The 288,358-nt window shown below is 37.3% G+C and overlaps 2 protein-coding genes across 3 annotated transcripts; both read left to right on the top strand.

The window, feature by feature from the left end:
* The first annotated feature begins 42,638 nt into the window (after positions 1 to 42,638).
* On the top strand, positions 42,639 to 43,073 carry LOC125357237 (peptidyl-prolyl cis-trans isomerase NIMA-interacting 4-like). Its single transcript, XM_048353995.1, is given in 2 exon segments — positions 42,639 to 42,764; positions 42,766 to 43,073. Coding segments are annotated over 2 exon segments (396 nt in total). The 5' UTR covers positions 42,639 to 42,662; the 3' UTR covers positions 43,060 to 43,073.
* Positions 43,074 to 120,490: 77,417 nt separating this feature from the next.
* On the top strand, positions 120,491 to 286,064 carry Man1a1 (mannosidase alpha class 1A member 1). 2 transcript variants are annotated; one of them, XM_048353993.1, is made up of 13 exons: positions 120,491 to 120,603; positions 121,895 to 122,755; positions 163,142 to 163,238; positions 165,521 to 165,636; positions 177,841 to 177,921; positions 223,666 to 223,760; positions 265,776 to 265,899; positions 267,994 to 268,087; positions 278,095 to 278,210; positions 282,732 to 282,951; positions 283,960 to 284,132; positions 285,020 to 285,135; positions 285,503 to 286,064. In XM_048353993.1, the coding sequence occupies exons 1-13, from the start codon at positions 120,577 to 120,579 to the stop codon at positions 285,621 to 285,623; spliced, it is 2,241 nt and encodes a 746-aa protein (XP_048209950.1). In that variant the 5' UTR covers positions 120,491 to 120,576; the 3' UTR covers positions 285,624 to 286,064. The 2 variants fall into 2 exon arrangements, with proteins under 2 accessions (XP_048209950.1, XP_048209951.1); XM_048353994.1 differs by lacking the exon at positions 120,491 to 120,603 and adding an exon at positions 121,370 to 121,607.
* The last annotated feature ends 2,294 nt before the right edge of the window (positions 286,065 to 288,358 follow it).

The raw sequence follows: 288,358 nt of genomic DNA, 5'->3' as shown, positions 1-288,358 counted from the left end.
AGCTCATCTTTGGGGGTACAATTTACCCCCAGGCTATGGTTTGAATGTGGTCCCCAATGTTTATGCCTTGGCAACTATATCCCCTTGCAGCAACACTGAAATGTAAGGGTGATGGGAGGGGAGCAGGGGTGAGTGCCTTTGCTGCAGGACTGAGCTCCTGATAAAAGAGTGAGTTTGAGTCCTTTCACTTCTCCCTAGTTCTCCTTCTTGCTTTTGCATTGGAGGATAACACAGTTGTAAGGTCCTCACCAGATTCTTGCCCTTTGAATACTGGGCTTCCCAGACATCAGAACTATGAGAAGAAAAGAAAATTCTTTCCCTTACAAATGACCCAGTCTGTGCAGAGTGTAGCCACATGAAACAGATGAAGATATGTTTTCTGAGTTAGGCCAAAGAGCACTAACAAGCTTTATCATATGGCTAACGTGGAAATTCAGTTTTTCCTTTGTCTAATTACATCAGTCCTCTGCTTGGACAAGCTGGACTGCTACATCGTTGAAAGGGCCTTTTTTTTTTAAGTATTTATTATCAAACTGAATTACAGGGAGGTTACAGTTTCATACATTAGGCATTGGATACGTTTCTTGTACTGTTTGTTACCTCGTCCCTCATTCCCTCTCCCCCCACCCCCTTTCCCTTCCCTCCCCCATGAGTTGATCAGTTCATTTACACAAAAAAGTTTTGCAAGTATTGCTTTTGTAGTTGTTTGTCTTTTTTTACCCTGTGTCTCTCAATTTTGGTATTCCCTTTCAATTTCCTAGTTCTAATACCAGTATACATGGGATCCAATATACTCAAGATACAGAGACAGTGTAGGTACAACCACAGGAGGGTGATACAAGAAGATCATCAATAATAGAAGCTACAGTTACGCATGGCACGTTGAAAGTAGTTACAACTGTGATATAACAATCGTTTCCATAACATGGAGTTCATTTCACTTAGCATCATCTTATGTGTTCATAAGGGTATAGCTATTGGGCTCTTGTGATCCTCTGCTATGACTTGCCTAAACCTGTGCTAATTATTCCCTATAAGGGAGACCATAGATTCCATGTTTCTTTGCATCTGGCTCACTTCACTTAGTATAACTTTTTCCAAGTCCTTCCATTTCCTTACAAATGGGGCAATGTCATTCTTTCTGATAGAGACATAAAATTCCATTGTGTATAGGTACCACATTTTCCTGATCCATTTGTCTACTAAGGGGCATCTGGGTTGGTTCCAGATTCTAGCTATGACAAATTGTGCTGCAATGAACTTTGTTGTGCTGGTGGTCGCTTTAGTGTGATTTTGTTTGTGGTCCTTTGGATAGATACGCAAAAGTGGGGCTGCTGGGTCATAGGGAAGTTCTATGTTTAGCCTTCTGAGGAATCTCCATACTGCTTGCCAGAGTGGCTAAACCAGTTTACATTCCCACCAACAAGGAAGTAGGGTTCCCTTTTGGCCACATCCCCTCCAACAATTGTTATTGTTAATTTTCTTGATATAGGACATTCTTACTGGGATGAGATGGAATCTCAATGTTGTTTTGATTTGCATTTCTTTTATGGCCAGTGATGTAGAGCACTTTTTCATATGTCTCTTGGCCATTCTCATTTCCTCATCAGAGAAGTCTCTTTTTTAGTCTTTAGCCCACTTGATGAGGGGGCTATTGGTTCTTTGCAGTTTTGTTTTGGAGGAAGGTAATTTTTTTAGTTTTGCATATATTTTAGATATGAGGTCTTTGTCCATTGAATGGCTGGTAAAGATCTCCCAATCTGTGGGCTTTCTGTTTATCTTGCGAGCTATGTCCTTTGCCCTGCAGAAGCTCTGCAGTTTGATGCAGTCCCATTTGTCCAACCTTTCTTTGATTTGTAGCCTTTCTGGGTCTTTGTTAAGGAAGTTCCATCCTGCGCCAAGGAGCCCCAGTGTTTCTCCTACTGCTTCCTTTATTGTTGTCAGGGTGTCTGTTTTGATTTCGAGGTATTTGGTCCATTTGGAATTGATTTTAGTGCAGGGTGATATATAAGGATTTAGTTTTAGTTTGTTGCATGTGTTGAACCAGTTTTGCCAGCACCATTTGTTAAAGAGACTATCCGTCTTCCAAACTATTTTTTTAACTCCTATATCAAAAATTAAGTAGGCCTAGTTCTGTGGGTTCATTTCTGGGTCTTCAATTCTGTTCCATTGATCTTCAGGCCTGTTCCAGTGCCAATACCAAGCTGTTTTTATTACTATAGCTTTATAATACAGCTTGAAGTTGGGTAATGTAATTCCTCCAGCACTGTTCTTTCTGCTTAGGATTGTTTTGCTACTCTGGGTCTTTTATTGTTCCATATGAATTTCTGGATTGCTTCCTCTATTTCATTAAAAAATGGTGTTGGGATATTAATGGGTATTGCATTGAATTTGTAGATAGCCTTTGGCAATATTGCCATTTTGACTATATTAATCCTCCCAATCCAGGAGCATGGGAAGTTTTTCATTTTCCTAGTTCTGCCTTAATTTCATTTTTCATGTTTTTAAAGTTCTCATCATAGAGGTCTTTCACTTCTTTGGTTAAGGTTATTCCTAGGTATTTTATGTTTTTTGAGGCTATTGAAAAAGGAATTACTTCCCTGATTTCAGCCTCGGTCTTCAGGTCATTAGCATAGAGAAAGGCCGTTGATTTTTGAGTGTTTATTTTATATCCTGCAACTTTGCCAAAGTTTTGGATCAGCTCTAGTAGCTTGGGGGTAGAGTCTATGGGGTTCTTTAGGTATGCGATCATGTCATCTGCAAAGAGAGAATGTTTAACTTCATCTTTTCCTATTTGTATACCCTTTATATTTTCTTCTTGCCTAATTGCTCTGGCTAGGAATTCTAGTACTATTTTGAAGATCAGGGGAGAGAGTGGACATCCCTGTCTTGTTCCTGATTTTAAAGGGAATGGCTTTAGTTTTTCACCATTTAGAGTTATGCTTGCTGTTGGTTTGTCATAAACTGCCTTGCTTATATTCAGGAATGTTTCCTGGAATCCCAGTTTTTCCAGGGCTTTTAGCATAAATAGGTGCTGGATTTTATCGAATGCTTTTTCCGCATCCGGTGATTTAACCATGTGGTTCTTTACCTTGCTCTGGTTCATGTGGTAGCTTACAATAATTGACTTGTGTATATTGAACCAACTTTGCATCCCTGGGATGAATCCACTTTGATCGTGGTGTATGATTATTTTGATGACGTGTTGAATTCGATTGGCCAGAATTTTGTTGAGAATTTTTGTGTCTATTTTCATTAGGGAAATCAGTCTATAGTCCTCTTTCCATGATGAGTCCCTGCCTGGTTTTCGGATAAGAGTTATACTGGCATCATAGAATGTGTCTGGTAGTGAACATTCTCTTTCAATTTCATTGAAGAGTTTGAGAAATATTGGTGTGAGTTTTGAAGGCATTGTAGAATTCTGCTGTGAATCCGTCTGGACCTGGGCTTTCGCCATAGATTCTAGGGAATCTTCAGCTCCTGGAATTCGATCCTCTGCTTCAATTAGTCGGGACTGTAGGCTAGCTACTTGATTCCGAATCTCTTTTCCTTCTGACTGGACTTTCCTGATGATCTCCATGTCCTTGCTATACCTATCTGGTAGGTCTGCATGGACTTCTTTACTTCATTTACTTCATTGATTTGGTTTTGAATGCTGTCTCTCAAATCTTTTAGCTGGGTAACTATCTTTTCATTTGACTCTTGAAGTTCAATTAACTTTCTATTTGTGGAGGCCATGAAATTCTCCATTAATTTTTGCTTTGTCTCCTCACGCTCTAGAATAGTTGACTGAAGAGATTCAAACTTTTCATTTAACATTCTTTTCAGTAGACTTTGTAGAGCATTTTGAGGGTTCTCTTCTATGTCTTTGATTGACTGTTCTGCTTCCTGCTTCTTTTGAGTGGGAGATGAGCCTTCATTGTTTGCCATCTTTCTTGTGTTTCTTCTGCCCATTTGGATTGGGAATGCCAATCTACAAGCACTTGTGTGCACCGTTTAAGACCCAAAGCAGACCTTACCAAGCACTGTTGTGTAAATCTTAGAAGTTCACAGTTATATACAGATACCTTGTATACCTGTATATAAAGTTAGATTTGGTGTTCCTAAAGAATACAATTTTGATATAACAACCACTCCTGAGCCCTGTATTCAGTAGTTATTTATTTTCTGTTACACCCCTATAAGCAATTTTTGTTCTTTTGTTCTTATAAGCAATTAAGTTCTTTTTGAACTGTATGGCTTTGTCTTTGAACCCCTTTGATTCACTCTGTTTGAGCAGAGATACCCTCTATCCAATAACGAGGATCAATGGAATCTGGAGGTACTGGAAGTAAGTCAGGAGGGTAAGTTAGAGATAGTAAAGAGAATAGAGTGAAGTGTATGGGGGGGTGATGATTTGGTTTAGTTTCAATGACGTGGAAATGTGGAGAAGAGTAGAATCAGTAGAAAAAACAAGGTTAAAATGATAGTCAGTAGGGGCTGGGGATATAGCCTAGTGGCAAGAGTGCCTGCCTCGGATACACGAGGCCCTAGGTTCGATTCCCCAGCACCACATATGCAGAAAATGGCCAGAAGCGGCGCTGTGGCTCAAGTGGCAGAGTGCTAGCCTTGAGCGGGAAGAAGCCAGGGACAGTGCTCAGGCCCTGAGTCCAAGGCCCAGGACTGGCCAAAAAAAAAAAAAAAAAAAAATGATAGTCAGTGGAGAGTTAGCAGAAAATAGTAGAGGTGTTATTCATAGGAAAGTAAATTTTTAAAGAAAAAGAATGTGAAGAGATAAATAAAGAAAAAATACTGGAAGACAGATTCATAAAACAGAGAAAAGTTATTTTTTAAATAAAGAAAAAAAAAACAGTAAAATGAACAACCAAAAAAAAAAAAAAAACTTGATAAAACAAACAGGTATAAATGGAGAACCAAAAAACCAATGATGTTTCAGAACTGAAAAAAAAAAAGCTTAAAAAATGTTTTGAAAAAAAAAATGGAGTCTTCCTTGTTTAGGTGGGCTTTCTCCAGTCTCTGGCTTCCTAGCGATGGTCTGCAGTCTATTTTGCTGCTTGGCTGGTTTGACTTGCTTTCAGTTTGCAGGAGGTGGATCTGTTCTGACCCTCCTCCCCTGTTAGTGAAATCCTGGGGCTCTGTAGTTCACACAGCTAGCAGGTAGCCTTGGGCATCCACTGTAGATGGAGCACGTAAACAGACTTAGAAACTGTGGCTCCTTGCATCTGCTGTGGGGCCGCTGCTTTTAATGCCTAGCTTTGAATAGGCTGTGGACTCAGCAGGCAAGGGGGCCTCTGGCCTTGTTTACCTGGCTGAGATACACTTGCCTGGGGGAGGTTCCTCCCTCCTGGGTGGGGCGGCCTCCTGGACAGAGCTGGCTATGGAATTCAGCTCTGTTTCAGGCTGGGAATTGGGCTTCCTCTGTGATGGGACCATTTATCTGTCTCGGGAACTGTTCGTTCTCCTGTCTGGTTGCTCTGTGCTGCCGGTTGCTGCTCGCCGCTTTCAGTTTTAATTTAGAAATTCCAGCGGGGAGGGCCAGCAACTCTGGCCGAGTTCACCTGAGTGTGTGCGCTGCAGCCCAGAACAAGCCTCTTGCCAGGGCAGGGGGCATTCTCCTGGGCAGAGCTGGCTCTCACTGATTGGTCCCCCTTGCCCTTTTAAAGATGGCTCCTTTGACCTCACTTTCCGCAGGCCAGCTTTAGTTCCAGTCTGGTCTGGCCCTCTACCAGTGTTAAAGCTGGCACTTTGCTCTGGCGGTGGGGGAAGGGCTACCTTCAAGGAGCTGCTCTGTGGGCACGAGTGAGAATGTCTTTCATGGTGTACTCACGCTTTCTCTGTGATTTCGGTCCATCCATGCTCAGCCTGCAATCTATGTGTGTTTGCCGCTGTCTGGAGGATTTCTCCCTGCTCTCTGCTGGTGTGTTTTAGGTGCGTGGAGTGCGGGGTGCTGTGCTTGCGCCGGCACTGGCGTGGCGGTGGGTCGCCACCCAGAGCTCAAATCTGTGTTTTCAGGCCAGAAAAGTCGATTTTTCCTTCCTGGCCAGAATCCCTATACTGTTATAACTTACTTGGGCTGTCTTTCTAGGAGTAAAAGTTTTTCTAGGATGGGAAAACTGAGATGTTGGAGGGAGCTCAGCTACGGCTGTGCTTGTCCTCCTCCGTCTTCCCGGAATAAAAGGGCCTTCTTTTGCCTCTATATTTTCCTACACTTTCCCATTTAGGTTTCTTTGCAGTTGCTGCTACCCTGGGCTTCCTCTGCTCATTTTGCTCCTTCACTGCAGATTTCCCCCTGGGGATTCTAGCTGACAACCACTCTTCTGCCTCCAGACACTCCCTGGGTGATCTTATTCTCACCTATTATCCCAACAATTGTCTCTAATAAGCCATGATTCATAAATCATGAGGATTTTTAAAGCTCGATCTCTCTCCATGGCTTGATGTTTATATAACTACTGCCTTCCTTAATTTTTCTCCATAGAAACACCGCAGACATATGAAACTGAATATACCACAAAACAGGAAAGTATTTCCTTCTCTTTCACATGTGGTATACATCCTAAATCAGCAAAAGATGTCACTCATATATTCAGCTTCCATTAGCTTCACTCATTTCTTCTCTTTATCACAAGCACTGTTCATGATAATTCCTATGACTCCAACTCCTTACTGTCCCACCAGAGCCACTTCTTCCTTGCCCACAGCCATTATCTCAGTGTGTAACACATTTATTTGTCATCTGATTTACTGCAGATATCCCTAGATTTTATTTATGCCCCATTCAGAGTTAGCACATGAACATACAACATACATACACACACACACACACACACACACACACACACACACAAATCTGATGTATACATGAATGACTTTCTTTTAGTCTTTTCTCCTTTCCTTCCATTCTCCCAAACTTCAAAATGGTAGTCATACTAAACTCAGATGAGGTCATTTCATCTTACCTTGTAGTATGACTGGAGCCCTCAAGAAAAAGTACATGAGGTGGCTTGCAGGCCTCTTCAGGTCACTTGTCACCACATCTCAAGTCAAAGCCTTTTCTAACCTTTCTTAAGGAACAATGTCCACTTCCTTAAATGAAACCAGAATAACTTTTCTAACTTTTGTTCCCCTGGTATGAATTCTGTATTCAGTATTACTCACCAATGACTTTGACTTGCCAACATTAGATTAGATATCTTTTCTACAGGACATCATATACCCTACTCTTTCTTGCAGTATTGTGTATATTGAAGTAAATGATTTCCTCATAACTTGACTGTACTATATTTAAGGTCAAGATCTAGTATATGTACTTATCATGCTCAAGAAAGCTAGGATCTGACAAATATGAGGGCTACCAGATTCAAAGTCTGAGCTTACATAACAGGAACATGGTACTATCAACTTAATAGAAATGTCAAAAACCAATTAAATAAAATATAGATAGAATGACCAGTTAAATTTGTGTTCCAGATACATAAGTAGTTTTAAGTTTTTCTGGCATAATATGTACAGCACGCTTAAGCTGAAAAAACATTTGTTGTCTATTTGGAATTCAAATTTAACTAGATGTTTTATTTTTTCCTAAGTTTAACAATGGTAATTAAGATCATATATGTATGAAAGTGTTTTACTACCTATTAAAAAAAAAGCTCTATAAAAATGTAAGCAAATGTTAGCACTGTTTCACTAAAAATCCATTACAGCTTTGAAATGAATAATGAGAGAAGTAGTCTCCATGTCAGGCTTCTATAGTTTTCATGCATTATTGATAAATCTTGTTATGGATTTATTTGTTCCCTTAAAATAAAAAATATTCTCCTTGAAAATAAAGGTGCATTTGTCTGAGAAACATGTTTAATTCTAAGCACCTGTACACCAAGATTATACACTAATTACACACAAAGGTTGTCAGACAAGAGAAAGACATGGGAACAAGAAAAGGTAGGAAGGGAGGCAAGAGAAAAAGAACTATAAAACTATAATTTAGTAACTTCAAAAGATAAAATTTTAGGAACAACTCTCCTAATACTATTTCCATTTACTATGTTAAGTTTGAAACACACATCTACATTTCTCCTTGCTGACTAATCCAAATAAATTGATGGAATTTACATTATTTTCCTTTGGGAAGGGACTTGAACTCAGGGCCTAGGCTTAGTCCCTGAGCTTCTTTTGATCAAGATAGCACTCTACTACTTGAGATGCATATTCCTTTATTTTTGTTTTTGTGTGTGGTGGGGGAGTGATAATTTTAGTGGAGATACAGGTCTCAGATTTTCCTGACTAGGTTAACATTGAATCATGATCCTCAGGTCTCACTCTCCTGAGTAGCTAGGATTGCTGATGTGAGCCACTGGTGCCCAGCAAAATCTACATTTTCCTAGTCACCCCTTGAATTAATACATAAAAATATTTCTAATCAACCCCTAATTTAATATTTAAGAGGCATCAATACAAACTAGAAAAATCCCTGGCCTCGAGAGATGCCTATGTTTTATCTAACTTTTGTATTTTAACAGCCTAGAAATCTATATCATCGTCTCTCCATCTATACTGTCATCTCATTTATCTTTAAAAAGGAAAATGTTAGACTGAGGATATATCTCAGGAATACAGCACTCACCTACCATTCATGATGCCCTGGAAACCATCCCTCAAATCATCAAAAGTAAAAATAATTTAAAGAGGATTTCTAAATTCCCATATGCCTGTAGCACTCTGAAACTTTATACAATACTCATTGATAACATCATTCTATGGACATTAATAAAAAGAAAATATAAAAAGCAATCTGATTTGTGTGTTAATTTGAATTACACCATATCAAATGAGATTCATAACTCCATTTTTAATCTATTATAATTATGCAAGTCTATTCCACCCACACACATTAGGCAAGGATAACAAAATTTTAATGGTAACAGAATCATATTGCTCAAAATTTCAGTAAAATTACAGGGAGACAATGCTCAGATAAAAGGAAAGACACAGAAATGTCATCTTTCCTCCCTCTTCTCCTCTTCATTCTCCCAGAAGGGACAGAAGAGACTAATTTGGAACTTAGTTTGAATGTCACACACTAGGACACTAGACACAAGGACAATTACTAGAATCACTGGACTGGAAGAGATTTAAGAAATCATCCCAGTCAGACACAAATCTCCACTGGTAAGATGATTTCCTTGCAGGTAGCAAGAGTAAAGGACAGATGCTCCTTCTAACCCACTCTAACACCTTAGGGGAGACACCCTTAAACATAGCTGACCTTAGGCAAGGTGATAAAGCAAGTGTGTTTATCCTTCAAGTGTCCTTTCTTTCAGCTTCACTCAATGAAACCTCTCAAGCTTACTAATTATAGACTGGGGTTAGAAAGATTCCAAGGAAAGCTTCTAGGGGCCCCCAAATACTCGTGTGGATTTGCCCAAGAATGAGGTGAAGTTAGTCAGGAAGCATGGCAAATGCACAAACACTTACTATTTAATAATTACTCAGATCCCCTGAACTTTTATTCTACAGAGCAGTTACAGCTCTTCATCCCTATTATACTCTGGGATGCTCAGGCAAGGATTAATCATCTTCCTAAATGGCAATGCCCTAGGGACCATAGGGACTAGTCCAGGTGGTAGGTGATTCAATTAGGCTAATCACTGTCTTCTCTCATGACTTCTTAAATTACAAGGTAGAGAATAGAGTTTTGAGGTCCATGAAGGCAAAGCCAGGAAACTGTCAGGCAGCCACATTTGAGGTCACATGGAAAAAGTACAGCTACAGAAAAAAAGAAGGCATCCAGAACAGAGATATCTGGGAAGAGTTCTTGGTGTGTGCAGTTCCTGGTTCCAGTTGTATTCCTGCCCTTCCCTGGTTTCTTCAATTTAGGAGAGCTTGTAACCCCCTTCTTTTTTTCCCCAGATGTTTCACACTGAGTCTCTATCAAGAACCCTTAAGACTTAGAGCAACATTTGCAAAGTTGAAGCGAAATGGCATAACTGATAAAATGTCTAATAAGGGCTTCTCCCTCAAGGAGTGGAAGAATATGGCTTACAATAATTCAGTTGCACATTCTTTTCTCTGATGATGGATGGTATTGTATTTTTATAAGAACAGAAAAATTATGAATTATAGCAGGGAAACTGAGAAGTACAGTGATACATCTTGGTGTTGATGAGACTCAGAGATGTCTGATCTAGCATTTATATCTGTCTGCTCAACATTCAACCTATTAAAGTCAGGAAGGAGGGGCTTAGTTTTGCAATATAGTAGACAGAATTACAAACTCTGACAGGCCATTGGTAGAGTTGCCTTGCACAGGCAATGTTCTGCGTAGAGATATGCATGTTCACGCCAATTTGGAAACACTGCCTAATGAAGCCTTCCACTTGGATGTTCACAATGCATATTATTAACACATAAGAATAGTATCAGCAAATAAATCTGGTTAATTTAGCATAACATCTAAACAAACACACTTATTTGCGCAGAAACAGATTTGTTTTGTTCTTCCCACTTCTATTAACAAACCCGAGAGCAATTTGCCCTTAATACCATTAAAAGAGATATGCAGTATACACATGGACTTAAGATTTTATCAAGTTTTACTCACTCACTTGTTGGGGAGACTCAGTGGCAAATTAAATTGTCTGTCTAGGTACCAGTAAATAATGGGTGAATTTTGAAGAAGATCACACAAATTATTTTCAATTCAGGTACACTTTTATTTGTATGTAAATGAAATTGTACCTCATCAGTCATGGTCACCAGGAAACTTTATATTACAAGGCTCTTTAAATGCCATGGGGCAAGCTGGAATGCAGGAGCTGTTTTTGGCATTAGTTGTCCCTGGAAATGAAGCAGAAAACAATATAATTAATACAGAGAATTATACAGAGCTTGCTTTGACAAGAGTCCAAGATGGGAAGCTCAGTAGGGCAGGTGAGGGAGAATAAGGATCCTACATTTGATACAAAGATGAAGATAAGAATACAAAGTGCTGGCTGGTTGTAGGATAAGAGAGAATCATGGAGATGTTTCTGGCTGGATCCATCCTGTATGGTAGGGCAGAGAGCAAGCAAGCAACATCTCTTTCCTATAAGAGCAAGAAACTCAGAATTCTTTCATTTGTGCTGAAATAGCACTCATTCACACTCTCTCTTTTGCTCTCTTCCTGAAGCCATTCTGTCATTGTAATTCTAAAATACAATGGACACTTAAATTAGAACAAGGTAGTGCATATAAGAAACCTACTCATTCACTGATAAGCATATATAATGTATATGAAGTATGAGTGCTTTAGAGCCATTCAGAACCAATCGTCAGTGCACACCAGATAAGATTATAACTGGTTCTGCCTCACCGACACAGAATAAATACAAAATTACACCTAATGTAAGGACTCAAAAAAACAAAAGTTTGTTACACAATAGCCAGTAGTACCAATCAGGATAAGTAACTGCAAGTGGTACCTATATAGACTCAAACAACCATACACATATAAGGTTTAAAAAATTCATGAGTCGCCAACACTTACAAAACTGGACTTAATTTGGCAGTGATTAATAATTTGACAAACTGGACTTAATTTGGCAGTGATTAATAATTTGACAATCTATGCTATACTCTAATCAGTGTTTTAACTTGCACTACTGAAAACATAGCCTCACGAGGGTAGGGATGGGAAAGAGAAAGAGAAGAAGAACAACAGAAGGGGTGATATTGATCAAGAAGCATCATACTCAAACTGAAATTGGTATCTCTTTGTACAACTACCTAATAATGAAATTTTTTACGTAAAATAAAAGCTGGGCACCAGTTGTTCACACCTATAATCCTAGCTCCTTAAGAGGCTGAGATCTGAGGGTCCCAGTTCAAAGCCTGGGCAGGAAAAATCCTTGAGACTCTTATTCCAATAAATTACTCACAAAAAAAGCTGGAAGTAGTGCTGTAGTTCACATGGTAGAGCACTCACCTTGAGCACAAAGAGGCTTAGGGACAGTGCCCAGACCTTGAGTTCAAGGCTCAGGACAGGAAAAAAAGATGTGTGTGTGTGTGTGTGTGTAAAATAAATCAATGTTTTTGTTTTGTTTTACTATTCTCACTCAGTTATGGAAAATACTCCATATGACCACAGCCAGAATGTAATAGAATAACTTTAGGAAAAGCACTAGGATAAAAATATTGTCATCATTTTTTCTAAACAAATCTTATGAATACAACAGGTAAATTAGTCTATCTTTTCTTAAAAGAAATATTATTTTAGTCCTTAGTTATTTCAGGTTAGCCTCAAAATTGTTTTTGTATGCAACCCACTTCTACATTATACTGAATTCCTAAAGACTGAATGAAGTAAAAATATATTCTGTTGTTAGTGCTTTTTGATGAATTGAGCATCTGTGTATCATTTGTTGGGATTGTGGTTGCTTTTGGTGTGTCACTATTCACTACTTACCAGAATGATAAATTCTTTGTAAAATAATTTCACTTCTTTTGTTATTCCTGCAGATTGTAAGATAAAGCATATAATGGTATTAAAGAGTAATTTAGATATTTTACTGACTTTATATTTTGGCAACGTTTCATGCCTCATTTGCCTGAGAACTCATTAGATTAGTGCAATACCATGTTTTATTGCAATAGGTTCAAACTTACTTTTGCAAGTGAAGTTGAGCCCTGCTTATTTTTCCATACTTCCATGCTTGAGTTAATAAATTGCAAAGTTTCTTGCTCCTGTTTGCTCTGTTTTCCAATATATACCATTTGTTGGAGATTCTTTATCTTGAGAAGGAGGGAGGAGATGAAAAGTAAATCATGCCCTTGGGCTTGTGAAAGAAAGTTTGTCTCTGCAATCTCAATAATTTCTTGTATTTTACTGAGCCTTCAATTTGTGACAAGTATATACACTAAAACAAACATATCAATGAGAAGAAACAAGAAAGCAGTAATTGGAGATGGCCATGGAGATTACTTATTCCAGTGAGTGTTTCATGGCCAGAGAAGGATTGGAGACTAAGAAAGCAGGTGACACCACCATTCCCCCAGCAAAGCCCTGGGGACTTTCACCCTGTAGAAGACAAGTAGACATTTTCTGACTTTTTTTTTTGGTCACCTAGCTTTAATCTCTTTAAAATTGTGTTCCCTAAAATACATATTTTCCTGGGGACAAATCACTGAAACATGACAAATTGAACATTCACCTCAGTGGGGTCCCTGGGTTCATTCACGTGCATTTTGGTGGCACTTCAGAATCATCTTTATTATGAAAGCTTAGGAAAACATACAAGTCAGCCATGGCTTCTGTCATATCCCTCCCCTTCTCTGAGACATATGAGTCAACTGGAATCTTATTTATTTATTTTTTTTGTAATGAGCTTATTATCTTCAAAATTCATCAATACTATAAGATTCCAGACTGCCTAATTGTGAGGGGCTGGAGAAAGAAGAGTTATTACTTAATGGGTATAAAGCTTCAATTTTATAAAATGGAGATAGGTGGTACATTGGATACTATATTATGGATGCATTTGATATCAGTTAATTGTACAATTAAAAATGGTGAAGAAGTTAACTTTTATGCTGTATTTTACCAAAAAAAAGAAAACATGTAAAAGAAAGCCAACTATATACCTTCTTAATAATTGAGCTACTCTCTTTTTCTTGTTGATTCTCCAAACTATACTCTCACTCCTAGGTTTCTTTTTATTTTGAACATAGTTGGAAGTGTTACCTGATCTCTAGTTAGCTAGTAGTTACATTCAGCTCTTGTTTTTTGTTGAATTTGTATTCTTTCTTAATTTCCAGATAGTATTTTAGCTCTCCAATAAACTAGCAAGTGACTGTGTGCAGTGTCAGTTTTGTATACCCAGTAGTGTACTAAAGACTGTGTAATCAATAGATTTCTACTAATTTGTTAATTTCCTTCATTTTGCAGATTATAGATGGACAAAATAAAGTACAAAGCTTTATCATCTTAGGTGTATGTCTATCATCCACACTCATCCTTCCAACTGGTATTTTTTTCATGAACACTTCAAGAACCATAATTTCAATTTCATTTCACTGAGAACTGAACCTTGACTCTTAATTTGACCAGTCCTTAAAAAAAACTTAGAAAAACCACTTTCTTTCAACTGTCTTAACGGCCACAGGGACATTTCTTCTTTTCTCCTTAGGATCAATTTCACTAAATGAATCAAATTATCCAGATTGTTTTATGATATTTTGGACATTCTAGGTTATGTGTGGCCCCTTGCTGGGAAATAAAAAGGCATTTTTTATTAATTAACTCTTTAACATTATTTTTGAAGTGCTCCAGTGTGACTCCTTGCACATGGTACTATTGGAGTTGGAGCTTTTTTTTATTCCTCTTACTTGGAATTAACTTAAGGGATCCCTGTTAGTAATCAACAATCCTCACAAACCAGAGTTGTTGAACCCTTGTCCCAGGATTCCTTTTGCTTATTAATGTGATTCAAATAAATAGTTTTCTTTCCATCTGTATCACAAAGGACATAACATAAGAAAAATTAATGAGATGTAACTGACAGATAAACCATCATATTTATAATGCCTAAGTTATATTCTAATCTCTCCTCCATGGACAAAATGTGTGTTAGAGACTAGATTTTGCATAGTGGGATCATCAAATAGCTTGAGGATGCAGATCCTCTGGAGTTGGAAAATATATTAACCACCAGCCACCCATTGGCCATAAGCACTGGAAAAGTGGCTAGCATTGCAGGCTGGAATAATACCTTGAAGATATTGACTGTAATATATAGTAAGATACATTTAAATTATTTTCTCCTGTGACTAATTGTTATGGGACTGTAATAATTTTTTTAAAAAAACAGGCAAGTGTTGCATTTCTGTTAGCCTGATCTGTAAGAGTCATTAGAATCAGAAAGCCAACTTCCCTTTCATAAGCTCTTCATCACTGCAATAATATTCATGATGATATGACCAAGATGTGACTCTCGGAGACCAATTAATCAGTAATGCATTCATAAAAAGCCACTGCTCCTCACCTTCGATATCACTGCAGGTGGGATTTCCCTGTACCAACCAGAGCTTGGCAGTTATTGTAGCCTGAGGAATAGCATTTGCTCAATATGTAAGGAACCAATATGCATCTGCTGCTAAAATAAATTATTTCCCATTAACACAAGCAAGATGAGATGATGAATGTGAATTATTTTTAAACTATCATCAAGTAAGAAAGACTGACAAAAAATGAGCATATTATAGAAAGGTCAAGCATTGTTAACAAAGTTAATCTTAATATCTGTATGCCACCATTGTCTTGTATCTATTTCAAGAATGGTTCCTAGGAACTCTTTGAAGCTCAATGGATAGATACAATGGGAATGCATTGTGACATTTTTACCTGCTGGTTTAGCATTGAAATGTTCACAATGTCAAGTGGCAAATTAATAATTACGCCTACTTTTATTTTTTTTTTACCACTGAATGTCTGTCAAAGGGAACAAAACCATGTCATGCAGAAGCGAAGAACAGAGATGGAAGCCTCTGTGACACCGTCTCTTGTTCCAGTGTGTAACAGGAAATCAAAGACAAATTCAATATCCTTCCCCCAAAGTTAATAGACACATAGTGCTAGCACAATAGCACAAATTAAATGAATTTTGAATTCAGCCTGCCTAAACTACGTATCAAGAAATAAATCCTGTCACATTAAAATGCAGAGGGATTTAAGTGAAATAAGGGTAAAAATCTCAAGCCAAAAGTTAAACTTCAGTAACATAGATTTATTCTTAGCTGAAAAATACCCACGTTCACATTAATGAGAGTAAGTCAAGTCAAATTTCCTGCTAATTACATTAATGAAAGAACTAAAAACACTGATTTTTAAATTCACACTTTAGCCTTGTGCCCACTCATAGTTTGACTAAAAGGTAGATCAAGCCAATTGCCATTTTAATGTGCTTACTTGAGAAAGATTATATCCTTTGGAGTTTTTCTGAAAACGTAGACAAATACAAATCCTTTCATAATACATGTGATCTGGAAGTGGTGCTGTGGCTCAACTGGTAGAACACTGCCTTGAGCTGAAGAGCTCAGGGACAGTGCCCAGGCCCAGAGTTCAAGTCCCATGACCAACAACAACAACAAAAAAGATATGTGGCCCTATTTATGAACCACTAGAACGATTTCTTCAATGAAAATGTTTTACCCATAGATTTTGAAAACATAGTAGCAAGAGTCACCCATCAAGCCATTGCCCCTATTGGCAACATTTTGAACACCAAAATGATTTATTAGTTATTATTAGGTTGGTTGGTTCATGTAGCTCTTTTCCTAGTCTGGGGAAGAGAATGGAAGGAGGTACATGCTAAAAATATAGACAGAGTAGGATCCCATCTCCGAAGAGTTAGGGATAGGAGGCCAAGTGTTAGAAACTAACACCATGCCCAAAAGGTTTTCTCAAGAAAAGAAATGGCTAATAATCTTGGGGAAAAAGCCTAGGGTCTCAGGTTCACCTCCTATAAATCATGCTAGAGACAAACATATACTTTGTCTTCATCATGAGATTAAACTCCATAGATCATCCCTTAAATTTCTGCTTCTAAATATCTTTTTGAGAAAGAAAGAAAAAGAAATCATAGAAGAGCTTGTGTTGTGGAAGAAATTCACCTGGGTAACAATTTTAACATTCCACTAGTCTCAAAGCCCTGCTTTTATCACCAGCTGAAAAGCCAATAAGTCTTAATTGTCTCTAAACAATCTCCAGCTGTGTAACCCTTCTTTCCATGCAAAATCTGTATAAAAGAAAGGCTCATAAAATAGTTTTCTAAGCACTATATTTATGCCTGGATTTAAATTTCAATTACAAAGAGAAATTATATCTACCATTTGATGCAAATACATTTGAACATGTTATGTCTATAAAAGTAAAACCTGCTTAATCCTCTCATAAACTTAGTAATTTTATAAAACTCATATTGTTTCATAGACATAAAGTGTGAAGGACAATCAGCATTCTAAACAGTACCCTCAGCCAGAACACAAGACTTCATCATTTCCTCAGTGTCTTCTCCTTTTACTCTATACAATAAGCAAAGTGAAATATGCCTTTCATTTTAAAAGTAAAAATGGATTTTATTCTGACTCCTATTGGGGAGCTCTACTATTCTACTCTACAGGAATTCAGAACTGTATCATACTTTTAAAACTATAGCACAACAATATTTATCTAGGTCTATTCTAATTTGTAACATAAATCTGAACACTTTGAAACTTGAAAAATAAAAAGCTTCTTTTCACTACTTAAAACAATCAAATTGCTATAGAAATCTAATAACCTCTCCATTCTTCGTCTGGTCAGAAATAGAAGAAACTTGGTGGAAAATAATTTCCCATATTCCCAGGACCTCCCAATCAATACATATTCCCTGAGTAGCTAGTGTCTAAAGGCTACAGTTATGGAGAAGAAAGCAAGAATATGTCATGACATGGGAGAGCTCATCTTCCACAGGAACTGAGATCACTAAAGGAAAGGATTTGACATTTTACATGAATTTTAAGTCACCGGCATTAAATATTCATTAAGAACAAATTCCTGTGTCCCAGCTTTATAATTCAAATCAATTCCTATGGTAAAGACTAATTTCATCTCCTCTGCATTTACTCTCCTTTTTCAGTCCTTGAAGCTTTGGGGAATCTCCAAAAATATGAGCCCCCTCCCCGACTCAGTCATTTGCATCGTCCCATGTCAATGGGATACAAGGTTTAAACATTGTTTATGCTTGTAGAATTTGGGAGCAAGGAGCCAAGAAGATTGAGAATGAATGCAAAAGAGCTCTCTGCCAAACTTCTTTTTTTTTCATCATACATTTTTCTGGAAATATTAGGTTGGTGGTAAAGAATTATAGTATTTATTCATGTTCATGTTCTAGGAAAGTTTTCTGAATAATGTATGTGTGGCATATAATAAAACAGGAGATTAAAATGCAACCTAAAAATAGTATCTGTTTTTCTGCCTTGCTCACTATTTGTAAGGAGAATAGAGCTTGCATTCTTAGAACTCATGGAGTTATCTTTGCCAAAAAATTAGAAAGCATGAGGGGAAAGTTGCCATTCACAAACCACATAACAAAGAAAATTTGATACATTTTGCCAAGACATTATACAGTAGGTGGAGTTATCATAGGAAGCTTTTATCATGAGTAAGTAGAAACACCATTACCTCCCGAGTTAATAACTGCAACCTGTAATATGAAGTGCTATTTTAGTAGAGCTTTGTATATTTTTAAAGAATAAGAAAAGACAAATTGTCTCCCTTGCTATGAATGGGGCCACACAATGAGCTGCCAATGCCTTTTCTTTTTTTTTTATTCTATTTCCTCAAAAAGAAAAGGCAATAATAGCCCTATAAGGTTGACTCCACATCAATGCACTAAATTCACAAGAATGGGATTTATTTTTTTCATGATGGAAAGAGCCTCACAGTTCTGTAGGCAAAGATTAATATCTGGGAATAAGTAGACCACACACCATTTAATAAGTTTTGTTTCAAACATTGTCTTTCAAAAATGATCTCAACAAGCCAGAACAAAATACTTTTAATTTGCAGCCCCATCATGTAAATCAAGCTTTTTAGGGAAAGGCATTAGTTTCTTGGGAATGATTAGGAAATTGATGGTTTACAGCTGTTTCTGGTAGTGCTGCTGGGTGCCAAGCAGGAATGGAGACCTGTACTCACACATACCTGCGGGAGCCAGCAATCCTCCAGTGGGAGCAAAGCTTTGACTGTGACCTTCAAGCCACACAGAGGTCTCTGCATTTCCCCCCAAATCTTGCTCCGATAAAACAAAACAAACAAACAAAAGCAGCAATGAACAAGACTTAAATAAACATGAAGTGCCCCACCTAATCTAGGCAGACTTTCAAGCTCAGTAATGAACACTGAATCCCCTATGGTGTAAGGCCTGATAAGACACTGCCATGACATGACCCTACCATGTTGTGTGCTATGGAGTATAGAACTGTCTTGGGACTCTTTACTAGGGAGTACCCATAGAGTCTGACCCCAAAGGTAAGAAGGTTTAATGGTCTGGATATCAACAGCACTTCTAAAATTGCCCCTTTATCTAACCCTGAGCTAACACCTTCCCACAGCAAGACTTGAGGAACTTAATTTGAAGAACAAGAAGAGCCGGGGGAAAAAATGTTTCTTCTTGCAACAGAATAGAACTTATATATTAATTGTGGTTAAAACAACTGCTATTCCACAAAGCAAGATGCAAATAATACCTATACTAATTATCTTTTAGGATGACTGTTATCTACCAGCCATTTTTCAAGAAGGAATTAATATAGTCCTAGCTATACAAAGCTAGAATAATGTTTCTGGCCTAATTGTGAACGCGATCTGTTCCCCCATTTTATTATGCTTTTATTTTCTTTACTTAAATTAGCACTTCCATTAAGTATTCAAGAAGAAAAGCAAATCTTCATAAGCACAGAAGAATGCAGTTCTGCAAAAACACAAATATACACAAAGTGTTTTAGACTGAAGTAAAATAGAAAGATGTGTCTATTCACTCGTGGCTGACTCAAGCTTAAATGGGCCCATAAAGATAGAGAAGGAAAAGAGCAGAAGTTGAGAAGGGAGGGAAGGAAAGAAGGAGGGAGTGATAGAAGGACAGTGCAGGAAAGGAGAGAGTGGAAATGAGAGAGGGAAGGGGAAGGAGAAGGAGAGGGAGAACGGAAGGGAGACAGACAGCAGATCGCATGAAATCTCATAGGCAAGCAGGTGTGACCTGGACATTAAGTTGCCTGGGAGCCTCACAGATGAGTCTAATGTAACATCAGCAATGAAAACCTTTGTCCTGCAGGTGGTGTGATATATACCCAGGTGCTACAGACCCACACACGCTTAGGACTACTGAACTAATTCAAAATTGAACAATCAATGCTACATATTAAGAGGAAGAATGGATTTTCTCTTGTCACAAAGTTTTTGCTGTCATTAATTGGATTTAAAGACCCTATGTCTTGTGTACATACATTTATCTGATTTGGGGAAAGGAAGGGAAATCAAAGGATGGTGAGACAAAGGACAAAGGATGAACCAATGGAACATAAGACAATAGGTTGGAAATGAACCTTACAGCTTGTGGGGGAGGTGAGTCAGCAGGGAGGGAAAGTGGGAGAAAACGATGGAGGTGGGGAACACTATTCTACAAGGAATATACTCATAAAATTACTTAGGTAATGTAACCTCTCTGTGCATCACCTTCACAATAAAATTAAATTTTAAAAAAAGATTGAGTTTTGATATTTATATTAAAAATTTTATTTAAAATGACAACTGTCGGCGGGGAGGAAAGATGGTGCCGATAGAATAGGGAGGCACCCCAACTCGCTCCAACGGAATAGTGAGCTGGGAACTCCAACACCCAACACCCCATCAAGAACCCAGCAAAACCAGCAGCCAGAAGCAGTGGAGAAACGCAGGAAAACAAAAAGGAGCAAAAAAGAAGAACCGAAAACCTACACGGAGCCGGAGATTCACCAGGGCACCCTCCCCCCACCAGCGGACCCTGGCCCAAACAGGGTCAGGCTGGGAAAGGGGAACCCAGCGATCGGCAGACAGGCTGCCAGGAGCACAGAATTCATATAGTGGGAGACCCCACGGTCACAAGGCAGGGTGCGGACCAAGACACACACCGGCAGCTACGAGAAGTTCGGGTCCACACTGGGTTCGGACAAGGGAACCCAGCACGGCAGAAATCGGGAACCAGGGAAGCTACCACGACACTTAGCCAACCCCTGGAGGGCCAACGGCTGTGTGGGACACACACACAAAGCAGCAAAAGTGAGTGCCCCATTATCCCCTCCCCCAACGGGAGACCAGCTATCTGAGACCCAAGCCCGACAAAGAAGCTAGATCTCCCACCCTCCCCCTCCCCTACCCCTGAGGGAACAAAGAATCCCCAAATCAGGCGGGGAAGCTCCCATCAGGCGCTGGGAAGTCAGGTTAGCAGGGGAAGGGCGCAGCAGCACCAACACCCCACAGGTTCCTGAACTGGCAGAACTGGCCCCGCCCCTTCCCAACAGGGGCCAGGAGACAGCCGGTTGTGCAAACCCCACCCGAGGCGCCTGGACCTCGCAGACTCTTACAACTAAAACCACAGGCCGCTGGTGGGCAATACCAGCCCAGCAGGGTCACCTGAGCCTGATCACGTCCCCCACTCATAGCGGAGGTGAGGTCTGAAGGTGCCAAGCCACACCCGGACAGTTGATCCCACTGGGCCCCACACATACCGCCTCCCCCCAACGGACTCGCGGCAGGGCGCAAGCACAACCCAACAACCCGGGACTTGCTCTGGGAGGCATATCCCGCCGAAGTGCCTGTTGCAGTGGACGCACAGCGCACAGGAGGGCGGGGCCCCCGGCGACAGCGCCCGCTCTGGTAGGCGTGTACCCTGCACTGGTGGGCAGGGCCACAGCGGCAGCACCTGCTGCTGTAGACATGTCTACACAGGAGGGAGGGAAGAGCTACAAACCAAACCTGAGAAGCCATCCAGATCTCCAGATGCGCAAATCACAAAGAAACATAACTCAGTTCATCAAAGGGCAAGCCAACTCGCCAGCTCCAAAAAGCAGCACGACTGAAGAGGAGATGGAGACTAAAAAAGCAAATGAGGCCATGTTAACAGGAATGATCGAAAGCGTCAGAAATGAAATCTGAAAACAATTCCAGGAGTTTAGAGCGGAAATCTGGAAGGACACCCAGGAAGCCAAGAAAGAAATGGAAGCAAAACTGGATACAATGCAAGCCTGCTTTAAAGAAATGGAAGCAAAAATGGATACAATGCAAGCTGCCTTTAAAGAAAATCTCCACATCCTGAGAATTGAAATGCATGAAAAAATAGATTTAAAATACAACTCTTTAAAGGAAGAAATCTCCACGATCAGAGCTGATATGACAACCATAAATAGCTCTCTGACATCCATAAACTCCACAATTGAAACCATAACACAAAGAGTGGACCATATAGAATCCAGAATCTCTCGCCTGGATGATGAAGCAGCTGACAACAACCAGAAAATGACCACACTCCAAGGAAAGGTGAAGCTTCAGGGAAGACTAATCCAGGAACTAATGGACAAAGACAAGAGATATAATCTGCGCATAATTGGAATAGAAGAAGGAGCCGAATACCAGAGCAGAGGGCTTAATCATGTTCTCAATAAAGTTAATGCAGAAAACTTCCCCAATCTCACAGGGGACCCTATCCAGGTAACCGAAGCCTATAGGACACCTGGCAGGCCAGACCCCAGGAAAGCCACCCCAAGGCACATAATATTCAAGACTACAGACCTCAAGATTAAAGAGCAAATTCTGAATTCAGCCAAAGCGAAGAAGGAAACTTTTTTCAATGGGAAGAGGATTCGAATAACATCCGACTTATCCACACAAACTTACCAAGCTCGAAGTGAGTGGAAGAACACCATCCAAGTACTCCAGAATAACAATTTACAACCTCGGATCAAATATCCAGTGAAATTGGAGTTCACATTCGAAGGGAGAACCAGATCTTTCCACACCAATGAGGAGCTAAAGGAGTATGTGAATAAAAAACCAGCCCTACAGCGAATATTAAGAGGGGAACCCCACCCAACAGAGATCATAAAAGACACACAGACAGAATCAGAAAGAAACTTCAATAGCCAAAGTGCAGCAGAAACAGTAGCTCACTAAAGACAAGAAAAAAAAAAAAAGAGGATAAAAGGATAAAACAGCCCACCAAGAAAATGGAAGGAGAAAAAACACCCTTATCCTTGATCTCTTTAAATATAAATGGTTTAAACTCCCCGATAAAGAGGAGCAGACTGGCAGAATGGATTCGCAAACAAAAAGTTGACATCTGCTGTCTACAAGAGACCCACCTTACAGCAAGGGACAAAAACAGGCTTCGAGTGAAAGGATGGAGCAAGATCTACCAAGCAAATGCACCCGCCAAAATGGCAGGTGTAGCCATTCTGATCTCAGACAAGCTGGGCTTCTCTTTAAAATCCACTCAAAAAGACAAAGAAGGACACTACATATTAATACAAGGAAAAATCCAGAATCAAGAAATCACGGTGATAAATATATACTCACCAAACAAAAGAGGCCCGACATATGTCAAGCAAATTCTCAAAGAATTACAGAGCAAGATAGACGCAAACACAATCATAGTGGGTGACTTTAATACTCCTCTCTCTCCAAGAGACAGATCCAACACCCAGAGGATTAGTAAGGGAACTGAGGACCTAAATAACACCATTTCCCAAATGGATCTAACAGACCTATATAGAACCTTTCATCCTACAGAGACCCAATACACCTTCTTTTCAGCAGCCCATGGATCATATTCCAAAATAGACCACGCCATAGCCCACACAAAGAACCTCAGCAAATACAAAAGTATTGACGTCATCCCATGTATTATATCTGATCACAGTGGATTAAAGGTAACCCTCAACAACAAAGGATACCACAGAGCTATACACACTCCTGGAGGCTAAACCCCACGCTGCTATCCAACACTTGGGCCACAGATCAAATTAAAGATGAAATCAACGAATTCATAAGCCACAATGACAAAGAAAACACATCACAAAGAAACCTATGGGACACAGCTAAGGCAGTACTGAGGGGCAAGATCATTGCACTCAGCACCCACATTAAAAGAATGGAAGCAGAGCAGGTGAATACCCTCACGATGAAACTAAAACAACTGGAGAAACAAGAAATGACAGAATCTAAAACAACTAGGAGGGGAGAGATCACAAAGATTAAAGAAGAGATAAATCTGATTGAAAATAGAAAGACCATTCAACAAATAAATAAGACTAAAAGCTGGTTCTTTGAAAAAATAAACAAAATTGACAGACCCCTTGCAAGACTTACAAAAAAAAAGAAGAGAAGAGACTCATATTCGTAAAATCAGGGACTCCACAGGAAAAATTACAACAAGTACACACGATATTCAAACAATCATAAGGAGCTATTTCCAAAACCTCTACTCAGCAAAAAACAATAATTTTACAGAAATGGATCGATTCTTAGAGAAGTACAAACTGCCCAAACTGAACCAAGAAGAAATAAATCAACTAAATAAACCAATAACTTACGGTGAGATACAGGAGGTAATCAAGAACCTCCCTACTAAGAAAAGCCCAGGCCCAGATGGATTCACCAACGAATTCTACAAAACCTTTAGTGAGGAGCTAATTCCAATACTCCTCAAACTCTTCCGCGAAATAGAAACGGAGGGAGAAATCCCAAACTCATTCTACGAAGCTAATATCATACTCGTTCCCAACCCAGGCAAAGATCCAACAAAAAAAGAGAACTACAGACCAATATCACTAATGAACACAGATGCAAAGCTCCTCAATAAAATATTAGCTAATAGGATCCAGAAACTGATCAAGAATATCATACATCATGACCAAGTAGGCTTCATCCCTCAGTCACAAGGATGGTTCAACAACCGTAAATCAATCAACGTAATTCACCACATAAACAGAACTAAAATCAAGAATCACATTGTTATCTCAGTCGATGCCCAAAAAGCCTTTGACAAAATACAACATCCATACCTATTAAAAGCTTTGGAGAGAACAGGAATAGATGGAACATTCCTCAAAACAATAAAAGCCATATACAACAGACCAACTGCTAATATCATATTAAATGGAGAGAAACTTAAATCATTCCCCCTAAACTCAGGAACAAGACAAGGATGCCCACTCTCCCCACTTCTGTTCAACATAGTGCTGGAATCCCTAGCCATAGAATAAGGCAAGAGGAGGACATCAAAGGGATCCCCATCGGCAAGGAAGAAATCAAGTTATCCCTATTCACAGACGACATGATCTTATATCTGATGGACCCAAAAAACTCAGTACCCAAACTCCTACACCTAATAAACCAATTTGGCAAAGTAGCAGGATACAAAATCAACCCACAAAAGTCAGCAGCTTTTCTGTACACCAGCAATAGACAAACAGAAAAGGAAATTATGGAAACAATTCCATTTACAGTAGCCAAAAAAAAGAATAAAGTACCTAGGGATCAACTTAACCAAGGACGTGACAGACCTATTCAATGAAAACTACAAAAATCTAATAAGGGAAATCAAAGAAGACACAAGGAGATGGAAAGACCTCCCATGCTCATGGGTAGGCAGAATCAATATAGTGAAAATGGCCATATTGCCCAAATTGTTATACAAATTCAATGCAATACCTATCAAAATCCCAGCCACATTCTTCACTGAAATAGAGAAACCAATCCATAAATTCATATGGAACAGCAAAAAACCTAGAATAGCCAAAGCAATTCTAGGCAAAAAAAAAAAAAAGCAGTGCAGGAGGTATCACAATACCAGACTTCAAGCTCTACTACAAGGCCATCATAACAAAAACAGCCTGGTATTGGTATAAAAACAGATCGGAAGACCAATGGATTAGAACTGAAGACCCAGAAATAAAACCGCACTCTTACAGCCAACTGATATTCGACAAAGGAGCTAAAGACATACAATGGAATAAACATAGCCTCTTCAACTACTGGTGCTGGGAGAACTGGGCAGCCATATGCAGAAAACTCAAAGTAGACCCAAGCCTATCACCATGCACCAAGATCAACTCAAAATGGATCAAGGACCTCAACATCAGACCTGAATCCTTGAAACTACTGAAGGACAGAGTAGGAAAGACACTAGAACTTATAGGCACAGGAAGGAACTTCCTGAATAGAGTCCCAGGGGCACAACAAATAGGGGAAAGACTCGACAAATGGGACTACTACAAATTAAAAAGTTTCTGGGGCTGGGGATATAGCCTAGTGGCAACAGTGCCTGCCTCGGATACATGAGGCCCTAGGTTCGACTCCCCAGCACCACATATACAGAAAATGGCCAGAAGCGGCGCTGTGGCTCAAGTGGCAGAGTGCTAGCCTTGAGCGGGAAGAAGCCAGGGACAGTGTTCAGGCCCTGAGTCCAAGGCCCAGGACTGGCCAAAAAAAAAAAAAAAGTTTCTGCACAGCTAAGGACATAGCCACCAAAATAGAAAGACAGCCAACGATATGGGAAAGGATATTTACCAGCACAGCAACAGACAAAGGCCTGATATCGGTCATCTACAGAGAACTCAAAAAACTAAGCCCCTCCAAGCCCAATAAACCTATTAGGAAATGGGCAAAAGAGCTAAAGAGAGACTTCACAAGAGAAGATATAAAAATGGCAAAGAAACATATGAGGAAATGCTCAACATCCTTGCTAGTAAAAGAAATGCAAATAAAAACAACCCTGAGATACCACCTCACTCCAGTTAGAATGGCCTATACTCTGAACTCAGGAAACAACAAATGCTGGAGGGGCTGTAGGGAAAGAGGAACCCTTCTCCATTGTTGGTGGGAGTGCAAATTAGTACAACCACTTTGGAGAACAGTATGGAGGTTTCTCAAAAAGCTCAATATAGACCTACCCTATGACCCAGCCATACCACTCCTAGGCATCTATCCTAAACAGCAAAATCCAAGATATCAAAAAGGCATTTGTACTTCCATGTTTATCACGGCACAATTCACAATAGCCAAAATATGGAAACAACCCAGATGCCCCTCCACAGACGAATGGATCCAAAAAATATGGTACTTATACACAATGGAATACTACATAGCGATTAGGAATGGTGAAATACTGTTATTCGCAGGGAAATGGTCAGAACTTGAACAAATAATGTTGAGTGAGACAAGCCTAGAACACAGAAAACAAAGGGGCATGATCTCCCTGATATATGACTGTTAACAAAGGGAGACAGAGAGACAGTAGAGACCAAGTCTGTGAATACTATATATGTTCTTGATACATTGTATATTGCATATATGTCAACCTGACCTAGACAAGGGATAGAAAAACAGGTCGTAAGATATCACAAGAAATGTACACACTGCCCTACTACGTAACTGCACCCTCTTTGCACAACACCTTGTAAAAAAATTTATGTCCAATTAATAAAAAAAAAAACGAAAAAATAAATAAAATGACAACTGTCATGGATACATGGAAAAATTCATGACAAAGTTTCAGTAATTTATTAGTATTTTCTTCTCATAAAGACTTTTGTATTTGATGAACTATATATTGGTCAAAAATTTAGTTTATCACTTTGATAGTCTTGCTTCTTTATAAAATTTGAACACATTCAAAGAAAATATCACCTCATGCATGAATTAATTAGATCAATTTTAAGGTAAAATAATGCTTACAGGTTGTATGTAATGATCAGTTTTGTAATTTTTTACTGGGAATTGAGAGGTCTTTTTTCATAATTGCTTAATGTGAGAGCGCAACTGCTGCATTGAATAAAAATTTTATATCAATTTATTCTTTTAAATGAAGCAAATAAAACTGTTATCTCAATGACTTGTAATTTATAGGACGTTTAAATCACCACAATTAGGCAATGTCAAGGTGCCCTTAGAAATAGCCTGCCACTTCTGAGTAATAAATAGTCACTTCTGGATTTTTTGTGAGGTACTTATTCAGGTAATTTTGCACTAAATTTCTTGCTTTAAAAATTGCTACCCACTTAGAATTTTATTTCCTGGCTGTGAAATACAGGCCTCTCCCCAAAAATGTATATTTTAGTTTTCTCTATTAGTCATAGATGAAAGGGCACCTCACTAAGCTTCCTCAACAAGAATATTTAAAATGCTAATTGATTACAAATGAGAATATGACTAACTTGCGGAAGATGTGAACATCTTTAGAAGGAGGAATTTTAGGGACAGCATCAGAACAAGGAAAAGGTAACATGGAGGTATGAAGAGGAAGTGAAAGCAGGGCTGAGCAATGAAACAGATTTTTTTAAGACTGCAAGAAATATAATAAAAATGTATCATTATGCAAATACAGTGAGTAAAAGAAGTCAAGGCTATAAACATTAAAAAGGATTTGGTAAAACTGCCACTGATTTCAGATGAAATGACTCTTATAGTAAAGTCTAGGAAATTGGACTTAGTATAGTATTTCTTAAATTATAATTACTATTCTTATAGAAAAACCTAAGAAACAATACTATAAGAGAATTTTGCAAGATTATAAGGAAAAAAGTCAGTATGACTTAAAAAATACTAAGTTTCATTGATACACATTTGCAGCAAATGGATAAATTGAAATGATTTGATTTGGAGCAGCACCAAAGCTGCCAACTTTACACTGACAGTAACAATGAAAACCAAGACAAATACTGATAAAATATTGAAAAAATATCTAACTACATAAAAGGATACACCATGATAATAGATTGGGAAAGCTAAAATTGTCAAGATGTCAGTTCTCCCTAATTAATTTATAGGTTCAAAATAATCCTAACTATAATCAAGTTTTATAAGAGATTGACTTATAAAACTTTACAAGCCGATTCAAAATTTTACTTAACAAATGGTCTTTAAGAACCAAAACAATATTCAATAAGATGAAAACTAAAGCATTTAGGCCATCTAGCCTCAACTTATTACAAATTACAATAATCAAGAAAGAGTGGGGCTGGGGATATGGCCTAGTGGCAAGAGAGCTTGCCTCGTATACATGAGGCCCTGGGTTCGATTCCCCAGTACCACATATACAGAAAACGGCCAGAAGTGGCGCTGTGGCTCAAGTGGCAGAGTGCTAGCCTTGAGCAAAAAGGAAGCCAGGGACAGTGCTCAGGCCCTGAGTCCAAGGCCCAGGACTGGCCAAAAAAAAAAAAAAAAAGTGACATTACATTGTTATAAGAAATAGTCAAACAGGTCAGTGTAACAGAATACAGAATTCCAAAATAGACCAGACTAAAACAATGGATTGATTTTCTATGAAAACACTGAAGCAATTTAGTGTTGTTTTTTTAAAAAAAAATCCCAATAAATGGGTTTTTGATCACTAGATTTTCAGATGACAGCAGAGAGAGAGAGAGAGAGAGAGAGAAATAGAGAAAGAGGATACATACAATGGTTAATCATCATTCAAAATGAATCATAGGCAAAAGTGAAAGTTTTATAAAAGAAAACATTGCTTTAAGAATGAGTACAGGCAAAAAGTATTAAAATGTCAAGTTACAGACTGGAAAAATTATTTATGATACATATACCTGGTAAAGAATTTTTATCCAGAATATGATCACCTACAACTTTGAAGTAAAAGAGATAAATCAAAAACATCATCAATAAAGAAAAAATGTTTTAAATAAATGCTTTGGAAAAGATAACATAGGTGTGCTAAATAAACACATGAAAAGGCAGTTGACATATTTAGTCACAAGAAAACTATAAATTAAAACCACTGGTATGGCTGTAATTAAAAAGACTGACAATGCCACATGCTGAGGAGAATTTAACCCAATTAGAACTCCCACACATTACTGGTGGGACTGTAAAATGCTACAGCTACTTTGCAACCGAGTTGATATTTTACTAAAAAGGTAAATAAACACTTACCCTCTGACATAGCGATCCCATTGCTAAGTATTTATACCACCAACACCACCACTACAAATTAAAAACAAAATAAGTTTCTACTAGAGTGTCACATGATTACATGATATCATCCTGATAATGCTGATTGGTAAATATATGACAGAGTTCTTCTCTGTGTTTTCTGACATTTAAAGAAAAAACTCTAAACAAAAGGTAATAGATCATACATATATGTAATACACATATGTATATGTGTGACATATGTGTGTATGTATTCCATATACATGTATCTCACATACACATATATGTGTGTATATATTCCATATACATGTACATCACATATACACACATATATAACATATAAAAATAAATCTTTACTAACCTCTGTAAGCAGGCAAAATGAAGTGGTCAGACAAGTAAATCTTTTTTTTGCAATTCCTAAGATTCTATTAGCCAGCAAGGACTTTCCTTGTTAGATATCTGAGGTACCAGAGTGGATAGGATACAAGAAATTATATCTAAAATGGGTGATAGTACCTAAGCCCTAAAAACCTATTTTGGGAGGTGACTATAATGGACTACCGCATTTAGACACTTGTCTCAAACCACCAAATTTAGAGTTTAGAAGCAAATAACAACATACATATTTTTAAAAATGTGTTCCTTTTTCAAGTACATGGCATTTACTTATTTACAGTGTACATCCCCTTTCAGAAAGACAGAAACAAGTGAGCTCAGCACCTCATTGTAAAAAATAACTAGAAAAAAATAGGCAGCAACCAGATGGCATCAGCTGATAATAGCACTGCCTGAAAGCCACATCAAAGAAGACACAGGTGACAAATGTGTTTCATTCTGCTTATTTGAGGCTCCAAAACTGCTCTGCTCTGAGCTCTAAGGGCAAAGGTTATGTCTTTCATTGGAACTATATCATCAATTAGATTCCAGTGAATGGTAGTGGGACACCTAAACACAAAGGTTCTGCCTGAGGATGCTATTGGGGACCATCTACCCTTGACACAAATGAAAGTGTTCAGTGGAAGCTGGATTCTGTTCATCTATGTTTCAAGTCCTTCAGTCCATCACGTTACACTAGAACACTTGAGAACCCAGTGCTTAGAGGATGTTGCTTGGTCTCCTCTTAAAATTATTTTCACAAACTAAATTGTTAGAGTCAGGTCACACTTAGAAATGGCAATGAGGACATTGCAGACATTAAGGATATAAGATTCCAAATGTAAAGTTCTACCAGGAAGGCTACCATATAGATAGGGCTACAGAGTTGTACTGAAATATGAATACTTCAACAAACTGTGACCCTATTCTTTCCTTTGGCCATGAAAAAAAAACTTGGAATTAAATTTGCAACCTAGTTTTGTGGGAGAGGCAGAAGGAGAATGCCTAGGCCGAGAGGAAGAGATGGTGACCAGGTGGACACAAGGCACCCCTACCCTTTCTTTCCCCCTAAAGACCCTGGAAGACAAAGAAAGCAGCCATGAAAGAGACAATGCCCCTCTCGACCCTGACTCAGACCTTCCCAAGAGAGAAATGTGCCTTTCACCTTGTGGTGAAGTAGACAGAGATCCAACTGGATGCAAGAACAGCTCAGACATGCCTAAATATACACCAAAAGGGAAAAGCATAAATATTGTAATGGACCACTGAATTCCAGCTTCCAATTCTCATTCTCTTGCCTAGAGTCTGTATTCTCCTCCTCCTCATCCTTCTCCTCTTGTTCCTTCTTGTCTTCCCTTGAGAAGCAGGTAGACAGACTCCTAGTTGGGAGCTTATACCAATCCATCAGTACCCATACCCAAGAGACTATTGTCACCTTCCCTGGGCCTTTGTCTCACTTTCAAATAAATGTTGCTTTTTTTCTCCCACTTTTCCTTTCTTGTAGTTTTTTACTTGGTGGGGAAAAGAAAGGCCCCAAGACCCTTAGAGGGTATCAGTTCTAGTAATTTTCTGTAAGCGTACTACATTATTTATTTTTATCTCTTTATTGTATAATGGTATACTACTGTTTTCTTTCTGTCAAAAGCAGTTGTTTATTCCTAATATCTTTTCTAGAGGAATTAAGATTAAAAAGGAGTAAACATACAAATTCACTTGATTTTTTTTGTTTATTTATAACTTCCTATAGCTATTTCCATAAAGATTTAAGATGGGTCCATCAGTGTATCTAAAAATAAAATAAAACTTAGATTGCAATTACTCCTTAATTTTTGCTTCATCAAAGTTATTACATATGTAGAGGACATTCAGATAAATACTTAATGAGATAACTAAAGGAATGGACTGCAGCAAACCAATGAATTATTTACTGCCTTGGGATATTTTATGTTAATTGGTTCTTAGGATAATTCGGTACCCAAATAAGAGACATCTTTTGTACTACCTTCCAATATCTTGACAGAGTAGAGACTCAGAGACCCCAGTCAAAACTCTGAGAGATATGAGAAGAACCTCCTCAGCAGGGGGGGGGGGGCGGGGGGGGGGACAGGAGTTTTAGTGAAAATAAAGCTCTATGTGCTATAAACAGTATCGGTATAGCCAGGTTCATAATGAGCTCAAAATATGAATCAAGATGATAGATATCTTTGTATATGCACAAACATAGGAGTTCCAGCAGCCTGATAGGTTTGTATGCCCATATACATGAACAGTATACAGTGTTTCTCTGAACCAGTATTGGAAGGGAAAATACAAACCATCTGGTATCAAAAGCCTACATTTCACAAAACACAGCTTTATATTCTTGTCATCTAAAATTAAAGTCATCATTAATTTTGTTTTTCATCAAAAGGCAAGGTGGTTTGACTTGGTAATGTAGCTATTTTAAAATAAGTTTCAGGAATATTTCTAGTAACTCATTGAATATCGGGAACATTTAAAGTAATTTATATAGTATGAAAAAATCTTTGCTGTCAGCAAATGTCAAAGCATTTTTGGATTCATCTTGGCCACATATAATAAGTAAAAGACAAACACTTTTGTTTTCATGTGAAAAACTTACAGCCCAAAATGGTCAAGTGGCAGGTGTCAAGCTAGTACAGTGTTTTCATGATAATGGAATGATGAAAATTGTCCACATAAGTGTTTGACCTTGGAGATTTGCATTTATTGATTAATGTAAGCTATAATTTAGTCATAATGAGCCATTTTTCTTTCACCTTTTTATATTGTCATCTCCTCTGTAAATCTGACTCACACTTGAATCTTATCCATGGAATAGATAAATTTCTTACTGTGATGATTGTGTAAAGCTGAAATAGTGAGTCTACTGAGCAATTCAAAGGGATTAGCAGGAACTGATTATCATGCAAATAGTTCCCAAGACTCCAAAACACATCTATTAAAAATAGATCTACAATCCAAAACTGCCCAGGAATTCACATGATCAAGTTCCTAGCTTTGTCTATGTGTTTCCTGAGACATGGTTAGGCTCTCTGCCACTGACCCATCCCCATCTTCAATTACAACTTGCATCCCCCACCTTGACTTTAAGCTTCTCCAAGGCAGTAAAAATGTCATCATCCTGCCTGCCCTGCCACCCTCAATACAGATTTGTTTACAATTATGCACTGAGTTAAAACATAGTGCAGTATGGGCCAAAGAGATTATATTTATAGGAAGTTTTATTTATAGTGATTTGTTTAAGTGGACAATAAACAGGTCAGCCAAGAAGGCACCATGTAAGAGTTATAGAAAGCATTGTTCTATCTATTCATATCTTCCTGCCTGCTGCATATCACATGTCTAAAGTGACTGCAATGCCAAGGCTGTGATGGAATGCCCTTGCTATTAGCCTATGGCCATCTGTCATGCCAGGCTGTGAAAGGCAGCAAGTCAAGGGAACCAGGCAAGGAGCCAGGTCCAGGAAACTGGGATACAGATAAAAACACGAGGGTCACAACACCAGTGGGGTTAGTCAGAAGTCATTAAACAAACAAAAAATGTGAAAAGGACACTGAGAGCAAAAGACAGATAATAATAAAAGACCCAACAATGAGCAACCAGAAAATCAGCAAGAGTAGAAGGTTAGCTCAAAGTAAAGAGTTGTCATTCTTAAATAAACCTTGTATCATCCTGTGGAAAACATAATTATACTATTGTTCAATAAAAGCATTAATTAAATGTAAGTGAACTTGTTTTGGATTTTGTTTTTACTTTGTAATGTATCAGAAACTTAAAAAACTTCCTAAGGTACTTGAGAGGACCCAGTATATGCAATGTTTTTCTTTAGATGACCAGTATATATGCAAATCTATATATCCAGTAAGAGTTAAGATTCGTCCTAGCCATGAATAAGGCCAACCCTCCTGGCTCCTCCTCTTGCATGGGAGAATAAAGAAGTTCAGGTATTCTATAAGCTCAAAAAAAAAAAAAAAGTCTGAGAGTACCCCCAGGATTCCCTTCACCTCTGGCAGCACTACATGAGGCCTCAACCCATACATGTTCCTAGAGAGCTCCCCCTTTCCCTTTCCTACCACTCATAACCTCTCCACCAGAACTTGCCCTAAACCAATCTCACCCTGCCCCATGTTCTTGTCCACACAGATCAGATCTGGACTCATGCCAGTAATCTCAGCACCTTCCCTATCACACTATCTTACCCTTTTCCTGATTTTCCTAAATTTCACATCAGATTTATATGTGTCTGTCTACCTTCCTCGTGTAGAACACAGCCCCTCTGAAAATAGGAATATTTGGTCTATTTGGTTTCTGTTGCCTTGGATGTAATAGATATACAGAAAATATTTATGTAATGATAGGTGTTGCAAAAATCTATTCAAGCAATTGCTTTACATCCTGGATGTAAGCAAATGTACCACTCCCACCACTCCTTTCAAATAGCTCCTGATGCTGCAGCTGGGGCTGGCCATTACTCCTGTCTGCCTGAGCACATTCTGTCAAGCCCTATCTATAATCCTCCTCTTCCAGAAAGTTTTCTCAGCTCATTCCAGCCAGCAAGTGTTTTATCCTCTTCTGAACCGCTGAAGTACGGACTATCATTTAGACATTCAACATCACCTTGCTTATGCCAGCTCTGCACAGCTATGTAGAACTACTGTTTATGTCTTCCACGGCTATTTAACTTATCATGTTTCATTTGTCTCCTACACTAGACTGTTAAGTGATAGAAGAAAGAACTTAATTTCCTCCTTCCTTATTTTCTCTCCAAAGCCTTCCACAGAGTATGGAGTTAGCAGCTTTTGGGTGAGTAAAATGTATATAAATTATACCCCCAATAAATTTAATTTTTTAAAAAAATAGTCTATGACACTTTGAAACATGTTTACTACACAAAAAATGTGATGTGTAATATTTCTATTATGACCATCCTCACTCTTGTTTCTTTGTCCATATTGTTCCCAGTGCCTGCCAAATCTTGATTTCTTGAGGGCTAGTAACGTCCATCTCATGCATCACCCCCACCCTACCTCTTTCTGGCCCTATGTCTGCCTTCTCTAAATCCTCATTGCATGAGAGTTCATAGTCAAATGCCTTCCTGACATTTTAGTTCAGTTTGTGGGCTCACAAACCAGCAGAGAGGGAAGGAAGGATATAGGGATTATGTTCAAGTTTGATATGTTGGAACCTTAGATCCACTTGGGTTGGATTTAACTGCTAGTAATCAATTGCTACTGCATAATACCTAAATATCTGCTGGTATTTTATATATTCTCTATGCCATCCTATCTGTTGTAAGTTACCTAAAACTAAGAGCCATGTCTTATCCTTCTTAGACATTGTTCTGCATGAATAACCTCTAAACTGTGCCTTACCGGGAATGTCTGCAATCTGAGAGGCAGTACCTCTACTTGACCTTGAATTGCAAAATGGCTAAAGTCTGATAGGGAAAGTACGCTACATTGCTAAGATCTGATACCAAAAGTACTCTCCTCCTTACCTTATTTGAAAGCTACCTCTTCCAGGACTACATAGCCCTTGACACTCTCAGGGGTACATTTTTATTCTCTCATACTTTATGTACCAATTCCAGATCTTCTTTATAAGCCTCTGATGTTTTCTTTTTTAAAAAATAAAATGGTGGGCTGGGAATATGGCCTAGTGGCAGAGCGCTTGCCTACCATGCAAGAAGCCCTGAGTTCTATTCCTTAGCACTACATAAACAGAAAAAGCTGGAAATGGTGCTGTGGCTCAAGTGGTAGAGTGTTAGTCGAGAAAAAAACAAGCCAGAGACAGTGCCCAGGCCCTGAGTTCAAGCCCCAAGACTGGCCAAAAAAAAAAAAAAAATGGTGATTTACTAAATATATTTTCTGGTAGCTTGTTTTTTTATATTTTGCAATATGTAAATATCCTACCAATTTAATAAACCTATTTACATCATCATTTAATTGTATGCCATAATTTATTTAAATGACTGAATATTTTTACTTATTTACTTCACTAAGTATTTTGTTATTATAAATAGAATAATGTGAACATTGTTGTGAACATCAGATACTCTCTTTTAAGTCAAATTTAGGGGTTTAAGGATTTGTAGTTTTGTACACATCAATAACTAAGCATGACAAAACATCTAAGACTTGTGAATAAGTACCTCCTTTTTTCATTTCTTAGATTTTTTTTGTCAAAATTCACTGTCTGAGAGACAAGCAACTAACCTTCCATCATTATTAACATAAATGTTTTATTACTTATTCATTGTTAAAACTGCTGGTTTGTCTCATTTCTTAGATGAATATTCAAATGTTTATTTAGAATGTGCTTTCTGGTAAAAAACAAACAAACAACCAAAAAAAAAAAAACAGTGGCAGATGCTTAGGATAGGAAATGAGTAAGCCATGGGCTAATCCTTGGGCTCACACAGACTCAGATGGGAGATAAATACATCATGTGATGAAAAAAGTATAACTAGAATGCAATACACTTCTTTTTGTTTGTTCTTGCACAGAGAAATATAAGCATGAACTAGTTGAACTGGTCAGTAATAGACCATATTAAGAAATAGACCATATTAAGAAAGCTCGATATGGAAATTGCATTACTAGATTGCTAATATTACTAATTAATCATTTTCTTTTGTTTATTTCTCATTAACTCTCTACTGTTCTATTAATTCAAATAAACTTTTTGAGTTGGCTTTTTCTGTTTGTACTAAAGAACTGATGTTTCTCTATTTAGAAGAAAGCCCTCCCCTGCTATCTCTGTATTTTGGATAAATTCCATAAAACAGTGTATGAAGTCACATTCCACACACCCTAGAAAATGAGTTTTCCACTTCCCTTGGATCCCCTAGCTGACCATTACACTGGGTTTATTTTTCAGACCTTACACTGTATGGCACTAAGTAAAAACATGAATTTCTCTTTCAGTTTTATGTTTAATCAAAACAAAGAGCCCATCCTCCATCCTCAATCATTTTTTTCTTACTAAACAGCATTAAAAATGTATTATTATACCAAAGAACAAATTTTTCCTATGCTCCAACTTACAGCTGAAAAAAACATTTTCCATTCATATACAGCTTTTGAGCCTTCAAGGCATTTTTACATACGTTTAATCCTCAAAACAACCTTGGAAAGTCTTGAGGTTTAAAACAACCTTGGAACATTATCCCTGTTTCCACAGAGAAAGAAATAGAAGCTGAGCATAAATAGGTTCCCTAACCTGACACAATCACTACGACTTGAATGTGCTGTTCAGAATCCAGATTAGCCCTCACCCCATTTTGGAAGCCTTCTTGGGAGACTCTCCAGTCTGGACCTACTGTCCTTCCTTTGGGGACCTGTTACCTCTTACATTTGTCCCTACCAGACCACGCACTTTACCAGTGCTTCTCAAACTTAATTTTAAACATCCGTCACCGTAGATTCTTGCTAAAATGCTCAGGATGATTGTGTGGATTTGAGAGTTGGGCTTGAAATGCTGTTTCCTACAAGCTATGATGTGATGCTGCTGCTTTTGGTTTAAGGACAAAACTTTGAAAAATAAGGCATTGCTGTGCATCATCACAGCTTGGCATTATTTCATTTCCCCTCCTCTCAGCTGTGATCTCTCAGGGCCATAAACTATGTGTTTTGTACATGGCATTTCCATGATCTATGAAAAACTATGTAAGTCCTAACTACTCGGGAGACTGACATCTGAGGCTTATGGTTAGAAACCAGCCTGTGCAAGAAAGTCCATGAGACTCTTATGTCCACTTTTCAAAATAAGCCAGAAGTGGAACTGTGGCTCCAGTGGTAGAGTGCTAGCCTTCAGCAAAAAAGTTCAGGGACAGCACCAAGTCCCTGAGCTCAAGGCCAAAGACCAGCACAGATAGATAGATGGATAGATGATAGATAGATAGATAGATAGATAGATAGATAGATAGATAGATAGATAGATAGATAGATAGATAGATAGAAACACGCACACACACACACACACACACACACACACACACACACACTTAATGATTGCAATTAAGTGAACAGGAAATGAAACCCGGGACTTCCAGTTTGGTCTTTCCCAATATATCATGTTGTTGTTCAAACATACAGGCCATGTTTACTTTTCCTCTTAACTACCACATTGATGATAGTAAACACCACCTATCCAAAAAACAAAACAAAAAGAACTTATCTCAGCAACTTAACACATGAAGGGGTTTTCTCTTCTTATATGGGGAAATACTCTGTCCCAATGAGTCATTCAGCTTTCAAGCTGATATTGGTTGTCCTAACTATAGTATCAACCTCTCAAGGTCACCTCAAAAATTAATGTCTTGCTGGCATGTGAAGTTTGGACATGACCTGGTCTACTTCTATTCCTAGTGAATCTGACAAATATATTCTTTGGCTGGATCATCATTCCTAAGCAACACCAACACAGTAGCCAGAGTGGACTCAGGTCTTTTCCTCTATAAACTCCCAATGCCTTATCATGACCAGTGATTATCCACATTTTCTCAAGTTTTATAGCTGAATATATGGTTTTCTTTATATCACAAACATATACATACAATAGGTATATAAGCACATACGTGTAGAGACACATATATAAATATACACATATATATAGATATAGTCTCCCTTTTTTGAGCCTTCTAATGCTTTATTGTTTTCTAATTATTTCTAACATTCCACCATTTATCTCAGGGATGGGTAGACACTTAAATTCCCAAAGAGCAGGGATTATATTTTCATCAGTATGGTAGCTCCCATGACATCTTACAAAAAAACCTTCCACACAACAGTGGCTCAGTAAATAGTGGCATTTTAAAGTTGCATTTAAAAATTCCTCTAATAAATATAAAGAGTTTATCTGGTAACAACCTTACTGTGTGCTTTTGGACAAAGAAGATAGCTGTAAGTTCAAAAGTAAAAGAAAGTAGAAAGCTTGCCAGTGCTGAAAAGCTACAAATATAACTAGAGGCCTGGCACAAAATGAAATACTTCTGGTTCATATACTTCCACTGAGCAATGTTGCACTTTATACACTTCCTCTTTAATGGTTCAGACATATAGTTCTTAACATCACATGGAGACTCATAACCTTCAGAATGCAGCATGAATCAGCTGGCTGCACTGCAAAGAGAATATAAAATGCCATCAAGAATGTCCTAACTGGAACGGTAAACTTTTAAAGTACAAACAACTCATCTGTTAGCAGCCTGACATTTTGCTATCTGGAAAGGAAATACATTAGGGAGATAGCTTTAAAGAGATTCTATTACCTGTGTCAAGCAACAATGTCCATCGTGAGTGTGCAGCAGATCCAGGTAAGCAAGCCTGTAACCTTGTTTTTTGTTTTTAGCAGCAGCAATAGCATACACTCTCCTTTCACTCTTCCTAGTGTGAAGAATTCTTACACACTAGTCCTTGGTTCCAAAATTATTTCCTTAGACTGAATCAAACTTCCCCTTCCTTAACCAGTTTCTGGGGCATGGGTTCTAGAATAGTCCATAGGAGAATGTTAGCAAAGGTATAAATCTGAAAATAAATGTGTTCCCCAGTATCTTGCCTTGCTTTCTTCTTTGTGAAAATCTTGTCAACTGTCCTTTTTAAGTCTGATCTACTTAAGGAGACTCTGGAAATCCCAGTGGCTAAGTGTACCTATCTGTCCAAAGAAATAGACAACAGTGCTATGAGACAATGTATTGCTCTCCATCTGAAACCTAGAGTTTGCCTATTTCTGCAGGCAAAACTTTTTGGATGGTATCAGTGGCTATTTTAGAAGGGAGTGGATGAGGAAGAGAAAATAAGGAAATATGGTTTAGACAGTCTTCCATAGAAGAGCAAAAATAGGTGGGAACAGAATAGCAAGAGGACATAAAAGCAAGCTGAGGCAAAGTTCCTTACTGGGAAAGAGGAAAGAAACAAAAGTAACTAAGAACATTATATCCCTAAATATTGACAAAAGCTATGCCACAATTCATTCTATTCACACAAAGAATGTATATATCAAAGAATATAAACAAAATGAATATGAATTTCTCTCATCTTGATTTATTAATGATGACAAATCAAACAGAAAAGGTTTTCTAAGAATTTTGAATCACACAATTTTGTGGTTGTCCCTTTTAAAAGCTGGGGACCTAAGGAAGTATGTAAAACTTAATTCTATAGTTATTGTCTCAAAAATGTAGGTAAGATCCTTGGGTGTTATGACAGGAAATCCAGTAAGAAAATTTACTAATTAAATTTAATAATGCAGCTATTATATTTAAAATTGAATATGAATTGTGTAAATTATACCAATTAAAGAAGAATTAAAGATCTATGAGGCCTCACAAGTACTACTAGTGCTATAAATTGGTTTTGAAAACAGGATGGCTACAAGAAAATGTTTCTTAAGTAAAAAAATAATGATCAGACATGTACAAAGATCATTCACAAAAGAAATGAGGGTATGAGGGTTAAGAGAAGGGAGAGAAGATACCTGGTTGGCTAGAGTAGGAAACGATTTATAAATGGGCAGGGTTTGAGAAAAGTCTTTGGACTTGAAGAATGACTTCTGTTTTGTCTAAAGAAAAGAAAGATAGAAGATGCTTTATATAAAAGAGTGTCATAAACAGTAGCATTCATTGTAACTGGCACATGCTGAGAAATTATATTCAACACTGGGCTAACTTCTTCATATAACGTCTTCAATTATCATAATCATTCCACAAACTAGTCAGCTATTCTCTCCATTTTGAAGAAGAATCCAAGAATCTGGCCAATACTAGGGCCATATAACTAAAAGTATAACAGTATGAAATCGGCAGAGTTCATGTAACTGTGAGAAATGTAAATGGAATAGAGTATTTAGTGTATATCAATAAATAAAAAGGACTAAGTCTAGAAATGCAGGTCAGATTTCCCCAAGGTTGCTGCTATCTCTGGATTAAAGACTTTGTGCTAGTTAGCAGTCACTAGGCAGCCATTGAGGGATTCTGAACTGATTTTCACATTACCCAAGCTGAAAGCACAGAAATATCATGGAGTAGGTGGACTGGAAGAATAATAAGATCAAGATGTCCTTGTCAATTTTTCAGGACAAAGGCAATTTTACCTTGAAGCTTTTCATAGTAGAAGGGAGCAAGACATACTATAATCACTAACAGTCTTTAGAACTGGTCAATTGATTGAGGATTAGAAATCTTAGAGAAAATAAAAAATCAACAATGACTCTAAAAATCAAGATCAGAGACCAAACTGTAGTTTCAGAAATAGAAGTTGACCAATAAAGATTGCTGATGAGAAAACTGCCTATGAACTCTTTCTCTTCCTGTTATCCTTTCTCTTCTCCCTTGTCACCATCACCATAATCAATTTATAAAGACATAATTCTGTTCCAGGCATCATGCTAAACCTTGTACACACATTAACTAATTCAACAAAAACACACATAACATAAATATTAATAATAACCTATTTCTCAAATAAGAGACACAGCAGATGAGTTATATATCCAAAATTACTTTGTTAAGAAATAGCAATGATGCCTGAATTATAAACATAGACAATCTGAAGTTCAAAGTCTGTCTCGAAATCCTTAAAATAATGTGAAGGAAGGGCCCCCAATGCACCAAATGCTCTGCTTTGCTTAGTGTTCCTTAGTTGTACATACAGTAAAAATCAGGGTTGATGAATACTTTCATACTTGCAAGACAGATTTCCAGCCTTGCCTTACAGACATTTGTGCAAGAGCCTTTCCTTTTCTTCTCTCTATAACTTTTGCATGGGGAAGGGTATTCTCTGTTTGTACTCTTCAGGGTACCATTAATTCCCCAGGGGCAGCCAGTTTGTACCTATTTCCTCATGCATGTATCCTCACTCTGTGCCTTAGAAATAATAGGAATATTCCATCCTTTACAGTTTCACATTCCATCATTCTGACAAAATGCTTCTGGATGATATGTTCACTCTGCCTGGGTTTCCTCTTGTCTTTAACAAGACTGTTGGAAAATATTTATGCACAGAGAGAATATTTGGCATGTGCTGGGAGCCCAGTTCCTGCTGTGGCTCTGGCTGCAGAGGAATTGTTTTAATTTGGTTCAATTAGATCCTCTGCCAGTGAGTTGGGGTGATATAGTTTGTTTTCTTGTTCCTTCTTTCCTCATTTCAAAAGAGTGCAATTGAACTGCTTGTGCATTGAGAAGGAGTTAGAGACAAGGAGGTAGTGCGTAAGGAGAGAAGAAAAGGGAAAGGGAGAGGTTGCATGTGTAAAGTCCTCCAAGGGCTTCCTGACATCTGGTCCTGTGAATGGCCGAATGAGGTAGCAGCTGGCCTGGACTCTGTCTTGTGACTCCAGGGAATATGAAATGCGCTGAGCAAGATTGAGAGGAAATAGACAAAGCAGCATTACACATCATTGTGGCCTGGCATAGCCCTGCTACAAAGTTCCAGACCCGAAAGGCACACGCTGCTAAGCTTCTAAGCATTAACTCTAATGATTTAGGAATTTCTTTTCCAAATTTTTCATGATAAATATTTTTTAGCATATAGAAATACTGAAATGCTGGTATACTATATTCCTCCTCCCTAAATCTGATCATTGTAATTTGGAATATTATTGGTAACATTTTACCCTACTTGCTGCATCTGTGTATATACATGTTTAAGCATATATTTCTATGAGCCTGTATTTGTGTCACTGAAAGCATGTTGCCAATATCATGATGCTCATAATTGCTCCAGCTTCTTCAGATAAGAGTAAAAACACTCAGTTGGGAGTTCAACAGCGAGTTTAGAAGATGCCACCGGAAGGAAAAAGTGGCTCTGGAAAAGGGGGGAAAGGGGGTGCAGCTTCTGGGAGTGACAGTGCTGACAAGAAAGCTCAGGGCCCCAAAGGTGGTGGGCAATGCAGTAAAGGTCAGACACATTTTGTGTGAAAAGCATGGCAAAATCATGGAAGCCATGGAAAAGTTAAAATCTGGAATGAGATTCAATGAAATAGCCACCCAGTATAGTGAAGATAAAGCCAGGCAAGGGGGCGACTTGGGCTGGATGACCAGAGGGTCCATGGTGGGACCCTTTCAAGAAGCAGCGTTTGCCTTGCCCGTGAGTGGGATGGATAAGCCTGTATTTACAGACCCACCAGTTAAGACAAAATTTGGATACCATATTATCATGGTTGAAGGAAGAAAATAAAATCGTACAACTGAATAAGTAAAAAAAAAATAAAACATTCTTCATTATCACTCATCTATTACATCTCAAGAAAACTTGTATATTTGTTGTCTACACTCTAGATAATACTCAATTTCCCAAATTGTCCCAAATATTGCCAGAAACAAAGCCAAGTGCTATTTTGTACTTGGGGGTTTCTCACTTCAATTTTCGTCAATGTTACATACTCAAAGAATAATACAAAAAATATTGAATTGTGTCCAACTCAAATTCATACACGGAACACATAGGTGTGCCAACCACCAACTCTCTTCATCAATGTGGTCCCCAAAGAAATTACTGTTTCAATAATCAGTTATCACTCAATTGGACTTGTTTCTGAACTTTATATAAGTTGACTTATAACAAGCCCTTTACTTTGCCTGGTTTCTTCTGAGCAATACTCTGTGAAATTGCACGTGGAAACAATTCCTGTATTCTCATACCTAAAAACTACTATACTTTCTAAAATATTCTAGAATTTATTTACGTGTTGATGACTGGATACTTGGTTATCCTAGGTTTTCTTTTTGCCTTGAATGCAATACCATAGAGTATGGCATATATATGTATATATATATGTACATATGTGAAATATATATGTATTTGAAATATGTATTTAAAAATGTATATGCATGTATTTAAAATGCAGTACCACCATATATAAGTGTGTTTTTAAATATATATGCACAGGGTTGGGAATGTGGCCTAGAGGCAAGGGTGCTTGCCTTGTATATATGAAGCCCTGGGTTCAATTCCTCAGCACCACATATAGCCAGAAGTGGCATTGTGGCTCAAGTGGCAGAGTATGCTAGCCTTGAGCAAAACAAAGTCAGGGACAGTGCTCAGGCCCTGAGTTCAAGCCCCAGGACTGGCCAAAAAAATATGTTCCTTCTATATATATATATACATATTTTAAATATATGTATTTAAAATATATGTTTTATATCTATATACATACATAAATGCATACTTTTCAAATACAATCACCTACCTATAATGACTTTACCTTCTCATTCTTTCAATTATATATGTGTTTGAGAAGCTATTTCTTTTTGCAAATTTTAATGTACTATCTCTTTATGGATAACACATTTTCAAATTCCTTAAGAATTTAGCCTACTTCAAAGTCATGAATGTTCTCCTATATTAGCTCTTGTTAAAATGAGATATTTTTAAATACAATCTACAAATCTGTTTTAATTTGAATTTTAAATCCCTTTTCATACTCTAATGTAATATATTTAAATTTGTTATTTAAGCTTACTATTTATTTTTATCAGTTTCATTTTTTTCCTTTTCTTTCATTTGGATTTAACCAATATTTGTTTCATAATTGCACTTCTTTCCTTTATTGGTTCCTTAAATTTTCTTTATTCCTACAAATTGCAACACGCACTGAGAGTGACTAGAGTACTATAAATTATTGATCTCTACTTTCCAGACCATAATATGATCATAGGTGATGTAACATTACCTCCCCTCTAATCTTCTGTGCATAATAATTATTTTATGTATACTTTGCTATTATTTTGAATAGTCAATATCATTTGCATTTTTATCTAGTCAGTTTGAAATATATTTTTGTCAGTGAAAGTATTATTTAGCTATTACAATAATTAAATATTTTGTTTGTTTTACACAGTTGTATTCATGAGAAACATGAATAAATGGAAGCTATCAGTCTCTCGCTATGTTGCTAATAGAAATACACAATCACATGAATTCATTTCAAACATCTGTTAGCTGTCTATATTCACCATGTGTATTCTGGGACACACCTATGCACATCTGGTGTTATAACTTTCCATCCAAGTTCAGATAACTATCCTATACTACTTCTTAATAACTTACAGGCTGTATTTGTGCTGATGCTAACTTAAATTAAAATGTTCATGTCTTTTCAACATGAAATGTCATGTTTACTATAAAATTGGGTATTTTTAGCCATTAAACATGTAAAAGCTCTGCATGCTACAATGTTTATTAAGTTTATATCTATTTTACTGTACCAACAATGAAATTTTTTTAATTTTTATTGTCAAACTGATGTATAGAGGTTACAGTTTCATACCTTAGGCACTGGATACATTTCTTGTACAGTTTGTTACCTCCTCCCTCATTTCCCCCTCCCCCCTCCATCTTTCCCTTTCTCCCCATGAGTTGTTCAGTTGATTTACACCAGTTTTGCAAGTATTGCTTTTGTAGTCTTTTTACTCTGTGTCTCTCGATTTTGGTATTCCCTTTTAGTTTCCTCGTTCTAATACCAGTATACACGGTTTCCAATGTACTCAGATAAGGTACAGAGATGGTGTGTACAACCACCAGAAGGGGATACAAGAGGGTCATCAATAATAGAAGCCACGGCTTCACATGGCATGTTGAAAGTAATTACAACAGTGATATAGCACTCGTTTCCATAACATGGAGTTCATTTCACTTAGCATTATCTTATGTGTTCAGAGGGGCATAGCTATTAGGCTCTTGTGATCCTCTGCTGTGACCAGCCTAAACCTGTGCCAATTATTCCCTATGAGGAAGACCATAGAGTCCATGTTTCTTTGCGTCTGGCTCACTTCACTTAGTATAACTTTTTCCAAGTCCTTCCATTTCTTTACGAATGGGGCAATGTCATTCTTTCTGATAGAGGCATAAAATTCCATTGTGTATTATGTACCACATTTTCCTGATCCATTCGTCTACTGAGGGGCATCTGGGTTGGTTCCATATTGTAGCTATGACAAATTGTGCTGTGATGAACATCAACAATGAAATTTTTGAATGCTGTGTATTTAATGCTGTGTATTGTGATTTTTCCTTTAAGACTTGTGGTTTTCTTTCTATGACTGCACACAGTGGTTTGTTTTAGAAATGTTATATAGCACAATTTATAACATATTTATTTTGGTTGCTTTTTCTTCTTCTTTTTTTTTTTTTTTTTTTTTTTGGCCAGTCCTGGGGTTTGGACTCAGGGCCTGAGCACTGTCCCTGGCTTCTTTTTGCTCAAGGCTAGCACTCTACCACTTGAGCCACAGCGCCACTTCTGGCCATTTTCTGTATATGTGGTGCTGGGGAATCGAACCCAGGGCCTCATGTATATGAGGTAGGCACTCTCTTGCCACTAGGCCATATCCCCAGCCCGCTTTTTCTTCTTTTGTTTTTGCTTTTGCTTTCGTGTATCCCTGAAAAAATACTTTTTATTTACAAAATATTTATCTTGTTTTCATTTGATTTTTTTTTGTTTCCTGCCAATGATGACTTCTCTCATTTTATCTGGAAATATCTTTTATTTCCACTAATAAATGATATTTCTGCTGGGTAAAGAATTCTAAGTTGGTGAAATCTTTCTTTTAGCTTCTGTTCTAGCTTCTGTTTTACATTCAGAAGCCATCTAATAGTCATGTTATTACTATTCAGAAAGTAACATTTTGTTTTCCTCCATATGCTAAAAATATTTTGTCCATCTCTGATTATTGGTAGTTCTGTAATGTATTCATCTATAATATCTTTGTATATATCTTCCTCTGGGTTCAGGATGCTGACTTATGATTGCTGACTTTCATTAGTTTGTTTTGTCTATTGTTTTGTCTATTGTTTTGTCTATTGAAGCAGATATGGTTTCTATACCAATCTTTCTCCACCCTTCTAAGTATCCAGTTATACATGTGTTAGGCCATTTCCCATAAATGTATGAACCTTTTTACTTTTATTCAAATATCTTACTTGGGCTGGGAAGATGGCCTAGTGGTAAAGTGCTCGCCTTCAAATATCTTACTTTTCAAAGATAGTTCATGCCAATTATTCTCCAACTTTCTTGGTCTTATCTTCATCTATGACTAGTTATGTCTTATACCCAATACATCTAATTCTGTATCTTAGTTACTCTATTCCTCTACCCAGTGTTTCTACTTAATTTTTTAACAATACCATTTTTTGTGTAATATTCTCTACTTGTTCATTTATTTCCTTGGAGGTATTGATCTTGATTATTTTTAATTGTATCTAGTAGGTCTAGTACCTATAGTTAGTTTCTTAGGAAGCCAGTTCCTGGACTCCATTATTTTTCTCTCTGGCCTGTACAACTGCATAAAACTACTCTCTCCTCTCAGCCACGTTTTGCTGAGTTACTTAGCCTCTTGCCTTGCACATCACAATGAGAAAATGCCCTGAGTGTTAGGCTCATTTGTCTATACAAGTTTGTCTATACAAACTTCTCCCTGGAATCTTCAAGCTTTGAGCTCTTCTAGCTGCCATAACAATACAGAATTCTACAATTTTTAAATTTATATTGATACTCAGATGCCTAAAGTTATGCTGACTTCATTATCTCTTAACTATTACCTTCTTCTTCAGTATCTAATGCCAAGCCCACCTTCTTTGATTTTCCTTTAGGCTGTAACCAGCTCACAAATCTTTTGACTGTTAAGTCATTAGCCAGTGCATTAAAGTTAAATACATGCATAGTTTGCCCAAATGTTCTAGCTATTTTTATCAAGGACATTCGTTTGCCACAATTCTCTCTTATATACCTCATTTTATAATTTTTTTCACATTTTTATATGATGGCATTGTTATTGGCTTCACTTCATTCCAGTACATAAAGTACACCTGGCTGTCTCTTTTTTTTTTTCCTAAATAACTTACTTTTTTGGATAAGAAAATAAAGAAGGAGCAAAAAATGCTGCAAAAGAGGAGAAATTTAAGCCATAAATTTCTATTTCCCTATATTAAATGGATTATATTTCCTTAAATTTTAAATCCATTCTTCCTTTCCTTCCTTTTTTCCTTTCTTTTTTCTTTATTTCTTTCATTCCTTCTTTCTTTCCTTCCCTCCTCTTCTTCTTCCTCTTGTACCCTCCTCTTATTCCTCCTTCCTTTTGGTAGTACTATGCATTGAAATCAATCCTTGTGCTGGCTAGGTGGGTGCTTTTCCACGTGTCCTTACTTATGGTTGTTTTTGTGGGTTGTGGCAGGGTCTTGCTTTATGACCAGGCCAACCTAGAGGGCTATCCACTGTTCTTTTCCTTCTGTTTCCTCAAGTCACAGAAATTATAAATGTGAATTCCTATACCCAGCTATAGGTTGAGATAAAATCTTGCAAATTCATTTTTTTCCCCTGAGCTGGCTTTGGATTTTGGTCATCTGATCTCCACCTCCAAAGTAGTTTGAGTCAACATACTTAGCTAGGTACTCTGACTTGTAAACTATGGTATTTGCATGGTTATAATACACAAGAAAAGAAATGAAAGTCATTGAATCCAATACTTCCTTGGGAACTTATTCACTTCATTTTTTTCACTTGAATACAAGCATTTCTTTATGCTATATGAAATGGAACTCATCACCTAAGTTTATTCACTGCTACTCATGGGTATGTGACACCTTCCAACAAGCACCTGACCCTTTAAACACTGGAGAAAAGTTAGATGAGGCCCTTTTCTTTCTTTTCTTAAGATCCTGGGATGCCATATATGTAGGGATATCCAGTAAATAAGAACATGAATTTCCATGAGTCAAAAGACTGTAAGAGCATCCATCACCAGTATTTATTCAAATGATCCTGAGGAAGCCAGACTCTAAGCCTCTGTTTTCCCTTCTACAAAATAGTCTAAGCAATTATACTTGCTTAGTTCTTTTGAAGGTTAAGTGAGACAAGATAGTAAAACACTTTAAGTAGAACCTGGCACATTATGTCCAGTCAGTAAATGTTAGCAATGTTTATTTAATTCCCAGCCCATTAACACTCCTCTCATGATGCTTCCAGGGGCACAAATGGGAGGATACCCAAAGTAGTTTGCCCTGTGACTATTAGGAGAATAGACAGTTACTCTGCTCCAAACCACCTAGACTCTATAACCTAGATGATAACAAAGAAAGACACTATATATGTTGCATGAAGATCAAAGAAAAATTTGTATTTACAAATATGTGTAAACCACCTTCTTTGAGGTCTCTGTATGTATCTTACATGCCTGTCACTGTTTATACTCAACCATGAACATGTCCTAAATGACATTTTTTGTTCCAATACATGATAAGGCAGATGCCAATAAAAAAAAGGCCATACCAAGTGCTGATGTTGTATATCTTCAGCACGCTATGTCATGTAGTCTTCAGCAATGGCTCCAAAATACACACTTAGGAATAGATTAGTAACATGAGGCACAAAGAAGTTAACTAAATTATTGTGAAATCACACAGAAAAAAGGCTAATGATTTGTTCTCAAGGTGCTAACAGTCTATGAAATAAAAAGTTTTTTTAGTAAAACATTTTAAAGCTCCATCAAATGTACTATTACCCACAAAGCTAGCAAGCCTGTGGGTAATTGGAAACTATCTTGATATTCAAATCTCATTTAAGTATTAAGAGAAACATATTCACTCCCTGGGCCTGTCTTTAGTGCTCCCCATGTCTCACTATTTGTCTACATAACAATTATAATCAGTTTATTTGCAAGTAATTTTAATGGCCTTTTAGTGGTCTAAACTGGAATTCTATTAAAATGCTATTAGGAACACCAATATGACTCTTTTCTAAAAGGAAAAAATATCTGTGAATGTGTTAATGAAGAGTATAAATGCATTCACTGGCAACTTTGTAGGAAGTGGTGTTAAGCAAGCGAGGATTTATTATTATTATTCAGTTAGCAAAATACCAGAATAACCAACATTTGTTAAAAATGACTAAGAAAACCTGTGAGATCTAATCACTAAAGGAAACTTGAAATTACTTGCAAGGCTTAGAACATATGATTCAGAGCATTGCTAATTAATTTGCAATCTGGTCAAGACTTTTATTTTATTAAGCATGTGAGTGGTATGATTGCCACATTGTGAATTTAGTCATCGTTGATATAACAGATGGGTCACTCTTTAGGCTTTAAATTGCTGTTGCTACATTTTAAGATATAATATAAATATTGTTTTAAAGAAATCATTCTGAAGAACCCACAGTCACCCACCGATGAAATGTGGCTAAGAGCCTGGAGCTGTAAAAGACAGCTTCCTCGAGTTGAAAACCCAAATTGAGTTGAAAAACTAAGCTTTTAAAAAATTCATCAGGCTGGGAATGTGGCTTAGTGGCAGAGTGCTCACCTAGCATACATGAAGCCCTGAGTTCGATACCTCAGTACCACACACAAAGAAAAAACCAGAAGTGGGTGCTGTGGCTCAACTGGTAGAGTGCTAGCTTTGAGCAAAAAGGAAGCCAGGGACAGGTCTAAGAATCTGAGTCCTGGAAAAAATAAAAAAAAAAATCTTTATATTTTAGTGTCCAAAAGAGTGCCAATAGTATGTGGCCTATGCATAACTGATGGATGAAGCCATGAAATCAAAATGCTTGCTAAGACCCATTCTTTCCCCCTTTTAAAGGGGTAGCATGGAGTAGAAGAAAGGGCTGATCTGGCCACATTAAGAACTGATTCACCTCTGGCCAACTCTTGGTCAACTTCAAGAAGATAGGTTCTAGGAGAGAAGGGTAGATGGATGAAGAGGAGAAGGGGAAAGAATACAGTCAAGAATTCAATGCATATACACTACAAAATTCCAAAAAGTAAGGAAAGAGGTGGAAGATGACAATGTTGAAAGGGGTAACACTGATCAAGATGCATTGTATTCATAAATTTATTTGCTAAGTGGCAACTTATTTGTTTAACTGCTTGAAGATAATTAATAATTACCAATGATGATGATGATGATTAAAAAATATTGGTTTCCTCCTATATCCCTAAGATCTTTCTTTTGAAATTTTATCATTCCACGTTAGTCTTCAGATGGGCAATGAGAAATTATTCTTGTTTTAAAAGAGGAGAGAGAAAATGTTTACTTAGAGTTGTTTTAGAAAGGAAGCAACTTTGTAGAATGTAGATTTGGACACTATTTTCTACAGCTTCAGTGACAGGATAACACTAATTTGTTGACTTGAAAAAACTGAGTTTAGTTTCATAACATTTCTGGAGATTAGAAAACTGGAATCGAGATTCATGAGGGCACATGCCTTCCCAATGGCTCTAGGGGAGATATTTGTCCTTGTTTTTTTACATTGCCTGCCTTATGCTGGAGCCTCTTTGACTTGAGCCTTCTCTTGTATGTATCCTTCATCAGTGTCTCTTGTAAGAACACCTGTCATTGAGTAAAGTGCTTTGTTGATAATCTAGAAGAATTTCCTCATTGCAAAATACTTAAGTCTGCAAAGTCCCTTTTCTCAAGTAAATCAGAATTCCCAAGTTCTGTGAACTGTGATGCAGACTTAGATTTTGGGGGCCCGAGATCCAGTCAGTCCCCTCAAATAGAGAAAATGAAAAGTGTTTGCATGCTAGGTGGTGGGTCCAAAGTCTCAGGACTAAAGTCTAACATACAGAAATATACCTTCTGTGATTTTCCTGTAACTTTATATCTGTGTCATTCCACTTAATGAGTTACAAATTCAGTCAATACAAGATCTCTCCTCTTATGATATTACCTTTCCACAAAAGCTGAGACATCTTTGACCTCTATGGTCTTTGGTCAGATATAGTTGTAGAATCAAGGGACTCTGAGACCTCTGTAAGCTGACCATCTTCATAAACATCAAGCAATATCCTCTTCTGCATCAGTTTCCTGTACTATTATTAGAGTTGTTTTTAGTTTTCCAAAGTACTCTTTTCAAGAAATATCAGTGGATTCATGTTTGAGAACCTGCTTCCTTTGACAGTCACTTGTTTTAAGTTGTGTTGTGGCTTGAGTGGTTTTTTTCAAGTATCTTCAGTTGGATGCTTGGTCCTTTGTGTGGCAATGTTTGGGATAGTGTGGGCCCTTACAAGATGGGGCCTGTACTTACAGTATCATTTCTTATGATACTGTACCATTCGTAAAGAAATGGAAAGAGTTGGAAAAATAATATTAAATATTAAAAATAATATTAAAGTAAGCCAGACCCAAAGAAACATAGGTTTCATGGTTTTCCTCATTTGTTGTAACTAGAAAGTGCCTATAAAGTAAACACACTGGATGGTAAAAGACAAAAAAGTACACTTGGACATAATAAATTATACAGGACACTAGACATTTACACACTGAGACCAAAGGAGGATATTGTTAGGAGAGGATCACAAAGGCTCAATAGGTAAGTGCATACAATTATATGAAATGATGCGTATCAAAATGAACTCCAAGAAATGGAAACATTTTGTTCCCATTTCTTGTTTCCATGGAAACATGTTGTTGTTGGTTGTTCTCCTTTGTTACTGTTTTAGTTTTCTCTACCTTTGTCTTGTTTGTAAGTTAACTTGTTTGGGGGAGTGTAAGGGGAGAAATGGAGGGGAAAAAGGGTGAACTAATACAGCAGTGATATTCACTAGACACTATGTTGAAAATGAACTATACAACTTGGGGGAGCAGGAAGGAAAAAAACTGGAAGAAATAGAGGGAAAGGGATGACACTATTCAAAAAGAAATGTACTCATTACCTGACTTATATGTCTGTAAGCCCTCTGTACATAACATTTATAATAGCAATAGAAAAAAGAGATGGGGCATAGTGGTAAGTCCTTAGATGATTGAGGGCTCTGTCTTGAAAGGAACTAGCATAGTTCTGTGGAACACTAGTGAGCTCTTGAGATGTGAAAGAACAAGTCTGGCCACTAATTCCCCTTTTGGCTTCCTGTCTCAAAATGGAATCTCTTCATCCTACATATGTTCCACCATTCTATGCCAGCTACCATGACTTCCTCATTTGAGGCTAAAACAACAGGGGCTGGAAGATCTTGAATTTTCAGCTTACAAAGCTGTCAGCTAGGGGCTGGGAATATGGCCTAGTGGCAAGAGTGCTTGCCTCGTATACATGAAGCCCTGGGTTCGATTCCTCAGCACCATATATATAGAAATGGCCAGAAGTGATACTGTGGCTCAAGTGGCAGAGTAGCTAGCCTTGAGCAAAAAGAAGCCAGGGACAGTGCTCAGGCCCTGAGTCCAAGGCCCAGGACTGGCAAAAAAAAAAAAAAAAAAAAAAAAGCTGTCAGCTAAATAAACCTCATTTCTTTACAATATAGCCTGCCTTGGATATTTCATTACAGTAATAAAAATGAGCTGATACAAGTAGCAAATGTTTTCCTAGCTAAATCAGCCACTGTGACATTAGTCAATCAAATATGATGCAGGGCTTAGAAGAGTATGTTGCATATAACTCATAATAACAGTATACAGAAAAGTTGATTCACTCCAAGGAAGTCTGGGAACACAAGGAGTAATCATTATGAACAAAATACAGGGAGAACTACTTGCACTAATAAATTGTTTGGCAATTGTTTGACAAGTATTGTCAAACTGTAAAGAGCACTGAGAGCCAAATATGGAGTTTTAAATTTGACGCAACAGGAAAGAAGAGATTTTGATCCAAAGTGTAGCAACAACAAAGGCAACATTTAAGGAAGAGCCACCTCATCATGTGATATAAGATGAACTTGAGCTAGAGAGAAAATGAATCATATGCACTAACCCTATTTCTATTGATATAGAAAATGCAAGCATATAATAAAGAGGACTCACGTGGGTTGGGGAGGGAAGGTAGGAGAAAAATGAGGGAGGGGGTAACAAGTATGACAAGAAATGTACTCACACATATACAAAATGGAATTCTATGCCTCTGTCAGAAAGAATAATACTGCCCCATTCGTAAGGAAATGGAAGGACCTGGAAAAAAATCATACTAAGTGGTATGACCCAGACCCAAAGAAAAATTAACCCTATGGTTTCCCTCATAGGGAATAATTAGTACATCTCTAGGATAGACACATGGTTTCCCTCATAGGGAATAATTAGTACATCTCTAGAATAGACATAGCAGAAGAGCACAAGAACTCAATAGCTATGCCCATGTGAACACATAAGATAATGCTAAGTGAAATGAACTCCATGTTATGGAAATAAGTGGTATATCATTGCTGTAGTTAATTTCAACATGCCATGTGAAACTGTACCTTTTGTTCTCTCATATTCCCTTCCTGTGGGTTTTACTCCTGCTATCACTGTAACTGATCTTAGTACCCTGGATACTGTATCAATGTGTATTGGAACTAGGGAAGGGAAAGGGAATACCAAAAATGGGAGACAAAGGATAAAAAGACAAACCATTGCAAAGTGATACTTACAAAACCAATTGGTGTAAACCAATCACACAACTTATGGGGGAAGGAATTAGGGAGGGGAGAGATTGGGGGCGAATGAGGGAGGAGGTAACAAGTTGGATAAGTAATGTACTTGCCTTATATATGAAACTGTAACCTCTCTGTACTTCACTTTGACAATAAAGAAGGAAAAAAAGAAATGTACTCATTACCTTACATATATAACTGTAACCCCACTGTACATCACCTTGACAATAAAATTAAATTTTAAAAAATGAGGATTCACAAAAAGATGGTAGTAGCAAAACTGATAACCAGAATGATCTATGTTTTCTATGTCCCCTTAAGACAGTAAGTATCTAAATTTAATTTGAAGGCTTACACATGATATCGTTGCTGATATGATTAATAACAAAAAGAAATCTATATCATATGTAACATTCCATCTCAAAACTTTTTATGCACTGGAGTCATTACTACACACACACACACACACACACACACACACACACACACACACACACGTTATATATGATATACCCTTTAGGAAAAGCTTTCATCCAGGAGAAAGCTTGAGTTTCCTTACAAGCTGATGAACAAGTACAGCTCTGATGTGGCCGCTGGCATCAGCAGGCCTGAATTTTCATTCCCGTTCTACCAACAGTAGTAGTGTAGCTTTAGGCACTTTATTTCACCATCCTGAACTTCAATTTTCTCAGCTGTAAAACAGAGGTTCCAAAACCCATCTCTAGGATTATGGTCAAATTTAAACAACAACAAAGTACACACAGGTTGTACATCATAATTTTTGCAATGTAAGTACAAGAATTTATTGTTTCTGGCAAGCAATTATACACAAATGGAAATGAAAGCTCCTACTCATTATGAGGAAATGTTCTTTTAAAAATCTTTAGCCATTTATTTCCTGTCAGATTGGGGTGGATGTAGTTTCAAAATATAACAGAAAGAAAAGAAAATATTAGCAGGCAAGCGGGTGACATCAGACATAACACTGAGTGGCAAAAAGTCTAGGCATCTTGATATAAAGCACAGCACAGCACAGCACATGGCGAGACTTGGTAAAGTCAGGAATCATCAGGATTCTATCCAAGTGTGGCACTCAAGTTCAGATCAAGACTACAGATTTACAGAAGAGAAAAGGTAGAAACTGGCCTGATTCCAGAGAAAAACTGGGCAAAATAAATGTCAGATGCTGAAGTAAAAAGACAAAATGTAGAAAGAGTCATGTTATCAGGGGTAGATTATGAGGAAACATTTTGGTATAAGGAACCAGGCAATGATTTTGTCATTGAACTCCAGATGAAGGGGCAAGTAAGGCAACATTGAGGGCAAATGAAGGCAAATACAATGCTCAGCTGTCTTTGGCTTTGGTTTCCTGAAATTTCCCCTCCCTAATAGGATTGATTTTTTCTTCAGATTAAATGCCGGATGTTATATTTATACCTATTACATTCCATCTTGTTTCTTTTGGCCTATCAGTCTAGCCTGTCAGTATATCTGCATTTTTGACTCTGTCATCCAACTAATTAGATGTTGCTTCCAGCTTCATGTCATCCTTAGATTTGATGCGTATGTTCCCTAGGCTTTGCCACTGGCTGATTGAAAGTTCAACAAAACCCTTAGTTCCTCCAAATGACAACCAGCTTCAAAGGCATTTCATACATTCTCGGGGAGTCTTTATTTTTTCACCTTCCTAGAGGGACATTGAAAGAAGTACTGCCATCAAGTGTTTCACTATAATCTTGAATGCCGCAGTACTGCCCTTCATTTCCTGTGTTTTCATGAGCTCACACTTGCTCACCATCTCCTTCTACCTCAGAGTTCTCTTTGCTCCTTCTTCCAAAGTCCATCTGTGCCTTTTATCCCAGCACATCCCACCTCCTCTGGGTCATAAATGCATCACTTTCTACTTCTTCATTGTCATCCACTTTGTCTTCTCCCTTTGTGGTTCTCAAACTAGCATGCATCAATATGACTTGGAAAGGGCTGGTTATAAACAGGTTTCTGAAATCCAAGAATTTGCATTTCTAAGAAGTTCTCAGAATAGGGCTCTCAGACCAGCAACATCAGCAGCTCCTGAAACTAGTTAGACATGCATGGTTGCTGGGCTGCACTGCACACCTATTGAATCGGAAATCACGTGGCTGGGACCTCACCATCTGTGCTTCTACAACCCTTCCAGGTGTTTCTCTTACATGCTAAAAATTGAGAACCACTGCTCAGTGGTATTGACTCCGAATGGAGTTTTATGGCTGAAGAAATCTGAGTTTTTATCAATGTTGTGCCCTTTGTAGCTGCAACTCACACCAGAAGCCTCACCATCTCTAAAACCCCCAAATTTTAAACCATCAACTGGAAATGATAATGCCCACCTCTGTAGGTAGTAATAAGCATTTAAATGAGATAATGTTGGTAATGCACTCAGTTCAATGCTTAAATATTCAGAAAATGAGTGCTTAATCTATGAGAAAAATCCCAAAATCTCTATTATGAAATGCCCCTACCTCTACCTTATAACCTACTCTAACTTCCCTAGCTCAAATGATTAAAAAAAAATCTGCTTTGACTGACTGTACTTTCTCACATCTGGCCATACTTCAGTTTGCAGCAATTGGCTGCTAAACCCTCCCACTTCTTCTACTTGCAAAGATCTTCTATGTTTCAAGTCCAAAAGCAGTGGACTCTACAGGCCTTTCTGTTCTCTGTATTCTTTGTGTCACAAGAGTCTCACCTCTTTTAGTTTTTACACCGTTTTCCATTATGGTCCTTCTAGCTTCCTCCTGACTCCCTCACTTCCATTAACCATCCCTCTACTCATTCTAATTCTTAAAGCCTGCAGCACAATTCCATCATTTCTTCTCTATGACCACAGATTTTCCTACTATTCCCAAGCAAATCTCTGCCTAGAACTCCCAAATTGAGAAAATCCATGACACCTCAATATCACCATCCCCAAACAGCAAACTCATTGTCTCCTCACCCAGATCTGCTCCTTCTTCTAAATTCTGTTTGTTTCCAAGTAGAACCAATGGAACAGCAAAACTATATGCTGTAATCCAACTTGTTCGACTCATGGATGGGGAGGAATATGGGGGAAAGGAGGGAGAAAAATAAGGGAGGAGATAAGAAGTTTGATAAGAAGTGTACTCATTGCCTTATGTATGAAACTGTAACCCCTCTGTACAGCACATCGACAATAAATAAATTAATAATAATAATAAAGAACTCTCAACTTCAAGATAAGAACCTAATTATCTCTGAGCTCTCAAATGTGGCCTAGAAGCCAGGTAAATTATAGATAGATAGATAGATAGATAGATAGATAGATAGATAGATAGATAGATAGATAGATAGATAAGTATAAAAAGAATAACAGCATACTGTCTAGTAACTTTCATAAAAAGAAATTACTCAAAAAGAGAAAAGGAAGTGAATTACTTCCTATATTTGTACTGCTATTAGGAATCATTATATCTTTATCTTACCTTCAAATTCACCTATCTTCCATGTCTAAAATCTAATGTCTCTTCTAAATAACAATTTGGATGTTTACCCTTCCTAGACTTTTGTACCTCTTAATAAATCCTCCAAAAATCACCAAGTGCCATTTCTGTTCACAGCATTATGCTCTGTAATTCTTCCAGAAAGCAGTTTATCCAGAGACATCAACACTTTTTTTCATATTGTTAAAGTGATGTACAGAGGGGTTACAGTTTCATGTGTAAGGCACTGCATACATTTCTTATCCAACTTGTTTACACCAGCACTTTTGAGAGAAACTAAGTGTTTCTTCCCTATCACTCCCCTTCTGCAGAGTTTCTGTTCCTTTTTTATTGTGTTTATTCTGCTTTATCTATTTGAAGAAAATCCTACATGACAGAAAAGACAAAGATGAAATCAAAGTTGAGTGATTCTGTTTTCTGGCATAAATGACACCTGTCTCTCCTCTATCAAGATTTCATCCCTTCCTAATTCTGTACTTTCTAATATGCTTTTGATTGTCATTTTCTATTATCTTCAGTATTTTTATCACAATAGGATTTAGCCATACTGCTCTTATTCTTATAATCTTACTGATTATGTTCACTTTAGGAATATTCATTCTTGGTAATGAGCTTCTGCTTCAAATTTTTGTGTCCTGGCCAAAGAAGAAGTGCTGGAGACTCATGAAGAAAAAGGAAGCCAGAATAGGACAAGTGTCTACTGCCCAGAAAACTCAAAGTAGAAGTAGAAATATCAGGAGGACGCAAAAGCCAACCTAGGTCTCAGTTGCCAGGAAATGCAAGACTTAGAACTTCTCAACTCTCCTGTTGAACAACACAGTCAAGTATTTTGTTTTATTTCATAAATTGAACATTTAGAAGTTGCTTCTCCATTTTAGATTTGCCTTATCTTAATTCCAGATTGTCATTTAATCAGCAATGGTTTGAAACATTTCAGCCTTTAGTTTCTCACAAAGTTATTTAATAGTCTGTAAACAAACACCTGAGAAAATGCTGATTAAAGGGACTCTGATCCCTCTCTATGTTATAAAGTGAATAAACTTACTGCTCAATTTTTCTTTCAATTTTCAAGCAAGTAATCTACTACTATTAGAACCTGGAATAATGGTTATGAGTAATGGAATGGGTTGGAAGTATCACTATAGAATGCTTGCCTAAAATATGAACTATGAGGCTTATACCTCCAATCCTGGCTACTTAGGAGGCTAAGATCTGAGGATTGCAGTTCAAAGCTACCCGGGGCAGGAAAGTCTATAAGACTGTTAATCTACAGTTCACCTGGAAACCAGTAGTAGTGCTGTAGATCAAAGTGGTAGAGCACTAGTCTTGAGCAGAAGGGGGAAATGGAAGAGAAAAAAGGAAAAAGGGGTGAGATTGACCGAGAAGCATTTTACTAAAAACCTGACAGAATTGTAATCCTTCTGTACAACTACTTAATAATAACAATTAAAAAAAAGAAAAGAAGTGCTTTGGAGTCTCTAACCCCAGCCCCTACCAGAGAGTTCAGCCTTCCTTTGGAGGTTATTGGCATGTTGGAAGTGAAGTGATAGAAAAAGAAAACAAATCAATGAGGCAAAAATACAGCTGAAGCAGGAAGGAGATGGAAACCATACGCAAATGTAGAAATCTGAAGGTGTGTGTGTGTGTGTGTGTGTGTGTGTGTGTGTGTGTGTGTGTGTGTGTATGCTAAAAGAACCATTTCTCACAAGAATGCTGCAAGAATGCTAGGATCTTATTTTGTTTTGTTTTATTTTTTGAGAGTCACTCATGCCTCTTGGATCCCTTCTAGAATCTTACATTTAGAGATTATATTCTTTGAAAATCTACCTCTTCTTAGAGGTTAAAATTATTTCTTCTACTTATACATATAAGTATAAACCATGAAAAAGTCTCAGGGTCACAACAGAGATAGGAGAGAGACTTAAAAAGTAGGACTACATCAACATAACAAGTTTCTGCACAGTTAACGACATAGTTACTAAATATAAAGACAGTCAACAAACTGGGAGAAAATCTTTACCAGTAATATATCAAAGGCCTAATATCCAATATATACAAGGAGCCCAATAAACTAACCATTATCCCTGTCCACAAATTAAATGCAAATCAAAACAACTCTGAGATTTCATCTCACCCCAGTTAGACTGGCCAATATTGTGAATTCAAAAAACAACAAATGTTGACAGAAATGTGGGGAAAAAGAAATCCTATTGCACTGTTGCTGGAAATATCAACTAGTACAACCCCTCTGGACAGCAGTCTGGAGGTTCCTCAAAAAACTAAACATAGACTTTCCCCAAATCCCAGCCACTCCTGGGCATCTAGCCTGAACATCATAATCCAGGACATGATAAAGACACTTGCACATCCATGTTCATTGCACAATAGCCAAGATATGAAAAGAGCCAAGATATCCCACAATATATGAGTGGATCTAAAAATGTGGTACCTATACACAATAGAATTTTATACCACCATTAGGAAGAATAAAATAATATCAGTTGCAGGAAAATGGATGGAACTCGAACAAATCATGTTAAGTGAGGTAAGCCAAACTCAGAGAAATGAATGGTCCGTATTCTCTCTGATATGCAGAAGTTAGATCTAAAACACACTGAAATGTGATACAGGATTCTAGATACTCACACACAGGAAGATCAAAAGAGGTTTTAGGAGAGAAGCACAAAAGCATAATGCCTATGTGCCTCTTCATAATTATATAAAATAATATACATACTGAGACAAGCTCCAAATTACCTCCAAGAGACCTCTTTGTCTCTTCTTTCTTTTTTTTCAGTTTTTAGTTTTTGATGATTCTGTCTTCTTTACCTCATGTATGGTGTATTCAAGTGTATGTCTTTGGAAGGGTTGGGGGAGGGTACAGAACTCTAGGGGAAAAGGGTGAAAAAGTGCAGCAGTGGAACTCACTGGACACTGATGAAAGTGAACTATACAACTCATGGGTGGTGACAGAGGGAGAGACTGGGAGATAACAAGGAAACAGAAGACATTGTATGAAAGGAAATACACTCATTACCTGATGCATGTAATTATACTCCCTCTATGCATCACCTCAGTAGTAATAATAAATTAATAAAAATAAGAAAGTGACAAGCTTATACCTTTAACATAAATAACACATTTTAAATAAATAAAATATACAAACATTTCTACTTGGAACAAAAGGATTCTTTCTTCTGACTATTATGTAATTTCTAGCAGAAATCATTTCTACTTCAGCAATTAATTCTCCTTTATTCCTCAGAATTGGGTCCAGATAGGCAGTTCCCCCTATTTCTAAGAAATGAAACTGTCAGAAGAGGAAATTAGACACTTCTCAAATGTTCTATGATTTAGTGTTATCCTGGAATTTTGGCCTCATCGTGTTTGGATATCTATCATGGCAGAATTTCACCTGTATCCCCTAGAGTTTTTTTTCCATGTAATTCCCTGCCTGAGATCATGGTTGAATTAGAAACACCCACTTTGCTTCCAAGCCAACTTGCAGTCATAGAAACTATCAGCACACAGGCTACACCCACAGATTTCTGAGCGTTAAGACAGAGGTCACATAGAAACAAACAGGTGTCCTGGGGTCAAGGTCATCAGCAGGAAATCCTACTCTGAAACAATAGGGCATGAAGAGGATAAAGGGCAGAGTAAAACCAAAAGTGGTGTAAGTTCTGTATGTGTGCAGGCTTTCTACCACTTAAGCTACCCTCCCAGCCAGATTCTTGTCTTTTCCTTCACTGATTTATCTCAGTATATTCCCAGTATATAGAAACTGTTCAAGAAATTAGTACAAATTGCTAAGTCAGTGTTTTCAATTAAAGAAGGAAATAGATCAACACAGGTCTGGTACACAGTGACTAGCACTGATTAAAAGCATCATTGCCAAAGAAGAGATTCTAATTCAATGTGTAGTCAACTCTTCTCAATGGAGCTGTTGTCTGTCAGGCCCATCAAGTCTTTTTGTTTTATTTATTTGTTTATTTTCTTAATTGTAAGGGTGATATTCAGAGGGATTACAGTTACATAAGTCAAGTAATGAATACATTTCTTTTTAAACAGTGTTACTCCCTCCCTCATTTTCTCCCAGTTTTGTCCCTCCCAACCTTCCTCCTCCCCACAAGAAGTTGTATAGTTCATTTCCAATATAGTGTGTCTAGTGATTATCACTGCTGAATTAGTTCACTCTTTATCCCACCATTTCTGTGATTCCCCTTTACACAGTGAGACCAAAGGAGGATATTCTTAGAAGAGGATCACAAGGGCTCAATAGCTATGTGCATATGATCATAAATAAGGCTGCTCATCAAAATGAACTCCAAGAAATAGAAACAAGGTATTGTATTGTCCTGTTTGTGATTCTTCTTTTTCCTTTCTTTTCTTTTGTATTTTTTCCCATCTTAATTTTCCTGCACTCTCTATACTGATAAGCAATTGCTACTAATAGAAATCAGAGGAAGAACTTGTATTATGTATAAGTATGCTCCTCAGACTGAAAACCTAGCATCAAGCTAGGAGTGCAGATCAGTGGTAGGATCCTTGCCAAGCATGCACAAGACTCTGGCATCTGTAGTACCATGGCTAGACACAAAACACTATAATAAGTTCTGAATCAATTAGAAGCTACAAATAAGTAATTACTCATTTGAAAGATCTTTCCAAAGCAAAAGTAAATCTGAAGCCTTGGAAGACATCATTAGATATGTTTTTACCTTGGTTAAAATAGTTACTCCTGGGAATCTTCAGGAAAGCATTAGTGGATTTGTTTTGGTTCTTGTGCTGGAAAATATCTTGTGCATTCAATATCTATGAACTGTATGCTAATTTAAAATTTCTTAGATTTTAAACTAAAATTTCTGTCAGGGAATTGTCCCACTATCATTATTTATCTTGAAGTTTGACCAATACATGAAACAAATTGGCTTCTTCTAATAGCAAGAAAGATGAATTTTCATTTGATGGTCTTTGAAGAAGTAGAATGCTAAAAACAAAAAAATTAGCTCATTGCAACAGTAAAGTGTGAAGCTTCAATTCTGACTTTTGTGGTAACTGTTTTGTGATGATTGCGCACGGAGTAGAAGAAATAAGGGTTAAATAAGGGTTTAAAATGAGTGTTAGCTTCTTTCTCTTAATTTCTTTTTCCCTGAAGTTACCTACAAACTGGAGGAATTATGGCCATAATTTAAACAAGGAAGGAAAAGATACAACATTTTATTTTCTCTGCTTCTGTTCTTCCCTATACTTTGACCTGGCCACAGTCCCTGAAGGCCATGGATGGCTATGGATGTGAAGAGCAAGCTCACTGCTGCACAAAGATGTAAAATCAGAGACCATGCCAGGACCAAAGGTAGTTGTTACTCTAGACATGGACATGCTAGAAATCAAGAAAAAATGTAAAGCACCAAGGTCAAAACCAAGTAGAAAAATAAGGGGCTGGGAATATGGCCTAGTGGTAAGAGTGCTTGCCTCATATACATTAAGCCCTGGGTTCCATTCCCCAGCACCACACATATAGAAAAAGAAAAAGAAAAAAACAAAAAACGGCCAGAAGTGGCGCTGTGGCTCAAGTGGCAGAGTGCTAGTCCTGAGCAAAAAAGAAGCCAGGGACAGTGCTCAGGCCCTGAGCCCAAACCCAGACTGGCAAAAAAAAAAAAAAAAAAAAAAAAAAAAAAAAAAAAAGAAAAGAAAAAGAAAAAGAAAAAAGAAAAATAAGATCTGAAGCTGAAGCTGAAGTGTAAAAGAATGAGGACAGTTAAGATTTAGAGAGTCACCCAGAAGACTGGGTCCAATATGTTCCTTGTCATATGGCTATAGGGAAAAGTTATGAGAATCCATGTTTCTATCTTCTTAAGGAGAGATTATATGGGAGCAACTAAGGTTATTACACTTCTGAGGGAGTTGCATTTCATTTTCAGAGTTGTGTCATATCTTCTCCTCACATAGTAGAAGCAGTGTGTGTGTGTGTGTGTGTGTGTGTGTGTGTGTGTGTGTGTGTGTGTGTGTGAGAAGGGTGTTTCCTGCAGGACATTAAAATTCCAGAATGGCAACCCACAGTCTCTCAAAGTAAGGAATGGCCTTGTTCTATCTCCTGAGTATACACAGCACCTAGAATAAGTTGAAATAAATGTTACCCTTTGTTATTTATAATCCATATCTGGTGGATATAAGGTTTTCTTCAGCAAGGAAGGTGAAATTGAGAAAGGCTAAATGAAAACCTTTTTTACAATTTTTCTATAGAGCTTATGATACTGGAGGAATTGCATAGGTCCTTGTCGATGCCACGTGAAAGTTCTCTAAATTGAATAAGTAAAATGTTCTCAGGAGACCTGAATTCCCTGTGTGTGGAAGACTCTAGTCTCCTGCTGTACTGTTCTGAGTCGCACACAGGGAAGGGATAATTGTGGAACTAGAACAAGAAACTGTCACAAGAAAAATCATGTATAACACGGGAAAATGAGTGAGTGAGGAAATGTGCATGCATGACAGATTAGAGGAAAAGTAGACTTGCATTTGATAATTCCAATGAGTTGTTCAAGAACATTTCATCCTTGAAAATAGATCTCTTCTGATTCTGTCAAGGTTGGTGTCTGCACAGGTGATGTGCCAAGTAATTGTCCAGTCACAAGTTAACAGCGCTGAGAGGCGATTTGAAAGATGAATGGCAACATAAAACATATTTGATCATATTCTCTACTTTGAATATGTCTCTGGAACAAATCTTGTACTTGAACTGAAATGGTTTTTTTCTTTTTCCTTCACATTGCTGACAGAGCTAAAACATTTAGAGGAAGACGGTCCAATGTCATACAAGCATTTGTATATATGTTTTCACCATGGTACACAAGGGACTTAGTGAGCCCCCTCACTGAGTAAAAACAGGACATTACTTAAGCTCTGCCATCACACTCCAATGCTTTTCAATAGCTGGAAGAATTTTGCGTTCCTCCCCACAGGAACTGTAAACTCAAAAAGAAGGATTTTGACACATACCTTATCCATAAATTGTATTCACTATGCTTTCTGAAATAGTACCTTTAAGAAAAAAAATACAGGCTAAGAAAATGTGGCTAGAGAAAGAGAAAAAGAGAGAGAGAGAGCTTCTATTTATAAATTGATCTCTTTTTTATTCATAGTATTTCTAAAGTGAAAAAAATTATCATAATCTTTCTAACAGAGATAAACAATTCTACCTAAGAATTACCATTTACTTAAACCACTAAAAAGCAACATTCTATTAGGTGCTGAGATAAATCATTTGTATGTGCCCATATGTGCTCCCTGGAAATTCCTTGTGAATTTCAAGGTCATAAATAATTCCCAAACTCAAGTTCGTGCCAGTATTCTAATAAGGATTATTTGTACACCTCTACTGGTGTCATTTCTTCTGACTTAATCATCATCCCTTGCAGTCTGGCATTAGTCTGTCCAATATATCGACAGGACCAAGCCATCATTCAACCTGCAAATATTGGTTATGTTTTGAAAGCCTGTGATTTGATTCATGTAGAAACCACTGCATAGGCACGGTGTCATTTTTATAAAGACTCCCTTGTTTACTCTAAACAGTAGTCTGCCTTTTGCTGTAGATTCTTGTAACTGTTTAACCTTTCTAGAAATGTTAAAGGAAAGAGAGGAAAGCTTGGTCTCAAGAAAACATTTTTTTCCTGCTTTTACAAAAATAGACCGGCTGCTCCACAAACAGCCAAGATGAAGCAAAGCTTCAAATCTTAGCCAAACTGCCCTGAGTATTGTATCATCTGAATCATTAAAGAAAAGGAACTTTTTGCCATCTGGATCTGCCTGTCCAAACACTTTACCTCATGCATATCTGAAAAGAATATAAGACCAGCAATGAAGACTTTTCCTAGTAAAAGCCTGTTAGCAAGAGTTTTCTCTAACAGAACCTGTACACACTCCTCACCCTTCATGTATCCCTCACCTTGCCAGACAACTCTGGGTCAGCCATGCTCTGTGTTCCTGCTATTTGGAAACACCCAGAGGTTCACAATAGACCCATCTTCAGCCCCCACCACCAGAAACAACAACAAAAAAAAAGCCTGCCTTGGTTTACCCTGGTCAAATGGGATGATGATGGGCCACCTTCACGTGGACCAAACCACACACGAATGCCCATATGTCACATGATAGAAACAGCAATGGAGCAGGGAGCCTTTCTTTGCCTCCCCAAACCAGTTCTAATCATTTTCTTCTGGGGAACTAGCACATGCTTCCATGTTGAGGAGCTCCATGCAGGAGCCAGAAACCGTCCTTATTCACATTCAGCTAGAAATAATGAGCAAACTGTACAGTGGAGAAACTAGACGAACAATCACAGTACAGTTGGAAACGACATTGTGCACTCGTCACTCAGGAGTGCCATGCTCTGCCAGGGTCAGAGGGGCATAGGGAGAGCTCTCCTGATGTCATTATTGTAGGATCAGTAGTGTCAACAAAGACAGAAAAGGCCCCATAAAAAGCAGCAAATAAAATCCAGAAAGTAATACGCATACAAGATAAGACAGAAAATGTCCATGTACCAATACTTAAATAGCCCTCTGTTTGGATACTGTGTAATAGCCTGCCTCTGTGCTTACTGTCATCCTTAACATGAATTTGGAAGTGGTGTCCGATGGGTTTTTTTTCTTCATATTAACTCTTCAAAAAAGTTATCTCATAGATATTTCTCCAATGCTTTTATAGGCACATGTCTGCTTTTAGAATTAAGAATATATTATCAATCTTTTTCTTAAATTTTTTCACAAAAACATTTTATCTTTTTTCATAAAATATTCTCTGACAAGAATTTTCTTAAATATTCTTTGACACAACATTTTTGTTATTTATTAAGATGAAGATGAATATTCCACATCTGGATGTGGATTGAAGAAGAAAGCATCCTTGGTATAGATTTGGTAAAGTCTGTAGAAGCCCAGACTCCAACGAACAACTAACAGACTTGAATTTCTGTTTTTTAAACTACATTTAAGATGTTGATTTGTTTCTTCTTACTGAGGTTTTACAGTTCTGGAGAGATTAGTTGTTTTTTATTAAGGTCTAGGTGTGATACTGGCTTGCTGAGTGTGAAATAATTGTCTCAATCATGAAAACAATCCTTTGCTTCTTTAGAACTAACACTTATGAGTATTTAATTCTAGTATTTTTAGGCTAAAGGGTATGATTTAGAGCTGTTAATCTTCAGCCTCCTTACCTCATTGAAAACTCTGCTAAACTCCAATCATCTTGTGAAAGCATTTGTCAAGACAAACACATAAGTATCAGTCACTCAAGCCTGTGATTGTAATGTAAATGAGAGATTGTTGAAAGTCCTTAGCTTCTAGCTGTAGACCAGGAGCTGTAAACTAGGCAACATGTTATCCAAGTTGGTATCACCATCATCATAAGAACTGGCATTTGCCAAAAAAATAAATAAATAAAACTTACTATAAGATCAAACCAAAAATTAATTCTTTTATACTTCTGTACTAATGAAGTAAAATCCCTTTAGGACATGTGAATGAATTTTGTTCTCCTACAGACAGAAAGAAAACTACCCCTCCATCCATAAAACATGGCATAGTTTTATTGTCGGCAACTAATACTAACAATAGAGAATTAATTGGTTCAGAATTAATTGGCTCACATAGATGTGAGAAATAATAGGTTATTACCATTAATTCTGAAGGTAAAAATCATTATTTTTGGCAGCTATTACTGAGTTCAATTAGTTTATGTTCAATAATTTCATCTAACAAATCATTTGTGATTACTTAGGACCTTGGCAGTTTCCCTGTTGCTCAGTTTTACCAAACCAGATGCCAGATGTTTTCTGAGCAAAGACAGAGCTCGCTATTATTGTGATAGGCAATTGGCAACTCATCCTTTGAAAATAATTCAGGATGTGTGTGTATGTGTATGTGCATGTGTGTGTGTGTTTTCATAGACACATAGATAGACACATCATCCTATAGTCTAAAGATCTGAGCCATTCATAATTTATTGTTAACACTCAACATGTAGAACAGATTTCTACAGAAAATTCTGCATCCCATCCATGTACCTCCTTTTGAGACCAATTAGTACCAAATTGCAATGGTCATCTGGCCATATGTGGGTTTTAAGGGAGATTCTAACAGAAGCAATGAACATGAAATGGCTGATGATGGGAGTCAGGGAGATATCTATATGAAGGGATTCCTCATATGACCCAAAATGTAAAGTGGCTGATGATGGGGGTCAGGGCGATATCTATATGAAGAGATTCCTCATATGACCCAAAACGTAAAGTGAGGAGGAGCTGGCTGAGGAAAAGAGACAGATCATAACATCTCAAGTAGAGAAACCAGTGTGTTTATAGAGAAAAAAATGCATGTTTCTGAGATAAAGGGAAGATATAAGAAGCCAAAAGGACAACAGCAATGAGTCTGGAACATATAGATGATATCAAATTTATATCTTGAAGAACAAATAAGCTCATGCAAGGATTTTAAAAGCAGGGACCTGCCTGGTACTACTATTTCTCTTTGAGAAAGTTTTTTCTGCTAATAGTGTCTAAAGTAGGGATGGATAGAACAGGAGACCAGGAGGAGAGTTCAGAAGCTATTGAAGTAATAATCAATGAGAAAATGGCATAATAAAGTAGGGACAATGAGTAAAAGAGTGTGCAAAAGCTAGTTGAGAGGTGGGATTAATGCGACCAACTGAAGACACAGAAAGAAAAAGAACAGCATTTAAAACAGTACCCCAATTTTTTTTTGCTTGCCTACTTTTATTTATTTTTTTCTTTATTGTCAAAGTGAAGTACAGAGGGGTTACAGTTTCATATGTAAGGCAGTGAGTACATTTCTTGTTCAACTTGTTACCTCCTCCCTCATCCCCCCTCCCCCCTCCCCATGAGTTATATAGTTGTTTACATCAAATGGCTTTTGTAAGTATTGCTTTTGGAATGGTTTGTCTTTTTATTCTTTGTCTCTCGATTTTGGTATTCCCTTTCCCTTCCCTAGTTCTAATACACGTATATACAGTATCCAGGGTACTAAGATCAGATATGGTGACAGCAGCGGTAAAACCATGGGAAGGGAATATGAGAGAAAAAAAGAAAAAGAGAGGCTGGGAATGTGGCCTAGTGGTAAAGTGCTCGTCTCGTATACATGAAGTCCTGGGTTCGATTCCCCGGCACCACATATATAGAAAACAGCCAGAAGTGATGCTGTGGCTCAAGTGGCAGAGTGCTAGCCTTGAGCAAAAAGCCAGGGGCAGTGCTCAGGCTCTGAGTCCAAACCTTAGGACTGGCAAAAAAAAAAAAAAAAAAAAAAAAAAGACCAAACAAAAAAGAAAAAGAAAAAAGGGTACTGTTTCACATGGCATGTTGAAAATAATTACAACAATGATATGCCACATGTTTTCATAACATGGAATTCATTTCACTTAGCATCATCTTTTGTGCTCATAAGGGCATAGCTATTGGGCTATTGTGATCCTCTGCTATGACTAACCTAAACATATACTAATTATTCCCTCTGAGGGAAACCATAGCGTCCATGTTTCTTTGGGTCTGGAACTGAGTACCCAAATTTGTGACTAAACAGACTTTGTGAATAGTGGTACCACAACACAAAGTGAGTAAATCGGAATCTTTATATTGGTTATTGAATTTACTTAGGGGTATGTTGCATTTGACATGCAAATGGGTATGAGTTATTTACAGGCTTACATATGTTGAACTTACAAGAGAGATTAATACTATGGGTACAGACTTGAGATTCTTCCATGCACAGATAGATGGTGGACAAAACCACTGCTTTTAAGCCCAAAGTAGGTAAAATCACTCAGGACAAGTGATGATGATGAAGAGGAGATATGGGAAAAGTCAAATTCTGCTAGAAAGTAGTGAGTAATGTAAATGGCAGTGGTTCACTGACTGGTAGCAGCATCTTCACAGTAGTGAAAAGAGAAAAAGAAAGAATGACAAATACACAGATAATCTATGAACTTTGAAACAAAAGAAGGACATAAATGTGTGAGAAGTACATGTCTTGCATGGAATTCTAGTCATCAGGAAGTAAACTAAGTATCTAGAATGAAGTCAGGCGAATACTTGATGTGATCATAGGCTGGACAAAAGAAGTGTTGCAACTGGAACAATGGAAGTATTCACATGGGAATGTTGTACTCAGAGGAGATACTCATACTGAAGGTGGTCCCTTAAAAGCTAGCTTAATGGACTTTAAGGCTCGAAGATTCATTCCTTCCCATCATGTGGCAAAGAAAGGAGACTTAAAGAATGAAGCCAAGAGAGAAAACACGTTAGATTTATTGTAGATTTATTGTTATGACAATTGCACCTTAAATATGCTTGGTACTCTAGAAAAATAGAGGAAGCTAGAAAATTGATAATTGAAATAAAAACAAAGAATTTCCTCTAAAAGGCAGGTACCTGTAGAAGGCAAACTTCTTACTGTCTGGAGTATGCTCATTACCTGGAAGCATGAGTGAGGAGGAGGAGAAAGCATGGGTCCAGGAGGCTAAAGGCTGTGAAAGAGACAAGGAAGTTGTTTTTGAAGCAGATGAATTGTGACCATTGTAAGGACTTTGACATAATGGATATTGGGTACTTAACAATTAGGTTAGCTGCAACTCTTCTCAGCAGAATGAGAGGAATGGTGGATGGAGAAACCAGTGTGTTTAAAGTAACCCTCGACTGTAGAAATGTGTAGATATGAAGAGGAGACTCCTTCCTAAATAGGGAGTAGTGCTTTCTAAGCTGATCCAGTGAACATTAAGAGGTAAATTATGTCAGATTAAAATGATTGTAGCAGGGTAAATGTGCTTTATATAGGCTAACACAGATATTGTTTGAAAGAAAAAATATAGCACTTCCTTGAATAGTCTAAGATAGAGTCTAGGGTATACAAATGAACACTTAAAGCAGTGACCAACCATGCCAATTTGCTCTGACTGAGAGCATACACTATGATTTAATTTTTTTAAACAGTCTAGGCAAAGAAGAATCATGCATCACCTTGTGTAACAGATTTCAGCACAATTAAAGAAAGTCGTAAGGGTCAGAGCTTTCCAAAGACAGATAACTATTTCAGTACCACTGGAGATAACCCAAAACAGGTGTCCCTTATCTGGAAGCTGCCTATAAGAGGAAGGCAAAGGATTAATGACTTTTAAAAGCAGATCAATCTGTGCTTCATACATGTATAAGAAATGTATAATGAAATAAGAAGATAAATTTCATGAGCCACCAAGAAGATGAGAAATTTTTACTTCCAAATGTGTCTCATCATTCCAGCATTCATAGCTTTTTTTCATGGTTGACTGGTCACAACTTAAAGTCACTTTAGAAAGCAGTGCTAATGCCCTTCCTCAGAGCTAACTTAGGGTCTCATTTAAAAGCGCATGGCCACAGCCAGTTCACAGAAGCCACCCAGAAGGAAAAGGGTCTTCTAGTACCCTGGCTATGTAACAAAATCTTATCTGAAGTAGACCTGATTTTTATTTTTCATAGTAGAGTACAGTTGGATTAGACAGAGTTAAATTAGGAAAAGTGAACTGTACTCAATTCTTCTCAGTTCCATCTTTGTAAAAGTGACTAAGTGCCTACTTTGTTTTGTAGAAAGTAGGGCAAAAAATACCAAGAACTATATGGTCCATGTTACCACAAATTTGCAGAAGTTAAATGATTTCTAATTGCTGACAAATGGTCCTTCTGCCTCCTATGAAGCCTGTAGACCAACAGCCAATATCTTTGAATGGAACAAGTTAACATGCCAAGTTCTGCTATAAATAACCACATGCATCCATTTCCTAGGAACATCCTCAGTTTACTTATTCTGTTCTGTACTAATTACTGATATGCCCTCATTTGGATGATAAGTTAAACAATCACCCTAGATATGGCTACTGGGTATGGATGAAACTGGATAGCCAGTGGCCCTTGATCTCTTCTGGAACCTTTTTTCTGTATTTGATTTCTATTTTATTTTCCTTCTTATTCCAGGTTTCAAGCACATGTATATATGGGCTTCTTTTCAATATTGTGAATCATGATTATGATACATTTATGAACATGCAAAAACTACATAAATGATCATTTGAAATATTTCTCAGTATACCTTTGTGGGCTTTATTTGTTTCTGTGTTTGCTTAACAATAGGAAAACAAAGAGTAAGGTTGTGGCTTGCAGCTATAAATTTTTTTTAATTGGATATCCTTTTTGGCACAGTTGCTGCTTTACCCTGTCAGACTGGCTAAACACACCCTAGAAAAACATACAGGTTGGATTACTATGGAGACACATTTTCTAATTTTCACTGTCGGTATGCTTCACAGGATAATGACAATAGTTGATAAAAGTCAAGTTTGCAAATAACTTTGACCCAGATACTTAAGATTTCAGAAGATGAGAGACAATCTCTGGAGCTTAGCCACCTGGCCCCAAAGCAAGGATTTCTTGTAAACTCTTGAGCAAGTGTAAGGCTGACACAGTGGATCAAAGATGCCACCAATCACCACCAAGCCCAAACCTGTAATTTGTGTTCAGGAAGGAGGAGGTGTTATGAACTATACAATGAGGTGGGGGAGGGACTGGAAAAGGAAAGACTGGGAGAAAATAAGGGAGGGATAACACTGTTCAAAAAGAACTATACTCATTACATGACTTATGTAATTGTAACCCCTCTGTACATCACCTTTACAATAATAAATAAATAATAATAGCTCGGTCTCTCATACAGAAAAAAAAGACTAGACATGTGTAGGCAGAATGGTGTAGGGATAGAGGGAAGAAGGAGGGGGAAGAGAAGGAGGATCTTAAACTTAAAATGACACTGGTCCTACAGAGCACTTGGAAATGTCCAAGAATATATGGAGCCATCAGTAAGTATGCTTGAGGGAAAGGTAGCTTTTTCCAGCAAATGTTTCCTGATGTTAGAGATAAGTAAAGGCAACCAAGCACCATCCAATTAATAAAAGCCTAGTTGTCAGCGGGGAGAGATGATTCTAAATGTAGCATTGTGTCGGCTGCTCAACGGATTCTTACTAAGCATGTACGATGTGCCAGGCACTGTTCCATGGTCTATCCTGAAGGCATGAGCCACACAGTGGATAAAGGACAAATAATAAGGCAATAATAAGGACAAATAAAGGCAAATAATAAGTATTCTGTAGAAAATAGAGAAGAGTGGAGAAGTAGCCATGGTCAGAAAACAGAGGTCCTATCACTAGGGAAGGTCTCCCTGGAGATATGACTCTGAATAAAAAGATGAAAGCATCACACTAAAAATCTGAGAGTATCCATTGAATTTGACTGACAACAGAGGAGTCGTGGACGACCTTAGCAAGGGCAGTTTCAGTGGATCAGTGGTGCAGATGGCAAAGGGAAGTGGGTTGATGAGGTGCAAATGTGAATGTAGAGTGAGGAAGTAGAGCTGAAGAACCAGCACAAACCCAGTCCACTTCCAATCCGAACTTCCTAGAATTGAAAGGATTTCCACAGCTACAGGAGTGCATTTAGGGTAGACCATATTGGACCTGGAACACTGATGAATGCTGAAGGAGAGTTTGCACTCAGAGAAAGAGTTAGTCATTAGAAAGGATCTTATGAAGAGTGAGGGTTCTTATGGGGAATACTGGTGTTCTGATGTGAAAGGTTAATGTGAAGACTGATCTTCAACAAAAAAAGGGATACTTCCTCTACATTCACAGGAAACAAGGAGAGGAGGGCTTTACCTGCACATCCATGAAGTTTCCATCTCAGAACTGCACTTCCATTTTCTTCCTGTTACAGATGAGGTCATCAGCAATAGCATGCGTATGCAAGCTATGAGGGCAGGGGAGAAGCTTCAATGCCTTCTCTTGAGAATGGTTTCCTTTGCTAGGGAAGCACTACCAGGCAATACGAAGTATCTAAAGAATTGAGGGAGGGTAATCAATTCATTTAATGTCACAGTCAGGCAATCTAGGTGTTGACTTTTTTCCTCCAACCATAGACAATTGTTAAAGTGTAGGTATGAAGGTAGACAGTCCTGCTTAAGCAGGGCTACAGCTCTGCAAAGTAAGTGGGTGTGGGAGAGGCAATTTACAGCAGAGGAGGAAAAGGAAGTAAAAACAAATGAGGGAGCAGATAATTCCAGTAACTATGGAACAGCCTGGGAGAACTAGAGCAAATATGGACTTCAAGGCCAGTCAAGCAATAGAGATCCTTCCTGAATGTGAGGGCAATAGAATGGAATGTCATCTGGCCATGCATAATGATTAAAGATGTGTGTTCTAAAATCAGACTCCTGTCCAATCTCCACTTGGGCAACAACAGCAGCAAACATTCATATCATATTAATAAGCATCTTCTATATATTTATGCTTCCCAAGGAGCCAACGAGTTAGCTTGGCCTCTATTTCCATTGTATATGTAAAAGCAAGTTTCTTGGCCTCTGTAATCCTCACAAGTATATAAAAGTGATACCTCCCTAAAGAGGCTATTGTAAGTTTTCTGTGAAACAGTCATTCAAAAATGATTGCCTAGTTTTCACAAGCATGTTCCATAAATATTATCTACTGTTACAGATGGAAGGGCAAGGGTTAACCTCAAAGGAGGAGGGTTGAAGTGAGGAGTGAAGTATGCTCCACCCTGGACGCATAAGTTCCTCACATCCTTTGAAGAGCATGGAGTGTGACATGAACAAAGAAACAAACAAAAATCTACATCAAGAAATTACTTTTAAGAGCCTGGCCTAGAGCTTCCATCTGGCTGTCAAGTAAAGAGCAGAAATAAGAAAAGTTAGAGAAAAAGCTAAGAACACAGGCCAGTTAGTTTCTGAAGAGGAGTTTTAGCCTAAAGAAAGAGTGAGGTTGAAGCCAGGGTGTTGATTGGAGTGGGTTTGGCTGAGAGAACCACAGGTCTCATCAAACTCACACTTACCTGATAGGCTGACATTACACTCGCTACAGGAAGCTGTAATTCAAGCAATAACCATGAAAGCAACAGCTGCTCAAAGAGGAAAAGTGACTTGGAAAAACAGGAAACACAGCCCATGTTCAGAAATATACGCTTACCCAAGCAAGGTTTAGCCTGGGAGCCCAGCAAACATTCTCTCAGCATCTAGTGTTTGGTGGAGCCTGAAGTAGGAAATTCATATGTATTCACTTAAACCAAACTGTATACTTATGAAGTCTGTGAAGACTTAATTAAAACCTAGTGATGTAATTAGTGGTCAGTGAGAGAAACTCCCACCCTCTATTATTGGGAACAAAATAGCTATGTTAAAAACAAGTTATTCCTACCTGCCTTCATTGTCCATTTGTCCCTTTCTTGACTCTACTTCAGTGTTCTCTGAAAATTGCTGCACAGAATTATATCCTCAAAACCGTACACATTATCCTTTATGTATAAGCTAATGGATTTTCAAAAGGGATGCTGATTGTTGCCTTAAATACTAACTTTATGACTCAATCTCCAAGTAAGATGTGACTCCTCTGTTCAAAAACTTATGAAGAAGGTTGCATTTGGGGTGCACACATATAACAAGAAACACAATTTTTCCTAGTCCCATACTCAGTGACAAAATGAAATATTAGAACACAAGATGGTAGGACTTCAGTAACTTTGTAATACAGTTTCATGACAAATAAAGAAAGAATGTCTCTGCAAACTGGCTCTTAGAATATGAATTTTGAAAGTACAACTCAGAAAAGAGGGGAAATGGGACAGGAAATGGATAGGATAGTGAAGACAAATCTACTAACTGATGAGACTTGTTTCTATGTATATGTCTGTGAGAACTCTCAGAAATCATTGCTGCAAGTGAAATTATTAGAGGCTAGAGTCCTTAATAAGCATGTAGAACAAGAGACAATGAACCAGGTTATTAGTAGAAATTTTCATAAAGAAATATTTTGGTATCAGATAGTAGAATTAATAGATAATCATTAACATTTTTGGTATTTGCTTCCTACAGACTACTGAAACTTGGAGCATCATTAAACATAGCTTACATATCCTAATTTGAAATGATTTTACAATTTATTTTGAATTAAAATGTTTATCAATCCACACAGATCCAATAATTCACCATTGTATAAATAAATACAACTAAGCACCAAATAATATATTCCTAGCCTAATAATTTCAGGCTAGTGAAATGACTGGCTGATTTATTACAATTTCAGATAATAGAAGAAAAACTCAAAATCAACATCATAATTCAAGCAGACAAAACACTGGGTGATCAGATTGGTTTACTCTTCAAACATTACTTTGTCCAAGGGAAAGACCATATTAACATTGCAATAGAACTTACTGATTTGTAATATATGAGGTAGATTCTTATTTATTTACAGTTGATAAACCTGATAAATTATCTCAGAAAACAAAATGGTAATATTTTCTTCCCTTTGATTTTGAAATTATGTAATTACAATTCTTATTTTGCTCCTTATTAATTTATATATGTATATATATATGAATAATTTGAAAGAGAGCACAGTAAATCCAGAGAAATGTGAATTCCTCTGGGAGAATGTTTCATAAGATAGTGCATTACAATAAATCAACCTTTGTGTGCATTATACCATCAGAAGTACTTTAATAAGAAATATTGCTTCCAGAGTAGTTAGCAGGGGATCTTGCATCTTGTCTTTTAATAATGTTGATATGTATTTGACATTATAAAATATAAAATATGTATGGCTAGTCAACATGGCCTTAATTTTAAAAATGTATTCTGATTCTAAAATCTTACACATAGGAAACTCTATTGTTAAAACCAGTCAGAGGGCTGGGGATACGGCCTAGTGGCAAGAGTGCTTGCCTCATATACATGAGGCCCTGGGTTCAATTCCCCAGCACCACATATACAGAAAATGGCCAGAAGTGGCGCTGTGGCTCAAGTGACAGAGTGCTAGCCTTGAGCAAAAAGAAGCCAGGGACAGTGCTCAGGCCCTGAGTCCAAGCCCCAGGACTAGCCAAAAAAAAAACACAAAAAACAGAGGCAAAATACAATTGATCATCATAACTTTTCTATTTTCAAAACTGAGTGGTTTTCCAGTCTCAATATAAACAAGAATGAATTTCAGAACTCTTTCATTTAATTTTTCTATCAATCTTTATTCACTGTTTGTCCATTTACTGAGCATCAACCCCCTATGTTACTGTGATTCCAGCCTCTAGGAAAGCAGAGATAGAGATCTCTGGCCTCCAGGAGTTCAAGGAAGAAAATAATTTCAACATAAATGAAAAGTCACTATGTAAGTACTAAGCATGAGATTTGAAATGAACTCACAAGTTCACAAATGAACTTACACAATAAAACCATACTGAAATATTATCACCTCCAAAGGGCTGCTGCTCAGGCTGAATTTTGAAGGATGTGTAGATGTGAAAGGCATAAAAAAAATATACCACTGAGCAGTAATAGGATTTGTGAAGATGCAGTGATAGGAGTGTGCTTGGTTCTTTTCTCAAAGTAAGAAGGTTTTCACACAGGATGAGTAAAGTCTACGAAAAATAAATGGCAGAATATAGTAAGAGGTGGATTTGAAGAGCCAGAGAGGGTCCAAATTACAAGGAGTTTCTCTTCCATGCTAATCAGTTAGGGTACTTTTTTCCTTTAGGGTGTTACATTAGAAACAGAATGACATGATCTGATCCATGTTCTAGAAATGTTACCATTTTTTTAAATGAAGAATGGGTTTTATGAGCTCAAGCCTGAATGAAAGTATGCTTGAGTGGCTCCTCAATTCAGCCAATGACAAGAAAAAAGAATGAATTAAGAAATTATTGAAGAGGACTGGGAATGTGTCTTAGTGGTAGAGTGCCGGCCTAGCATGCATGAAGCCCTGGATTCGATCCCTCAGCACCACATAAACAGAAAAACAGGAAGTGGCGCTGTGGCTCAAGTGGTAGAGGGCTAACCTTGAGCAAAAAGAAGCCGGGGACAGTGCTCAGGCCCCGAGTTCAGGCCCCAGGAATGGGAAAAAAAAAAATTTGAAGATGTAAAAGGAGGGACAGGACTCTGCCACTAATTAGACATAGAGTGAAGGGAGAAGTTGAGACCACCCTTGGATTCTGGGTTACCTTGGTAACTATCTGTTGGTCCACTGAATAAGAAGCACATAGAAGAAGAGCAGGTTAGCAGGGACTCCAGTGTTGAACAAGTTGGTTTTGAAGGGCTTGTAATTTTGTTGGGGTCAAAAGTCCAGAAGATACATCTGAGATGTCAATATGGATCTGAATTTCATCAGTAGGCAGATTACAGTTGAAGCTATCAGAGAAGATAAGGCCTCAGAGAAAATGTGCAGGGAGGAGCCAAAAAGATATTCTGACAGATGAGTATGTTGAAAAACAAGTGATAAGAATGTTTCTTAAACCAAATGCCTAATGATGGTGAACACTGAGACAGATACAGTAGGTATAAAAAGATGAAAAATGTCAGATACAGTGAAGATGATCTTGAAGGACTTGGGAAGAGAGAATTTTTAGTGTGTCCAAGAATACAAAATTATTTTTTATCTTAATTCAATTTATTTTTATTCTAGAAAACTCTTTTACTATTACCCACTTTATGGACAACACTTCATCCCATGGTAGAGAATGAGAATGCCAACGGTATTATGCCTTAAGAATGCAAAAATCAAACCAAGCAAGCAGAAACTATTCATTCCAATGTCTACTAAGTATAGTGCCTGTATCCCAGGCATTTGTAACTATAGCTGAGGTAAGAGGGCCACTTTCGGCCAGGAGTTGGATACCAGCCTGGAAAGCATGGCAAGACCTGGATCCTAAGAAAAGAAAAAAATTACTTTTTGTAAAATTAGAACAAGTAGTTGAGCAGTAGAATAAAAACTGACTGGCTACCATCAGGAAGTTTCTTCAAGTTACCTATTATGTAAGGATTTAGACAGAGAGAACATCCTCATCGTGCCAATTAAAACTGGCCTTTTTGGAAATTAGCTGTTGATTTCTCAGAAGGTTAATAAATAGCTCAGTGAACTTTAGCAAGTTTGACCCAATTTTAATTTTTAACCTGATCTATTGGAGCCCAGTACAGGAGTTTGGTCGAAAACAAAAGATTCCTCTAATTTTAGTCTAACAAGTTAAATGATGAGACTGGATTGTAGTGCACTCAGGAACCAAAAAAAAAAAAAAAAAAATGTAGTGATGAGATGGAGACAAATGTCTTCTTGGAGGAATTGTGGCTATAAATGAATTAGAAAAATGAGTAAGTTGAAGAGGCTGTAGAGTCTTTTATGATACAAATGAATGATACAGAATGATAATATAGAGTCTTCAACATGCTAAGAAGAAAACTCTGAAATGACTAATGTGTGGCAGGAAACACTCAAACATCAAGAAGAATGGGATCAACAGAAAAAATGGATATTCAATTTCTGACAATAGGGAAAGACCCTCTACAATAGATGGGGTAAGCTATGTCCCAGACTGGAGAGGATTATATTGGTAAATAGGGGAGGAAACTGGAAGTTGAGTAAGTTGCCTCTTGATGAAGTTGAGTAAATTTCCTCCAGATATACCGAGCCTCTCTGTGACTTGAGATAAGAAACAACATCCTCTGAACACATCTGGCTAAAGGAGAAAACTATTCAGGCCAGAAATGACTCAAGAGATGGGTGTGTTTATTTGCTTATTGATGAATCCCTTACTGAGAAAAAATAATGTCACAAATAAAACTAGTTGTCAAAATATAAGACATAGGGCTGGGGATATGGCCTAGTGGCAAGAGTGCCTGCCTCATATACATGAGGCCCTGGGTTCAATTCCCCAGCACCACATATACAGAAAATGGCCAGAGGTGGCGCTGTGGCTCAAGTGGCAGAGTGCTAGCCTTGAGCAAAAAGAAGCCAGGGACAGTGCTCAGGCCCTGAGTCCAAGGCCCAGGACTGGCCAAAAAAAAAAAAATATATATATATATATATATATATATATATATAAAAGACATAATTATTTTATGAATATGTTTACACCCTAACTTTTGTTTCTTGATTTCATCTAAACCTTCTGCCAAGGAAAGCAGCAGCACTAGAAATACATTCTACACCATCAGCAGTAAGTTTTCTAATAGACAAATTACACCACTATGGCAACAAACTAAGAAACTATTGTCAATCACGGTTTACACTGACTAATGTACATTATTGTCTTAAATTGTTCTCTAAGACTGCAGGACTGCTTTTAAAAACTAGAGTTGGGAGACCCGTCTAAGGCTATATGATAGGAAAATTGTGTAAATTTAATGTTTACCTTGAAAGGAACACAATGTAACCACAGTATACACAAAGCCTTCACAAAGAGCTGTATTATAATAGACTCCCATTTGTAATTTTTTCTCTTAACTTTTCATTTTGTCTAATTCCACTTTAATTGCATTTTGATTATCCAAAATGAAAGAATATAATAAAAGGCACATGATGTAGAGACTGTGGTAAGTTAGCTTGGTTGGCCATAGGTGATATACAGCTAGGGTAATTGAAGCAGGCTACACAAGTAAGGCTCTAAAAGACAAAAAAGGAGGAGAGAGAGAGGAGGAGGAGGAGGGGGAGGGGAGGGGGAAAGGGAGGGAGGGGGGAGGGGGAGAAGGAAAAAAAACTCCTTGCATTTCATGTGTGGAAGTGACATATCTAAACCAAAAGCATGATCTAAAATCTGAGCAAAAGTTTTAGTGAAAGTATCTCAATTATTTGTTGAGAATATAATACAATGAACTGTAAATTAATAGCATTGACAACACTGAGCTGGACATTTCTCCAAGTAATATATTTGCTCAATATGTTTTTTTAATCTCGTTCATTTCTGTAAATGATAAATGGCCACTAAGAACGACAAAAGATCAGTCAATCAGAGTAAATCTTGTACAAGATAATATGCCTGTGCCAGAAAAGCTTGCTGTGAGATACAGTCTCTTGACTTCGGTACAGACCCACTGAAGCACTTCTGATGAAAGACCATTTGGAACTTGAGTCTAAAACATTAGTATTGCTGACAATCAAGAATTAGTTATGGTGGGAGAGAGGAAATGAAAGAAAAAGAGGAAACAGATGATACTAAGCAAAGGAAAGATGTGTACATATCATTTCATCTGGAAGAAATAGTTGAATTGTTAATGTTCATAGAATTCATAAGCTTTGTAAATTAGAATGATGATGTCTATCACTGGGAAGATTAAAATGTGTAATGTGAAATTTATATAGTTACTTAATCTCAATATAGGTAAAAAAAAAAAAAAAAGAATTAGCGCAGGCAAAATTTTCTAAACATTTAACCCAATCTCTTTCTCTCTCTCTCTCGCTCTTGCTCTCGCTCTCACTGTACTACATGTGTGAACCGAAAGCCAACACATATAATCTCCTAATTATAGGGGAGCACCTGATAACAGGAAAGGAACACACACTTGTAAAATGGACCAATTGTTGTGAGTTTTACCAATTAAATACTAATGTATGATTTGAGTCAAATGTTTTATTACATCTAAAACCCTCTTTCAATTCCCCAGCTTTGTTTATAAATGGGATCTGTTTTAAGGTGAAAATTTATCTCAAAGAGATGAAGGAAAAATGTAAGAAAAATGGGGAATTTATTTTTTTGGGGGGGGATTGATTTGAATGCTATTTTATCCACAACCTTTAAACATAAGAAGATTAGTAGTTGTTTTGTAATGTCCTACAATGCTAAAATGTGCTCTCCTTTATATTTATAAAGCTGTTGTAAATGCATGGCATTTAAGTCTTCAACACAGTAGCAAAGCTGTGGGACAGTAGAAAAGAAAATAGTTGGGCAACCTAATTGATGAGTTATCAGAACATCTCACAGAGCGAGAATTAACTGTATCAAAGACAATTAACTTGAACTTTGGTATCAAGATTAGGTAGAGCTAAGGTTTATTGCTTATGCTAAATAAGTAAGACAGGCATTATATAGTTTTTACTTTGTTGTTGTTGACTTGTAATAAACATACATGTAAAAATTTGCTTAACTGCTTTATTAGGTCTGTAGTATTGAGTGTATACATTTATATAATTGTACAGCAGCTCTCTAGAACCTTTTCATCAGGTAAATCCATAGCTTTAATACCTACTGAACATCAATCCTCCATTTCTGATTCCCCAGCCTTTAAAAAACACCTCTCCCCTTCTTATTTTAGTGAGTTTGTCTACTTTAGAGGTTTCACATAAGTGGAATTCCTCCTATAGTATTTGTCCTTTCTGATTGCTTTATTTCAGTAGTAATCATGTTCTTAAAGTTTATCTATACTGTAGCTTGTGGCAGGATTTCCATCTTTTTAAAGCTAGATGGTATTCTACTGTGTCTATACCTCAGATTGGCTTGATCCATTTGTGATTGACTAGATTTTTAGATCACTCCCACTTCTTGGCTATTTTGGATAATGCTCAATGAACATGGGTGTGCAGGTATGTCTTCAAGATCATTCTAGTGTTTACCTTGTATTTTTTTTACCAGTTATAAACTACAAAAATCTGTTTGCAGAGACTGTTGTGTTTATTCTTTAATAGCTAGGTCTTTTTTATAAAGAAAAGGGAATCATTTCATGAAGAACTCTTTTAACTACTTACCTGGTCAGTGAATTTTTTTTAAATGAGCAAAAAGAGTATCTTTGATATTCTGGAGGGCTTGTTTATTTACACCTTTTAAGACCCCCTCCTGTTGCTTGGTTGCTTTTACAATTAAGATAATTATTTCAACTCAGTTTATTATACCAAGAACGATCATAGGCCTGAAGGCTGCTCTGAGAAAGGTTCAGCTGGGGGTCATATTAAAAGGTGATCATTGGGCTGGGGATATAGCCTAGTGGCAAGAGTGCCTGCCTCGGATACACGAGGCCCTAGGTTCGATTCCCCAGCATCACATATACAGAAAACGGCCAGAAGCGGCGCTGTGGCTCAAGTGGCAGAGTGCTATCCTTGAGCGGGAAGAAGCCAGGGACAGTGCTCAGGCCCTGAGTCCAAGGCCCAGGACTGGCCAAAAAAAAAAAAAAAAAGGTGATCATTGATAACAGAACTGAGAAGCTGACCCACACCCCAAGCTAGGAAGCAAAGGAGTCAAGAGGAAACAGAAAGATAAAAAGTAGTTTCAGGAAAAGTGTTGCATCATTTATCTTCTAGGTTTGACTTGTGCATGTACATTTTTCTCATAACTCTCTACAAATTTACTGATCAAAAATATTTTCTTAAGCTTCCTTTCAAAAGACAGTCAAAAATTTCATCAAAAGAGAGCTTATTTTTCACAAAATTAATTCCTTCTCAAAATATTTTAGTTTTAAATCTAAACTCATGTAATGAGAGAAAATAAGTAGTGGTAAAATGTACTGAGTATTACTAATCAGTTCTTTAAAACTTATTTGTGTGTTTGAATCCAAAGACCGTAATCCTATAATTGGTTCTAGTTATTGAGTAGAATGGATTCAGTAAAATGAAAATTTTAAGGCCTTAAATTGATCAAGCTGGCATGTTGATTCAGTTTGTTTGCATACTGACATATTGAATTGAAACCCCTTTATATAACTACTGAAGAATAATAAAATAAAAACAAAAATCTTAATCTTGTGATCAAAATATTTTCCCCTGAATTTCCTGCCATGAAATTCTATTATTTTTATAAGAACAAAAACATCATAAATATTATCTTTAAGGTCACATTCCTGAATCGTTATTCATGCCCATAACACTAGCTACTCAGGAGACAGAAGTATGAATATCATGGTTTAAGACCCAGCCTAAGTATAAGAGACCCTATTTAAGAAATAAATTAAATGGGAAAAAGGGCTGAACATGTGATTTGAATGGTAGAATTCTTGCCTAGCAGACATGAAACCCCAGTTCTGCCCATAAGCAAAACACACAAACAACAATAAAGTAACACAGAAAATTATCCATGTTACTGAGCAGTAGGTGTGTTTGTTAAGAACAAAATAGTGATCACAGATTAAATTTAGTATGGTCAGGAAGAGGAAGTTTCAAACCTAGACATCTAACGTACAGCAACCAAATGAATGAGAAACTTCGTAAAATCAGGGGAACTTTTCCTCCCTAAGCAAACTGGTAGTGCTATTCACTATAAATAAAAAATGTTTCCTTGGCTCTATAGTGATTTAGCCCTAGACTGAATATTTAATGCTATAATTAGAGAAGCTAATACTAATTGTTCTCAAGTTCACAGTCCCCAACCAATCTTCAGTCATCCTCAATCCAGTGTCTTACTATCCTAAGTGATGTAGCATCTACTGTTAAAGTGGCTTCCTATCTTGGAGCTAGTTTGGAATAGAAATTAGATATAACATATATGCCTGCAGGACAGTCAATTGTTCCTTCCTGAAAACCTATAAGTAATATGTGAGAGTTTCATCTATTTTTTTTTTCAGATTGTTAAGGGCTTGGAAGAAATTTGAAACTCTTTAGAACAATTTTCCTCTCTTAAAGAGGGTCTAATTAGGTAACAAATATGTAAAGTATTTCCTTGGCTTAATGGTAATTGAATCATAGGGAAGGAAGGAAGAAAAGAAGGAAGGAAGGGCAGGAGGGAGGGAAGGAAGGAACAAAGGAAGGAAGGAAGGAAGGAGGAAGAAAAATAAAGAAACTAGAACTAACAACAACAGAAATACCTGAAAACTCTCAGCTTAACAACCTAGGTATTTTCCAAATGTGTACCTTGTCAATAAAAAAGTTATAAAACACAGTTATAAAAAACAGTTTATCATAAAGTATTTAAATGATAGACACTTCACCCCCTCACCCCATCATACACATGCATTTGCAATGAAAGCCAATAATTGAGGTTAAATCCTTCCTCAAGATTGGCATATCTTAACTCTCTACCCAGATGGTTCTGAATTTACACAAAATGAACTAGATGTTTATTGAAATAGTGATTTTTGTGGTTTAAGTGATGGAGCTCTAGCCTTTAGCAAAGAATCTCAGGGACATCACCCAGGCCCTGAGTTCAAGCACAATTACCAGCACCAAAACAAACAAAACAAAACAATATGGCACAATGCTTTTATCCACTCATGCGTAGTTTAAATACTCTCAGACACATGTGGAAAAAGACAAACATACCTGAAATGACTGTGCTCAAGATACTCATGTCCCCTCAAGATCTGCCCATCCATGGGGAATTTCCAGGGATACAGCAGAAAATTGTAAGAGTTCAAGCTAAGATATCATACCTAGCAACTGAACCACAGAGCCAACACAGTTGTGTGGTTAACCTGACCACCATAAATCCACAGAAGTCCCTCATGATTAAGTGACACTTGGGCAAGGATGCTGAACATTTGCTTCCTGAGAACTTACACAAAATGTTTATGCTGAGGTTATACAACTCTGCACAGGGCAAGCATGAGGGAAATCAAGCTTAGCACACAGCCCAAAGGCTCTGAACAGAAAGTAGGGAATTGTTTGAGGCAAAGTAGTCAAGACATCATACTAAATCAACTATGAAATAAAAAAATCCCTGAAGGAAACTAAAATTCTGTATCAAGGGTAAGGAATAGGTGAAGATCATACAAAAACAAAGAAGGTCAGGCTGGGAGCCAGAAGGCACCTGAAGATGAGAAAATAGAAGAAATGAAAGAAAGGAGGAGGAACTGGAAAGGAGAACAGAGGGATGGGGAAGTCAAAGGGGGGGAGAAGAAAGAATTGTTAGATAAATTACCAGAAAAAAGATGCTTTATCTTGAGGAGAAAATAAAAAGAACATAAGCATTGAGAACTGAGGAATTAAGTTTTCCAGATCTGAATTATTTATTTATACATACATCTCTGGTACATTTTTTAAATTAAATTTTATTGGTAAGGTGATGTACAGAGAGGGTATAGTTACATAATAAGGTAGTGAGTACATTCTGGTACATTCTTAATTCACACTAGGTACAGTCATGATAGAATGTGACCACATTACCTTATTGTATAAAGTGAATAAAAATAGAACACTGCCACTTGATTTTAATCATTTAATATTTTAAATATGGGAAGCTCAAATAGTATGCAGTTGAAGTAATCTAAATATGATGTCAGTTAATGTGACAAAAGAGAAGGATGAAGCAATAGAAGGAAAGAGAGAAGAAAGCATTATACATGCATCAGAATATAGACAGAAAAAATACAGTAGGAAAATATCTCATGCTATTCTAGCAGAATTTTTGGCTCCAAAATTTTATCTTAATATTATTTTTTAGAAGCAAGTTTGGGGTTTTCACAAAATCATGGTGAACTCCTATATTTTTCTAAATTTTCATCTCTTCATCAAAGTAGAAATAAGTCTTCCAAGGAAAGGAGGGGTACATTCTGATGGTTTCGAGTTTAACAGCTATAATTCCAAATCTCGCAGATTAAAAACAAAATTAGACCCCCCCCCAAAGGGAGCAACCCCTCTCTGATGTAGTAATTCTAGTGACTCTTACAGCTTTTCTAACTCTACAGCCTTTTCCCTTGAATCTACTTTCTTCTTCCAAGACTGTGACGCCTCCACGTGCTCACGGCTTCTATCTCTCTGGGTTCTCATGCATTCCAAACCCCTCATATCTACCCTGGTGTTCTGCATCCAGACTCTCAAGAGAGTCACTGCTTGAATTAGACAGATACCATCCACAAAGTGCATTCTTCTTGATGGACTTGTCTCCCCTGACCCACTTAAGGTCAATGCCCTGCCTATGAATGAAGCCTTTAGATCAATTTTCATCCATTATCTATGGGACAACTCAAAAGTGATTGCCTGCCATAAATTTCCTCAGATGAAGCAGTGGCTAGACAGAGACTCAGAGCACCATGTCCTCCTGTCTTGAAGAATGGATAACCTTTTTTTTCTTTAAATTTTGGATAAGCTCTTAACTTGGAAAAAGCAACTGTGTGGAATCTTAGCTGTGCTGAGAGTTGTCATGAGTTATAGTGAAGGAATAATACTTGGAATTATGCATTCTCTTTACTCTCCATTTTCAAGTGGTATACATCAAACTTGATAAATACCTATCTTAATGAATAGCAGGAGGCTATTCATAAAATGAGATAAATGCTATGGTTGGCTCTATAATGCCCAAGAATATCAGCAAGAATGAATAGTGAATAAAAAGAAAATGTGGGCAAACATAAGGAAGGCAAAGAGTAAGGACAGTGAGCATAAAATATGAGCCAAGAAATGGATAGACCCAGGCAAAAGCGAAGAAGAAAACCAAGGGTACAAAAATGACAAAGAGTCCTAAAGTCACAGAATGGGCTCACTGCATGAGGCCAGATTCCAAGACATCATGATTTTTCAATTGTTACCTTTGTGCCTAACCAATCTCAGAGTCAAACTGGAGTAATGACAGAAGAATATGAGTCACATCCCTTACCTAGGCACTTCTCAGTCTCTGCATTTTAGCTGTTGCTGCTCTTCTCAGCTGAGTCCATTTCTCCTACAGTAGAAAGTCTCACTAGCCATGTGTTAATTAGGGGGAAACATGCTAACCTCTTGCCTGTGCTGTACTGGGGATCAAGAACATGCCAGATATAGCTTCAGAAAAGGTACATAAGAAAAGGAACAAAACAAAAGATTCCTTCTTTGACCTTTTCTTTCTGCTTCATTTTCACTGTGCCTTCAGCTCCCTTCAAGTTGGGGGTTATTGGCAAAAACAAATGCACTTATCAGCCCCCTTCAAAATGAAAGCATCAAATCACTCAGAGAAGTTCACTGGTCCTAATTAGAATAAGGTGTTTGATATTTGCTTCCTTAAAAAAATAGATTTTTACACATTTCAAGAATTCACTAACTCAACCTCTAAAAATAAAAGGTATTTAATATTTTTACTATAGTTTCCCCCCAATTGTCTGAGTCAGTACATTTATACTGTATGGCAAACTTGACCTTATCTTTATCCCACCTACACAGGATGCATAGGTTAAGAAGTACCACAGTTGGAGATAATCCCAGCACAAAAATAGGAGACTTTATTTGAAAAACAAAGCAAAGAAGTACATGGGGAATGGTAGAAGGAGTAAATCACCTTCCCAGCAAGCGGAAAGCCCCATTTTCAAACCCTAGTTTAGAAAAGAAAAAAGTTGCTTGATAATCAGGAGGTTTTATTTCTACCCTAGCATAAGAGGAGCTAGTAAGAGTCTCAGCAGTGTGAGTGTTCATAGTAATATCCAAGTCGGAGATTTTCCTCTGCAGCAGAAGCCAGCAGCTGTCTGAGGGCCTGGCAGCTGGACTCTAAATCTAATACTCTCTTCCAACCCAGACACACTCTCGTCAGATCCTGATATGCTGTGGGATTTAAAGTTTGCATTGCTGTCATACTTGTAAGAGAGGGTGTTCTTTTCTGGCTTGCAATAACATATCAAAACATTCTGAAATCTTTTGCAATACATTCTTTTGCCTTTGATAAAGGTGCATTTTATCACGAAAAATTCAACATATTCTGTCCTAGTTCCAATATGCCCAAGAGATTAAAAAAAAATCTGTGCACATTGATTACAAAAGTGACACAGAAAGGTTTATGATCAAAATTATGCTAATTGATTATAGTAAGAAGCAAAGAGGTTGCCTGTTCTTCCTACCTTCAGTTCTCATTCAAATCAACTGAGCAGAAATCAGACTGAAAGTCACCCTCCAAACACAAATATTTTGGTGTAATTCTTTTTGCCTCTTCTCAGCATGTTCAAAAAATACCACTGCAATATACCTTGCCAACAATATTGAGCACTTAACATTTTTAAAAAAGAAATCCCTGAATAACCTTCTATAATCACATCCCTTGTTTATTTACACCTAATTTTTTTATTCACCTTTCCTTGCTCTTTATGTATTTTCTCAACGATAGTATATTAATAAGTATATGGCTAATATAACCCAATTTTACCTCTATTTTGAAGTTCCTCCCAATGAAACACTTTCGTGGTTTGTTTTTCCTTTTTCAGGTTCACATACATTGGTATATATTACTCTAATCAGTCCCTCAGGCCACCAATATCATTTCAACATGCAGAGAACTACAATTAATTATCCATTCTATTGTTGTTGTGGTACTCTTCAACTCTTTGCTAGTAAAGGCAATGCTTTTATGAATATTCTTGTATGTATCTTCTTTGGTACATGATAAAGTTTTATCATAGTGTTAACATCCTCATGATGCAGCCCTTGGACCTACAACCTTATTCATATATATTCTTCTGGATGAGTGATCTAACCCAACATCATAAGTTTAAGTGCTATCGGTAGGTCACTAATTTCCTCATTTATATTTTGAGCTAATAATTCTCCTTTGAAGAAACAAAGTAAAAAAAAAAAAACAAACTCTCCTTTGAAGAAGCATGCTTATAAGCTCAAGGCCTCAGTATCTTTTTGGAAGTCAAACAAAAATCTTCAAGTGAAATATGGATGAGGCTTTGCCTCGTGGCAAAACAAGGTTTACCATTACTGTTTGGTAATAGTTAGAAGCTGGAGAAGTTTTGAGATGCATGCTAGAAAAAGCTGAGATTGACATAAACAGGATTGTTGGTAGAAATATTCACGTTAAAGATGATCCTGGTAAGTGATTAGAAACTAAAGAGAACATATAAATCATCATCAGAAGAATGTTGGAAATATGGATGTCAAAGCATTTAGATCAGGTTGTAAGTAGGTACCATTTTCCAAGTGATGTTGGCTTGTTATACATGGCTATTACGTTGAAGTATATCCCTTACATATCTTCAGTCATTTTCATGAAATAATGTCCAATTTTATCAAGATCATTTTCAGTATCTATGGAGTTGTTCATATAATTCTTGTCAATGTAGCATCTCCTTTAACTGATTTCCACACATTTAAATATCCTGGAATCCTTAGGGTGCTTCCCATTTGATCACAGTAAATCATAGTAAATAATCTTTTTAACGTACTTTTGGATTCAATTTGCACATTTTTTGCCTCTGTGTTTATCAAGGATATGGACCTTGTCTGGTTTGGGTATACTGGCAATTAATGTTGGCCTTGTAGAATAAGTTCAGAGGAATACCTTCCCCTCCTATTAGACATTAAGTTGAACTAGTATTCATTCTTCTTTAATGTTTGATAGAATTCATAAATAAAGCCATCTGGTCCCGGAATTTTCTTTAAGGGAGACTTTTTATTACTATTTCATTTAATTGCTTGTTATTGCTCTGTTCAAATTTCTATTTCTTCAAGATTCAGTCTTTGTAATTTGAATGTATCCAGGAATATGTCTGCTTTCCCCAGTTTATCAAATACATTGGCATATAATTGTTCACAATAATCCCCAATGATCTTTTGTATCTCTGTAGTGTCAATTGCAATGTTTTCCTTTTTAGAGTTGGTGTTATTTATTTGAGTCTTCATTCTTGTTTTCTTTGTGTATCTAGGGGTTTTTCAATTTTATCTTTTTTGAAGAGCCAATTCTTTGACAGGTCTTTTGTATTTTGTTGTTGTTGTCAATTTTATTTATTTCTTCTCTGATCTATCATTTCTTCCTTTCTACTACTTTGGGATTTGATTTATTCTTTTTCATTTTTTAATTCCTTGAAGGGCAGTGAAGGGTTTTTTATTTGAGCTATTTCTGGGTATGTTTTTAAATGTTAGAGTAGAATGATAATAAATTTTCCTCCTTGCACTGCTTTTGTGGTATCAGATAAGTTTTGATATGCTGTGTTTCATTTTCATTTTTCTCAGAAAAGTTTTAATTTCTTGTTTAATTTCCTCCTCAATCTACTAGTATCTAGGGAAAGTTGTTTAATTTTACGTGCTTGTATAGCTTCCAAAGTTTTTCCTGTTATTGATTTTTAATTTCATTGCATGGCAATCAAAATTTTAAACAAGTGTCAACAAATCTGCCCATTCAGATATTCTGTATTCATTCCAGCCTTCTTAGACTGGAATATTCCAGACATTGCATCTGTCTTCCCAACTACTGTAAGCAGTTTGCTTGTTCTGCTTGTTTTCTCTGACTCGTGGACACTTCTGCACTAAATGTCACCCAGAGTCACTAAATGCCACAAGTTCTCTATTGGTATGCTTTTTCTGTTTCACCATTAGAGGTTTCCCCAAGCACTAAGTTGTTTCCAGCTCAAATTCTCAGATCATTTTCGCTTCTGAATTAATTCAGAGTAACTAAGAAGGGTACCTCAACCCTGCAATCCTTTTCCTGAGACTGTATGTATCCATAGGCCTCATCTACAAATATTGGCTTGTGATCAGACACTACAAGGTTCCATGTGACTTGAAGGAATTACCATGGCAAGATTAGTTCCAAGCCTCTAGAATATTTCTTAACAAACATTTCTCTCTTCTAGTGAATATTTATTCTCTATGTATTTTCTTGCCTGGGTTGGAGAGTGAAATGGGGTGAGCAGACCTTGGCTAGCAATATCACCTGTTATACCACATTCATAACGAACAGACTATCATGACTAAGGTAGGTAGCACTGGGGCAGAACCAGAGTCCAAGTTGCTATCGGTTGTTTGATGCTGAGGTAAGTTCATGATTAAGACCACTGATGATGTTTACTAGGATATAAATCCATTCAGGGTTCTTCTCTTGACACCAGAGAAAGTTCACAGGCTCTAATCACAGCAACTGGCCTAGGGATAGGGATCGTTAAGATCCAGCCAATGTTAGGCTTTCAAGCAAGACATTGAGTTTCAACACACATTTTTTTTTCTTATTTTCATACTATTAGGAGGCCCAATGGTCTCCATCTAGCTTCCTTAACTCTTCTAAAGGTTGCTTTACACATGAATAGCTGTCTAAAACTTTGTTTCTTTGTGATTTGTTGAGAACTTTTGCTGCCATTTTGCTCCTCCAAAAGGGAGAAAATCCTTAGTGTTCTACATCCTTGCAAATATTTGTCACAATGATATTTACAAAGTTCGTAATATGGAGGTTGAAAATTGTGAACAATCATGGGTTTTATTGACATGTTTTTACTATTGATTGCTAACTACAGTGAATGGGTCTTCTGATGCTTATTGATTATTCTAGAGTCTGTTTAGTGATTTTTTTTTTTTTAACCATTGTTCCCTATTTGACAATGAGCTCTTTAGACCTTCTCAGTGCTAACTTCTAGCTTCTAATCCTTGTCAGTGCTTTTATTCCATTTTTAACCTATCTTTAACTATTTGTTAATGAAAACAAAGTTTTCCTTAATTTTAAGAGAAGAAAATATGAATGTTTTTCATTACTTTTTGTTGTTTATGTGATGTTTGGCTTTTGCTTTTGTGTCTGCTAAAGTATTTTCTAATTCTGGCTCATAAAGATATCCTCAACTATGTCCTCCCAAATTTTTTAAATGTTGGCTTTGATTTGTAGATCTAAACATCTAAACTGTGTGGTGTTGATATTTATATTTGGTAAAAGGTAAGGTCCAATACCAGATTTTTTTCTCATATAATCAATTTTTCCATGTATTGAAAAGACTGTTATTTTCCTACTCATTTGCAAAGAATCCTCTAATGTGCAAATCTCCTTATCTATATAATGTTTCAAGGCCCACTATTCTATAGCAGTTATATATTTATTATTGAACCAATATCGTATTGTATTTATAAACATAGCTTTATAAGAAAATCTGAATAAAAATTAAGTATCTACAACATGCAACATCAAATGGTCAGAACTATTCACAAGATCAAAAATAAATCTAGTGCCAGTACAATGTTTTGTACTAAACACTCTCCATCCTCTTAAGATTTTGTATTTAGGGCTGGGGATATGGCCTAGTGGCAAGAGTGCTTGCCTCCTATACATGAGGCCCTGGGTTCAATTCCCCAGCACCACATATACAGAAAACGGCCAGAAGTGGCGCTGTGACTCAAGTGGCAGAGTGCTAGCCTTGAGCAAAAAGAAGCCAGGGACAGTGCTCAGGCCCTGAGTCCAAGCCCCAGGACTGGCCAAAAAAAAAAAAAAGATTTTGTGTTTAGTTAATTAATCTGCAAACACCTATTAAATGATGAGATTCTTAAACTGAAGCCAATCTCCTTTAGGTACCCCATCATCCTAGGGTAGGATAAGACATTGTGTTAGAATCTAAAGAATTAAAATTATAGCATTTATATTTACAGTGTTATTTTGAAATAATATTTTATAACCTATATCCAAAGACCAAATCAGAATAATGACTGTGTAACTAATAGGTTCACAGTAAAAACATGGCCAAGTTGCTTTATTTTTCATTACATCTATTATTATTATGAAAGTCACAGTGATTCATTGTAACTGATTAAATGACGAAAGTTGAGCTCCTCTACTTCCAACACCAGCAAAGTATATTGACAGTGGGTGGGAATCTTTTCACACCCTTTTTGATAATGATATAAATAGACACATTGATTTTCCATCCACAAGCATTTGTCATTGTTTGCTTCTATATAAATGGGATCCTATTACACATTGCCTTACAAATGTCTTTTTCTTTGACATTATAGTATACATAAACTAGGCTTATATATAGGTGGACCTAATTAATTCTTTTGAAGAGCTGTGTTCTATTACTATATTATTGAACAAATCTACAAGGTTGTTTTAAACCGCCTCTTCAAATAGAAGAATAATGTACACCAAAAGGGTCAATGAATAGAAATATGAAACAGTAAAATATATTTCCACCTTTCAATATCAAATTTATTAAATACAATTCTGCTTACTACTTAACATTTAAGTAAAACAAATTATCTTCCCCCCAAATAGTAAAAGCACTTTTATCATTTTATTGGAATAAAATGAAGGTACATTTTTAAAGTACAACGGCCATAATGTGAACCTACTAATGGAAACTTTTAACATGAAGATACTCCAAACATTATCACAATGATGATAAACAAATATAATTATCACTCCCATGCCTTTGGTGGTTATTTAATCATTCACAATTAAGCCTTAAATATTTAGTATTTTTATTCTAACATAAACCGTATTGTTTAGTACAAATTTCTGATTATCTGTTCAACATATAAGAACACAGATGGTCTTTGAAGTAATTTGTATCCTACAATCTCATTAAACTCACTTCTTAGTCCTCCTTTTTTTTTTTTTTTCCTTTTGGTAGGTTTCATAGGATTTATTTTCTTTGTAAGGTTCCATCCTCTACTAAAAACAAAAACCAGTTTTTTCTTCTTTCAAGATTTGATTAATTTTATTTGTTTTTCTTGTATTATTGCTTGGCTAGAATTGGCAGTAGAGTGTTGCATACTAATGAGTTGTAAAAGCAAAAACATTTGCCCTGTGGGTGGAGCCCACTCATCACTCACTTTAACTTTATAATGTTAGCAAAATTTTTTATAAAGGTTCTCTACATAGCAATTTGAGGATATCCCCTTCTTTTCCTGGTTAAAATGGATGTTAAATTTTGTCAAATTGGGGGAGAGTGCTTTTATACCTTTTGAGATGATTGTATGGATTTCATTTTAATTTTATTGTCTGCTGGGGAATAAATACTTGTACCTTCCTAAAAAAAAAAAAAACCTTCTAATTCTCAGTATGATTTTATTTGGTCATAAGACCTATGAAGAGGTAATAAGGTTACATGAATTCCTAAGGGTGTGTCTTTAATCAAACAAGGCTGGTGCCCTTCAAGGAAGAAATTACTCACACTCTATCTGCTAGGAGATGACAGGGCTGAAGGGGAACAATCTGGAAGCCAAAAGAAAGATTTCAAGAGAACCTCAATCCTGTCAGACTCTCGATCTTGGATTTCACAGTCTCCAGAACTGTGAGAAACAAGTTTCTGTTACTAAGCTGCTATTGTGGCTGCCAGAAGCTATTAATACACTGACTTACAGTAATCTTGTGTTAACATTGCTTTAACCCCTGCATTCTTAGGAACACCAATTGGCCATGATATATGATCATTTTATATGTTATTTGACTAAGTTGGATAACATGTTGCTAAGAATATTTTTACTAATGTTTAGGACAGATTCTGGTTTCTAATTTCTCCTCTTACAGTATTCTTGTCTGGTTTTATTGTCAGAATAATAATATCCTCAATAATATTCTGGAAAAGTTTGTAGAGAAATTATATTATTTTCTTCTTCAACTATGTTAGCATTAACTAGTGAAAATATCTGGGGCTGGAATTTTCCTTGTAGAGAAACTTAGAATATAAATTCATTTTTGAATAAATTTTGAGGAGTTCAGGTTATCAATTTCTTTCTGAGTGATCCATCATGGTAGTTTGTGTCTTTCAAGGAGTTTAAACATTTTGTCTAAATATTCAACTGTATTAGCATTAGTATTAACTGTAAAATACAGATTCAAATATATGTAATTCACCTTTCTGGCATTTATTTTGTCTCTCCTTTTGTGAGCTTGAAAGGGTGTGTATTCTACTGCTGTTGATTATGGTATTTTATGTTAGTTGGGTAAGTGTTGTTCTGGCCTTTGTATTTTCAAATTTTGATCCTATCAGTTAATGAATAAGGAGTGAACATCTTCTTGACTATCATAGCAAGTTTATTTATTTCTTTTTACACTACTATAATTTTTGTGTACATACTCTGAAGTTCTCAATGAGATGCACTATTAGTGTGAAATGATATTTATCCCTCATGATAGTCCTTGCCCTCAAATTTACTTTATTTGAACCAATATACCCAATCCAGGTTTCTTTAAATTATTTTTACAATGTTTACTTACGTTTTCCATAATTTTCCTGTCAACCTTTTTGTACTTTTAGATGTCAAGTAGCATATCTGTAAGTCACATATAATCAAGTCTTCTCCCAACTTATTCTGGTTGTTTTTCTGCTTTTTAATTAGGATATTTAGGCCATTTACATTTCATAGTTATTGATGTGCTTGTGTGTAAGTCTATTTTGTTACTATTTGTATTTTTTTCATCTTTCTTTTTCCTTATTGTCTTCTTTTGAATTCTTTATTCCATTTGCTCTTCTTTGTTGGCTTATTTGCTGAAACTTTTTATTTTTATTTTGATAGTCATCTATGGTTTATAGAATTTATCTTTAAACTATTACATCAAATAAGATATTATCACTTAACATGAGGTATAATAATGTTATTACAATATACTTCCTTTTCTTATCTCCATGTCTGAACTAATATATGTTATTGTTCATATATCCTATATTTACATATATCATAAACCACAAAATATTTGGGGTTCTTTTTGCAAAATTATCTTTTCAATATGTATAAATGTAAAGAAAACAAAATGTTTTTCAGATATCCACATAATTATCATTTCTAATGTTCTTCATTTATCTATATCAATCAAATTTTTATTCAGCATAATTTTTCTATTGTCACAGGGATTCTGTTACAAATACACAAATAAATGTGCTCCTCATCCAATAAAATTCTCCAACAACATTTAATAGTTACACTCCAAGTCCAGCTAGATTCTATGTAATCTGGTCTGAAGATCCTGTTCTGTCTTCAATTCTTCATCCATTATACATTGTCTCTGCCTTAAGCACATTAGCTTCCTTCCAAATACATGCTCCTATCATAGTTTTCATACTTGCCCTACCCTTTACCTGAAGTAGAGTGGGGGTTCGCTACAATGAATCAGGGTTCCCCCCAAGGGAGGGGATTCCTGGTTCCCCCAAGAGTCCACCACACAGTCTCCAGCTACAAGGTGACAAAAAGACAGTTTTATTGGGGAAGTAAAAAGTGAACAAAAAGTGAACCGACCGGCCTTGGTCGCAGCCCGCACTCGGGAGCCGAAACTGCCGACCACGTGTGCAGGATCAGGGCCCAGACTCAGGAGCTGGGCCTGTGCACACCTGTGCCCAGACTCGGGAGCTGGGACCGCCGCCCGTGTGGCCTTCCAGCCTGGTTATAAGGCAAACATCACAGACAAACTTGTCACACGCAGGTGACCAAATGAAGATACAACACTTACAGAGCATGCTAGGCCGCACGCAGGTGGCCAATAGAGTTACAGTCTGTCTCAATATTCATTTGAACTAACCTATCATTCTAGTTAGAATTGATGCATGGATTTGGCGGGGCTCACGTGATGCAGGCGGATATGCCTACTCACAGCCTGTTCCCGTGAAGCTCCCAGGCCTCAGGTGGTTAATCTACATAATTTATCATAATAAAGAGGAGGACACAGGTTCCCTTGAAGCTCCCAGGCCTCAGGTAGTCAATCTACATAGTAAAGGGAGCTTCCCTGAATAGGGTGGGGGAGGGCTTAGTGGAGATGGAGTTGGCTTCTGCTCTAATCTGAGCTGGAGTCAACCTGAAGTCCCTCCACAGCTATTGATGGCACTGGGCAGATCTGGCCTCCCCATTACATTACCCAGGCAGCTCTTTAATGTTCTCCTCTCATATTTAATGGAAATTTCTCCTTACATGTTACTTCATGAAAAGTCATATACAGGCACATGCATACCTATGCTCACACACATACACACACACAAACACACACACACACAAATCTTATAATTCTTATACTTCATCTTGCTTCATTCCTTTCCAGGGCACTTGGTGCTACTTGAAATTATATCTTTTTTGATTATATATTGTCTTTTTCAAAAAGAAAAAGTACCTGAGTTTATTTTAATAGCCTTCGTTATCCTGCATAAAACAAATTCTGAAATAAATGATCCAGAGTAGATTAGATTCTGGAAATAACTCAAGAGTAATCACAATTTTCCTATTCTAAAAGAGCAGTTCCTTTTCTATTAATCTAAATGAATTAGCTTTGCATTCCAAAGCTATAATTAAGGCTCTGCCTTGGGGCAATAAAGGGCAAAGAACAAAGGACAAGAAAGGCTCTTTTCTTTATAATTACTCCTTCATCCTTCCTTAAGCCCCTCATTTGTTGGATATTTAAAGGTACTAAAAGGGAGGAAGGGGAGAGGAGAAATAAGGGCCACAGTTTCCTTGGAAAAATAAGCTACTTCTTTTTCTTTTCTCCAACCGTCATCATCCAACATGACCAAACAGATTTTAGAGTTTAAGGAATTGGAGAGGGTAGTCTGTAGAGCCATTCCATTTTTGATTACTCAGAAAGTTTATTCATTCAAAAAAAATCACTATAGTTGTCAAGAGTTCAGAGATGACCAGAAACTGGTTTATTGGATCAAGCCGAAGAGCCAGCACTGAGCTATGCTGTCCACGGCATCTCCTTCATGTTTTTTGCACACTCAGCACCTTACTAAGACAAATGAATCTTACTTAAAAATGACACAGTTAGGGGCTGGGGATATGGCCTAGTGGCAAGAGTGCTTGCCTCCTATACATCAAGCCCTGGGTTCAATTCCCCAGCACCACATATACAGAAAATAGCCAGAAGTGGCACTGTGGCTCAAGTGGCAGAGTGCTAGCCTTGAGCAAAAGAAGCCAGGGACAGTGCTCAGACCCTGAGTCCAAGCCCCAGGACTGGCAAAAAAAAAAAAAAAAAAGATTAAAATTTTAAAAATGACATAGCCCTTAACTTATAATGTATACTTTTAGCTTACATTGTTTTCAGTCACTATTTTAAGTGACTTACATAGGTGAATTTATGCTACATGCATTCTACCTAATGTAAACAACTTCTTCCATATTTTTCACCCTCTCTAGAATGTCCATACTTAACACTAGAGGAGGAACTGCTCTGGTAGTAAATTTGGGGTAAGATACCATAAGCAAATTGTTTTCCAAATTATTTCTGCCTCATTACATTTTCATAATTTAAGTACTTCAAGAGTAACATGAAAATTAACTTCAGGAAATAAATATACCACTCTAATACCAGACTACAATGAGGTGCCAGACTTTGAAGTCAGGCCCCACCACGTGAACCCCATTTTAGAATCGAACCCTGAGCCAATCAGATTTGTACCTGTGTTCTAATCTTGCTTGCACAGCTGATTGTTGTAACCTTGTTCTTTGCCTTTATAAGCCCTGTGTAATCACAGCTCGGGGCTCCCTCCTAACCTCCGCTGTGTCGGTGGGTAGGACGAGGCCCGAGTTGGCAGCTCGTTAAATAAAGCCTTGCCTTGCTTTTGCATTTCGGAGTGTCTAAATCTCGGTGGTCTTCTTGGGGGTGGTCTTGCAACTTGGCACAACATTTGGGGTTTCGTCCGGGATAGCCCCAGAGACCCCGAGATCCCAGACTCCGAAGGTAAGAAAACAGCACTGTTCATTTGTCTTGTCCTGTAATTTGTCTGTTTTGCTTTTGCTTGTAGGGCGCGAGTCAGTTTGGTTTTTGGCCGGAACTGACCAGGAGGACCTCCTAAACGAGACTCAACCCGCCCACCTTGTACTTGGGTCTGCTCCTTCTGCTTATCTGGCAGGAGTTTGTGGGCCAACTTGGGTCCACTCCTCCTGTACCCTGGCAGGAGGTTGTGGGCCAACTTGGGAGATCTCCAACTCGTAACTCGGGTCCACTCCTTCTGCACCCTTGCAGGAGGTTGTGGGCCAACTCGGGTCCACTCCTTCTTACAGGAGGTTGTGGGCCAACTCGGGTCCATTCCTTCTGCACCCTTGTAGGAGGTTGTGGGCCAGCTTGGGAGATCTCCAACTCGTAACTTTTCTTAGGCCTGTGTTTTCCTCCTTTTGTATTAATTGTTTTGTTTTTTGTAGCCTTTTGGACTGAACTTCTGATCAGAGCTATGGATAACGTTCTATCTTGAGGACCTCCATCTAGCCCCCTAGACTTAATCCTAGCTCACTGGAGGGAGGTTAAGGAGATAGCTCAGAACCAAGGTGTGGCCCTTAAAAAGGAAAAGTGGATCACCCTGTGCAAGTCAGAATGGTCCACCTTTGAGGAAATTGAGGGAGCTTTGACATAGGGAGGAAGCACGGAGGAGGAAATGTTTCCCGCTCCATACTCCCCATCCCAGTTAACTCTACAAGAGGAGGACTCTGAGGAAAATGTTTCAGCTGTGCCCTCTGCTCCGGAGGGTCCTGCCCAGTCAACTCGCCGGCGCCGACAGCCCAGGACACGGACGCATCAGCCCCAAGTCCAAGTCCTGACCCGCAGCCGCCGACGGGGTGGATGTAGGGCCAGCCCAAGCCACCCACAGGTGGCAGGGAGTGACCTCACCATGCTGCGCTGTCATCTCTGTGTTTGTAAGTCTAACAGTCTCTTTTGTGTCAAACCTGCATAGCTCATTGGAAAGATGTACAGGCGATGGTTCACAATCAGAGTGTGAGTGTCCACAGAAAGAACTCTAGGGGGACCCCCACCCAGCCTTCTTAAGCAGAAAATTGTTTGGTGTGCTAAAATGTTTTACTAAGACTAAAAATGTTTTACTAAAACTATCAAGCCCTGGAAAATGAGGCTGGAGAATGCTAAAATCATTTGTTAAAGGTTTTTGCCTTAAAATGTATGGCCGATGCTTATTCAGCGCGCTTTAAGATCTTTTGAAAATGTATGTGTGTGTGCATGTGTGAGTGTGAACATGTTCAAGACTGCAGTATGATGCAAAACTAAGTTTAAATTCAAAGGTCTTCATGCCATGCAGTAACTGGGACTGAAGAAAAGAAAAAAAAAAAAGCTCTTTTGAAACAAGCAGCCCATAAGCAAAGGGCGGCACCTGGTTTCAGATTGCCTGTGAGCTTCAGTTTTTCCGATGCAGATAAAAGCTAAAGTGTTGTGTTAGTGTTAAAAAGGCTTTGGAAATCAAGAATACATTTCTAGATAAGAAATTTGGAAGTAAAATTGTCCTAAATAATTATTGCAAAGTGAGAAAAGGAGAATTATGGCTACCAAAATGTTTAATTGCCATTCCAGCTTCTTTGTAGGTTTTTTGTAACAGTTTCCAGCAGGCCCACAGAGAAGCACAGGTGATTCCTACAAGTTTGTCAAGATCTAATACTGACCCTTAATAAGTTCCAGGTAAGAGAGCATGCTTAAAAACTACTTCTGTGTGGACCACCTTGTTGCTTATAATTGGAGTAAAGTGGCCCCTTATAAGACTCATTGATCTGAATCTGCGGTTCGAAGCCAGCCCGGGCAAAGAAAGGTCCCTGTGAGAGACTTGTCTCTAATCAGCCAGCAGAGTGCTGGGAACGGAGTGGTGTGGAGCTCAAAAGTGGTAGGGTGCTAGTCTTGAGCTGGAGAGCTGAGGGACAGCACTCAGGCCCTGAGTCCAAGTCCAGTGGAAAGTCACTCCTCCTGGGACAAAAGTGATGGAGCATCCAGAGGCAGTAAGCCACTGCTTGGATGGCAGAGATGGTGTCAGATCCTAGAGTCACTACTGTTGGCCTTTCAAAAGTTAAAGCCGGGAAGTCCTAGAAGAATAGTTCATAAGCATGCCTTTCCAATGCCCATGTCTGTCTACTGGGCAGGAATTTGCCAGTCATCTGTGATAGTGGTTAGTAAGGGTAAGTTTGTCAAATGAGAGGCTAGATTAAAATCTCACCCCCCCGCATTTACTCAAAGCCCTGACTGGCAGTGAGAATTTTAAGCTCATACATCTGTTTAGTAAAGAAAGCTTGTAGACCTGAGATTGTGTCCTTATTGAGATCTGTTAAAGGCCTGCAAAGGTATATTGTTAAAAATTGCAAGATCTGTCAGCTTACCAATGCCCCCAATCAACAGATTACTAAAGGAGCTCGCCTCTGTGGGAATAGGCCAGGCGTGTATTGGGAAGTAGATTTCACAGAAATTACAAATATTTGCTAGTTTTTGTAGACACCTTTTCAGGATGGGTTGAAGTCTATCCAACAAAGCATGAGACTGCGAATGTAGTGGCTAAGAAGATCCTGAAAGAAATCCTACCCAGGAGACTGAACTCCTTAGAACCACGGTGGAAGGGACCCTAGACAGCATCGCCACTTGGGTTCATTGCTTCCATGCCAGGCCAGCTGACCCCTTTGCCCTGGATGACAACTACCGTGATGGAACATGGGAGGTCTCCAAGCACCCAACTCAGCTGCTTTGCCTTCGCCTCAAGACTGAGACTAAGGTTATAGGTTCCTGGCTAGGTAAGGTCTACGCCCCTGAGTCAGCCTGAAGAAGTTACAGAAGATGGATGATCTTCGCCCATCAGCCCCCCTTTAAAATCAAGGGACCAGAGTTGTTTTTGGGAAGATGAGGCAGGATAAACTAGAGGCATGCAAAACAGAGGTACAGAGACTATTCTTTCAAGAAATGGTGACAGGCCCTTTGGTTACTACTGGCCCATGCCTTACCTCTATATCATCCCCTAGACATGCAAGCCATTGAAATGGACAGAATGGAGCCATGATTGGCTCCCAAGGTACCAAAAAGAAAAAGGGGGAAATGAGGTGCCAGACTTTGAAGTCAGGCCCCACCACGTGAACCCCATTTTAGAATCGAACCCTGAGCCAATCAGATTTGTACCTGTGTTCTAATCTTGCTTGCACAGCTGATTGTTGTAACCTTGTTCTTTGCCTTTATAAGCCCTGTGTAATCACAGCTCGGGGCTCCCTCCTAACCTCCGCTGTGTCGGTGGGTAGGACGAGGCCCGAGTTGGCAGCTCGTTAAATAAAGCCTTGCCTTGCTTTTGCATTTCGGAGTGTCTAAATCTCGGTGGTCTTCTTGGGGGTGGTCTTGCAACTTGGCACAACACATAATTTTTTAAGATGGAGTATTGCCATGTTACCCAGACTGGTTTGTACTCTGAATCCTCCTGACTCAGCCTTCCAAGTTGCTGGCATTAAAAGTATGACTGTGACCAGTTCAGACATTTTTTTCTCCTATGTTTTAGGTCTGTGCATGATTAGAAATTCAAAATTTTAACTATTTGTATATAAATTATCTAAAGCCATTCCTATGCAATCTGTAATTTCCTCATATTATTTTGAAGATAAAAAGAAACTTATGTGAAATAATAACTATTTAACAAATGTCCTACTAATGTAGAGCCAGAGTGAAGGACCAGAGTAACTCCATACTGTACTAAGACCTCATTCTGTACCTGACTGACCTTACTGTAAGCCCTATCCCCAACCCCTCCCTTTCCAGTAAAGACCATAAAATGCCCTGGGGCAGATAGCTCTCAGAAAAACCATAAACACCCATAAGAGTGATCAGCAGAGAAGAAAAACAAGTTTTAGAGTTACCAGAACTCCCCCGCCCAGGTGTGGGTTCCAGTATCTAAAACCCTGCAGCTGTGCACTGTCCCCCTTGCTACACCCCTATGGCTTAACCAATCAATTTAATGTTTTGGTCCCTTGATCTGACCAATGACCCTTTCCAGATTCCTTCCCGCCACCAAATGCACGAAACATGCTTTAGAATTATTTTATAATTTTCCCGCAGTGTGTGTTGATTAGTTAAAAGATGCTAAGATGTATGCTAAGTCCTTGCCTTCCCCCAAAGAATGTATAAAACAGCTGGAAGCCCTAGGCTCAGGGTCTCTTAGCATCACCAGTTTACTGAGTGCACGGAGGACCAAGCTAGCCCAAAATAAATGCCCTTTTTGCTGCTTGCATTGGTCTTGGTCTCTGGTGGTCTCTCGGGGGATCTGAACTCTAGCATTTCACTAATAATTTAGCATACTCAACTTACGTATACTTAAATTATCCAGAATATCACAAAATGGTTCTCCATACAGACCTTCCAGTCTTCACAAACTCAGGTGAAAATAAAAGACAAATCATTCATCTACAATTGAAGACTCGATTGTGGTTTAACTTTTTTAGAAGTAACAATATATTTTTTATTTTATCATTTTATTCAACAGTGATAAAATGATGAAAAAATATCTTTCATTCATCTAACAAGTATGAATTGAGTGTCTGTTATAAAGCAAGTGCTGGAACATGACAGTAAACACCATTAACAGATTCCCTATCCTTCCTAAGCTTACAGTCTATTGTGAAAGGTTAAATAAATGCTTGACTTAGAACTAGTGAATTATAAGGAGAAATGAACACAATGAACAGGTTTCTAAGTGGTAATCTGGTTGTGAAAGGTTATTTTAAGAAAATTGGATGATTTTTATATTGCACCTACATATGATAGATGTTACTCCTTTAGAAATTCTGCATTTTAAGCAGTGTAAAGTCAAACTGACCCAGGTGCCGGTGACTCACTTCTATAACCCTAGCTGCTCAAGTAGCTGAGATCTGAGGATCACAGTTCAAAACCAGGCCAGGCAGGAAAGTCAATGAAACTCTTATCTCCAATTAACCACCAGAAAATCAGAAGTAGTTCAGTGACTCAAAGTAATAGAGTGCTAGCCTTGAGCAAGAAGAGCTCAGGGACAATGCCCAGGCCCTGACTTCCTCACAACTAACCAAGAAAAAAAGAAAGAAAGAAAATTCAAACTGATATAGGTGAATGTAGTAATTGTAATAAAGTCATCTTAAGCAACAGTTAGATTGTGAGGTTTCAATTATCTTGGGAAATGCTTTAAGTGCCCCTATCCTAAAACCAGTATGTATTATTGTATCTTTTTGCGATATTGGAGTTTGAACTCAGAGTTTTATGCTTGTTAAGTAAGTATTCTACTGATTGAGCCACATTTCAGTGGTTTTTGCTCTGGTTATTTTTATGTTTCAATTTTTAAATCTTTTTATTAGGGTAAAACAATTGTACAAAGGAGTTTCATTGTGATGTTCATTTCCTGAGTATAATGTACTTTAATCAGTTCACCCATTTGTATAAGTCTTTCTAGGCCCTGTCTCATTCTTCTCTCACCTTATCACTGACCTGTTTCTTAACAGTTTTGGTCAGTGTCTATATGCTGTTTCCACACATATACTTAATGAACTTCTTGATATTCTCCGTATCATCCTGTTCTGTCCCACTTCCTCCATCCTTCATAGCATTGTTTTTTCTAAGTCTGGATTTCAGCCATGAGCAGAAGTACGTAATTTTATCTTTGTAAGCTTGGCTTATCTTGCTTAACATAATGTTTTCCAGGTCTTTCCATTTTCCTATGAACAGCATTTTATTCCTTTGGGCTGAATAATTCTCCATTGTGTATATTTTCATTCTCCAGTCTTTTGTTCCTGGGCATCAGGGCTGGTTACATATCTTGCTACTAAAATAGTGCTACAGTAAACATGGTTGGGTCCCTATGTCTACTGTACATGGATTTACATTTCTTTGGATAATAGGCCTGAGGAGTTGCATAGTAGCATATATGCTGATTTTTCAAGAAATGAAAAATAGGTTTTGCTTTTTGTCCAGGACGGTATGAGCCATAATCCTCTTATTTATATTTTGCTTCCTAATGTGGTTGGGATGACAAGTACAAACTACCATGTCCAGCGCTTTTTTTTTTTTTTTTAATGTACCACTAACGCTTTTGCCTGTCCTGTCCAGGAACCATGATCCTCCTAATCTTAGCCTCCTGAGTTCTAGGATTATAGACATGTGCCACCAGCACCTATCTGGTATATATCATGCTATTTGTATGATATTTTTTAAATTTGAATTTTTAGAGGTCATTGTGATATTTGTGTATGTAATGTACTTTAAGTATAATTGATCCCTGTACTCTGCAAAAATAGCAGAGATAAAATAACTCACCCACCCATGTTTGTTTTTTTAGGTAATGACTTACGGTAAAAAAAAAAAAATGGCCTTTCCCATATGACTTACATAACCATTCCAGATGCTTCTTTATTTACCTATGCTGAAACCAGACTCAGATTCTTCAAGTTTTTATTCTTGGCCTCATAAATTATTAGCTAAACTGCTTATTCCACTGATCAATGGGAACAAAATGTTTGCTAACCAAATTTTGGTTAAAACTGTTTTCTTTAAGGTCCCTGAGCAGCTCATGGCCCTCTTAGGTAGTCCTCTCAGATCACACAGGCTCCTCTCAAATAAAACTCCTCTCTGATATAATAAAAGGTCCCTTTAGGTCTCCCTTCCCATCAGCCCCCATTCAGTTCTTCCTAGCCTTATTTACTTCTGTCTGGAAGACAAAAGGCAAACCCATGAGACTAACTCTTCATTTGTTCACCTTTTCCTAATCTTCTAACAATCTTTTATAATGGAGTATCTCTTTACTCAGTGGAGATTTGCTATTTGATACCATTCCCTGAAAACCATGCTAGCATCTCTCAATAAGTGCAATGCAATCAATTTGTTACCATTTAAAGGGTTAATGTTTTCTCAGTTACTCAACAGACAAAATATTTGCTTGGCCAATTGGAACAAAAAATAAGCACTTTGAAACACTGCAGTCACAGAACAAGATGTTCACATTGTGAGATCCTGAGGATCAAAGTATCCATCATAAGAGTCTTCCATCTCAAGCTCAGGAGAAAATATGTGTTCACTGAGAGGAACAGCTGTTATAAACACAATGGTGACTTTCCTGATGGCTTTCTTCCATTCCTTTTGCTTTCCTTCTTTGTGGTCCTGGACATATATAATTGAATTAAGTTATATAAAATGTCAAAAAAAAAAAAAGAAAGAGTGACACATCTTCTCTATATGCTGAAACTCTACTATGGAAAGGGAAACAAAAAGGAAGAAAACATAATAAATCTCATCTGTCTGGAATCCTTAGAGGATGTGACATTTTGAAATGTTGAAGATTTGCTCATTTAAATCTCTTTATAGAAATCTCTTTCTGAATTTCATTACATACATACCACTGCTCTCTTAAAGTGTTCTAAGTATAACTTAACCTTTTCTTGGATGACACACAGCCATTCTTGTTTTTAAAGTAATGTGTGCAGTAATATAAAGCAATAATGATTGCTTGGCTTATGGTAGTGCGGAGTGCTGAATTCTGTGTGTTCTCTCTTTCTCTTTCTCCCATGGCTACTGTCCCATTCCTGTTGTAAATTTCAAGATTTTTTTCATTGAAACTAACTTTAACAGAAACTTTTCCCCTTCTAAGTGCCACTTTTTATAGGCTTTAGATGTGGTGGTGGTGGGGGGAATGTAGGGATAGAAATTTCCACTTCTAGGACTAGCTTGAAAGTCTTAAGACAAGACTCCAGAAGTATTATTACATAACAAAAATATTGTCTCTGACTAAGTTACATTAACTTAAGTGTTTTGATTTTGTGGTTCTCACATAGGACTCTCTTATTTCATATCTACAGCTGTATTCCCAATTTTGTAAAAGTAAAATATAGTTATTTAGTGATGGGGATATAGTCTGAGAAATATATTGGTAAATGGTTTTGTTCTGTGCAAGTTTTATCAAGATTATTTACCTAAATGTAGATGGTATAAGCCAATCACTCAATGTGGCCTTTTGGTATAATCTTTGTTCTTTTCTTTCACTATTAGTAAGTTTAACTCAGAGCTTCCTGCTCAACCACTTGTACCTCATCCCTAGGCTTTGCTGCAATCTTGTATGATATAAGAATCTGCTGAGAGTATAAGATAGAATTTAATTTACAGTAAAATTAGTAGAGTGTACTCTAAAACAATAGTAAGAGAATACTATACTAAGTACATAAAATAATAGCATAGTTTTTAAATGTACCTACACACAATCAAGTATTATGTACTATGCAATGTTGTATTATACTTTTATACCTTTGATATTACAAAAGTATGTTAACACCAGCCTCTCACCACTACAAACATGTGAGTAAAAAGTGTTATACTGAGACACGCAATGGCTTCTATGATATCAACAAGTGATACGAATCTTTCAACTCTACTGTACCTTTTGGAACTATCACTGTGTGTGTTCTCTGTTGATGACTGAAGCTTCATTATGTGGTGGTCCATAACTGTGTGAACAAATGGACTTTGTGTTAAAATGCTTTGTTAAATGCACATTTTTATTTGGAAGGCTGGGCCTAGGATGATGTTTCCAGATGGTGTATATGCACCTCACCTGGGAGCCAGTTTGCTACTCACATGATAGTTGGTGAGAAATGCAGCACCACAGTCTTTCCCAGACATACAGAAACCGATGCCATAGTGACTGATCCACATAGTCATCAAAGCTTAAGAAGTGTTTTCATAACCAAGAGCAGTGATTCTCAAAGTTTGAAATGCAAATTTTGCACATTCACTTACTGAATCAGAAACTGGAAATCAGAAACTGGCGAGGTAGAAGAGGAAGGAAAGAATTCTCACTGTCTGTTTTAATCAGCCTTCCCATGGATTTTATAGAACCACTGACTTTGAGCATTTATTAAATATACACATTTCTAGGTCATGTCTCTGGAAGTTCTGATTTATTAGATGTATATCAGAGCTCTGGAATCTGTAGTATTTATCTAACTTTCTTGATGAATATTCTATGAAAAAAATGTTGGAATCACTTTATGTCCCTATTGTTTCAACTTCTAAGCCTGTCACCACACTTTTAATTAGCCTTGTATTGGAGACATTCCTACAAACTATCCCTACTTCTTCAGTTAATTCAATAAGTCTCCAGTGAGCATTTGTATGAGTCAAGCACAAGGTCAAACACCATCTGAATGAAGTTCAGCCTTTATATCAGTCCTCGATGCTAGCAGTGCCTGGGCCATATAAAGAACGTTTTACTCTACCAACATTTCTTGAACTCTGAACTCAGTCTTTTAGCCATATTTATATTTGAAACTACAAAGAGACCAAAATCTGCCTCCAGGGACATAGCCAATTTGGTATTCAAAAAGAAAAGTTTAGTTTTAATTGATCACAACTATAGTGCACACCACTTGTAATACAGCAAAAATAAAATCCAGCAATCTTACTGTTTTTCTAAACCATGTTGACCTAGTTGGTGTCCACTCATGTATGTATACCCTCACACCCTCACCTAGCACACAATTACTGAGTACCACATCATCACTAAACAATGGACTTTTAAGATATATTACTGTTCATTTCATTTAAAAAATATTTCATAAGACCAGTCACAGTGGCTCATGCCTTCAATTCCAGCTATTCAGGAGATAAAGATCTACCTTGAAGCCAACCTGGACAAAATGTTGAAATTGTCATTTCAACCAAGATCTAGAGACATGATGGCACACACTTGTAATCCAGCTACAGGGGAGGCACAGACAGGAGGATCATAGTCTAAGGGCGGCCCCAGGTAAAAATTGTTCTGGATTTTGCACTTATAAAAGAATACACTGGATGCAAAATTGGTTCAATATACGCAAGCCAATTAATGTAATCCACCACATCAACCGGAGCAAGATAAAGAATCACATGGTTATATCACTAGATGCAGAAAAGGTGTTCGATAAAATCCAGCACCCATTTATGATAAAAGTACTGGAAAAACTGGGATTCCAGGGAACATTCCTAAATATAATAAAGGAAATCTAGGACAAACCAACAGCAAGAATAATTCTAGATAGTGAAAAGCTAAAGCCATTCCCTTTAAAATCAGGAGCAAGACAGGGATGTCCACTCTCTGCTCTCCTCTTCAACATAATACTAGAATTCCTAGCCAGAGCAATTAGGCAAGAAGAAAACATAAAGGGGATCCAAATAGGAAAAGAGGAAGCTAAAGTTTCTCTCTTCACAGATGACATGACCCTATACCTAAAGAATCCCATAGACTCTACTCCCAAGCTACTAGAGCTGATCCAAAACTTTGGCAAAGTAGCAGGATATAAAATAAACCCTCAAAAATCAATGGCCTTTCTATATGCCAATGACTGAAGATCGAGGCCGAAATCAGGAAAGCAACACCTTTTACAATAGCCTCAAAAAACATAAAATACCAAGGAATAACCTTAACCAAAGAAGTGAAAGACCTCTATGATGGGGAATTTAAAAACACGAAAAACAAAATTAAGGCAGAACTACAGAAATGGAAAAACCTCCCATGCTCCTGGATTGGGAGGATTAACATTGTGAAAATGGCAATATTACCAAAAGCTATCTACAAATTCAATGCAATACCCATCAATATCCCAACGTCATTCTTCAATAGAGGAAACAATTCAGAAATTCATATGGAACAATAAAAGACCCCGAATAGCAAAAACAATCCTAAGTAGAAAGAACAGTGCAGGAGGAATATCAATACCAAACTTTAAATTGTACTACAAGCTGTAGTAATAAAACCAGCTTGGTACTGGCACAAGAACAGGCCTGAGGACCAATGGAACAGAACTGAAGATCCAGAAATGAACTCACAGACCTATGGCTACTTAATCTTTGACAAAGAAACTAAACATATAGGTTGGAACAAAGACAGCCTCTTCAACAAATGGTGCTGGCAAAACTGGGTGAACACCTGTAACAAACTAAAACTAGACCCCTATATATCACCCTGCACCAAAATCAACTCCAACTGGATCAAAGACCTGGAAAAAAAATCAGACATCCTGAAAACTCTACATGAAGAAATAGGAGAAACTCTAGGATACCTTGGCACAGGAAGAAACTTCATCAACAAAGGCCCAGACATCCAACAAATCAAAGAAAGGCTGGACAAGTGGGACTATATCAAACTGCAGAGTTTCTGCAGGGCAAAGGATATAGCTCCCAAGATAAATAGAAAGCCCACAAATTAGGAAAAGATCTTCACCAGCCATACAACAGGAAAAGGCCTGATAGCTAAAATATACACAGAACTCAAAAAGTTTAATTCCTCCAAAACAAACAAAGAACCAACAGCCCTCTCAAAAAATGGGCTAAAGACCTAAAAAGAGACTTCTCTGAAGAGGAAATGAGAATGGCCAAGAGTCACATGAAAAAGTGCTCTATATCACTGGCCAAAAAAGAAATGCAAATCAAAACAACATTGAGATACCACCTCACTCCAGTAAGAATGTCTATTATTAGGAAATCTAATAATAACAAATGCTGGAGAGGATGTGGCCAAATGGGAACTCTACTCCACCAGCACAACTATGTTCACCGCAGCACAACTGGTCATTGCTAAAACATGGAGCCAAGCTAGATGCCCCTCAGTAGACAAGTGGTCAGGAAAATGTGGTACATATGCAACAATTCTATGCCTCCATCAGAAGGAATGACACTGCCCCATTCATAAGGAAATGGAAGCAATTGGAAAAAATCATACTAAGTGAAGTGACCTAGACCCAAAGAAACATAAACCCTATGGTGTCCCTCATAGGGAATAGCTAGTACAGGAATAGGCTAGTCATGGTAGAAGACCAGAATACCCCAATAACTACACCCATATGACCACATAAGAAGATGCTAAGTGAAATGAACTCCACGTTATGAAAACAAGAGTTAAACTACTGTTGTAATTATTCTCAACATGCCATGTGAACTCATACTACTTTTTTTCTTTCTCCTTGTCAGTTTGTTTGACTGAGTGGTTTGTCTAGTTTTGTTTCTCTTGTAATCCCTTCCTGTGGCTGTACCCTTGCTACCACTGTACTACATCCGAGTACCCTGGATATTGTCCAATACAGGTAATAGAACTGGGGAAGGGAGCAGGAACACCAAAATGGAGAGACAAAGACCAAAAACACAAACCATTCAAAAAGCAACACTTCGAAACCATTTGGTGTAAACCAACTGCACAACTCTTGGGGGGAGAGGGAAACGGGGAGGGGGAGGAGGGAAATGAGGGAGGAGGTAACAAGTAGAACAAGAAATGTACTCACTGCCTTTCATATGAATCTGTAACCTCTCTGTATCACATTTTGACAATAAAAAAATTGAAAGAAAAAGAAAAGAGAATACACTGGGGAAGAAGAAAAAAATCCAAGCTAATAAGAAAGATTTTAGGGAAATAAAGTTATGATGGTGTGTTGGAGGGCAGTGGTGGTGTTGATTAGGCAGAGCTGGAAAGGAAATGGATTTGCAGAATATTTAGAAGGAAAACCAATTAAATTTAGTGATGAGGCCTTGGAATATGGCTTAGCAGTAGAGTGCTCACTTTGCATGCGTGGAGCCCTGGGTTTGATTCCTCAGCACCACATAAACAGAAAAGGCCAGAAGTGGAGCTGTAACTCAAGTGGTAGAGTGCTAACCTTGAGCAAAAAGGAAGCCAGGGACAGTGTTCAGGCCCTGAGTTCAAGCCCCAGGGCTTGAAAAATTTAGTGTTGCATTAGATGTGAACTTGAGAGATGAAAACCCTCAGTGATATTATATAGGGTTTTAAATTGTTCAACAACAACACCAACAACAAAAAAGACTGTAGGAGCCACTAAAACATTAGAAGAAGACCATGATTAAGGAAGACTCTTAAATTCTGTACCTATTGGGATGCAAGGAACATAAATAAACTGTCTGAAAACAAACAAACACTGGAGGATTAATAGTAAGAAGAACCTAACAAATGGAAAAACTGTGAAACACACAGCTCAGACACCACGTTAGGAACTCAAGCAGGTACAAAAATCAAAAAGGCAGAAAGTAAAAGAAATGTCTGTACAGAAGTTGCTCTGATTCTGCAGAGTGAAAGAGATTCTGCATCCTAATAGTCACTCTTTGCAGTCTGATGTGTAGCCTTCTGCCACAGTGGGGGTTGAAAATCAAGATGTTGTTGGGCCACTGTATTCAGGGAAGAAAAGGAGTAACACACATTACTGAATACTGCTCAGAGGTAATGTTTAATGAAGATTGAAGAATATGTCAGGTATTTACATGGTGAAGGTTAAGAAGTGCCATCAGAGCTATTTCAATGGAGTGACAGGACAAGAAGCCATCAGATTAGATCAAGAGATAAGAATTGTCAAGAGCATATATCAATAACAACTATTTGGAAAAATGTAGGAAATGTAGTTGCAAAGAGAGGACAAGGGCAGTACCTGAGGAACAGGTTTGCTTTGTTTTAGTTGAAAGTTCATTGCATTTAAAATCAAAAGGAAGAAGATAGAAGGCAAGACAGCATCTACACAGGAAAAATGAATAATGCATATTATAATATCACAGAGCAAGTGAGAGGCTTTGAAAAGCACAGCATAGGTGGTAGAGTTAGCCTCAGTTGGGAGGGTACAGATCTATTGGAACAAGATGTGAGAATGGATGCAAAATACGTTTTGTGTTTCAAATAGAAAAGAGGAGAATGTTATTCTCCGCCCCCTTGAATGTAAAGAAGGCCTATACTCTGGGCAAAGGTGCTAGGATGCGGTGTTCTGAATCTTGCTTAGGACTGTGACATTTTGGGCTAGACCATTCTATGGCCTATGGAATTATTCTGTGCATTGTAGGTTTCTTAACAGAACCATGGCCCTTACTCATTATGTCAGTGCCCCAACCCCCTCTACTAAGACAGTGGAAACTGTCTGGAGACATTGGGAAATAGGCCTTCCCTGTGAGGAGCATAGGTGTTGACAAAGGAGAATCCCTGAACTAGAGAGTGTAAAGAAAAGGTGAACAATCTGAAAATGTTGTGCACAGTAGAAAGGCAAATTGAGCAAACAGCCCCAGGAAGCTTCTCAGGCACCTTTGTGGCTAGGGTGAGGGTGGAGATAAATCCTGGGGGAATCAATCTGCCATATTGTACTTTTTCCACTGAGGCCTGGCTGTCAGGGTGCAGATACTTAAAAAGTAGATGCTCCTGTTTCCTGGGGATGGAGGTTTTGCCAGAGGAATGTGAACAAAAGGAGAAAAGGAGACATTGGCAAGAAGTTTATTGAAACTGCTGAGATGTTTACTGAAATTATGAGCCACAGAATCTAAGGAGGATAAATGCAGAGATTTAAAAACAACAAAAACCATGATTTATTGAAAACAGCATTGAAATAACTTTAAGGGCTAGAAAGAAGTTGTGATCAAACCTCTTTGAGATACTAGGACATAAACAAATGCATTTCAAAAAATCAGTTTATGCCATCCTTTATTTTTCACTGAGTGAATAAGAATAAATAATAATGTTGCATTTGTTTTGTAGCCTAATAGTTTCCACAGTATCCAGTTTCTCTTTAACCAGGCTTGAAAAGGGCTGCAAAGAACTTTTGATCTTTACAGTTCAGATTTCCAAGTCCCTTCTTTGGTGCAGGTATAAAAGGAGTGTGGCATTTGTGAATTGACAAAGGACTCTGCTTTTATATAAAGAGTGGGCAACTAGCATCTACTATAAGATTACTGGAAGTCAGTGCCTAGAAGTAAATCTTTTTTTTTGGGGGGGGGGGGGAAATCAAAACAGTCCTGGTGAAAGGAGAAGTTAGCAAATTTGTTTTGTGATATGGGAAGAATTAATGACCCAGTGTCATATAATTGTGTATATTCCATGTAGAGGACATGACAAAAATATAAAATAAGCAATTATTTTTTTATTAAAAAGGGGGGGTATGGGAGGGGAAAATGGGAGGGAAGGGGGTGACACTGTCCAAAAAGAAATATACTCATTACCTGACTTACATAATTGTAACCCTTCTGTACCTTACCTTTACAATAACAATTTAAAATTTTTAGAGCTGGCAGTACAAGTCCTCTAAAGACCAATTACTGTTGTACATACCACAGCTGAATATTTAGTTGTTTTACATTTACATGTTTGAAGCATTGTGTGTGTTAGGTTAAGTAATGCTCTGTGACTGTTGACATGAATCAAGAAAAACTAGGTTTCTTATTTTTTCTTTAATGTTTCGTTACCTCAATTTTAATGAAAACATTTTCTAAAATGTTTCTCTGTACTAAGAAAAAATAATTTGCCATTTTTAAAATGATTTGGCACCAGGGTAAAGCTTAAAAAAAAAGGTGAACATAAGAAATAGAAGAACCCCTTCTATTTCCCATTGGTTACAACTTGTTTTCAAAATGAGAGCATTTAGAATTTTAGCGAAAGCATTACACATCCCCATCTGCTTTCAAGGTCAGGCAAGAAAGAGAACTCTTATTCACTACAAATAGGGTTTTTTTCTTCCTTTTTTTAAGATGAAGGAGGGAGAGAGGAAATCCAGAAACAATGTTTATTTGAGCATATTGAAAAGATAGCAAAACATTGCTACTTTAAAGGACATATACAAACTTACAAAAACTCCTGTTTTCTTTTTTGCTGGTCTATATATTTAAATCTTCTATGGTATTTTAGCTTCCATTTATGATCCCAGTATAAAGGAATAAAACAGCAAACAGTAAAAATTTAGAAGAAATACGAGATTAATGTGAGAAATGAACACTATATAAAAACAGGAAAAAAATTAAATTTCTCAGGAAGCCCTAGCATTATAATTTACTGAAGGCTTGTAAGATGAATGTTTTTAGTTTGATAGGATTAACTGAGCATGGAAGTCAGATATATGATTGGCTATAAATCTGATAATATAACCTGTTAAATAATTCATGGTTCTTTTTGAAAAACAGTTATCAATTCTTTGAAATATTCTAAAATGTTAAAGAACCGAAAAATAGATACATACCAATTTTATCCATTTGGCCTACTATTAATGTGTTGGAATTCTTATGTTAGATTCTACAAGGAATAATAAAGATTGACTAATGGTAAATACTGTTTACCTTAGTAACTATTAATTCTCATGTCTTACTGCTGCAGACCATCAATTATACCTTGGGTATGTTTTTTTTTTTTTAATTTTCTTCCCTTCCCTTCCTATCCCTCTTCCTTCCTTCCTTTTTCCTCTTTCTTCCTTTCTATAAATATATTGCACAAAGACTCATTGTGATGTCACCATACAAGCATATAATATAATGTATTGGATGAAATTAATGTCTTTTGCCACTCTATTTTGTCACAATTTTAATTGGCTTCATTTTCCTATTTTCATACATGCTATATTGATCACATTTGCATCTCCTCTACCCTCTTCTCCTGCCCTTCCCCCATTTTTTCCTCCTCTTTCTTATTTTCTTCCATTTTCACAACTTTTTCAGTTAAGAGTAGTCACCAGCATTTTACAGAAGAAATTAAGGTTCAGTGCTTACTCCATGGATATTATAGCTAGTTTTAAAAATAGGTCTTCTGTGTTTTTTAACCTAGTTCTCTTCCCCTGCATCATTTTTGTCTCAGTTTAAAAGCTGTTGCCAGAAATAAGTTCAGTTCTACTGGAAACATTATGGTTACTATAGTGCAGGGAGGTAGAATTACTTAAGAGTAATTTTCCACATTGAAAATATGGATAGTATTACTTGTCTGTGTTTTCCTTAATAGGAACAAGCGTGCAGCATGTAAGTGATTCATAACTCTAAAATATTCCCTTGGTTTGATTATTCCAAAAAGAGAATGTATTTCTTAAGCTGAAAAGTGGTGGCATTTTCTTCTGTTTTAAAAAGTTTTCGGTTTTATAACTTTTTGTTACTTTTTCTAGTTTTTACATGGAATAATGCTATTTAATATGATGTCAACTTAATTTTATTATTTTTATATTTCTTTTCATCTAAGATATTCTATGGTATGGGAGAAAGGTTCTTAAAAATCAGTTCTAAAAGCAAATGTTTTGTAATACTTTTATTTACATACAGTACAAACACCATAAAACCACCAAAAGTATACAAGTTATTTTTAAAGTATGTTCAGAGTGACAGCTACCACTGTCCCCTACCTACCACACAAAAGAAAACATATTCCCTGTAGCAGTGACCCTCCACCTTTCCATCACCTCATCCAAAGACTCTCTATAGAAGTACTGATTCTAGACATTACATACCAATACATTCACACCCTCTTATGGTCTTCTGTGACTGGCATCTTTAATTTAGCGTAACACTTTCAAGACATATCACTGTCACAGGATATGTTAGTAATGCACTTTTCTTTCTTGCTGAATATTTTTTATAGATATGCATACATATATACATAGCTTATTTATTCATTCATCAGTTGGTAGATATTTGTGTTGTACAACTTGGCTATTATGAATAATGATGTTGTGAACTTCCCGGGACTGATTTTATTTATTCATTAATATATATTTTTTCTCCCCATCCGCCTTTTTAAGATATATCTCTGCAAGTAGAATTTTTAGATCATATGGTAACTCAGATTTATCCTTTGAGGAACTGCTAGGCTGCTTTCCAGTTGAAATAGTACATACATTCATATAATAAAATTCAAACATTTTATATGGGCCACAGTAGTGGTTATTTGAATTTTCCATACAGCTTTTTGATCTCAGCACTTGATTTCTTGAGTCTCCAAGTAGTGATCCTTAATGTCATTTTCCCTCTGATATTTTGCTATTCACATTATCTCATAGCTTTAAGAACAAACAGGTTGATTAATTGGTAAACTGTTTGGTTGGCATAGAGGGAAGACCCACTGGAGGACCTTTCCCTTACTAAATCTGAAGTGTTCCCACCTACCAATCCCTGTCCTATAGTAGAGAGTATTAAGATGATTGAAGTTGAAAAGTGAAAACTATCATACAATCCATCTTTGTTTTCTCTCTGCAACATTTTATGGGTCTTTTAAGAATCCTACAGAGACTGTTCTTTCACTACTCCCCAAACTAATTACCTTTAGCAGGACTTAAATTGCTTGAGTGCTTATTGTGGTCAGATACACAAGGTATATCATTTAACTTAAGAACCACAACAATGCTGCAGATGAAGAATGAGAATCAGAGAAGATGAGTGATTTTATCAACCATGACCACACAGCCAAGGACATGGATGTCCAAGATAACACACGTCTCATTCAAACTTGCTCAGATGCCTTGGGACACCACTTTCTGGGCTTACGTGCTACCATCCCTTAATCATAATTTTAAAAAAGAAAAAAAAAAGCAGTCAGCAATAACAAAAGACCATAAGCATACCAGTAGTAATGTTCTTCAAACAAAAGAAAAGGCTACATGGTAAAGGAAAACTGTAGCATTGTGACCATGAAACTTGATTACAGAAACTTTCTGAAACTGTCACCACACCTCTTCCAAATAAACCTTTGTCTTCAACTCCAACATCCAAGATAAACAAAACACTTTCTAATCATATGTGATTTTGATTATTACTGGCATTGCAACAGTGTTTTCCCAACATTTGAGAGGAGGGAGCCAAAGCAACCAGTTATAACCTTGTTTTTATGAACAGAAAGTTTGGAAAAGCCAACTCACAAATACTTATAGGATACAATGTTGTTAAATTGGAGACTGCTGATAATTTGTAAAATGTATTGTCAGTACAAAACTCTATCTTCCCATAGGTTCTTGGTAGAGACAAAGGGAACAGGAGTAATCAGATTCACTCTGTTCCTTTTTATCCCCAAATGTGACTGGAGTTTTAGGGAAATAATCTGCTGTTCCTCAAGCATTTCCAAAGTAAACTGAAGAGAGGTAAAAACAAGGAGAGCCATTGACAGGACTGTAGACTCCAATTTGAGTACGAACATCTCTGGGAGTTCCTTTAAAAACTTATGTTGAAATTAAAGCAAAAATCTAGTCTTATCTAGAATGTGAAGGTAACTAAAAATTCTAGCCACCATAGTGGCTTACTCCTGGTAATTCTAGCTACTCAGGAGGTTGAGATCTAAGGATCACGGGTTGAAGACAGGCTGGGCAGGAAAGTTCCTGATACTCTTATCTCCACTTAACAAGCAAAAGCTAGAAATGGAGCTGTTACTCAAGTGGTAGAATGCTAGCCTTGATCACCAAAGCTTAGCCCCAGCCCCCAGGCGCTGAGTTCAAGCCTTACTACTGGAACAAAAAGGAAAAAAGAAAATCTATAGGAAGCTGTTTATCAGACATCTAACTTTTTAGAAAATTTCAATGATGATTATATAATTTAATAGAATTACTTGTTTTAAACAATAAACAAAAATCTTTAAAGTCTTCAAAGCAGAGTACCTTTAGAAACTGCCTAAGAAACATTTCTGTGCTCTAATTTTTGACAACTTACCATTTTTATAGAATTAACTCACTAGTTTTATTGAAATTTTGCCAGTTTTCCCTTTGTAACCCTGATCATAATTATTATCATATCATTTAAAAATGTATATGTAAAGGTTAAATGTATCCCTTGTTAAATATGTACAAAAAAGTGATATCCAAGCAACCAAATAAGTTGAAGATTTCATTTCACTTTTGGAAGGTAACTATGACTACAACCATATTTTAAGTGATTTCATTCTAAAGATTTTGTGAAGACAAAAATATCTATAAATTAGGAGAAATAAGTTTTGAAAGAAGGTGATTGTGGTAACATTCACAAATAACTTGCACAAGGTACTAGTGAACAATATTTCAGAAGCACTTTCTGGCTGAGTTAAGGGAGACAGAAAGAGAGAGAGAGAGCGCTAATATTACCAAGTTCAACTCTACATTACAATGTTAATATGAAAAAGTAGTGATCATCACAATTATTGTATTCACAAATATTTCTTCTGGTAGATAAGTCCAGGAGTCTGGATTCAAAAGAAAGAATCAAGATTTTATAATTTATAAAAACCAAAACCAAGTGTCTTTATTTTATCTTAGGGCAAAATGTTTTTTCCAACAATTATACAAAATGTTCTGTGGCACTGAATGGAAGTGTGCAATACAAACCCACAGTTTCACTAGCTGCCTGGTCTCACCTCCCCTCCTCATCCATATTGGGCTTTGTGGGCTTATTATAAAGAGATTTGCATGGTGAAGAGGGTTTGATAGGCATGTCTCTTAAAATTCTCCATGATTTTAAATTTCTCTAGCCAAATATGGGCATTCTCATAGTTTCCATCCAACCTCACATAGACTGGCATCCTTGAGTATGTATCTACAGTCCCCACCCAAGCTAATTTCTTGTTGAATAAATTGTTAAAACCAGGCATCACTCACAATAAACTTGTTTTATGACAAAAAAAGAGGTCATAAGAAAGTAATATTAAAATTAGCTTGATAAAGGTGAACCAAAAAAAAAAAATACCATCTTTCTAAAAGATTTCAAAATAATACAGTAAATCAAATTTTAAAAGATTTTAGGAAAAGTCATCCTTAAATCTATGTGCTAAATTTTGAATATTTCCACTACAGGCAATAGCTTAAATTCGGAAACAGGTTTGGCATCAGACTTAAAGAATTTAGCCATAGAATTAGGTTATAACCTACCTTCATTGCCAATTTAACATGTACTTTAAGTGGGCTATTTTTACTTTGCCAAATTCATAGTAACTTTAGAAGTTTATGACATATTTCTGTGTGTATAATAATCCCATCCCTAAAATATACTTTTAATTAAAAAGACTTCACAATCATTTTAGAATGATTTAAAAAAAATCATATAGTAATTGGCTTGGCTTCCTGGGTAATTAGCCCCAACTTCTATGTATGTGATAGAGTGATTCAATTTTAAGGGTGCTGTTGGAAAAAAGAAATATTTCACAGCCTATCTACACGTTATATATGTAATTTGAAACAGAATTTACCTTTCCATTATTAAAAAAAATCATTACTGCTTTCTTTTCATTCCTAGATTTATTACCCTGCTTGGATATACTGCACTCTTCTGGACATAGAATTTCATAGCAGGTATCAAAATAACCAGAAAACACAGCCATATCCGACCATAATTCCTTATTAACAAGAACTTTCGAGTCTTAGAGAGGCTCATTTTACACAAAACCCATACACTACACATAATGACGGCTGAATTCTCAAATGCAAACTGCAATAGGATTTTCTGACTCAGTATTCTATTTTCTCACACGACCTAACACCTGGAAATAACTGTACAGTGATCACCTTCCTAGAAGGTCCCAGCTGTTCCCTTTGATCCAGAGCAAGGAGCAGAAGTAGAAGTGAAAGCACGTTTCCAGAGCAGAGTGAAGTGACAGGAACACAAAAGGCTGCCACCACACAGCTTCCCCTAATGGGAAGTCAACTTTTCGCTCTCCGAGAGTCCTGTCGTTGGAGCAACAGGGCAATTGTAACAGGCATATTTTGGAAAATAATGTCGTCGTCCCCCCTCACCCTCGCTCCTAAGGTAAGTGAGGGGAGGGATACCAATCAGGTCTACAAGCCGTTCTCTGTGATCAGCAGCAGGGGCCAGGGCATTCCACGCGATGTCATGAGAGGTGGAGCCAGTCTCCATGGCATTCTTTGAGCTATCAAATACTGTTTGTCTTGAACAACAATCTCCATTGGATCAAGTCGTGTACTTGGCTGGAAGTAGTCGGCTCCAGTGTTCAATTTACTGCTTGAAGCTCGGTCAGCATTAAAAAAAAACAACAACAAAAAAACCCACCACCAACTATCTTCTTTGAATGGAAAATTTCACCGACTACGATGAGGTAAATAAATTTCAAAAGTGTGTTTGGGGAAGGGGCAGGGAGATACCACAACTTTTTTTTTTTTTTTCTGAAGGGGGCAAAGGGGTGTATCTGTAGAGTCCCTAAGCCCTCATAAAATTAAGCCTTTGAGGATGTACCGGGGTGTTAAACCTGAGAGCCCCAAAGATCTCGAGAGCACTGGGGACTCCAAACCCGGGGACTTGGGTTTGTTACTGAGCACCAGGGAAATCCTGGTTGGGTTAAGGAAGAAAATAAATAAATAAATAAAAGTAACCGAAGAAAACGTGCGCTTTAGAAGGACACGGTGTCCTGCGGTCTCTGCCTTTACCCGACCACTTCGAGGAGGCTCCGACCGCAGGGCACGGGTCCAAACAAGAGAGCAGGAGGCCCCGTGTCAGCTCACTCGGGGATCCACCTCCCCGGGAACCCCGACTCGAGGTCGGCCCGGGGTAAATTCCCGACCCCCGTCCGCTTCCCCTCTGCCCCGGGTCTCCACGAGGGTATGACAGCCCTACTCACCGCGGCTCCCGCCAGTGCCGCGCCGCGCCGAGCCGCGCGCTCGGGGACCCGCGACCTCCCCGCCCCCGGCGGCCGGGCCCCCGCGAGGCTGCGCTTCCCGTAAACTCCCCGCCCCGCGCGGCCCCCTCCCCGCCTCGGCTCCACCCCCGCGGGACCCTGGGCGGCGTGAGATTGGCCCGGCCGTGCTGTCACTCTCCGGCCGCGTCACCGCCCCCGTTTCCGACCGCCCTGAGACCGGCAGTGCTATTAGAGCTCGCGGGGCCGCGGAGGAGGGCATCGTGCCGCCCGGCTCGCCGCTTCCTACTCGCCCGCGGGTCGGCGCGCTCGCCCACCTGAGCCGCGGCTGGGGGGCTACCGGGCCCCGCGCTCAGCCGCCACCTGGAAAGGAAAGAGGCAGCGAGGGGGTCTCGGCTCCGAGATGGGGAGTGGGCGAAGTTGATAAGCCCCCCGCCCTCCCACCCGCGCTGCGCTTTTTCTGCCCCGAGGTGCGCTGCCCTTCCCGGGGTGTCCGCGCGCGGTCCTGCCCCAAGCGTGCGCGGGACAGCCCGCCCCTCGCTGGGACTCGAAAACTTCACCCCAAGTTCAACGTGGGCTCGGAGGGCGGTACCGGGAGCCGGACTCTCGTACTCAGGGTGCCAGGGGAGGGGGGACGGGAGGTGGGGGGCGGGCAGTCCCGGGGCTCTCCAGGTCATCGGAGGGCGGGGACCCGCTGGAAACTTTATCATCCCCCTTGTAATTACAACGCGTTACTGTTTATTTTTCTCTCCCGCAGGGGCCGCAGCCTGCTGTGTGTCGCGCGTGCTGGTTGGCCAAAAGAGCCACATCAGGGAGAAGGTCCGGCGGAGAGCTGTTTACCCCGGGGAGACCCGCAGCCCAGCCGAGCGGTTTGGGCGGCCTGGATGCGCAGGACCCGGCCCCGCAGCCGCTGACGGCCGGCGGCAGCGAAGTTTGGCTGCTGAGCGGCTCGGCGCCGGGCCACTGGACAGCCGGCCACCCCACGGCCGAGGCGGCGGGAGCGATGCCCGTCGGGGGCCTGTTGCCGCTCTTCAGCAGCCCCGGGGGCGGCGGCCTGAGTGGGGGGCTCGGGGGAGGCGGCGGCGGTGGCAGGAAAGGGTCGGGCCCCGCCGCCTTCCGCCTGACAGAGAAGTTCGTGTTGCTGCTGGTGTTCAGCGCCTTCATCACGCTCTGCTTCGGGGCGATCTTCTTCCTGCCCGACTCCTCCAAGCTGCTCAGCGGGGTCCTGTTCCACTCCAGCCCCGCCTTGCCGCCCGCCGCCGACCGCAAGCCCGGGCCTGGGGCGCGCGCGGAGGACGCCGAGGAGGGGCGAATCTGGCACCGCGAGGAGGGCGCGCCCGGGGACCCCGTGGGCGCCCTCCAGGACAACTTGGCCAGGATCCGCGAAAACCACGAGCGGGCTCTCAGGGAAGCCAAGGAGACCCTACAGAAGCTGCCCGAGGAGATCCAAAGAGACATCCTGCTGGAGAAGGAGAAGGTGGCCCAGGACCAGGACCAGCAGCGTGAACGGGAGCAGTTCGGGGGATTGCCCAAGGTGGACTTCCAGCCCCCCATCGGGGTGGAGAACAGGGAACCCGCCGACGCCGCCATCTGTGAGAAGAGGGCAAAGATCAAAGAGGTGAGTGCGTCCTGCCTGGCTTCCCACCCAGTTGGTGCTGGTTTTCAGGGAGAAGAGTCAAACCTGTGAAACTCTCTTAAGACTGCAACCTTACAGTGCAGAAAAGATGGAGGTTTTCCTCTTTCCACCAGGTGCTGTCAGTCTCTCCTTTTCCCTTGGTTTATATGAAAATCCGAGGGTGAAACCCATTGTTTTTAATTTCATAAGCTTAAAACCGTATGTGATAGATGTGAATACATGCACAGGTAATATGCTAGTCTTTTCCATTGGCTCCTGCACGGCTAATTGTTCCTAAGAGCAGCAACAATGAAGGGACTCAGCAACCTCTTTTACACCCTGCCCAAACACTGGGGGTGACTTAAAAATGAAACTACTGTGAACGCAAAGCATCAATCACGCATGATATAAAGGTTCTCTCAGCAAACCAGTGAACCCAACGTTCAGTCATGTGGCCCCATTCTGCCAGGTGTTATTCTGAGTGTACTTAAAAACTGTGAAGGTTAAACTTGAGAACTTCCCATCATAAGAAGGGTACTATGGTTTACTGCCTTTAAAAAACAAAAAAATTAATTTTTAAAAAAATCTCATATTTTTAGTACAGTCAGAAAGAGGGTATTTGTGTGAAGCAACAGGTTTGCCTCCACATCAGGGCAATAACAAAGTTAATCTAGGACAAACATGGATTTTGATAAGTCCTCTATAATTTCGTTCTGGTAATTTTCAGTAAAACTTGTAACATGTGATTAGTTCATGACCAGCTTAAAGCTGAAGGAGACCTTGAAAATCCTTTTAGGCTGTCATTTCAAAGATGAAAATTAAAGGGCCTTGAGCTTGACAAGTAGTTAGAAACCAGAATCAGGACTTGAACCTGGATTTCCTCTCAGTCACCTGCCACCAAGGTGGCTGTGGACATGCCTCCTTCCAGCACTGTGAAACTGTGCCAGCCTGGGTTTTACCGAGAATATAGAGCTGTAGGAATTCTACTAAAAGCATGTTGTTCCAAATCTGATTCCATTTTCTAAAATACATTATGAATAAAAATAATTTTTTGCTACTTTTAAAAGTAATTACACAGAACCTCTGAAATGTTTGCTTTGTTATCCGGTCAGTAAGCATGAAAGGAAGCATCCAGATCAGATTTTCAGAGAGTAAACAGAACTCTGAGGTGACCCAGAGGTACTTTGCTTAAGTGGCAGCAGTATGGATTGTCATGTGATTTGTAACTTTAACATATGGCCAGATGGGTTTGGTTATGCTGTAATTGAGCAAGTTCCAGTACATTTCGTTTTCTTCTGCGTAGCCTAGGGAGATGTCTTCATCCTCAGCTATATAGCTTCCTTTAATAGTCCTTCAACCTTTCTGCATCTTTGGGACCCTTCCTCAGGCAAAGAACTCTCCCAGACTTGGCAAGGGGGAGGGGCATGAGTTCCACTCTGTGAACAGAACTTCTTTCTCCATAGTAGTTTCCTTTCTCTACAAATTTTTGTCAGCACTATCAGACCTGGAGGGTGGAACCAAACTGTATGTCTTTCCAAACATCCTTTCATACTCAATTCAGACTCATTATCTAACTTAGAAATTAAGCATAAATGACCTTTACCTTTAAATTTGTTGAACAGAGTAATTCATGCATAGTATGCCTCTAAATTTGTATGGGCTGCAGGGTAGTGCAAACTGCACTTGTCTGAGAAAGAGATTTTAAACTCTGAAGATGCACAGATGTTATAAAACTTCTAGCAGTGACCATTAATGATTTAAAGCGCATTGAGAGCAGAAGCAGCTAGATGGTCGAAGTCCATTCAGGACATTAGCAGTGTACATGTCTGTCTCTATTAGATCCACCTTATCTGTGTCTCTAAATCAAAAGGATTTAATTTACCATGCAAAGGAAATTTATGTAGCCTCTGATATAAGTACATTGCCAACATCTTAGCTCTTACATGTTTTGCAACTTCTCGGTGTTGCAGAAAGTGGTGGAACTACACTTGTCTTTTAAAATTCAATGTTACTGTGAATACCCAAAAAGAGCCAGCATAATTAGCTTCAGTAGTCAGGCAGGGGCTTGTGGGAAGAAATGGATTATGATTTTTCTGTCAGTTCAAGCAGACTAGTTCTTTGTAAACCACAGAAAGTAACATACTTTTCCGACAGATGAGGCATTTGGTTTTAGAGAGGAAAGAGTGGTTTTCCATTGTGAATAAAACTTCAACTATAGCTTTACATACTTGTATTCAACTTCAGGTGCCACTATGGGTGCATTGCCGTGGACAATGATCTTAACCTTGATTTTGTTAGTTCTTGTGCCTGTATTTTCTAGTTCTCTTTATACTAAGGTTTTTATTTTTTTAATGTTATTGTAAAGGTGATATACAGAAGGGTTACAGTTACCTAAGTATGGTCATGAGTACATTTCTTTCCAAACAGTGTTATCCCTCCCTCTTTTTCTCCTGTTTCCCCCCTACACACATCCCCAAGTTTTAAAGTTCATTTCTAACATAGTGTCTAGTAAGTATCACAGTTGTATTGGTTCATCATTTGTCACACCATTTCTGGGGTTCCCCCTTCCCCAAATCAGATAGGCAGATAGGCTTATATACAAGACAAAGGGTACACAAATCAAAAACGGTGACAACAGGGAATAAACCAAAGGAACAAAAAAAAAGGAAGAGGAAGTAACTGCAAACAGTATACACCTACCAAAAAAACAACAACAAACACTCTGTTTCTATTTCTTAGAGATCGTTTTGATAAGCATTGGTTTATATGGCCATATGCACACAGCTATTGAACTATTGTGATCCTCTGCTAAGAATATCCTAGACATATTCTAGTTTTATAAATGAAGAAAACCATGCAGTCTATGTTTCTTTGGGTCTGGCTTGCTTTGCTTAATATAATTTCCTTTATCACACCTGAAAGCCCCAATATGTTTATAGTTAAAATTTACAATACATAAAGAGGACTTCTAGGTTGGGAGCTTGAGCTGTCATCTTAAGTTAAACTTTTCTTTTATGACTTTGGTTCAAAAACACTACTGTTTTTCATAATGCTAATATAACTGTTACTGTTATTGGTGCTATAATGCATTTGTAATAAATTTGTGTCTTAGGGGAGATAGTTTGTTAATTAAAATAGGCCATTGACTGAAGTCCTTCACAAAAGGTATTGTGATTTCCACTACCAATTTGATGGATGGTAAACCTTCAATATAAAATTTCCTTGCCCCTGCCATTGTGGAAATACTGTAAACACATTTACTTTGCAATTCCCCAGGAATTTATAAGACACACAAAGTACATGTTTATTTCCATAAATTTGATCTTAAAATTATACTAAAGCTGCCTATAGCTTAAAAAACAAAAACGGTTAAGATAATGAAGCACAGAAGTTAAAACAGCACCATAGAATTCCTAAAAAAAAGTCATTCATTTCCTCTGTACTCCACCCATCTTTAAAAAGTTAAGTAGTATTTTTAGTTGTTTTTGTTTTTTTAGTAGGTGGGGGTAACACACTGGGTCTGCCATGTACTTTAGTATTAGAGCCCTGACCCAATTTAGAAAATAATGTGTGTTTTTTTGTCCATTTCCTGGAATTATGGGGAATTCTGATTAGTCCAGACCGAAATCAAGTTGACCCTTCTCAAAGTGGAGTCCCTACTAACATGAGAAGAGGTGGCCATTGTGCAGGCTGTCTGCTTTGGGTCTGTCCTGTTGAGTCTTCCTTTCAGCTGTAGAATCACATATGCCTTCTGAGTTTCTCAAAAGAAGATTTTTGTTTTTAAAACAATGTTTCCCAGTCCTGGGGCTTGAACTCAAGGCCCGGGCGCTGTCCCTGAATGTTTGTGCTCAAACCTAGTGCTCTACCACTTGATCCCAGCCCCACAGCTGCATCTCCTGATTTCTGCTGCTTCTTTGGAGATAAGAGTCCTAGGAACTTTCCTGCCCATTCTGGCTTCCAACTGCAGTCCTCTGACATCAGCCTCCTGAGTTGCTAGGATTACAGATGTGAGCCACTGGTGCCCAGCTGCATTTTTATTTCAGACTTATTTGTATAATCATAGATTTAAGGAAAGATTCCATATTGATGGCTAATGGTTCAACTATTTTCATTAAGATTTATACCAGTTCTTATTAATGTTAACCATTCATTCTTCTGGTGAAGATCAGAGGTAGGGGGAGGGAGGGAATAATCCTCCTCCACAGACCAAAGGAAACCCATTTATTTTGAAGCTTAACTTCCCAGGTTACTGAGATGGGTTAGTTCTTTTGTGGAAAATAGCACTTACAAATAATACAAGCCACAATTTGAAGTTTTGACTTAAGAAACTAGAACTGCTTTGGGTTGTTTCCCTAGCTTTGCTGTGAAGCACTCCATGTTCACAGCCCGAATGGCAGACTTCATACTCAGGGCTCAGGGCTCTCCCTCACCTCAAAGCAAGGAGCATGTGAAGTGCTTGTAAAGGATTTTCTTCAACATGCTGTTAAGTACTTATAAAATCTTAATACTAATTTCATAAGTTATGATGGTGTGTTTGTTTATTGAAGTGAGCTTTAAGTATGTGTCTCAAGGTCAGAGAAGAGGAATATTGAGATCTGTGTGAAAGATGAAGACTTAAGGGAGCAGCAAAGAGTTGCACAGGACTGGGATAGAACCCCCCTATCCCAGTGGACAGCCTCTGGCCTTTGAATTTCTTTATACTCTACCAAATTATATAGACATATATATATATTTGTCAAAGATGAGTTTTATTTGGTTAGAAGAGCGACCACAGCCAGGTGCCTAGTGGCTTCTATGTGTACTCCTCACTGCTCAGAAGACTGAAATCTGAGGATCACTATTCAAAGCAAGCCCAGTCAGAAACATCCATAATACTCTTATCTCCAGTTAACCACCCCAAAAAAGCTGAAATGGAAAAGTGGCTCAAATTTAAGTGTCAGCATTGAGCAAAAAAGCTAAGGGACAACATCTAGACTTTGATTTTTAGCTCAAGGACTGACAGGGGAAAAAGAGAAGGAAAGAGAGAAACAGCAACAGAGAAAAGGAAGAAAAAGAGAAAAGCAGTCACTATGGGCTCCCAAGATCCTGTGATATGACTGGTAAAATGGCCTAAATTGATAAAAAGGAAAAGAAACCAATGTCTCGGAGTTTAATGAAGATACTCTTTCTTTGAGGAAAATAAGTTCTGAGTGTACCCTCAGTGTTCTTAGAAGCCTAGTACCTAGCTTGGTGTTTAGTCACTCAACCACATGTAGTCACATGTAATCGTCTGCTTCCCACCTCTCTCTGTGAAAAGGCTCTTTACCTAAACTGCACATTATATTTTTCTGTTACCAACAATATGCCATAAAAATGATTACTTCAAGTCTCTAATTTTTAAAAACTAAACATATGTTCTAAGACATAAAATGTTATGGCGAGGTGAGAACTTAGAGATAGCTCAGCTTATGCATTGTGTAGTAGAGACAACCAAGACACTAAAAACTTGTTTCGGGAGATCACCTCACCTGTTAATGTGAAAGCTGAGTTGAAAACAGAAGTCTCGTTAGTGAGTGTCCTTCCCTAGCTCACACTCAGCTTGCCTTCTGAATAAAACTGCAAAGCACATCAATTGAAAGTTCAAAGTTCATGTTAATTATTGACAGACCCTAATGTAGAATGAGTATAAAACATAGATGACTTAATTCTCAAACGTTATAAATTTAACCTCATGTTGGTTTTTAAATTAACTGAATACTTTTTAAAACTCTCACTATTGGCATGATTTAGCAAACTACTTATTTTTTAAAACCATCTGGGGAAAGTTTGATATGACGTCTTTTTCTCTTATGAAGATCTCTGCAGGAAGTAGAGGCATTTGTAATCATTCAATTGCACATTCTTTATGAAGAAAAGTGAGTGAAAGGAAAAGGAAAATTTACAATGGACTCTGTGCCCAGAGAAGAAAGTATTATTTGGAGGAATTCTTTCAAACTTTAAATGTCCTGTGCTCTTCTGTCATTGTATTATTGAGTAACAGAGAAATCAACAGCTGCATTTTTAGGTGTACATACCCTTAAAAATCGCACAAATCTTTGAGCCATCCTCTCTACTCCAATAGGTCCTGGGGAGTCTTCAGTTTCCTTGCCTATCTCTTTGTCCCATCCATTTGGAGCAAAATTATCTGGATGTGAAACTATTCTCCCCATTCACTACATCTGTGACCTTCCATATATTACTTAATCTCTCAGAGCTTCAGTTTCCTCTTTTGTAAAATAGTGCCCACAGTGTCAGCTCCTGAATGTTAAAGCATTTGGTAAGGCATTAGACACCCTGTGGATGTACAATAAATACTACTTGTCTTTTCTGTTTCTGGTCACTACCTAGACACCAAGCAAACAGTGCATCGTTCCCTATACTGTTTAATGACCCAGGGAAGTGCATAATGAAGTCTCTCAAGAGGCACTTATAAAAAGAGATAAGATTCTATTTTGATGCTTATAGAGATGCATTTACAGTTCATCAGTGTGATTTCCGTAGGTAGCTATTGTTTTTACTGTGCTATAGTTAAGGATTATTTTCTTAGATTTTTTACCAAATTGGCCAAAACTGTAGCTGTCATTAAAATTATACACTAAACTGCATGTACTGCTTCTACTTCTCTACTTTAAAATATGTATGAACAATTTGTCTTTTGCAGTCAAATATTCTAGTTCCTCAAGTACCATCTTCTCTAAGTAGTTACAGTCAAGTTATCTCCTTAAGCATTGAAATTCTTCCCCTAAAGTGCAAGGGAAGGAAGGAGGAAGAGACTGAGATTGAGGCAGATGAATTTCAGCCTGTTTTGTCTTTGGAGGAATGTTTTTAAGAAGTGCAATGATTTTTAGATTTGGAAAAAAGTTTATAGTTAGGATAAATTCTATAATGACATTACAGCCTGTCATCTGATAGTCAGTGCTTGCATTAAAATATCTTATTTTGTAGCTCTTGATTTTTTTTGGTAATTTCATGTTAAATTTACATGTATTGGGGTTTCAGGACGAGAAGGACTTACAAGATCCTTCTGCCTGGTACTCACCTTACATATGAGAAATAATTAGGACCATGTGAGCTGTGGCTTCCTGTGGTTGTGCAGTATACAACTGATGGATTATGGAACTGCTGTCTAGTGCCCAGTCCCTGATGAGCCTGTGATGATCTTGACTGTAATGGGATCTTGTGCTTTGGAGACTGACAGGCTGAGCCTTCCCCACTTAAATCTGAATAGCAAGCCAAGAGCCAGCAGCCCCCTGAGAACATCTTACTGCTGAGAATATCCTAGATGGAGAGCAGTCTGGGCAGCTTTGCTTGGGAAGGTATTGCCTGTGAAAGCAAGACAGGCTGAGCAGTTCACTAGGAAGAATGTAGTGGGTCTGCCCTATCCCCACAGGAGCTTGATAAAGATTCCTATGATTATTATGTACTTGAAAGAAAACCAAATAAGATTAAGGCTTAAGAGCATTCAGGAATCACAGCCTTCCTTTTGGTCAGGAGAACTCCACAGTTGCTTTAGGTACTTGGGAGCCCAGCAGTCCTGCGCAGAATCCAGACAGAGATGATAAAATTAAAAAGCCTTTGACTTTACTTGATTTTTGTTGTTGTTGTTGTTTTTTTTGCCAGTCCTGGGCCTTGGACTCAGGGCCTGAGCACTGTCCCTGGCTTCTTCCCACTCAAGGCTAGCACTCTGCCACTTGAGCCACAGCGCCGCTTCTGGCCGTTTTCTGTATATGTGGTGCTGGGGAATTGAACCTAGGGCCTCGTGTATCCGAGGCAGGCACTCTTGCCACTAGGCTATATCCCCAGCCCGTTTACTTGATTTTTGAAACCAGACTAAATGGCATCCCTCTACCCCCTCCACCCCTCCTCTCACCTTCTCTCTCTTCCAGTGCATTTGTCTCCATGCCTCAGAAATTTATCCAAAAGAACTAGTCCAAGATTCTTTATGTTCCTTCTCTGTCCTGCAAACAAGTGCATTCAGATGATAGTATACTAACTTTTCTTTTTATTTCACATATGTCTGTGTGGGCCTCTTAGATTGTGATGTCTTCAGGCCCTTGTGAAGGGTACTTAGTGCCAGAAGTTGGTGTGAGAAGAGGCATGAGGATGAGAAGAAACCTCAGGAAGGACGGTTGGCTCCGAGAGGGTGCCTGGCACAGCAGTGTTGCATCATTAGTAGCAAAGTCCATGGACTTGCACTAGGGTTTATGGGAAAGGGTGTGGCAATAATTGTGAATGACTATGATTGAGATACAAACTCAGGACATCCAAAGAAGAGGAGCTATTGATGGAATCCCCACGTCTGCCTGATTCTAGCTCATTGAATGGTTTTTTTCCAGGTCCCCTGAAGACCATGTGATTCTTGGAGACACAAAGGTCTCAGATATAAAATCCAATTCAGGGAGTATAATTCAGCTTCCTTGTCCTATGTTTCGGAAATTATTTTCTGACTCTAGTTCCTCTTTCTTGGGAATTTATACACAGGAACCACAAAAAAAGGTGTTTCTTCATTATGTCTAAAGGGCATACAGTAGGACAAACTCATGAAATGATTAAGGTAGCATGGAAGTGTATACAGAATCTCATTTTCAGCTGCATGAAAGTTCACCTTTTAATGCCATGTAGCTTCTTGAAGGCTGGCTGTGTATCACTAACGCTGCTTACATACCTGTCATTCCAGCTAATCCAGAGGTACTGATTGGAAGATCAGGATTCAAGGCCATCCCAGGCAAAAAATGTAAAGCTCTATCTGAAAAATAACTAAAACAAAAAGGACTGGGGATGTGGCTCAAGTCGTAGGGAATCTGCCTAGCTAGAGTGAGGCTGTGAATTCAAACCCCAGTATAGCCAAAGTAGGAAACAAAGGCTGTTCAGCAGATAGGATTGTACTTTGAGATTTGTCTTAGCAAGGGAGAAAATACATCAGCAGAGAAGCTGGGATCTTTCATTATTTTTAATCTGTTACTATTAGTAATTATTAATTATATAGTTGTACAAAGAAGTTTCAATTCCTCAAATAAAGTTATAAGTACAGTGCATCTTGATCAGTGTCACCTTTCCCACCATTGTTCCCCATCTTTCTTCAGGCTTTTATATTTTAAACTGTTGCCTGACTTGGAAGCATAGCTTTGAAAGTGCTGAAGAGAAAAAAGGAAAACTGTTTTCTCAGTCCTACTTCTGGGTCACAGGTCAGGACAGCAGCCTCTCCTCTTCAGCACCTTTATTTTTTTGGGGGGAGGGGGGTTCCTATAGTTATAACCATACTATAGATACATGGCTTTTGTTTTTTCATTGGTTATTTTATGATATCAAACTGAGGCATAACCATTTCCTTGGCCAAGAGCATTTAGACATTTTTTGAGGAGAGGTACTGAGATTTGAACTCAAAGTCTCAAGCTTCCTAAACAAATAGTCTACCACTGAGCCATGCCCCAAGTACTTTGTGCTTTATGTATTTTCTTTTCTTTTTTTTTTTTTTTAATTTTCCCTTCAGGCCAGGTTTCTGCTTTTGCCCAGCACACCCTTACATCATAGTCCTCCTATCTCTGAATCCCAAGGAGCTGGGATTACAGGTGTGTGTTGTCATTCGTAGCTTGTTTGTTGAAATGAGAGTCTTGCTCACTTTTTCTTTGGGTTGACTTGAACCAAAATCTTTTCTCTTTCTACTTTTCAAGAACCTGGGGTTTGTTTTGTTTTTATATACAAGATTAAATTAAACACCTTGGTTTAGTACATTTATCTCACTTTCTGTTGCTTTGTATATCTGTAATTAGAAGTTCCCCTTAAATTCCGAGAAGGGGAAATGAATGGGCCAGAGTATCCTAAGTGTAACCATTTATACTCCCAACTGTGATACTTTACCAATTTCACAGGTGGAACAGTCAGTGTCTTGTATTTTTATTCTGTATGTCCTTAATTTACATTTTCTCTTGGGTTGTTTGCCTATTTGTATTTCTTTCATTTTGAGTTGCATAGTTTTAAAAGAACAGAACTGAGAAGAAGGCAAAGCGCAGAGGTTTAGGCCGTACAGATAGACATGGACTGCTGGGGGAGGCAAAATCCTGAAGACAACAGATAGGTTTTCATTAAATAAATAAATGAATAAATAATAAGATGACCACAATTTATTTCTTTACTACTTAGATGTCTATCAAGAATCTACTGTGCTCTGTTGATACAAGTTCTTACGAAGGAACTCAGGGGTCCTCCTCTCTCTCAGCTAAGACTCAGACAACTTTATCAGCACCTAGAGGGCAGTCTCTCTGGAGACTTGGGGAAGGCCTTCTTTTATTTACACCATCAGGATGATTTTGTAATATTTTAAGATTAGTTGAAGTTTAAAAATACTCCAAATAGAATTTCAGGTATGATTTAATGATGCCAGGCCATACAGAGTTGAATTCCTAAACAACAACAACAAAAAATAATAATCAAAAGGAGGACAACATTCACCGTGAACCATAATATAATCTTACTCTTGAAAGGGCAGGCAAATCTTTTGTATGTTAAAGACCATTGGTGGTTTGAATAGAAGAAATTCACATTTTTGTCTAAGGTATTCTATTTTTAAGTGAACTGAAAATGTAATTGTTTGTGCAGTTTGAGCTCTCAGTGTTTTCACTTTGGGTCTGTATCTTCAAATCAAGTGTTTTAGTCATGGTTTTTAGAATGGTTAAGAACTGCACATTTGAAAATGTATTGCTATTCTGACCTTAGGTAGTTCATAAAAGTCTGCCAAATACCAAAACTGTTTAAATTTGGCTTTGAGACTATGTTAACATGATGAATAACAATTGACATAAATGTACTACATTATTTTATAAATTGTGGTTTGAGAAGATAGTAATTTTAGAATATTTAAGATGCTGATCTCTGAGGCTTGTTATTTTTGTTGTCAACTGGCAGAGTTGAGTGTTATATCTAGTCAACTGCAGGTTTTCAGCTCATAATTAGAATGCCTGAGCAGGCCAGATTGTGATTTAAGGAATTAGTAGCCCAAGTCAGCAATTTTATAAGGGATTATTAGAAGAATGGTAAAGGGAACTTTTTGTAGTAAAAAAAAAATAATAATAATTTTGGGGGCTGGGAACATGGCCTAGTGGCAAGAGAGCTTGCCTCATACACAGAAAGCCATGGGTTCGATTCCCCAGCACCACATCTATAGAAAATGGCCAGTGACGCTGTGGCTCAAGTGGCAGAGTGCTAGCCTTGAGCAAAAAGAAGCCAGGGACAGTGCTCAGGCCCTGAGTCAAAGCCCCAGGACTGGCAAAAAAAAAAAAAAAGATAATTTTTAATTGGTGGATGTTCAATAAGCGGTATACATTCACTCATATGAAACACTTTGGCAAGACTTCATTAAATCCTCCTGGGACTACTTAACATAAAATATGTAATGATGAACTCAGGAGCTTTGAGGATGAGGGAACACTGGCTTGAGGAGAATAAAAAAATGAAGATGATCTATTAACTACTGTTGAAAGCTGCATTAGCAGAGTGAATAAAATTATGATTTATTAGGTATTCTATGAGTAATATGAGATAAAGGCATGTAGTATAGGTTAGAAGTACTTAGTTTTGTCTCCTAGAGTACAGAATTTCTGTGACACAGGCTTTTGTCATCATCATTGTCTTCCAGAACTATCATGTTGAAAGCAGGAAAAGAACCTTTCCTTATTCATCCACATGTCCACCAGGCCAGCTAGCTCTGCTCTTTGTCCAAAATAGGACCTAGTTAATATTTGTTAAATACATATACTGTTTTAAGTAGACATACCAACAGTAGTTAAACAAGTTGAGTGACTTCCTTTCTAGTGATGTTTTCCCGATCTTGGTAGGCTAGCATTCTACCACTTGAGACACATTGCCATCCCTGGTTTTTGCTGGTTGTTTAGAAGAAGTTGTCTGATAAACTTTTATACTCAGGTTGGCCTAGAACCTCAGCCTCCTCAGTAGGTAGGATTATGAAGCTTGAGCCACCAATGTCCAGTTTAAGTAATCATGTACTTTGAAAGGCTGTTCACTCTGGAGATTGCTTCCTACATATATACTCATGGGCTACAAACCTGTCTTTTTAAGGATATTTACCAAAAATCATAAGAGTAAGATCTAGTGACTAAAAAGAATAATGAATGTAGAAAATGACCTTTTCCATTTTTAAAGCTGTTTTCATAGTGATTTATAAAATGAAAACTGTATTTGTTTTCTTATATGGCTTGTAAACTGGCTGTGGAAGTAGTTTTTTTGAGCAAATGTGACATCGCTGGAATAAAGGTAGATAATTGTGAAATTCCTTTAAAGGTCAACACTTACTTAAATAAAAAAAGAGTTCCATTGTTCTGTCAAAAAATCAATCTGCTTTGTATTTATACCCAGCATTTTATTTGGTATGTGTGGGATTTTAAAATTAGTTAAAGTCCATACTTGTTTCTGTTCATTATTACCTTGAGTATTGGACTTTATTTAATAGGAGCTGTTCTTTTTCCCATATTTCAGTTTTACATATAATATACCTAATTAAAGTTGTCTTACTTTTTTTCCCTTAACATTCCATCAAATTTTTTCAAAACAACAGTGTTTTAATAGGCAATGCTAACAGTTCCACATGGAGAGGAAAAATCTTTGGCTAGGCATTATTTTCCAGAGTGTCATAAATGGGCTAGGTGTGATAGGTAGAGAAAGAAAAACCTCAGTATCCTGTTTCCCAAATTAATGTGTCATCTGAAATTGCTGTCTCATATAAATAATTGCACGGCAGAGGCTCTGTGAATTTTATGCATTTTGCAAATAGTCCCTTTCCAAACCATTCTGCAGATTACTATTAAATTAATTAAACCTTCTTAAAATATAACTTCTCTTCTATTGCCTAACCCAGAGTTTTACTGACTGTACAGCTCAGCAGTTCAGCTTAGCGCATGCATCACAATTATTGGAGGGCATATTTTAAAGAAAGATTACATAGCTTTGCTTTGGAGGTTCTTATATAGTAGGTCTGGTGGGCTCCAAAAGTTGCTTTATACTATTTGTTTCCTATTTTCTTTCTGTTTGGCAATACTAGGGGTGGAAGTCAAGGCCTCTCACTTCCAGCTGGTGCTTTACCACTTGAGCCAGAAACTCTAGCTGTGCTTTTTTTGCTGGTTAATTGGAGACAGAGTCTCCAGTTAACTGGGCTGGTTTAAAATGGTCAGGCTCTAATCTCAGCATCCTGAATAACTAGGATTACAGCTGTGAGCTCCCAGTATCTGGCTCACAAGTTACATTTTTAACATGCTCAGGTAATACTGATGCAGCTGTTCCAGTGAACTGTTGGAAGGACATTGCTCTAGAAATCACCACTCCTTAGCTTGAAATCCATCATCTTCAGCACATCTGCCCCAGTTTTCTCCTTGAGTCCTATGTCCTATTGCCTACAGGAAGCATCTGTTATCTGCTGGACTTGCCTAGTTACTATCTCCAAAACACAGCTGATTTAGGATTTTTCCTTGTTTACTTCATCCCTCTTAAAAGTAGTATCCTCCCTCTTGCACAGAGTCCATGTTCTCAGGAAATCATTTCTACATTCTCTTTTACTGGACTCTTTATTCTCCAAAATCTCATGCCATTTTGGAGGATATTAGGCAGGTTTATTTACAAGATACTGTACCAGACTCCTCTGATGGATCACTTCAGATTCTTTGGGGCTCATCTGTCTCCTGGTTCAGGCACTGCTACAGTAGTCCTAGCTGAGCTCCAACTGTCTTTTGTTCTCCTCTTATTTTTTATTACATTTTTGTTGTTTTAGGGGTGATATACAGCAGGGTTACTTTACATACATCAGGTAATAAGCACATTTCCTTCCTTTTGCATAGTATCATCTGTTCCCTCATTCTCTCCCATTCCCTCTACCTACTGCCTATCTCCATTCACAAGTTGTGTAGTTCAATTTCATCAGTGTCCAGTGAAGCCAGTGAGCTCTGCTGCTGCACGTTTTTTTTTTTTTACCACTGATTCTGTGCTCAATGCCCATCTTCCCTCAGATGTGCATGTGAATACTCCGCACAGAACACAGAGTCATCAGAAAAAAAATTAAGAAAATGGCCCTTTGTTTCCATATCTTTGGAGTTTGTTTCAGTGTGTATATTATTTTATATATATATGAAGAGGTGCTTGGGTATTACAACTTCGTGATTTTCTAAGACTATACTCTTTTGGTTTCACTATATGTCTGTCTAGAATCCTGTATAATTTGTCATGTCTCATTGCATTTTAAATCTAACTTCTGCATATCAGGAAGAACATGTGCCGTTTGTCTCTGATCTTGGCTTGCCTCACTTAACGTGATTTGTTCTAGTTCCATCCATTTCCCTGCAAATGATATTATTTTATCCTTTCCAATGGCTGTGTAAAATTCCATTGTATATGGGTACTACATTTTTTAAATCCATTCATCTATTGTGGGGCATCATGTTTTGGCTGTTGAGAGACACACTTTTCTATCTCATGGTCCCTAATTTGACAGCAGGATGTGATTCATCTTAAATGTAACCAAAACAAGGAACAACTTAAGTATTCAGCCCAAATTTTTACAATGTAGTTAGGCTACGAGGCCATATGGCACAGTGCAAACACTTCTGAGCTCTCCTTTCCATTCCATTGAAGTTAATAATTCCCTTTTTCCCCCCGAAGTTGTACGCATACAGTAGAAAATGTGTGAGACTCTCTCTTAGCACAATGCCTGGCATGCAGCATTGGTCATACTAGCATTTGTTTATTAGTAGCTAGGAATTGGTAGACGTAATAAGGTTGAGTTTTTATTAAGAAAAAGTGCTGATAAGTGAACTGGACTCAGGAAACTATTTCTAAGAAAGAAAGGGAAGTTTTGACTACAGGATTGCTTCCTTCCCCCATATCTTGTCTTTTCCATTGTTACATGGCTTTTGCCAAAATCCTGCTTCCTCTGTCAGGAAAGAGAGTGTTATTTGCCTTTTTCAGTTGTTTTTCTACCAATGTGATGCTCTTCCTTAGGAAACTATAGAGAAGGTGTTGAAGAAGCAGTCTATTATGCATTCATCAGTGTTCATTTACCTTTAGTCCTTGGCCTGGTGCTACACAAACGCTGCATTTTGGGGACAGGAAAGAAAACAAACCGAAGGATAAAATCTGGAAAAATACCTTCAGGGCTTTGGAAGAACTATTTTGTGAACTGGAAAGCTAAAAGTGTTTTCGTTATGTGTATAAATTTAGTTCAATAATGAGGCATATGGTGCTTTCATTTTGAGGTGTACCTACAGCCTTTGTGATGATATGCATTGGTTATTGGAGTTGCCACAGCTCCAACTGTGTTGGCAGCAGAGATCCCTGCCACATTTAAAACAAGGTTTGAAGAGTGAAATGGAAAACCAAATTAATAATTCGTTCTTGGTTGCTTTTAATCTGCTCTTTATTAACTTTGTAGTTTATGCCTGGAGGATTAGATTTGGAAACAGAATATCAGCTAATGTTCCCTGAGCTTACTTTATTTCATTGGAACATTATATTCTTAAAGACTTTCAGCAGTCATTTTGGCTATGTTCTGCCTTAACATAAATGCTGTCTAAGCTGGAATCATGCCTGTAATCCTAACTGCTCGGCAGGCTGAGATTTAAGGACCACAGTTTGAAGTCAACAATAAGAGAGCCTATAAAACTCTTTATCTACAATTAACTACCCAAAAAGAAAAAGCTGGAAGTGGAGCTATAGGTCAAGTGGTAGAGTGTTGGCCTTGGGGAGGGGGGGAACACACCTCAGGGGCAGCATACTGGTCCTGAGATCAGTCCTCAGCACCAGCACGCACATATAGAAAAGTGTTTTAAGTTCTTGAGATTCAAGCTAAAGTAGCTGAAAAAGTTTTTACTCTGTGACATTTTTCTCATTTTAAAATTATTTTATTACAATTCAAAGTAGCTATTATTTAATAAAAATGGATTAATAAAGAGAAGCAAATTTTTTTCCTTGCTGGGCACAAATGTGCTTTGAATTCCTTTATTCTAGCTCTGCTTAATTCCCCAGATCTATATTTTTCAGTCTGAGAATTTAGAAACTGCTTGCCTTTAGTTGTTGTCAGAGAGAAAATAGGAAAAGTCGAAATAAAATGATATGTCTGTTTTTCCTGCTTTGTTAAGTGTTACTAGAATTGGTTGCTTTTATTGTTGTTTCTAGAGTTCTGTTTTAAGATATATCTTTATTGTAGATACAGATATCTGTATTTTACTGGACTATATGATACTGATATGAATGGAAATATGGTGTTTTAAAAACAGTTGCTTAGGGGGAGACAAAAAGGTGGTACTATTCATTACTTGTTTTTTTGTGTGTGGTAATATTCCAATAAAGTGTACTTGTGAGTCTTGGAATTCCATGTGTTTGCTTCGTGGTGGTAGTTCTCCACCCACCTGTGATCTGGAGAATTACACTCTAGGTTTTCCTAAGAAAAGCATTAAGAATTTAGACATTTACAAGGGATTTATTCGGGGGCTATGAAGAAGCTTGAGAAAGCAGGTATTGGGTCTTGTCTGAATTAACCAGTTGTGGACTCCTTGTTAGGAAAACAAACAACTATGGATGTAGGTATTCTTTTTTTTTTTTTTTTTTTTTGATTGGTCATTGGGCTTATACTCAGGGCCTGGGCATTGTCCCTGAGCTCTTTCACTCAAGGCTAGTGCTCTACCAACTTAAGCCATAGAGCCAATTCCAGTTTTTCAGTTAAGATTAATTGGAGATGCGTCTCACCAGGACTTTTCTTCTGGGGCTGGCTTTGAACCACAATCATCCTATCTCAGCCTCCTGAGTAGCTAAGATTACAGGCTTGAGCCACCAGTGCCCGGCATGGATATAGGTATTCTTGATAGATAAAAGTTTTGATCTGAGTTTGTACTTTTGACTAATATCATATCAAAAGTTTAGGGTTTTATAGCCAAACATGCCTAAGTAATTAGGTATTAGATTTTGTGTTCGCAAAATAGCTTAATTTAGGACAGGCTTCTTTCTCTTTGGTCATATTTACCTGTATGTTTAATCTCCTCCCATCCTTTTTGTGTTTTCTCTCAGAAAGAGAAGAGGGAGGGAGAAAGAGAGGGAGGAGAAATGAGAGGGGGAGAGAGACAGAAAGAGAGAGATAGGCTGCTAATGATACAAAAGTACTGGACTAGCAGACATGGGATTATATGCATTATGTATGTCAGATCACTAGTCATTTTACCAATCAAGAATTGACTACAGTTACCAACAGGAACTGGGCAGCACTCTGGCTTCCAGGAACCTCAAGAGGGAATTCCAGGCATTAAGACTTACACAAAGACAGATTACCTTTCCCTTGACCTGGTGGACACTTGCTGCATTTTAGAATTCTTGAGAGAGAGAGCTGTCTAGCCACATGATTGGTTAGCATATTTGTGGGCCTTTGGCTCTCCATGGAGTTGCTTGAAAGTCATCACAGAAAGCAATGCCTTTGATTGATGTGAAATCCCATGCATCACCCTAGTGTTGCTGGTGTTTCCCAAAACACTGGGAGATTTTTGGCAAAGGGAACTTTCAGGGGCTGATCAGAAGGTGGCAGACAAACTGGAGTGGAGTGTGGTGAGGGGTGGAACAGGTCTCCATCTCAAGATGAATGCACTGCTCTGTCCTTCACTCTGCAGTTTTTCACAGACACCAGCAACACACCGCGCTTTAATTGCTGTAAAAGACAATGTCTGCTGTGTATAATATATCCTAATGTTTCATTTTTCCACAAGAAGATCCCAAGATAGATATTTCTCCTTTAAGCAGAATTTTGACCTAATATTTAAAATAAAACTGTTATTCTTGGCTTGACTCTTAAAACTCTGGTTTTAATTTGGAGATATAATTAGTTTAAGGATTATAAAAATGATAATAATAATGCCTGATGCTTTTCTCTTTTTTCTCTAAGCTTAAAATAGAGACAGGTGCTAAGACTACACATTTAATAAAAAGTATAGCTTTGTGGCTGTATGCTACAATATGCTGTTTCTCTTAACATAGTTTTGCTATTAGTTTGCTATTCTTCTTGGTTCTTTAGCCAATTTTCTATGTGGTTTGACTTATATATAATTAAACAACCAGTAGCTAGATTCTTAACATTCCATTTTTGCATAGAATTTGCATCCTTTTATCTACAATTTTAATTCTAGACCTGTAGAAAAGTATTCAAGTAACTACAGGAGGCTATTTTTTGAGTGTTTACTTCTTTTTTTTTTTTTTGAGTGTTTAATTCTTGCTTGGCACTATACTAACCATTTGGTATTTCCTGTTTAATTCTGAGTTTGATTACATCTCTCCCATTTTATACATAGGAAATGAATGTTGAGGAGGGTCAAGCGAATTGGCCCAGGTTACACAGCTTCTTTGTGGCCTCACCAGGCTTCTGAACCTGGGTGTGTTTGGCCATGCATCCATGCATTCCCCTGAGTGCTCATCCCTGCAGCTCCCCTCAGCATCCTCCAGGGTCTTGCCAACCTTGATTAAAGAACTGTGCCTTCTCTTGCAGTAACTCCTGTGCCTGGGAAAGATGGAAGGGAAGCCTGGCAGGGAAGGTTGGCACTGTTTTTATCCCAGCTTGTGCCAAACACCATACTTTAATTAGGAAAGTAAAACCCCTGTTCAGTTTGTCTGGAAAAGCCTCTCTTAAGAGTAGTAATGTGCTGAACATTAAATATTATGTTTATTAGTACATATTCATGTATGCATATACACCTTAATGATATGTACATGCATAGTAAATGGATGGTTATGTGTGTATATAATTATCTAAAATAATGCTTTAAGCATTAATAAAAGTAATTGGAGCTCTGGAAACTTATTTAAATCAAAAGTGAACAGAATAATTACAGTCACTGAGAGAAACAATTTAAATTCGATTCTTTCCCTCCTTGAAGTCTTGGAACAACTGTTTAAGCAAGAGATTCCATAAAGTATGACCATATTAACATAAAATTCAAGTTTTAAATTCAAGTGAGGTATGTAATCAAAAAGAACTCTACGAGCTTAAGTAATAGATTGTTAGTGACTTGATACTTACGTTTTTGTATAAAAGGACTGCATATGTGGCTCAGTTTGTGGCAACATGTTTGCCTGCTGTGTGTGTCCTTAAGTTCAATCCCATGAACTGCAAAAATATGTGTGTGTGTTACAAAGAAGTGACAACAAAGTCTATATCTTAGTGTTTCTAAGAAACACACCTAGATATTATAGCTTCTCAATGTATATACATGTAAGGCAGTATAGTAATCATTATACCAAATGAGTTTTAAGAATATAATGCAGTTTTGCTAATAAATACATCAGATTAAGAATCATTCCCGTTAATGCCCCTACAAATATTGGGAAGTAGCACTGTGTACACTGGAGAGTCAGCAATAGGCAAGACAGATGTACGTTGAGTCTGAAGGGTACAAGGCCAGGAGAAGTGTTGAGGCTGCTGTGGGAGTGTTTGGTGGGATAGTTAATTGAGATTTGGAACAACTCTACATATGGCACTCTGACAGATTTAAGAGCTTGGGTTTCAGAAAAAAAAAAGTAAAGTATTAAAGACCTCTGAGGGTGAATGAAAGTTATCAGTGGCAGCATAAGAGGAAGCATGGTCAGGGACAGAAAATGCGTAGGCCCTGAGGGTAGTGGAGGAGAGAGCCATGGGTACAGCTGAGAACACAGCTGTGTGAAATGGGCCGTGTCAGGGAGGCAGAGAAAGGATCCTGCCAGGTCTCGGATTCTCTCCTGCCATCATAGGAGGAGGAGGGTTAAGTGAGGAAATCCTACCAAGTTTAGGTTTTTCTTAAGATCTAATTAATATCAATGACATGTTAGAATGCTTGGCAGTGACTAGATGAGTGGTGTTGGTGGCCCAATGTACCACAGGATAGCAGAAGTAAAGAAAGTAACCAAATCCTTGGGTTATTGAAAACAATTAAATGTATACAATTCTTCAAGCACTTAAGGAAGGGAATACAGTTCAAGCATGGTGCTAGATTTGTTTGAGCAAGAGCTTGAGTGATGGCCAGGATCCTAGGTGAGGGAGAAGATAGAGTAGTGGTGGACTTTTTTTTTTTTAATATGATGTGTGAGAGGAGAAAGATGTATAGGTGGAGAAGTTCTCTGGCAGACAGTGATATACAGTACTTCAGAGGTGTATAGACAGGAGAGGCCGGTGTTGAGACCACCTGGTTGTGAAAGTAGACAAGACCCCTCTGGGATGGAATGTCCTGTTAGATGAGACAACAGCCTGGAGGCCTGAGGAACATCAGCATCAAGTCAGAGATGCCAGAGGAGGGAAAATCAGAGATGTAGAAAGAAAGCTAGTAGAGTGAGGCACCCTGGAGCATTTTCAGATTTTCAGTAATTTAAGGAGTGAGATTCAGCAGTAGCAAGTGATACAAGAAAGAGGCCAGGTAAGAGACTGAGAATTGCCCTTTGGATTTGGCAATGAACATACTGAAGGTGACTTCAATTAGGACAGATTCAATTGGGAGTAGCTGAGTAGTGGCCATATTGCAGTGTGGCTCCAAGGAAATGCACAGAGAATCCTTGCAGGATGGTCAGCTCTCTGTGGCTGGGACTGGAGAGATGGGAGTGGTAGCTATAGTTTGATGATAGGTAACAGGAAGACTGAGGAGAGAGGCAGAAGGTATGCAGGGCCTTGCTGAGCACACGGTTTAGGGACAGCCATGGAGTTTGGATGGTACCCTCTGCTCACTAGATTGATTTTCTTTGTAATAGGATTCAGCCATTCTTCCATAGCTGAAGAAGGCAGATAAGTACATTGACTTCACCTAGGTGCTATACTAGGTATTTGGGACATAGAAGCACATAGTATCCTGGTGCTTTTTGAAGAATACAATGCAAAAGAGATCATTGGTAAGAATGTAAATCCACTCCATTTAGATTGACAAGAGGACCAGAAATGTGTGTTATAAATTTTAAAGTTGGGGGGATGACTATCCATATCAGGAAGTGTACAGTAAGACCTCATAGGTCCTGAAATGACAAACCTCCGATTGTGACCATGTGTTTTCTGCTTTGCTTTGGATTTTTGTTGTATTTTCTTTTCCCAAGTTACTTAGTATTTTGTCTCTAGACATGGCTGCTTTATTCTTTCCTCTGCAAACAAACTCTCTATGAATTAATCCTAGAGTTTACATGGCCAATGAGTTTAATTAAGTACTAATAGGGTTTCTAATAAGCCTCTCAGAGGCTCAATTCCAAATTCCCAGAATGGAGAATCTGACCCAACTTTAGTTACGTATCTAATCAACTATGGCCAGGGGCTGGAATATTGACTTTTGCTATCATGTCGCCATGGCACAGGAGCCTCCTGAGTGAAGGCGAGGGCTGCTTGGCTGCACAGGGGCCTCCCAACATTTCTGCTGCATCCAGACATCTGCTTTGCTGATTGTGTCTTTTGAAAATTCTTCTGGGCCTACTTGTTAGAGGTAGATTGTCTGGGCTTTTGCTATGTATTTACTACAGAAAATTCTGCCCTCTTGAAATGACCATTCACTAGCTGCTAGCATGGTCATATTGTTCTATTACCTGTGTTATAAACATGCCTGCAAAATGCCAGTTTGTGAACCCAACTTTCCCTAAAATGCTCATCATTTAACAGTTTATTTCACTGCTGCTTCATAATGTGAAAAAGTCTCAGCATCTTAATGGTTGTTCACACACACACACACACACACACACACACACACACACACACACACCTTTCTAAAATAATCAGGTCTTACTCATCTTTTGAAATTCTACCAGCCTATCAGGACTAGATTTAAACTTTATTAGCTCCTTATTTTTACCTATTCTTTTTTTTTCTGTAAGCCCTAAATCATTTGTGTTTTTTATGACTTTGGTTTAAATCTTTGTATTTTTTTTTCATTTCTACTGTTCAAGGCAGCACATACAAAAGGAACGAGATGAAAAAGCTCAAGGCTTTGTCACTTATTAGCAATCTAACCCTGTGTATGTTCACAGGGCTTTGAGCCTTCTTCATCTCTCATCTATGAAAGTGATGATAATGCCTACCCTCATGGCCATTGAAGGTAGGAACCTGTAAGTGAATTGATGCCAGAGTATTTGTATGCTATGAAACTTAAGAACATATTGATGATTTAAGGGACCAGTTCATGGACTTGAAAGACTAGCCTTCTAAGCCCTTTTCTGCCATTGTAGTCATTCATGGAAAAGGCAGTAGGAAATTACTTTTCTTGAGAATGTTTTGTGGTATTTTTTTTTTTGTCATTGTGGCAACAAATTACCACAAACCCACTGGATAGAAACAATACCAATACAAATTGCTGTCTCACATAGATCAGAGAAGGAGTGGATTTGGTGGTTTCTCCTACAGCTAAAAAAAGTAAGATGTCAGCTGGCTTGGGCTCTGAGCCGGAGGTTCTCAGAGAGAATCTGCTTGCAAACTCATTTATGTTTTCTCTCTCTCTCTCTCTCTCTCTCTCTCTCTCTCTCTCTCTCTTACACACAGACACACACACACACAGAGAGTTTAGAACATTTAACATCTCCCTTAGCTGTTTTTAAGAATACGTTATTACCATAATCATTGTGATGTATAATAGAACCTTTAAAATAAGAAATATTCATGAATTGTATGTCATCCATACATAGACGCTATGTTAAATTTATTTGTATCCTTCTAGTTTCGGTATATGTGGACTGGAAGTAAACATCTCTCCTTTTTCTTTTCCTTTTCCTTTTTTTTTTTTTTGTCAGTTGTGGGGCTTGAACTTTGAGTAGCTAAGATTATAGGTGTGAGCCAGCACCCAACTTTCCTTTTTCAACATCACATCAAATCTTGCCCAACTGAATCTTGGCCTTTCCTTATGTTGCATTAATGGGCCACAAATGTAGGATTATTTCCCCTTTTAAGGGCCCAATTGGTAGTATCGGAACCAATGAAAGAATTCAGATTTGTCTCTTTATGTTAAAGTCCACCTACTTGTTTTCAAATGACTTTATTCTGTCTGCCAAATCCATTTTGCCATATAAAATAGCATACTCACAAGTCAAAGAATTAGAGCATTGACAGCTTTTAGGGCTACTTACACTGCTAACCTCTTGTGGGTACTGTGGATGTGCAGTATGTGAAGTCAGGCATGGCCCCTAGCACATAGAGCAACTCCACAGACATTGGTAACTATGCAGGCTGTTACTGTGACTTGTACTCAGCAAGCAGAAACGGTCACCCAAGAGGTACTCTGTGCCTCTGGTTATTAGTAATAGTAACCCAAATCAAAAGAATTAGTTTAAAGTAGTGAATTTGTAATTCCAACTGTTACTACTGTATATGCAAAAAATGGGAAGAAAAAATATTGTATCCACTTATAAAGAATAGTGATACATTATAAGCACATTATAACCACTGTTTCTTAGGACTTGTATTGAAATTTCACTTCCTAAATACTTTGGATGAAATATCTTGTTGTAAGCTTGTTGTTTTTACTATTTTACAAGTAACTGTTTTGAAGACTACTAAGACGAATTCCACATTATTTATTCTCTCTTTGCAAGCATAAACTTTAGGAACACAAACTCAAGCCTGGGCTCCCTGGATTTGGTTTCCCTGTCTGCCACTCACTTGTCTGGTGATCTGAATACTTGTTTTCTTATCTGTAAAATGTGGAGAATGTGAATGTGGACATTTTTAGAGATAGAATTGGGGATTAAGTTAAGTGTATTTGTGCAAGAGTTCACATATATACGGAAAGTGATTGAAATTGTGACTAGTGTCCATTGTTCCGCAAATATTAGGTTTATTACTCTAGTTGAGTGGTGTATGAATCTGTGGCTATCGGGGCTGTTTTGACCCCTGTACTGTATTTGACAGAGGATGAAATCCAGGTATCCAGTGGTTGGAAGCAGTATTCAACAATACTTAGGGTTACTTACCCAGCCTACCTCAGCAAAACCCAAAGAATTACCCACCACAAACATTAGTGGTGCTAAGGTTGAGAAGCCCTATTCTTACCCAGAATCTTTTTTTATAGTATTTTTTTTTAAATTTTGTTTCTTCTTTTTTATAATCAAAGTGAAGTACAGAGGGGTTACAGTTTCATATGTAAGGCAAGTACATTTCTTATCCAACTTGTTATCTCCTACCTCATTTTTGCCGCACCCTCTCACTTCCCTCCCCCTACCCATGAGTTGTACAGTTCTTTACATCAAATGGTTTTGTAAATATTGCTGTTGCAATGGTTTGTCTTTTTATCCTTTGTCTCTCGGTTTTGGTATGCCCTTTCCCTTCCCTAGTTTCAATACACATATATACAGTATCCAGGGTACTAAGATCGGTTACAGTATTTTATAGTTTTAATAATAACTTATTAGGCCTATCAAGAGTGAGCAAACAATGTTCATGCTTTAAGTCACTCATGCTTGAAGTCACAGGCTCTTAACTTCCACAGTAAAAAAATAAAGGTAGGAAAACCTTATTCTAGTAGCTAAAAAAAGAACTTGCTCTGTTGATCTATGCACTTATTTTTATATGTAACATAGGTGCAGGTGATATACATAGTGCATCATCTATAGTATGCATATTTAGGGGTCAGAAATGTTCTTCTCTCATGAAAAATTGAATGGTATTTCTAGTTTTATTGATTTCCTAATTCTTTAGTAAGTTTTTGTTCTATAGATCACAATGAAAGGAGTTCCTTAGGTTTGAAAACTGGCTGTCACTCAGCCTGTTGCACTGTAGTGATAGCAAAGAAAATTGCCCATAATAGTAACCCAGTTTGAACAGAAATTGCAATGTAGGATTTGCAAGATCTGAAACATTTTGCTGGTATTATTTTTGTTTCTGAATATTTTATAAGGCTTTTGTGTTTACTGTCTGTACCCCCTCCCATAGGCATACCTGATGATTTAGAATGTTGTTTCCACTACTAATTTCTCCACCACTACTCACCCCTGTCATTTCATTCCCCCATTTCCCTTGTCATCTGTGTTTCAACCTTAACTGATGAGTTACCATTTACACTATTCAAGACATTGTTTATTGGTTCTTTTTTGTGCCAGTACTAGAGCTTGATCTTGGGACCCCTGGCTCTTGCTTAGCTTTTGTTCTCATAGCTGACATTATATCAATTAAACCATAGCTTCAATTCAGTTTTATGCTGTTCAATTGGAGATGACGTTTCATGGACTTTTTGCTCCGACTGGCTTTGAAATATGATCCTCAAATCTTGGCGTCTTGAGTACTTAGAATTATAAACGTGAGCCAGCAGCCCAACTATTTAGCCATCTTTGAATTCATAGAATTTGTCCTTTCAATGATTAGTCAGTCAGTTGATCACCAACACCTGCAGTACCTCAGGGTACAGAAAATTGATTAGACCAATATGCCATATCTTTTTTTTCTATTATCGAATTGAAGAAACTGAGAACCACAGGACACAAACACAGCAGTAACCTGCAATTGAATGTCATGGATTGAGTGTCATGGATTAAGCAGAACCCTGACATGCTGGACATCAGTAGGAGCTCAAAAACCCCTGGTGATTCATTACATGATGCTGTGGCCCAGTATCGGCATAAAATGTCTGAGTTCATGACCTTATTGTAATCAAAATACTTCTGTCTTGTGGTGTTTAACAAATCCTTGGCATCTTTAAGTATCAGCAAGAGGAAGATGTTAATGGCACGGGGGTGATCTCCATCTGTTGTTTTTGGGTCACTATATTTGAATCTGTAGACATAAAAGGAAACAAAGGCACATCAAGGAAGAAAGAAAGCATTTTTTATTCAAATCATACTTTCCACATTTATTTTAATATCAGAGCTAGAAGCTGGGAAAACCGGTTTTCAGTAGTTACACATAATGTGATCTTTGTTAAAATTCTACAAGTTTGTTTTGTGACACTCTTAACATGGTGGAAGAGTGATAAGTACTTTTTCACGGACTGTGATTGAAGAAGAAGCAGGTCTAAATGTAATTAGCATCTTTCAAGGTTTTGGGCAAAGTCCAACTTGTTTGCTGTGATCTCAGGCTGCTAGAAGGGAGAACCTCCTCTGTCAGCAGCCACCTTGACAGGGGCTGACTGGATTGCATGTTTGAGCAGCACTTCAAAGATCAAGCTTCACAGCAGCTAGAAACTAGTTAAGGCCTTCCTTCAATTTTGAAATGACTGTTACCCAATCTTGTTTCCCCACTTTATAATTCAGTAGTTTTTGCTGAAGTTATTTTGGGAAATCTGTGAAAGTTGGAAAAAATGCTTCCATTGCTTCATCAAGAATTAGTTGATTCGGAGAAGAGGTGCCTTTGATTACAACAAACAGGCATTTATACATGCTACATTATAGAAATAGTTTCTATAAGCAGAATTGTCCTGGTAGCAAATGTAACCAAACTCATGTAAGTAACTTGCCTGGGTAAATATATACAATGGCATTTGAAGTGATAGTTTGCGAGAGGCAAGAGGGGCCTTATGATCATAGTAGATAGTTCCCTTCTAAGAGATGGCTGGTTACCAGTAGTCCACAAAAAAGAATTGAAATCTGAGTCTGTTTTCTAGAGAGTATTAACCAAACATGTCATTGTAAACATGAGTCTAAGTTGATCAGGGCCCAGGATACAATGGTTCAGGTCAAGATGGTGAAGAATAACAGTTGATCCAGTCACAAAGCCACACAGCCCTATGTGATGCCCTTGGAAATAGGTGCTGAGTGTAGAGGCCTAGGAACATAACAGAAGATTGGGCAGATATACATGTTTCAGCCTAGCACAAAGGAATGGGTGTTTCTTTAAAAAAATGTATGTATTTATTTATTTATCTATTGTCAGAGTGATGTACAGAGGGGTTACAGTTTCATATATAAGGCAGTGTGTACATTATTTTTGCTAGTCCTGGGACTTGAACTCAGGGCCTGAGCACTGGCTTCTTTTTGCTCAAGGTCAGCACTCTGCCTTTTGAGCCACAGTGCCACTTCTGGCTGTTTTCTGTGTATGTGGTGCTGAGGAATTGAACCCAGAGCTTCATGTATACCAGACAAGCACTCTTGCCAGTAGGCCATATTCCCAGTCCCCAGTGTGTGCATTTCTTATCCAACTTGTTACTTCCTCCCTCAGCCCCCCCCACCTGCCCGCCTTCCTCCCTCTCCTCTCCATGAGTTGTACAGTTAGTTTACAGCATATAGTTTTGTAAGTATTGTTGTTGCATTGGTTCGTCTTTTATCCTTTGGTTCTCCATTTTGGTATTCCCCTTCCCTTCCCTAGTTCCAATACACATATATACAATATCCAGGGTACCAAAATCAGTTACAGTGATATCTGGGGTAAAACCATGGGGAAGAAAAACAAAAGAAAAAGGCATAATTTCACATGGTATGTTGAAAATAACAACAATGATCTGAGATCCTAATACCAGGACAGGTTCTACCCTGTCCACCTGAATGTCTAGAATTTTTTTTTTAACCTGGCTGACAAAAGTGTAGCTAGCTTACTCATGTAAGAGTGTGTTCTGCAGTTGCTGATGTTTTAGTGGAATCCATTCCCCAGTGTAAATATTTGTCAGCCATGTATTGATCCATTTGATTTCAAGACCTCAGTTCCCTGACAGTAAAATTCATAAGTGACTAGTTCATTGCTGGGTGAGTGTCTGAGGTAAGGCCAAGGAACAGGCAGGAAGGACAGATCTCTCATAAATTCTGACAGCACATTCTGGTAGAAGGCAAAACATTCTGCTTCTAAGGAGCACTTTAAAACAAGGATATTTTAAATCAAGTTAGGGGACCTAAGCCAAGGACAGTATTTTATATTCAGCATTGGAAAGGTATTTTCTGTCCATGGTGGAAGGTCATACTTCTCTGTTTGGAACAATAGTCCTGTTTCCAAATGAAAGCTATGGAATTCTGATATCATACAAACCATGAAAATGTGAAGTATGAGAGAGACAATATATATAAAAATTGATAATGGAGGATCACAAATAAACTAACCTATTTTTGAATAGGATTTGTTATAGTTATTATAAAACGGGAGGAGAACGTTGTATTCTTTCACATGTACATGCACACACACAACACAGTGAGGGATGGAAATTTGAAAGTAGAGAAAAATTATAGCTCCGCTAGAATGCTCTGGAAAATACCCAATTTTAACTGAAATCAAGCATTTATTAGTTTAACATGATCACTTTTGTTAACCCTATACACAAAGTTTAGTAAAAATACTATTTTAAAAAGTTTTTTGGTTGTTTTTTTTTTTAAGGTAGAACACTTTTTAGAAAGCCAAATCTAACATTCGCATGCATCACATTAGGTCCAAGGCAGAAGAGGGAAAGCAGGGCCACCAACAGACCTAGGCAGGTAGGGCAGGAGCTTGCTAATTTGTCCTGTAGCCTCCACTAGCTGTGGAGAGGCTGAGAAAGCACATTCTGGCCTTTACAGCTTCTACCCCAGAGCCAGCGAAGAAATAGGAAACTCAGGTATAGGACAGCCCAGTCTATACCATCTGCATGGTGGAATATTTGTTCATATTTTCCACTTTTATTACTGTTTCATATTTTTGTGCAGTCTGTTTGAAAAGCAAAATAATTTGACCTCTCCTGGTAAAGTTGGCATTTTTTTTATCTTAAATTTATGAGATCTTTTCTGGTTTTTAAGCTGAAGAAAATTGGAAGTCATTGTACTCCAAGCAAGAACTAAGCAATGCAGAGTCTATTTTAACAGGCTGCTGGATCTGGCATATAATTAATGCTGGGCATTTGCCATCCAGTAACAGCAAAATGAATGATGATTTCTTTTCTCAAATAAGGCTTTATCAGAATTTAAAACTCTCCCAGAATGTAGAGCCCAGGAAATCCTTGTCATCACTTATAAGAGAGCTTAGACAATCTTCAATCCACAGAAGCTATGGTTTATAGGGTGATCATAATGCAAGCGGATTAGAAGTTACTGCTTGCCCTACAATAATACTGTGTCATACGACATCCAAAATAATGCTTTCCTACATTCAATAGTCTTAATAACTTTCAATAGTCTTAATAAGTCTTAAATGAAACTCTAGTGAAATTTAAGCTAAGTTTTACAATATTTTTAACATACAATCAAGAATATGGAGCAGTATATCTTTTTTTAAGCAGTCACTAAATGAAATTAGGTTATTGTGTTGATGATTAAATGTCATCTCCAATGAAGCCTAGAATACAGACTGCAAGACAACTGTAGGGAATGCCCAAATAAAGTTGAACAAATACTTTCAAAGAAAAGAAGTATGAGCTGTTAAGGTTTACATAAACCAAAGATGTACCTTAGTATCTGTTTTCCCTATATGACTCAGAAGCAAGAGCAACTCTTACCTTCCAATAGATTGAATCTGTCTCCCTTTATTTGCAAGGTTCTCAGCAGAGAGAGAAGTGGCTAAAAATTTAAGAGCTTCATGGATTTTTCTGCTTGAGGTAGCTTTGAACCTTTATTCTCAGATCTCATCCTCCCCTCCCATCCTCCCCAGGATTCCATGTGTGAGCCACTGGAACCTGATTGGAAATTGATTTCGCATGCCATGTTTCATGTTTCTGCTCATAAAAAGCTGAACTTCATTAGAGCAATTAAATACTAGAAAAACAAAAAGATGTGTACCAACAAGACAGAAATTTGTTCTTTATTTGGAAGCATGTTTGGAAGACAAATTTCTTCCATATTCCATAGCTCACTTGTTTGGGTCAGCACATCATATCAGACAATGTATCTGAGGTGTCAGAGCTAGCCTCTGTGCTTTGCTAGTAGGTAGGATCCTGGTAAAAATGACTTAACCCTTGAATGCTTTATCTGTACAAATTGTGCTCTCAGTGAGTCACTGCCTTTCTAGATGGATCATTGTGAAGGACAAAGACTTAAGGGAGGGCACTGAGTTCTTGACATAATGTTCAATAGATAGTAGCCTACAAAAATGGTAAGAAAAAGGTTAAAAAAAAAAGTGGTAAAAGAGCTGGGAATATGGCCTAGTGGCAAGAGTGCTTGCCTTGTATACATGAAGCCCAGGGTTCCATTCCCCAGCACCACATATATAGAAAACGGCCAGAAGTGGCGCTGTGGCTCAAGTGGCAGAGTGCTAGCCTTGAGCAAAAAGAAGCCAGGGACAGTGCTCAGGCTCTGAGTCCAAGGCCCAGGACTGGACCAAAAAAAAAAAAAAAAAAAAAGGTAAAAAAATCATCCTGTCACTATTACAGAAAAATAAGTACAGTGAAAACCGAATGGCATGCATGAGTTAACCATGTTTGGTATGTACATTTTTATTGCAAATATTAAAACTAGAAAAACTTTTTGAAATGAACTACCCCACGAAGTAGTATTTGTTTTGCACAAAATAAGTCTGTCTCTCCTTAGAGTCTAAAGGCAGCATCATGGTATCCTAGCAGAGGACCCACAGTTTGGTGGGTCCCTAGAAGAGTTCTGAAGTTACAGGTTCTTCTTATATTGGGAAGAGCCCTCCCAGGCCTTTGCTTGAGGACCAGGGCGGGAAAGTCAGCTGGCATCATGACCTTCAAGGTTCCATGGCTAGCCTCCCAATGACCCAAGACCTCTTAGCTGGATAATCCAATAAATATAGGTTTAGTTTGATTAAAAATCAGCCAGATTAAAAAAAAAAAAAGACCAGAAGCCCTGATGATGAGACTTTAAACTGAAATGACAGTGTTAGCGTAAAGACCAGAGTCACTAACCACAATACAAATACTTAAAGTAGGAAATAATGCAAGTGATACACTTGCAGCTGATGAGAAACCATTTTACAGAAAGAAAATGTTGTGAACAATCATGTTTCTTTCCAGAAACAAATACTCTTAAGTACCCACATGGGAGTAAATCCTGTCCTAGACTCTGACTTCGGAGATCCTATCCTTTCAGTAGGCAAAAGTTATACTTACATATTAGTTAAGTGTTCCTCCTTTGCTTTTTGTTATGTTTTCGTTAGATTTTTGACCTGCACCTTCTTCCATGTGGTAACACCATTCAGGTTTTGTAAAAATAACATCAGAATTGGTCACTATTAAGCTATATATGCACATGATCTACGTTTTTGAACAGTAACAAAGAACTTTGACTTTTGCTAGGAGAACAAGATACTCAGCAACAGGATAATCTCTCCTCCATAAGGAGAGATTACTAGAATTCCCCTTAAAAAATACAAAACTGATTTTATCTAACTCCTTCTAAGGGAAATTGTCTCTTATTTCAATGAAGGATTAATGCTCAATATCTCATTAAGATTCATACAGGAGCATTAAATAGTTACTACTTTATATATCTCTTGCTGTCTTTTTTTTTTTTAAGGTATTTTAAAGTTGGGTGGGGAAGAATTGAAGACATTTAGGTCTGAAGAAAACTTACATGCTCATTGAAGGTGAAGTGGCAGCCTCCAGTAGAAATGAACACACCCACTTCACTCCTGGCAACAAGAAACTGGAAGTCGAGACTAAAGAAAACCCAGTAGATATTGGTCCAGATGGAAGTCATAAAGAAACCTCAAAAATTTACCACAGTTGAAGGAAACTGGTGGTGCATTCTGTAACTTGACACCCAGAAAAGATTGATAGTTATTCATAAATCCAGTACCAGACAAGGTGGGAGTAAAGTAAAGCCATATTCTGTGCCTAAGTAGCCTATATACCAGATGGGGAGGCCTTGGGAAAGGAGCTAGAGCAAAGCTGATTTAGAAAAATGGGATGGCCATGAGAGCTGTAGGACAAGACAGGCAAGGGAGGGCTGAACTGGGAGACACGCTCCTCTTGTCACCGTTCACAGTTGATATGATCTGTGTTAATTTGTTATTTATATATGTGTGTATGTGCTGGTAATGGGGCTTGAACTCAGGGTTCAGCCTCAATCTGAACTGATTAATTGGAGATAAGAATTTCATGATTTTTTTCTGCTGGGCTGACTTCTAACCATACTCTCAGCCTCGTGACTAGCTAAGATTACAGGTATGAGACACTAGTGCCTGGAAATTTTGTGTTATTTGATGTTAGGCCTGACCACAGCTCCTTGAACCCCAAAGACAGCCATCCTTATGTGTGAAGTAGCTGGAGAGCTCAGAAGCAGTGGCTTGGAGGAGCAGAGGGTTCTTTTTAGTGGTGTACTAGAAAGAATCAAAATGAGAGAATCCACAGACTTGCTCTTCTGTCCTGTGCTGCCTTCCAGCTTCCTTACTGATAAAAATAGGGATCATAAAACATGGTGAGGGTTAAATATGGTGAATTGTATCAAGCCCCTTCACAGTACAGAGTCGTAGGTGTTTGACAATTAAAATTCATTCACTTCTTCCTTACAGCCTCCAACGCCCAAACCCACAATGATGACAGCTCATGCTGTTTAATTTGTAGAGCAGAGCATTTAAAATTCTAAATGCTTTCTAAAATGTGAAAACTAGTACTCATCCAGAAAGAAGAGAATTGCTGAAAAGTTGGTGGATAATGCTTAATATATCTCAGGTGTCAAGGATTCTCAAGGACATTGCTAATTTGTGACAAAGAGACAGCACCTACCATGGCCCCACCCAGTCCAGTGTGGCTATGGGCCAGCTTGTACTAGAGTGCACTGTAAATTTTCTCATTGACCCGTGGGAAGCTGCATGCCATGGATATAAGAATAGACATCAGTGCTAGACCTGTGCCTATCAATGAGGGGATGTGGTGCAGTGCACACTGCTAGGATGTGGCCTAACCATGGCTCATACTGTTTCCTTTTCGTTATAGCATTCATTTTATTATTGCACTGGATATTGACTTCAGGGCCCACATTTACTTAGATAAGCACTCTACCCCTTGAGTCATAATCCTAGGTGTTTTGGTTGTTTTTTTTTGTCTTTTCTTTTTTGGTACTGGGGATCATCGAACCCAGGATGTTGCACTTGCTAGGCAAGCACTTTGCCACTGAGCTATATCCCAGCCCTCCTAGGTGTTTTGTGTTTTGTTTTTTTTTTAACTTTTTCATTTGTTCTACAGATAGCATATCATGCTAACATTGTCTGAGGTTGGCCTCAGACATAATCTTCCTACACCATGTTCAACCTGAGTATTTATTTATTCAGTGGCTTTAGTCAAGGCCTTCATTCTAGTCTGGACATACTCTCATCATTGCTAGTTGCTCTAGACCTGGTCATTCCATCCTTCTCTGGCTTTTCAGTTCGAGATCCACTTTTTTTGATTCCAAAAGTAAGGCAGAAGCCTGAAAGGGCAGTGGGGACCAAACCAACGATTGAATGTGGCCTAACCTCCTAACCTAGATGAAATGCATCATTCTCCATTAAATTGGAATTCAGATAAACAACAAATGCTTGCTTAGTAGTTATAAGTGTGTTCCATACAATCATCCTGTTTCCTGAATCTGGCAAACCCTCCTATTCCCATTGGTACATCTCAGCCTGGCACCAGTAGGTAACCAGTAAGTAGAATTACTATTGCAACATTAGGATTAAAAAACCTTGGGGATAGAACACCGGAGTAGCCTTAGGGGTAGAAAAGAGGAGTAATACATTTCAGCATTGAAAGAGAAATTGAGCAACACATATGAATAAGTGTTTTAATTTGATAAGGGGTAAAATTGGACAGGGTCTTGGCAGGGAGAGGTTTTCTCTGTATAAGTAAATGACATCTAAAGGTGACTGGAGGTGGGGCCAGCTCAGTGAAAGTCGTTCCCAGGACTGTCTTAGATGGCATCTTGGTTCCTGCTGTGTGTGTGTGTGTGTGTGTATGTGTGTGTGTGTGTGTGTGTGTGTGTGAGAGAGAGAGAGAGAGAGAGAGAGAGAGAGAGAATCCTAAATGTTTTAGGTGTAACTGTAGCAGATTCTAAGCCTGCAGTCCTCTGAATGTGGAGTCACACCAGGCTCTGCATGCTCTCACCTCTAGTTGACATTGGCTTCTTTTCTCTCCTATACCATTAATTTACCTCTCCTTACATATCCTTGCCCCCTCTGCATTCACTCAATGCCCATTTTCCCTTCCCACTGCCCTCTCTCTCTTCTTCTCTACTCAACTTTGAAAGCCTGGGAGGACTCTGAAAAGGTGGGGGCATGGCTATAGTTAACCATGCTCACTGAGGTCTTCTACTCTGGTGCATTTCCAATTTGATCTCACCAGGTGGCCAGGAAAATAATTTTTCTCTCTTTTTTAAAAGCCTTATTTTGTTAAAAATCAGTTTTGGGATTAAAGAAAAACTAAACAGAAATTATGGAAAGTCTCTGTGTGCTGTATGTTCCCTCTTCCCACATAGAAAACTTTGCCCACTGTCAGTCTCTCCTAGTGACAAAATTCACACCTCAGTGGTACACTTGTTACAGATGATAGTTCATTTTCTAAGAATAAGCAGACTAAGAACTTGAAGGGGTCACTCCCTCAGACAGTAGGATTTGGACTTACCCACTACATCATTCCTGTGTCTGGTATAGTGTTAGCTTAGGTCTGCTGTCATCATTCCTAAAGGCAGTTGGGGTAACTTTAGATAAGGGAAGGAAGGGTGGTTGGCTATATTACTGCCCCTACCTTCACCTTCTTAGAAGTTTCCTTCCAATCTGGAGAACATTGAATTAATTCCCTAAAGTTACTTTTCATCTTGTTCCCTTTACCCTTTTCTAGTTCCACCAAAGGTTGATAGATGAGATTACATATGAAAGTCTGGAAGTCACTTGTATACAGCACTCAAATAATTTCTGGAAAAATTTGACAGAAACTGCTTGTCAGGCTTTGCATTGAGTTTTTTTTTTTTTTTTCAAATGAATGAACCCTAAGTATGATACTAAAAGAAACAGCACTGTCAGCTTTAACAAGCAGTGAATTAGTTACCTCTCCCTCCTTGAGCTCCTGTGCAGGAACCAGAGGCGGCCCTGTGTGTCTTCTGGAGCAGTAGGACACAAGTATAGCTGGAACATAGATCTTGCCTTTAGTGCCACACAACAAGAAGACTTAAAAGTGAACTGAAGATAGATGACCCCTGTTTATTGGTGTCCATATGCTTTTTCCTTTACTATAGGTTGAGACCCATTAACTCAGAAGTCCATGGTATCCACCTCAAATTTTTACACATCTAATTATTTTTAGAATACTTTGAGCATATTTTTAGGCATTTGGCACCTGCCTGCTTTACATATCCTATAAAATCTGTGGTCTGAAGACTCCAAGCTGCTACTGGTCTTTGCAATTTCTTCCCACTAGACTTCATCACTTAGTGCAAGGCCCTAACCCCTGGAGCAATTTCTGACCCTGTTCCAGATAATAGCCTCTTGCCCTATGCCTCTGATGGGTTTATACTGTGTCCAAATGTACATTGCAAAACTTGTACAGTTACTGATTCTTGTGGTCACATCTCTTTCTTAAATCAGCAGTAGACTCCCTGGAACCAAATCCCTTACACAGTGTACCTGGTGCAATTGAGATTTCATGAACTTTCGAAATAGTTAACATATACCTCAAAAGCCATTTCTAGTCTTCATCTTTTCTTCTGCCTTTTGGATACCAGATGACTTTTAAATATGTAGATTTCTTTTAGTTTGTAAATTTATGAAGAGTGGTAGATAGATAGGTTTACCTGGCTTGGTTTATACTTCTCTCTCCTGTTTACCCATTGCTAAGAAGAATTTTGAAACTAACAGGGTTAGGCTTTTAATAGAAACTATTAGAATGCCTATTTTGCATTGAATATTTATGTATACCAGGCAGTATGGTGCCTTCTTTACAAGCATTACTTTATTTCTTTGCCACATCAGCCAATGTCTCTGTGCTTTCATTTATTCACACTTGGTGGATGTCAAAAATAGGACAAGAGGAATTTATTGCCTCATCAAGAGCCATATCACTCTCGGCAGAAGTCCGTTATAAGCCCAGTTAGATGCCTATGCTAATGACCTGTCCTTATGCATTACTCACATATAAATGAGATATTTTTTATGAGGACACAGAGAAATAAACAGTACCAAGAGTTAAAATGCCAAACCTGTGGAGGACCATGAGATAGTTCAGGAATCAATAAGCATTGTTTGTTGTTCTACAGCTTCTCTGTAGATACAACAATTTTCTCAGAATGTCGCCAGTAGCACTGCTGTGGGTGGTATAGAGTTAGACCAGTCCAGATCTATCCATTAGCAAGAACTACACACACTGGCATGCCTCCCCTTGGAGATTGTAACCAACCCCAGTTGTCAAACTTAGGGTCAAATACCAGGCCCCAGATCACTCAGCCAAAAACTGCATTGCATGAACAATACAATTTTTTTTTTTCAGTTATGGGGCTTAAACTCAGAGCCTGGGCACTGTCTCTGATTGTTTTACACAAGACTAGCTCTCTACTCTTTGAGCCACGGTACCGCTTCCGGTTTTCTGGTGGTTAATTGTAGATAAGAGTTTTACAGACTTTCCTGCTCAGGCTGGCTCTGAACTGTGGTCCTCAGATCTCAGCCTCCTGTGTAGCTAAGATTACAGGTGTGAACCACCAGTGCTCAGCAAACCATGGAAGGGGACGGTGAGATGTGAAGTTGTAGGCTCTTTGAAGTTAAAATGATTGCCAAAATTCTATAAATATGATGAGATTTTTTTAAAGTTTTGTTATCAGTTGTTAAAAATTTAGGATCCTGTGAGTAGAAATATTTGCTATAAGGGGAGGTCTCAGAACAAAAATATGAATTATATAGACATAGCTAGAGGAAATTAAAGAGTATCTTTTCTACTGACCTTGGTTCATCCAGACATTACAGTTCTATTGTATTTAATAATAGAGTTGTATATACCACTTAATTAGTTTTCTTGCTGTTTTCCTATATTTCCACACTTGTATTGACTATGAGAAGAAAGATGTGAAGCTTCCACACATTACCTATTAGATTATAAGTAAGATAGTCTTATATATTTCCCTTCTAGTTTTTAGCATTTTCTTTATTCATGAAGCAGGGACACGCATTAAATAACATTTCCTAATCACTCAGCCCCAATGTCAGCTGAAAAGAAAGTATAAATCGAAGATTCTTCTGTAAGCAGTCGAGGAGAAGTCAATGTTATTTTATGCATGGCTTATATCTTAATTTATTCTTCTCTGGATTAAAACAATAGATTGTCATTATGAACTTTTGTGTCATTTTGTCCTTTGTTTCCATCTCGAATGTGTCAGCCATACTTGTTCATCCAGGCAAATATGGATACTCAGGAAAACATTGTTTTGGTTTGTTACAAGCTTATCTTTTTTCATGAGAGTTTCACTACTGCAAGTCCTAATCAACCTTTAGTTTGTGCCTATTTTAATTCTTCTTGGGATGTCAGGCTATAAAACCCAAATTAAATTGATGAAAGTCTACAAAACAAAATAAGGAGCCTGTGTAGAGGAAAGATTAGTCCTACTCATGAATTTTAGAAGTGATCTTCTCATCTTGTTAACTTACAATAACACTGTCTGGTCAGATTAAAGGCTTTTGTCTCCATGGTCCCTCAGCTGGCTAGCAGCTTAATACTGTGAAGTTACAAATAGTCACATTTTGATGCTTTCAAACATTTGTGTAAGTCATAAGTCAGAGGTAACATGTTATATAGGATTTTTTGATTCAATCTTGTGCTTATTCCACTCACACCTATACAAACACATGCACTCATGACACTACATTTAGCTTTTATATGGAAAATCACTTCTAGAGGTGAACAGCCCCTAGAGCCAGTCAACAGAATGCCATTTCTCTTTCTCTTTACTAGAGAAATGCTTTCTGATGTTCCATTCTAGGCATTCTGACCACATCATTTTCTTCTTCTTTTCTAACTTTAACTTGTGGAAATCTCATGGGATGAGGAACCCATTTTGAGAAATGTGTCACAGCAACTTTTGAAATGTAGGAAGCTAAGCAATTAGTGTCAGCTTTTCCCTTGAGGGAAAAAGATAAGGAAAGTTAATGTAGACTACAGAGGTAATAATGTAAGGATGTTCTGAACTAGTAGTAAATCATATAAATGATTATTTCTGGCAAAGCAACATCATCCTCTGTGGGAAAGCATTATGTGGGAAATCTTTAATCTAGTAATAGTATATGACACTGATTTTCATTCAAATTGAGAGCAGAAAGAAGTCATCACAACATTTTTTTCCTGGTTTTTATGTCAAGTGTTCTCAAAAAGCTTTTGAATTTTTACATTTCTTGAGAAATTTACAAAAATGAAGAGTTTACCAAATGTATGTTTAAAGAGGAAAAGAAAAATAATGCTCAGAGATACAATCTCAAAGTGTTGTGTGGGTTTTGCGTACCTGGTCCTTCAGATAATGATTTCTGTTTTATGTAATGTACACACAGTTGGTTTCAGTGTAGGTTAAAAATTCAATAAACATGTAACTACCTGCCAAAGGTCAAGCATTGTGCTTGGTGCAAAAAAAAAAATAAATAAATAAATTCAAGTCATGCTTGTGGAAATCTCCACAGTCATCCTGTGAGGAATTACGATCCCAATATTTCAGACAAGAGAATCTCACAAAAACTATGACTCACCCATGGGTATGGGCCGAGTCAGTGGCTTTATAGGGATTATAAATCAGGTAATGGGATGATCACATCTATTGAACTTTCCAACAAAATTAATTTACAAGAACAAAACCTTGAAGATACTACCTTGTGGAGTGTTGCAGTTTCAACAATTGATTCATTCAAGGAAGCATCTACTAGAGACTCCATAAAGGGAAATGATTCAGTTCATGCCTCAGGCTGAGGAGTCAAACTGACATGGAAATGAACTCTGGCTCCTTGGCAGTAGTGAATGATCATGCTTTTTGTTTTTTGGTCAGACGTGGGGCTTGAACTTAGGGCATGAGCACTGCCCCTGGCTTCTTTTTGCTCAAGGCTAGCACTCTGCCACTTGAGCCACAGTGCCTGCCACTTCTGGCCTTATCTGTGTATGTGGTGCTGAGGCATCAAACCCAGGGCTTCATGTGTATGAGGCAAGCACTGTACCACTCGACCACATTCCCAGCCTGATCAAGACTTTAAGTTAAATTTTGGATTTATTTTTAGGTATCAAGCCTCAGTTTCTTCATCTGACAAATCATGCCAACAAAACATATTGCAATACTGTATAGAAGCAAGGCATTTATTCAGGAATACTCAACTGACAGTACAATCTTGGTAGCTGTTAATGGTAGTGATAGTGATTTTTTAAAAAGTAAACAAAACAGTTTATGAAAAGTGTTCATGCCTAACTACTTGGGAGGCTGAGATAGGGAGGATCATGGTTGAGGCTAGCCCTGGCAGAAAAGTTCACAGACCCCTTTCTTAGCTAATAGCTGGGAGTGGTGACATACACCTGTAATCCTAGTCATTATAGGAATCCCAAAGAGGTGGATCATGGTCCAGATACAAGCCTGGGCAGGAAGTGAGACCTTATTTCAAAAGCAGTGCAGTGTAAACAAGGGCTGGAAATGTGGTTCAATAGTGTAGAACTTTCCTAGCTCACTATCCTGAGTTCAAACCCCAATACCTTAAAAAAAGGAAAATAATAATACCATGCCCTGAGATGTGTAAAGACATGAATAAAATTGGATTGCTGTCATTAAGGACCTTCAGTGATTAATAGACCTTAAATACTATCTATAATTTTATGTGGCAATTTTTTTTTAGGTATTTTTGAATGTGGAACCAGGTTTTCAGGTCTCTTCAAAGATAGTGATCTGAATAAATTCCAGCTGTATGAGGAGGCCATCTTTTCTGTGTTTTTTTTTTTTAATTAAGTCATTGAAAAATACATAAGTAATTTAAGGAAGAGAAGGTTGGCTTTTGAAAACATTGCTTTTACATTGTCTTTCAATTGGTAATCGGTAAAATCAGTGTTAGTTGTATATGAATCCCATTAGATTGATTAAATTAAAGTAAATGAAACTTTTTCAAAATCTAAGCATAATTGAAGAGTTTTATTTTTTCCTGCAGCTATTTTAAATATTTCTCTATACTTCTTGGTTAAGAAACATTGACATGTTTAAAGTGATAACCTTGAATATTTGTCTAATACATAATCATGATGTAAACAAAGTAGAAGCTTGTATAAAAATGTAAATTTTCTTTCTAATCTGTTAGAAGAATAATATAGATAGATTCCTAAGAATGGCCTGTCATTCCAGGATAAACTAAATTTCTGTTGCTGGAAAATGACTTTTATATCAAGTATGATTTTATATTAAATAGGATTAAATGGATTCAGAAAATTTTCCACTTGTAAATACAAACGTATATCAATATTTTGTGTGTTCTAATTTATGCCACCATCAGCCTTTTAATTAATTACCCATTTATGTAAGTAGTACATCTGTATATTTTAACTTTTAATCTAAAATGATCACTTTTGTAGCAAAAACTTCTCAATTCAAATTGTAAATTCATTTTCCTTTTTTCTTCAGATGATGAAACATGCTTGGAATAATTATAAACGCTATGCCTGGGGATTGAATGAGCTGAAACCTATATCAAAAGAAGGCCATTCAAGCAGTTTGTTTGGTGAGTTATGTGTGCTTTGCTTTCTTAGTGACAGCCTCTCCTTTCCAGTTTCCTGGACTTGGGTGGCAGAGGAGTTTGTGTGATGCATTGATTCACCAGGCCCTCTGTGTTGCTAGGAAACTCACACACCTGACGAAATTATCTCCCAGCACTACATGGTGTGTCCTTCAGATAGAACTGTGGCTGCATATCAGAGTAATCTGAATAGCTTCAAAAAGCAATAATGTCTGTAACACACTTCTGAAGAGTCCAGTGTAATATGTATAGGGTGTAGCATTAGCATTTCTAGCTCCACAAGTACATAAGTCTTTAGTCAATTGTATTTAACTGCATCATAACCACTTTGTGTTTTTAATTTTTTTTCTGTAGTACTGAAGTTTGAACTCGGGGCCTCACACTTGCTAAATATGTGTACTCCATTGAGCTGTGCCCTCAACCCTTTTTGCTTTGGGTTGTTTTTCACATAGGGTCTTTGCTTTTGTCTTGGCCAGCTCCAGAACATAATCTCTTCACATCCACCAACCAAGTAGTTAGGATTACAGATAAATGCCACCACACCCTGCTTGTTTTGCTGAAATAGAAGCTCCATAACTTTGCACCCAAGCTGACTTCAACCTGGGGTCCTTCTATCTCTGCCTCCCAAGACACAGCCAAAAACTGTGTCTTTAGAGATAAGCTCAAGGGAAACAGGTGGCCATGCTTTATTATTCTTTGGTTGGTAGGTTTCTGATGTTTGTACCTGAAAGACATAGCATGGATTAGGCCAGTTACTTAAATTTCCATGTAGTTGTTTTCTAATGCTGGACTGATCCTGACTGCATTCCTCTGTGATTAGTGTTGTAGGTATTAACTGATGTTCCTCTTGTGAAAGTAAGAAAACTGAACAGAAAGGTTTGATGGATTCTTTGGTCAGAGATCTATTTAGTAGCCACTGTACTTAACTTGATTTCTTTCTAGCCTCCCCGTAAGGGATGTTTTGTTTTGTTTTATTCAATTATACAATAATTTTATTAGCATATATTAATTGTACAAAAGAGTTTCATTTCAGTTCATGCATATAACGTCTTTGATCAAATTCACCCTATGTATTACTTTCTCTTATCTTTTTTCTCCTCTTTTAAAAAAATCTTTTTTCTTTATTGTCAAAGTGTGGTACAGAGGGGTTACAGATTCATATGTAAGGTAGTGAGTACATTTCTTATTCAACTTGTTACTTCCTCCCTTGTTTTTCCTCCCCCTCCCTTTTCCCCTTTTCCTCTCCCCCAAGAGTTGTGCAGTTGATTTACACCACATGTTTTTGTAAGTATTGCTTTTGGAATGGTTTTGTTTTGAAATACTAGGGTTTGAACTCAAGGTGCAATGCTTGTTAAGTAGGTGCTCTATTACTAAGCCACACCTCCAGTCCTAGTTTTTTTTTTTTTTGCCAGTCCTGGGGCTTGGACTCAGGGCCTGAGCACTGTCCCTGGCTTCTTTTTGCTCAAGGCAAGCACTCTGCCACTTGAGCCACAGCTCCACTTCTGGCCGTTTTCTGTATATGTGGTGCTGGGGAATTGAACCTAGGGCCTCATGTGTACGAGGCAAGCACTCTTGCCACTAGGCCATATCCCCAGCCACAGTCCTAGTTTTTAATAGGTTCTTTTTTAGATAGGGTCTCACTTCCTGCCTAGATTTGTACTTGAACTGGGATCTGTCAATTTTAAGCTCCCCATCAAAGTTGGGATGACAAACAAGTATCTGTTGCATCCTGCTTCCATCTGTTGAGATAGAATACCATAGATTTTTTTTCCCCTTGGAACCATAATCCTCCCATCCATAAGCCTTTCAAGTCACTAGGATTTACAGACATGAGTCAGTCACCAGTACTCAACAAGCCTTCAGATTTTGATATAATAACAGGAGAAAAGGAATTCATTTTGTCCTGTGACAGCTGAATTCACCAATAGAAAACTTGACTTTTATCATTTAAGTAACCATGTGAAATAGTTCCTATTCGTATAGTAACAGTTTTAGCTGATCTTCCTTGAGTATTTATTGTGTGCCAAGTGCTATTCATGCCAAACACTATTTCACTGTATTTTTATATAACCATAAAAAGATGGGAAACATTAAAGATTAGAATATCATTGTGTAGCCTATGGTAATTTTTTTGTTTTCTTTTCATTGAGAAAGACTTTTAGACTGTATTCAGTATTGTTGTCTTTTAATAAGTTAAGAATTACCTTTTCTCTTTCATAGGTATGGTCAAAGTGTTTATTGAAAACATCATTCTTAAATATTTTCAGGTAATATCAAAGGAGCAACTATAGTGGATGCCTTGGATACACTTTTCATTATGGGAATGAAAGATGAATTTCAGGAAGCCAAATCATGGATTGAAAAAAATTTAGATTTTAATGTGGTAAGTTTCTCATTGGGTTCTTGAATTTTATCTGACATGTGTATATTCTGTGTTAGGACAGATTATTGCATTGCAATACATCCTAGTAGAGACAAATAATGCAATTTAAATAGCACAGATGCTATTATCATGTTATATTCTTGCCTTTACTATACCTATATGTGTCTTTGGTTTATTTACTCATTCAGTCTTTTTTTTTTTCTTATTTATTGTCAAGGTGATGTACAGAGACTCATTCATTCTTTGTTGAGACAGGTTCTCACTATATAGTTGGCCTTGAACTTTCCAACCTTCTGCCTTAGACTCCTGAGTGCTAGGATTACAGATGTGTGCAACACACCCAGCAAGAAATGAATATTTACTAAAATCTACCTGTGACAAATACACTTGTTTAAGTTCCTCAACAATTCTATGAGATGAGTATTGTTTTTACACCATTTTCTATTACAAATTGAGGCCCTACTCTAGATTATGGGGCTGTATTGGACCTTTATTCTAACAGTGTTTGTTACTCATTATTGAGAAGAGGTGATACCTCTAGTACTATTTGATAATTTGATGGAGAAGGACTATGTCTCCTCTAATGTAATTTAGTGCCCATAATTTTACCTCATAACAGTGTTGGCAAAGAACCTAGTCTAAGAAAAGGAAGCATGCTGGTCCTGGCATTTTGCTTTTATCAGTCATTTACTTATGGCTGAATTATTGGTATTATTTTAAATCTGAGATTACTTTGCTTAAATCCTAGGAAGCCTCTTGTCTATCAATACTACCTATAAAAAATGATAATACCTATAAATCTCCATCACCAGGCACAAGAAATGTGCTGTATATTTCCTCTCAGCTATGGTCCCCTTGCTCTTCCACAGACAGAGAGAACACCAGTGTCAAAGGATTCAAGATTAGTAAAGCTATCTTTGCCCATTGCTTTGGAGTGTGTGTGTGTGTGTGTGTGTGTGTGTGTGTGTGTGTGTGTGTGTGTAAAGTTTTGATCTTTGTTCCTACTATTGAAATTGCAAAGACTATCATATCTGGAAGGTCTTGTGGACAAGCAGATGAGTTGATTACTGAATGTAGAATGTAAGGGAAACAGTATTCCAATACAAAGCAACCTGATAGGTCATTGCTTTTATTTTAAACATAGCAGAAAAAGTACAAGGGAGATGTAATCCATTCAAGTTTATAGACCTCCGTAATTAGAATGACCGGTGCTAGTTCTGATATTATGGATAGAAATAAATTGAAAAGTTAAAGCAATGGCAAAAACTATTCTTTTGGCAAGCTTATTCTCTCAATGATACCTTTTCCTTTTGTTCCTTCTTTTTGTGCTAGGAATCAAACCTATGTTTTGCAAATGCTAGATATGGGTTTTGAGCTATGCCCACTCTGCCAAATAATATTTTCCTCTGTCCTGTTATTATAAATAGATTATAGTATAAATAATCTCTGCTACCTATTTGTAAAAACATGCAGTCTTATCTCAGATGTCTTCCCTCTTATCTCCCCCGCTCTTTTCTAATGCCCTCCTACCCATGTGTGGTAGCATCTGCCTATGATTCTTAGGAAGTAAAGGGCAAAGGTTGACAAATTTGAAGTCAGTCTGAGAAAAGTTCACATGGCCCTATCTCAAAAACAAACCAAAAGTGAAATACTAGGGAGCCTAGCTTAACTGGTAAGGCATGGGCTTAAACCTCAAAAGGATGGTGTTGGTGGTAGATAATAACTAGATTGATCCATAATCGAATAAGAGTCACGATAGTAGAATTTAGTTCTAGACCAGTGACCAGTGCCTAGGTCCCTTACTAATTCATGAGTTGGTTGACCTGAAAATCATAACATTATTATTCCAGACCTTCCCAAATACCGTAGTCTTTCTGTTTTCCAGACCAGTGGTATTCTGAGCAGTTCTGAGTGTGGAAGCTAGGCATGGGAGTGCTTGTCTTTTTTTTAAAAGAACTGAGCACAAAAGTCTCTCAAGATAATAATAAGAGGTTACTGTAATACAAACGACGGACTGGCCTCTTATCACTACCAAATGACACAAATATGTTCTATGGGCCATGGGAACCTACAAGGAAGCAGAGTAAGTCTACTAAGGGATATGAGCCTGTGATGAAGACAACAATGAAAAAGACACAGCTACTTGGTTCTTACTTATATGATAAAAGGATTAAGATCTTATTGAATGGTGACTAAGATTCTGACCTTTAAAGTTTTCTTGGTTTGTCCCAATGTTTTTTGTTTTCTTAGTAAGAAGTTATTCAGTTAGTTGACAAAGTGGGCTAAAGACTTAAAAAGAGACTTCTCTGATGAGGAAATGAGAATGGCCAAGAGACATATAAAAAAATGATCTACATCACTGGCCATAAAAGAAATGCAAATCAAAACAACATTGAGATTCCACCTTACCCCAGTAAGAATGTCCTTTATCAAGAAAACTAACGGGCTGGGAATATGGCCTAGTGGCAAGAGTGCTTGCCTCCTACACATGAGGCTCTCGGTTCGATTCCCCAGCACCACATATATGGAAAACGGCCAGAAGGGGCGCTGTGGCTCAGGTGGCAGAGTGCTAGCCTTGAGTGGGAAGAAGCCAGGGATGGTGCTCAGGCCCTGAGTCCAAGGCCCAGGACTGGCCAAAAAAAAACAAAACTAACAATAACAAATGTTGGAGGGGATGTGGCCAAAAGGGAACCCTACTTTATTGTTGGTGGAAATGTAAACTGGTTCAGCCACTCTGGAAAGCAGTATGGAGATTCCTCAGAAGGATAAACATAGAGCTCCTCTATAACCCAGCAACCCCTCTTTTGGGCATCTACCCAAAAGACCACAAGCAAGACCACACTAAAGCCACCAGCACAACAATGTTCATCGCAGCACAATTTGTCATAGCTAAAATATGGAACCAACCCAGATGCCCATCAGTAGATAAATGGATCAGGAAAACGTGGTACATATACACAATGAAATTTTATGCCTCTATCAGAAAGAATGACATTGCCCCATTCGTAAGGAAATGGAAGGACTTGGAAAAAATTATACTAAGTGAAAGTGAGCCAGACCCAAAGAAACATGGACTCTATGGTCTCCCCTATTGGGAATAATTAGCACAGGTTTAGGCTAGTCACTGCAGAGCATCACAAGAGCCTAATAGCTATGCCCTTATGAATGCATAAGATGATGCTAAGTGAAATGAACTCCATGTTATGGAAACAAGTGATATATCACTGTTGTAATTACTTTCAACAAGCCATGTGAAACCGTAGCTCCTATGGGCTTTGAGCTATACCCACTCTGCCAAATAATATTTTCCTCTTTTCCTGTGATCCTCTTGTATCCCCTTCCTGTGGTTGTACCCGCACTATCACTGTATCTTATCTGAGAACATTGGAAACTGTATATATGGTATTAGAACTAGGAAAGTGAAAGGGAATATCAAAATTGAGAGACAAAGGATAAAAAGACAAAGGACTCCAAAAGCAATACTTGCAAAACGATTTGGTGTAAACCAACTGAACAACTCGTGGGAGAAGAGGGAAAGGGGAGGGGCGGAGGGGGAATGAGGGAGGAGGTAACAAACAGTACAAGAAATGTACCCAAGGCCTAACATATGAAACTGTAACTCTGTACATCACATTGACAATAAATAAGAAAAAAAAGAGTTAATGATAATCTTGTGCTATACTTTTCGTACTATATTTCTAATAATTATAGCTTAATGTGAGAGCTCTCTCTCTCTCTCTCTCACACACACACACACATCGTACTTTCCTTTTAAAAATGTTATCAGTATGATCTAAATGTGACTGTGCTTCCCACATTAAAATTGGTAACATATATTCAAGAAAGATATATTGACTTATTCTTATTATGTTAACAGTTATTGGCTCACTTCTCTCTAGATACTCTTTATATACCACCTGTGAGAAATGGTCTTACATTTGCTGGTTATGCCCAAAGATTTAGTGATTATTTGAACTTTAGACTTTTCTTTAAAAAAAAAAACTTTTTCCCATTTATATAGAAAAACTTAGCAGAAAGAGAAAAATATTATTTCATTTTTATGGAGAGCATGAAATATTTCATCTTAGTTACATTATTGCTTATATTTAAATAAATTAATACTTTCTCCTGAGAAAGTATTTTAATTAGCAATCCAAGGGCATTGTAAAAGAAACACATAAAATAGTTTATCTAAATTTATTGCAGTGGAAGAATAAAATGAAATTGATGTAGAAATACTGTTATTTAGGATTCTGTCCTGTGGTGTTCTTAAATATAAATAAGTCTTATAGTGAAGAATAAATTTATTTTTATGCAAAATATTCAATTTATGTCACTTGAAAGTATCAAGTAAATGCTTTTCATTGGTTTACACTGTCATTAACTAAATTCATTTTCTTTTCATGAAAGCATAACAAGTTGATTGATTTTGCATATTTTGTAGCACAAAGTTCAAATGGCTTTAATAACTGGCTTAATAAATCACTGAGATAATGTGCTTCTCAGAGTAGGAACAAAACCTACATTGATGGAGCTCTTTGTTCATTGGTAGGGTGGAGGCTCATAAGTGTTGAAGAAAACTTTAAGAATAGCTTCTGCAGGTAAATTTTTTCTTATTCGTGCTTACAGATTATTCATTCACTCATTATTTCCAAAGTGCCTCCTAAGGACTGGGTACTTACTTAGTGGAGCTTCTAGATGTTAACTAGAGCTGGGTTATCTAAAGAAGAAAGGATGAGATAACTCAATGGCCATCTGATAATACTAGTTATGTTAATTCTTGTGATGGTAATACATAGTAAGTGGTATTTTCCCCCATTTGTAGATGCAGATGTGTTTCATTTTTCCAAGATTATGCAAGAAAGAGGTGTGGTTTGAACACGATCTGGCTAACTCAACTACCCTGATTTTGGAAAGGAATTACAAAGTGTTGAGAAATAATGTGGGCAGCCTGAGCATTTGAGTCCTCTGAAGTTAGGCATGTAATCTTACTATCATAGAGTTCATTAAAGGTTATTTGTTACATATTCAATAATGCTTGTGAAATGTAAGAGAGGTTATCTACGTTATCCTACTTCTTTTTTTTTTTCAAATTTTTATTATCAAACTGATGTACAGAGAGGTTACAGTTTCATGCGTTAGGCATTGGATACATTTCTTGTACTGTAACTGAGGATAGTCTATTCACTGGGAAGGCATGCGGACATGGCACAGAGGGACGTGTGCTATATCATATTTTAGTTAGAAATAATCTGCATTGACAGAGGTCATCCATCTGTTTTTACCTAACCTACCTCTAGAACATATTCATACTGCCTCATGCTACAGGAAGATCATTATCATAAGAACAAATGACTGAGAGTTTGCATGTAGATATTTCTTAAATCAGTTGTGAGTAGCTGGTGCCTTAAAAAAATGATACTATATACTTAAGCCCTACAGAAAAAGTACTGAAAACTGTCTTCATCAACAAATTTTATAGTATGCTTAGAACATTCCTCCAGATAACAGTTTCTCCTATGAGCTCTGTAAATGCGATATTAAAACCATTTTTAACATGAGCTCTTGACTACAGAGGTAAAGTACTGACTTGGTAAGGAAGGCAAGGCTTGGAGAAGAAAAAAGGATAGATGGTTAGCTAGCTGCTAACACTAACTAGCAGCATGTTGAACTGAGCTTCATCTAGTATCTGGGTTGTAACGATTATCATATGGTTTGTATAATAGAGCACTGGCAGCAAAAGGTTACTTTCTGCTTTTTTAACTAAAAGACCTAGATTGTGGCTTATCCAGTAGGAATGCACCATACTTTTCATTTGGTAGTCCTTGTCTGAAAGATGTTAATTTGACTTCAAGAAGCAAGTGTGTGGATCTTCTCACATGCCTGAATGTCTACTTGGTTTGGATCTAGAATTCTATGACATGAAAAAAAGTACTGGGTGCCAGTTGCTCATGCCTGTAATCCTAGCTACTCAGGAGGCTGAGAACTGAGGATCTCGGTTCAAAGCCAACCCAGACAGGAGAGTCCATGAGGCTCTTATCTCTAATAACCAGCAGAAAACCGCAAGTGGCACTGTGGTTCAAGTGGTAGAGTACTAGCTTTGAGGTGAAGAGCTCACAGGGACAGCACCTAGGCCCAGAGTTTAAGCTCTACTACTGACAGAAAATAAAAAAGTGACTTTTGTCTTAGCATTACTCCTGGAAAAGGTCTGATTTAGAGCAACATCACATCCCAGTGGGTACAGAAATTGAGTATAATTATTCTGTTGAATGATGTATTCAATATTTTGTATTACTAAAGAATATTTGCCATAAGAGAGCTGTTTTCTCTCATTATGATTAGTGGAAGATTATTCTATGTTTATGACTAGTGGTAGCTTAGGCGGCTACTTGAGAGACTTTCTGGACCTGCATAGTGAAACCAGCCTAAGCATGGACAAGATGACCTTTTGCCTACCATGGTGGCCCAGAGAACTAGAAGAGATTTACCAAGTTATTTAATCATAAAACTAAAAGCCACTAGAATGTTTACACTGAGTCACAATGTGAAATATTATAAGTTAATCTGTTAAAAGGACAGATTATGGGGCTGGGAATATGGCCTAGTGATAGAGTGCTTGCTTTGTATATATGAAGCTCTGGGTTCGATTCCTCAACACTACATATATAGAAAAAGCCCGAAAAGCACTCAAGTGGTAGAGTGCTAGCCTTGAGCAAAAGAAAAAAAAAAAAGCCAGGGACAGTGCTCAGGCCCTGCGTTCAAGCCCCGGGATTCGCAAAAAAAAAGGACAGATTACTTGTTGTCCTTAAAGTGTTAATACATGGGCTGGGAATATGGCCTAGTGGCAAGAGTGCTTGCCTCCTACACATGAGGCTCTCGGTTCGATTCTCCAGCACCACATATATGGAAAACGGCCAGAAGGGGCGCTGTGGCTCAGGTGGCAGAGTGCTAGCCTTGAGTGGGAAGAAGCCAGGGATGGTGCTCAGGCCCTGAGTCCAAGGCCCAGGACTGACAAAAAAAAAAAAAAAAAAAAAAAAAGTGTTAATCCATAATACAATACCCAGTTTGAAGTATACAAATAAAGCCTGTGTTAATCCTAAACACAGGCAAGTCTTAGACAGTTCCTGTCTTGAAGCAGTGGCTTCAAAGTCTCATGCTGTTTTCAGCGTACTTCTCAGTAAGGTTAAGAATAGTTTTCATGGATATTATAAGCAGTGGAGCATTGTTAGTGAACATAGTTATGACATGGGATTGTAATGAGACAGGTGCTAATAATACAAAACACAGTCATCACATTGATATGTAGTGGGGCAACCCTTATCAAGTCTTGCTTGTTTCTCCTGTCTGATAACATACTCAGAATCCTAGGCTTATGGATCACTGCCTAGGGTTAGGCCCAAGAAAAAGTAAAGAATAATTTCTGATTTTATTATACTTTCAATTCACCCTGGAAACCAATGATCAGGATAGAATTTAAATATTTCTGGAAAGTTCTTCTTTAGGATCTCTTTTTCAAGTCACGCAGCTATATTGTGCTATATAGAATCATCACATATAACAAAGCACTTAGAAGGCAGAGGCAGGAGGACGGACCGTTTGATTATATTGCTAGATCTAGACCAGCCTGGACTACTTAGTGAGACTCAAAATCAAGGAAAAACAAGCAAAAAAATATGACAAATAGCATTTTTAAGACAAGTCTTATTTTAAATAACTACACTAAGACTTGAAGTTCCAAATAAACAAATGATCTGTTCAGTGTCTCAGCAGTTCCTCAACAAAAGGAAACCAGCTGATTTTTCTGCCAAACCTCTCTTACTCTCCTGGTGAGGCCTGTTGTTTTGCTTACTTGGGTCTTTCAAAACTATTTTGATCAGTAGAAGAAGTTTCTCTTGAGTTGTTTGAAATACTGTTTCATCTAATGGGAGAAAGTTGGTCTGCTAGGCACTTGTATTGAAGCAGATTTTGAAGTGTTTGCTTTTCTGTCTCTATCAGGGCGAGAGTCCTCATGTCCATGAGCTCACAATAAGCTAATAGGGACACCGACTATTTATAAATTTGTACTTTATTCCATTTTAGATGTCTTTATTACTTTAATCTCATGCTTTAGCATATTTGTATCATTTGTATATTTGCATATTTGTATCATTCATATATTTTAGGTAGGGATTTAGCCAGAAATTTGCAACTTGCACTGGTAATGTTCAATCACAGGTGCATGTAGTTTAATCCAAAGCTTGAATCTAATCTAAAATGACACTCAGACTATACTAGAAAGTCACACATAATTTGGGGCATATTCCTGTAATGTGATCTGAGAGGTTTAAAGGGCAAGTTAATTTCACTTTAAGACAAACACTGTAAAATTCTCTATTAGACTAAACTGCCCCAAATTTGAGTATTACAGGCTGCTTCATGTACATGCTGGCTTCTCCCTCTCAATTCCTTCTCATATTGTTAGAAAAACTAAGTGAAAAACTTTAGGACCCCTTTTAAAAAATCGCATGAATAATAATAGAGAAATGTAGTCTTTAAAATTTTAACCCAATTATTTTAATGGAGATTGAGCCAAAGTTTATAAAGATAGACCAAAACCTTCATATTATAGAAGGTTGTTTTCTTAAGCCCAGCAATGGCATAAATAATATCAAGCCCCAAAGAAGTTAATGTGATTACTACACTCAAAAGACATACATTTTTGGCAGTACTGGGGATGGAACTCAACCCCTTTTGCTCTACTATTTGGGCTATTACCCCACTCCTTTGTTTTCAGGTATGTTTTCCTACTTGTGCCCTGGCAAGCCACAAGTTCAGTCCTCCTTCCTACCTCTGTCTCCAGAGTAACGTGGATTACAGTCATGTTCCACCATGTTTTTTAAGATAAGGCCTCACAAATATTTGTACCTCAGCTCTCCTCGAACTACATTCCTCCTGTCTCTACCTCCTGAGTTGCTAGAACTTCTGAAGTTTATCACCACACTGGGTCCCTCAAAAGAAAAATTTTAGCTATTGGGAAACATGACCCCCATGAGGATCATAGATGAATGAATATTCTGGTTTAAAGTTTGTGGTGGAATGTTATACTTCTCTGGTTTGCAGTAACGCCACAGAAGGTGGACTTGAGTTTAATTAGGCTGTGCTAATACACAGTGTTAATGTATCTGTTAAGTACCTTCCTGTTTCCAGATATTGTGCCTAGTACTTGACATTCAGCATCTCATAGTCCTTATTTGTAGTAAGGACTCACAGTAAGGAATGCTTGTTCCTTTTTATTAATAAGAGCAAGGCTCAGAGAATTAGTAAGTACTTAGAATTCACATTAAAGAAATTGCTGCACCAGCCTTCCATCTCAGATCTTTCAAGTTGCAGATACGGGGGTGATTATATTATGCAAACCAGTTTGTTACAGTAAGAGAGTTCTGATCTTCTTAGAACTTTCTAGCCAATGGCCTATAAGGAATGACCTGCAGTGTCCAAAGTTTAATCCTCTGCTCTAAAACATAATATAGCCTAGAATATTAAAAGAGTTCCAGTTCAAGTTTCTAAATAATTTAGGTTTGCAAAAAAGGAATGAGAAAGAATTCTATGCTGGTAATTCAAATGTAGTTCTGAGAAGGTGGTGACTAGTAAGAATTACTGATGGTGGTGTTGTGACATTCCTGATTGAAGCTTTTAAAAACAAGGACACTGCAATCACTGGGAACTTGTGTGAATCATTAACAAGCCAGATTGGCTTTCTACTCTGGCTCTATAGACTATTAGATCCATGAAATTAAAAAGTCATAGTAACTGACCTTGAACATAGCACCTTGCAAGGTTATCTTTCAATATCACAGACAAAGCAAGATAAATAGAATTTAGGTTCTAGAATACACATGGAGCAGGATCAATATAGCTGATTGAATAACTGCATCCTGTAGGTGACTGATGCCTAGCTAAGCATATTTCTGATAGCATTTTGTGTGGTTCTGTCCTCTACCTTGTGATAATTTTTATCAGATGTGTATAGAGGACTCAGATTATCTAAAATTTTATAGGAGAAAGGGAGAATGCATATATAATTAACCCATGGCCAAAATAAGAATAGAAAAATCATCTGAACAAGCTTTAATAAGCAGATATATGGGGAACTGTTCTTAAGCTTAGAAACTAAAAAGAGACAAGTAAAAAGTGAGAGGAATATGTTGAGGATTTAAATGCATTAGATTTTTATTATTAGACATTATTATCTTTTAGAATAAGAAGTATAGTTGTGTGAACCACACTAAATGAGTACATTCTCTTTGCCTTTTTTTTTATCAGTACCTTTGTACTAAAGCTATTACCAATATTTGTATAATCCTTGTTTAGAGTGATATACTTCAGAAATGAATTATACCTCCACAAAGTACTTTTGATTAAAGTGTATTAGGTATATGTGCCAAAATTTGAAGTACAGTTAAACAAACATACCACATAATCTTGTTTTGATGTTTTCAACCTAATCTTGAACCAGTACTTTTCTTTCTGAACTTGTTTTCCTGTGCTTTCTTTTGCAGGAAATGTTTCACAATTTTTTATTTATGCAATTGCTTAGATTTAATTATTGGCTCCTTATGACTTTTTAGAGAGAACATGTTGGAATCAAGTAATTGAATCTCTTTTTTTCTGGTAATTTTTTCACCATTAAAATGTAGAAAATATTACCAAGGTCTGGGAATATGGCCTAGTAGTAGAGTGCTTGCTTCCTATACATGAAGCCCTGGGTTTGATTCCTCAGCACCACATATATAGAAAAAGCCAGAAGTGGCGCTGTGGCTCAAGTGGTAGAGTGTTAGCCTTGAGCAAAAAGAAACCAGGGACAGTGCTCAGGCCCTGAGTTCAAGCCCCAGAAAATGTGAGGACCTGGGTGGTCTTCACTGTTACAGCTCTGATACCTGGGACAGGACTTGATTGGAACAGAGTACTTGTAAAATGTTTAAAAAACATTTGTAAAAGGAGAATGATATTTTAGATAATTTGACTTTCATATGCTAGGTACTAATTCCATGTGTTATACTTTGCTTTTAGCCCTCATAATTATCAGTGGATGGTTTGACTTTATTCAAGAGTGACCATTACTGAGTAGGTCCAGAGAACATGCAAAAAACAACAGTAACTAAGATTGGAGTGTACCTACCTGATACCCACTGTTAGTAGTGCTAATTATTTAACAACCAAACATAGGAAAGGTAGACTTAGTAATCAAATACTGTAAAAGAATTAAAGTATTGATCATAATTACTAATTATTTGCCACAGTTTTTAAACTGGTGATGAAGAGGCATGGTGAAGTATAATAGGAGCCAGTATAGCCAAGTCCTGAATCAGTCATCAGAATACTCAAGTTCAAATCCTGATTCTGCCACTTAATATTTGTCTGACCTCCAAGTGACATTAACCACTATAAGTTTGTTTCTCCATCTGTAAAATGAGCTGAGACTAATAATTCATAAGAACAGTATGAGGGAGTAAAAGACATAGTCATATAAAGAGGTTAGCACTGAATTGGGTACATTATAAATAACATTAAAAGCAAGCTATTACTGATAGAAGAACTGTTTTAATAAGACATGGGATATACCATCATCATCATCATCATCATCATCATCATCATCATCATCATTCATCATCATCATATTAATGGAAAGGCAAAATGTCCTCAGAAAGGATAACCATTCTAATCCACTGGCCGAACATTAGAAAGCAGTACTAGAACTCAAGTTCCCAACTTGGACTCTATTTGCATTCTATCAGTGTTTTCTTAGCATAATATGAAAAGATTGCTAGACTAGGGTTGAACTACCAGCAACAGTACAGCCTGATTGTCCTTTCAGAAAGAAAAAGCAGGCAAATGAATAAAATGAAGAATACAAAATAGGGGGGAAATGCGTGGTCTTGTTGCCTATGTGCATAGAATGCCCAACGCTGTACCTGCTGTTGAATACCAGAGAGAAGAGCTTTATATTACAAATACCCTGTGACTTTTTATTTTAAAAATCAAATATATTTTATCTGCTTCAGTATATTTTGACACCATTCACAGGGAGAATTTCAGTTAGATAGATATAGATAGGCATATAAGATTTCAACAGGCTTTAAATATTTAGTGCAGCTTCCAGTGGTGATAGTTCAGTGCATCATATGCTGGCATTATGTTTGAGCCTCTTTTGTTCTGTTTCCATAGAATGCTGAGATTTCTGTTTTCGAAGTGAACATACGCTTTGTTGGTGGACTTCTCTCAGCCTACTATCTGTCTGGAGAAGAGGTAAGAGGAGAAGTTGACTAAATATGTAAATTATAAAGTGTCTCCAAATTACACTCTTGTGTAAGATAGGCCTTTTGTGGCATATATTTAGAAGGAACTGGTTACATTATTCATAGGTTAATGGACTTGTAGCTTACGTTGGGTTTTGCACAGGAGGTTCTAGTGACATGCCCAAGCTGGAAAGTGTGGAGGTCCATATTGTGGTTTTTGTGTGTGTGTGTGTGTGTGTGTGTGTGTGTGTGTGTGTGTGTGTGTGTTTAAGCCACAAGAATTTATTTTTTTTTCAAATTTTTATTATCAAACTGATGTACAAAGAGGTTACAGTTTCATACGTTAGGCATTGGATACATTTCTTTTTTTTCTTTTTCTTTTTTTTTTTTGCCAGTCCTGGGCCTTGGACTCAGGGCCTGAGCACTGTCCCTGGCTTCTTCCCGCTCAAGGCTAGCACTCTGCCACTTGAGCCACAGCGCCGCTTCTGGCCGTTTTCTGTATATGTGGTGCTGGGGAATCGAACCTAGGGCCTCGTGTATCCGAGGCAGGCACTCTTGCCGCTAGGCTATATCCCCAGCCCCTGGATACATTTCTTGTACTGTTTGTTACCTTGTCCCTCATACCCCCCTCCCTCCTCCCCCTTTCCCTCCCCCCCCCCCCCCCGAGGTCCATATTGTTAGGGGTGTTAAATAATGCTTTTCACAAAACCTGGCTCAGTTATGGCATGAGTATTAGTGAATATAGCTGTGAGTTATGTATGTCTATGGGCAAATTAAAGAGATTTGATATGGCAATAGGCTTTTGGATGGTTTCTTCATTTTAAACATTATTTTAATGTTCACATAATGTTAGTGTGATAAAAAACTTTCAAAATCAAGTATGGAAAATAAAATATAAAAGTACAGTACTTTATGGCACAGTTCTCTACAGGTGGTATTCCTATCTAAAATACTTTGTTCTCTTCCTAAGACGAGGCCTAATTCATTATCTGCTGCATGAAGCAGAGTAGGAATTGTTAATTTAGGTATCTTTTACTGGTAGATTAAGAAAGTATTTTTGTGTCATAATCATAAAGGGCACTGATATATATTTTTTAAAGAGTTTGGACAACTTTATGAGTCACTGAAATGTACCTCACCTTTAATATTGACACTGTTTAAAGTTGATGTCAAGGAAAAACTGTCATGTATTTCAAATGCATGGCAGTCAGATTTATGTTAGGCTCAGCATCATGTCTAGTGGCAGAGTAGATCTTAGCTGATATAGTATTTCTGGCTTCAAACAGATTTAAGCCAGGTAATAAATGTTTAATGAGAAAAGATGTTTGACTTTGTTCCTGTCTCTCATATACTTTCCTAATCACAACAAAATGTCCTTCATAATCTTATATTTTCTCAACTTACATTTTATGGTGCCATGTATCTTTTCAAAATATATACATGGCTTCAGTATTCCCCTATGTCATCCTGTCTTAAGCATTTTATTCTGTTCTTTATTATGAATTCTGTCACCTTGGAGACAGGGTAATTGGACCTTTGCTACGTTATGCTTCTTCCTCACTTTTTTCAGTTTCCTCAGTCCCAAATAACTTGGTTCAATTCTAAACAAACAGCATTCCTAGTCATTAAGCCAAAGTCTATATTTTTAAAAGTCATGCTTAAAATTAATATTATTCTAATTTCTCCCTTTAAAGTATTTGTTTGTGAGCATCCTTTGTCTCAATGCTGTCATTTTTACATGACTTGCTAGGATTACCTTGGTTTGAATTTTCTTCATAATTTATGTGTAGGTGAGACATTTGGAGGAAATATGGTCTACATCCTTTTGTGTCTGAGCACTATTAGGACCAGGACACACAAAACAAAATAAATATGCATTTCTTCTAAATATGCATCATGTTTAATTAGTCAAGTTCCTTTTTTGCTTGTAATGTTTTAAGTTTATATACATGTATGTGTTTCTATTTAGTTGCATGCTTATTGGTATATCTTTGTATGCTTCCCAAATATAATGCTCATAGACACTATATTTGATCTACAGTCAGAATAATCTGCCTGATTCCTTGTGAGAGACTTTTAGTCTCCCATTTAATGACAAGTAATTCTGTATTTAACTAGATTTAACAAAAAATAGTGAAGAACATATAAAATGCACCACTTATGATGCTTGTCTGTATCACTGTGTAAAAATTGTTTTGTTGTAAATTAAATATATTTTAAATGAGTTATTTATTATTTGGTTCTCTGTGTTTCTGTAGGGTACATTTTAACTTTAGTTCATAAGAATTCATATTTTAGTATGTTTTTTCTTGAGGATAACCTCAATGTGAGAGTTTGTATTATCTCCATTATTCCTATATTTTGAATAATATAGATATAATCAGTCAATAAATTCAGCCAATAAGTATTTATCCTCCAAAATTGGGCCCCCAAATGAGAGATAATTCGTAGTAGATTGGTTTAACACTATCTCCTGCCTCTTTCTCTGATACTTCATCACTAACAAGAGCTTCATTTCTCCAATGCATTTGGGAGAATTGGCTTTCAGGAATGTGATCAGGGAACATGATTTTACCCAAGGTCTGTGTTTCAGTTATTTGTTTTGATTCAAAATGAAAATATAACCAGTTGTTTAATAGAAAAAAACAACTTGGCCAGAGTATTAATAACTTGGTTTCAGATAGTAAGGTTCTCTAACACACACTAACATAGAGCAAAGAATTTACTGAGATAATCTACAAAAATTCATCTTCCTAAATTACCTCACAGAAAAGCTACTCAACTGACATAATTTAGCACTGTGATTTCATCACTGAGGCTCAGGAGTATTTTAAGAAGATCTTATAAATCATCATCTCAAGCATTTAAATCCACACTGATATCATCTTCGAATTCAGAAATTTATATTGCAGAAACAGAGGAAGTAGCACCCTGAGATCTGCTGCTTCAGGAAGTTGCAACAAGAAACACAGAAAAAGAATCAAGAATGCCAGCGGAATTCTAACCTATCAAAAGAATCATAGAAACATGAAATGACTGCAGTTAGCTTTGATTACAGACATATATTCAAAAATGTAAAATGTCTGAGCTCAGTTAAAATATTTTGTAGAACCATTAAAATCCCGGGCTCCAACATTTTCAGTCTATATAAGAAATTCAAACCAACACAGAATTACCAATATATTCTATAGAGATAAGAGGAATACTAAATAGGTATGATCAGCATTAGGAATAGCCGATAACATTGCATTGTTTATAATAAGCCCAAAGGGAATGAAAATTCTTACTGTAGACAGTAAATATAGAAGTTTCTAGAATATCATTACCCAAATAAGATGTACTCACTAGTTGTTTTTTTTTTTGATATGGTAGGATAAATCTGTATCTCTTTGAGTACCAAGAGGATATATTCTATGTTTTTTCTTAGAAATCCCCAATGCATGGAGAAGGAAACTAATTTAATTGTATTTATCCTTGCACTTTCCACATTTAATTAACTATAACTTTCCTATTTTTTAACTGCAACATCTACCAGCACTGAGTTGAAATTTCTCCCAGAACAAATTTGGGGAAAAGCGGTATGGAGATTCCTCAGAAGGCTAAGCATAGAGCTCCCCTATGACCCAGCAGCCCCACTTTTGGGCATCTACCCAAAAGACCACAAACAAGAATACACTAAAGCCACCAGCACAACAATGTTCATCGCAGCACAATTTGTCATAGCTAGAATTTGGAACCAACCCAGATGCCCCTCAGTAGACGAATGGATCAGGAAAATGTGCTACATATACACAATGGAATTTTATGCCTCTATCAGAAAGAATGACATTGCCCCATTCATAAGGAAATGGAAGGACTTGGAAAAAATTATACTAAGTGAAGTGAGCCAGACCCAAAGAAACATGGTCGCTATCTATGGTCTCCTCATAGGGAATAATTAGCACAGGTTTAGGCAAGTCACAGCAGAGGATCACAAGAGCCCAATAGCTATACCCTTATGAACACAAAAGATGATGCTAAGTGAAATGAACTCCATGTTATGGAAACAACTGTTATATCACTGTTGTAATTACTTTCAACATGTGATGTGAAACCGTAGCTTCTATTGTTGATGATCCTCTTGTATCCCCTTTCTGTGGTTGTACCTGCACTATCTCAGTATCTTATCTGAGTACATTGGAAACCGTGTATACAGGTATTAGAACTAGGAAACTGAAAGGGAATACCAAAATCGAGAGACACAGGGTAAAAAAGACAAACGATTACAAAAGCAATACTTGCAAAACTGTTTAGTGTAAATCTACTGAACAACTCATGGGGGGGAAAGGGAAAGGGGGAGGGGGGAGGGGGGAATGAGGGAGGAGGTAACAAACAGTACAAGAAATGTATCCAAAGCCTAACGTATGAAACTGTAACTGCTTTGTATATCAGTTTGACAATTAAAAAAAAAAACAAAACTGCCAAAAACAAAATTTCAAAGTTGTATTGCATAATAAAATCAATTAAAAAAATTAAAAAAAAAGAGTAACCAAAGCAAAAATAGTGTTAAATATGCAAGTAGAAATGAGTAAAATAAACTTAGGACATAGCAAGAAAGAGTTAATATGAATATACCATGTGATATGAAAGGGAATTTAATAGAACACAATGATATTAATTCTCAGAATCAGGGAGAAGACTGAAGAATCATCTGGAACAACAACAACAACAACAACAAATCTCAGGTTGCCATAGATGATCTGTGTAGTTTGACTAACCACCTGAAATATCATAGAATTAGCAAGCGCAGACTTTTTCTTCTATTCTTGTATAATTTAAAATGTTCAATGTCCCTAAGGGCTGAAAAAGAAGATATGATAGAAAGATAGGGTAGAAGGATATGGTAGAATCTTCCACAAGTATGGGTTTTAGTATCTCATAAAGATTGAATATAGGGGAGCTTAAAAATTCCTGGATGGGGGGCTGGGGATATAGCCTAGTGGCAAGAGTGCCTGCCTCGGATACACGAGGCCCTAGGTTCGATTCCCCAGCACCACATATACAGAAAACGGCCAGAAGCGGCGCTGTGGCTCAAGTGGCAGAGTGCTAGCCTTGAGCGGGAAGAAGCCAGGGACAGTGCTCAGGCTCTGAGTCCAAGGCCCAGGACTGGCAAAAAAAAAAAAATTAAGGCCTGGTAAAAATAATGAGAATAGATGTTTTGAAGCTAAAATAAGATGTAAGCATACTATGTACAGTGAATAATAAGAATTGCAGAGGAAGACAGCTTACGGTAGTTTATTCCTATAATCCTAGCTACTTGAGAGACTGCAATTAGGAAGATTGCAGTTCCTGATCAACCCATCAAAAGCACTTCTCTGAGATTTCATCTCTATGGAAGAAACTGGGTGCGGTGATACACATCTGTCATGCTAAATATAGTCAGAAATGAAAAATAAGAGGATCACCATCCAGACTGGTTCCTGGACAAGAAGTGAGACTCTATTTCAAAATTAACCAGTGCTAAAGAGGACTGGGGTCATGGCTTAGCCTCGCAAGTGCAAGCCCTGAGACCAAACCCCAGTACTGCCACAGGCAAGCACTGTGAAACTAGAAGATTCCATGCAACACTTAAAAGTGCTTTAACTGACACAGTAAATTAAAAGATCACAAAGTATTTAATACTTTAAGTGAACATTCTGCTTGTATAATTATTTGAACTGGAAAAACAACCAGCTTCCTGGAAGAGAAACTGATTGAATTCACAATTTGCCTTCATTGAAGAAAAAATGGGGGGTATAGGCGGAGAAGAAACACCAAAAATGGATTCTTTCAATAAATTAGTGCCTACACTAGCCCCTAAAAATCCTCCACTGTTACAAGCACTAGTAGAAAAGATGGCAGAGGAAAACTTGTTAAAAGAAAAAAGAAGCTAATATCACCAAATTACCAAAAATACGGCTACTGTGGAGGAGAGTGAGGATGAGAGATTAGGAGGGGAGAGATTAAGAAAACAAGATAAGAATGTAGGTTTTGTGATTTTTTTATTTTTTTTTTTTTTGCTTTTCATAGCAGAAATCAGACATAATGTGTCTCGGGGTTACAAATAAGTTTATGTAAGTTTGTTTAGTGGTACATAACCATAAAATTATTCAGAAGTTTCCTGGAAAATTAGAATCTTTGATGTTATTATCTTTCAGACTTAAACACAATCCTCTACAAGAAGAGGCATCTTCTAAACCATGCCTCTCCTCCCTCATTCTGAAGAATGAAAGAAAAAATGGGGGCCGGGGGAGTAGAAGAAGAAAGAAGGGAAGGAAGGGAAGTGAGGAGGGAAGGAGAGGGGAGGAGGAGGAGAAACAAAAGGAAGATGACTTACCAAAAAACAACCATACAAACAAAGCATAGAAAAGCAGTGAATAAAGAAGTTGGGGAGAAAAAAAGTTGTAGAAAAGATTAGCACATAACAATGCATTCTGCCAGCTTGATAATCACATAAACTTTAGACGGAAAAGTAACTTCAGGTTTTCTAGTGACAATGGAAAGAATGGTAGAAAATTAACAGCAATTTGACTTCTCTATTTTTATGAATATGAAAATTGGATAATATAAAGTTATCCATATACAGTATTACCTATGTTTATACTAAATGCTTGATTAAATAAAGAACTATTTTTTACAAATAAAAGAATTCCAAAAATCTAATTGAATCCACCCACTCCCAAATCCTGTCTAGATTGTAAAAAATGCCTCAGATTTATTCTGTTCTCTCAGATATATGGAAATTATTTTCATTATGCTTAACAGTAGATTTAATGTGGAAAACATGGATATCAACAAAAGGCATAATTGTAAAAAAAGTGATAGAATTTTTTTAAAAGCCATAATACCCTAAAGTCAAAATATAATGTGTTAGTCATATGCAACAAAATAATCATAGAAATTTATGCAATGGAGCTAAATGGGGGAGTGACAGTGGTATAATAAAGTGAAAATATTAGGTCACCAAAGTTTTCTTGTACTGGAGATTGTTAGAATTTTTACTGAAAATCAAGATAAAACATTAGAAATATATACAGATGTAAAATGGTAAAACCATATGAAAATTTAAATGTGATCTCTTAAATGAAAGGTAACTAAAGGAATGATAATTATATAAATATTACAATAGGTTATATTTTAATGTATGTTATGATATGTTACTTTAATATTATAATACAAAATAATTATACAGTGTGTACATTATGCTATAATATAAACATGAAGATATTTAGCCATCAACTAAAATATAACTATCACAGTAAGTTTTGTGGAAAGCAGATTATATGCAGATAAATATGTAGCTTTAAAGATCTCTATTAAGAATATACATGTTTGTAATATATCTATGTATCTAATCTATTAACCTAAGCCTAAATTTTATTAATGTAGAAAAAACTAAAGAAAAGAGGAATATAATAAAAAATAAGACCATGGATTGTGAAATGAAAAAAGAGCTGTACTTGGAAAATGTACTGTCTTTCTCATCAACATCTTTATTGACATATCTTCTGTCAAAGATTAAGAACCCCATTATTTCTCTATTAGGAGGCCGAAAGTTTTCATGAGGAAAGTTTGAGTGCCCCTTACAGGAAGATTCCCACAACTTTTTGTGTTTCTGTGGCATCCTAACCTGGACAAAGCTTGATGGGACTGGACAGATTGGGCTGCAATACGGATAAAGTAATAGTAGATGTGCCTACAGACACAGTCACAATTTGGGAAAAGTCATGACCTCTTCACCAGATTTCAGCTGAAAGTTACCTATATGTCAGACATTGTTTTTGATCTTGAAGCACACCTAAGGATAAAACTCTCCTAATCCCTAACTTGTAAAGCTTCTGTTTTAATGAAGAAATAAAACTCATAAACGAGATAACAAACGGCTCTGTAAGAACAACCAAGTCTTATTTTGTTTTGAATAAGGCAGGACAATAAAACAGAAAACTGTGTTAGAGGTGTACATCAGAACTGATTGGCTTTTGTACTTTTAGCATCTTCTCTCTTCAGTTACTTCTTCTGTTTGACAATCACAGAAGATGAGATCATGCTGCTGTCTTCTTAGGAACCATTTCTCATATCAGTGACCATGGAAGTTGAGTCTTTCTGATGCCTTTCACAAATTCCTTGTACATTGGCCTCACCCCACCTTTTGTGGGTTTTTTTTACCTTACAGTCAATACCTTCCTTTTTCACTGTAGTAATTAATCTCTGCCCCCCCCAGATACACCAATCATATCTATGAGCATGCAAATCTGTTTACCTACAGTGATTTTTGCCCCTTTCTTTCCATATCCTGCACCCTACATACCGCATAACTGCCCAGAGCTACCTCCTGCCAGCCAGGGAGAGCCAAGCACTCCCTTTCCTGCATGCACTGATTATACTACTATCACAGTTGATTGTTTACAGTCGGTGAATCATCTTATTCCCTCTATGTCTTTTCCCTAGTAAAATGTATACAACTCAAAATTGAAGATTAAATTTCCACTACTTTGTGTCTTTTCCTTCGCATAGTATGGCTCACAGTAGAAAATATTTACTGAATGATGACTGACTGAACTCTTCATTTGCTTTTCTGTGACCTTACTGGAATCCCAACAAAATATTTCCAATGATGTTTAAAGTAAAATCTGTATGTTAATAGCATGAATAAGCAACTGGCCTGGGAGGCTTGGGATGATTAGAGGATAAAAAGGAAGGAATATAAGATTTTTAAAAACATGTATTGTCTCTAGCTATCCCCAAATCCTCCGTGACTCCACCTGCCTTCCACCTTCCAGCCCACACCCAAATCAGCAGCCCCCCAATCTCTCCTTTTTATCTGTTCTATGCATGTTGGTTCTCTGAAGGAGATTAGTTTTCAAAACCAGTGAGCTGGAGACTCTATCTAAATGAAATCATTATTAAATATAATAGGTCATTTATGGTGAACCTTTTAAATTGAATTGACATTGTTGGGGCATTTTCTGAAATTACAAACCTAGAAGGAAATTATTTTTAAAAGTAAACATGAAAGAATATTCCATGTATTTTCTTTCACATGAGAAAAACCATCCAGCTAAAACTTTCTAAACCACTTCATGACACATTTATGATCATTTTTTGGAATGAACAATTTTAATTATGTTTATTAGATGATGTTATTGTTTGTTTATATTATCTTGTGTTATATATTTAACACAATTATTGTGGACATGTTTAAATTTATCCTTTTCTGTCTCTTTAATATTAATTTATGTTTGGTATTCTTGTTAAAAGAAAAAAAAAGCTAGTATTTATTTTCATTTAAGAAGTTTTAGTGTTTAGTAAGACATATTCCAAAAACAGTAATTTTGTTTATATTCATAATTAAATTTTCATGTTTGTTAAGCTACAACTGTGATGCATTGAATATTCCATTATGATTGCTAAATTTATTTTGTACTTTAAAAGGGACATGACATAGCTAGAATCTGGAAACAACCCAGATGCCCCTCATTAGACGAATGGATCAGGAAAATGTGGTACATATACACAATGGAATTTTATGCCTCTATCAGAAAGAATGACATTGCCCCATTTGTAAGGAAATGGAAGGACTTGGAAAAAATTATACTAAGTGAAGTGAGCCAGACCCAAAGAAACATGGACTGTATGGTCTCCTTTATTGGGAATAATTAGCACAGGTTTAGGCAAGTCACAGCAGAGGATCACAAGAGCCCAATAGCTATACCCTTATGATCACATAAGATGATGCTAAGTGAAATGAACTCCATGTTATAGAAACGATTGTTATATCACAGTTGTAACTACTTTCAACGTCCCATGTGTATCTGTAGCTTCTACTATTGATGATGTTCTTATGTCACCTTCCTGTGGTTGTATCTACACCATCTCTGTAATCTTATCTGAGTATATTGGAAACCGTCTATACTGGTATTAGAACTAGGAAATTGAAAGGGAATACCAAAATTGAGAGACACAGGGTAAAAAAAAGACAAACAACTACAAAAGCAATACTTGCAAAACTGTTTGGTGTAAGTGAACTGAACACCTCATGGGGGGAAAGGGAAAGGGGGAGGAGGGGGGAAATGAGGGAGGAGGTAACAAACAGTACAAGAAATGTATCCAATGCCTAACTATGAAACTGTAACCTCTCTGTACATCAGTTTGATAATAAAAATTTGGAAAAAAAAATAAAAGGGACATGACAGTATATGGAATTGACTCACATACGTCTTGGTTAAAATGAAATGCCCCAAAATGAATTAAAGAAACCAAACCTAATTTTTTTTGTTTTTATTTTTTTGGCCAGCCTTGGGCCTTGGACTCAGGGCCTGAGCACTGTCCCTGGCTTCCTTTTGCTCAAGGCTAGCACTCTGCCACTTGAGCCACAGCGCCACTTCTGGCCATTTTCTGTATATGTGGTGCTGGGGAATCGAACCCAGGGCCTCATGTATACGAGGCAAGCTCTCTTGCCACTAGGCCATATCCCCAGCCCCCCAAACCTATTCTTAATTGAAGGTTTTTCATATCTGCCTGCCTCTACATAAACTTCTATTTTATGTTGATAATTACTTTCAAAAATCACATGCCTTTATGAACACATAAGACCATGCTAAATTAAATGAACTCCATGTTATGGAAACCACTGTTATATCACTGTTGTAATTACTTTCAAGATGCGATGTGAAACCGTAGCTTCTATTGTTGATGATCCTCTTGTATCCCCTTCCTGTGGTTGTACCTGCACTATCACTTTATCTTATCTGAGTATATTGGAAACTGTGTATACAGGTATTAGAACTAGGAAACTGAAAGGGAATACCAAAATCGAGAGACACAGGATAAAAAGACAAACGACTACAAAAGCAATACTTGCAAAACTGTTTGGTGTAAACTAACTGAACAAATCATGGGGGGAGAGGGAAGGGAAAGGGGGTGGGGGAATGAAGGAAGAGATAACAAACAGTAGAAAAAATGTATCCAATGCCTAACGTATGAAACTGTAACCTCTCTGTACATCAGTTTGACAATAAAAAAAAATTGGATCAGGAAAATGTGGTACATATACACAATGGAATTTTATGCCTCTATCAGAAAGAATGACATTGCCCAATTTGTAAGGAAATGGAAGGACTTGGAAAAAATTATACTAAGTGAAGTGAGCCAGACCCAAAGAAACATGGACTCTATGGTCTCCCTTATTGGGAATAATTAGCACAGGTTTAGGCAAGTCACAGCAGAGGATCACAAGAGCCCAATAGCTATACCCTTACGATCGATCACATAAGATGATGCTAAGTGAAATGAACTCCATTTTATGGAAATGATTGTTATATCACAGTTGTAACTACTTTCAACATCCCATGTGTATCTGTAGTTTCTAATATTGATGATGTTCGTGTATCACCTTCTTGTGATTGTATCTACACTACCTCTGTAATCTTATCTGAGTGAATGGGAAACAGTGTGTACTGGTATTAGAATTAGGAAATTCAAAGTGAATACCAAAATTGAGAGGCAAAGGGTAAAATAAGAGAAACAACAACAAAAGCAATACTTGCAAAACTGTTTGATGTAAGTGAAATGAACACCACAGGTGGGGAAAGGGGGAGGGGGGAGGGGGGTATGAGGGACAAGGTAACAAACAGTACAAGAAAAGTATCCAATGCCTAACGTATGAAACTGTAACCTCTCTGTACATCAGTTTTATAATAAAAACTTTAAAAAAATGAATACTGAAAAAAAATTACAAAACTTTCATTGTGAGACTTTTGTCTCAGCAATTCTGGAAGTGGTTCTGCAGTTTCCCTAGTAATTCCAGCTTTAAAACTCGTTTTGATGATGAATGGTAGAAGGTGTCTTGTCCCTCTACTTGTTTCCAAATGAGTGATTGACACATAATGGGAAATTCAAGGTAGCTCTCTTTTTTTTTTTTCAGTACCGTGGTTTGAACTCAGGGCTTTGTACTTGCTAGACTGCCATAATACCATGACCCATGGCTCTACCTTTTTTACTGATTATTCTTGAGATAGAGTTTCACTTTTCCATCCCATTTCAGTACCTGATTCAGGATCCACCTACTTTAAGCATCTCTTCATGGGAAGGATGACAGGCATGTGCCACTATACCCACCCAGCTTCCCCTCATGGAGATCAGATCTCATTGACTTTACAGACCAGGCAAGTCTAATGCCATGATCCTCACAATCACAGCCTTGAACATACCTAAGCTTGCAGGTGCATGCTTCAATGTGCAGTTATGGATTGCAAAGGAGGTCTCATGAACTTTTTCACCCAGGCTAGTTTAGAGCCATGATCCCTTCTCCATCTCCAAAGTAGCTAAAAGTACAGGTGTGTGTGAGCCAATTGGGGAAACTTCACTTGTCTTAATGAACTGCATTATTATTATTATTACTTTTAGTTTAGCACCATTCCTTGCACACAGTAGCAAAACTGCAAATTCAGATTGGTGAGAATGTAGCTTCATTATGATGTGGTAACTACCCCAAAATCTCAAAGGTTTAAAACAGTATGCTCAACCTATTAAAATGAATAATGCTGCCTTGACATCCATTCAAGTCATTTTGCTGTGGGAAATCATTCATCAAAAATGCATATAAATCTAGGATTCAATTAATCATCTCATCCAATAGGTTAGTCTCTTGCAATTTTAATTCTAATACATTCTTTTCATCAAGTAAAATGTAGTTGTCACTGGAAAATATCAAATCAACAATTCTTAAATATATGTGGACTTGTAATTAAACCCAGAAAAACCCATGTGCTTATATAAAAAGTGGTGAGTCAAAATCTAATTAAAATTATTATAAGAAATGATACTAAATTTCTTTCAGTTAGATTACAAAGCAGTTTGGTTTTTAAAGAATATAGTATCAGTGGACTTTATAATATGAAACTTAACATGGTATTTAATGGTACATGTACCATTAAACTACCTGATGTCAAAAAATGGTCGTGTAGCTTCTAAACATTCCAGTGGTAATCTAATATGCTTTAATAATGGTCAGACACACTGTACTTATACTTCAAACATAACTTACAGATTGAAAATAGGGGTTTATTTATGGCTGGAAAACTCTTTATGCCAATGCTAAGACTACTAGTGCAGTGCCACACAATTGGAGGTAAATAGAATTGATACAGGTTTTACAATTTTTCTTGTTTTGTAAATGGTCAAATGTTTTGTTGCTAAGTATATAATCAATTAAAATATTAAAAAGTAATACAACAAAAATAAATAAAACAGTGTGCTCCACTTACAATGCTTCAGCTCACTGTCCTCCATTCAGATGGGAAGCTGCTATGAGAAGAATGGAGGGGTGACAAGAGAGGACCCAGAATATCATACACTGTCTTTTAATGACTTTGTCTGAAAAGAGCTCATGTGTCATTGTCCAGAGCAAGTTAACATGACCACTGTAATTTAAAATGTTGAGGAGGAGGTGCATTTATTAACACCAAGTCCCCAAGTCCTTTGTTAATTGCTGAACATGGTTCATGACCTGGGGCACACATAGAGTCCTCCTAAGTGCCAGCAGGAGAAAATAAGGATCAATGTTATTTCAGATAAACATTGTCCATGCTTCCCAGAGTGGAAGAAGCCTTCCATCCAACAGCACCAACACATTAAGGGTCGAAATTAATTGCTTGGGATAGGTGTATATGTCATCACTAAATTAGCTACTTCGTCAGCTAAACACTTCTCTTTGGGCTTTCCTAATTTCAGTCAGTAAAGCTGACCACTTCAGGTATATAAAGTACCCTGTAAAAAGGAATGTCTGGCACCACCACTGCAGGTGTCCAGGGGGAGGAGGTCATAGCTCTTCTGCAGCACCCTGTTGTGTGGCCCAGACACTGAAGATCTGGTGCTTTTCCTCTTGCCATTTTCTCTATTAGTGTGGCCTAGATCAGTCAGTGCACATTTCACAAAAGACAAATGAAAGAGATGAGGTAAGAAGTTCTATATTTCAATTTATGTGAAATAAATTTACAGTTCACAGTACTTCAAGTTTTGTTTTTCCAAACCTCTACTATATTGACATGGATTTCTCTCCCTGGAGTTTGTCTATGACTGCATTTTCAAGAGAAGTTTTTGCTTTATTCCAAGAATATCTTTGAATATTTGTTTTCTTTCTTTCTTTTTTTTTTTTTTTTTGGCCAGTCCTGGGCCTTGGACTCAGGGCCTGAGCACTGTCCCTGGCTTCTTCCCGCTCAAGGCTAGCACTCTGCCACTTGAGCCACAGCGCTGCTTCTGGCCGTTTTCTGCATATGTGGTGCTAGGGAATCGAACCTAGGGCCTCGTGTATCCGAGGCAGGCACTCTTGCCACTAGGCTATATCCCCAGCCCCTGTTTTCTTTATTTTTTGTTTACTTAATGTTTAGTTGCACAAAGGAGTTGTCATTCAACAAAGCTGTTTTTTAATAAAGTGCATTTTTATCAATGTTACCCCTTTCATCATTCTACCCATCCTTCCCAATTCCACCTGTTCCCTCTAGTCTTTTAATTTTGTAGGTTATGCACTGAATTTATGGCTGTATTTGTCCCTCCCTTTGTTTCTTCATTATTCTATCCACCTCCCCTTTTTTCTTACCCCCTCTCCCTTTTGAGGACTTGTTTCTTACTGTTTATTTTTTTGGACTTTCTAAGGATTAATATACCATTTGATTTCTTCCCTGAATCTACATATTTTGGTTAATACACATATTGTATACTCAGATACCATCCCAAAGTGTTACTTATGTATTTATAAATTAATTCTAGTTCCCACGTATGAGAGAAGACATTGCATCCTTGTCTCTCTAGACCTGACTTGCCTCATTTATCATGATTTTTTCCACATCCTTCCATTTTTTGAAAATATTGCAATATTCTTTCTACTGCATGAATACTGTGTATATATACCATATTTTCGTGATCCATTTGTTCATCAAGGTATGATTCCATACCTTGGATATGGTGAATAGTGCTTCAGTTAACATGAGTGTGCTAATGGCCTTACCATTTGTAATCTTTGTAATTTTTTAGATAATGCCCATGAGTGAAACTGCTAGATTATAGAGTAGTTCTGTGAGGAACCTCCTTACTGTTTCCAGAGTGCTTGAACAAGTTCACACTCTCACCAATGGTATATTATGGTGCATCCTCACCAGCATTTGTTAGTATTTTTTTTCTTGATAATAGCCATTATAACTAGAGTAAGGTGGAATCTTATTGTTGTTTTGATTCACATTTCTTTTATGAGGAGAGACATCAAACATTTCTTCATATGCCATTTTTGTTTCTCCTTCTGAGAACTCTATTTAGTTTGTTTGCCCATTTAATAGTCAGGATGTTGATTCTCTGAGGGTTTAGTTACTTTAGTTCTCTGTCTAGAAATTAGTTGTCTGCAAAAAAAAAGAAAAAAATCCTTCTCCTTTGTAGCCTGTCTTCTTAGCTTGTTAACTGTGTCCTTTGCTATGTAGAAACTTTAGTTTGATCCAGTCCCATTTGTCAATTTTTTCTTTGATCTGGTGTAATTCTAAGTGTTTATTCAGAAAGTTCTTACCTGTACTGAGAATTCCTAATGTTTCTCTTATTTTTTCCTGTAATAGTTTAATGGCTTCAGGTCTTACATTGAGGTCTTTGATCAATTTTTGAGTCGATACTGGTGAAAAGTGATAGATATGGATCCAGTTCCGTTTTCTGGATGTAGACATCCGATTTCCCAGTATGGTTTAGAAAAGAGGCTGTCATGTTTTTGGCTCTTTTCTCAAATATTAGACAGCTGTACGTCTGCGGGTTTATTTCTGACTCTTCTATTCTTTGTAATTGGTCTTCTATTTTTGTGCTAGTACGGAGCTGTTTTCATAAACTGTAGCTCTGTAGTATAGGGTGATGTTTGGAATTATAGACTTCCAGCACCTACTTTTTCTGACCAAGATTGCTTTGGCAATTTGAGACCTTTTGTAATTCAATATGAATTTTCTATTGTTTTCTCTATCTCAGTGAAGAATAATGTTGATATTTTGATAAATACTAAATTTGTAGATTGCTTTAGGTAGTATTGCTATTGTCATGATATTAATTCTGCCAATGCAGGAGTATAAACGATCCCATTTCCTTATGCCTCCTTCAATTTCCCTCTTAAAGTTGTTTATAATTTTTGCTGTTGAGGTCCTTTTTGTCCTTGGTTATGTTGATTCCTAGGATTTTTGTTACTTGTTTGTTGGTTTTTTTTTTGTTATTTTTTTTTGTTTTTTTTTGGTACTATGGCAAATGATGTTACTTTTCTTATTTGAGTCTTGATCTTCTCATTGTTGACATAAAGAAAGTTACTGATTTTTGTGGATTGATTTTATATTCCGCTAATTTGTCAAAGTTTTTAATCTAATAGCTTAGGGGAGGAGTCTCTGGGGTCCTTTAAATATAGGATCATGTCATCTGCAATGAGTATAGTTTTACTTCTTCCTTCCCTATTTTGATCTTCTTTATGTCTTTATCTTGCTTGTTGCTTTTACTAGGAATTCCAGTACTATATTGAAGAGGAGTGGAGAAAGTGGATATCCTTGTCTTGTCCATGATTTTGGAGGCTATGCATAAAACACAAGAGAGGGTTTTTTGGATTTTGTTTTTTTTAACAGATACTTATTCTAAACATTTGTTTTATTTTGCTTGTCAGGAAGTGAAGATGAGAAAAGAAGTAGAACGAGTTGTCACTTTGGTTTTATAAGCATTATTGACGTTGATGAATTTACTTGTTTAATCTGTTTTAACAGGTGTTTTAAATGGTCTTGTTAAAAATCATAGCCATGGTTGTTCTAATTTATAAGTCACTACCAGCTTCTGAGTTTCAGTCCTTTATTCTAACATGGTATTAGCATTGTTAGTTATCACTTTAAGGGTTGTGAATGTGGCTCAATGGTAGACTATGTGCACAGTGTGTATAAAACTTCGGGTTCAATCCTCAGCACCCATATAACAATAACAAGATGATTTCTTTTGTTTTTCTGTCATGTACTTCTAATCAGGTAGAAAGTACAATGTTTTGCTCAACTTAGGTTTGACTATTGATTCAAGGAACTAGCATTTATATTGAGTTTTTGCTAAGATCTATATAACTAAAAGCAGAATAATTATAATTCAGAGTTTAAACCTGAAGAATTAATTTTGGCTGACTTGTTTCTATCTTAATTGTTAGCTCTTGATTATTAGCTTATTCAGTGAGCATTTGTTACATGCTAGGCCATGTCTTAGATTCTGGAGAACTCAACAGTAAACAAATAGACACTACCAGTATTCATGAAATTTTCATGCTAGGGAATAAAATGTTAAATACGTTCACTAGATAATTTCAGGCAATGATAAATGCAGTGAAGAAGTTACAGCTGTGTGGTGAAGAGTGATAGAGGAGGAGAAGGTAGGGAGCTACTGACTCAAGATTGAGCACAATCTGAATGACAATAAAGGACCAAACATTGGAGAGTTGGAAAAAATAGGTTGTTAACAAAGACCTCCCCAAGAGTTTGTGATTGTTTTCCATAATTTGAACTAAAGAAGAGGAGGAAGACAGTGGTGGTACTCATTAGGGTGATGATAAAATCATTGTTGAGAGTTTATCTTCTATCAGTACTGGGAGAGTTGTATGACAATATAGATATAATGAAGTGTTCTGACAAGTTCATTGCTTAGTCATGCCAGAAGTGATTGACTAGAGATTAGACCCTGCTGTGTATGTCCCAAAACTATGACCCTGTCTACGTATTAGTACCATAACCAGTATTACTACAGTCATCACTATGATTTTCCTTTGTTTTTTGTTTTGTTGCTCATGGTTGAACATTTACAACTCATAAAATAAGGTAGCAGTGGTCTTCTGTACCCATAAAACCTTCCTGAGCAAAAAGATTAGTATAGTTATAAAAACTAAACCACGATACAGTCAAAAGACTTGTGAGTTAATAACATGTTTTTTCATATGTTAAATTATTTACTCATGTTACTTAAGCCTCTTCCAAAACAAAGACATAATTCTTGCATTTATCCATGTCACTCATTAAGTTGCAAATGTTCTCTTTTTTTCTCCATGTTTTATTTATTCTTCATTCCTTCCCCCTCTTTATCAGTAGTCTAAACTGTATTTAATTGTCCAAAGCTGTACATGTAGCAATATTTACACAATATCTCCACATTTTTGTATCACTCTGGTAATTGAGGTATAATAAATCTACCTTTTTATTTGCTTATTTGTGAGTCAGTCTTATTGGGGACAAAAGTAATTGAGAATGCTGAAAGATGTAGATATATACAATGTATTTTCAATTTTGAGTCTTACTTCCTGATAAAGAAACATGAAATGGAACAGTACTTTATCATTTCAATTGAAATGAAAATATGTTGGCTTTATCAATAGATATAAATTGTGGAGGCTTACCAGTGCAATTGGTATGCTTTTATGTAATTAGAGAATTCCAAAAATCATTTAGAAATAGCTCATAAATCTACCATATGCTGACAGCACTTTAATAAATTTCTCCAGACTCTGAAGAAAAATTTGGAGTCCATTTTCTTTTTTGTTTATTGTATTTTGTTCACTTAGAAAAAGTGAAAAAGGAAAGCTCAGATTAACTGTAAAAATATATTTAAAATATCTGTTCCTTATAATTATTAATGATTTGTACTGAATCAACATTTTTTAAAAATTTCTTTCTATAATTATATAACAAATGAGTTCCAAACTGATACTAGACACAGAGACATAGTATCTGCCAGGAGTTTTGCATAAGCCTTCATTCCCACTGGGGTATTTAAAGAAGCCCTTCAAATAATGAGGTTTAGCTAATATTCAGCTGTATGGACCATTTCTAAACTTTCAAGTACTGTTCATCTTTTCTGACCCATATTGCATTTCTAGTGACCTTGACTTATCCATTCCATGCCCTCTTCCCATTTCCAGGCAGATGCAAAAATCATTGACTGCCCACTTTTCAAATAACCAAAGTAAAAAGTTCAACACTTAGACTCCTTCCCCTCCCCTACTCTTTATTCTATTAAAATAGTAACACGTAAAAACCATGCTAAATACCAAGTTTGATGAGAGTAAAGCAGAAATTCCTCTCAGACATTTATAATGGGGATGTATTTTTTTGGAGTTGTTCTAAACTGTTAAATATATAAGAACATTCTTAATAACAGTATTTATTGGGTTTGGGTTATGATTCAAAGCTGGAGAGTTTGTCTAGCTTATCCTAGTTCCTGAGGTTGATATTCAGTACGGGAGGGGAAAAACAAGAAAAAAAGAACTTTAGTTTCTGTTACTCTATCTTAGGGAATATCCTAAGATAGTTATACAAGTTATATGTTACCAAAAGCAGTGAATGGGTATGTTTTATGTATTTAGCAAATAAGGAAGTATCCCAACAATAATAGAATGGTGTGGCAGATCATAGAATGCTGGACAGCAATAATTTACGCTTGCTAATTTATTTAGTGTTGTGAGCAAGTATTGGTATAATAAAACAGGAACACAAAGTCCCCCTTTCTGTAATGTGATTTCAGCTATGAGAGATAAACAGAAATGAATAGAGAACTCCTCCAAAATATAAACAATATTCTGATAGGTAAATAATTTTTACTGTGCCTCTGTACTTTTCTGTGCTTATCAGAAATTCCCATTGCAAACTAGTAATATTGTTATGATCAGAAAAATAAAGGGAAATCACAGAAGACTTAGAAAAAAATCACTGACTAAATTTTTGCCCCAGTCTTACTTAGGATTCAGTTGTAGCTTTTCTGAAGATCTGGCCTGTAAAGTCTTCCAAGTCACCTCTTTTTCCTTTTCTGACATCTGTTTTATAAAGAAAATGACTTTACTTAATGATAATTGAATTTCCTTCTTTATAGTCAATTTATAGATTTCCATTTCAGAAGGTTGTTTATTTACACCAACATTGACTAGCTGTTCATACTATCCTCGGTTCACATGGAAATGGAGGCGACACAAAGCTTAGCAAACAGATTGGTCATAAATCCTTGGAGTCTCAGTTTAGGCTTTGTATTAGCAAAAGCAGTATAAAAGGACAGAGGCAGCTTAAAGTAACAAGATTTCTCTGTTACACATGCACACCAACCCAAATGTGATATGATATAGTGTATACAGAGTATTTCGTATTATCAAAAAATATACACATGAAATTCCTTTGCATTTTTCTCAAGCAACTATTTTTAAGAGTGGGATGGTTTGCAGTAAGTTTGCAGACTCCAACAATTGGTGTGTGCACATTTTAGAAAGAATTTGGGGATACTGAGGCACCTGCACCATCTGTGACTCTGTCTGTTCCTACTAGATTTATAAAAGTGTTAGGGAAGATATAGCAGAGATCCTGATGTTACAAACAGTAAATGTCCCTTAAGAAATTTCAGAAAGAAAAGAATGCATGCTTGCTTGAGGAAAAAGTGAGGAAAAAAAGCTGTTCAGTAATGAGCCAGGGGAAAAAGAAGAAATTTGGTCTAAGTGATAAAGGAAGTAACTAAAAAGGGAAGACACAATCTGTTAGAAACCTATGAGACTTCTCAAATCAAAATCCAGACGTACTTTACAATGGAACCTAAGGTAATTAATGTGGGTTTTTTTCAAGCTGGTAATATTTTTGTAGTTAGAAATTCAAAGCATGTGACTATAGGACTACGTGGAATGAAATGATAGAGCTTGGTGATAGCTGACAGAAGTATTGAAATATTTTTTAATTTTTTATCTAGTATTTATCTTTTTTCATTTTATTTTTTCTGAATAATTATTTTATGATGTACGGGGGGGTTAAAATTTCATATATAAGGCAGTATGTACATTTGTAAATATTTCAAAATGTTTGGGGGAATCTGTGCATATGTCAATAGCATCATATTTCACTCTGCTCCCTCCTCACATTGCCTGGGCCTCTTCTTTCCAGTTGTGGGATATTAAATACTTGCCTGAGAATATGAAATTACAATAAACTTTTGTATAATGATCTGAGGCTCTCAGTAGTTATAATTGTATTTCATAGGAAATTACCAAAAATGTTTGCCGATGGGTATAAGAATTGTAATCAAGGGGCTACTTAAATAGCTATTCAATAATAGATATTGGAGACATCTACCTAATGAACCTAAGCACTGTCTCTTACAGGGTAGAAACAACATTGCCCTTAGGATCTAGAATCCTGTTTAGTTATTGTCTCGCTGCATTACATAAAGCAAACCCTTTGATCACAGTAAGATATTTTTCAATGATGTAAAATAATGCAATATGAAATAAATGTCTTTTAAATGTCTCCTTTATATTCAGTTTTTTAGAGCTACAATAATATGTTAGTTTTCAAGTTTAGGAAGGAGTATGGCTAGAAAACTTCCTTCTCATAACTCCAAACTTTTTAACATGTTTTTAGGGGTAAATATAATGACTTCTTTTGGTGAAATGCACAGTTGTGCTTGTTCTGTACATAGATAGTCTAGATGTGTAAAGTCTTGGGAGTAATAAAGAAATTGGAAACTTGGGCATGTTTTGGCCTTGGAAAACATCTGTTCTGTGGAAGAGAAGGTGTTTGGAGATGATATAAAGAGAGCTACTTCAACGGAAAATGATGAAGTGCTATAGATACAGAACCAATGATAATTATGGTTATTTATTGATTGAACAGTCCCAGTATTAACTCCTGTCAGATCCTACATTTAGGGGAATTACAGAAGCCATGAGAATAAGAAAATATTTTATCCCTTGTTTAAAAGGACACAGACACAGTATTGTCAACATAAAAGAGCATAGAAATTGTTCTTTATGTGAACACTTCCTGCTGAATCTACCAGAGAATAAGACTTAAGACAACTGAAAGACAATTTACTGAAATGTCTGAAATGGATACATCTATAAACACAGAATGCAGGGCTTGCTTTGGCATCACGTATACCTAAGTTGAAGCAATATGGAGATTAGTGCAGCCCCTGTACAAGGACAACATAAGGACAGATGTCCATTAGTGATTAACTAGTACTAGAGGAGTTAAAGGCAATTGGGATGACTGCTAATGACCTGCTGATTGTTTTTTAGAGTGATAAAATTGATTTGGGTGTATCAATTTAATATCAGTATCCTAAAACCACTGAAACATAAACTTTAAATGAATGAATTATATGGTAAAGGTGGTAGAAAGAATATAATTCTGAATTTTTATTAAAATATTAGCATGAACAGATATTTTATCTTAAAATGTATGAATATGTATACCTATGCATATGTATGTTTCTGTCTTGAAAAAAGACCCAGGGACAATGATGAACTGAGTAGCTATTAGCATCCATAATATGCAGATTCTAGCTTGAATTCTTATCTCCCACTAAGCAGGGGCTTCTTGGAGAAATTACTGAACTGGAAATATATGAGATTAGTCTGAAACATCTCAACAAACCAAGTAACAGAGAAGCTCGCAAAGGCAACTAGAGTAATGTCAAAAGACTCAGGAATAAACTCAAAGAGGCGTCCACTAGCCAAAGATAAGAATTTTGAGTTTTGTTGAATATTAAAAATGTAAAATATTAAGACTTATTAGTATGTCTGTATTCATAGGCTTATAATGGTACTAAAAAGTGATCATAATTGATCATCTTCCAAAAATCACCAAGAAGCAAGTTATTATCATGAAAACAGGTAAAGAAGAGAAAAGAATCATTCATCTTGGATTTCCTATATAAACTGCACCACTGGTAACCAAATAGATTATTAAAGTGTCTCTCGATAGAATCATTCCTACTTGTAAATGAAAGTGGAATAATAAAAATAGAAAACTGCCATTTTATAAGCTATGCAAATTAATGGATATGGGCCATAATCATCAATAGAAGTTAATGTGTCCAGAGGAGAGCAAATCATATAAATACCCCCTAAGAGATCATACTACCTATAGTTTTGCCAAAACTATTAGGTCTCTGGTTTCATCTTCCAGTTTGTCAGAAACACAGAAGAATGTGCCAACTTCTACCTATACACAGCCTGGAAAACATAATGTATGTCTCCTGCAGTTCAAAAGACCTGAGTTTGTCCAGATAACTTAATAAAGATGAAAGTATTAGAAGTCATATGTTCATTTAAGTGATAGGAACATGTACTGTATAATGATTACAGATTTGGTTGATTTTTCTGATAAAGAAAAGATAATAAGTGCCAGAATGAGGTTACATGTTGGCAAAGAAAGAGAACTACTACTGAGACAGGCACTATGAGGCTTCTTCTATGGTGGCTGGCAAAATTCTCTTTCTTCATGTTCTAGAGTATATGTCTATGTCTTTACACTGGGCTGTACATTGTTTGTGTTTGTATTGGGGATGGGAGTATTTGTCTGTGTTTCTTTATAATTTAACTGTATTTTCAACAAATAACTTAAAATCTATGTGGAAGAATAATCAAGCTTAATGGAACTATGGAAGACCTGAAGGTTTATTTTGGATATCTCTCTCAGATACTTAATGTATTAAGTTAGCTTGATATGTATAAACTAAGGATTACACTATTAATATACTCCGTGCTTCATTGTACAAATTATTTCTTACAGTATTTTGAATTTAGGTATGGATCTCATTGTTGAAAAATGTTTTATTAAAAAAGACACCTTTAATCTTGATTGTACTATTGCTAACAAAGGTTTATATTACCTTTAAAGTGTCACAAATAGATAAAATAGCTGCTTTGCATGTTAATGGCTCTTTAAAATTGGAAACTATTGTGTGCTGATTTGGGACTTAGTCTTATGAAGAGGAAAAAAAACTAATAAATGCTGTGTTGCAAACCAATAATTAGATTCTCATTGTGGTATAAAGTGCTCACAGGAGGTTCATTCTTGGCCTCATAAATTTGACCATATCTTTTCATTCTAATGCTATTAAGTGACTTAGAGATACGACTTAACAGCAAAATAAGCTCCTAAACCTCGGTGTCAAGCACATAAAACCTGGTGTTATGCATCAGTGGTGTGCCATTCATTTAGGAATTGGCTGTCCCATTTAAATATAATAGCAAGTAGAAGTTTGTCATTAAATTGCAAATTCAGCACCACAAGGTTTTAAATTTCTGTGCTATTTACAAAATTTAAAGATTATTAAAGACTATTATTCTCCTTCCTACTGCAAAAAAGAATGGTCCACACTTGTATATTATGCACGTTTTGATTATGGTATGGTTTCCAATCTGCTTCCTACTCTTGTTGAATTATCCAAGTATACATAGTTCAGTGACTCTCCAACTGTGGTGTGCATCGGACTCCTGGGGAAAGCTGCTTTGTTAAACACAGATTTGCAGTCTCCTGTCTCAGCTTCGGGTCCTGTTGATCTGAGTAGGGTTTAAATACTTGCATTTCTTCCAAGTCCCTAGTTGGGGCTGATGTTCCTTATGTCCACCACTGACACAAATGACTTTAAAAGCAATCACTGATAACTTTAAAAGCTCCTTCTTCGTAATTAACAGGATTCCTTTTCTTCAAAACTTAGCTAAGAAAATAGGCCACAGGATTTAGCCATCACCATTGTTTAGGAAACCATAGTCTAAATTACTCGTTCAAGAGTTAAGGAAAACATCCCTTCGATTGCAGATTGTAATACAGCTTTATTAGTAAAATCTGACCATTTTTTACATTTGATAAAAGGAGTGTTAAGCATTTGAGTTTTTATTTGTAATAGAGTAAAAATCCAACTAAGTAAAGCAAGTAAATTAGCTAGAAGGACCATGTTAAAATCTTGGGCCATGTGACACCAATTTCAATCATTAATATGTAATGAACAGTTTACTTTTTAATGGGTTCTTGGTCCTTCCTTTCAACAGTTCTGGCTTGAAGTGACTAAAATTAGGACAAGAGTAACAGTATCTTGATTTTAGTGTTTTATATCACATGAATTAGTTAATTAATAATTTAGATTCATATTCACTGTTCACAATTGTGTACCCTGTAAATGGCAGCCATCATCCCTCCTGTTTGGTCTACTAACTTTCCATCTTTGTCTGTCCTTGTTTTTTTTTCACTCAGAACCTTGAGTCTTACTTTTTAAAACACACAACACTTCTGTCCTATTTTTTTCTATTGGAGCTCTTTGGGGGTACTAGGGCTCGAACACAGGGCCTCCTGTTTTGTTTTGTTTTGTTTTGTTTTGTTTTGTTTTAAACAACCTAAGCTATGAAGGATGCTTTCTGAGTGAAACCCTTCCAGATGTTAGCAAGAAGAAAGATGTATGTGTTATGTATACAAATCATGTTGGGGAGAGTCTACTTTGTCTGATATCGAATTTAAGATCTTCTAAAGCATATGAATGATAACTTTCTCTACAATTTTGTACACTTGTCTTCCTTTTGTGGTAAGTTGTTGGCAAAGATTTGCCTAGTTATTTAGTGCAGTACCTATAACAACTTTGTTTGTCTTCATTTTCTTGGTGAAGAAGAAATGGAAATTTTTTTCTTCATCTTTGCCTGGGTATCTTACAAACAGTACAAGTAGGACTCCTTGGACCTTTTCTTTCATGTCACACCTCAAAAGTGAGAGTTCCTATGAATCACTGGCCACAGCTGTCTTGTTGACTTATGTACCCACATATCCTGTGTAGATTGGCATCTAGTACACAGGCACTCAATAAATATTTGTTGAATAAATGAATTGACATTTATAAAGGTCAGAATTATGAAAGAGGTTCCATTTTGCAAGTGTAAAAGTTAGAAAGTTTGTTATGTGGAAATGTGTGTGATGGTTCTTTTTAAAGCACTCCAAAAGTCATAACAAAACAAAGCAGAAGACTTAATATAAGAGGAGCTTTAGTGGATAAGACAGGTTGTATTTCCTGTTTAGTATCATCTACATGTATATGTTAGAAGAGGAAAACTCTCCCAGCTTGTTTCAACGTAGTGATTTTGAAAACCTTCAGGAAAAGAAACATTGAGTTATGTGACATTTTAATATTTTGATGGTTATTGCTGTTAATTCTGGGTATGTTTCTGTTTTTGTTTTTTTTTTTGTTTTGTTTTTTGGCCAGTCCTGGGCCTATGAACTCAGGGCCTGAGCACTGTCCCTGGCTTCCTTTTGCTCAAGGCTAGCACTCTGCCACTTGAGCCACCGTGCTACTTCTGGCTGTTTTCTGTATATGTGGTGCTGGGGAATTGAACCCAGGGCCTTATGTATACAAAGCAAGCTCTCTTGCCACTAGGCCATATCCCCAGCCCCCTGGGTATTGTTTCCTTGAACTGACTTTATAATTAGAATTTAACATTGCCCTATTAAAAAATGAAATGGTATTATGAAATAGGATATATAACATCTTTTAAGACGTCTTACTGTAAATAAATATTTAAGATGCTTTTAAGCATATCAGCATAATTCAGGCATCTGCAAAGTCCAGACATGTTCATTTATTTTACATTTTCCTGTGGCTGCTTTGACTCTGCAGATATAGTTAGTGTATGAATAAATCAGTGCCCTCTGACCAGAAATTGTACACTCCAGCATTTAACCTGAGGAAATAGCTATGTATGTATAGAATACATACAATAATAAATATGCATAGAGATGCTCATTTCACAACTCTTTTTAGTCTTAAAGCAATGGCAAACTAAATAGGAATAAATAGGGTATTGACTACCTTAATTGAGTGGTATCTTTGCACTAGTAAAGTACAATGTACATATATGCATATATGTGTGTACTATACATATATGTATGCTACTGTATATGGGATATCATATTATGTATAAACTGAGATACCATAATATATGTGTATATATATATATTTATATATAGTACCATATGTTACTTTGCTTAAAATAATTAAAAAATATATTACAGAAATTCACCCATTGATATGAAACACATCAGCAATCTGGCACAATCCAGCCTGAGACCTACTTTTGTACAATCAAAGCTAATAATGATTTTGCATTTTAAAAAATTATTATTAAGGGAAAGTAAACACAGGAGTAAATACTAGCATATCTAAAAACATTTACCATCTAAGTCTTTATAGAAAAGTATTTGCTGGCTATTGATATGCAATCTTGTATATGAGGCAGATTAAATAGATTATTAAGCATTATACAGTAGTATATGTGGAGTGGTGCTGCTTAAAAAGTGAGATCAATTCCATTTAGTGTAAACATTTATGATATTAACAATAGTTGGAGTAATAATCTTGAGTAGATAGGATTAATGACATCCTATATTTTCGGCCTATGTAGTTTTATGATTTTTGATAGAGAATATATTCATATCTAACAGTAATAAATGAGTGAAATAAAAATGAATTATAAATGTATTTCTAATAAAAAGTTTTAATTTAAATTTGGTGGAGAGAGATTACTTGTAAGGTGAAAAGTGTGTTTCTCCATTCTTTAGACAACAAAACTGAGACCAAGAGAGGTTAGTGAATTTGCCCAGAGGAACTCATCTTAAGACAAAATTAGTATTGCTTCCAAATTTTCCTTTCAGCAACATCATCATTTGATACCTTAAAATGTTCATTCATCAGGTTTCCTAAAACTATGGACCTTGTGCCCAAAGGTAATTTAGAGGTATCAGATGTAATAATATATGATAAAGCAGAGTTAAGCAGAAATCAATAAACACCAGCTTCATGGGATTAGATGCATCCTAGACAGATTTACATTTATTTTGAATGAAAAAGGGAATAAATTACCTTGTGCATTACAAAATAAAATAAGACAAATGGGCATGTAGGTATTTTAGTGTAGTTTGTAAATTTGCAAAACATTACTATTCAAAATATAGGAAATGGTTGCTTTTTGTGCCTGTAGAATATTCACATTAATTAATTAATAGTTCAGATTCGGACATGTGACCCATGGTCTGAAACTCAGACCATTCACTATGAAAGAACACAAGAGAATCTTTTAGCTTGTCTTTGAGCCTTGTGCAGATAGCTGTTTACAGAAGTCAGCAGCTTAGAAGGGGAGCGAATATACTACCATAATGAGAGAAGGCTTTATTGTAATATACTAATAGCTAATAACAGAAAGGAGTAGGACTATAGATAGAAGACATAAAAGCTCAGCAGTTTTTACACCATTTAGTGTGTGGACAAAAAGCCTAATACTCTCCTGTTATTACTGAGGGAACCACTGTCTTACAGGGAAGAATGATTATGGTAACCAATATTGTTCTTTGAGAAGCAGTTGTTCATTTAGTCATAGCCGTCTTGTGATTTGGGAGAATGATTCCCTATTCACTTATTCAGAAACTGAGGCTCCAGAGGAGTTCCATGGACCTTCCAGGTGATGGCAGGAAACTAGATCACCTGACCCAGCTCTGTCTGCAGATGATCCTGAGTCATCAAATGAGGATTGCAGCACATTAAGAGAAGCAGAGAGGCACACCTTTAACACACCTTTAAAACTGATGTAATAAAAAGCCACACTAAAAAATATTTCCAAGTTCTTCAGAGGTGAGGTTTAGTTAACTGGAAAAATTCACAAGCAAACAAAAATATTCACTAACATTGAATGCTTTATAACTTAAAACTGTCGAGGGATCAAAATGTAATCATATACATGAGGCTGTCGTTTTTTTCCTTATTGAACCAATATTGCCAAGCCCAGATTTTATATATGGCCAATGGATTCTGATATCTGTCTCAAAAAGTTATTACAACAGTCTTGAATACCAAATACCATAGGCTCTGTTTTAACACTGTGTTATTTTATAGGGTAAATTCTACATGTTCTATTAGAAATCAAAATCTAGGCCAGGTACTGTGGCTCATGCCTATGACGCCAGTTTCAAAGGATTGCTGATCAAGATCAACCTAGGCATAAGTTAGTGAGTCCCTATTTCAAAAGATAAGTTGGGTGTGATGGTTCACATCTGTAGTCCCAGCTAAGCTAAGGTAGGATGATTGTGATCTGAGGCTGACTCCCTATCAATAATAATAATGATTAATTAGATGAAATCAAAATATACTGGAAGTATGGATCAAATAGTTCAATACACTGAATTCAAACCTCAGTGCTACAGAAGAAAAGGAAAACTATAGCCAATTAGAGCACATGTTTTCCACAATTCACTCCTTTCAGCACATACTTTGAAACAAGAAGATTTCTCTTGTGATATGAAATAAATGGTTAGAAACCATTTGTTATACTTATATAATATTAAATATTCATGACATTTGGGTATATTTTTCTTAACATTATATGGTGATTGGCCTATGTTTAAAATATAAATGGAGATGGCACGTTGTGTGATACTTGAGTTTTGTGCTGATGGCTAACATCCTTTCTATTATTTTTTATTCCTGGGAAGTGTTTTAGAGGTTAGAAAGTCACAAGCTTCAATTCCTAGTGATGGGTCTCAGTATTCTCAGGCCCTACCCAGCACCTGGGGAAATCCTATGATTTAGTGATCTCATGATCATTAGCAGAATGCAGTTCCTGGACACTTTCCCATCCTCCCCACCAGTTTGCCTCCTGTGTGAAGGAGGAGGCTATAGTGATTTGGAAGGAAGGCCTGAGCACTGGGTCCTGAGACATACCCAGAAGGAAACATATCCGGATGTAGTTAGCAGAGGTTGACTTGAGTACTTTCAGACCCTGCTCAGCAATTCATCTTTCTGTGTAAGGGAAGAAGCCACAGATATCTTGAGAGTTTTAGAGACTAAGCTCTAGAGCTGTCAACACATACTTCTAGAGGTGGCCCGGAGGTAGAATCTGATGCCAAATATAGGTGTGATATTTTTTTCACTGACCCCCAGGAAGTGGGACTTGCTCCTCACCAAAGAGCATGGGAGTTTCTGACCACTGTTTCTTTTGCTGTCAGAGCTCTCCTACTTCTTCAACTTTACTGTGAGACCACATCAGATCCTCACACTCTACAACTGCTCCTGTGGCTGTCTTCCACCCAGACACCATGGCGGAGTGTCCCAAGACTCTCTGAGTCACAATTGTTCCTTATTTTCCAGTCTATACTATCACAGTCTCTAACAGTAAGTCCTCTCTCAGTTGAACCTAGTCCTAGCTCTCATGGATGAAAAGAAGGAAAGAATATATTTTGTCACTGATGCTAGCCTTCCCTGGCAGAGCATTCACTGTCTCATCAAATTCTTCCCCTGGTTTTAAGGCCTGCAGTAGATCTGAGATTATCCTGCAACTAAAATTGCCAGTCTGTTGCCAGGACCATCTGGTTTACTTTGTAATTGAGTCTTCAGCCTTCTTTTCATCTCCCAGACATTAGGAATAGACCAGCTTCTTTCCTTCTCAATATCCTTATTCTTGTTTCTGTCTTCAGAATATATCTGATTCTTCTCATTCATAAAATCAGAATCATGGATGCTTTTAGTCAGCATTGTGACTTGTCTCCTCCTTATCCTTTTGAAAAAAAATACTAGAGAGTAGGGATCTCTGCTTTGATTATGGGCGGGAACAAATAATGTTCTCTTTAATTATTTGAAGGCAAAAGGTTTAATTACAGTTATTTTGTAGAATAAAAACAGGAAAATTATTAAGTATTTGCTAAAGCACACTACATACAGTGCTAACTTTTAATAATGAAATTAGTGTGATCTGAAAAATACAGAAAATAATTTGTTTAAAAGGCACTTCAGTTTTCATTTTGGTTCTTTGTCTAAAGAAAAAAGAATGGGTAGATAAGAAAAGAGTAAAGAAGGAAATGTATGAGTGCACACATAAGAGGGACCCACACCACAGAGTGGTAGAGTCCCTCTGTATGAAAAATTCTACAAATGAAGGATGTCAGAAAGTTATAGTGTCCTAGGTAAACTCAAAAAAACCACAAGAGCATTTAACTAGGATAACAGAGCCTCTCTGAACCTGTTTGTGCATCTCTTTGAATGTCTTCTCCAGTCTTTGGTTTCTCCTTCATTAACTAGTTTTTAATATGTTTGATATTTAAACCTTTTAAGGTTCTGGCTAAATTGGAAGGCCATAGTAGCTTAATACTTACCTACTGATTGATTGACTGAATTTGGCCACACATATTTGTGAGTTAACACAACTAATGATATGGACGTTATTTTGCGTATTTTCAGCAGAAGTTATTTATCATATGGCATCATCACTGGCTGAAGGCTTTATGAGGTAAAAATGAGGAATAGTTGTACTCTGCTTATACTAATCGGGAATAGGTGTTTGATGTCTTACCAGTGAAGTTTTTCAACACGAGCATTGGAATAAAGACTTTGATATTGATTGTGTATTTCATATAGAAGTTATATGAACTGAAAATATTCCTTTCCAGAACCATCTGTTCTTATTCATTTCAACTTTCCTTATTCTTCACTCTGGCATACATATTATTCTTGTACAGTTCTTCAGGGAACTGTAAACTAGAAAGACAAAGAAAGCCATACATCTTGTTTGTGTCCCTGTCAAAACCTATCCATATAGGTAAAGTAAAAAGATAAATACTTTTATTTGATAGATTTTAGTTTTTGAAGCTTTCTAAACATGAGCAAAAAGAGCAATAAAACTATGGTGATGTTACTTAAGTATAATGAAAAGATACAATTTTGAATAACTTTGAAGTACCTAACTTTAGGCCATTAAACTTCTTATTTAAAGTTATTTTTTAGTTGCATGCTTGAAAGGTTATTTTAAAAGCTATTTGATCATATTTTACCGCCCGTCTTTCAGCAAATTATATTAGTTTTTACTTTTGCTATAAATGTAATTACAGTGTCTATAATGCAAAATATTCTTGAAGATTTTTGTTGGATCATAACATATTGGTCTATTTCAAATGGATTGCTAGTTATGCAAAATATATTTTTTCTTAAAAAATAAGAAAATGCCAAGGGATTACATCTTATGAACTATCATCTTTCATCTTGTCATCTTAATATAAATTCTTTCCCACAGAATAGAAACCAATAAACTTTAGAAACTAAGTTTGGGTTAGAATGAGGTAGCACATTAACACTTTTGTTGTTGTTGTTGTTGTTGTTGTTGTTGTTGTTGGTTGTGGGGCTTGAATTCAGGGCCAAGGCACTGTCCCTGAGCCTCTTTGTGCTGAAGGCTAGTGCTCTACCATTTGAGCCACAGCACCACTTCCAATTTTTGTGTGGCTATTTAAAGATAAAGAGTCTCACAGGGACTTTTCTGCCAAGGCTGGATTCAAACTATCATCCTCAGATCTCAGCCTCCTAAGTAACTAGGATTACAGGTGTGAGCCACTGGTGCCCAGCAACATTAACATTGTTAACTTCTTAAAATGATGTTAATTTTGCCAGACATATTTTAGTACTAATTTTTGGCTCCTGAGAACTAGTTTTTCCAGTGATAAATGAAAAGTACAAATTGTCCACACTGCTCTGTCATTTTAGTGGGGAAAACTGAGATATGAAAATTTTTCTTGACATGTGACAATGAAGCAGGGGTAGGGACAGGTCTTAGACTCATGTCTATAGTGCCAGCCAACTTCTCTCTCCATCATTTCTAGCTCCCTTGGAAGGAACACCAAAGTAGTATTTAGTGTGCTTTCTGCAATATTCATCTTTAAAGTATATCATCTAAGATCTACTAGTTCTCCTTTAGAATGTACTAAATTGTCCTTTAGGATGATTCATGACATGTCTCCATTCTTTTAACGAGGGTAGTACTACAGTTTTATTACATGTACATCATTTTTGGAAGAAAGATGTTCTGTTTTAGAGTCTAGATCCTTCCTTTAGGTAACATATCTTCAATTCTCAGAAAGAGATAACCAATTCAGCATTGAGAACTGAAAGTGATTGGGGCTCATATGTGACTTTATTTAAAATATCAATGAGATAATTGTTATTATCCAAAGCTATCTTGTAATTGTTACTTAATTATGCCCAATTTTGGGACTCCAGAATACTTGACTTAATTACTTGCAAATAGTAGCAACTAGAATATCATGTAACACTTTGCACATACTATCAGTGGTTTATCATTACAGTACCCTAGGCATGTTAGTTAACCTTTCATTGACTTACTCATTTATTAAATGGACATTGTAAGAACCAGTGGCTATCTTGATGGATACTGAGAATACATATACAACAACAACAAAAAGGCAAAATCCATGCCCTTGTCCTGTTGATATCTAGTTGGGTCATCAAACAATAGACAAGTATGCAAAGAAGATAATTATTAGGATGTGATGCACTGATAGTGGGTGTAAACCCACAGGAAAGGAATATGAGAGAAAAAAAAGGGTATGGTTTCACATGGCATGTTTATATTTTTAATTAACCTTTTTTCTTTATTGTCAAAGTGTGGTACAGAGGGGTTACAGATTCATATGTAAGGCAGTGAGTACATTTCTTGTTCAACTTATTACCTCCTTTCTCATTCCCCCCTTCTCCCTCCCCCTTACTGTCTCTCCCCGGGTTGTGCAGTGGCTTTAGTGTGGTCTTGCTTGTAATCTTCTGGGTAGATGCCCAAAAGTGGTGCTGCTGGGTCGTAGGGGAGCTCTCTTAGAACAAGGGAAGGGAAAGGGAATACCAAAATCGAGAGACAAAGGATAAAAAGACAAATGATTCCATAAAGCAATACTTACAAAACCATTTGGTATAAACCAACTATACAACTCATGGGAGGGGGAGGGAAGTAGGAAGGGGGTGGTGGGGGAGAACAATGAGAGAGGAGGTAACAAGTTGAACAAGAAATGTACTCACCATTTTTTTTAAAAAAGAAATGTACTCACTGCCTTACATATGAAACTGTAACCCCTCTGTACTTCACTTTGACAATAAAGGGAATAAATGAAAAAAACAAAAAAAAAAGGTAATTAGGATGTGATAAATAATGGGGCAAAAGTAAGGCAAGGTAAGGATGGTAAAGTGGTTATAGGGTTGTAAGGGAAAGGCCTCTTTCTCTACACATCAGTTAAAGAAAATTCCTGTAGATTGCAGTGAGCCAGGTATTCAAAGACCATCAAAGCCTGAATAATCAGAATGCTTGGGTGATATCAATCAATTTAAATATAACATGACCTGATCTGTGTTGGCTATGGATAATAGGTGTTGAAGAAATTGAGGTCTTTTGTGTGGATTTAGAACAGATTTCAAGATCAGAACCTAGGTACTGCACCTTTCAAACAGTGCTTTGTGTGATACCAGCTGTTATTGTTGAAACTCTTCTAGCCAGAGATCTTGGGAGTTGAGAATTGAGTTAAGAATTGATGTGGACTTGAACGAATGGGTCACCTACAGGGAAAAATGAAGGCTTTTGTAAAATGAGAAGATTGTGTGGCTGAAGATGCTAAGGTGGGATGTTCCTGAACAAATGCTTCAGAACATGAAGTCTCAAAAGCAAGACTCAAAGCAGTCTTTGGTCTGATTCATAGGGTTGTTGACAGTTCAGTAGGACAGTTTTCATAGTAGAAGGAATTGTTATGATTCCTTGAACATAAAAGTTGTATGGTTTGAAAACAGAAAAAATTTAATCAGTTATGGATTAATAAAAAGCTGAAAATTCATGGGAAGCTATGTAGGAGGACCTTTTTTAATTTTTATTTTGTTGCCAAATTGATGTACAGAGAGGTTACAGTTTCATATGTTAGGCCTTGGGTACATTTCTTGTACTATTTGTTACCTCCTCCCTCTTTCCTCCCTCGCCCTTTCCCTCTCCCCCCATGAGATGTTCAGTTGATTTACACCAAATGGTTTTGCAAGTATTGCTTTTGTAATCGTTAGTCTTTTTACCCTTTGTCTCTCAATTTTGATATTCCCTTTTACTTTCCTAGTTTTAATACCAGTATATACAGTATGCAGTGTATTCAGATGAGATACAGTGTTAGCACAAGTACAACCACAGGAACGAATACAAGAGGATCATCAACAAAAGAAGCTACAGTTTCACATGGCATGTTGAAAGTAATTACAACAGTGATATATCACTCGTTTCCATAACATGGAGTTCATTTCACTTAGCATTATCTTATGCATTCACAAGGGCATAACTATTAGGCACTTGTGATCCTCTGCTGTGACTAGCCTAAACCTGTGCAAATTATTTCCTATGAGGGAAATCATAGAATCCATGTTTCTTTGGGTCTGGCTCACTTCACTTAGTATAATTTTTTCCAAGTTCTTCTATTTCCTTACGAATGGGGCAATGTCATTATTTCTGATAGAGGCATAAAACTCCATTGTGTATATATACCACATTTTCCTGATCCATTCATCTATTGAGGGGCATCTGGGTTGGTTCCATATTTTAGCAATGATAAATTGTGCTGCGATGAACATTGTTGTGCTGGTGGCTTTAGTGTGTTCTTGTTTGTGGTCTTTTGGGTAGATGCCCAAAAGTGGGGCTGCTGGATCATAGGGGAGCTCTGTGTTTATCCTTCTGAGGAATCTCCATACTGCTTTCCAGAGTGGCTGAACCAGTTTACATTCCCACCAACAATTCTGAAGTAGGGTTCCCTTTTGGCCACATCCCCTCCAACATTTGTTATTGTTAGTTTTCTTGATAAAGGGCATTCTTACTGGGGTGAGATGGAACCTCAATGTTGTTTAGATTTGCCTTTCTTTTATAACCAGTGATGTAGAGCACTTTTTCATATGCCTCTTGGCCATTCTCATTTCCTCATCAGAGAAGTCTCTTTTTAAGTCTTTATCCCACTTGTTGAGGGGGCTGTTGGTTCTTTGCGCTTTTGTTTTGGAGGAATTTAATTTTTTTAGTTCTGCATATATTTTAGATATTAGGCCTTTGTTCTTTGTATGGTTGGTAAAGATCTTTTCCCAATCTGTGGGCTGTCTGTTTATCTTGGGAGCTATGTCCTTTGCCCTGCAGAAGCTCTGCAGTTTGATGCAGTCCCATTTGTCCATCCTTTCTTTGACTTGAAGCATTTCTGGGTCTTTATTAAAGAAGTTTCATCCTGTGCCAAGGAGCCCAAGTGTTTCTCCTACTCCTTCTTTTAGTGTTTTCAAGGTATCTGTTTTTATTTTGAGGTCTTTGATCCATTTGGAATTGATTTTGGTGCAGGGTGATATATAAGGATCTACTTTTAGTTTGTTGCAGGTGTTGAACCAGTTTTGCCAGCAGCATTTGTTAAAGAGGCTATCTTTCTTCTGTCCTATTTTTTTAGCTCCTTTATCAAATATTAAGTAGACATAGTTCTACAGGTTAATTTCGGGGTCTTCAGTTCTGTTCCATTGGTCTACAGGCTGTTCCTGTGCCAATACCAAGCACTTGTTATTACTATAGCTTTATAATACAGCTTGACGTTTGGTATTGTAATAGGATGACCTTTTTATACTCATTCACTTCATTGTACCTGGTGTGACATCATGGTTTATGCTCATCTCTGAGAATGAGCTATACACAAACCATTTCAGTTGAATTAATGGCATTTGATGAGTGAAGGGCAATAAACCAAGTGTCAAAATGCGTGCTCCTAAGTCCTAAAGTCCAAACAATTACACCTATGGAAGTAGGAATGTTTTCCAGTGATTTATCTAAGTTGGATGCATTAAGTTTCAAAAGATAGGACTCTGAGTTGTAATGTATGCACCCAAGTAAAAGTACAGAAGTAAAGCAATAAGGGGAGAACCGAATTTGAGAATGCAAACAGATGATGAAAACTGAAGCTAAGCTCTTGAGAATGAATGTTATGATTAAGAATGTGTGTTTTAATGTTGGAGACCGAGGAGATTTGAGGGGAAGAAGCACCAGAGGCAGAAAAAGAGTGAGGAAAGGAAAAAAGAGGGGAAAAGGAGGGTGTAAGAGAAAATATGAACTTATATAGGTAAAAAGTACCAAAGAGCAGTCAAATGAAACCCAGAACAAGAAAGATTTTCAGGCAGTCAATAGGGAAAGTTACTGGGGAAATACCATTAACATTATCACCATAAAAACAGCAATTAACCTTTTAGGGTGATGACTATCTGCCCTAAGGTCTGCAAATATAATGACATTTCTTTCACCACCTTTAAAAAGTAACTGCTGCTGTTACCTCTCTTTTATAGACAAGGAAATTTAGGCACAGGGAGATTAAGCAACATGCCCCAAGATTACTCACTTTAAAGAAGTAAAGCTGAGATTCAAAAACAGGCATTGTGCCTTGAAAGCCTGAGCCTTTAGCTCTCCTGCCATATGCTTATATCCAAGATGATGTTTTAATTACATAGTTTGCCTACTGTCTTATGTAAGTATCTTGAAAAAGAGTTAATTAACAGTTTAAAAATTTCCGTGAAAAACAGAAAGTCAACAGATGGCTGGGCAGTGATTGGATAAATCCTTACAGAAGACAACTTGTAATTCTCCAGAGGAAAATCGAGAAAAGAAAGGAAGTACCTACCTTTTGATCTTTGTGGGTTTTTTCCTTTCCCTACATTCACTCTTGGTTGTTGATGTAGAAAAATGTCCCCTTTAGCAAGAATAACAATAGTAAATTGTGGACTAAATAGCATTTCTATTATTTACAACTTTCTGTATACTGCAAATGTATTTGTGTGTACAAGTCTATCAGAATTGATTATCAAGAATTTTGTATTGAAATTCATTTCTTTCTTAACTTCAATTACTAAATGAGAGATTCTGAAAGAACAGGAGTCATGTGGCAACATGTGTTGGTATTACTGGACTACCTTTAATCTCAGCGCCCAAGTACCTGGGGTTTTCTCTTGGGAGGCTTGAGTTTCCAAGTAGGAAATATATACTAGACCCTTTCCCACTCAAGAAGGCACATGTGACTTCCTTAATAGCCACACTAATGAATTCTTCCCCACTGGCTGAGGAAGCACTTAGCCTCCATTTTCCACCACCTGTGGGGCTCCTCCAGCCTTTCTCACTTCTGTGTTTGAAGTGAAGGCAGAGGAAAATAGTAAATTCCCAGGCCACCAGACTGAACCATATAATATAGTTTTAAGGACAAAGGACAAACAACCAGACTGGTACTCTAGCTGTTGCAGAGAAAGCAGTAACAGTCCTTTCTTAGACAATTAAGGCAACACTTTTTTTTTTTGGACATAACTGTGAGTAGATATCATCTGATTGCTAGTCGTCTTCTACCCAACTGATTTGGTTGTTCAGAACTTTATTTTCTTACTTAAACACAATGAAAATCTTTTTTAAAATTTAATTTATATATTATTTGAACACAAATAGCAAAAAGGGTACAGTTACATAGTAGGGCAGTGTGTACATTTCTTGTGATATGTTACACCCTGTTTTTCTTTCCCTTCCCTGGGTCAGGTAGACATATATACAATACAAAATGTACCAAGAACATATACAGTAGCCACATGGCCTACGCCAAAGAAAATTCGCCTAAGGCTTTAAATGTAATGTCGACATTAGACAATATGTCGACAGTAGTCTTCTATGAACATACATACTTAGGTTTTGAGCTATTGTATTCCACTGAGAGGTCAATTTTTGACCTTTATATGTTGAGTAGTTGTTTGGTTTTAGTTACATACTGTTGGGTCGCTGACCCAGTCCTGTGGGAAATACGATTTGACAAGCAGTTTTTGGTTTCACAGACCTGGTCTCTACTGTCTCTCTGTCACCCTTTCTTAACAGTCATATATCAGGGAGATCATGCCCCTTTGTTTTCTGTGTTCTAGGCTTGTCTCACTCAACATTATTTGTTCAAGTTCTGACCATTTCCCTGCGAATAACAATATTTCACCATTCCTAATCGCTTTATAGTATTCCATTGTGTATAGGTACCATATTTTTTGGATCCATTCATTTGTGGAGGGGCATCTGAGTTGTTTCCATATTTTGGGTATTGTGAATTGTGCCATGATAAACATGGAAGTACAAATGTCATTTTGATATCTTGGGACATGCTGTTCAGGATAGATGCCTAGGAGTGGTATGGCTGGGTCATAGGGTAGGTCTATATTGAGCTTTTTGAGAAACCTCCATACTGTTCTCCAAAGTGGTTGTACTAATTTGCACTCCCACCAACAATGGAGAAGGGTTCCTCTTTCCCCGCACCCCCTCCAGCATTTGTTGTTGCTTGAGTTCAGCGTATAGGCCATTCAAACTGGAGTAAGTTGGTATCTCAGAGTTGTTTTATTTGCATTTCCTTTACTACTAGGAATGTTGAACATTTCCTCATATGTTTTTTTGCCATTTTTATCTCTTCTCTTGTGAAGTCTCTCTTTAGCTCCTTTGCCCATTTCCTAATTGGTTTACTGGGCTTGGAGGGGCTTAGTTTTTTGAGTTCTCTGTAGATGACAGATATTAGGCCTTTGTCTGTTGCTGTGCTGGTAAAGATCCTTTCCCATATGGTTGGCTATCTTTCTGTTTTTGTGGCTATGTCCTTAGCTGTGCAAAAACTTTTTAATTTGTAGTAGTCCTATTTGTCCAGTCTCTCCCCTATTTGTTGTGCCCCTGTGACTATATTCAAGAAGTTCCTTCCTGTGCCTATAAGTTCTAGCGTCTTTCCTACTCTGTCCTTCAGTAGTTTCAAGGATTCAGGTCTGATATTGAAGTCCTTGATCCATTTTGAGTTGATCTTGGTGCATGGTGATAGGCTTGGGTCTACTTTGAGTTTTCTGCATATGGCTGCCCAGTTCTCCCAGCACCAGTAGTTAAAGAGGCTATGTTTAGTCTATTGTATGTCTTTAGCTCCTTTGTCGAATATCAGCTGACTGTAAGAATGCGGTTTAATTTCTGGATCTTCAATTCTAATCCATTGGTCTTCCAATCTGTTTTTATACCAATACCAGGCTGTTTTTGTTATGATGGCCCTATAGTAGAGCTTGAAGTCTGGTATTGTGATACCTCCTGCACTGCTTTTTTTGCCTAGAATTGCTTTGGCTATTCTAGGTCTTTTGCTGTTCCATATAAATTTATGGATGGCTTTATCTATTTCAGTGAAGACTGTGACTGGGATTTTGATAGGAATTGCATTGAATTTGTGTAACAATTTGGGCAATATGGCCATTTTCACTCTATTGATTCTGCCTACCCATGAGCATGGGAGGTCTTTCCATCTCCTTGTGTCTTCTTGATTTCCCTTATTAGATTTTTATAGTTCTCGTTAAATAGGTCCGTCACGTCCTTGGTTAATCCCTAGGTACTCTATTCTTTTTTTTGGCTACTGTAAATGGAATTGTTTCTATAATTTCCTTTTCTGTTTGTACATTGCTGGTGTACAGAAAAGCTGCTGACTTTTGTGGATTGATTTTGTATCCTGCTATTTTGCAAAAATGGTTTATTAGGTGTAGGAGTTTGGGGACTGAGTTTTTTGGGTCCATCAGATATGTCGTCTGCGAATAGGGATAACTTGATTTCTTCCTTGCCGATGTGGATCCCTTTGATGTCCTCCTCTTGCCTTATTGCTATGGCTAGGGATTCCAGCACGATGTTGAAAAGAAGTGGGGAGAGTGGGCATCCTTGTCTTGTTCCTGAGTTTAGGGAGAATGATTTAAGTTTCTCTCCATTTAAAATGATGTTAGCAATTGGTCTGTTGTATATGGCTTTCATTGTTTTGAGGAATGTTCCATCTATTCCTGTTTTCTCCAGAGCTTTTAATAAGTATGGATGTTGCATTTTTGTCAAAGGCTTTTTCAGCATTGACTGAGATAACAACGTGATTCTTGATTTTAGTTCTGTTTATGTGTTGAATTACATTGATTGATTTACGGATGTTGAACCATCCTTGTGACTGTGGGATAAAGCCTACTTGGTCATGATGTATAATTGTCTTCATCAGTTTCTGGATCCTGTTAGCTCATATTTTATTGAGGAGCTTTGTGTCTGTGTTTATTAGTGATATTGGTCTGTAGTTCTCTTTTTTTGTTGGGTCTTTGCCTGGTTTGGGAATGAGTATGATATTAGCTTCATAGATGAGTTTGGGATTTCTCCCTCTGTTTCTATTTCACCGAAGAGTTTGAGGAATATTGGTATTAGCTCCTCACTAAAGGTTTTATAGAATTCATTGGTGAATCCATCTGGGCCTGGGCTTTTCTTTGTTGGGAGGTTCTTGATTACCCCCTGTATCCCACTGTAAGTTATTGGTTTATTTAGTTGATTTATTTCTTCTTGGTTCAGTTTGGGCAGTTTATACTTCTCTAAGAATTTATCCATTTCTGTAAAATTATTGTTTTTTACTGAGTAGAGCTTCTGGAAATAGCTACTTATGATTGTTTGAATATCGTGTGTACTTGTTGTAATTTTTCCTGTGGATTCCCTGATTTTACGTATATGAGTCTCGTCTCTTCTTTTTTTTTTTTTTTGTAAGTCTTGCGAGGGGTCTGTCAATTTTATTTATTTTCTCAAAGAACCAGCTTTTAGTCTTATTTATTTGTTGAATGGTCTTTCTATTTTCAATCAGATTTATCTCTTCTTTAATCTTTGTGATCTCTCTCCTCCTAGTCATTTTAGATTTGATCATTTCTTGTTTCTCCATTTGTTTTAGTTTCATTGTGAGGTTATTCACCTGCTCTGCTTCCATTCTTTTAATGTGAGTGCTGAGGGCAATGATCTTTCCCCTCAGTACTGCCTTAGCTGTGTCCCATAGGTTTCTTTGTGATGTAATGGTCTATTTTGGAGTATAATCCATGGGCTGCTGAGAAGAAGGTATATTGGGTCTCCGTAGGGTGGAATATTCTGTATAGATCTGTCAGATCCATTTGGGATATGGTATTACTTAGGTCCTCAGCTCCCTTGCTGATCCTCTGGGTGTTGGATCTGTCTCTTGGGAGAGAGTGGGGTATTAAAGTCTCCCACTATGATTGTGTTTGTGTCTATCTTGTTCTGTAGTTCTGTGAGAATTTGCTTGACATATGTAGGGCCTCTTTTGTTCAGTGAGTATACATTTATCACCGTGAACAGGATTTTTCCTTGTATTAAAATGTAGTGTCCTTCTTTGTCTTTTTGAGTTGATTTTAACGAAAAGTCCAGCTTGTCTGAGATCAGGATGGCTACACCTGCCATTTTGGTAGGTGCGTTTGCTTGGAAGATCTTGCTCCATCCTTTCTTTCGGAGCCTGTTTTTGTCCCTGACTGTAAGGTGGGTCTCTTGTAGACAACAGATGGCAACTTTTTGTTTGTGGATCCATTCTGCCAGTCTGCTCCTCTTTATTGGAGAGTTTATACCATCATTTATAATCAAAGAGATCAAGGATAAGAGTGTTTTTTCTCCTTCCATTTTCTTGTTGGGCTGTTTTTTCCTCTTTTTTTTTTTTTTTCTTGTCTTTAGTGAGCTACTCTTTCTGTTGGGCTCTGGCTATTGTAGTTTCTTTCTGTTTCTGTCTGTGTGTCCTGTACAGTTTGTGTTGGGTGGGCTTCCCCTCTTAGAATTTGCTGTAGGGCTGGTTTTTTATTCACATACTCCTTTAGATCCTCTTTGCTATGGAAAGATCTGGTTTTCCCCTCGAATGTGAACTCCAATTTTGCTGGATATTTTATCTAGGTTGCTAGTTGTTGGCCTGTAGAACTTGGATGGTGTTCTTCCACTGTCTTCGCGCTTGGTAGGTTTGTGTGGAGAAGTCTGCTGTTATTTGGATCCTCTTCCCATTGTAGTAAATTTCTTTCTTTGCTTTTGCTGCATTCAGAATTTGCTCTTTATTCTTTAGATCTGAAGTCTTGAATACTATGTGCCTTGGCGTGGCTTTTCTGGGGTCTGGCCTGCTTGGTGTCCTATAGACTTCGGTTACCTGGATGGGGTCCCTTGTGAGATTGGGGAAGTTTTCTGCAATAACTTTATTGAAAATATGATGAAGCCCTCTGCTCTGGTATTCGGTTCCTTCTTCTATTACAATTATGCGCAGATTATATCTCTTGTCTTTGTCCACTAGTTCCTGGATTAGTCTGCCCTTATACTTCACCGTTTCTTGGAGTGTGGTAATTTTCTGGTTCTTGTCGGTTGCATCATCGTCCAAGAGAGAGATTCTGGATTCCATATGGTCAATTCTTTGTGCTGTGGATTCAATTGCAGAGTTTATGGATGTCAGGGAGCTATTTATGGTTGTCAGATCAGCTCTGATCGTGGAAATTTCTGCCTTTAAATAGTTGTATTTTAAATTTATTTTTTTCTTGCATTTCACTTCTCAGGATGCTAAGGTCTTCTTTAACAAAGGTTTGCATTGTATCCATTTTTGCTTCCATTTCTTTCTTGGCTTCCTGGATGTCCTTCAAGACTTCCACTCTAAACTCCTGGAATTGTTTTCTGATTTCGTTTCTGACGCTTTCCATCATTTCTGTTAACATGGCCTCATTTGCTTTTTTATTCTCCATCTCCTCTTCAGTCGTGCTGCTTTTGGAACTGGCGAGTTGGCTTGTCCTTCGATGAACTGTTATATTTCTTTGTGATTTGCGCATCTGGACATCTGTGGGTAGCTTCCCTGGTTTGGTTTTGTGTTGGTCCGTCAGTGGGAGCCTTGTGTCCTGGTGTCCTTGCTCTGGGTTTGGGTTTGGCTGTTGCACCTTGCTTCCCAATGGGTGAGCGTGACCTTCTCGGTTGTTGCTGAGTTGGTCACTCTCCCTGCACTTGGGGGCCGGTAGGTTCTGTGTTTTTCTCCACGGGACAGTGTCCTGCCGCCGTGCTGTGCTGACCCTAGCGTGCCCCTGTTGGGGGTTTGCTGGTCAGTAATTTAGCGTGGCGTGGAGGCTTATCTCTTCTTTGGTTCTTTTTTCCACTCTGTATCTTGGTCAAAGGAGCTTACCTCTCAGGCGGTTCGCCTTCCTGTGAGGACCGCTCCGGGGCCGGTGTTGTTGAGGGGCGGCCCACCCACTTGTGCGAAATGCGCTGAACTGAGTGGGCATGGGCCGATGGAGAGTTCTGTCCTCCTGTGCAGGCGTGCCTACCAGAGTGGGCACTGTCGCTGGGGGCCCCGCCACCTGTGCGCTGTGCGCCCATTACAGCAGGCGCTGCCGCTGTGTCCCCGCCCACCTGAGTGGGGTACGCCTACCAGTGCAAGCCCCGGGTTGTTGGGTTGTACTTGCGCCCTCCCGCTAGTCTGCTGTGGGGGGCAATATGTGTGGTCCCCCAATGGGGTCAACTGTCTGGGCGCGGGTTAGCACCCTCAGACTGCGCCTCTGCTGCGAGGGGAGCGCATGATCAGGCCCAGGCGTTCCTGCTGTGCTGGTATTGCCCACCAGCGCCTGTGACTTTAGTTGTAAAAGTCTGCAAGGTCCAGGCACTTCGGTGGGGCTTGCACTGCCTGTGGTCCCCGGGCCCCTGTTGGGAAGGGGGCGGGGCCGGTGCAACCAGTTCAGACTCCTCAGCGGCCTTGGCGCTGCTCCACCCTTCCCTTGCTAACTCCTGTGTCTTCCCAGAGCCTGATGGGACCTTCCCGCCTGATTTGGGGGTTCTTTGTTCCCTCGGAGTCGGGAGGGGGAGGGAGGGAGATCTAGCTTCTTTGTAGGGTTTGGGTCTCTGATAGCTGGTCTCCTGTTGAGGGAGGAGGTAATGGGGTTCTCACTGGTCCTGGATTGTGTGTGTGTCCCACGCCACCATTGGTCCTTCAGGGGTGGAGTGCTGTGGTGTGGCAAAAGGTCATGGTGGCGTCCCCGGCTCTCCCCTTCTGTGCCGCTTGGTTCCCCAGCCATTCACGCCCGTTCCCGGCCGTGTGGACCCAACCTTCCCATCGCCACCGTTGCGGTGTGTCTTGGTCCGCGCTCTCCCTGGTGTCTGTGGAGTCCTGCTGTCTGGACTCTGCGCTCCTGGTGTGAGTTTTCGGCAGTCGGTCTGCCGATCGCCGGGTCCCCTTTCCCAGCCTGGCCCTGTTCAGGCCAGGGTTGGCTGGTGGGGGAAGGGTACCCCGGAGATTCTCGGGCTCCATGTAGATTTTCGGCCCTTCTTTTTTGCTCCTTTCTGTTTTCCTGTGTTTCTCCACTTCTTCTCACTGCTGGTTTTGCTGGGTTCTTGATGGGGTGTTGGGTGCTGGAGTTCCTAGCTCGCTATTCAGTTGGAGCGAGTCAGCGGGGTGCTTCCTACTGTGGCAGCACCATCTTTCGTGTTTTCAGAATGAAATTCTTAACCTTGCATATCTGACTCTCCATGAGGTGAGCCCAAGCTGTGGCTGCCCATCCATTTTTTTGTTTGTTTGTTTTTACTGGTATTCTCTATTTAATCAGATAAGTACCCATCTTCAGGGCTATGTCCCTTCATCTGTGCTCTGACTGATCTTCCTGGTCCTCTGTCCCCTGCACTATTATTAATCCTAGTTCAACACTGCGTATACTGCTCACCTGAATCTGTCTCCTTGTAGAGCTTTGCTTAATCCATCTGAACACCTCTAACATTTAGTCTCTAGTGCTCATTTTAACTGTGTTGTAAGCCTTTATGTACACATACTGTTTTCACCACCACACCCTTCTTTTCTCATCTCACCTATACTTAATATCAGCACAAAACTGAGAATATGTCTTTGTAAAACATGTTCCCTTGTGCCCTAATAAATAACAATGCTCTGACTTATGGATAGGGATAAGGCAACATCTTGTTCTCAGTCCAAGACTTCTTCTCCAATAATAATGGTGCTCCCCCTGATGTGCACATTGAAATCACCTATATTGCCTGTGAACCATTTAAAAGACTAACCCTGGAGCCCAGAACAATAGAAATTAAAATGTAGGGAGTGGAATCTCCCATTTGATTCTAAATTGCAACCAAGATTGCCCACAGCATAATGGTCCATGTACCAATTATTACTTGGTAGGTAATTTGATGAATACACTTTTATTATTCAGATAAAGACATTTACAAGAAGAGTGGTAAATGTGAGATAATAGTATAGAGCAATTTTATTTTTCTTGCAACCATAGCTTACTTAACTGTTTAACTTTTCAGATATTTCGAAAGAAAGCAGTGGAACTTGGGGTAAAATTGCTACCTGCATTTCATACTCCCTCTGGAATACCTTGGGCATTGCTGAATATGAAAAGGTAAAACTCTTCATTTTCAACAACATATTTTAAGGTGAAATTTTCAAGATTATGTCCTAACAAGTACACATTAGATGGATAATGCTGATGTGAAGCCAGTGACTGACCTATTGGAAGTCTTGAGAATCTATCCTGTCTTAAGGAACTAGCTTTTCAGTGTCCCATAGTTTTAAATGGGTCCCTTTCCTGGGCTAGTATGATCCAATAGACATACAAATCAGATAGGACCTGAGGTTTTTACTATTTCATGATGATGTTAAAAATCAGTGGTAGCATTCCTCCCTATAAATACCAGGAGAATCCCATTATCTTCTAATTTGTACCAAAAAAAAATGTTTCACTTCCAAAGAAGCAATTTCCTATGAGGTAAACTACTGGAGTGACTGCAGACAGAGAACACTTGAATTGCTCAGAGCCCCCAGAAGAGGAGCTGAAAGCACTACCTTCCCTGCCCATAGTTGTTAGAAACAAGGAAACTGTTCCATTGGCCTAGAACTATCTCAACCTTCCCCTCCATGCTTAGTGAAGAAATCCTGTATCCTGGAGTCTGAGAATGTAGACTTAATATTTTAAAAAATGTAAGGTGAATTAATTTTCTAGTGTTTTCCCAGGGAAATGTTTGAGTCTTCATAATAGCTTAAGCATTTCACTAATAAAATTTTGTATTAGGCTTCCTTCTTAACTCCTTTCTCCTGATAAATTATTTATGGAGCCAGGCACCAGTGGTTCAGTCTCATAATCCTAGTTACATAGGAATCTGAGATTTGAGGATCACTCTTCAAAGCCAACCTAAGCAGGAAAGTCCATGAGACTCTTCCTCCAATTAAGCATCAAAAATCTGGAAGTGGAGATGTAGCTCGAGTGGTAGAATACCACTTCTGTGCCTTGAGCACAGAAGTTCAGGGACAACACCAGACACTGAGTACAGGCTCCAGGACCAGCACACAAAAATGTGATTGTTATATGGGCATTTTTTTCAATAATGATGAGGCTGGTTATAGTTATCATGTTCATCTATATGATGTAAAGGTTCTTTTTCCATATTACTGCATTTACTCTCACAACACCTCATCAATAAGGTCATTATTGTTGTTATCTTCATTTTATTCTTAGGAAACTATAGTCACAGAGAGATTAAGTAAGTTGCCTAACATCATTCAGGAAATAAATAGGAGAGCTAGAATATATGCTTAGATGTTTATATGCGTGCCCACAGATGAAATGCCTTTCTTCTTTGAGAAACAACAAAAGCATAGGTAAGGTTTTTCTTCCTACTGATTTTAGTGACATTCTGTCCTAAAATTAATCTTAAAAAAATCATAGAAATTGATGGTTCTTTGGTTTCTTTTTTCCTTTAATAAATAAATTTGTGGAATGCCCTTGCTTTGTTTTTCTTTGTCTGCTATACACCTTTACCTTGAAATCACCCTGTACCTATGGGTGTGCATATCGGGGGATGGCTAAAGGTATTGATGCAGAGGAGTAAAGAGAGTTATACCACTGGGCCATGTTAAATTGAACTAATTATGTTGTATAATAGAATGGCTCAGGATCTATTCTTCCAGTCAGGCTTCCAAGGCTTTCTTTATATGCTTGCAGACCTCTGCATGTACTACAAGGTTTTAAGGCAGGGCTGAGTCTGCTGATCATGGCTTGGATGTTTTTTGGAGGTTTCTGAGTTTTCCTATTTGGCTCACATAGGCCTTCTCCTTTACCACCCATATCTTCAGACTGTGTATTTATAGGTAGCATTCTGACCAAGATATTGCTCTCTTACCCAAGATAATTTCTGGTCACAAAAACATTACATACAATTTTCCCACACTTTCTAGTTGAGAAAATAATGATACTATTATGGTCATAGCAAAACACTAAACTAATTGGTTCTCAAATGCCTGTTTTTAAAGTTTTTATAGCAACTTAAGATTTGTTTTTGGAGCTATCATTTAAACTCTCCAAGCTTAGCTCTAAACTGGGAGGCCGGCTGGCACAAAAGTTCTTATGTGGGCCCACTCCTTTGCATAAATCAATTTAGTTATTGTGAAATGGTGATATCATTTCATTCTGGTCTCCCTTGGAATAAGCATAAGACTATGATAATTGTACTTTTACTAAATGCTTATTTCTTTTCTTTTTTGCCAGTCCTGGTGCTTGGACTCAGGGCCTGAGCACTGTTCCTGGCTTCTTTTTGCTCAAGGCTAGCACTCTGCCACTTGAGCCACAGCACCACTTCTGGCCATTTTCTATATATATGGTGCTAAGGAATCGAACCCAGGACTTCATGTATACAAAGCAAGCACTCTTGCCATTAGGTCATATTCCCAGCCCCAAAATGCTTATTTCTTACTGCCAAGTGAACTTTTCCTAGTGTACTATGGAATATTTTTAAGTACAAAAAAGAATATTTGCTTATTAATTGATGATGTGTACCCACGCCTATTGAGAAAGCAACTGTAGCATTCATTTTCATTATATCTTATTTTTTTTCAATTCGAATTTGTGTTTAATTTCAAAGAGTAGAATAATTATGTCAGAAGAAAAATAATGATCATTTTCAACTATGTATTATGTGGTGTTTTCATAGTACACTAGTAGAAATTATGTAATTATTTGGCATTTTATAGGAACACTTTCAATTTCTTCCTGGAAATTGGCACTGTTTTTATTATATGTTTTATCGACTTTCCTTCCAGCTTACCAAATAGCAGTAACATACCCAAATTTGTAAATAAGTATTGCCAAAATTAATAGTTACACCCCCCCAAAAAATCCTATCATTTTGCCCCATCCTCTATATTTATTGGTTATAATATCCACTCGTCCTGTATTTCTTTCTTATCTGTAGTATTAATTTTTATTCTTACCTACAGAATTGATTTTAATTCTTGTCTATAGTTTTGATTTTCAAGATGAGTTGCTGAACCATACACTCTGTATTTTCATGGTAAGACTCACGGAATAGGAGAATATGGGCATGGAGTATTTCTCTAATAATGAAGGCTGTCACTAGTGAAAGTTTCAAAGAGGAGGAGAAAATTTGTCTGGCAAATCCTGTTTTCTTAATTGCCTTCTCAAAATAAGAGAATGTTCATAGAGGATGGGAGGTGGGACTGGGGACACTTTTAAAAATAGAAATGTATTCACTCTTGACTTGCTTTGAAACAAGCATTGTGATTGGAGAGGCATTGAACAGGCTAGCTGAAATATCATCTGCTCTTTCCTATTTCAAAACTAATTGTGAGTGCTACTCTTTGAGTACATCTATATGTTAACATAAATATGAACTTGCTGGTCTTATCCGTTCAAATTCCTCTAGTTGTCAGGTTGTTGTCTAAAAATAAATGGTTTCTTTACTATTTCTTGGTTGAAAATAAGCATTTATTTGAGTCCCTGCTGAGAGGATGGTTCCCTTCTAAGTTGGAAGCTTTTCTATTTTTCTTCACTTTATTCAGAATGTAGCAAGAAAGCTCTTTCTCTCAAGAAACTCACAGCCTTGTTGGTAAAACAAAATTATACATGCTATGCATTATATTATATGCATGCAATTAACAAATGGAGGAAGAGGAAAGATAATACTGGGTTGAATTTAAAGTCAGTGGTATTTTTGAATCAGAAAGTTCATATATTTGGAGACAAAATTACCAATAAGATGGATTGGACTTCAGTATTTATATAAGCTGCAAATATATAGAGCACCTATGTATAAATATACATAATGCTACATTAGAAAATATACAGAGAGCCTAAATAATTTATTTGTGTGCTGCCTTAGAAGATCTGTCCCAGAATCCACCAAGAGAAAAACTTGCCTTTCCTGCCACCTCTCTAAGAAATTCCCAATTCTAGAGATGCTATGTAGGTTTTAAGAAGTTGGAATTGTGACTTAATAGTGAGTAGTTATTTGATGACCTAGGTGTTACAGACAAACATGCTTGCTCACCAATGCTGTCATAAATGAGGACTCCCCCCCCCCCATTATGTAACACCTCCGCTGATCAAAAAATACAGCCTTCCTAGGAGATTACATTTGGATATAGCTCAATTTTTCTAATGTAAAAATGTCAAAGTTTGATTTCTGATCATATCACTACTATTAGTAAGAGGACCAATGATTTTTTTTTCTCCGACTTCCAGCAGAAAAATCATATTGTCAGGACTAGCTTAAGCCTAGGTGTAGACTTCTATTAGTTTTTCAGGTTTCTCAAATGTGTTCTTAGCTTAAATAATGTAGTTAATGTTCCCATTATTCATTTCTATCACAAGACATGCAGTCTGAGCATTCCTAATAATTATTCTGTCCTTCTTGATAAATGAGTTTGTTTTAGCTGTATATTATTTTATCACATTTCTTTTTGTGGATTTTTCTGAACTGACACATGCCTAGTGGTTAGATTAACTCAGTGGAACTGTCCACACTGTAGGCTTTTATTGTGCACCATCAAAAGATACACTGGCACCTGGTTGATCACCATGCAAGCTCTCATTAGCCAACCAGGTAATGAATGAGGTACAACTCCCTTGCCTGGTTTTATTTTCTGCTTGGTAAAGCTTTATTTGCAGACTATTCTAATTATCTATGAAAAATGCATATTGTCATTGTTTACATTGCAATTCTTATTATAATTAAGGTGGAAATCCCTTTATCTGAAACAGAGCCTTAACTAAGGAATAGTACAGACATAGCTTGATGTTTTCTCATGATTTTCTTTCTCTTAGTCCCCAGACATTACTTATGTGAACCATGTGCTATGTATATTTTAGCAAGAGGTGATAGCCCCCTTGTATTGAGTTTGATAATTCTGGTGGTATAAAATGCTGAAATTAAAGTGTTGGTTAGCGTTAAAATGTTCTTGGTTGGTTGTAATAGATACAAACTGGGACAGTTTAATAGTTTAAATATCTTTAACATACTTTCCTGACTTTTCCCTATATTTGACGGTTGACACATAAATTTCTACATTATTAAACTTGCAAACCATCTTTCAAAATATCTAATTTCAGATTTGAAAGAAGTGTATTATGTTTTAAAATGAATCAGAATACAAATCTATACTTGAACATCAGAGGGATAATATTAAAAATATCAATAAACATTTTCTGGGCATAAGCAGATCAAACTGATTTAATGATCTTGCTAGTATTCTAAGAAGCAAAAATATTGCTTAATTATCCTAAAAATGTTCTGTAGTGGTGATATAAGCCTGAGCATAAAATCTGCTTCATCTTAGAGTTTATGTTTTATTTATATGTTTCATGGATCTGTTAAGGACTCAAGACATGTTTTTCAATTTCAGAAAGTAAAAAGAGAAGTAGGATTTTATTCATAATAAAGTACATTTTAAACTAACCTTTTTTAATGAATTCTCTGTCCCCTAATTGGATGTGAACTTGGAAGGAGGGAATTGGCAGTAGGGTAGTTTGAACTCTGGGTTTGTGCTTTCTCGGCAGGTGCTGAACCACTTGAGCCATAGACCCTGCTTTTTTATGTTTTAGTTATGTTTTTTCTGTTCAAATGCTCTGCTACATTTTCTTTCTCTTTTAAATCCTTTTATTATCTCTAGGTAGTTGTACAAAGGAATTTTAATTGAAAATATAATTTATAAGCACAGTGCATCTTGAGTAATATTACCCCTTCCATCATTCTCCCTAATCTCTCCCAACTCCACCTATCCCCTCAAATCACCTGGTTCTACCTTCATATATTTACATTGACTATTATGACTGCATTCAACCACCCTCCCTTACTCTATTTGTCTTTCATCCTTTTCCTAAACCTCCCTTACTCATGACAACAGATTTTACCCTCCTGGTATTCATTTTATTCAACTATAAGGAGTTACACCATTCATTTCTCCCTTGAGTGTCCCATACTTTAGTCAATATGTTTGTGTGTATGTGTGTGTGTGTGTGTGTGTGTGTGTGTGTGTATGTGTGTGCATGTGACCTTGTATATATTTTTATAGATGTTTATAAATTACATCCAACATATGGGAGAAATCATGCATCCTTTATCTCTCTGAGATACGTTTTATATTTATGCACAGACCTGCTTAGACTGTGATCCTCCTATTTATACTGCCCATGTAGCAGGAGGGCAGGTCTGTCACTACACCTAGTTTTATTCACTGGGATGGAATCTTACAAGTTTTTGCTTGGGTTGGCCTTTAACCACAATCTTCCAATCTCATCTTCCTCTGCTTCCTGAGTAACTAGGACTGTAGGCATGAGTCACCATTCCTCACCTGATTGGATGTTTTGTTATATTGGGTTTCTCTGTCTTTCGTCTATTTCAAGTCATTTGGCCATTTGTGCTCCTCAGAAGACAAATAAGCATCATTTAGGATTTTAACAGTAGTATCACAGAGTTATTTGTATCAGGCATTAGAATATTATTACTGCCCCCATCGTGATTTGGTTCTGCTCACAACACCAATATTCAGGAGTTGAGAGTTAGAAGGAAATTAGGTTTTATAAAAATAAACTGCTGATCAGGAAAATGGTTGAACTCCTGTCTCAATGACCTTATCAATGAATTTGTGTAAGTGAGAGGATTTTTATGGTAAGTGGAAATGACTTAGTGACAGAAAGGCTATGTGCTGAGTTACCTATTTTCAGGATTGATTTTCTTTCTCTTCATTCCCAGACACTTCTAAGATTAAAAACAACCTTCATCTGGCTTAGTGGTAGAGTGCTTGCCTAGCATGCATGAAGCCCTCGGTTCGATTGCTCAGCATCACATACACAAAAAAAGCCAGAAGTGGTGGTGTGGCTCAAGAGGTAGCCAGGGACAGTGCTCAGGCCCTGAGTGCCAAGCCCCAGAACTGGCAAAAAAAAAACCAAAAAAACAAAAAACAAAAAACTTCAGCTCATGGTTCATCCCTTTACATGAATATATTACTTTCATGCAAATTAACTTCTCCTTTAATTAGTGAATGGGATTAGCAGGTCCTTGGCTTAATCTTGATGTTATTTGAAGACCACTAAGTGTTCCTAAACCTGAAGCAAGATAACTGATTATAATGTATAGGGACCAGGATTTTTTCTTTATATACCCTTTTCCTGGACTATTTGACTCTAGTAGTGAGTATTTCAGCCATTTAAAGGTTTTGTTTTTGTTTTCCTTTTAGAAGGAAGGAAAACACAAAGAATGACTTTACAATGAGCAATGTTGCAAAGTAAAATTAATCTAGGGCAATATAAAGTAGTCATTACCACTGTTACATCACTCTGGTTAAAGCTGCTGTTTATTGACATTGTCACGAAAGATTTCAGACTTGGGTAATTTATCTTACTTCACTGAATTTCTCTTCCCATTAGTATATCTACAATAATACAGTAATAGCAATAATAACATCTAGCCTGATAACCCTCACAAGGCTTCTGTGGAAATCTAATTAATTAACTAATACATTAAAGTAGCATTGCAGAGTACTGTGAGAGAAATGCACATTGGGGTCATTCTTAATTTAGGGCCTTGTTCACAATAGTTGAATTTAAATGGTACATATAAATGTGTGAAAATGAAGCAGTTAAAGATGTGCCATCTCAAAATATGCTGAATTGGTATATTGATCATTTCAAGCTGAAATCACCTCAGGAGCTGTTAACTGCACACCATTTGTTTGACCTGTCTTCTACATGTAGCAGGTTATAATGATTTCTTTTAGGAGAAGCATCCTCCCCTGTACAAAGACTATAACTTAATCACCAGACGCTGGTAACTGGGGCTGTAATGGACCCAAATAAACTTGAATAACCCCTCTTTTCCACTAGCTTCTTCTTCTGTCCCCAGGTATCTCTTACTGACCCCCCTAGAAAATTGACCACCCTACTGCAAATGCATTTATCTTGTCATTCCTTCATAAATTTACTGATCTCTAAAAAGTACAAAAGTGTCTTGCTTTATCACTGTGTTGGACTTGGCTGTCATGTGATCATCATGTACATATAAGATTAATAATTCTTGTGTGTGTTTCTCATATTAATCAACCTTTATTAATTTGGTTCGAAGTAGATCGAGTCAATGAGCCCACATAAAAATTAAGACAGAGAATATGGAGCTTAAGATTGCTATTCCTTACCCAGTCTTAAGGCTCAACTCTTGTTTCCCTAAGCCAGAAAGAGAGATGATGTTGGTAGAAGTGACTAGATAAGTGAAGAAGTGTCTCTAGGTGGTCTTTAGAAGTTGATGTTGACTCCACATTCAAGTTTTCAATATTTTTAATTTATTTTGGATCTAGCATATATAGGATAAAAACTGAATGTTTTAATGAAAATCATATTGATGAATTGTCTCTTCTAGAAATTACAGTGTTTTGTGTATAAGATGTAAAAGAAATCTGAGGCAATCAAATATTACATTCTTTTCCCACCTCTAGCATGCTAACTGGTGCCTAATTAATATGGTAAAAGCCCAGTCTTTTAAAACAATAGGTTCTGCTGTAACATCCAAATAGACCTATTTCCTAATTATTAAACTATGCTACTTATATTGTGTCTATTTGCTGTGGTCACTTTGTGTCAGTGATTTTCCAACCTTTCCAGTGCTTTAAAAATAACTAAAATTTAATGTTGTGTGTATATATACATATATATATACATTTATATGTACGTATTGCATGTTTATATATAATTATTATTATTGTTACTAATTCCTTGAATCCCTAAGACAAGACTTCAAGAACCATTGTCACAAGAGATGATTGAGCCATCTTTACATTCTTCTACCTCAAGTTGCTCAGCCAGGCAGCCAATTCCACTGTTTTGAGGGAGGGGCAACAAAGACGCACAATATATATTTCTGTCATTAATATAATTTTGTTACTAATTATGCAAAACTTCCACTAACTCTAATTACCTTATTGCTTCTTTTGTAAAGCAACTAATTCCAATCATTAATTTCCCAAGAAGAAGTTCTCATGTCCATTTTCCTCTTGTATTTTTTTAACCCAATGAAACTGAAAAAGAAACGGTGAGACATCCTAACAAATTAAAAAAAGGAAATACATTTTTAATTAACTTCAGGGAAACATAAAAAGCAAAGCCATTTCCATAAAGCCATCCTTGTGGCTTTAGGCAAGGTGGTTTTATTATAAACAACTGAGGATGTGGTCCTATATCTAAGGCCATTATAAGAGCCAAAGCAGAGGCAAAGATACTTCCAAGGTAAGAAGGAACAAAGGCCTTCTGAGAATATTTAATCCTTTCACCAACTTTTGGATTATTATGTCTCTGCCAGCCACTCCAGCTTGGCCATACTAACAGTATTTATTTATTGCAAGTAGACAATAAGGGTAGCAGCATTTAACTTAAATGAACTGTGTACATAGCTTCCTTTATAGAGAAACAAGGAACAGGCAGTTCTGAACAAAGGATGTTTTGATGTTCTTAGTTAAACCTTGTGAGGCCTTAGGAATTTTGAGAGCCTCAGGAAGCCTGCTTCCTTTCTTCCTACCTCTCTGGTCATTTTTGAAATTAACACCCAGGTAAATGTATTTTTAAAGTTTCCCTTATTCTTTGGAGGAAGCCACAGACCAGCAAGTTCTGGCAGTCCTCATTTCTTCTGCATCCCACCTCCCTATTACCTGAATTCCCATCTGCAAAGACCCCTGCTGTGCTTCTGGTAAGGCAAGAGCAGAAAATCAACAAAAGACTCCAGTGGTATAGTTGGTCTCATCCATGGACTAGGTATCTGTAAATGGTTCCCCCTCCCCCCTTTTCCAGAAGGCCCTACATTTTTAAGGCTGAATTGCAACATATGAGTAACTAAGTAAAGAAGTTTATCCAAGGTGCTATGTACACAGTTTAATGACACTGTATCTCAAGAAGGTTTAAATCCCTGAAAATACAACTTTCTACATGTGGGAAGTTTGTTTCAGGGCTTTCCTTACCCTTCAATTTAGGTAAGCGGAACCTTACTACACAGTCTAAGGCATTACATTATTAAGTGTGACCTCTACTTTCCCCTACTGTTTAAGCCCTTAACTCACCAGGAAATTTTATATAAGGACAATTATAGCTATTCTAATGTAACAAACTCAAAACTTTTTTGAATGCATAGACCTAGTATTTTATTCACTCTGTTCACAGTTGGTAGCCAATCAGCCTTTGCAACTAAAAATTTATCCTGTGTACTGGACTTAGACGAGGGGACAATTCAGAACGCATAAATTCATACACTGCCTTGGCAAGCTAGCAAAGGTATAATCTTTTCAAGGAACTGACTTCCTCAGGTTTTTAATGATCCAGCAGTCAATTTTCCTGGGATTGATTTCAAGACAAGGTTATGTTGTTAGTGTGAGGCAAACCTTTCAAATAGCTCATTAATAAAATTTAAAAGTTTATGGAGTAGTTTGAATAGATATTTGAAAAATCAGTCCAGCTATCCAAGCATTTTTATCAGCCCTGCTAATTGCTAATCATTGTAAATATTCTAGGAAATACATAGAGCCTTTGAGTAGAAGTTGGAAGGTCACTATAAAGTACTTCGATGAGAGCCAATCATTTTTTAAGGCCTTACAGTGTCCATGGTGCATTAGCCATTCTTGCTTCCTGCCTGTGCAGTAATAGCTGTAGTTGATCTGTTCTGAAAAATGGGATGAACAATAATTGACTGCAGTCTCTTATTAACTAGAGAAGGAAAAGTGATAAAGCAATACTAAGAATTAATTGTAATTTACGAATCTGGAAATTAATGTGCAGCTGGCTGTGAGTACAGGCAGTGCAATTGGGTGATTTAGCAATCATGACAAATTATCTTCATCTGTAAGGTGGAGAGTTGTTAGTGTTCCTTTATGTTGGTTTCAGTAGTAGCTCCCATTTTAGGAAGACTATAAATGCCAATGCTACCCTTTATCCTGAAAATGTCAATTGAAGCCCAGCATTATTAATTAAGTCTCACTATATCCCTCTTTGTCATGTCATACTGCCATCCTTATGGAACATTTGTACCAAACAGTGATTACTGGTAATTGACCTGTATATGTTGAATAATCTTAAGATGCAACTGAGAGTTTAATGTACCTTGTAAATTGAGAGGCTTCCAATTAAGTCGAGTTCTTAAGATAATCACTTTCAAAACTAATCAAGTAATAGGACATTAGTAAAGCTCTTATTGACTTAATTGTGACAAATTAATAAACAGACCCAGTGCAATTACTATAATGGCTTTATCAGTGAGCAGTTCTCAAAAAATTTAAGCATAAATCTATTCTGCCACACACATACACACCCAGAAGAAAATTCCATAAACCATTTTAAGATGGGTATCTTTTCTAAAGGCTGTGTTTTAGAACTTACACAGGGAGCTTGGATCTTTGTATATTTCTCACTTTAAAACCCTGACTACATTTGTTTATTTCAAAAGCCTACTTGATCAGTCCTTCAAGTTACATATTTTTACAATGCCTCAGGAGAGGAAAAACAAACATTATGTGTTCTGTGCTCTCTCACCTCAACTTTTCCATGCCCTGTGCCATCTTCCCTTGCTAGGTCCCCCAGAGCTGTCAGCTCACTGCCTTTTATTCTCAAGAGGTACTCTGCAAATGGACATTGGAAAATGAGTTATCAAATGCAGATTGTCTGTGATTTTTAAATAACTGATAGTGCCAGTTCCTAATGCTGTGCTGATTGTTTTTATGAAAGATCAACAGGAATCACAGGATTATAAATCAAAGCACATCAAATTGTGTGTTTATGATGCTGTGTCTTATTAAATATAACGATTTTGTTTAAAGTGTGGTCATGTATCTACAAATCTCTAACCCTTTGGTTTTTTTTTTAAGTGGGAATATGATTAAAAGCCATGTGCCATGGCTTAAGAATATAATGTTAATTACTTGGGAGGTAGAGATCTGAAGATCTCAGGCTAAAGCCAACCCAAGCATAAAAATTTATGAGATTCCATAAGACTGTGAGGTGCAGTAGCTAACACCTGTCATCCCAGTGCCACTGAAAAGCACTAGGAGGAAGATCAAAGCCCAGCCTCCCCTGGCAAAAAGAAGAAATAGCCAAAACAGAAAGGGCCTCGATATATACATAGCTAGCTCAGCTGTTAGAATGCCTGCTTAGCAAGTCACTTCAGTCACCATTGCTGCTAAAAAGAAAAAAAAAGGAATGAATGAATCACTACGGAATTTCAGGCCCTACAGACAGGTGACTGCCAGCTTAGAATCCTTTCAGATCTGAATCATCATAAAGCTTTCCCCAGCACGTATGAGTATCAAGAAAGAACAGATTTCCAAATAAAGTAGTGTAAGATATATACACATTTGTAATTGTAACAACCCTCCATGTATTCAATTTATAACACAGAGACATCCGCAAACAAGGAAGCATTATGGAGTCCTGAGAGTAATTGTTATCATCTGGGACAACAAAGGAACATGAACAATGAAACTACCCAGCTGAAGAAGGGTTATTTTAAATTATTGGAATACCCTAAAATGAAACTAGAATATTGGCTGCTAGCATTGTAGTATTCTTCTATTATCTGATATTAAATTGTGATTCTTAGATTTAATAGGAAAAAAAGAAATGTAAACACTATCTTAAGTGGATTTCTTTTGACTATTTATGTGTGAATTCTAGCTAGCTGTGTGACAAAGTACAGATTACTGTCACACAAATATGTCACCAATGGTCTTTCAGTTCTTCTGATTGTTCTCTCGTTACCAAAATATTTTTTACACAAAAGCATGTGTCCTACAGGAGATGGAAAGACCTCCCATGCTCATGGGTAGGCAGAATCAATATAGTGAAAATGCTCATATTGCCCAAAATGTGATATAAATTCAATGCAATCACCATCAAAGTCCCAGCTACATTCTTCACTGAAATAGAGAAAACAATCCATAAATTCATGTGGAACAACAAAAGATCTAGAATAGCCAAAGCAATTCTAGGCAAAAGAAGCAGCACAGGAGGAATCACAATACCAGACTTCAAGCTCTATTACAGCGCCATAACAAAAACAGCCTGGTACTGGCATAAAAACAGACCTGAAGATCAATGGAATAGGATAGGAGACCGGGAAATAAATCTGCATACTTATAGTCAGCTGATATTTGACAAAGGAGCTAAAGACATACAGTGGAAGAAACATAGACTCTTCAACTACTAATGCTGGGAAAACTGGGAAGCCACATGTAGAAAACTCACAGTTGACCCTAGCTTATCACCATGCACCATGATCAACTCAAAATGGATTAAAGACCTCAACATCAGACCTAAAACCCTGAAACTACTGAAGGACAGAGTAGGAGAGACACTAGAACTTATAGGCATAGGCAGGAACTTCTTGAACAAAGTCCCAGGGACACAACACATAGGGGAGAAACTCAACAAATGGGACTATTACAAAATAAAAAGTTTCTGCACAGCTAAAGAATAGCCACTAAAGTAGAAAGACAGACAACCATATGGGAAAAGATCTTCACCAGCACAGCAACAAAGGCCTAATATCTGTCATCTACAGAGAACTCAAGAAACTAACCCCCTCCAAACCCAATAGACCAATTATTAAATGGGCAAAGGAGCTAAAGAGAAACTTCTCAGGAGAAGAAATAAAAATGGCAAAGGAACATATGAGAAAATGTTCAACATCCCTGGCAGTAAAGGAAATGCAAATAAAAACAACCCTGAAATACCACCTCACTCCAGTTAGAATGGCCTATACTCTGAACTCAGGCAACAACAAATGCTGGAGGGATGTGGGGAAAGAGGAACCCTTCTCTACTGTTGGTGGAAATGTAAACTAGTACAGCCACTCTGGAGAACAGCATGGAGGTTCCTCAAAAAATTCAGCATAGACATACCCTATGACCCAGCCATACCACTCCTAGGCATCTATCCTAAACAACAGGATCTAGGATACCATAAACATACCTGCACATTCATGTTTATTGCTGCACAATTTACAATAGCCAAAATATGGAAACAACCCAGATGCCCCACTAGAGATGAATGGATCCAAAAAATGTGATACCTGTACACAATGGAATACTACCTACCGATTAGAAATGATAAAGTAATGGCATACGCAGGGAAATGGTCAGATCTTGAACAAATAATGTTGAGTGAGACAAGCCTAGAGCACAGAGAACAAAGGCGCATGGTCTCCCTGATATGTGGTTGTTGGCGGGGGGTAGGGGAGGAGAGAGAACAGTAGAGATCATGTCTGTAAAATAACAAACTTCTTTTCAAATGGTATTCCACATGTTTTGGTCAGCAACATTACATTATGTCTCTAAAACCAAACAATTACTAAATAAACATAAAAAGGTCTAGGATAGACCTATCAGAGGATCACAAGAGCTCAACAGCTACATACATATGATTATATATGATGAGGCTAAGCAAAATGAACTCCAAGAGATGGAAACAGGAGGATTTTGTCATTGTTGTTAGGTTTAATGTACTATGTGAATTTCCTGTGGTGTACCCCCTGTGGTGTGTACCCCCTGTGGTTATTTTATATTATTTTGGTGCACTGAATATTGTATATATGCTTATCTGACATAGAGAAGGGAAAGAAAAATGAGGGAGGGTGTAACAAATATGATGAGAAATATACTCATTACCTTATTATGTAACTGTACCCCCTTTGTACATCACCTTGTCAATAAAATTTAATTTTAAAAAAGCATGTGTCCTTATGTATAACCTATAAATGCATATTCTACTGTGTTAATCCTTTGTGAATATTTAAACTCAAAAATAAGGTTGTAAATGGATATGGTATCACTAAAGAAATAAAAATAGCTGTAAATTATTATCAAGAGGAATACTTTTAGTGAGAACTATATGAAATATGCATATTCTTAGAGAGTACCTTTTTTTAATTCCATCTGTAGTAATGAGTGAATTAAATGTCTTTTTCTATGTTCTTTCAAAACTGGATTCTAAACATCTGTCTCAAGTGGAAAAGAAACAACCTTGAGTTAATGAAAGATGGGCAGTATTGGCTGGTCCTCTGAAAACATATTTATTTTTAAATGCCATTGCCTAGTTATACAAAAGATTTCCTGAAGTCCTATTAGTAAATTTCAGTTTTTTCTGGTATCATCATAATCAATAAACAGGTATTTGGTTTGTATACAATTTAAAAATATTAAAAACTATATATAGGCTGGGTAATGGTGGCTCATGCCTGTAATCCTAACTACTCAGGAGGCTGAGATCGAGAATTAGGGTTTGCAACCAGCCTACATAGGAAAGTCTGTCAGACTCTTATCTCCAATTAGCCACCTGAAAACCAGAAGTGGAGCTACGGCTCAAAGTGGTAGAGCACTAACCTTGAGCAAAGGAGTTCAGGGATAGTGCCCAAATCCTGAGTTCAAGCCCCATGACCAACAACAACAATAACAACAAAAACAAAACAAAACAGTGGTGTATAATATAATTTTAAATATGTATATGTTATGTATCTACCTATCTACTTATACATATCTTAATGAATTCAGAAACCCTTGAAACACTTCCCCTAGAAGATTCTTCTTAAAGGTAGAGAATTCCTTCTTTAAGTTTGATACATATATGAATTTTAAAGATGAACTACTTCCTCAAATATTTTCATGAACATCCGATTTCAAAATGACCTTTACTTAGAAAGAATTTCTTTCTAAAATGCAGACTTGCTTTTTATTCGTGTTAAATTATCAGTTTCATCTTGAAGTAGTAGACTAAGCATGTTATTTTCTTGCTTTTCTTTTCAAATTAAATGATATGCCACCTACCACTTACCAATAAACTGATCACAAAAACACATGAATACATTTGAGGACACCCTTCACTTTGTGAAATGCCCACTCTTGATTAAATATTTGTTCCCGAGACAATCAGAGTAATCTCCATTTAGTCCAAAAAACTATCACAGTCACTCTCCAGCGTTTTACACAGATATAATCTACTGTGAGAAGGTTTCAGAATCACTCATAAACTGCATGTATCAGAAGACAGTGAGAGTGTAAGTGAAGATCCTTTGCCAGCTTCCCATTTTGAAGTCTATAGCAGCCATTCTTATCACTAGTACCTACCGACCTGGTCACTTACAAAAGCATCTTGGGACAGGAGCAGTGTGAATACTTAATTTAATCAAGATTTTTTTCTTACTTTAGATAAAAATTTAGAAATAAAGGCTTTGATAATTCTTCCTGCTCCCTAATTAAAAGTATTGTACTTGGCTTCAAAGACAGCAGCCATAAACAATACATATCTAAATGTCATGTACCTTTAAGCTCAGACCAATTTCTTACCATTTGGCAGTTTACAATAGGCACATTGTCTCATTATATTAAGTGGGCTTTGATCTTGTTTAGGTTTTTCTTGAGAACATTTTTAGTTGGCTTAGAGAAAAGTTCTAACTTACTTTTAACTAGATGTAAACATTATAAGACTTACTCATATTGTGGTACATTATCTTTTATATTTGTTCATTTTTCACCCCTCAAAGTGAGCCAACTGTGGTCTTACATTTAAGAGGTTATTGATTAGATCACGAAATTTTCTTAGGTTATCACATGAGAGAGATGAGAAAGTACTTGAACACACAATCCCCTTTCTCTTAGGTAGGCAATAAAATGGCACACAGCATAGATCTATACTGGATAAATGATCTTTCTGAATAAACAACATATTTGATGCTAATGCTCAAGACTTGCTAGATTCCAAAGGATTCAAATTACAGAACTCACCAATATGAGCTTTTGCATCTTTTTATATTTGAAAGAAAGGTTTCAAAACAAATAGAATTCACAGAATAAGTACATCACTAAATAATTAATCCTGAAGAATTGTGTTTGTTTTTCATGTTTTTGTAAAGGTAGTAAAAACTAGGTCTATTTCCAAATTAAAGTTACTGCAAAATATATCTATTACTGTACTGATCCCAAAGGAAAGGAGTATAAAGGGGAGGAGGTGGGAGCAAGGATATTATGAGTATACAGCATCCAGACAAGCTAATATCATGGCTTATACTTCCACAATTCCCTGTAGTCTTTAAAGGAGTTCCAAATAACTGATATTTTAATGTCTTATTAATTTGATGTTATCTAATCTACTAAGATATAAATTTCCATCCTGGAAGTGTTGGAACTTTAAAAGAAATAATTTTATGCTCTTAGATTTTCCCAATACCTAGAGGAAATCAGGGAAAAGAAAATGATATTTACACATCACTGGGACTATTGGCTATCACAATGTTTGTCTGTTTGCACTGTCCCTATAATTGCTTCTGAGTTTATTAGAGAAACAAAAAGCAGGATCTGGTGGCTTATGACTTAATCCTAGTTACTCAGGAGAATCACAGTTCAAGGCTAGTCCAGAAGGAAAGTAGTCCATAAGCATCTTATCTCCAATTAACCACCAAAAACTGTAAGTGGAACTGTATGACTGAGGGGTGGAGTTCAAGCTCTTGGACCAGCACCCATGTGCATGCACATGAGCTCACGTTCACTCTCTCTCACGCGTGCACACACACAAAGTTTTCATAGGTCAGAGTGAATTCTACATATCTCCCAGAACTAAATTTCACTAGTAATGCTTGTTAGAATACAGGATCATCACCTTTCTTAGGCTTACTCTCACTATATAAAGCTAAAAATAAAATGTAAAATTTGACAATCTCCTCCCCAAAGAGTTAAAAATGGGAAAGTATTTTCAATACCATCTTTCTTATCTAGATGAAAAAGCTAGGATTATGTAAATCTTTTCCTTCATCCTCTAAAATAAAAAATCCTGAATTCTGTAAAACATCTTTTATTAGAACCAATTTTCCTTCCTCCATGCCCCCTTCATGACTCACTACTTTTCTCCTTTCTCCCCATCTCTGTAATAAGTTCATCAAAACTTTGCAACTGTCTTCAGTAGGAGCCTTTAGTGATGAGTGTGCAAGTATTTCTCAGTAGTTCTCACTGTATAGGCTGTCCTCGCAATGGAGCAGCCTTTGGGTTATTCCTCTTGCCTGTCCACTTCACTAGATCCCTCTTGTCTCACTTTCCCTATCACAGAGCACTCTTCAGCACTTCTCCCCCTCCCCCCCATCAGCCATCTTTACCCAGGAGACTCTTCTAAATGAAGCATCTCAGTATCTCTTATTCTTAAGTTCTTAAATCACACTTGGGTCACCTTCCCAGAAGGAGAATTTGTGAAAGAACTGTATCTTTGAGAGCTTATCCTCTGAGTCCTCTTTCCCTCTTACTCTGTCTTTCGCTGATTCTCCATTGTTTCACATCAATCTGTTTCTCTGCTGTTCTTTTCCCATCACTTCCCTTCAGGCCCTCTTCATAGTTCTCTAGAGAAATAAAAAAGGCACAAGGATACGTATGAGAAGAGATGTATCTTGAGAACTGGCTTACCCTGTTATGGAGGCTGAGAAGTCTAGCAATCTGCCATCAGTAAATTAGAAAGCCTGGAAATTTGGCCATGTAACTCAGAGTGAGTCTCAGAGCCTGCACATCAAGGGAGCTGAGCTACTGGTATAGGCCCTGAAATACAAAAGCCTAGGAACCAGGAGCTAATTCCTAGATAACAAAGACAGAATTCACCTTTCCCCCACCTCTTTTGTTCTATCAAAGGCCCCCAAAGGACAAAAAGGTGCTAATAACCACATTGCTGTGGGGCTACCAGCCTTACTTAGTCTTCTGATTCAATTGTTGATCCCTTCCAGAAACAAACACACTCACAGACACACTTAGAAATGCGTTCTAGTAGTCTTGGCATCCTTTAATCCAGACAAGTGGACATCTGCAACTATGACAAACCCATCATCAATAACCTCTTCCAGAAACTTTACTTGCTCTGTCTGTATTCACTTTGCTGCTCTGCTGTTCACAGCATCCCTGAGTTTTGCCCTTATAGAGTGGCCTTGCAGATCAGTGGCAAGTGTCTAGGTTGTTTTCCAGAGTCTGGATGACCTTTGCTACCTTTGAGCAGCAGTAAAGGACTGTGACTTGACGTTAGACACATGTTGATGTGACTCTGGCCAGATAGCAGCTCTCAGAGGTTCAAGGAACCACTTACCTAAAGAGTAGCTGTTCAATTTTATTCTTCTAGTATTTGTCATTGTTGATACCATAGTAGGTCTATGGAGGCATATGTAAGTTAGTAAACAGTGGAGAGTTTATACTGCATGGGGTCTATCAAAAAAAGTCAGAAGCAAGTACATCCAGAGTCCTTGACATTGTAAAAGATAAAAGATACTCCTTAATATAAATCCTCACTGAATGCTATATAGCTTCTAAACTTAACTTATCAAAAAAAATCCTGTGCATCATTTCAACACCTATAGCAGTTTCCCTTATAATCCTTAATTATAGCAATAACCTCAGTTCAAAACCTGTGACCATCCTTAAACTCTTTTCCCTTTCATCTGATCTCTCATTAAATCCTGTCTAATATACTTCCATGATATTTTTTGACATTGACAGATCTCTCTGCCAAGCTTGTTCCTATTTTCATTTCATCACCTTGGCCTCAGCCCCTATTCTTTCAGATCCAAAGCATCACACAACACAACACACACACACACACACACACACACACACACACACACACACATTCTCAAAACATATCTGTGTGCTCTCCACATTTGCTCCCTTAAGTTGAGAGGGTAGTTACTTTTACCTTTTCTAGAATTCCACTCAAAGAGAATCCTATAGTATGTATTCTTTTTTGTCTGGTTTATCTTAACAGTATAGTTTTTGAGGTTCATTAATGTTGTTCTGTGTGTAATAGTTCATTTCATTTTATATGCTAAGTATTTTGTTGTATAAATGTACAATTTTTGTCCTATTTACAGATGTCTGTGCTGTTTCCAATTTTAAGTGATCTTGAATAAATTTTCTTATGCAGGTGCCTGGCCAAGTCTTTATCTGAAAATTTTATGTATTAATTTCTCTTAGACAAGTGCATGAATGTGGAATTGTTGAGACATGTCACCTTTCATTTCCAACAGTCTTTTCCATGATGTTTACAAATAAAACAGCCTTAGAATACAAAGTATCTTTAATGTCATCTTCTAGCACTGAGGGTGATGTATTTTGTTTGGAGGTGGATTTTTTTTTTTTTGGTATTTTATTTGTTTGTTTTGTTCTTTCACATTTTTGTTTGTTTTTACTTGTGTGTTTTTGCTGCTCAGGATAATAAAGATAATGCTATTTTGGTTTTCTTTTTAATCTAAAGATTAGAAAGGCTGTTAAAAATGGCTGTTAGCAGCCCATTTTAAAGGTTTTAACACCAGCAGCTACTGCAGGTGTGTGATTGGCAAGAGAAACTTGTATAGATATAGTTATCCACTTTTCATATTTTCTGACTACTTTCAGGATTTTTCTCACTATTGTTGGCTATCAGATGTTTGACTCTGATTTACTAATAGTTGGACATGATTTTCTTTGTTGTTTTTTTCTTTTGCTAGTCCTGGGGCTTGAACTCAGTGCCTGGGCACTGTTCCTGAGCTTCATTTGCTCAAGGCTAGTGCTCTACCACTTGAGCCACAGCCCCACTTCCAGCTTTTTCTGTGTGTTACTGAGGAATTTAACCCAGGCCTCCATGAATACAAGGGAAGCATTCTACCATTAAGCTATATTTCCAGCCTGATTTTGTTTTATCTTGCTTGAGTTTGATGGATTTTTTAAAAGTAGTAAATTTATGTTTTCCAGAGTATTTTCCTCACTTTGTTTTTCTTCTCTTCTTTCTGAGATTCCTGTTATACTTTAGTTCGATGGCTAAGTGTTCTTGCACAAGTCTCTTAAATTATGTTCATTTACATTTAATCTTTTTCTCCATTTTCCACATTTAATAATTTGTATTGGTTAATTCAAGTTTTTGCTATTTGTTTGGCCTGTTTTGTGGGTACATTGTCGGTTAATTTTTTTTAAACTATATTCAAATAGTTGTTTGAAATTGCAGCTAAACCCAACATTTTATCCACTAAAGGGTTAGGCTCTACAAAATGTCCTTCCTGCACATTGGTCATGTTTTACTATTTCTTTGCATGTCTCATGATTTTTGGTCAAGAACTTGGTACTGTGGATATGTTTACAGCTCTTAGCACATTCTTCTGAGGATTTCTGCCTTTGCTCAGACAGCAGTCAAGTCTCTTGATCCAGCCATAAACTGTCCCCCCTGCTGTGTATAGCAGCTGGTTCTCCTGCTCAGTACTTTCCATTTCCAGCTGTTGTTGTTTTTTAACCTGGCATCCAGGGAAACTTCTCTATATCTGCATCATTTAGCATTCAGCCAAGGACTTGGGTAGAGTTCATGGTAGGTCATCACTAAGCATTGTTCTTTGACATTTTAAATGGGTCAAGATTTAGCAGTCTGCCTCTTGAGATAGTTGAGACTTACCAAGCTCCAGTAGTAAAGAACAACAGACTCACAAATACCATTCAGTGCAGTTCTGTCTTTCACAGGTAAATGTCTCTCTGCTTTCTGACAGCTATTTTCTTGGTGGTCATTTGGGACCACCCAGGTGCCTGTCTTATTTAGTGTTCATCCAAAATGTGGCCAAGATTTATATTCAAATTTTATAGTTCCCAACCCTATGGCTCAGGTATAGGCAGGATTCCACACTGCATTTTCTGCTGCTCTACCAGCTTTTTTACTCTAGTAGTCCAGTGTCACCTTAAAGTAAAACTACAGTTTTCTGAAACCAGACAAGAGATTAGAATATAATTATTAAACCTTACAATTGCTGCGTTTTGATGGTTAGTGTTCTTTCATTTCATATCTTTTTTATCTCTAATGCCTTGAAATTGGTGTGTGTCTCACTTGTCTCACTCTAAGATAACTTTAAATTTATTATGAGGCTAGATGTTACTTTGGTTTTGGCTAAAAGAACTGACTGGTTTTATACAGCAAAAAAAAAAGACATTCATGAATTTTTTGTAAAATGTTTTCTCATACTATGTTTATATTAGCAAGAGTCACACTTGTAATTTGATTATGTAACCAAAGCAGTAGAATTCGTAGGAGTGTGGGGTTATAGTTTTAATTACTGAGCTTTGATTTAGATAAAAAGACATGAGATTTTTTTAAATTTTCTGTGATAATACACTTATTGTTTGCTTCCAGGGTACTGAAAAAATATTAAGCTTACTTTACTTTATTAAAAGCCTGTCAACATTGTTTCTCTTTTGTTATCTCTTTAGTATTTTTCACTGGGGAGTTATTTTGAAGAAAAAATACCATTATGAGTCACTTTTGTATATATTCTCTCTCTCTCTCTCTCTCTCTCTCTCTCTCTCTCTCTCTCTCTCTCTCTCTCTCTCTCTCTCTCTCTCTCTCCCTATTTTGGTACTAGTCTTGAGGTTTTTTAGTACAGGGGGGGTCCTGTACTTGAGCTTCCTAAAATCTCAGCCTCCTAAGTAGTTAGGATTATAATCATGAGCCACCAGTGCCTGGCGATTTGCTCTTTTTTAATGCCATCTTGTCTCAAGTAAATAAATACAAATTGGTGATATATTAGCTTTCCAGATAATAAATCCCCTTGTATCCCTAGACCCAATAAATTGCCTAATTTAACTGTTGTCCTATTTAGGAACATAGGAAATGCCATGATGTTGCATCTGAGAAGAGCAGAGTGGGATTTGTAGAGCATCTCACACCCGTGTAAATGCCACTTAACCTTTCCAATCCCAGTTTCCAGTAATAATCATTAATTAATACTGCATACAAGGTACTAGGACAATTAACAGAATTATACACTTGCCTAGCCCTCCTTTACAGGGATATAAGTTTTTATCATTTTGGTATATTTTTAATTATTACATTTATTGTTAAAATTTTATGTTACCAAGAGGTTTGACTGGGCATTCCTTGAACTTGGACTTCACCTGGGCACTGTCCCTGAGCTTTTGTGCTCAAGGCTAGTGCTCTACCACTTGAACTACAGCTCCAATTCCAGCTTTTTGATGGTTAATTAGAGATAAGAGTCACGTGGTTTCTCCTGTCCAGGCTGGCTTTGAGCTACCATCCTCAGATCTTAGCTTCCTGCTTAGCTAGGATTACAGGTATGAGCCATCAGTGTCCAGTTTAGGACTGGAATCTTTAGCTTTGGTGACACCATTTTTTATATATTACCAGATATGTGTGTGTGTGTGTGTGTGTGTGTGTGTGTGTGTGTGTGTGTGTGTGTTGTCTTTGTTATTGGGGATTGAATCTAAGCCAGTATTCCACCACTCGGCATTTTCTTTAGACCTTTTTACAGGTAATTCTAATGAGAAACAAACCAAGATACATGCCAGTAAAACACTAGATGAAAGTAATTTTTAATTAAATTACAGATTAATCAATATCTCTTCAAACTTGCCAAATAAATTCCTGACTTATTAAATATTTACTCTTTTGAATTAAACTTTAAGCTGTATATTATGTTTAATTCATTGATTTAATTAATCAGTGGATCAACTAAGAAAACCCTTATGTCCTATATAAGCATGATCTGTTGTCTGTAGTGAAGGAGTTGTTGTAATGAACAGGTTTGGGCCTATGAAAGATTTATGTAGTAGGATTTTGGAAGTCATTCTAAAGAGAATATTTGGTAAAAGTCTTGTTCCAGTAGGGAATAATTTAAGAAAATATTTCTACCATAGGTAGGTAGGTAGATAGGTAAGATAGATAGATAGATAGATAGATAGATAGATAGATAGATAGATAGATAGATAGATAGATAGATATTCAAAAGTGAAAGCATTTTTGCCAGGTATAAGTCACACCTGAAATTCCAGACACTTGGGAGAAGGAAATTAGGAGGGTCTTAGTTCTACACTAGCCTGGGCAAAATGCTAGTGAGATCCCATCTCAACCAACAAGCTAGGAATCTTAGTTCACAGCTGTAATCAATCTGGCTATTCAGAAGGAAAAGCCTAGGAGGACCACAGTCCAAGACTGGTCCTGGGCAGGAACCTGAGACCCCATTTGAAAAATAACTAAAGCAAAAAGGCTGAGAGCACGGCTCTAGTGGCAGAGTATCTGCCTACCAAGTATGAGGCCCTGAGTTCATGCCCAGTAACAATACAATAAATGAACAAATTATCAATTAATTTTTTGAAATGGTAACTCTATGAAGACAAATAGTTCTTTGGGAACTTTGTAGACAAATATGTCTATTCAATATGAAATAGCACTGGGGAGAAAAATCACCAAAGTTTTACTTGTCTTTGTATCAAATATATGTGTTATTGTTTTCTGTGACTCTGTGTAACTATTTGAAGTATTTTCTTTTATTATTTTCTTTTATTTTTTCCCTGTCCTGGGCTTGAGCTCAAGGCCTAGGCACTGTCCCTGAGCCTCTTTATGCTCAAAGCTAGCACTCTACCACTTAAGCCACAGCACCACTTCTAGCTTTTCTGAGTAGTTTATTGAAAATAAGAGTCTCTCACACTTTCCTGGCCAAGCTGGCTTTGAACTGTGATTCTCAGATGTCAGCCTCCTGAGTAGTTAGGATTACGAGCACAGGCTACCAGTACAGGCTTCAAGTTAAAGTTATCTTTTTCTAGAAGATTTCTTTAGGAGTTTTCTTAACATGTTGCTTATTTGGTAGTTGTTTAGGCAATTTAATTGCTTTCAGAAAATTGGCTGCTAACCATAGCAGTTTCTTTTTTAAGTTTTTGTAGGTTTTATTTTAGTGTGATTTAGTTACAGTAGGGAAAATTTTAAAAAGAAAACATTTCCTGCTTCCTTTGCAGGAAGATGGGAGCTAAACCCTCAACGGTGGCACTTTTTTATCTTTAAATCTTATCTTTGTTTCATTACTACTTGTGCTATAATTTCAATCTCCAAGTGAACATTTGGTGAATTTATTTTTATTGAGTACACATCTCAAAAATTAACGAGAAAAAGAAAGAAAAACAGATTTCTTTTGGTTAGCTAAATGTCAGTTGCTTAATCTTAAGAAAGATAAAAATATATTTTCTGGGCTAAACCTTGTACTTTTAAAGCCTAGTTTGTGTTTATGTCCTGTTTCATCCATCTGAAAATCTACAAGGTGGGCTGGCAGGGACTACTTTGTTTTATATATAAGGAAATTACTACATGCAAGAATTTAAAGGACTTGCCCAAGGCCATACCTGAAAATTCCCGAAATGCATAAATAAACTCTGGAATGATTATTTGGCATGTTCCCTGATTTACTTTCAACTTCTCTGCTATCTGTATTCTCCTGGATAAAATGCTCTCCACTATTTAAATGCAACTGCTTTTCTCTCCTCAGTTAATGGGAAATATTGACAGCCTACTAAACCTTTACAAGGAAGAAATAAATCAGTGAACTGTAGCAGTAAGATCAAAAAGGGAAAGAAATGATAAAAATAAATTAATTTTAAGATACTTAACTATTCATAGCCACAATAAGGTAAGTTATTGAACAGGTGAAAGTATTGTGTTATTGTGAATAGAAAGTATATAATAAATTGGGCACTGGTGGCTCACTTCTGAAATCTTTGTACTTAGGAGGGTGAGGTCTGGGGACCAGCTCAGGCAGGAAAGGGCATGAATCTCTTGTCTCTAACCACCAAAAAGTGAAAAGTAGATTGTGGCTCAAGTGGTACAGTGCTAGCAAAAAAGCTCAGAGACAGAGCCCAGTTGCTGAGTTAAAGCCCAGGACCAGGAAGGGAAAAAAAGGAAAAGGAAGAAAAGAAAAAGGAACAAACTACATGATAAGCAAAAGCAAAGTATGTAACACAAAACATAAATTGTATACTTAATTATATGTGCTAGTATCAATAGATTATAGATAGATAGATAGATAGATAGATAGATAGATAGATAGATAGACAGACAGATATTACTTTTGGTCCTAGCTAATAAAAAAAACCTGTTTCCCAGACTTTCAGAATTTTTAAAAATCTTGGGTTATGTGGGGGACTGAACCCAGAATATCTATGATATACAGAGGGAAAAACGGGAAAATCTTACCAAATAAAAAATAGTGTGACAACAAAAACTAAAATCAACAGATTACAAATTGAGAGGGAAAATAAACTGTAAAATAGGCTAGATAATAAAAATCTTCCTAGTACATAAAAGGTGTTTGTGAAAATGTCATGGTTAATGTGGCATGATTGTAACATTTTTAAGTTCTTTTCAAGAAGGAGGGCTACCTATTTATCAATAGAGAACTAGTTTAACAAAAATAAGATTATCCATTATATGGAGTATTATTATGCAGTTGCTAAAAATGATTATACTAGAAAGCTGCCTGAAATGGGCTCCTAATTGAGACACGCATGTTGCCCAAAATGTGTGTAATATAACTGTCTTATTAAAAATAACAAAGCTGTGATCTGTATATCTTCATCAGTCTTCCATCGCTGTGAAAAGTTACCTTAGAATATGGCCTAGTGGCAAGAGTGCCTGCCTCATATACATTAGGCCCTGGGTTCTATTCCCCAGCACCACATATACAGAAAATGGCCAGAAGTGGCGCTGTGGCTCAAGTGGCAGAGTGCTAGCCTTGAGCAAAAAGAAGCCAGGGACAGTGCTCAGGCCCTGATTCCAAGCCCCAGGACTGGCCAAAAAAAAAAAAAAAAAGAAGCCAGAGACAGTTCTCAGGCCCAGAGTCCAAGGCCCAGGACTGGCCAAAAAAAAAAAAAGAAGAAAACTTAAAGGTGGTACTGATCACTTCGGCTCATGATTTCAGAAGTTTTGGCCCGTGAGTGGCTGGCTTCATTGCTTTGGGCCTCTGGCAAGGCAGAACATTATGGTAGCAGGAATATTTGACTGAGGAAGCTGCTCACCTCCAGGTAGCAGGAAGCAGAGGGACACAAAAAGGAAAAGGAACAAGTTGTACCAACAGGGTACAACAGGGTACCACCAGTAACCTGCATCCTCCAACCAGATCACACCTCCTAGTTTCTACCAGTCTTCCAATAATTCCATCAGATTATTATTATCAGTGAATATTAAGTCATTTCTCATGATCAGATCTGATCTTTTCACTAAGGACCAAGCCTTCAACACACAAGCCTTTAGGGGGAGAGACACTTCATATTTAAACCCTAACAATCCAGCCTTAGCCTCTAAAGCTGATGTCCATCACATACTGCAAAATGCATTTATTTAGTCAATCTCTAAGAAGCCCCAAAGCTCAAAGAACAGAGAGAAAGAGAGAAGTTCATAAGACAGTACTAAGAAAAAAATGCATTGGCCATTAAATATATTGAAACTTAAAATAGTTTTTTTTAAGATATTACTTTTGGGGCTAGGAAGGTGGCTCAGTGGTAGAGTGCTCACCTAGCATGTATGAATCCCTGGGTTCAATTCCTCAGAACCACATAAATAGAAAAAAATCCAGAAGTGGCGCTGTGGCTCAAGTGGTAGAGTGCTAGCCTTGAGCAAAAGAAGCTCAGGGACAGTGCCCAGGCCCTGAGTTCAAGCCCCAGGACTAGCCAAAAAAGAAAAGGAAAAAAATCTTAACTTTTTACATAGCAGACATAATCAAGTTTTAAAAATTTGACAAATGCCTCCTCAGTGAGTAACTAACACATGTAGAGAGACTATGTACTGACACAAAGTTTAAATGCTCAGATTGGGCTTTCTCCCTATAATTGTGTTTGTTTGTTTTGTTTTTTTGGCCAGTTCTGGGCCTTGGACTCAGGGCCTGAGCACTGTCCCTGGCTTCTTCCCGCTCAAGGCTAGCACTCTGCCACTTGAGCCACAGCGCCCCTTCTGGCCGTTTTCTGTATATGTGGTGCTGGGGAATCGAACCTAGGGCCTCGTGTATCCGAGGCAGGCACTCTTGCCACTAGGCTATATCCCCAGCCCTCTCCCTATAATTGTGAATGATGGTTGTTACAGCAAAGTCTGAAAGACAGAATCACAGTTGTGTAGTGTTTGCTTATTAAATTTTAAATATATACTTTATGGCCTGGAATTCATATATAGGTCCTGGAGAACTACACATGCAACAACCTCATGTCAGATAGCAAAACTAGAAGCAAAAGAAAAATGTTCAAGCCATTGTACACTCACACAGTGACAGGGTGATTTTAATAAGGTAGAGCAACAAGGTACTTCAGTTTTTCATGAAACAGTATATTACTTACTTTAGCTTAAGAGATGAATTATTTATGTTGGCTCATGGGTTCAGAGGTATCAGTCATGGCAGGCAGAGCATGACATTTCTGAGCCGCTTGACTTATAGCAGCCTAGAAGCAGAGGAGGGGAAGGGACCAGGACAAGATATAACCCACAAGGACATGCCCTCAGTGACCTGCCTTCAGCTTGGCTCCACCTCCTGCCTTTTGTCAAACTCCCCACCCCCCATGCCCCAATGCCATTTTGTAGTGAATTGATTAATCCATTCAGAAGGCCAAAGCCCTCTTGGTCTGATCATCTCTAGAAACACACTGGCAGACATACTCAGAGCTGGGCTTTTCCACTCTCAGGCATTTCTCAATCCAATCAAGTTCACAATTATGATTAACTACCTTGCAGTAGGAACTTTTGGGGGAAGATTTCCTTAAAATTATTGGTGATATTTTCCCTGAATTGGTCCTTGGGACCTATGGTGTGAGGCAGACTTGCTTCTTTTACATAATCTTTTGTATCTCTTTAATTTTGCCATGTGTGTATTATTTTTATATTATTTATATGATTTCTGAAAAGCCAGTGCCAAAAAGATTGAATAAATTGATATTTATGCTAAAATAAGAAAAGAAATTTTAAATTCTCAGGTTGGGCTTTCTCCCTATAATTGTGAATGATAATTATTACAGCAAAGTCTGAAAGACATAATCACACTTGTGTCCACCATTCTGCTTACTTACTTTCCCATTTTCTGAAATGCTATCACTGTTCACCCAGCTGCTAGAGGTAAAACACAGGAAATCCTTTATTCCTGCCTTCCCTTATCTCCAAATCCAATTCTTCCTGACAACTCTCTATTTCCAGGACATAGCCACATCCCTCTCTGTCTGTCCATCTCTATTAGACTAGCCCAGGCCTCCATCATTTGTCTCTTGTCTGGGAAACCATTCACTTGTTTGCTTTCTGTCTTGCTTTCATGTAGTCTTTCTTTCTATAGTGTATAAAGTGAATTTAAAAAAATTCAAACCAGATTTATCCTCCTCTTCCTCATTCCCTTGCTTAGAATAGTTACAAATGCTTGCTCTTATCTATGGGCCTTACATGATCTGGGGTACCTGGTATTGAATCCCCTCACTGTCTTCCAGCCATACCTGCCAGATTTCTGTTGTCACACATGGCAGAGTCATGCCCATCCTGGGGCACTTGGAGGAGTTATCCTCGGGTCTGCACTGACAAGGTCATGCAATTGTTTCTGGTCTCAGTTTGAAGATGCCCCGTTCTGTGCATTCTTCCCAACAAGTTGCTCTAAAAGAAGTGGCCATCCATCTCCATCACACCCTATTTTATTTTCTTCTTAGCACTTCACATTACAAGATATTTGTGCCATTTTTCACATTGACATTCTACTATTAACTGAAGAAGGTAATCTGAAACCTAAGAGTGTATATTTTCCTCATGGGATCTAAGAAAGCATTTTCATTTCAAATGAGGGGGGAAAAATAGCCCAGAAACACCATTATTGTTCTTAAATTAACATTCAAGGAAACTGAAGCCATTCATCAGAAACAAAAGGTATTTTGTACCAGGAGTAGACCCACTCTGTGAATCTCTGGGATACTCAGTTTTACTTCAGTCCATTTCAAACTAACTGGGGGGAGGGGAGTTTTGCCTTTGTCTAGTATGAGTTGCCCAAAGTTTACCCTTTCCATTTCATACTCTTCTCTTAGAGACTCTCCAATTTCTAGTCCCCACCCCCTGTGGTTAAGAACCAATGTTTTAGTGTCTAATTATTAACATAAAATTCCTTGCACTCTACTTTATACCATCTCGAGTGCCACATAAAATCCAAACCCCATTAGCAAGAAATAAAGAAGGCTCTATTTTTTCCTTCCTTTTTCTTAAAGGCAAAATGAAAACAATTATTTCTTCCAATTTCAAAAGTACTGTTTTCATTTCAGTTCTTCATCATGTTTTCTAAAAATTTAAGTAAATTTACTAAAAGCTAATATGTCCAGGGCTGATGTGTCCTTAAAGATAAAATGATGAGAATAATCTTCAACCTCAAAATGCATAAATAGTAACATAATCACTTTTTTTGGATTTTGCAAAGCAAACACACTTTAAAGTTTTTTAGCACAATTTAGTTATGTCTGTCAACCTATATTATGAGTATTTCTTGTAGAAAATATGTGGTTTTATTATGGAATTCTACCAGCCAATCTCATAGTCCTTTATACTATTTTTGAATATTAATATTATCAATTACCAAAAGTTCAAGCATGTAGACTATACATTTTGATTTTGTACAAGTTGTTGGAATTTAATTATATTTTCATTCTTTTTCTAGTAATGTAAAAAATCTAATTATTGAAAAATGTACAAACATGTAAGTTGTCAATTCACATGAAATATTTTAACTATGAGTAATAAACCTCACTTAGAGTAGTTCATGAATTTAATAGAAACTATTAAAGATTACTGTAATATGTTAGACATGATTAACTGCTGTCACATACAATTTCAGTACTTATCAAATTACGTAAATCTTGATTTGGAGAAGAGGCGGTAAAGAAACAGAATTCTCTCCCTGCTAAATTTTCTATTTAGGAAGGAAAGCTAAGCATTAGAAGTTAAACATCACAGGCATCACAGTGTGATATGTAGCTATACACAGATTATCCTACAACACTGACTACATTTTCCATAAGGGTAATGTTTAGAGCCAAACCACAGCATTCATTGATTTCATTTCTATTGAGAATACTTGTCTTCATTGTTGATTCTTCCTAGTTCCTCTTGTCCTCTTTATTTTGTTATCATAATTTGTATCTAATTGTCTGGTTTTAAAATTGGGCAACACGCTAGGCACCAGTGGCTCTTGCCTGTCATCCTAGCTACTCCAGCGGCTGAGATCTGAGATCAATTCAAAGCCAGCCTGGGCAGGAAAGTTCTTTGAGACTCTTATCTTACAAACTACTCAGAAAAACCCCAAGTGGCACTGTGTCTCTAGAGCACTAGCCTTGATCAAAAGAAGCTCAGGGACAGCACCCAGGTCCAGAGTTAAAGACCCAGGACCAGAAAAAAAAAGCACAACAGCCTCCAAACCATTGATTGCTGTGTGTGCAAAAGCAGAAACAAAAGAATTAAGTATTTTTTTTCTTATTTATTGTCAAAGTGATGTACAGAGAGGTTACAGTTTCATACATTAGGCCTTGGTTACATTTCTTGTACTGTACTTCATTCTTGTACTGTACTGCATTTCTTGTACTCCTTCATCCCCCCTCCCCTCTCCCCCTCACCTTCTCACCCCATGAGTTGTTCAATTGGTTTACACCAAATGTGGTATGACTTACACCAAATGGTTTTGCAAGTATTGCTTTTGGAGTCGTTTGTCTTTTTTTTTTTTTTCTTTCTTTTTTTTTTTTTTTTTGGCCAGTCCTGGGCCTTGGACTCAGGGCCTGAGCACTGTCCCTGGCTTCTTCCCACTCAAGGCTAGCACTCCGCCACTTGAGCCACAGCGCCGCTTCTGGCCGTTTTCTGTATATGTGGTGCTGGGGAATCGAACCTAGGGCCTCGTGTATCCGAGGCAGGCACTCTTGCCACTAGGCTATATCCCCAGCCCTCGTTTGTCTTTTTATCCTCTGTCTCTCGATTTTGATATTCCCTTTCACTTCCCTAGTTCTAATACCAGTATATACAGTTTCTAGTGTACTCAGATAATATACAGTGATAATGCAAGTACAACCACAGGAAGTGGATACAAGAGGCTCATCAACAATAGAAGCTACACTTTCACGTGGCGTGTTGAAAGCAATTACAACAGTGATATAACAGTCATTTCCATAACATGGAGTTCATTTCACTTAGTATCATCTTATGCATTCATAAGGGCATAGCTATTAGGCTCTTGTGATCCTCTGCTGTAACTAGCCTAAACCTGTGCTAATTATTCCCTGAGAGAGACCATAGAGTCCATGTTTCTTTGGGTCTGGCTCACTTCATTTAGTATGATTTTTTTCCGAGTCCTTCCATTTCCTTCGAATGGGGCAATGTCATTCTTTCTGATAGAGGCATAAAATTCCATTGTGTATATGTACCACATTTTCCTGATCCATTCATCTACTGATGGGCATCTGGGTTGGTTCCATATTTTAGCTATGACAAATTGTGCTGCGTGAACATTGTGTACCCAAAAGACCACAAACAAGAACACACTAAAGAATTAAGTATCTTTGTAGTTTTATTTCCCAGCATATTTTTACTGCAAGCCATGCACACACTTACCTGTGTTGATTCTTACATAAAAGTTCAAGTCTAAGGAAAATTACCATACTAAATTACAAGGTGGTATAATTAACTACCCTATTTCTCTTGGATGGTTTGGATTTATATTAGATGCTAAAGAGAAGTATCTATGCTTACATAATACAACTTTAAAAGAGCATTTTAATTATTGGCCCTGATTATCTAAACATCATCTGCTTCTTACGCTTTCTTGTGATTAACTTATAATCACTTGGGAATTTGAATAGCAATTATAGTATTTACATTTTCTCACTATAGATTCTTTAATTTAGCACTCATTTTACAGATCTTGTCTTAGATACAATTTATTGCCCATTCTGAAGTGTAGTAGTAACTAATTTACTAGTGGTAACCAGTTTGTCAAAGAATATCTTCAATTATTCCCAAGTGTTTTGGTGTTTTTTTTTATTGTCAAAGTGATGTACAGAGAGGCTACAGTTTAGCTGTTCAGTTGGTTTACGCCAAACAGTTTTGCAAGCCTTGCTTTTGTAGTCATTTGTCTTTTTTTTTTCTTATTTATTGTCAAAGTGATGTACAGAAAGGTTACAGTTTCATACCTTAGGCATTGGATACATTTCTTGTATTGTTTGTTACCTCCTTCCTTATTCTCCCCTCCCCCCCTTAACCTCTCCCCGCATGAGTTGTTCAGTTGGTTTACACCAAATAGTTTTGCAAGTATTGCTTTTGGAGTCATTTGTCTTTTTATCCTGTGTCTATCGGTTTTGGATTCCCTTTCACTTTCCTAGTTCTAATACCAGTATACACAAAAGACCTTCAGTGAGAACCTGCTGAAATGGGTGACAATGTGCGTTATACCACAGTTCACTTTATTTTACACAAATTTTTTAATATTTATTCTAAAGGTTATGTACAGTGGGGTTATAGTTACATAAGTCAGGTAATGAGTACATTTCGTTTTGAACTATGTCACCCCTACCCTCATTTTCTCCCAGTTTTTCCCCTCTGGACTCTCACAAGTTGAACAATTCGTTTCCAACAGTGTCTAGTTCCAGTGAGTATCACTGCTGAATTAGTTCACCCTTTGTCCCATCCCACCATTTCTGTGCTTCCCCTTTCCCTCCCCAAATCAGATAAACTAAAATACAGTAAAAATTAATGTAGAACCCATTTGATTTCTTAGCTGAAGAGCTCTGAGGAATGCCCGTAGAAAGGGTAGGAATGGTTCACCAAAAATTATTTATTCTCCCCTCAGCTATGGGAACAAAAACTTTGATCGAACTGCATTGCAGATTCTCTTCCTCAAAATTTATAGAAGGCCCTCCTTGATCTTAAAAATATGTGAGTATGGTATCTGATGTTTGTATAACCAATGCATAGGAAGCACTCAGTCCACTATAGTGGACTGTAGGGTTCAGTCTTGTTCACTGAGTTTGTCATGATGTATCTCCAGAGTGCTGATTTTTTTAACCTGCTGAGCCAGAATCATTTAAAAGTACCCTGATATTCCTCAGATTTTCTTCCAAAGATCATTAGTTTGGGCATAATTTATAGTGAGCTTTTCTTTTCAGTTGATCCATAGCTTTAGCAGCCCTAAGAAGCATGATGACCAACTTTCATCTTTCACAGACGAGGTCATAGAGTTTCCCTAATTATTAGAAGGGAGCCCAGACATGATGAAGACATAATGTATGCATATATGAGAATCTCACAATGCAGCCCATTGGTTTATACAATAGAATACATTAATAAGTAGAATTTTGAAATATATCCTGACAAAAAGTTCTCCCGTTATTATTAACAGGACAGTTTTAGGTGGCCAGAAATTTTGTTTCATTGACCACATAGGAAAAATAAAACAAACTACTGTCATTATTTCATTCAAAGAAAAAAGATACCACATCACAAAAATCAGAAGGGCATAAATTTAAAATTAAGGAGTCATTTTAATTGAATTAAATTTAGACTATAGAAGAATTTACCACTGTTTTCTTACTTTCTTCTTTTTATTCTACCTTAACAATTACAAATCACAACTTAAGACCATTTCAAGTATGTGACAATAATCTAAACTATCATCCTGAAGAAGAATATTTTTTCTCAAGTCAGCTGTCAGAGGTTACAGACACTGTGACATTTAATATGGGATCATATTATTTAAAATTAAATATAGAGGGGGAGCCATTGACATTACTCTTGGTTTTGTGTATTAATTGTGGTATATGAAGCATGTATTGAGCACCTCTGTTCCTTGGTGGCATTGTTTGGGATTGACTATACTAGTGTGTAAAGCAAGGTCTCTGACCCTGAGGATCTTAGCATCTAGTAGAATAAGCAATCTTGGCTACTTGGATTCCAGCAAAGGACAATAGAAGAAAATTTGGCAAAGGTGAGAAGCCTGCAGTGTACGGATTTCATATAGCTTGTGATCCACAAACACATAGAATGAAAGGCAGACACAGAGACAAACTAACATAGCCCATTTCATTGATGTCCTGATATGTTCATTACTATGTTAGCATGATATATGTTAAACTCCTAGAATAATGGAATGTTTGTCTCAAAAATCACAGTAAGAGGAAGATTTCTAACTGTAACCCCTCTGTACATCACTTTGACAATAAATAGGTAATTATTCAGAAAAAAGAGGGAGATTTCTGGAAAATATAATTAAGTAACATACCATATCTGAAGATGGACTATACTATTCCATCTTGAAATTATTAGGTAATTTTGTCTAGATGGGAGTATAAGGATGAAATTTCCCCCTCTCTATTTTTAAAAGATTTGATATAGTGACTTTCAGAAGTTAAGTTTGACAGATCCCAAGAGTCCTGGAAGCCCTAAAATATGGCAGGACATCATAGGCTCATGCTGTAACTCTGTAAATAGTGGGCATATATACTTCTAACACACATTCCCAAATCTGTCCTCATTATCAGCTTAGTCAGTTAAACTGTCATCTTCCAGCTAGAAGCTATGTAGATTTTTTTTTTTCAGAAAATGAGCTTTACAAAGAAAACTAATACACACCACTAAACTGATTGGAGTTGGGGGGGGAGGTAAGGGGAAAAAGAAATTAATGTCAATTTATCAGTAGGCTGTGTTTAAATAAATGAGAATATATTCAGACTGACACTATACACTCATCGGTGGTATTGGAGGTGTATGGTGTATGTGGATTGATATAGAAAATGCAATGTACATTTAAAACAATGGAATATAATCCTTTTTTTTCTTAAGGTAAATAAAGTAAGTGTGAGTGCATGCACATATACCTAAATGCACCAAAATGCATTTTCCTCATTTGGGCTAGACTTTTTGATGGTTTTTCTTGAACTTTATGGTAAGATATGACAGTTTACTTCAAACTGCCTTCACTGTATCTAGTTTATAACAGATGCAAGGAGATCTTTCTGTTATCCATGGATAGCAGAAAAGATAATTATTCCATGTTGAGACCCTGCAAACATTTTGTATAGACTTAGGGAATGTTATTTTCTGTTTCTGTAACAAGCCCTCTGTTTTCCCCACAATTCCAGAGAGAGCTAAGAGCAAAAACAGTAGAATTAAGACCTAACTAAAATAATAGGTTTCAGTTTCAACTCTGTCTAAAATAACTAGCCATGATGAGATTGAACAAGATATGGCTAAGTTTAAGCATTATTCAGTCATTGGTTTAAAAGTTTAGTTGTGAAAATTCTCCAATAATTAACCAACCACTCACTACAGCTTAGAGTCAGTGGCTGTAAATTACTAAATGAGATGATGGACACGCTGTATTAGCCACCTTTTCCCTGTGGAAAGGGTCTGCCCAGGTTGGATACTGGATACATGAGCTACAGTGGAATCTTATGGCAGTTTCCTAGTACTGTTTGTCCCACTAAAAATGAGTTCTGTTAGATTGTGAACTTGAGAGCTCCACACTATGAATGCCATTTTAGGAAGAAGACATTTGTAAGTGAAGCTGAAATTACTTTATCTCAAAAATCAATTAGCTTTGGGAATACAGCTAAATGAAACAATCATTCATGAAATTTCCAATTATGCTTTTCCACTTTGTGCTAACCTCTAAAAAGAATAATGTCAGATCATTTGCTCTTTTGAATTAAATATCCCTGTGTGTTATTCCATTTGCATATATTAGTAAAGCTTTACAATTAAAACATATAGAACACGAAGAGTGTTTTTCCAAAAAATTAATAAATCCATCACCCTGAGGAGTAAACTATATTGTAGACTGCGAGCTTGCAGGGAGTTTGTTTGCTACTGAGCTAATCAGAAATTACTCAGGCAAAAATCATCAAGAAAAGAAAATATTCTTGATACTTTAATAAAAATTCTTTTCCCGTGTTATATAGTCTAGCAAGCAGCAAGGAGGGGTAAATTGAAAGTAATAGCTAATCGAGACTGCAAAAGTATTTAATGCTTTGTTTAGATATCCGTTGACAACTTTTAAAATTGTTTCAGTCTTATGTTGTATTTGCTGCACCTGATTATGTTAGGTTGCCAAATATTTGTGATAGTGATCCAGATTTTACCTAGGTAATCACTAGAGCATATGACTCTTTAGTTATCTCGATACAAGATTATTTTGATAGGGTGCACAATCCTCCTGCTACTTGAATCATTAAAGGCTCTAGAAAAGGAGTTAGCAGTTCTCCCACGGGATTCAGATGTGAATGGAATGGCACCATTAGTGCTGTAAGTTCCTTCCTTGAGCTCCATTAACCATTCCCAAGAGACAGAAGGAAAAGCATATGAAGCTTATCAGAGCTATGAGGTCAGTAAATAATTATAGTTTCTTACTTTTGAGTACAGTGGGATGAAGAAGCATATCACAGTGCTAACAAACTACATTCATACTCTCTAAAGAAACAAAATAGCATCCTACATTTTCAGAAGAATTATAGAGACCCCATTCTTTTAAAATGATATTTCTAGTTGCAAGGGCTGGAAGTGGTTGTTTTTGTCATAGTATGTTTTATTTTCAAGCAGTTATTTTTGTCAAATATTGAAATTTTAAACTAAATTAAAAAGTAAAACATGTATATTAAATAGTATTTTTGTTTAAAATGGAAGAACTAAGGACAGTATTGGAAGTAAATAAATTAAGCTGGAATAATACAGCAATCATCTGTTCCAGGATTCTTTAAAGCAAACACTTGGCAGCTGCCCAGATCATGCTAATTGACTTTTTATGTATACATTTCTGTACTCCCACTCCTCATTTTGCCTTAAAATGTAGTTATTGTAACAAGGTTGAAAATATTTAAATATTCTATTCTCTCATCTGAAATAACCAATAATTTCTGGATACAAATTATTATTTGTCTTCAAAATAGTTTCCTAGAATATTAGTCTTCATTAAATAGACCAGGTAAATAACACCACACTGCCCTGTAAAGTACTGAAATGGTGGGAGTGGAGTTAAAGGCATTTTAACTTCCAGAGATGAGTCATTTTGGCATTTGCTTAGCTCTTGGTAATGTAATACCCAAGATACCCTTTATCCTAGGCCAAACAGCAAAAACACTGCTGGACTCATATTCCTTGGTCATTCTTACATCAAAAGTCCACCATCCAAATCAGTATTTGAGCTCTACAAATACTTTGATTCCTCAGTAGACAGAATTAGGGACAAAAATACCTTAGAAAACATGCTGCTACACTGTCGGACTTCATATTCCCAACTTAGCTTAGTGAAGGATATACTTGTTTCCAAGTGCTTTTACGTTGGAATTCTGAATGTGTAACCACAGCTAAATGTATTTAGAGTGCTCATATTACAGCGTATATAACAGATCTGACCCACCATGGTCATGTGACTTTACTGTACTATTAAATTTCATTATAATAAAATGAGAGACATTTTTATGCTATTTTATTTATATCTTTTTATTTATGAACCACTTCCTAAAAGAGTTATACTGTATACCACACTAATGTCCAGAAAATAAAATTCATCATCACTAAGGGGAATAAAAAATAAGACTTCTGTGAATCTAGTTCTTTGTGTGAGACCTACATTTGATTTTGACCCTGCCTTCCTGGCTGGAGATAGCCATTTCCCTGATTCACATTGTCATGGCTGCCATGATCTGTCATGCATGCCTATGTTCTCTTCAAGTCTTATTTGTGGATCTTTGCAGCTATGCTGCCAGGATAACTTATGCACTATCTAAGTGGAGGGGGAGAGGGAGAGGCCCCTGATTTCTTGGGCCATTTCTTTAGGCCATATTTAAAAGCCAGTAGAACCATTTAGCCTGTAAATAATTTTACTGAAATACATTAATTCTGTATGTCAAAGGCAGAATGTAATTTAGATGGTAACCAAAGCCATCCTTCCAGAAAAAGATACCCACATATCTAAGCCCAGCTTACTTAGCATGATGTGTGTTTTTCAAGTTTGTGATCCTCATATAATTGAACAGTGAAAGAAAAGCACACTATTCTTCTGATATGAAGCACATAAGAAAGGAAGAGAGAGTATATAGTTCTCATTTCTTAATTTTGTAGCATATAAAAATGTTCACTGTCTCTCTAGTTTTCTTTTGCTTCTCTCCATGAACATCAGGAAGTACATGAATATAAATTTGACTTGGTTTTGTCTTGTTGTTTATACACTAGTGAAGATGGAACCTAGAACTACGTACATGCTAGTGAAGTGCTCTACCACTTGAGCAATACCCTAGCCCTTAAAAAACATTTTTTTGGTAATTTAAGGTTTGTAAAAATCTTCATCCAGGTACAATTTATATGTAATAAAATGTATATTTTCTGTGCACTGTTTAATGGGTTTCTTAAATTTGTATTAGCATATATCAATTGTACAAATTGCTTTCATTGTTAATTCTATAGATGTGTACAGTAGACTTCGGCCAAGTTCAGCTTCTCCATTATATGCCTACAGCATAATGGATTTCATTATTCTATCTTCATATATACATTTGCATATGTGTGTTTGTATATATAATGTGCTAACCCTCCAGTGCCCCCTCCTCTTCCCTTACTCCCCTCACAGATACCCACCCCAGGAAGTTCTTTTACCTTCAGTTCCATTAATATTATTATTACTATCGTTTTAGTTTTATTTGTTTTTGTCCCAGGGTCTTGCTATCTTTTCTCCAACTTGTGATTGTCTAACCTCTGCCTCCTAAGTAGCTGTTATAACAGACATATGTAGCAGTGTCTGGCTTGAGTTACATTTAGTACATTTATATTACTTAACCTTCACATATCAGTCTTCCACTAAATATGCCAATCTTTTAAACTGAAAAAAGAATAGTCCCTGAAAATCATAAAATGAACTGCACTTTCTCAACCTGCCCTGCTTTTCTTCCTTCTCCTGTCATAGGTTGTAACTTTGTTTTTAATATTTCTCCATAACATAGAAATTTGTAGTTTTGATTAATAGGTTATTGACTTTGTCCAGTGATGGACATTAAAATTTTGATGCATCATGACAAATTAATGGCCAGTTTCTATGTCCATTTCCATATGTGAATAAAATTTGAAAATACCTGTCCCATCTTGAGATTATTTTTATCTATGACAACTATGAAAATAAAACTGATTCTCATTTTCAGAACCTAAAATTTAGTACACATCTTTTATAAATGAGTATATAATTTTCAGTCCTTTTAGCATTTTTTTCCCTGTGTGCTCTCATTAGGTAGATTCTATACCTGTTTTTCAGCACAAAATCTGAATTTTATGCTAAAAAGGGGCAAAGAATAAGAGCCCAGGATTTTAGGAACTGCTGTTCCCAGTTTTCCTGTTCTTCAGAAGCTTGGTGGAAGAGGAAATGACAGGACTGACAGTGTTTACCCATCAAAGGAGCTTGGCTAGAAATTTCAGAAGATCCTTGTGGCAGCAATTATTTCCATGGGATCTCCCTCAGAACGAGGGGGAAGTAAGAATCCCACTGGCCTCTCTGGCCTCAAATTTTGCTACAGTCTTCTCACCCACCGCCCTCTTCCTTTCACACCACTCACCAGAATCAGAATCTGACTTCTGCATGGGAATCTCTCCATGGCCAGGTTCTCCCTTTCCCTGCTCTGTCCACTTCACAGTTCCCATCCTTCAACAGTCAAACTCTCCCTTGAAGAGGTGTTCTGTGATACTGCAGTGTTCGTGTGGCCTGGCTTTAGGTGCTGGTGGCACTCTTCTCACATTCATCTTGCCATAGACTATGTTCTATGGGAATTACTTATGCTTAAATAATCTTACTCATTGAACTATAAAATCTTGAGAAAAGAATGATGCATTATCATAACGATTCTTGTAGCCTGCCATAGGTGTTTATTGAAAATCATATGGAATGAATGCACATCCTGAACTGAAAAAAATGTGTATTGTAGGCATCAGAGAGAGAATTTGTTCATCAAGAGAGTAATGGACTTCATTTTTCACTTGAATTACCACATATGTCCTGACACTTTTTTAATGATGCTCTAGAAATCAACTAGCCAAGAGTTTGAGTCTGACCATGTACTAAGAGTCATTTTGTGTAAACACATTTGTGTGTACATGTAGTTATAAAGACCAGCTCAGGTTTTTTGTTTTGTTGCATATCTGGGGATTAAATTCAGAGCTTCACATTTGTTAGGAAGACTAGCTGTTTTAAAAGATTGTTTCACCAAGATGAACCATCAATGTAATAATATATAACCAACAATAATTGAAACTTACGACTTTGACATCTATATAATGTCATTTTTTTATTCTTGAGCATAGATTAAATAAGATAGGAAATGAATTAATGCTTTCAAAAATAGGTACACCACTGTGAAAATGAACATAAAAAAGAAGTGTAGAAAATGAGGAAGGAAATAGAAAAGGGTGATATTTAATGAATCTTGAAAGGTGTCTTGCATCCTAATAAAATGTTGTACTGTATATAATGTGAATGTCTGTCATTTTCATAGAATCTCAGGCTGAAATTAAAAGTGTTCCCAGTTTTGGGTCAGGGGATGAGGGAATGTTTTAGTCTAATTTTGTTTCATCTACATGAAGCAGTTGTATAGCCCTTCACAGCAACTATACCTTCCAAAATATTTATCTGTAAATGGACATGAAGCATATGACAACCTCATTCTAACTTAAGTTCAACACTGATTTTCATTAAGAGTCTAAACTTAAAACCAGTAGCCCAAGAAAACAAGGGTTCATTTTATAATATCAACAGTGAATGATGAAATTCATGGTATGTCCTATAAAATTAAAAAAATTAGGGAAGAGGTAGGGTTAGAAGGGATGGAGAAGAATGATTGAAGGGGTGACACTATCGAGATGCATTGTGTTCATAAACTGCTTTGCTAAATGGCAACTCCTTTGCTACTTAAAGATAATTTTTTTTTAATTTTTTTTTTTTTTTGGCCAGTCCTGGGGCTTGGACTCAGGGCCTGAGCACTGTCCCTGGCTTCTTTTTTTGCTCAAGGCTAGCACTCTGCCACTTGAGCCAAGGCGCCACTTCTGGCCATTTTTCTGTATATGTGGTGCTGGGGAATAGAACCCAGGGCCTCATGTATATGAGGCAGGCACTCTTGCCGCTAGGCCATATCCCCAGCCCTTAAAGATAATTTTTAAAAGGAGAATTGGTCTACTAAAAAGCGAGCTATTAGCTGAAATATGTTACTAAAAAGATAAGCTTTCACTTCTGCTATTTAAACCTGTGCAAAAATGGACTTTATCAAACTCATGACTCTTTTCTTGTCTTCTCTTTAGTGGTATTGGGAGAAACTGGCCCTGGGCCTCTGGAGGCAGCAGTATTCTGGCAGAATTTGGAACCTTGCATCTGGAGTTTATGCACTTGAGCCACTTATCTGGAAACCCCATCTTTGCTGAAAAGGTGAGATTCTCTTGCACAGAACACTTGTGAGTAACAATATTCTGCCCTGGGGATGTTAATACTGGACATGAAAATAACAAGGTTCGTATAACCCCTTAGGAACTTTTATAACATTCCACATTTCCTTTACTCAAACCACAAATCCAACCTTTAGGTGATACCATCTAACTCAGTGTGAGAGGACCTGGCTTTCACATGTGAGTCTCTATGCCTTAAATAAGTTTCATTTCACCTGTATGATTCTATTTACTTTGCCTAAAGTATATATAATATTATATAGACTACATATACCATTACCATCCAATAAAAATATGAGGTGAAGGTTGAATTGATTTCTGATTTTCAGGAAACAAACCTATTGAGATTTGGATACATACATTCATATTCACCCTAACTTTCCTCAACTTTAAAACTCCTACTTTTCAGCAAAATTCCTCAAAAGAGTGGCTGTTGAATTGAGCTCTGCCCATTTGGGCTTCCCTCCCTGCCATACTTATCTCAGTAACCAGAGAACACATTGCCAAAACTGCTTATCTGTCCTCCCTCTCATCTCCCCTGCCCTGCAAGCACTGGACAGCATTGGTCAGTTCCTTCATGAAAACAATGCTCTTTGACTGGTTTACTTCCTTCCGTGGTGGACATTTGTATGCCTTCTCCTCAGTCTTCTTTGTAGATCTTTCTGTAAATATTGGAAGGCCCTATGACTCAAACCTTAGTCCCTCATTTTGTATCCCCCATTGTCTCCTTCAATCTCCTCATATACCACTGGTTTCACACATCCTCACTATACCATTAACTCCAAATTTCTAACTCTAACCTTCAACCTGTCCCTGAAATTGTAATTCAGATTATCCAACATTTACCCAGCATCCACTAATAAGATTAATAGACAAGAACCCCACCAAAGTGCCTCAAATTCAGCCCCCAGGGATGTTTTATTCCAGGCTCCAAGTGCAAGTCTAACTTCTATCTACAGAGGGGCTCAAGTCAAAGTGAGAGCAATGTCAAGCTTTCCTCTTATTAAATCTATGAGGAAATCCTTTGTTTCTATCTTATTGCCTGTGAAGCTACCTTGGTCCAGGGCCCATCATCTTCTTTCACCTGGACTCGGTAACAGCCAGCTTCACAGGTCTTCCCTGATTTAAAGGGTAGAATGAGCCAATACTATGGCCTCTATGGCCCGTGTCCTGAAACCTTGGTCACTCTTTTCTTTGCTATTGGTCTTTCTCCCTGTGCTCCCTCACTTCTTGCCTTAGTGGCTTTACCAAACCCATTTTCTTCTCCAAACTTTTTTCTACTCACTCTTCCCTCTGCTCAAGTTTTCTCCCTCCATATTTCTCCATGACCTGTTCTCTAACATCTTTAAAATTCTCTTCAACTATATTAGCCTTTCCAGACCACCTTAAAAACAGTCAGTTTTATCCACCACTTCCTGTCCTCACACTAGTCCTCTTAATCAAGTCGAATTCTAAAATATATATGCATAAACTGAGCGACCTAAACCACAGAAATGTATTTCTCACAGTTCCAGAGGCTGAGAAATCTAAGACCAAGATTTAGACAAGGTAAGTTTCATTCTAAGACCTCTTTGTAAGTGGGCCTTATCCTGCCATGTATTTACATGACAGATTCTTTGTGCCTGAGGAAGAAAAAGAATATCCCTGAGTCCCTTTTCATAAGGTCACTAGTCCTGAATACTTCCAGAAGGCTCTATCGCCAAATACCATCACACTGAGGGTTAGAGTCTCAACATATGATTTTAGGGAAGATATAATATATTTTTCAGAGCATTTATCTTCCCTTGACATACTATTTTTATTTCTTAATTGTCACTATCATCACATTATAATGGAGCACTCCAAAAGAGCAGTAGTTTGTTTTACCCTTGGTACCTAGTATAGGATCTGGATACGATAGATCATCAGTGTGACTGTATTCATTTCCTGCTGTTATTTTTATAATAGGAAGTTGATGAAAGCTGTCTTTTTTCTAACTTTGCATCATTTGTGTCAAAATTGTGTAAAAATATATTTAAGAATGACTGGTATATTGTTTTTCTTAAATTTTCATAATAACATTTCTTTTGTTTTGTAGGTAATGAATATTCGAAAAGTATTAAACAAACTGGAAAAACCAGAAGGCCTTTATCCTAACTATCTGAACCCCAGTAGTGGACAGTGGGGTCAACGTAAGTAAAAAAATTATCATTTCTTTAGCACTTCATAGTACCAGTATTGTGCTAGTAGTAGAATCACAGATCATGTAGAAGAATGTCAAGGAAAACAAGAAAGGGGACTGGTTCCTTTGGCCATAGGGACAGATTGTGCTACTAGGAAACTGGACAGGGTCTTTTAGTGTATAGTTAGAGTGTGTGTGTGTGTGTGTGTGTGTGTGTGTGTGTGTGTGTGTGTGTGTACCAGTCCTGGGGCTTGAACTCAGCATGAGTGCTAGGATTACAGACATGAGCCACCAGTGCCCATCTCAGTGTATAAGTTTAATTGTGATGATACAGAAGCATTTCTGAAACAACTCGTCAGAAAATAAAGATCTAGTCAGATTGGTGAGGGACATCAGCCTGTACTGTGGATAGACTGTTCATGTGGATAGACGGGAAAAGGTTCTCCTCTGTGCTAAGGACAGTGGTCTTGCACAGAAAGATAGCTATATTATCCTACTTCCTAACATTGTCTTTTAGTGCAGGGTTGAGAAGCTGGAAAAGCAAATAAAAGAGGCTTTAGGCTCCGAGATAAAGATTTCTAGCCAGTACATTTACTTTAGTGGTGGAGTTAAGTATCATACAATAACTTTGGATGATACTTCTGGCGAAGTCTTCACTTCAGACAACTTTAAGAACCAGTATTAATACTAGGTGAAATAAATAATTTTGAGAAATGGTAGATTAAGTAGCATTGAAAGCAAGGGAAGAATCTTAATTGGTTTGCTTAGCTATGGTTAGGGTATTAGTGCTGCCTTAACATTTTACTTTAGTTTGGGGTTTTCTTCATATTTAAATATCATACTCTTGATATTGCCTTACTATTATATTAGTAGTACTTTTCTTAAAGAATGTTTTAGTATAGGATGCATAAGGATGCACATCTATAATCTAAGCACTTGAGAGGCTAAATAAGTAAGATTAGGAATCTAAGGCCAGCACGGCTGCATATGGAGGTCCAGACCAGCCTAGACTACATGGCTAGATCCTGTCTTGTGAAATAAGCAAAAAAAAAGAGAGAGAGAGAGAGAGAGAAAGAGAGAGAGAGAGAGAGAGAGAGAGATTTAATAGGAAAAATATGTGCTAAAATAGTATGGTAATAGCAATGGAAGGCCAAGCTATTGAAACTTAGCTCTGATAAGTTTGCTTCTGACCTAAGAGTGGTCTACACATTATTGGAAGTCCTGAGACCTTTCAGGGGATCTATAGGTCAAAATATGTTTGTGATAACCCTGAGATATTGTGCCTTGTTCACTGCAAGAGCCATGATGGGTGGAACTGCTACAGTATCAGTGCAAAGCCAGGCAGGCACCAGATTGTACTAACACTCATTGTACTCTGCCACTTTCATTGATGAAAGTTCTTAATGAAGCAGTAAAATGGTTATTGATTCTAGCAAATGTCAGCTCTTGAGTACATATCACTGTAATGTTCTATGTGATGAAATGAAAGTGTACACAGTGTACTTTGGCTACATGATGAAAAATAATATCTGCCTGGAAGAAAAGCTCTAGCATGAATGAATTGCAACACTTGTTATTAATGGGTTCTTACTGATTCTTGGCTGTTATTGAGATTATTGTCATTATTGTTTCATGGGTTGCCATCCTTACTTGAAAGAACAACTAAAATCAAACTGGTTTTCCAGACTTTGGTAATTGGCTGACATGTTTTCAAAAATGAACCTGTCACTTCTAGGAAAAGTGACAATATTTGTACCCAAGATGATAAAAGTGGAATTTCTAAACAAGAATTAAAATTATAGAAAACTTGTTAATGCCACCACAAGCTTAACTCCAATAGTTTTCTGATGCAATTGGTGTGGTGTGGTGATATTAGCAAATGTGTGATTTTTTTTAATATTGTTTAATGAAATGTGTCAACATTTGGAAGATCTGTATGACTCAAAAAAACTATTTTCCAAATAACCACTACATTCTATTAAAAAATCAAATATGAAAAAATATCCACTCAAAATACAACATAATTAGAACTTGTGACTGTTAACAGAATACAAAAAATTATTGGTTTAATCTCTAATCTTACATTGTAGCTATCTAGCCTTTGAAAAACTTTAACCTTTAAAAGTTCACTGTCAAGTTTTGTTGCTATATCAAAAAATTAAAAACCAGGGCTAGGGATATAGCCTAGTGGCAAGAGTGCCTGCCTCGGATACACGAGGCCCTAGGTTCGATTCCCCAGCACCACATATACAGAAAAAAACGGCCAGAAGCGGCGCTGTGGCTCACGTGGCAGAGTGTTAGCCTTGAGCGGGAAGAAGCCAGGGACAGTGCTCAGGCCCTGAGTCCAAGGCCCAGGACTGGCCAAAAAAAAAAAAAAATTAAAAACCACCATTATCTGAAATGACATTAAAATACCCTTCCTCTTAACACCTGTGTAAGAACAACTTTTCCTTATATATTTTATCTAGAACAATATGTGACAATGGATCAAAAGTGTACTGTTTATGAGAATACAAATCTCTGCTAATGAAGCAAAAACATTAAGGAGGTTCACAAAAGTGTAAGAATGTCAGTCTTCCCATTTATTTTTTGTTTTCTAAAATGCAATGTTTTCATGAAAAATACTACACACTAGACATATAATTGTTACTCTTAATGAATCAACAAAAATATTTTTAAATTGTTTTAATTTTCCAGCATTGGAAATATAGATAATTATTACTTACACTCCACCAAAAACTCTTAGTACTGGTAGACACTTTCAGCAAAGCAGTGAGATACAAGAAAAATCCATAGCTTTTCTATATACCAGCAGCAAAGAGGCTGAGAATTAAATTAGGAAAATAATCCAATTCACAATCACTTCAATAAAACAGATACCTAGGAATAAGAAGGCAAAAGACCTTTACAGTGAAGACTGAGAAACACTGAAGAAAGGAACTGAAGATGACACTAGAAAATGGAAAGACTGCCCATGTTCATGGATTGGAAGAATTGATATTGTGAAAATAACTGTACTACCAAAAGCAGTGTACAGATTCAGTGAAATCCCCACCAAAATTCCAAAAACATTCTCACAGGAATATAAAAATGAATGCTAAATTTCATGTAACAGCATAAAAGACCCCCGAGTAGCCAAAACAATCCTGAACAAAAACAACAATTCTAGATGTATCACACAATACCTGGCTTCAAATTATATTACAGAGCCATCAAAAGAAAAATGGTTTAGTACTGGCACAAAAAAGACATGTAGACTAATAAAATAGAAGTTTCAGAAATAAGCACACATAGCACTTAATTTTTTATGAAAGTGCCGAAACATACATTAGAGAAAATATAGCCTCTTCAACAAATACTGCTAGTAAAACTGACATCCACACGTAAAAGACTAAAAGTAGAACCCTGTTTCTTACTTTATATAAAAGAACAGCTCAAAATGTATACTTGTGGCTTACACTTGTATTCTTTTTTTTCTGAATAATTACTTAATATTGTCAAAGTGATGTACAGAGGGGTTACAGTTTCATTCATAAGGCAGTGGGTACATTTCTTGTACAATTTGTTACCTCCTCCCTCATTTCCTCCCTTCCCCCTTTCCATCTCCCCCCACGAGTTGTTCAGTTGGTTTACACCAGATGGTTTTGTAAGTATTGCTCTTGGAGTCATTTGTCTTTTTATCCTCTGTCTCTCAATCTTGATATTCCCTTTCCCTTCCCTAGTTCTAATACCAATATATACAGTATCCAGGGTACTCAGATGAGATACAGTGATAGCGCTGGGACAACCACAGGAAGAGAATACAAGAGGATCATCAACAAAAGAAGATACAGTTTCACATGGCATTTTGAAAGTAATTACAACAGTGATATAACACTCGTTTCCATAACATGGAGCTCATTTCACTTAGCATCATCTTATGTGTTCATAAGGGCATAGCTATTGGGTTCTTGTGATCCTCTGCTGTGACTAGCCTAAACCTGTACTAATTATTCCCTATGAGGGAGACCATAGAGTCCATGTTCCTTTGAGTCTGGCTCACTTCACTTAACTACTGAAAAAGCTGAGATCCAGAGGAACATGGTTTAAAGCAAGTCCTGGCAGAAAAGTCCATGAGTCTTGACAAGCAAACAACTAGACTAGAGTTGTAGTTCAAGTGACAGGAGCACCATTTGAACAAGCAAGCCAAGCAAACAAGAAGGCACTATATTCGTACCTTGATGTTGGCAAAATAATAATAGTATAAATAAATAAATAAAATAATTGTATTAGTGACCTTAATGTAAGACACACAACTTTTCAAACAGAAGAGCATTAAAAAACACACTTGAAGTTAGAACTTTAATCACAAAGTTAACCGACCAGGTTGCATCAAATTAACAGACTTCTGCATACAAAGGAAACAACTTACCAGAGTGAAGAATGCCTACAGGTAGGAGAAAATACAAGCTACTCATGGGATTCATACCCAGAATAATAAAAAGCTTAGAAATTGAGCACCAAAAAAAAAAAAAAAAAAAAAAAAAAAACCACACAGGGCTGGGAATATGGCCTAGTGGCAAGAGTGCTTGCCTCCAACACATGAAACTTTCGGTGATTCCACAGCACCACATATATGGAAAATGGCCAGAAGGGGCGCTGTGGCTCAGGTGGCAGAGTGCTAACCTTGAGCGGGAAGAAGCCAGGGACAGTGCTCAGGCCCTGAGTCCAAGGCCTAGGACTGGCAAAAAAAAAACAAAAAAAACCCAAAAACCCACAAACAATCCAATTAATTAAGAGGCAAATGAATTTAACACACAGTTCTCAAATGAAGAAATGCAAAAATGCAAATAGCCAATGAACACATGAAGAATGTTCAAAGTCCTTTACAATAAGGAAATTCATTCCATTCAAACCATTCTTGAGATTCTGATTCACCCAAGTCATAATAGAAAATAAGCAATAACAAGTCAAGAAAATAAATAATATCAAATGCTGGTGAGGACATATGGAAAGGAACTTTAAAGTTTGTTAGTAGGAATGTAAATAAGTACATCCACTATAGAAATCAGTCTGGAGGCTCCTCAAAAAACTGAAAATAGAACTACCACTACTATATGACCCTGTTATACCATGATTGGACATTGACACAAAGAAATATAAGTCAGCATACAATAGGGGAACCTGCACACCCATGTTTATAACAGCATTATTTGTAGTATCCAATACCTGAAACCAGGCTAGGTGCTTACCTATTGGGGATAGATAAAGAAAATTGAGTGTATGTGTACACAATGGTGTATAATTCAGCCATATAAAGAATAACATTATGTCATTGCAAGAAAATGGATAGAACCAGTAAATCAGTATTTTAAGTAAAATAATCCAGACCTGGAAAGACAAATACCTCCCCAGTGCTAATCTGTACCTTTAAAATGACATGAAAGAGGAAGTGCTTTTTGGAGGCGAGGGATTAGAACCAGCCGGATAGGGTAGAGCAAAAGAAGAGTGATGGGATTGAATGTGGCTATGTGCATGTAGACTCTGTTGTAAAATTAATATGTAGCAATGACATATTTTTAAATAATGACAGGAAATACTATATAAATAAATGTTTTAGAGTATTCATTTTAATAGTATGAAGGGGTACTCAAAACTAGAAAGGGCCACTAGTGTATTAGGACATAAGATCATTGTATATAATCCTTTAAAAAGGGAGAACATTTTTCTCATGAAATATATCAAAAGTTGAAAACAAGTCTCTTTGATTTACTGTTTTCTTTTTTAATTCTAAATTTAGGTGTTCCTTGAATTGGGACAAAAAGAGCCAATTAGACTGGAACATTCTAGCTTTATCTTCTAGGTCACCTACATATTATATATTTGGCCGTGTTTTCCTGATACACAGAGTCCTTTATTTTGGATTGCTTATGGGCCAATTTCTTAATAGAAAATAAACAAGACTGATGAGTCTCATGTTCTTCTCCCCATTCTCCATCCACCTAGACACAACTAACTTACTTATTTTTCCCACCATAGCCTGTTTGGACTCTAGTAGGTCTTTGCTTTATTTCCTTGACTCTTCTCTTCCTTCTCTACCAAAGCCCAGCTCAGATACCATTTCTAGAAGCATTTTCCTTCGAGGACTGATTGGAACTTAGTACCCATTTCTGCTCCCAGCACTTGAGGTACTTGCACATCCTCTTCCTGATGACTCACCTTAGTGTCCATCTTTCTAGGGATGCAGAGCTGTGAAGGGTGATAATCTTGCCTTAATCATATTTGTTAGTCCCACACCCATTATTTTGCACCTGCTTGATGTTTGCTTACTTGGAATTGGTGATGACTCATATGCATTTTTATCTGATCTTTGTTGTTAGTAGTTGTTCTTTTTATTGTATTAAAAGTTGGCTCTGTTTTTCAGTTACAGCTAAGAGACAGCAGCATTTCCTGCCCCCTGATCAGATAAACAGATTTTGTGACCACTGATGCCACATATTAGGCTCCATGTTTATACAGAGCAGTAACCACACACTTATTTGTGTAGTGTGTGTTGTGTGGGTATGTGTGTTTACAGTATTCTAGTACTAGTAAGCTATTTCTTTTTTTTTAACTTTTTATTAAGTAGTTGTACAAGGGGTTTCAGTTTCACAAGTCAGATTATGAGTACAATGCATCTTAATCAATGTGAATAGTTTGTTTGCAAAGAGAAATGTATCTTATTTTTTATTATTAAGTAGTTGTACAACATAGTTGCCATTTTACGAAGCAGTATATGAATATACAGTGCATCTTGGCCCGTGTCACCCCTTTCCACATCCTCCCCACCCCTCCTAACTTGCTGCTTCACCTCACTTGAAAAGAGAAATTTAGATACAGATGAAGTCTAAAAAAACTTTAAAAATCAAGATATTGACTTTTTTTAATCCTCTTGCATCTGAACTCTTTTTCTATTTGGTTTATCTCTTCTGTTTTGTTTTTTTAACATATTAGGAGTCCTTTTATGAGACCTATCCCTACTGTGAATAATAACACCTTTAGTGGAAAGTATTATATTTAAGTGACTTACAGCCATGTCTTGTGGTGTGCAACTCTAATCCCAGTACTCAGGAAGCTGAGGTGGAAGAATGGCCGCTGGAGGCCAGCTGGCACTACAGAGTTAGTTCCATGTCAGCCTTGGCTATGTAATGAGACACTGCCTCAAAAAAGTGGTTACAGTATACATTACCATTAGACCATTTAGGCATAAAAATACCATGTCTGTTCTTTCTACAGTAGGTGGTCCTTCTCTCCCATATCAACTTAGATGTATATATGGAACTTAGTTGCCAGGACAAACTATCATCTACCTCTAATCTTGGGAGAAGCTTAGGGGGTAGGATGCTACATTTTCAAAAAAAAAAAAAAAAGAAATGTGCTTCACCTCTATTTTTCTTTATTTTCCCCAATTTTTATAGGCAGGAAATTTTAAAATAAACTAATGACCATTCACCAAATGAATTAAACCAAATAAGTTATTACATAACCTTTTTTCCCTCTTTTAATCTCCAAATGCTACCAAATGTGCTTCTTCCATCCATTAGACATTCGTAACCCAAGGGAAGAACAGATCAAGCTGCTTCCGGCTAAGTTTTCCACTCTCATTGCTTTAACTCTGGAGGACATGTCTGGATCATGGCCATCATTTTCTATTACTTCATTTAATCCTTGCTATTTTGACAGTAAGCGGACAGTGATTTGCTTTACAATGCATCATTTGTGTTTGTCTGCTACAATCGTCATTATAAATACAGGCCTTCTTGATGACATAAACTTCATCTATTTCGATCATAAATGTCAGAGGGTTTTTCTTTTCTTTTTAGTGATTTACTTAGGAGACTGTAAAGGTCATTTCAAACACAGCTATTTTTAGAGTCAGCATATTTTAAAAAACACATTATTCTATACAAATTAATTCTGTAATAAGGAAACTGTATATTTAAATACTTAAAAATATGGCCCTACTAACTTGAATAGGTAATAACTTTTATTAAAGTTGACTTATAAGAAGTTTAATCATCAAGATATTTGGAAGATGCTTTCCAGGGGCTAGTGTGAACCAGGAAATGTATTCAGCCTGGTCTCTGCTCTCTTAGGTCATGTGGGGGAGACAGAAAACAATTCTACCACATTATAAAATTGTAAGTGTATATGCTATCAGAAGGCATGCTGTGACAGGAAACTTTTTAGGGTGTCAGAGAAGGCATCTACCATTTCATTGTGGATCTGAGGTGTGTGCATTTTCAGCAAAGAGAACAAGGCCCAGAAAATTGCTGGCATGGAACATGGAACCTGATAATTTCAGAAACAAAAAGAAATGCCATCTAGCAGATGAACAGAGATGAACTGGAGCGCCATACAGAGACATCTTGGATTCATGCAAAACTCCCTGTCTCCAAAAACTCAGGATTGAGGGACAGCAATAAGGGTTGATCAGATTCACATGCTGAGAGGTCTGATAGGAATGTGGGGTCTAGCCTGGAGTGCACTACCATTAGAGCTTTCTGCCTTGCTGGAGATGGTTATATCTTTTTCCCTGCCTAGTACAATAGGCAGGGGCCACATGGATCTGCTGAGCCCTGCTGGAAAACTGAATTTGTCTTTTTAATTTTAATAAATTGAAATTAAAATAGTGAGCATTATCAGAATGGAAGCCGGAAATGAGCTCACAGGTCATCACAAACACTGAGGCAGGAGGTAATAGTCACTTGGGCCTGGATCATATTGGTGAGAACAAAGAGGAATAGATGGCTTCAAGAGATATACAAAAAAATAAAATTCAGAGTTTGGGAATTCATTATGTGTCAGAATGAAGGAAAACAGAAGAATTGAAAATAGCTACCTAAGGTCTTTGTTTTATGGTGTTGTTTTCTGTGGTGCTAGGAAATTGAAGCCAGGGCCTGTACAGGTAAAGCAAATGCTCCACCATAAAATTGCATTCCCAGCCTCATGGACTTCCTGATTTCTCTTGTATATGGAGGGAAAAATAGAAACCAGAGCCAGAGATAAAATTGAAGGGGAAATGATAATTTAGGTCTTAGCAAGTTGAATTTTGGAGCCAAGTGGTGTTGTAGGCATCAAACAGTTCTTTAATAGCTATATGTATTACTTTTGTACAACTAAATCCAATCTACTTTTAGTAGATAAAATTAGTTACAATAAGTTACAAAACTTAGAAGCTTATCTTGTTAATGCTCAGAAATCTCTAGATTCTAACATTGTTGTTTCAAATACAGCGTGTTTCTGGTTGTATAAGCAAATAGGCTTGAAAGAAGGTGGAGGATATATGGGAAAGATCCAAACGTGAGACCCTGTGTTCATTGTGAAGTCAATGGCTCTGTACCTCACTAGAATTTCATTTAGCTTCTCTCTCTTGATTGTCTTGCTTTTAAAATGAGTAGTTGCACCTGTTGTTGCAAGATTGTTGGTAATTTTTGCAGTGGATCTGGCATAAAAATAATGGCCTAGGAGATGAATTGTGCAAATGAAGTATTTGAAGGAAGAATCCTTACTACTGCCCTGCTCTATCTGTTATTGACCCTTCAGTTTGACAACACTAGAAAACTTTGCTAAAAGCAAAGATATGAGAAACTTCATGTTTTAATGCAAGCCACTTTTTATACAGATTTGTTATCATAGTTTGGGCAGTTTTATATTATTCAGAACCAAAAGAAATAAAAATGTATTGAATTGTGTACTGTGAAACATCTTAATTTGGTATGTTTTACTAGCAAATGCAATTTTTAGAATTAGAGGTGATTATCTTTTATCTTCATGTTTACAAAAATTCCCTGGTTATGAAGAGCATATCACATTAGTTCATAGGCCATCTGCTCATCTCAGAATATCTTTCTGAAAATAGGATATTTGTTAGAATTTAAATATAACATTGAGTTGCAGTTGACATGGGGTTTTGCATCCTAGTTGCTAATGTGATTTTGCTGTATTATCTGAATTAAAAGCTGAGTCATTCTGAAATTCATTTCCCTTTCTTTTCAGATCATGTATCAGTTGGAGGGCTTGGAGACAGCTTTTATGAATATTTGCTCAAGGCATGGTTAATGTCTGACAAGACAGATCTAGAAGCTAAGAAGATGTATTTTGATGCTGTTCAGGTAACCCAATATTTACATCATCTTTCCACTCAGCTCTAACTTAGAGCTTGCGTGTTAATCAGGTTTGATGGGAAAAAAATAGAATCATACATGAGTGGGTTAAGAAGTATACCTACTTAGGTAGAGTTCAGTATTTGCCAATGTAATTATAACAATGGTAATCATATATGATGTTTTTAGGTCTAATGGGGAAGTTGTACATTTCTAATATAGTTTAGACCTCACTTAAAAGTCACATATCTGAAAAAGAGATATAGTTATGAACCACACAGTAATGCAGTCAACACAGATCATGTACATGAAAGCGTCCCAGAAGATAATAATGGTGGCTGATATCACAGTCATTTTTTTAGTCTGTACAAGTCTATCCTATCATGTTCACACAATGTATTTGTCTTAACAGTGTATTACTCAGGAGATATCCCCTTTATTAAGAAAATTGGCTCTATTCTTTCAGGAAAATGAGTATTCTCCTTATAACTACATTTAAAATTATAGGAGATAAATTCTGAATTTATTTCCTGAGTATTGACTGCATTAAAGTTTCCCAGGATTTATTGACAGTCCAAATGGCTACTGCCATTCGAAGCTGACTTGTTTGCAGAGACAGTACTATATGGAAATACACATATAAAAATATAACCAGATAGTTCATTAATACTGTTTGAAGATCTTTTTTATAGTTCAGGAGAGATGAGAGGAAACACATAATGAATTACAGAACAGTAATGTTATATAGATACCTTAAATGAAGCGGTTTGTTCTCACAATACTTTAAGTATTTATTTACCCAGTTTTATACATAAAGTTGCTAATCTTCAGGGAGCTCACATGAGGAATCAGAATGTAAACTGTAAAATGTGAGCATGGCTTCAAGTGGTAGAGTACCTGCTTAGCAAATGCAAGTGTGAAGCCTTCAAGTCAAACTCCAATAATGCAATAATTCATATTTTAGAAATATATAAATATAATGTTTGAAAGTAAACAAATTAAAATATTTTATATAAAACATTTTGCCCAAATTTCCAGCAACCATTTTAGCAGAATCAGATATCTTAAATGATTAAGAAACTTACATATATATACACATACATATATACATATATACATATATACACATATATAACTCCAATGCATTATTTTAATATTACATATTACATATCAAAGATTCTTGGATAATGAATGTTACAAAATTATGACTAAATCCTTAGAAAATTAACCTTTTTCATGATTGCTCAGAGATTTTTTTTAATTGTTTTTTGAGTTTGTTGTTTTGTTTTGTTTTGTTTTGCCATTCCTGGCTGGAACTCCAGGCTGGCTTCTTTTTGCTCAATGCAACACTCTACCACTTGAACCACAGTGCCACTTCTGGCTCTTTCTGTTTATGTGGTGCTAAGGAATCAAACCCAGGGCTTCATGCATGCTAGGCAAGCACTATACCACTACGCCATATTCCCAGCCCTTGCTCAGAGTTATTTGTAATCAACTGTGTTACTTAATAAGAAAAAATAGAAATTTGAAGCCCTAATAATTTATTGTCTTTCTTAACAAAGAAGGCTAAGGTGATTTTGACCTAGGTCTATGTGTTTATTTAACTATAAATGTAGTTGTCTTTGATCAGGGTAATAACTAGGTTGGATTTTCGATTGCTTTCCTTCCTTGGTCAGTTGAAAGCTTCCTGAAGCAAAGCACACACCGCTCATTACTACTCATGGATAGGGGTCAGGACTCCTTAGACGGCCTTGGTGCACACACTTTTCTTAGGGCATATTGATGGACATAAAACACAAAGATATGATCCCTCTGGTCCTTTGACCTCACCTGGTAACACTAGAAAAGTCATTAATATGAAGTTTGTTTCCCTCCTTGCTGTCAGAGTCCAAGTTTGTATCTAGGGAGTTCTCTATTCTGATTTCCATGATCTCATGCTCCAGTCACCAAACTGCAGAGATTTTAAATATTTTAATCCTAATAAAGCCTTCTAAAGGCTTGATGTTCCAAGAAAGGCAGCTCTAAAATATTCTTTGAAATATCCTCTTCCCCTGGTTTTTAAAGACTTGATGTTCCAAGAAAGGCAGCTATAAAATATTCTTTGAAATACCCTCTTCCCCTGGTTTCTAGAACTACACTCATGTAACTTTTAGTATATTCTGTTTAGACAAGTCATTGACAGGAAAATCCATTAAGAGCAAATGAAGTCAAAGTGTTTCCTGTTTCCCTTAATAGCAAAAACATTTTCAACCCATTGTGTATTTTTAACTTAGAGAGCAGCTCTAGAACAACCAAACTTACAATTTTGAGAAATAATGATGTTTTGTAGAGCAAAGTTTCTTTTTGCTACATGTTCTTTTTATTAGCAAAAATTAATTGCAGAAAAGAATACACTTGTTTTATTCTTGTACATGCACATAATGTACTTTAACCATATTCACCACTTTCACCACTCATTTTCAACCTCCAATTTTGATTCACCCCCTTTTTTAACAGTTTCCAATGGGTCTCATTATACTATTTACATGAAGAAAGAGAGAGAGAGAGAGAGAAAGAGAGCATGCACATATATATGTATATATACACACATATATAGTACTTCAATCATATTCATATTCTGTACTTTAAGTGATTATCATAAGCCAGAACAGTGATTCATACTTATGGTTTCAGCTAGTCTAGGAGGTTGAGGCAAAAAGATTGCCAAAGACCAGGAGTTCAAGGCCTGCCTAGGAAATACAGCAAGATTCTGTTCCTCCCCTGCCACCCCCACACATAAGCAAAATACCATCATCAAGGATGATGCCTTAAATTATTTTTGTTCTAGAGCCTATCTGAAGATCTCATTAGGAATACACAATAGTGAAAGATACCTGGGCAGGTAACATATCAGACATTTAGAATTCCAATGACTTCATCAAATTAATAATTTTCAAATGTAAAAAGGCTAAACCACAGGATATATTTTAGTCTTTCTTTTAATCCTGTGTGTAAGCTTGACACAAAAATTTATTAGACCCACTAAAGGCTATTTTTCCTTTTCTCCATTTAGTTAAATTTTCCAATATCCACCCAAAACCATTGCTTGAAGGTTTTGGAATTTCATTTTAGTTTATTTTAAGAGGTAGCAAGTTGGACAGCACCATGCCAAAAATAATATAGTACTTTATTCAATATCCGTAACTGGGTAATAATGTTTCCCTAATCTATCCTCAAAATCTATTACTCTTGCCATGTAGAAAGAATATTTTCTTGCGTGATGCACAAGCATTTGCTTGAAGGACTTTATTGCAATTTGTGTTATGAGAAGTATAAATAGCTGAGATGTTCAGTTGCATTAAATAAGAATGAAATATCCATGTAATAAGTAAACCATCAATAAAATTAACCACAGTTAATGAGCATAGTATGTTCATTTATTTCTTACTGTCTTACTTTCATTTGTTTCATTTCTAGTAAAGGCAGGAAAAGTTTTATCTGCCTGTTTATTTATTTTCACTTATTTTCTCTCTACTATCTCCAGATGTGCTTCCAGAAAGCCCTTTTTTAACAGCAGTGACAAATATAGACACAATCAGAAAGGAGTTTCCTTGTATAATGTAGGGGGCATTTTCTGCTAGAGAATTTAGTCATTAGACATTAATATTATGCTTCATTTTTGCTTTTTAAAACGTAATCCTTTTATATTTCCATATCTGGTGTTAACTGTTTTTAAAAATAGTGATGTAAGAAAAACTTAATAATTCACTTGTAGGAACAGTCAGTTTTCTCCCAGATGTAGAGATATTTGTTATTCTTTAAAATTGGTTATGCACAAATTACTGCAATAGGATAATTAGGGAAGAAGTTAATTCAGGCTCTTGTTACCATACTGGAGATGTAAACGGTGATGACCAGGGACTTTTATCAAGTTTCAATTTTAGTGCTGACTGGTGTGGTATTTTTCCAATAAATCTTATTATCTATCTTTTATGGATAAGGATTCTGACATTTAGGGGTAAGTAAGCAAAGAGTTCAGGGGTTTTAGCAGAGCTGGAATATGAAGGTATAACGTCTAACTCAAGAAGAGCCCTTTTTGCCACTGTTTAGCTGCTTCTCAAGTCTAAGGGAGTGGAAGGCAGAATAGTGCCACCGTCCTGGATCATACACCAAAATGCACTCTGTGCTCTACAGCTTGCACTGTATTTTACCATTTGTGGATATTAAAATGCACTAACCCAACTATTACCACTGCACCAGTCCCCGTCTTTGACAAGCAAATCACTATTAGATTGTTTGCCATGATCCAAACAATCCAACTGGGCTGGCCCAACAAATGGAAATTCTAGCTAACGAAACTAAAAAAGGATAAATTAGAGTACAGCAAGCAGTAACATAACCTGTGGGGTTGAATTGGATTTGCAACACCAAACTCAAGTTGAGAGTCAGAATTGTTTTCTTTTTTTTTTTCTTACAGTATAGTAATACCATGGTATTTACTAGATACTTGAGAAGAGCTTGCAAAATGGTAAAAATCAGTATTCTTTTCAGGCCATTGAGACTCACTTGATCCGCAAGTCTAGTGGGGGCCTTACATACATCGCAGAGTGGAAAGGAGGGCTCCTGGAGCACAAGATGGGCCACCTGACCTGCTTTGCAGGAGGCATGTTTGCACTGGGAGCAGATGGAGCTCCTGAAGCCTTGACCCAGCACTACCTTGAACTTGGGGCTGAAATTGCCCGCACCTGTCATGAATCTTACAATCGCACCTGTAAGTCTATGTGATTCTTTATACTCCATTCCCTCTCCTTTGATTTCAGTTAGTGAGGAACTTGGTCATTGAAAGAATATCTACTGTGCCTGGTGAAACTTAAGCTCCATAGTTAAGATCTTCAAGGAACTGGTATTTATGTCTAAAAGGTACTGCTTTTATATCTTGAAACCCTTGGTTTGCCAGGTCACAAAAATCCAGGTACAGAAGTGATAAGCAGTTTAATTTACTCACCCCTGCTTTAGCTATGGAGCATTGAACAAAAAGCCTCTGTCCCAGTACAAAAAGAAACCATTTTATTGACCATTATTAATCTTCCCCCATCCGTATAAAATAGATCATGCTTCTGGCTTCTGTTAGTAAAAATAAATTTTGGAAGTATTAAGATTAAATAGCTCCTTTTCTAACACTGAAAGAATCCTCAACCACTGAAGTCATTGCTAAAGAGTGTGTTTTTACCAAGAGCTTGTGCTCACACTTGTAATCCTTAGCTACTCAGGAGCTGAGATCTGAGGATCATGGTTTGAAATCAGCCCAGGCAGAAGAGTCTGTAAGATTGTTTTATCTCCAATTACCTACCAGAAAAACCAGAAGCAAAGCTATGGCCCAGTGGTAGAGTACCAGCCTCAAACAAAAAAACTAAGGGGGACAAGGCCTACCTAACCACTAAGTTCAATCTACAGTACTAGCACAAAATAATAAGAATAATTTATTAATAATAATGTGGTTTTGAAGGCTTGTACTCATCTGGTCATTGCTCAGGAAATAGGGCTTAAATGGGGGAAAAAAGGGGTTATTACCATTTTTTAAAATAGATTCTTTCAGATGATTAAATTTTGAAAGTATACTAACACTGTGTTTTATAAATGCTGTAACTAGAACTTAAAATGATTGTTTAGTCATGCTGACTTTAATGTGGTTAAGCACTGTTTGCTTCTTCAAACTTAACAGACTCTAAACATTGTATATACTTCAGTAACCCTTGTTCCCCTATTGCATGTCTATTAGTTATGAAACTGGGACCAGAAGCATTCAGATTTGATGGTGGTGTTGAAGCCATTGCTACCAGGCAGAACGAAAAATATTACATCCTACGGCCAGAAGTTATTGAGACTTACATGTACATGTGGCGACTGACTCATGATCCGAAGTATAGGAAATGGGCCTGGGAAGCTGTGGAGGTGATGTTGTAGTTTGCATTTACTTTTTTACAGATAAATGTCATAGTACAAAATGTTCTGTGATTTCCTATAAATCCAGCATAACAACTTTTCTGTGATTTTTAAAGCTTTCCTTGTACATGTACATGCATATAAATTAAGTCACATCTCAGAAGGTCTACAGAAGGTAGTCTATAGGACTTTGGGATATTTTTTTTCTTTGTACACTTTTCCTTTAGTAACCTGGACCTCACCTTTTCATACAGACATCTGGCTTACTGAGAGTGATTCATCTTCCCGCCCCCCTTGCTCCTCCCTCCCTGGCTTAGACTGTTGCCAGACTTTCTTTGACATGTTGAAGTTGCCTGGATCTGTTCTGTCCTCCAGTTCAGACCAAATTCAAGCAGACAGCCTGAATAGCAAGGGTCATTCTTAGAAACACCTTGGGATTCACTCTTGAAAAGCCCTTTGAATTAGAGATTCTTCCTCATCTCTTAGATGGAAGAATTTTTGTCTGTCCTCACAGTAGTTCTTACTCACTTAAGATTTAACTCATGCTGTCACATTCCTAACCTTCTCAACCCCAAAGTGCAGTCGGCTAGGATCAGGTTTGTCTTTCATGGTGTGTTTAGATCTCCAGGTAGACTTCTTATGTATGTTCTCAATATTTGTACCATCAGAGATCTTTCCAAAAGTAAATGTACAATTGTTTCCGTTTAAGTATAACAAATTGTCTGTTTGGTCTTTGGCTTTCAATTGGACCTAGTTTGTGTTTCTGAGTTTTCTGCCTAAAACTGTCATAAATTTTCATTCAGTTTGAATCCTGATTGTAGCTGAATCTTAGCAGTACAATAATAGTGGTTATTAACAAATCAGTTTACATAATTTTTTCCTCCTTTGTAACACAGGCCCTGGAAAGTCACTGCAAGGTAAACGGCGGCTACTCTGGCCTAAGGGATGTTTACTTCATTCATGAGAACTATGATGATGTCCAACAGAGTTTCTTCCTGGCAGAAACACTAAAGTAAGCAAATGATTCTCAAAGGATAGGGCTGAGATACCTGAATACCTCCTTTGTAGATGATGTCTTTATTGAGAACACATTCAAATTATTCCAAGAATGCCATTGTACATGCATGTCAGTAATTGCTTTCAGTGTTTACAGTCATTAGGATGACTGATGTCTTAGGATGATTTTATTTGTTTTTCATACATTAGCACCACCAAAGCACAGAGTAAATTCTTGGACACAAATAAGTGTGTATCCATCCCCCAGAGTTCTGATAGACTTGACAATTTTTTGTGGCCTTCGCAAGATGAATGGAGCCATTCTGTGGCCTCAGTGCCTGGTATGATCGCTCAAGCCTTATAAACTCATGTTTCCCTTCCAGATATTTGTACTTAATATTTTCTGATGATGATCTTCTTCCATTGGAGCACTGGATTTTCAACACCGAGGCCCATCTTCTCCCTATACTCCGTGCAGAACGAAAGAAAGTGGAAGAGAAATAAAAGACTTTTTTTTCATTTCATTCTGTTTCATTCCTTCCATTCTATACCTTAATCATTCCTTTTTCCAGTGATCAGACACATGATGTACTTTTATCACTAAGTCTGTGATTATTCTAAGTTCTACAACTGTTTTGCAGTCTTTTATGTTTATTATCATGGCATCAATTGGACCTCTGTTCCTTACTCCTTTTGTTATTCAGCCAGTGGATCCATGGATTTATTTGTTTCTGTGTGTTTTTCTTTAAAAAATCCATTAGCTCTGGAATTCATGAAGGTAAGATAGCACTTTCATGAAACTGAGTAGTGGTATGCCAATGACCTCTTAATTACAATTTGATTTGACTGCAAAACTCTTTCCTCCTCTATGAGGAGATGATGTCTGCTTTAAGCTGTAATGTTTTGCCATGTTGCAAAAAGCCATAATAATAAATTATTAAAACAATTTTTTTTTCCTTTTTGAGTTTATGTTGATCTGGTTTGTCTATCCACCGGAGACAGATCTTATAACTGTGACAGCCTCCTTATGCGGGTCTATCATTATTTGATAGAATGTCTTCTAAAATATTTCATTTACATTGTGATTCAAACTACAGAGTCATCCAAAAGACTCATGTTGACTTCATTTCTTTAGAACTGCAGTAAATTTTGATTGGTTAATTATATTAGTGTTTCTTAACCTGTGTGTTTGCTCTCTGCTTTGACTCTAAATGGCGCGGGTCATCTCTGGATCACATCTGCTGCTTCGTTTCTTCCTCTACTCTGCATGACATGAAGTGAGCTCTCAGGTTTTATAGAGCTCTGCTGTCATGGACATACATTTTTAAAGGGGAACTGTAACTTTTAATGTGCTAGTTTCTGCTTTTAATGGAATATGGAAACAGACTTGGTCTCTAAAGAGAGGGTGAGAATTTCATATGGCTCTAAGCTCATTTGTTTGTATTTCAGCATTACTTTTTTTTCCTTCAAAAAGCATTCCATTTGGGTAAGGTTTTTCAGATTGGAAAGGGGCCCTTTTTCAAATGTCGTAAATTATTTCACTTCAGCTTATGAAAGCAAGATTGCACTCTATGAAAGAGCCTTTGTCAGCTTATCTATTTGTAGTCAGTTAAGGAAAATCTAATAAATTCCTGTGTCAAGTAAGAACAGAATATATTCAGTATGGTTACATTCAACATAAAGATCCCAACTTAGAAGTAGTGTGTAAGAAGGGACGGTCTCAGTCATCTGTGGTTGGATCTGCTCAGATCAAAATAATCATGTGATTCTCCTAAACTTGTTTCAAAACAAATAACTTTCTCAAGAACAGACTTATCAACATCTTGTGTTTGCTCATCATATTGGTCTCTATATGAAGTGAAATGATGATGTGTTATATGAAGGTATAATGACTTTGACAACATCAATTTTCACCCGACGATGATGAAACAGATCAGTGAGAGACCATGAATAAGACAAAGCATAGAAAGTTGCTGCATTCATAGTTTTAGTTTTAAAGCAGTCTAATAGCAGCAGTTTCACATGATCCAACCTAATCTTTTTTGAAGACAATTATTTCCTTAGCTCTTAATAGACAATAGTTTTAGCTATTTCAGCTGTCAAAAGTATCTCAAAAGATTTCCTTTGTCTAAGAGGACTACCTTGTTGGGCCTGTTTTTGTTTTCAGTATTGTACATTTGGGATATGTCAAAGAATAAAGTAGTCAAATTGGTAAATGAGTCAGATCCTCAGTCCATCAGTGTGCCATGTTGACATGTCTCTGACACAGAATAACTCCCACAGCTTATCTTGGGCTCACCCAATGAAATGGGTGCATTACAAGAGTCTTCTTCCCTACATCTCGAAGGAAAAATATAAAAATGTCTTCCTACAGGATTATAATTTTCATATGAATGTCCCTGAACTGGAAACTTTGATTTCCTATGCATTTCAGCTTGGCTGATGGAGAATACAAAGCTGATGAATATTTCTGCAACAGAAAGTGTAAAAATCAGCTTGTGAGTACATGCTACACTATTGTATCTTTTTTTTATCCTGGCCTAAGTAGACAAGTAGATGTAGCACATATTCACAAGTTGCTTTGCTGTTGGGAGGAATTGTTTTCTTCTTCAGTTCTGGAACTTAAATTTCTTAACCTAATTCCAAAAACACCAAAAATGTACACGAGATTGATATTATAATAATGTAATTTAAACTTAAACTTTGTGTTATTTTAAACAACTGAAGTCTCTAGGTAGATACTTTCATTCATTTTCAACAAAACTGTGTGGTTGAATTTACATGTGTACCTTACTTACACCCTCATTAAAGACGAAATTTCAGATAGCACTTAATTTGTGTTTACGCAATGTTTCAATATGCTTTGTGCAGTTACTATTACATGCATAAATTTATTCCAATTTATAGAACTCAGTGACTTCTTGTCATGTGCATTACCCATTTTTACATTGACTTTTTCATTTGTTCATAAATCCATTCTGTCATTTCCAACTTTATATAAAACTCTAATGTTACAGGAAGCATAATAGATTGACACATAATTTTTAAAAATTATATTTGTAAAAATTTCTCTATTGTGAATAAAGTCTTTTAATATATCTCCTCATGTGTCATGTTTTTCTCCCTTTATGTAAAAGTACATATGTCTAGAGGTGAGTATAAAGAGTTACACGTGGAAATATTAGCTCCTACAGTTGCATACTATAACTAGGTGATCTGAACAATAAACACTCCCAATA

The sequence above is a fragment of the Perognathus longimembris genome, chromosome 9 (genome assembly GCF_023159225.1).
Source record: "Perognathus longimembris pacificus isolate PPM17 chromosome 9, ASM2315922v1, whole genome shotgun sequence".
NCBI classification, from domain to species: domain Eukaryota; kingdom Metazoa; phylum Chordata; class Mammalia; order Rodentia; family Heteromyidae; genus Perognathus; species Perognathus longimembris.
The sequence above is the reverse complement of the archived record's forward strand: the minus strand, read 5'-3'. Positions and strand labels throughout refer to the sequence as shown.

What these genes read in the sequence shown, in the direction of transcription:
- Man1a1 (XM_048353993.1), top strand. Translation starts at nt 120,577, where the DNA reads ATGGAAAATTTCACCGACTACGATGAG. An exon ending in ATTTCACCGACTACGATGAG is followed by an intron (nt 120,604 to 121,894) that starts GTAAATAAATTT and finishes TCTCTCCCGCAG; the next exon opens with GGGCCGCAGCCTGCTGTGTG. An exon ending in ACTATCTGTCTGGAGAAGAG is followed by an intron (nt 177,922 to 223,665) that starts GTAAGAGGAGAA and finishes TTAACTTTTCAG; the next exon opens with ATATTTCGAAAGAAAGCAGT.